Source organism: Cricetulus griseus (genome assembly GCF_003668045.3).
Source record: "Cricetulus griseus strain 17A/GY chromosome 1 unlocalized genomic scaffold, alternate assembly CriGri-PICRH-1.0 chr1_0, whole genome shotgun sequence".
NCBI lineage: Eukaryota > Metazoa > Chordata > Mammalia > Rodentia > Cricetidae > Cricetulus > Cricetulus griseus.
This window is the reverse complement of record NW_023276806.1, coordinates 193,750,463-194,038,820: the sequence shown is the minus strand read 5'-3', so window position 1 is coordinate 194,038,820 and position 288,358 is coordinate 193,750,463. Positions and strand designations below refer to the sequence as shown.

General features: G+C 43.7%; 3 protein-coding genes and 1 long non-coding RNA gene across 6 annotated transcripts in view; 3 read left to right on the top strand and 1 right to left on the bottom strand.

The window, feature by feature from the left end:
- Positions 1–39,736, top strand: part of Exoc4 (exocyst complex component 4) — a 691,582-nt gene extending 651,846 nt beyond the window's left edge. Inside the window, exon 18 of the mRNA XM_027391411.2 lies at positions 37,648–39,736. Within this exon, the coding sequence (XP_027247212.1) occupies positions 37,648–37,885 (238 nt within the window). The 3' untranslated portion in view covers positions 37,886–39,736. The remainder of the gene's footprint in view (positions 1–37,647) is intronic.
- Positions 39,737–86,039: 46,303 nt separating this feature from the next.
- On the top strand, positions 86,040–198,016 carry Lrguk (leucine rich repeats and guanylate kinase domain containing). Of its 3 annotated transcripts, XM_027391417.2 has the most exons (20): positions 86,040–86,315; positions 92,432–92,539; positions 95,145–95,226; positions 99,017–99,117; positions 103,580–103,661; positions 110,956–111,080; positions 115,608–115,751; positions 128,352–128,432; positions 130,437–130,523; positions 131,826–131,932; positions 136,307–136,426; positions 143,966–144,062; positions 147,442–147,555; positions 150,023–150,224; positions 152,183–152,278; positions 172,924–173,063; positions 191,278–191,366; positions 193,182–193,307; positions 195,985–196,136; positions 197,307–198,016. In XM_027391417.2, the coding sequence occupies exons 1-20, from the start codon at positions 86,040–86,042 to the stop codon at positions 197,435–197,437; spliced, it is 2,460 nt and encodes an 819-aa protein (XP_027247218.1). In that variant the 3' UTR covers positions 197,438–198,016. The 3 variants fall into 3 exon arrangements, with proteins under 3 accessions (XP_027247218.1, XP_027247214.1, XP_027247217.1); XM_027391413.2 differs by lacking the exons at positions 172,924–173,063; positions 191,278–191,366; positions 193,182–193,307; positions 195,985–196,136; positions 197,307–198,016 and adding an exon at positions 158,381–167,956; XM_027391416.2 differs by lacking the exons at positions 86,040–86,315; positions 92,432–92,539; positions 172,924–173,063; ... (2 more) ...; positions 195,985–196,136; positions 197,307–198,016 and adding exons at positions 94,310–94,419; positions 158,381–167,956.
- Positions 198,017–223,691: 25,675 nt separating this feature from the next.
- Slc35b4 (solute carrier family 35 member B4) lies at positions 223,692–242,600 on the bottom strand. The gene is given in 10 exon segments (NM_001244018.2): positions 223,692–224,174; positions 224,902–224,977; positions 226,356–226,431; positions 227,709–227,818; positions 229,243–229,303; positions 229,506–229,587; positions 232,560–232,609; positions 233,626–233,728; positions 236,106–236,219; positions 242,338–242,600. Coding segments are annotated over 10 exon segments (996 nt in total). The 5' UTR covers positions 242,415–242,600; the 3' UTR covers positions 223,692–223,927.
- Positions 242,601–261,733: 19,133 nt separating this feature from the next.
- On the top strand, positions 261,734–275,026 carry LOC107978402. Its single transcript, XR_003480287.2, has 5 exons — positions 261,734–261,980; positions 269,296–269,346; positions 271,090–271,221; positions 271,726–272,184; positions 273,302–275,026. It is a non-coding gene; the product is annotated as an uncharacterized LOC107978402 (long non-coding RNA).
- The last annotated feature ends 13,332 nt before the right edge of the window (positions 275,027–288,358 follow it).

The following is a 288,358-nucleotide window of genomic DNA, read 5'->3' as shown; positions in this document are numbered from 1 at the left end:
ATGAATGAATGAATGAGGAAGGAAGTCATGTAGTCCCGTTTCTTTCCATAGTCAAAATCATGCTTGTAGCATTTGCTGGCCATACCAGCAGAAGAGCAAGGCAGATACAACAGAAGCTAGCTATTGCCTGTGCATGACCTGTAAAGGTCTTAGCAGGCTCCAAACAGTAATTGACAAAATAAACATGTGGGTACTCAAAACATAAATGTCACATCCACCGAAGCTCTTCATCTGCTGTGCTGTGCTTTTCCAGTTGATGGAAAGGTTTTATTCAGATCAGCCACTGCACTGTTTCCCCCCGGAGGCGCTCTTAATCTTTGTGTTCTAACCTTTAAAGACACAGGCTTCAGTTGCTGCTGTAATGATTTCTGTTGCCTGGCATCTGCATGTTCAGATTCCTCCAAAGAACTGTGCCTTCTATTTTCCTCAGCTGCAGATGGAGTGAAATGAGAGAAACCCAAGTGGGGGTAGGAGAGGCCAGCACTTGATTGACTTCCCTCTCTTGATACCCAGAGTCGGGAGGAAGGATCAATGGCCCCAACTTTTGAGCAGTCCTGAGCACTGCGTCTCGTTCTCCTTTAGGCAATCTGTTTCACAGAGAAGCTGATTAAATATTTTGGAGGTATTGGGAATGGGGGAGGAGGGAGAGGCTGGGGATTTTTAGTGGCTAGAGCCTTTTATTGACAACATTAAAGGCTTCATGATATATTCGACCAGAAATTAATTACAGCCCAGTTCCCCATTTCTCCCTTAGGTGACAGTCTTCTGTTGATGTGTGCTGCTGTGAAAGTAATAATAGGTTTCAAATGTTTGTGAAAAACATAAAGTAATTACTTGCTGTGGTAAATCAGTCATCTGAAGCCTCTCAGCTTCTCTCTGCTTCATGGATGTGGCAGTCTGTCTGTTTTCTTTTGTTAACTTTAATTATGGGGTAGAGGAACTTTTTTTTCGGAAATTTGGATTTTTTTTCCCCCTCATTTCTTGGTTTTCTGAGTTCTCCAGGGACATGAGTATTGAAATGATAATGACACATAAATAGGATTTGAACAAGAGAAGCATGTGTCTGTCAGGGAGCTGATGGCCTTAGTTAAAAGCTCTGTAGCTATTGGCCAGCTCCCCTAAGGAGCCTCCCTGAGGTTCACCTTGTGCTGTGTGCAGGGTGAATTGGATTTCAGGACTCTACAGCTTTTCTAACCAGAGGCTGAAAATAGTGGCTCTTAAGCCACAGCCCGGAATCATTCTTCTGCCATTTCAAATGGAAAGTAACACAGTTTTCCAACAGTTCTTGCAGCTTCTGTCTTCAGGCCCTTGCTTCCAGTTGGGCCCCGTACAGATCAACTTGGAAAATACTGGCCTCTTGGCTCCCCTGGGCAGAGAGAGAAAGATTCCTTTTGCCAGCTGCTAATAGGGGATCTCAGCAGGCAGATTGGTTCTGGAGAATTCACACATGGTGGCGTCCTGCTGCTTGCACTCGAGTTGGCCAACCCCTAACAATCCGAGCTGCTCATATTCACGTGTCTTCTCAATGGAGCCCAGTGTCACGATTTCCTGTCCTGTCTAATCTGTGCTGTCCATTCCTCGGCAGTGATTGCTAAGTCCTAACTTCAGAGGTTTGCCTTATCTCCTAGACCATGCCTCCCCTTTCCTAAAATGGTAAGTTTCTTTTTCCCTTTCCACTACTAATCTCTTTCTTTGAATTATTATTTACGTTCAGAACCAAACATGAAAATAGAGCCATGCTGCAGTGATAATTGGAGTGTGTGCTGGTTTCCCTTGAGTGTCAATGACCTCTCTTGTCGTCAAGGAAGTAGTTAAGTTGTTGTGTGGAGCCTACTGGATTCTGTCAGTGGTGAATCAGCACGATATTCCAGCATAAGCAGTGCATTCCCCGTTCCCTCCATGCTACATTGTGGAGTAATTCTATACCTCTGTCATAGCATTTCAAGTTTTCTGTGAGCCTGGATAGCAACAATAGATTGCTTAAAATAAGTATTTGATACTATCTTGTTACTGCAATTCTATTAATGATAGTATGGATGAGGCACACACTTTGTGTAAGGCATCCTACATATGTGATTTGCATGTATTATCTCAGTGATGTCTGAACTGACCACCTGTGCTTAGGGGTTAGCAAGTCTATGTAAGAGTAGCACAGGATCTATGCTAGGGGTAGATGGCAGGACCATGATTCACGGGCAGGTCTGCCTGCAACTTAGTCATGTTATATGGCTTATGGTGATGTACTGTATTTCAAGAAGCTGTACCACAGCTCTGCTGCTTTTACTGACTCTATTAAACAGTAGTGATGGGGTGTTCCTAGTGCTTAAAGGAGGTGTGTAGTAGCCTTTTCTCATCCTTGAGAGAATCTGGGAGGAGATAATGGTTAGCAGGATAGCAGGGATGTAATGGTGAGTAGTGACTGTGAGCTTGACAGGGTTTAGAGTTACCCTGGAGAGAGAGGAACCTTTGGAAATGTGTGTGTGAGATCATTTCAAAGGAGGTTTAACTGAGGAGGAAGACCCCCTCCAAATATAGGTAGTACCATTTCACAGACTGGATAGAAGGGAGAACCCATGAAAACTAGTACTTGGATTCTCTCCCCTTCACTGTGGAGGCCATAAAACCAGCCACTTCACACTGCTGTTACCATCCCTTACCCACCATGATAGACTGTACCCCCAAACAGTGAACCAAAATAAACCCCTCTTTAAATTGCTTTGTCATGTGTCTGCCCCTGCAATGAGAAAAAATATTAATGCAAGGGTAAACAAAACACATTCAAAAGACTATGAGAAATGATTTTTAACATAACACCTAAGGCCAGTCTTGAAGTAGCCGCCATCATTGATGAGTCAAATGAGACATGGAAGGGTGTGTCACCCCAAAAGGACCAGACTCTGCAGCAGCTCTAGACATTGTCCAAGCCAGGGAGAAAACTGAGCTAGGCAGTCTGAAGAGAGTGAGACTGCCACCAAGAGCAGTTCCCAAAGAATCAGTAAACTCCTAACATATGGCAGTAATGATAGCAGCTGATATTCTTGAAGATGCTGGTGTGTTTACTCTAAATCCAAGGACCTATCTATGCCTTTTGGTTATATCAGTAGTAAACCAAGTCCTTTTTAAAAGAAAAGTGACATGAAAATATGATTGACAGTTGTCACATTTTTGCTGCCTAGTTTCTAAATCTGTTTCGAGAGTTCCTTAGCTCCTGGGTTTGGAAGGAGGCAAAATTTGCCTTCCATCATAAAAAACCAGAAATTGAGGCCTGGACCAATGTGGAAGTCAGTCTAGACCAATTGAGTGTACCTACAGCAAACTCTCGTCCAAGAGCTGGGGCCTCAGAGCGCAGGGCAGTAGAGAGCCACTAGAGGCAGTGTGGTAGCAAGAGCAACTTTTGGTTCACTAGTGGTGGCAGCAGCCATGGCTGTGGGATGCCAATATCTGGCTCTGCTGAAGCAGAGCAAGACATGGTACTCCCTTTGCAACAGCAGTGTTGTCTTCATGGAACCATCTTTGAAGAAGAATTTTGAAGTGATTTGATTCTAGCCACTGCCTGGATTGATTCGCTCTTGCTCACTTCCTAAGTCCTGTTCTCTTGGAACTATGAGTTGCCCAATGTTCTTTCAGTAATCCCTTCTCTAACTGAGGACCCTGACTATGTCATACATATATACATATATCCATGCCCAGAAAAAAACAGTCTATCCACACTATGCATCGTCATTAAAGCTTTGAGCCTATTCTTTTTCTTTATCTTGGCCAATTATATAATGCCCTTATAAATAACTAACGAGAGTTTTATTTTTTTAAAGACCCAAATGGACTGAATTGTACCCATATAGGTTGACTATCCAACCAAAACTTAAGTATTCATCTACACATTTATTCCTGTTGTCTATGTCTGTGTAATGAATCACCCCATTACTCAGTATCTAAAACAACCACCAGTATTCATTCTCTTGAAACAGGAGAGTCACTGAGGCCCAACCATAAGCTTCTTCTGTAGACAGTCCTGGCCTCCCCAGTGACTGTAGCATGATGGCAGTGGGGCTAAGAAGTCTGGAGTGGCTTTACCTCACATGTATGGTGACTTGCTGGGGCTAGCTGGAGTTCAGGCTCAGCAGGGATGCAGCATCCTTAGGTCCCCACCCCCTTTACATTGTCTCACAGTATCTTCTCCAAGTAGCTTTCACATGCCGTTTCTCTATTAGGGCATCACACACATGACAGTGTGGGACTCTGAAAGCATGAAACAGAAACGGCTGGGCCTTGATGAGGCTTGAACCCACTACCTGCACAGAATCACTTCTGCCATCCCTGATCAAGTCACAGAGCTGTCTGGGTTTGCCAAAGAGGGGATTAAATGAAGGCATAATGGTGGGAGGCATAGCTAGTAAGGGTTTATCTTTGGATGGGCTCCAGGTTAGATACCCTGAGCTCAGTCTGATACAGTTAGACCTTTGTCAAGACTCTTTCAGTTTCATGGAATAGAAACCTAATTCAAAGTCCCTTAAGCCAAAAGGAAAAGAAAAAAAATGTACTAAATCATGAAACTGAGACTTACAAGAAATCGTTGGTTGAGCCTTGCTTTTATCCCAGGATTCTAACTGTATCAGCTAGACTCCTTTTCTTCCTGCAGCTCTTGCATTTATTTAAATCTACTTATCTGTGCCACATAGCCTGTCTCCCCGTGGTGGCAAAATAGTAGCCGAAATGCATATAACATGCATAGCTGGAACTTCAAATAGTTGCCTTCTGTCTTCCAAAGGGATAGAGCAAATCCTTTTTCCTCTATGTAGCCTTTTCTTAACAAGTTGCTAGAGTCAGGAGGGATGTGTACAGTGAGGGACTGTCCAAGTTCCTGTCCATCCATGTCTAGTGTGGAGATCTGACTAGTCTAGCCGGGACCTCATAGAACATGCTCCAAAGATGAGGTTCAGCCACCCAATCAAGAGGGGCCGATGCTGGGCACACAGGAAGGAGACATGAAGCCACACCCAGTAGCAGCTTGCTGCATGGATGCAGTTTAATCAGGAAATGACACTAAAACACAAATTGAGTTTATGAGATGGCAAAGAAGGCAGACACTTAAAACAGTCACATTATAAAGAGGCATTTTTTCTTTTTCTGTTTTTATTTTACAATTTCTTTATTGAATCTTTGGGAATTGCCACCCTAATTCTGCTCACTTCCCAGAGCCTCCATATCCTTCCCTCCCTGCTGTAGTGACCCCCCCCCTAAGAAATTTTTTTTAAAAAATCAGACCAAACAAACAGAAAGCCTCTTTGCTCCTCCATCTTTCCCACCTCTCCAATACCTCTTCATTTGCTCTGGTGACATTGGGAGCCTTGGTGTGTCCCACAGTTTACCCTTTGTCCAGTCAGCTTTACTTTCAAATGTTCATTGCAATGAGTTATTTGTCTGGTTCAAGACCTCTGTTTCTGGTACACTGTCAACACCAGATCCTCACCAAAACTCCTCTTAGATATCCCACGGGGACTCCGAGTCATAGAGATCCTGAGACATTGTTCCACAAGACCAGTCTCTTCACGAGCTCCAACAGGTCCTAGATGGAGTAGATGTTAGGGTGAGCCAACCTCAGGCCCGGCTATTATTCTGTGTGGTAGTTGAGCTGGTCAGTCCAGGTCACCAGGCTGTCCCTTCAGGCAAGGACTGGTGCCAACTCCCCTGTGCCCGTGTTATCAGTGTCGGTTCTTCCTCCCCCTTCCCCATGTTATGGGGGGTGGGGGGGGCAGCTCTCCCCTGAGGGTTGGGGCCAGCTCAGAGCGGCATTTTACAGAAAGAAAGAGGTTGCTGAGTACACTATTCATAGTGGGTTTAAGTGATTCAGGGGCAGGGAGAAGCTTGTTTTAAGCTGGACTGTAAAAGTTGAGACTGAAAAGGAAAGAGGATAAAATAGAGGAGATGTTGCAGTGTGAGTTTCCCAGTGTTCTCTCAGCAATACCTTCTCTACAGCTGGGAGCCCTGACTGCTTGTCTTTTCTTCATATTATGCACTATAGGGAAAGCCTTCTCCTAATGCCATCAAAGTAGAATTTACTTTGTAAGTGTAATTTGGGGGTTCCTTTATCTGCCTTTCTACCACTAGCGAGACCTGTAAGGAAATCAGGAGTCGGTTGATTGTGGTGTGTTACACAGCATTGTTTCAGATTCAGTCCATTCCCAGAAACATAAAATTAACCCTGGCTTGACAAGTGAGGGTTGGAGGGTTTGAGAGGCCCACACAAAAATAAAGTGTTTGAGGTGATTGCTGTCAAAGAAAAGCCTTTTTCAGAAGTATATTCATTTTGTCCTGTCACTTTGACTAACAACATACACTTAAATTACCAGAAATAATAGTTTCCTGTATTATATCCTTCCTGTGAAGCTGAAGGCTGCCAGGAATGGGAATTCTTTTAACACCTCTCCTGAGTTAAGGAAGTGCAATGGCTAACTCCCCTCTCCCTATCCTTCTCCCTTTCCTCCTCCCCTTTCTTTCTCTTTCCCCATCAAAAGGCCTTCCCCCCTAGTGTTCCTGCATTTGTTTTGTAAGGAATTTATTCTAGAACAGTAAGTTTTTTATTCTCTTTCTTCCGGAGTATCTTTTTCTTCTATGAAACCTGCTTTCATGGCTTAGGAACAGTTTGTCTCCTTTCAAAAAAATATTTTTTACTCATGTATGTATTGTATGTATGTATGTATGTGTGTGTGTGTGGTGGGGGGTGTTTTACCTGTATATGTTTGTATGCCACATGTATGCCTGGTATCTGCAAAGTCTAGAAGAGGGTGATAGATCCTCTGGAACTGGAGTTACAAGCAACCATGGGGTGCTGAGAATTGAACATAGGTTTCCCAGAAGAATGGCCAGTGTCCTTAACTGCTGAACCATCTCTCCAGCTCCTTAGTTTGTCCCTTTCAGTGAGGATCATTTGCCTTGCTGTGGCAGGGGAACTCTGGTGAGTTACTCCCACCATGAAGTTGAAAAAAAAAAAAATTCTTAAATTCCATTTAGGAACACAAAAAAATCCAGAATAGCCAAACAACCCAGAACAATTAAAAAAAAAAAAAACCACTGTTGGAAGTATCATCATCTGTAGTTTTAAGTTATACTACAGAGCTATAATAATAAAAATATCATGGTCTGACATAAAAACAGACATTGATCAGTGGACTAGAATTAAGGGCCAGTTTTAAGTCTATTCACCTATGGCCACCTGGTTTTTGACAAAGAAACCAAAAATACACACTGGAGAAAAGACAGCATCATCAAAAATGGTGCTGATCAAACTACATAGCTACATGTAGAAGAAAGAGGTAGATCCTTATCTCTCCCCCTGTACGAAGCTCAATTCCAAATGACAAAGGACCTTGACATAAGACCCAAAATCTGATAGAAGACAAAGTAGAGATTATATATGTTTCAGCATATAGGCATGACAAAGACCTTCTGAACAGGACCCTGTAGCACAGGCATTAAGTCCAACAATTGGCAAGTGCACCACATAAAACTAAAAATCTTCCGCACAACAAAGGAAACCATAATTAAAGAGGCAAACTGCAGAATGAGAAAAATGCTGTACCAGCCATACACCTGACAGGGGATTAGTACCAACACTATACAAAGAACTCAAAAAGCTAAACATGAAGAAAGCAAACATCCTAATTTAAAAATAAGGCATGGATCTAAACAAAGAGTTCTCAAAAGAAGAAAGACAAACAGTTGAAAGAGACTTAAAAACAATGGTCAGTATTTTTAGCCATCAGGAAAATGCAAATTAAAACTACTTAGAAAGTTCATCTTTCCCCAGTCAAAATGGCCAAGATAAAAGAAACAGCAATAGATGCAGACGTGGATCTCAGAAGAGGGGATGTTTATTTACTACTAAAGGGAGTGCAAACTGGTATGGTCAGTAGTTCATTTTCCCCTCTTATTCAAACTGGGACCCCAGTGCATGGATTGGTACTGCCAACCACGTGATACACACAGTCGTTTGTTACTACACTAATGGAAAGACAGTGCCTAGATCAAGGTGTTCCTCTATTGGGGAATCATTTTCTATGAGGAGATAGTATAAGCTCTTCATAGAAAGTGTGTTTACTGCTGCACAGGAAGCCTCTCCTGCACTTGTAGAGCCTGTTGAATTTGCCTGTTCTCGGGCTTTTATGTCTTGGGAAGCATCTACCATAGGAGCATCTCAACATAAATTTGCCTAAATATCCCCACTGCCAAGGATAGTGACTTGGACCAGCAGGTTATTTATTAATGGCAGGGTCCTGAGAGAGAGAACCAGGATATCAAAAAGATAAAAAGATATGTAAGTTTGGGATCGAAAGGTTTTATGTAAGTTGCATTTTATGCCAAACAAGTTTATTAAGAACTACAGCATCTTGTATACTATTTCCAGGGGAGAAATAGGACAAAGTCAGCAGAAACTAGCTAATCAATGTTGCATAAGGGAAACATTGTAGACTGAGCATTGTAGACTGAGCACACAGCAGCCTTGGGACTGATAACCATAGCCCTGTCCGGTGGGAAGAGTTGGGTTCTTAGAATCTGAAGCCACAGCTCCCCTAAGGCCTTGGCCCCAGGCCATTACCAGCTCTGCCAAGCATATCCCTGGTTTTAGAGACAGAGCTATGTTTCTTCTCTACACATCAGGTCTTTAGAGTTAATCAGTCTAGCCCTCACAAGATGGCTCTTTATTCCTTGGAGGTAAACCCTCATAGACACAACCAGAGGTGTGTCTCCTCAGTAACTGTAAATTCAGTGAAGTTGATAATGAAGATTAAACACCACAGGTTCCTAAGAATGTCACAGGAATGACCAACCACCATGTGAGCCTTCCCTAGTACTAGACTAGTTTGCTGTCATACAACCAGAAAGTCCTGCATAGTGGTAATTATGAGTTCTATTTGCTGTCTATACATATCCCATCCTTGTTACTAAGCAATAGAGGCAGGTTGTTAGTTTTATTAGCTTTTGATACGATATGGCCCTGTTCTCTCTCAGCTATAAATATCTGCTCTGCCTACATCAATTTGAATCTTTTCCCCTGAAGGAAATTAACATTGAAACTGTAGCACAATTAATTACTATCTAAATTCCACTAAACTATCAGTCAAAACAAATATAAAAACTGTGATTATATGAAGATAAGAGATCATAGAAAAGAATTCCTTTTCAGGAAAATAAAGTCAAATCTTGAGCAGAGCATGGAGCTCTTAAATTAGTTTGGGTAGAAAGTGGCTTGATTCTGAAGGTGCTGCCCATGAGAACATAAGTGTCATCACTTATCTTGGCAGGTGTAACCTGGTATTTGTCTCCTGTCTCCAGCGGCAGTTCCTTCCCAAGATGAACAGGTTCTGGTCCTGAGCCCCAGAATTCATGATCATAATGCAGAAACGGCCCCCTTTAAATGCCAGGGTAAAGAGAGAATCTATATATCTCTGATCAGTTCAAAGAAGAGCTGAGGTTTATCTGCAAATTCTTACCTTCTCTCTGGTCTAACCTAGACACCTTTGACTGCCACAAAAGATTATTCTGTGTCAGTCAATCTGATGTATAGATATCAGAAGGTCTTGAGGCCCCTTATGAGGCCTATGATGACTTATGAGGGACTAGAGGGAAGCAGACCCCGTGACCACGTGATACACACAGTCGTTTGTTACTACACTAATGGAAAGACAGTGCCTAGATCAAGGTGTTCCTCTATTGGGGAATCATTTTCTATGAGGAGATAGTATAAGCTCTTCATAGAAAGTGTGTTTACTGCTGCACAGGAAGCCTCTCCCGCACTTGTAGAGCCTGTTGAATTTGCCTGTTCTCGGGCTTTTATGTCTTGGGAAGCATCTACCATAGGAGCATCTCAACATAAATTTGCCTAATAAACAAATCCAAGTTTAACCAAGTTATGTCAATTATTTCAGCATCTGAAGCAGTTTCTGGAGAATTCACTTGTTTGGGGTGCACAAGACAGGCCAGCTAGGGGTCAATCATTCCACTTATGTAACTGTCTATTGAAGGTATACAAAATCACTTTATTCTTAGAGTTAGAAAGATAAATATGTGGTCCCTGCTTGTCCAGAGTTATATGAGCGCACAGTAAGCAGTGGTGAGAGCCAGGTAGATTCCTAAGAGTAAAGTGGAGCAAATGCAGCTCCCAGGATTCACTCCCAGGTATGCACCCACAAGAAATGAAAGCCTATTTCCATGAAGAAAAATCTGCGCAAACACTTAGAGCTGCATTCTTCACAGTAGCCAAAATGTGAGAACAAGCCTTACATCCATCCATGGTAAGTAGACTTTGAAGTGTGATGTAGCCACACAGCACAACAGTATGTGGATTGATAAGATTGAAGCACTAATAGCTTCTTATGTACATGGAGGAATTATGAAATATTATTCTAAGTGAATTAAAAAACATCTCCAATTGTCAAAAGACCAGAATACTCTATTCTGCCATTTCTCTGAGGAGACAGCTATCTGTCTCTGTGTCCCTGTCTATCTCTTTCACTTCTCTCTTCCCTTCCCTTACTCCTTTACCTTTCCCCAATAAGCTTTCCACAGGGGAAAAAAGACCAGAGTAGAAAAAAATATAAAAGACAGAAGTAAACTAGTGTTGGCATAGGGTGATTGGGAAATGGAGGCAGGGTGGTCGTAGCTGAAGGACACAGGATTTCTTTTTAGGAAAATAAAAATGTAAAATTTCCTGTGGTGATGAGTCCACATAATTTAACTATGTAATCCACTGGTGAATTGGATATCTGAGATGGGGAGTTGTGTGTTAGGAAAATTTTATCTCAATAAAGCTGTTTACCTGGGGAAAATAAGAGGAACAGAAATTGAGAGTGGCAAGAAACTATTCTCTCCCACCCCCACCCTGTAGAGAGAGTCAGGCGTTGGGGGGGATACAAACTTTCGTGGTTGAGGCAAGTCAGAGAAAGTCTGGAAATAAGGGAATCCTTTCAGGAATCCTGGTAAGTTGGTACTATTATTAAGAATTAGTTGTTGAGCGAATTAGGACAGAACAATTTACAGCTAAAGGAAGAGTGCATTGTGCTTGGGAGAGTGGGGCAGCTGTCAGTTCAGAGACTGACGGGCAGCTTCAAGAGGCTGGAAGAGCATCTTACACCAGAACAGGGAAACTTATTTGCAGATGGAGGAATTCTCCCTATATGAATTGAGCTGAAGCAGCTAAGGAAGTGTGACAGAATCCCTTTGTTTTCTGTTTGCAGTGATTTGTGTTGTGTGTTTTCATGTGTTGCCGAATCTCTCAGTTGTGCTCATTTTAATAAGTCGATAGAAAATGTATAGGCATGATTTGAAATGTTCCATGTGTGATTCCCCTAGTAACCACAACTGTCTGGGAATATGAATTGTGACTCTTTATTGCCACCTGATGACAACAAAGAGCACCTCCCTGTAGGAACACTGACTTTCCTAGAGACAAGTTAACTCTCTCAGAGGTGGGGTTGGGGAGTGGCAATACAAAGTTGGGAAGATGGCTTCTTATAAGGTCTCCTGGCTTTGAAATCAGAATCAGCTCCTTGACAGAGCATCTTTTAAACTGCTGAAGTCTTCGCCTATAACCATATCACCTAGAAAGCAATATCCTATTATGGAAAGCAGTTTTGCTTTATTACATTAAGGCATTACCAACTGTGTCGCCTGTGTCTGTCAGCACTTTCTCCTGTGGCTGCAGCTGCTGTGTCCAGTGGCTGTTTCTTAGTATCTGTGGCTTCCAGACTCATCTCACTGTTTGTGGCTGTCATCACCATCACATACAAGCTGTTGCCCCTGCCACCATCTTCCTGCTGCTAATGGGACTGACTGGCACCTCTCCATGCCACATCAAGGTGCAGACGTTGTCACCCTGCCAGGCTCAGAGCCATCTGACACCCTTTCCTGGCACTGTTCATTATCACCTTCCCAGCAATGTTGCCAGCTGAGACCAGCCTAGTCTGAGCTGGCCAGGCTTTTGATGGAAGGACGGTGGTAGACACCTTTGTACCTGTGCAGGCTGGTGGCTCTTGATGACGCCCCACTTTGGGACTTATAGAACTGTGCATGTTTAGGAGTTCCCATAGCAGAGCCCAAGAGTTTCTTTGTTGGTTTCTGGAATAAAAAACTATTCTGTATAGCTTCAATGATCTCTTTCTCCTCCTTCCAGTGTGCCCACTTAGGTATCAGTGTCACTTGGGAGTTATATAACAGCTGGCATGGTGGAGCACACCTTTAATCCCAGCTCTTGGGAGTCAGAGACAGGTAGTGGAGTTCTAGGCTAGCCTAGTCTACATAGTGAGTTCCAGGACAGCCAGAGCTACAGAGTGAGACCCTTTCTTGAAGAGAAGAGAGTTAGTGGCAGTGTCTCACATCATCTTTACACTTCTAACGATGCCTATGAGAGCTACATTCATGGTGTGTATAATATGGCAGACTCTATGGAGAACCAAAAAGGAGTGAATCCGTAAGTGACAACAAATAGCAAGTGTTTACTTGTGAGCCAAAGATACAGACAGATTTCTGGAAGGGCAGAAGAACATGGGACACCATTAGTACCTGGAGCAATGGAGGGAATGTGCAGAACATGCAAGGTTCACCATCAACAGTCAGAAAGGAAAACAGGGAGAGTGAAAAGAAACTAAAAATACAAGAATCAGTGGAAAGCTTAAGACTGTCTCCCTCCCCTCCCAGATGTTAGACTCTGAGAGATCCATGTTCAGAAACACACAGAGAGCATCAAGACTTCTGATAGGAAGGTCGGCACTCCAGAATAAAGCCGTCCTAATCCAAGACTGAAGGGGAAAATTGCCCGAGGGTTGGGATCCCATCTGTTCCTCAGAGAACCCTACCTGTTGGCACCTCTCACCTCACTCACATACCCCTCCCAAGCACAGGAGCATCTTGGCCCAGTGGCTTTTTAGGCACATGGACCTTCACTGTGCTTAAAGGCCCAGGAGCCAACAATTGGAACCCCAGTTAAGGAGGACAGAAAATGAAGGGAAGGTGAATTCCTAGGGAACAGTGGAAGTGCCTCTCTAAGCCTGAAGGTCCCAAGTCTTCTATTAAGGATCTTTCGTTGCCTGGAGCTGTGACTGGAAAACTAGCCTCATGAATTTTCAGAATGCCAGAAGTAAAAGGCAGCTACTAAAAGCCCCAAAAGACAGGGGAAAAAAAAAAAAAGGTCAGATAGCATCAGAGTTATGATTAAAAAGTGCTAAGTGCCAGGAGATAATGGAGCAGTCTTCCAGCTCTCAGGGAGAATTGTTGACCCTCTAGCCGTTCAGCAGGGCAGCCTATTCTGGGCCAAGATGGGCCCTTCCAGAAGTCTAAGGAACTGGGAAGCCTCTCAGGTTCTTTTTCCAGATAACTAAGAATCAAAGGTGTGTTCAAGGAAAGCAAGGAAGTAAGCGGAGGGAGGGAGGGAGGGAGGGAGAAGGAGGGGGGAGGGAGGGGAAGAAAGAAAGAAAGGAAGAAAGAAAGAAAGAAAGAAAGAAAGAAAGAAAGAAAGAAAGAAAGAAAGAAAGAGGAAATAGCAGTGAGAAAACATGGCATTCCTCTCCAGGAAATAGTGAAAGCAGAGCCATGAAGCAACTCAAAGATAAACCCGTCCAAGTTGGAAAAGAGAGGTACAGTTCCCTTGCAAAAGGTCTCTAGGGAGGGAAAGACTCAAGAAAATAGACAGCATTGCTAAGGGGCTAAAAAGAAGCAAGGTGTGATAAATCAGTAGTAAAAGAAAAAGAAAAGTATATTGAAAATGTTCAAAGGAAAAAACTATCCAATTCATACAAAACAAATTTTTGGAATGATTGAATCTGAGAGGCCTGGAAATTGTGTCTGGCCATGGAGGAATGCAGTCCTTACCCTGTACCTTGCAGCACTAAGCAGCGTGTATGTACATGGTGGCATCAATCCTTTTGTTTTTCATGAATCTTCATGCAGACAAGGAGTGCGAGAACTTGCTGTGTTTGTGGGACAGTGCAGAGTGTTTACCTTCATGCATCAAAAAGGAAATGGAGTGAAGAGAAAGCAGAGGAGTGAGAGACATGGAAGGCAGAGAGGCCGGGCAGGAGAATGGGGAAGAAGGGTTTAAAGAGTCAGTAGTAGCTGACCTTAAACTTAGGAACAGGTAAGATTGGAGGAAAGTTTGGGCAGTTAAATTTCAAAGAATAGCATCTTCACACTCACCTTGAAATCCTAAAAGAGCTCAGTGTCATGGCCAAGCCAGATCTTTCTCATCTGCTAAGATGCTTTCTTTACATTGCTTTTTCATGTTATTTTTATTTGATGTGAATTTATGATTCACACAAAATGTATATCTGCATGTATATCTGTGCACCATGTGTGTAGAAAGCCTTCAGAGGCCAGAAGACGGTACCAGATCCTCTGGGACTAGAGTTAGAAATGGTTGTAAGCCGCCATGTGGATGCTGGGAACCAAATCCAGATGCTCTACATCTCTCCAGTCCCCATCAGGATGCTTTTGAGTGCAGGTAGCAGAAACCCTGACTGAAACCTTTTTCAAGGCAGTCTCACTGTGCTGCCCAGGCTGTCCTCACCCTCCTGAGCTCAGATGCTGTACTGCAGGTGATACGAAAGCCTCCTTCAGTCTCCTGTCTATGCCTGCAGTTACATACCACACACGTGACTAAAATGTGCATTTCAAAAGTAGACATTGCCTCTCCTGTAATTTGAAGTCCCCAAGATAGGCTGGCTTGAAGGTCTGTCTGCTAATTCATGGTCCTGTTGATATCATTAAGGAACCAGGTTCATGCCATCTCTCTGTTCTTCCTCCTTCTGGAAGAGCCCTCATCACAGAAGCCTCTCTTGTGGTTCAAGGTTAGCTGCTGAATACCCACATGTCAAAAACCATCTCATGGAAGAAGAGTGGTTTTTTTTCCGTGTTTTATTTGCCAACAGGGAAACATTTTCTAGCAGTCCCTCAGCTGATTTCTTATGACTCTTACTAGTCAGAATTTCATCACATGCATGCACCAGTCTACCCAGTAGTAGTCTGTCCACTAGTAGGAATGGAAGATGCCTTCTCAAAGCCAGTCCTCAGTAGCCTGGATTTGCTGGGAAGTCCCTGGGAACAACAGTGTCTAGCTCAGCATTACTCCAAGATCTACCCGAGTTGTCTATTAATCTCACCCTCCTTATCTGATTAGTGTCCATACCAGCATATCTCTCAAACACTGTTGTCTGTCACCCTTGCACTCAATCATGACACTAACTTGGAATAAAAAGGTCATGGCCAGTGTCTAGTGTCAGGTTAATGCATTAACTCAGGATCCTCAGAACTTCTGAGTGAACTTTTTTCTTTGAGTAAGCATCTGTATGTAATTTATATGTGCTAAAGGATCCTTCACCTCTTTCTGTGATCTGTCAATTTTGTATGTTATGTAGATGCTATAGAGATAGATTATTGTTTTGTCTTTACAAAGAGCTGGAGGTGGGCCCCAGGCCCCCTGCGTGTTCGAGCAGCTGCATAACCACCAGAAATTTCATAGGCTTTGAATGTTTTACTTACCTTCTCCATAGTGTGAAGGTACCCTATTTATACTCTAGGCAAATTGTGAGGATTAAAACTGCAGTAGAAAATGTACGGCGGGGGGGGGGGGGTGCAGGCTGGGAAGATGGCTCTGCGTTTAAGAGCACTGGGTGCTCTTCCAAAGAACCCAGATTCTAGTGTCAGCATCCAGATGGTGGCAAACAGTCTGTACCTCCAGTTCCAGGGGACATGTAGCTCTCTTCTGGCCACCATGAGCACTGCACAAGCATGGTGTACAGACAGACATGCAGGTAAAATACTTATAAAATAAAAATTTTAAATATCTTTATAAAAACAGTACATACACAGAGGAAGTGACTCACTGTCCAGCCTCCTACTACTTACTGTAAGGGATACCTCGCCCTCGGTTCCCTAGTTTTTGTGTTCTTTATAGAAGACTGATATTATTGGAAAGTGAGTCAAATTAAGGGCAAGGCAAAGGAATTTAACTCTCATTGAAGCATGACTATAGCAACAAGAAGAGAGATGAAAAGCAGAAAGGATAAAGACCAAAGGGAAAAGACACCGTGCTTTTGAGTATGTTTCTCAATCAAAGAGCAGGCTGCTCTCACTGCATGCCCTGAGCTGGATCCTGCCGAGCCCCACTGAAGGCGCTTCAGTGGGATGGCTTTCCCCCCAGAAGGAGATCAGGGCAACTTTATTTCTTCACTGAAACACTTTGAATTATAAAAAGAAATCAGATGATCAAAAGGTGTGAGGTGGTGGATAAAATATGTCGTAAGATTCTAATTCAATAATCATTGATTCTGTAGCATTCTCTCCTGGCAGAGAGGTGCAGAGGAGTTCAAATCAGCATCTTCGCTACTCACAACATCCATCAGTGGAGACGAGGGCTTGTGTTGGTTTCTGCATTCTTCTCACCTCACCAAGGCCGAGAGACTGAGCAACAGCCCCGCAGCGCTATCTGCAACTTTAGGAATGTTGCCACCAACATTTAGACACAGTTCCGAAATGGATTGCCCCTTCCTCCCCTCAGACATTCTTGATGTCTTCACTGCATATCTTCAGATGAGAAGCTGTAGATTCTGTCTGTAGAACAAAGCCCCACAGCACCACAGAACAGGGTGTCCTGACTCTCCTGCTCAGGTTTCCTCTGGTTCAGAATCAAAGGGATTCTTCTCTAAATGCCTAGAATGAAGAGGTGACCCATATTTCCTCTGCCTGCCTTAAAGGTCCAGTAGGAATGGGATTCATTGCAGGTGGGTCTCTTTACCGCCCTGCCATAGCAGGGAGCAGATGTCCCATCTCCTGAGGCAGAGAAGTGCCAACTAAGCAGTCACGGTATTGATTGCAGAGGGATTAGCTTACCTGGCAGGTAAGGGCTGTCAGCTCCAGCACAGACCAGGCAAACTGGCCCTGCTGAACTGCAACAGGGCAGATTTAGGATTTTAACATGCAATCTAATGGGCTTGGGCTGGGACTTCTCCCATGGAAAGAGTTACTGAACACAATAAAAGTTTTAATCTTTTATTAGTTCCAGGGATATGTTAGGGAGTACAGGGTAAAAATACTTCCCCAAATGCCGTACTGATGCTCTGGGCTCCTCTATGTACATGCCTTCTCTTTAAGAACCCCCTTGTATAGTCAGGCATTAGGAGCTATTGGTCCCTCTGGTTTGTTTTATATCCTTTGAATTGCCACAAGGTGCTAAGTTATGTGGATAAGTTAATATCTTTGAGAAATCATTGGTGGCATGTTTATTTTATTCTCTCTGAGCTCCTTGTGATTTGGCATCTCGTCCAAGATCCTGGCCTTGTATCTGACTCTCACCTATTATAGACTTCCTCTGCTTCCTGCACTGTGTTTCTCTGCTATACTCCATGCACTGCAGAGCCTCACTCCCCAGGTGTTGGCGTGAAGCCCAGACCTAGCAGACAGGTGAAACACAGGCAGATCCCTGTCTGCATCTGCTCCTCTCTCTCTGCATCTGCTCCTCCACAGTGACTAGTAGCTCTTCCATGACCCGTGGGTTGTGGGTGAAACAAAAATCTTCCTAGGGCTTTACCAGGTCTACATATGTGAGTGCTGAGAGACATGGTAATTGCACCTAGCAGACTCAAAGCACTGAGCATGTATAAAGACACGTGCAAGTGTCTTTGTTCTACTGTTCCATGTTCTGTCTTTATCTTCCTGGGTAAGATCTGCCCATCTTTATATTCTTATCCCCTTTTGCCTCCTTCTGGTCTAGATAAAAATTCAGGCTATTCAGAAATAGATGAGTGTATGGCATAAGACCTAGATAACAGTTAGGAAGATGCGTGTGGGGAGATCATTTGTTAATACAGAATTTGCCTTGAAAGCATAGGGACCTGACGATCCCAGAGCCTATGTAAAAATGTTGGCATGGTGGAGTATTCTTACAATGGTAGAGTCAAGAAGATAGAGACAGGTGTGTTCCTGAGGATTGCTGGAAATTTCCAGACTATCAAGACAATTTATCTCAAAAACAAAACAAAACAACAAGAAAAAAGGTAAAAGCAAAAATGCCTAAAGAACACTCACTGAAGGTTGTCTTCTAGCTTACATGTACACACATGTGCACACACACTTGCACATAGGAATGCACACACATACAGAGACACAAAAAATCAGATAGGAAAATGGGCTATAAGCATTTGTATATTTAGCTATGGTACATATTGTGTGGGAAAGATAAGTGTCTAGATGTGGGTGGTGGTTGAAATATAAAACCTGCAGACCTTAGAATGCAAGGTAGAGCTTCAGGAGTCCGTAACACCTGGTGATCTGAGAATCTCTTAGTATACATGTGAATTTTCTTCTGACAAGATAGTTATGCTTTTAGAAAATTTTCAAACAATGCTGTAGGATTCTAAATCCCTTCTCTTTGGCCCTCTGTGTTTACTCATTCTTGTCTTTGAATCAAACAGCCAGGGATCAGAGCATGGAGTCACAAGCATGCTAAAGTAATGCAACCTTCCAGACGGGTAGCAGGCCCCGCTGCCACAGTCCCCATCAGAGCCCTCCATTTGGCTCATCACCTCTTTTCAGCCTTTCGCATACCATTTTGCTTAGCTATCCCAAGAGAAGGAACAGATGTGAGGTGGAGCAACAGAATGCAAGGTCTCTCATTCCCCAAAGGGTTTAGGCCAAGAAGAGCTCAAGGTCTTCTCAGCCTTAACATGTCCCCAGCTCTCACAGTGACAGGAACCTGCTTGGTAAGGAGAGGAGTCTTGCTAACCCTGCTGCTCGGTCATTATCCTTACATAGTCCTAGCTGTTCCTCATCCAGGTCTTCAGCTCCTCCTGATGGAACACAGGCTTATCCACCTTGATTTTGCCTCTCTTTAAAAGCAGCTTCAAAGTGCCAGAACTGAACCGAGTTCCAACCCCATCTTTCAGTTACACAAGTCGCTAGCATCCCTCTGTGGACCGTCTGATAACTCTTACTCTTTCTTCCCCTAAATGGTTCTCATTTCCATCCCTTTGTTACTGCTGCTGCCTCCACTACTCTCCCACATCTAGGATAAGGCATCCATCTTTCAGCCGAGGTTCATGCTTCCATTCTCTTCCTTCAGCCACCCTTTTGAGTGAGGGTGGGATAATCATCCTCATATCTCTTCAACTAACTCTTTGCTCCACCCTTAGGGTAACATGTTTGTAAATACTGTTCCCAGCCTGTACTTCTCATACTTAACCAGATGGCTTCTCCTCTCATTATTTATCCTAGAATCTCCCGTTCCCACTGATCTCATAGTCCCTTTTATAAGGACTCAGGCATTACGCTGGCCTGCCCCTGTCACCTGGCAGAATGCACTCAGGCAGTAAACCCAGGGTTCCATGGCCACATGGTCTGCACACAGGTGCAAAGGACCCCTTTAAAAGAAAGACCCTGCCCACTTACAGTCTTTTTCCTGCTGTTCCCCTTTTCCTGTCTCTCTCTTCTCTTCTGTCCTCTCTGTGTCTCTTCACCTCTTTTCTCTTTCCTTCCCCTTCCCTCCCCTTTCTAATAAAACTTCTCACTAAGCTCTGTCTGCCTGGCGTGTTTGTCCCCCCACCTCGGTCACCCCCACCTGCCATGGAATCTGCCAGGGACCCCCATGTGTTTTATCATAACACAACGCTTTTAGTGCAACCGATGGTCCAACCTCCAAGCCTTTGTTCTACCCGGTCTGCTTATTCTTAAACTTCCCACCCTCCAAAACACCTGCAAGTCCTTAATCTCCTCTAAATGATTAACCGCTTCATCTTCATGTTCTCTGAAGTCATTAACATATTACTTGCATTTCCCATAATGCTTGCATATGTAGCATTATGACCTATTGTAGGTATTTACTAAATAATCATCATTTCAAAGAGAAGTTAGAATCCAAGAGTGACAAATGTCTGTCTTGGGGAAAGTGCCTAACAATAAAGGCACAGTCATCCCAGCGCACATCACTACTAACGGTAGCAATTCTGAGGGCAGTGAAACTCACTTACAATATTGTCAACACTCATATATGTCAAGCAAGCAAAAGACATGGCATGTTTGAGGCTAATGCTTCTAAGATGCAGGCAGTTTGGTATGGAGCCTCAGCATAATACCATTGTTGATCAAATCACATGGTTCATGTGGTTGGCCCCTTCATTGGATAGTTACTTGCCATAGATTGCAGGAGAGCACTCTGCTGCACTGTTCAAGGCAATGGCATGAGCTGCAGTGTGCCCTTACCTTTGTGAAAGCAGAAGACATCTGTTTTCTTGTCCCTCCCAACCCGATAGCAAATGCCACCCAGTTGGAATGTCTGCCTCCACCTGTGATTACATCATCAGATAGCTGTGGGTGCTTGCATTCCTGTTGATCCTAAGAGAGATTTTTGCAATTGTAATCATTGTCCATGAAGGACAACATAAACTGCTTTAGTCAGCAAAACTCCGTTATCTTTATTTGCTATGTGTTGAATTGCTGACTCTTCGTTAGATCCAATGGTCGTTTTTCAGCTCTTTAATTTATGTGTGGGTCAAAAAAATCACTGAATATTTTTAATAAAATAGCATAAAGTTTAGATTTTTATTATATGCAGTAAAAATGCAAATGTGTGGCTTATTTGCAAATGTGGGCATTAATAACCGATATTTAAATAGGCTAGATTAGCAATTTTACTGATCTATTTCACAGATTTTTTCCAATAATTTGCACACTCAAAATCAATTTGAATACAACATGTAAATTGAATTTAATTTTTGATATAAAATTGTAGTTATCAGCTTGAACCATTAAATTTACTGTTTAATATATGCTTTCCAGCTCACTTGGTTAGAATTCCATTGCTCCTTATCTATATAAATTTAATTAGGCTTGATATCATCAGTATATTATAGAACTAATTAAAGATTTAGATAAGTGTTGAGGGGCTTATTGAAAACCCCATAAAGTTCCATTTGGAAAATGAGATATTCCTCCTCTAGACATTGTAAGAGGGGGAAACAGCAAGAAGTATCTCTTGCGGTATTTCCGAAAAAATTATTTAACTGGATTTAATGGACTTATTCTATTCTTTGAAGAGCTTTTTAATTACTCTGTATCTCTGTGTAGTCCAACAACAGCTACAGTCTTTATTTAAAGGATTTAAACTCCTCATCCCCCTCTCTCCCTTGAACCAGTTGTCTGTGGTCAGACATGAGTTCAGGAGCGCACACGTGTGTGTGTGTGTGTGTGTGTGTGTGTGTGTGTGTGTGTGTGTGTGTGTGTGTATACTAATGGGCAGATTAGTGCACCAAATTGTGGTCACAGAGTCTATGGGGTATTTACTGGAGGGCCTGTCAGTTCCCACAAGTAGAATACAACAGAAAGTTTAGAGAGCATCTGCCATAAACATGGTGGGAAGGAGAACAAATAGGCAGCCCACCCAGCCCTGGAAGAAGACGAGAAACCCTGGGCGAAGCTTGGGTGCCCACTTAGAGACTCTGCTATTCTGGGTGAATCGTTTTGTAGAAACAACTTTTGAATTCCCCTGTATCTGCATCTCTGCAATAGAGTAGAAAGCAGATTAGTTTAAAAGACTGTGATTTCCACTAAGTGCTTTGTGTCTTCATTACAAAGCACAATAAAGCTTTTTATTACAATGAAGCTGCCATTACATCCAATTGAATATACACTGAAATAAAGCTGCATTACCCACATTTCCCAGCACGCTCTGTGCTCTTGTCAAAGCTCTGTGTGTGTGTGTGTGTGTGTGTGTGTGTGTGTGTGTGTGTGTGTGTGTGTGTGTGTAATGAGTGACACAGTACATACTACAAAAATAAAGTAAAAGAACAAATAACAAATGGGGGCCATCTGCAACCCACCGCACTGTCGTTTAGTACAGAGGCCCCGGGGGAATCTAGGAAAGCAGATAAATTGCAGTGAGCTACCTTGGTATAATGGAAGGTTACAGGCTTCAGGCTCAGGAGATGCAGACTTAAGCCTAGCCTCGAGCTGATGAGCTGTGTGACCCAGGGCCTCATCTCTTCATCTTTCTCTGCATAAATTGCGTTTCCTGGAAAATGGAAATAATATTAATAATGCTGCCTCCTCTTCCTTCTCCTGCCCTCCTGTGGATTACAATGGTTTTAGATGCCATTTCTTGTAGCCTAATCCATTTAGGTCTCCAGAAATGGAAACTGAGGTACACCGGGACTGAGCAGTGAGATCACAATCATCAGTTAGTAGTAGTGGGACAAGGACTGGAAGAGACACATTGGGAAAGTCAACACTGTGTGTGCACTGCCACATGGAATGTGAAAGAACAGACAGACATCATCCTAGGGCCGTGCTGGCTGCACTTGCTGGAGTGTCTCCCCTCCAGCGATTCTTCCCAATACAGTCTGCACAGTTTTCCTGCCCGAATGGCTTACAAATATTCACACAGCCCCAGCCTGAGAAGTGTTCTGCAGAAACATTTGGGTCATAAACTAATGTTTGTTTCACCACATCTGAAATGTTTCCTCTCTGAAAACATTAGAAATGCATGCCAGTAAACCAGACTCCCAGCAGCCACATCAGACTGAAATGAAGACACACTCAGACATTCAAGGCCATAACTGTCTCCTGCTGACCTGTAAGAGACATGCAGCATCGCCCAGCATCGCCCAGCATCCCCTTCTCTGGCTGGGAATGCAGTCTTTGTTGATAAGGAGGTGTGGAGCGAGGAAGCAGAAAATTGGCCAGAGCGGTATCACTGAAGGGGACAGGCAGGGGTTTCTCTGTTGCCTCCTCCTTTTCCCCCACATTCCCCACCATGACTTCTTGCAGTGATGGTGTGGAGCACTGGCCTGCTCATGATGGAGCCTGGGCCCATCCTGTAGTCAGCAACTTAAAGTCTAGGCAGGCTAAGTCCAATTCTAATGCTATTTCTTCCTGCTACTGGATGGAGCACAATGGAAGAGAGGTTCAAAGAAGGTGGTGAGTATTTGCTCCAGGAGCCCTTGTCTCCACATTCTTCCCCTATAATTGTCTCCCTGACATGGAGGTCATAAGAGCAACATGTGTGTGACACAGTGAGATAACATACATTCTGTCCTGGGCATCCCTACCAGACGTGATGAAGTTCTGTGTTCTTTCTTCAAGCACTACAGACTGAGACTCTGATTGCAGAGGCCTCACGAGCACAGGAAATGAGATACTTTGAGCTCTGACCCACCTACCACCTTTGGTTGTCTTTGAGAAAAACTAGCTCAGGCATCCAAGGTGTTTTGTTACCTTTTGAATGACTTCTTTTGCTTTTAAGGATCAGCAAATATTTTCTTTAAAAATCTGTACTGGAGAGATGGCTCAGCAGCTAAGAGCATATACTGCTCTTTCAGGGACCTGGGTTCAGTTCCCAGTAACATCAAACACCTCACAACCACCTATAATTTCAGTCCAGGGAGCTCTGTGCTCTGTTTTGGCCTCTGCGGGCACTGGCATACACATAGTGCACACACATACATGCAGAAAAAACACAGGCAAGACGTTTTTAATGAATGTTTTAACGTTCAAATCTGTAACCTCTGAGATTTCAGGCAGCCCTGTCCTCCACTTTCCTCTCTACTACCATCTCAACTCAACTATAAAGACTTACTTACTTCTGGCCATAAATAGGGGTCTGAACCCTATGCAAAAGGCCAGATAACTACTAGATGTGTCTCTGGGATAACAGTGCACCACACTCACACTGATAGGAGTGTGCATTCCCATAGTGCCTTACAGCTTCGCAGAGGGCTGCCACAGAGGTGACCTAGGTTCTCCTGATAGGTAGGCAGTTGTTATCTCCTTAAGCTTGGTTCTGTTAGTAAACTGTTTTCTCATAGGCCACCCCAGTAGTTTAAATAGATGGCGCTGTGGAGTCGGGCCAGCATGTTGTTATATAATCAAAATTCCATCTTGAAAAAGAGAATTCGATCTCAGTGCTGGCGACCAGGTGACCTTAGGCAGGTAGTTGGCCCTTATGAGTCTCTTTGAAGTCAGGTGTGCCTGTAAAGAGTACAGCAGGAGTAATTGTCAGATGCTAATTGCTCCCTTAATTAATGTCCTTCCTAATTATGATCATTAATGCAATCATTACTGAATCTTTGCCTCAATTATATTTCTATTACTCTGCAATTATACACAGAGAGCTGTCCCAATTCACACCCATTTTTCTACTAAGGGTTATCCATTATTTGTTACTATAAAGTTTTCTTGAGAACAACAGTGCACAAGGTGACCAGTCACTTAACCTACAGCAGTGTGGAGTCCTGAGAAATGGCTTTCATGCGTTTCAGGGGCACTTAGTGAAAGTGTCTCCACATCTGCCAGTTTGGGAGATCTTTGCTGCAATTATCAAAGGGGAGCAGTGAGCTGCAGCCAGTGTCCTGATTAATGGGTAAATCCTCGAAGCAGTATTGGCTATGGACTAATGTCCTCTGTGTACTTAAGTCAGGGTTGTAGTTCATAAAATTTGCATTTTTGTAATAGCTTTATTGAGTAATAATTTACATGCCATAAATATTAACCCTTTTAAAGTGTATAATTCACTGGTTTTTAGTGTAGGCAGAGTTGTGCAACCATCATCACTTGCTAATTTTAGAATATTTTCATTGCCCCACAAAGAAACCCTGTATCCATTAGCAATCACTCCTCATTCCTCTGCAAGCCCTACCCCCTGGCAACCACTAATTACTTTCTGTCTCCTCTGGACATATCGTACAAATGGAATTATGCAATAAGTGGTCTTTTACAGCTAGATTCTTTCAATTAGCATCGAACTTTCAAAGTTCAAAACATTAGCATTTCTTAAAGTTACAGTATGAAACTGAGTTAAAATGTATATCCAGAGACCCATCCTAACACCTGACCTTTCTCTTTCCTTTCTGGTTTTTGTTGTTGACTGTTTGTAGGGGCAGAGTATAGGGAGTAAGAAGCTAATGCAGTTTTTGTTCTTGTAGATTTTGCAGAGTTGGAGGTAGATCAGGGCCTCCTGTGTGATGGGCAAGCATTCTAACCCTGAGTCACTCCCCACCCGTGTGTTTGTGTTTGGTTGATTGTGGGTTTGTAGTTTTTGTTTATTAGTTGGTTGTTCTTTCGGTTTTTGTTTCTTTTATGGAGGAGGAGTGGGTGTCGTTTTGTTTTGAAGCAGTGCCTCTTGATATAAGTCAGGCTGGCCTTGAACTTACTATGAAGCTGAGGATGACTCTGAACACCTAGTTCCTCTGCTGTCATCTTCCAATATGCTGAGGTTAGACATATGTACTTCATCAACTTTGGTTGTTGTCAGGGATTTTATGTTTCTTTTGTTGGTTGGTTGTTGTTGCTGGTGGGTACTAACGATTGACTTGTTGGCCTGCTGTGTGCTAATCAGGCATCCCACCTGCTGTATCCCCAGCCCCTGGGGACATGGTTTTATTGAAATGTAGCATACATGAATAGACTTCAGAAATCTGAAGTATACATCTTGAGTATATCTTAGAATGTGAATATCTCCTCATGAGCATTGTCAGGTGCTAAATATCAAATCACCCACAAAAGCTTCCTTTCAACCCCCTCCTGGGTATCCCAAACCAGGCATTTTCTATTTTTGCTCAGTGTTCTTCTGGTTTGTTCAGTGTATATCCACACATAGTACATACCAGCAAGTCCTGCTGTCTGCCCCATTCAGGCTTGGAGCAAGTCCTTCTTTGCAGCCCTTCCCACTTGGGTTTCCTTCTTTCATTACCATTGGTTCCCAAGTGAAACAGTGTTAAGCACTCAAGAGCTCTTCACACACACTTGTGTCCTTTCTGTTATTCTGAGCCAGCTGCCTAGCTGGCTTTTGTGTTGCCTCCTTGCTTTTGGCCCTCCATTTCCTTCCAGACAATAGAGATCTCTCGACATCGTATCAAAGTGGGTCAGGGCACTCCTCCTGGATTAGGTACCATGTGTGCCAAGGAGACCCCCCTCCCCCCGGCAGATAGCCCTGTAGCCCTGTGCTGGCCCCTCTGCAGTCTAGTCCCCTCCCGAGTCTTGCCGCCAGATTATCTTTAAATCCGATAAAAATTGTGTTAGATTCCATGCCTCACTTGCTTTTCACAAATAGTAAGTCATTTCTTAAAGGAAGTGAGGGTTTATTTTAAAATTATTCTTTAGTCTTTGAAAAAATGGGTGTGTCCTGAGCAAAAAGATATAAAAAGATATGGTAGAGGGGCAAGTTTTTTGTAAATAAAAGGGAGCATCCATCGCCAGAGGCAGGGACATTTGGGAGAGTCCAAAGTGAACACGACCCTGAGCCATGCAGGAGAGGGAGAGAGGAGAGAGGAGCTGCCCACCAAGAGGGGCAGCCTGCACCAAGAGACTGACCAAGAGAGTAACCTAACCAAAATGTCTGGATTATATAGAGAAGGACAACTGGGGGAAGGGCGCTCAGCCCCTGGGCTGGAGAAGTTTAGGGTAAGGGACAGGATATGCCAGCCATACCCTGTACCAGGTAGGGACTGAAGGAATGCAAGGAGAACCAGGCAGCCAGGTCCACTTTGTTATGTTAAACAGGCACCTCAGCCATTTGTCCCAGGGTTTGAGACTTACCATTAAGCAGGTAAATAGAGGCATATGGTTTGCTCAAACTTCCTTACAGCTGCCCTCTTTCTATAGAAGAAATGCAAACGCTATATAAATTTCCTCCCATCAAAGACCCTTTCCTTTATATATAGACTTAAGAGAATCGATGAAAAATCCTGGTATTAGTCTTTTTTGTATAGAAGGCCTTTAAAAAAAAAAAGTTGTTGTCATTCTGTTCCTCAAAGAGTTATCCCCAACCCTGTAACTCTTTTTGTTTTGTTTTGTTTTTCCAGACAGGGTTTCTCTGTGTAGTTTTGGAGCCTGTCCTGAAACTCCTCTGTAGACCAGGCTGACCTTGAACTCACAGAGATCCACTTGCTTCTGCCTCCCGAGTGCTGGGATTAAAAGCGTGCTCCACCACCACCTGGCCCCCAGGACTCTTAAGATATATATTCCTGGAGTTAATCTTATCCAACCCATGTTCTTAATCATCTCAGCCCATGGTACTGTTTTTCTTCCTGGAAAGAAGCAAACAAGCTGCAGAAAGATTAACAAATTGTCCAAAGTCAGATAAACCAAGGCTACCTGTGATCTCACCCAATGTACTACTCCAGGTCTCTAATTCTGGATACACACACACTGAAAGATTTAAAGATGTGTAGTAACATGTATTTTGATAGAATGAGGCACTTATTTATAGGCTGACATCCGAACGAACAGAAACTGAACTAAATCTTTCCATTGATGTCCCCAACACTCTGTCCCTTTGCTACCATTGTTGATGTTCCTTTCTGGGCTTCCTTTATTTGGCTCATGGTACTAAATGAAAAGGAGCTATGAGATGCATCCCAGAAAGGATTGCCATTGTTTCTTTGACCTAAAACTGGACCTTATTCCTATGGCCCTAGCCTCCCCTCCATCCATGCCCAGACTGGTTCCCAAGGCTGCTGTCACTTCCCTCCAACCTTTGAAAAGCAGAGGTGGATTCCTCCTGCCATCATTCTAAGATGGACCTCCTTCTGTTATGATTCACAGCCCTGCCCAATTTACTAACATTCGACCTTTCCAGGGCTCCCTTATCTTCCTGCACATTAATTAAGGCATTAAGTAAGATCAGTTGTAAACCCAGCATCTTCCGTATTCAATAGATGCTTCCTCCTCTGAAGTTGTTGACTTGCATTTATCATTACCCTTTGTTGGGCTTTCTGCCTGGGTCCTGTCATGGGTAGCCATTCAGAACAAATTCATTTTACTAGTTACAATTTTTAGACTCACTGTATCAAACAGTTTGCTGACAGCCAAATATGTATCACCCACAGTGGTCTTTCACCCACCAAATTCACAGTTCCCACAGCTATCCATCACATTTGTCAGAGTCTTTGGGTCTTTAATTAAGCCCTGCTGGATACTGTACACACTTCCATTAGCTCCCTCCTCTTTACCCCATTACTTTCCTAATTGACATCCATCCTGAGTCACATGGCTTTGAATCTCAGGTGGCCCATTTCGTAGCTTTGGTTTATTTAGGTTTTCTCTCCTTCATAAATAACCTAAGCGTTTAGTTAATAAACCCTCAAGTGTTTGCTATTGGGACCTGCTGATTTGCATATGCTTACACATCTCAGATAACTGTGGATTGCACAGGGGGCTGGGTTTCCTCTAATAACTCTCTCTCTCTCTCTCTGTCTCTCTCTCTCTCTCTCTGTGTGTGTGTGTGTGTGTGTGTGTGTGTGTGTGTGTGTGTGTGTATGTCTGTCTCCTGTGGTGTTTTAGATAGTCTCATAAAAGTCAGAACTACTGATCCTTTTGCCTCTACCTCCCCAATGAGTGATTACAGGTATGTGCCACCATACCCAGATGCCAACCTTTTATTTTTTATAGAGACCTTTAAATCATGATATAGATGGTCTTTGTTTCAACAAAGTGGAGAACTCCCCTAACAATTTCACAAGTGTTCAGGTTTCTAAATAGAAATGAAAGGCTGAGTGAGTGAGTGAGTGAGTGAGTGAGTGAGTGAGTGAGTATAAGAGTCCAGCGAATAATAGCTGAGTGGTGTCGAGAGAGTGATAATGGGTTGCAGCATACCATCCCATCACCTTCACCCAGCCTGTCTTGACAGTGGAATGGAGTTGCCACAATTGTCATCTGCTATAATCAAGCCATTACTCCAGCCCCTCCAGCACAAGGCTCTAATGAGAGTGGTTTCTAAGCAAAGTCATGAGATCCCATGCAATTCCACAATCTTTCTTCCCAAATAGTTCCAGGTAGGCAGTATCTCCACATTATAAATGCAGAAACCAAGCTTGCTATTCATAGCTCAGCAGTATAGCCCTTGCCTAGAATGCATGAGAGGCTCTGGATTCAATAATCCCCACCACTATAGTAGGTAGGTAGGTAGATGGAAAAATGGACACATGGACAGATGGGTGGGTAGATGCAGAAACCATAAGCTCATTGACCCATTCACTTCTCTATCCCATCCTTAACATTAATCATTACTTTGCACCAAGCCCTTTTTTGTTTGTTTGTTTGTTTGTTTGTTTGTTTTCTCTTATCTATGGCCCTCTAACTCTTCTATCATTTCCCATGAAACAGTACATGGGAAATGGCCCAGGCCAACAGGAAGACTAGCAAGCATTGGCTTGGCTTGGCTTTAAATTTAAACATTTGACTTCTGCCATGGATACCTTTGACATAGCCCTAGAATAGATGGTATTTTTAAAGAGCAAATTAAAGAAGCTTCTTGAAGCCAAGGACCATGCCTTCTATGTGAAGTTGTCATTTTGTAGTATTACTGGACTTCTTAGTTTTTGGTAACAAGGTCGCTTCTCCCTTTGAAGCAGCACTTTGCATTATCTTTTGAAAAGTTAATGCTTCCGTTGCTTTGCTTAAAGATGGAAACAGCCGTGGGGCCTCTGAATTACTTTTCAGCTTACACCAGCAGTTGCCTCCAGATTTCGAGTCTATGAAATATAGATAATATACAATTTAAGACTTTCTTACTAATTAGTAAATAATCTGTAGCTTTGTGACTGCCAGAGGGCAATATGCTATGTGCCTTTTTTCAACCTGTGATATTAGACAAATTATTTTTTAAAATTGAAAACTCTCCAAAGTGCTATCCGATAAACTATTTTAATTGAAAAGACTCTAAACTGCTATTCAGCACAGTGCAGCTCTCCTTAACCCAGGCTCACCTTTTGATAATCAAAAGAGCATTTACAAAAGTATGAGACAAACACAATTATGAAAGTAAAATGAAGGACCTAAATAAAAAATCACAGAACAAGAGAGTAATTCTATTCACTCTTTCATATTTCATTATTTGATAACATCAGACGATGAATCCATCAGAATTGCTTTGGCAAGTGCAAACAAAATGGTCCTCGTCAATATTTATTAAAACCTTCAGAATGGAAGAAGGACTTGAGCTGACTTCTTAATGTAGTAAATAATTATTCATATAAACGGGCTTTGACCAAAGGCAGTGCCAGACCAAAGAGACATAACTTTAATTGTACTAAATTTAAAGTAGATTGTCCTCTAGCCCTGTTGTAGAAATGTTAATTTAAAAAAATTATCTGATGTAGTGAAGAGTGACATAGGAATCCTTAAGTTGGAGTGCGAATCTCAACCTTAGATATTTATAAATTCAGAATGTATTCCAAAGGTGAAGTGAGGACAAAGTTGCTAAGAGTATGGAGAGGCATTCTCTCCCCATCTCAGTGACTGCTAAAGGAATCCTGCTGTCATCTCAGCAGTAACGGGGATGGATGGAGTCAGTGGAATCCCTTTGTTTCAAGCAACTGCATTTTCTGAAGAGAAATAAAGTTCTGGCTGCAGCTGCGCATGGCAAGTGCTGAGATGAGGTACATTCCTGACAGGATGAGTGAACACTATTGGTGTAAACTTTTGAAGTCTAGGAGAGATAGCCCAGAATTGTGAACGTGTGGAGGATATCAGAATAAGCTGACAAGTAATTAATTGTTTGTCTGTCCCCCCAGCTTTGGTATGTGGGGCGAGGTGGAGGTGTCCAGCATTGGGCATCACACTTGAGAAAGTGCTCTACCACTTTAAATGTTGATAATGGGATAAACAATGAAAGTGCATAAAGGAGCCAGCAAAAAGACAAAGTAAATCTTGCAAACACAAAACTCAAAATTGTACCTACCTCTGGAATGATTATTTACTGTCACCAGCTGAGAGAATATGGGCAAAGTCTTTTCTAAAATCTATTCTACAGCAGTGTGCCCCAAACAAAAACCAGGGTAATCTGTTGAGACTATTAAAGACCATCCCAACATAAAATACTCATCTAAACCTGGCATTAACTGCCTGAAACTTATTTAGCTTTTCTCATTCCTGAAATGGAAATAACTTTGCTGCATTTCAAATTAAAATTTTCAATCATGTCTGTAATAAACTCTAAGCTCTTTGAAGGAGAAGACAAATAAGGACAATTATATTATATTTTAATACACTAATGTATTCTTCTGATACATAGGATTATCATCTGCTTTATTATTGGTCTGGAAAGTATCTGGGCCAAGATTACACTTGTTGAGAGTATTTTCTGTTAATGCCCTGTTAATGCCCTCGCCCACCATTGCTTGGCAACAGTTAGCATCAGTGAGCCTAATGGCATCTCCTTGATGTGAAAGGAACAAGCAGGGGACTTTGTACCAGTGTGAAATCCAAAAATTCCGAGTGCTGGAGAGATGGCTCAACAGTTATGAGCACTGGCTGCTTTTCCAGAGGTCCTGAGTTCAATTCCCAACAACCACAAGGTGGCTCACAACCATCTATAATAGGGTCTTATGCCCTCTTCTGGCATGCATGTATACATAAATTATAAATAAATAATTTTTTGAAAATTCCAAAAATGCCACCAGTGCTTAAAGAGCACCTGCCATACCCTCTCAGGTGTTCACATGGGAAGCAAATGACAGCATTTGTCCAAAGGCACATGACCAGTTAAGATGACTTGCAGGACAACCAGAACCTTGGCCTGGTTGCTGAGTGAGTCTCCCCACTGTAGAAGGCTCCTCCCAGTTACTTATGGGATAACCATCTGGCTTATGGGTTACTCAGTCCCTTTCTGTGTTTGTTATTACAGTTGCTATTAAGGAGGCAGAGAAAACAAGAATCCAGTATTTCTCCTTCTCACTTAGTTACCTTTTACTACTGGGTTTTTATTAAAGTGCCTGAAATGCTCCAGCTGCAGGTTCAACACCCCTAGTCTGAAATCTGAAACCTAATCTTTTGGGTACTAAGCTGATGCCACAAATGGAAAATTCCACCTCCAACCTTGTGTAAGGGGTTGCAGTCAAAATGCATCCTCACTAAAATATTGCACAAAATTGCCTTCCACAAGAACCAGCTTGTCACTGCTACAATGAACTACTTGAGGCAAGTTACCAATGAGGACGAGAGCTTCATTTTACAAGTTCAAATATACTGTGCCTGCGTCATCTCTAGTAGAGACTCCCTCAGAGCCACCAGTTTCAATCAGGTGGCGACGGCAGCAGTTCACATAAAAACCAGAGATCGCACTGCAATACACATAAACAAGAACAACTTGGAGGTCAGGCCCTGGCTTTTGTAAGGACTGTGTTCCTAAAACAGCAGTCCTGTCAGAGGGCAGGACCAGCAGGGACCCAAGAACCTGCCACTAGACCCTGGCTCTTAAAGAGCCCACCATTTCCAGTGCTGCCATCCTGAGGAAAAAGCCTTCTTACACAGGAGCCTTCTGAGAGATCCTTGGGCCATAAGCCACACCACTACAGAAGTGTGGGAAACATGTTCATTTAGACTCAAGTTCCATCGCCAAGACACCTCACTATGTATGTGCATATCGTCCCAAACTGAAATCACCTGAGACAAAGCATTTCTGATTCTAAACATTTTAGAAATGTAATACCCAACACACGCGTACACACGCAGCCACAGTGTGCATGTGGAGATCAAAGGACAACTGGTAGAAGCCAATTCTTCCTTTCCACCACATGGGTCCCAGGAATTGCTGGCAGTAAGCACCTTTTTACCTACCGACCCATCTCACCATCCCCACCTGAAAATACTTGGGGGAGCCCCAGTCAATTCTGTCAGGCTCAGGTCAGCTTTTCATGCCAGGATCTCATTGTTTCTTCTGTAACAACCTGTTAGGCATATACACCATACTTTCCTTAGTCAGACGTTCAATGATAGATGCTGTCATCAATTTTGTATCTTGGCTATTGTGACTAGTGCTGCAATAAATAAGAAAGTCCAAGTGTCTCTTTGATGTAATGGGTTTGTTTCCTTTGGATACAGAGCCCAGAGCGGGACTGCTGGGTCTTAGGAGAGTGCTGTGTGTTTTTATTATCTACTGTCTTCCACAATGGCTGTACTAATTTCTGTCCCCACCAGCACTCGAGAATTCCCCTTCCTAAAGCACCACACCAAAAACACATCGTGATCCGTCTCCTAAAGGAAGTAATAAATCAGAAAGGCAACCATCTTTTCAAAAGGATGCTTACCTCATCCATTACCAACCAGCTCGACAGACAAACAGGGAAAAATAAAGGAGGTAACAAAACAAAAAACTCCTGAGTTAAATGTTGAAGTTTAAGTTTGGAGCCCTGAATTCCAGATCCACATAGAGCTAGTCGCTTGTAACTGTGAGGTTTGTCTAAACAAGGTGTGAACTGCCACAGTGCAGGCTCACTCCACGTCAACAGAAGACATGGCTGGAGTGAGTTAGTCTGAGAATTTTATTCAGTTATACAAAAGCATGGCTAAATGTAATTAGCTATACAGACACTAATAACAGCTAGTATTTTTCCTTCTTATACTTTCAAATATCTATATTACCTTACCTTTAGAGGCTGTTTAGGTCTTAAAATCCTTTACTTTGAGACCTGAGACAAGTCACTCATGTTCTACAGCTGAGTTGCTTCTGTGTACAGTATGAATTGTGATACTGTTTCAGAAGGTTGAATACACAGATGTATCTACAAATTAAACATTGTTAATATTACTGTAATAAATACAGCTCCAAAACACAGCAGGAGCCCACAGCTGTTTGCTTTTAGCCATCTTTATGCTCAGGTTCTTATCCATAGAGTCTGCCTTCTCTGGTTTTAGCCAATGAAAGATTTAAAGTATTCAGGAAAAAAAATGTGTGGACTTATCATCATTATTCTCACAACACTATATTATAGCAGTTGTTTGTAATATGTTTGCATTGTGCTGAGTGCATAATCTAGACAGGATTTTAAAATGTATTAAAAGAGCCAGGCATGGTGGCATATGCCTTCAATCCCAGCACTTGAGAGGCAGGGCAGGTGGATCTCTGTGAGTTCAAGGCCAGCCTGGTCTACAGAGTGAGTTCCAGACCTGCCAGGGCTACATAGTAAGACTCTGTCTCAATAAATTAAAATGTATAGGAGGACTATATAAGTTTTATACAAATACCATGTTATTTTATAGACATAATTTGGCCTTGGGGTACTGGCACTAATGCCTCCAGGTGCCCAAGGTAACTATTTAAAAGCCACTTAGAAATGAATCTTGTACTCTGAATCATACAGGTGAAAGAAGGCAGATGGCAAAAGAGTACCCAGGGGATTTAGGCCAGCCCCCAGCAGGGCGCTGCTGTCTGTCACCTGCACACACACCTTCTGTGAAAGGCTATAGGCACAGGAAAAAATGCTGTTGGTGGAAGAGATGGCCTGGGGCTGGGGGCATTCTTCCCCTAGTTTACCTACAGGAAACTATAACCTTTTGCAGCAACCTCAGGTCACAATAGAGACATGAACTGAGCGTGCCAGAGTGGGAGGTAGACAGGTGTAGACTAAAGCCCTTTCTGATCCTTGTGGGTTAAACATATAAAAGCTTTTAGAGGGAAGTCAGAAGGGTCCTAATGCTGAAAACAAAAGGTTCAAGCAGTTTGTATATACACATATGCCTGATTGCATGCTCAGAAAATGCAGTGTGGCTTCACAACCAAGCCTGATGCCAAAATAGTCTTCCTCAGCATGTCCCTTTGGGTCATGACATCTTAGTGCAGCATCAGAAAAGTATTCGTACACCATGTCTACTCGTGATGCTTTGGGAAGTGCTACCAAAAGGCACACAGCAAAGGGCAAGGGGAATCATGGGAAGGTACACACTTGGTCATAGAATGTTCCAGTCATCAGGATGATGCCAAACTCCTTTGGTCCAGAATATTCAGTCCACAGCTAGCATCTGACCTCTGAATGTTAAGGAGTCCTAAAAAAGAGACTCCCTCTTTGAGTCCTGAGCTGGAAAACATCTACAGCACATGTGTGTTCGTTCACTAATGCAACCCAAGCAGCCACATACAATGCCACCTGTTTTAATGCTTGATGATAAAAAACATGCGTTTAGTTCCCTGAAGTCTCGGTACATACCCATCAGTTATTTAGTACTGTTGGGTTACTTGATTTCATCTCAGTCTGTCAGTGTTTATCATGGAAGCTCATTTTAATTGCACAGTTTGGGGCATTCTCCCACTTTCTCTTTAGGGCATCTCATAGCACCTTCCCAACTCCCAGTCAGTTGTTCTGCCCATTTATTAGTCTTCGCTGCTGGGTGAGGTAGCTTTCTGAAAGATAAATGAATTTCATTCTGTCTTTAAATATTTATGTTTCTTTATGATCTAATATATCATCATGCTTATAGGGGAATTTTCCCTAACTATAGAAAATATGCCATCAGTTACCTGTCAATTTTGTTTAATAACTCAGCTTTGCAATTTTGGTGCACTGTTCATCGGAGGCTTTTGAGAACTCCTTTAGTCTCCCCATTGCCTTCAAGAGTGTCATTTTGGGATTTATAAAGGTCATCAAGGCACAGAGGATAGTAAAACATTAAGTACTTTAGTGGTGTGCCCTTCGTCAGTCATCACACTGGAAGATCCAGGACTTGGCGTCTTTGTCTTGTTTGCTCCTGGGGTGGGATGGCAGTCTCTGTAGAAAACCAGTCTCCCTGGAAACAATTCATCAGATTTTTCAAAAGAAATCCAATTTCATCCGGGCTGATGGGCTCAGCATTGCTTTTTAAGATAAATGATGAAAATATCAATATCATAATGTAGAGAACTCCAATTCTTTTGGCTTAATCTCAGTGAACAGTATCATAAACCATTTACTGCCTCAGTAGCGGCCCCTCCTTCTAGGCCCTAGGTGGGAGTGGCTTGGAACCTTTGACAGTTGCAATACCAGGGTGCGAGGCTTCTGTACTCCACACTCCTCATGACCCCCAGGTAGTTCTGAGTGATGCACTCTGAAGTTTAGGAACATTTAGGCTAAAAAGTCCAGGCTTCAAAGGTCTCTAAGGTCTAACTCCATTTGAATGCTCTAAATTTGTACATGTCTTCTTCTTGAGCAATTTTAAAATGGATATTTTAAGGAAGTTCCCTAAATAGACACCTTTTTCTCACACCTGTGCATCTAAGGGAAACAGAACCATATAGCATAGGTCCTTAATTCATAAAATAAGGAAAGGGTCGGGGCAGAAGTTACTATGTGCCACAGAGCATGGGATGCTGTTCGACAGCATGAAGCACCTTCCTACAGCATAATTTTTCACTAGAATATTTTAATTATAGCAGGTACATTGAGGAGTATAATATAAAGCTCATGGACTTCATGCTAAACATGCAACCTCAAAGGGTTTCCTGATTATTGATGCTACTGTTTTGCCAGAATCCTCCAAGTGACTTTATCCTCCTCTTCCATCAGAGTTCTTCTGTCCACATCCAAGCATATGCTTGGCAGTGCTTTCCAGATACCTGGTTATATGCTCATTACTTTTCTCGTGACCAAATGCCTGACAGAAGTACCCTCAAACAGCCAGGGTGTATCGGGGCTCACAGTTGAGGAGGATGCAGTCCATTTTAGTGGGGAAGGCGTAGCTGTTCACTCTAGGACAATGGGAACTGACAGCTACCATCTCTTTGCATCTCTATGGATCATGGAGCAGAGAGTGTTGGGAAGACACAGAGCCAGTCTATAACCGTCATAAGCCTGCCACTAGTGTTCTGCATCCTCCAGCTAGTTCTTGTAGTTTCCACAGCCTACCAAAACAATGCCAGCAGCTCTGGATAAAGTGTGCAGATAGATGAACCTGTAGGAACATTTCACAGTCATGCCATAGCAGGCTTCATGCGGCTGAAGTAAGTCCTCATTTGAAACCACAACAAAACACTAATCTTCAGGGGACTCTCCACATGGGACAGTGCCAAACTGTGCTCCCGAGACACTCCTGAAGTTGCCCATCTAAAATAAGCTGGTTCATCCCTCCCCCTTCTTAGGGCTATTTGAGGGCATCATCTCTCCTGTTCTAATGGAGATACCAGAACCACTCCTGACCATACCCCCATTGAAACAGTAATCTTAAAGCTCTTGAAATATATTCCCATACCCAAGGATAGCTTCCTTCCTCCATAAAATGGGAGGTTTGGAAGGGTTTTGGTTTGGTTTGATGTTTGGTGTTTGGTTTTTCTTCCCCCTGAGATATTCTTGATGAAGAAGTAAACTGAAGACCTGAGAGCAGGGACAAGTCACTGAGCCAGCCGTCCTGATGTGTAGGGTTTCTTTACAGACCATGTCTCTTCACCGCACTCTGCTTGCTTCTAGGCCCTCAACCTTGGTTAAAGCTTTCCTGGCAGGGAGGAAGGAGGTGACCCACACCTTGGAAGCCTCCTCTCTCCCTGGACACACAAAGCTGCTCTAATATTACCATTACTGTTATTGTGTTCCTATTACCATCGCTGTGGTAAGAGTTCTTCTTGATGAGTTATGAGTTAACTAATTCTTCCAGTAACCTGAAGAAATAGGCAACACTATTATCCCATTTCAAGCAGAAGAAAGATATATTTGTTTCAGAGAGTCTCCAGTAATAAGATAATGAGTGACTCCAATAATAAGATAATGAGTGAGTGACTAAGAGGTTGAGTGGGACAGAACTTGCCTTCCAGGTAATCAGTAGCTGTTTGTGAAATAAGTAAACATATTAGCATACAATTAGCAGCATGGGCATGCCCCCAGCCACCATGCCGATGAAGGAAACATTCACCAAGGTTCTGTCTTGCTTCCCCAGGCAGTACTACGAGATGCTCTACAACACAGCCGATGAGCTCCTGAACCTGGTGGTGGACCAGGGCGTGAAGTACACAGAGCTGGAGTATATCCATGCCCTGACCCTGCTGCACCGCAGCCAGACCGGCGTGGGGGACCAGACCATCCAGAACACCAGGCTGCAGAGGCTCAAGGAGATCATCTGTGAGCAGGCTGCCATCAAGCAAGCCACCAAGGACAAGAAAATAACGACCGTCTGATGGTGTGCCCCGCAGTGGGTGAGGGTGGGGTTCATTCTTAGTGCAGCCTCGGGTTCTAGCTACTCAGCATAGCGTGAGCTGACCTGCTTTTGCCTACACTGATGCTTAGTGGATAGAAAGTGGATTATTTTCTCCTTAGTTTTGCTTTTCTATATGAACTCTAGGAAGTTTGCAGTATGGAATGTTTGGCCTAACGACTACTTTAGGGATGAGGGTGGGACAGGAAGGAGGGCATGTCAAGTTGAGTTTTAAGACCATCCTGACACCACTTAATATGGTCCATGGCATAAGCTTTTTATTCTCTCAACTTTGTCAGTTTATAGTTCAGTGAGGTGAGTGTGTGCACATTACTTTGTCTCCATTGCCAAAATCAAATCTGAGGCTTCTCATCTGGCTCCCCATCTCCTCAAGGCCGGGGAGAAAGCAGCTCTTCATCCCTTGCTGGGGTTGAGGGTGGTGTAGCTTGCACACAGGTTGCTGGTTGGCTTTATAGCCTTTTTGTTTTATTCCTTCTGTATTAAAGCCAAGAGTCGGGGCTGCAGGGGTGACTTAGCAGTTAAGAGCAGCGGCTGTCCTTCCAGAGGACCAGGGTTCAATTCTCAGCACCCACACATGAAGCTCACAGTCATCTGTAACTTCAGTTCCTGCTGACCTGAAGCCCTCTTCTGGCTCAACAGGTACCTCGTGTATGTGGTACACAGACATAGATGCCGGCAAAAACACTTAGACACATAAAGTAAGAAAAAAATCAAGTCATAAAACTAGTGCTGAAAAGAGAAGGGTGAAAGGTTAGTCACCCCCATGACTTGACCCTGAAAATAAATGATGGCTGCAGAGCTCCCCATCTCACACTTCTCTGAGGGTCAATTTTGAGGGGCTCCCTCATGTTCCTGTGCACACTGCATTAGTGACTTGTCCTGTTCTATGACAAAAGCAACTCAAGAAAGGAAAGTTTTTGTGGCTAACAGTTAAGGGTAACCCCATCATAACAGGGAAGCATGACCGCTGGAGCTTGAGGCAGCTGCTCACTGCATCTGCAGTCAGGAAACAGCAGTGGACACCTGTGTTTGGGTAGCTTTCTCCTTTTTATGCCACCTAGGACCTCAGCCATAGAATGGTTCCCCCACATTCAGCATGGATCTTCACGCCTCAGTTAATATGATTTAAATTCACAGACAAGTCCTGTCCTTGTTGTCGCTGTTGTTGTAATAAACCATGGACAAACTAATACCCACCAGGTACAGACACACAAAAATAAAAATAGCTTTAAAAGATTTTGACAGTGAAAAAGTAAAGCAATTAGTATTACAGTAAACATTGAACCTAAATTCAGAGAGAATTAAAGCAATACTAGTAGTTAATATTAAGCAATAGAGCTCAGGTCTACTCAGCTGAAAGCAAGGAAGATGGGACATTTTTCCTGTGATGTCAGCAGTGAAGATTCTTTTTTGTGTGTGACAGGGTTTCTCTGTGTGACAGCTCTGGCTGTCATGAACTTGCTTGTAGACCAGGCTGGCCTCGAACGCAGAGATCTGTCTGGGATTAAAGGCATGCACCACCATGCCTGGCTGCTAGGCCTCCTTTGAGTTGCCCTTTCCTGGTACTGGGACCTGAAATGCTCGTGGCAATATGGATCTTGCCAATGCCCCAGGCCCCCACATCCTCTTGCTACTCAAGGGTAGCAAGTGCACTGACAAGGAAGCATCTTGAACACACATGGGAGGAGCAGAAGGGCTGGGGCTATGCAAGGTCACTCTTAGACCCCGGGGGAGGGAATTTTCACACCTGTTTGTAGCAACTTTGGTCTGGATGGGAACAGCCAAAAATTAAAACTGTTCTGAGAAGCTTAAATGTTGTTTGTTTTTTTTCTCATAGTCTGTATTCAGCAAACATTTCCTGGGACACTAACATGTGTCAAGTGCGCTACACCTGGGCCATGTCTTAGGGTTTCTACTGATGTGAAGAGACACCGTGACCAAGACAACTCTTATAAAGGAAAACATCTAATTGGGTAGCTTGTAATTTCTGAGGTTTAGTACATTATCATCATGGTGGAACAGGGCAGCATGCAGGCAGACATGGAGCTGGAAAGGTAGCTGAGAGTTTGACATCTCACACAGGCAACAGGAAGTGAACTGAGCCACTGGGGGTAGCTTGAGCAAATTTGAAAGCTCAGAGGTCACCTCCACAGTGACACACTTCCTCCAACAAGGCCATACTCACTCCAACAAGGCCACATCTCCTAATAGTACCACTCCTTTGGGGGGCCACTTTCTTTTAAGCCACCACAGGCTAGATACAGAGACAGAGAACACCTGTACCTAGCATTTAGGTACTGGACTTGAAACCCAACAAGCTTATACCCAAAACTGAGCTTGAAGCCAGGTCGGCAGTGGGGCAAGCCAGCAGGCATCTTCAGGGTGGCTTTTCAGCAGCTTCTGAGACACAGGACGGCTACAAAACTGTGGTTTAGAATCCTGACAGGGAAGAAGTTAAATGCACACAGGAGACAATAATGGAAAAGCAGTGCCTCCTCGCACAAGGTTCTTGTAACTCTACCCAGGAAGCAAGGGTGGCAAGAGGGGCGAAGAACTGTTGGAATGGACCACTTTTGTTCAGATGCTTCTCTGTAGTGGCTATGGCCACTACTGCCACCACTGGGGACACACTGAAGGTGTTTCTGCATGGCATGGCTCTACTCCAAGGATGTCTTACAAGAAGGATTCTGTGTCATTCATCGTCATTACTAGAAAGTACCAGAGTCGGTACAGAGCCCAGACACATATGGCCATGAGTTAACATTCTACCATGACAGCCACTCCCTAAGAAGTGCTGTTGTCAGTAAAAGACAAAAATACTAATAAGCCGCAGCAGGAGGGCACTGAAAGCAAAGCTCACCATTTTCTCTTAGATGTGGGATAATGAGATGGACCTATGACTAGTCCACGTAGCTACCCAGTGACTCCCCTTCTACAGACTTGAGCAAACATGGAGCGGAGATATTCCTCAAACACATGGCAAATGCTGCTGAGCATGTGGGCTGAAGGAAACCTGTATACACTGCTGGTAGGGATGGAAACTATCCAGCCAGCATGAGACAGCTGTGAGGGCTCCTAAAATAGTAAAACTAGATGGGTGACTCTGTCCCTGGTCCCTTGCCCTGTAGCCCCCCTTTCCACACCCAGAAGGGGCACTCACACTCTTTCTCAGGTGTAGCTCTCCTCAGCAAAGAACCTTCTTCTCTAAAGCAGACAGAGGCTGCTACATAGATTTCACAACTGGTCAAAATGCAATAATGTGACTGTGAGGTACCCAGCCCCAGCTGGGTTAGCTACAGCACAACCCTACACCGAAGGCTTGAGGAGCATCACGGAAAAGGGAACAGGAAAAGTATAAGAGTTAGAGGACCGGGGTGGCTGCTACAAGAGGATGTCTTCTAGACATATCATGACACACCTATGAACTCTCAAAATATGGCTGCCTACACAAGACATACAATAATGACAATAGCAGTTGACATGCCCACATGCATGAGGGGATGAGTCACAAGGCTTTACCCCTGAGAGAGAACTACAAGTGGCCAATGGTTACTAAGAGAGGAAGAATCTGACTTCTCCAGGGCTACTCAGTCACAAGTGGTCACCCCTAAAGACATGTACATACAAACAGAACTAAGCAGGCTCATTAGGGTGTATGTGTAACAATAATTATAGAAGTTGTTGATCGAAAAAGGAGAAGGGGGGGGACATGAGAGGTGTCAGAAGGGGGAGGGTTGGGGATGATATAAATTCAGTGTGTTCATTTATGAAAGTCTCGAAAAATGAAAAATTTTAGAAATTCAAAAAGTGAAAATAGATCTACCACATGACCCAGCTATGCCACTCCTGGGTCCTTACTCACCTGAGGGCTCAAGTCCACGTGTCACAGGGATATTTGGACAGAAGTGTTTACTGTTCGCAGCAGCTAAGTGTGGAACCAGCCCAGGCCCAACAACGGAGGAACAGTAAAGGAACTAAGGTGTGGATGCAGATGTATATATATGCTGTAGAAGGATGACGAATGAATGCTGTAGGTGCCCCATGGGATGTCTTCTCACTACAAAGAACAGAGCTGTCATCTGCAGGAAAATGGATGCAACTGGAGATCATCATAGTAAGCAGATTAAGCCAGTCTCAGACAAAACTTGGTTGCCATGTCAGCTACTGTTGTCATGCAGGTCTCGTGCAGGCAGACATACTGCTGAGAGTATGTGTGTGTAGTTTCCAGATCTTATATAGCTATATAACACCATGTATGTATATATGTCATGGGAACAATGGATACAAACAGGAGGGTACAGGGTAAGATGGAAGGGTAGAGGATTCTGGGGAAAATATGTTCCATGTACATATAAACATGTATGAAAATTCTTTTAACAGTTCCATGTACAATTAATATATGCAATGGATATTTAAAAAACAAATGTTAGTGGATGACAGAAGGACTAATACACATTAATGAAAGAGGAAATATTTCCTTTTTACTGGTTAAGAGGACTTGTTGTTTTGGGGTGTCAGAAGGCTCACCACTGCCTGTAACTCCAGATCCAAGCATCCCATATCCTGTCTGGCCTCTGCAGGCACCTGCATGCAGACATATAGACACACAAACACAAAATAAAACTCTTTAAAAAAAAAGTAAATGCAGAATGCATCCATAAACTTTGATGTCCACAGAATCCTGGAGCAGCCAGCCTCCTGCATGAGGACTTCTCTGTCTATGGTCCAGCATGGCTCAGCACCATGGATTAGAACCCATGGACTAGGAAGGGTCCTGAGACAGACAGTAAGCATAGCCATGAAAGACAGCAGAGATTGTCACCCAGCTTGCTAGAGAGTAACTCCACAAGCTGAAGGAGTTCCCAGGGACAGTGTCTCTTACCACTGTCACCGTCTCTACACAACTTGCCATGTCTTCCCATTTGTCCTCACCACAACCCCACACCATAAATATTCTTTCCTTCCTATGCCCAATGTAGAAACCACGAGAAGACTTCCTTCCAACCTAGCCTCATTAGAATAAATTCCTTGAAAAGGAACATATCTAATGGCTGGTCATGATATACATCACGAGTCAGGACCTCTGGTAGTGCTTTCTCCTATGCCCCCCACCCACTAAGCACTCGTTTAAATAGTCTGTTCTATTCCGTTTCTCCAAAGCATCCAACCCATTGCAGAATTTTGTTTTTATTCCTGCCTCATGATGGGTTTTTTGTTTTTGGGGGTGGGTGGGAGTGGTTTTTGGTTTTTGAAGATAAGGTTTCTCTGTAACACTGGCTGTCATGGAACTTGCTCTGTAGACCAGACTGGTCTCAAACTCAGAGATCCACCTGCCTGTGCCTCCTAAATGCTGGGATTAAAGGCATGAGCCACCACTGCCCGGCTCACAGTGGGGTCTTTTAATCTCATTGCCCAGCTAGAATTCTCTCCCTCTTACAACTGACAACATCCTGGAGATTTGGCAAGGATCTGTCGTGCAGCCTTTTGCCCTTGAGGAACCGTTTACAAGCTCCCAAAGACAAGTTCATTCATTGGTGTTCCATGTCAGACTTCACTCAAAGAAAGTCCCAGGTCCTCTCTAGGACTGCACTCCTGCCTGGATGTTTTCAGAGCCTGCTAGTCATTATTAGATATTTCAAATAGCTTGGGAAGGAAAAATACCTCAACACAGAGAAGTTACAGGTCAGGAGGACACATGATCTCTGCTTATGCTTGCCTGTTGCAACTCAAGTGGGATCTCTACAGTGGCATCCAGAGAGTCCTTGTGGTGTGACCTGGTGTTTTCACTGGCTTCTTAAAACTCTCACTAGGATCTTGCTTTCTCTAAAGTCCATACTTGCCCCTCTCACACGAGCCTTTCATTTAGGAAGCCATTGCATCAGATTGAGAACCGAAATCTTCATTCAGCCTGATTCCCTGCTTCTCGGCTAAGTCGTGTGACGCTTTGGAAGTTCAGACTGTCACTTTCAGTGTGCCTTCCTCGCCACCAAAGCCAGGCAGCGCCCGCCTCAGCGACTCCTGAAGGAAAAAATGCATTCCTGCATCACCGGCTGTGAGTGGACCAGGGCCATTACAGTCGGGATTCTTGCTCTGAGACATGGCAGTGGCTAACTCCCCAGGCCCAGTGCACAGAAATAGGGAGACAAGGGGTGAAACAGGCCAGAGTCCAGTCCCAGGGTTCAGCAAGACTGAGCTGGATTCATCCCATCCAGGGCAAATGTAAGCAGAGACCCAATCACGGCTAGCCTTCCACAGGTTATGGGAACAAGGAGTGTTCTGGTCAAGAAAGTTTGGGCTGAAAAGCGGAGTGTGTGTTGTACTGCACACCTGAGAGCAATTGTCTTAATGTGGCATGGATGTAAAACAAATTGGGCATAATTTGGAGGGAGGGTAATGAGGTACCAAGAATGGGAAAACATAAAGAATACCTAGGCTCCGCAGAGGTCTCAACTCTGTCCTAATTAGACACAGTTGTTATGAGAAGTGCATAATTAATAAGCGTGCCACCAGATGTGGAGCACAACGGAGTTCTTTTCCTGACATGAACGCGGTAATGAACTGTATGAGGCTGGAAGTAGTTGTCCTGCCTTGGCTGCGGCAGAAGGCCTGCCTGGAATTTTGAAGAGGTGTATACACCGTGCGGGGTTTCACCTGGAAACAAGTAATCGTATTCCAACCGGGCCAGGGTAATGAGATGGAGCTAATTACCAAGAGTGTAATGAGATGCGAGAGTCACTGGAGCTAAGCTGGAAATCTCTCTGAAATTGAACCAAGATGCAAACAGCAGAAAGGACGTCTGTGGAAAGAATGAGGTGTGAGGGGGAAGAAATGTGTGTGACCTGAGGGGTGATTGGGACGTACCTAGCCAAAGACATGTCTGTGAGGGAAAATACTGCCCAGGTGTTCACACACCTGGAGCAGGAGTCCCTGGGATCTCAAGGATTCAATGACCTGTAAACACCACATATGAATGTGTAAATGTATATACAGCCTGTATGTGCATAAACAGCTGAAAAAAAAAGATGAGGCTGGGCACTTGTAGGTGAGTGGAGTTCTCATTATATGATCCCTTGTAGAAAGATGGCCTCAGACGCCTGCTGACTCTGCATCCATGCTCCAGGAGGAACCCAGCTCCACACAGAAAAAAGCAAGGTTTTTTTGTCTTTTTGTTTTTTTCACAAGGATTTACTTGCCGTGAGAGAGCAGGAAACCATTACTGCCTGGCTTCTGTTGGTTTTAGTTTGTAGTTGATTGCTAGTGCATTATGGGAGATACCATTTCTTGAACGCATAATGCGTCTGACATGTGTTAAATGGTTTCCCACACTATTTCACTAAATCTCCACAATAACCCTATGAGAGACACTATCATCCCCACCTCACTGGGGACACTGGGACTTAGATCAAGGACTGTGCCTGAGATCCAGCAAGTATGCAGATTTGCTCTGCACCAAGGTTCAAGTGGGGAACCCTCTCTTCTTCTCTATTCTGAGCCAACACTTCTGTGTAGTGTTGCAAAGAAAGAGTGCTTCACCAGCTCCGAGCACCAGTGACATTCTCTGGCAATCTGGCTCTTCCAAGCCCTTTGTCCTCTCTATGGCCCCCAGAGGGAGGCACTAGTGGGGTTAATTTGAGAAGACATTTCCCCATCTCTGCCTCTCTCTGGCCTAGCTGTCTATGAATAACACTGAGGCCAGTACATCTACAAAGGGGGAAAAAAGAAAAAAGAAAAAAAGTCTGAGAAACACATCTTCCAAAGGACTAGGGGCTGAAATGGCTGTTGAAAATGACTCACTCCATCCAATGGCATAGGAGGCCATCATGGTTCTAGACTCATGGCTCAGAATGTCACTTTAGTTGAACAGGGGAGAAAAACAACCTTCTCTCTTTATCCATGAAGGCTCCTTGGCTGTGGCATCTGTGTCAAAAGGCACATGAAAGCATACAGATGTGTTCAAGCTTTTAAGGCATGAGGACCTTTGGTGTGTGTGTGTGTGTGTGTGTGTGTGTGTGTGTGTGTGTGTGTGTGTGTGTGTATTCACATGCGACTCTGACAATATTGTTACTACCATGTTTATTTCTTGGAAGAGTCTTAGACATACCTGAGAAGACTTGCTCATTTCTGGTGGCTAACCAGTACAGCTACTTGCGGTTAGAAAGTTCGAGGGCCCTCAGATACCTATTGTGTCTTAATGCCTGAAACTGCCAGAGAACTGGAAGAACTAGACCGGGCCAGACCAGACCCTCAGAACATCCTGATTTTTGTTAAGTGATTGTTCACCCCCACCCTCCTTCCAGACAGGACAACTGCCTTAGGTAACTGAGTCCTCACACCTTCTTTTTTAATTTGTTAGTGAGAGTTGGCGTCTCATTGCCAGCCATTGTATTTCCATAGATCTCATTAACTCTCCAGGCTTCACTTCCTGGAGGGGCCAGGCCTTGGCAGGCTGAATGGCCTACTCTCTGGGCATGGAGTTTGGGTTACTTGTCCCCTCCACGCTGAGGAAATTCTGATCGTGATTGCTAACAAGTTCTCAAACTGCTCTGTGAAATGGGGATGGAAACAGAGATGTCAGGTTCTTTTGTGTTTTTAATTCCCCTAAATCAAATCACTCTCCAAGCTCTGAGCTACCACTTAGCATTGTCGCAGAAGGCTACATGCAGAAGGCCACCTGGCTTTCTTCAGGGACTGGGAGGATTTCTCTCCTTGTACGGCAACACGCAGCTACAGAAGGGGATCAGGAAGGGCGAAGGCAATGTCATCATTGCCTCATCAGTTGTTAGACCCCCCCCGAAAAACTCAGGTATCCGGGGTCCCAGGCCACGACCTCGGTCACCCCAATCACCAGGCAGATTCGAGAGCTTACTGCAAACTGCATGAGGCTTTATTGTAATTTAACGAGCTAACCCCATGTTAGCTCGGGTCTTTCACCCACCCGCCATGGTGGATGGCTCGCAAAAGACAGCTCGAACCCCCTGCATACCGATCTTGTAGGGCATCGTAAGGGGAGTGTCTAGGGGTATGCACAGGCTCACTATTGGTGTGCCTCCAGGCTTGGAGGGCTTGCCCTGTGTTGATTGGCCAACTGGTTGTTATGGCCCATAGGCCCTCCCAGGGTGGTTGCTATGCTTTGTGTCATTGCTGTGTGCTTGTCCATAAAGTACACCCAGGGTCGTAAAGCATAGCGCCACCAGCTAACTTCTGATTGGTTCCTTGTCAGGAGGCAGGCATCTGACTTTCTAGTGTCCAGGACAAGGTCATACAAGCACGTGTTCGGTCTCTATTACTTCCGAAAGGGGAGCTGGTCCCTTCACAGTCACCCTTGCTTTCTGTGATGCTGGAGGTCCTCTCCTCTAGTGTCCCCAGGTGTCATCTGCAATCTCCAGGCCCTAGTGTCCAGCCTCCACAGGCTCGTCTGCGAGACTCAAGGCAGGCCCAGGTGAGAAAACATAGCTGCCCTAGCTTCCAGTCTGCGGTCTGCGTTCTCAGGAATCCACCACTCCTCCCTCACTCACTCACTCACTCACTCACTCACTGGTGGCGGGTCCTTCTCTCCACTGATGATATCTCCTTTCCTTTCTGCCAGGCGTCTTCCTCTTGGCCTAACCCTTCATAGCTATAGCCTGCTGAGAGAGATTCTCCAGATGAAGGGAAACTCTGCCCTGCTTGCCCCCTCCTTTCCTGCTCAGCCCCCATCTCCCCCCCCTGCCCTGCACTTGCCTCGACCCCTGGACATGAGGCACACCTGAACTTCAAAAGCAATCCCCCTAAGCCTCCAGAAGGTGTCAGGAGAAGGGGATACGGCTGTCATTCCAATTACAAGTACTATCGTATGTGTCAGTATCACATTGAGCGATGATAATAATAATAATAATAATAACAACAACATCAAAGTCTTCCTCTTGAAGTGGATTAGACAACAATCGAGCCCATGTTTGAATCCTCCATGACTGTCCCTGTGTCTTCTGTCTGTTGTCTGTCTGCTGAGTGTGTGTCTGACATCTGCCCCTAACAAAGGGCCTTGCTGTGTTTATTGAATAGCACAGAAAGCACAGTAGTGGAAAGGAATACATTCTGTTCTATAACGATTTATAACTGAGTTTTCTAAGGAAAAGATGACTTTATAAACCCAGAATGACAATCAAAACGGCAACCAGGTACTAGCTACCTGTGTCCACATGCTGCTTCTAATAGTTACGGGATACATTTGTTTTAAGTTTGTTTTCAAACCATTAGCTAGTCTCAGCAAATGATTACCACACACACACACACACACACACACACACACACACACACACACACACACACACACACACACACTGTACTAAGGGGTGTGGCAGAATACAGGATTTAAGGTTAAGACTAAAGCCATATGTACCAGGATTTCTCTCTTGGGGCCACCAACCAGCTCCCGAATCATGACCTGGAGGCTTCTTGCTAGTTATGAACGCTCAGGCTAGCTTAGGCCCATCCCTGGATAGCTCTTTGAACTTAACCTGTTTCTGTTTATCTACCTTTTTCCTCAAGGCTTTTTACCTTCTTTCTGTATATCTTCTTTCACTGCTTCTCGTGTCTGCTTACTTTTGGTAGCTGCCTGGCTGGCTCCAGGTGTCTCCCTCTCTCTCCTTCTTTTGAACCTAATTTCTCCTCCTATTCATTCTCTCTGCCTGCCAACCACAAATTCAAATCCAGCCTGGGCTACAGAGCAAGTTCCAGGTCAGCCTATGCTAAAGTAAAAACGTGCATTAAAAAATGAGGCCTGGCGTTGGTGGCGGGCACATGCCTTTAGTCCCAGCACTTGGGAGGCAGAGGCAGGAGGATCTCTGTGAGTTCGAGACTACCCTGGTCTACAAGAGCTTAGTTCCAGGACAGCCTCCAAAGCCACAGAGAAACCCTGTCTATAATAATAATAACAATAATAATGATAATAATAATAATAAGCTAGAGAGAAAGAGGTTGGGATTTTCTTTTAGGAACTGGCTGGAAAGTGAGCACGTAAGAACTAATGGAATCAATGGTGATTCTCCCAGGCAAGGGCGCATGTCCTGATGTAATAATCCCTGAGAACAGAAAACCAGGAGCCCACTGCCGGAAGGTGGGAGAAGATGAACCAACCACTCAGCTTAGAGAGAGAATTTACCCTTGCTCCCCTTTTCATTCTATCAGAGCTCTCCACAGATTGGGCAGTGCCTTCCCAAAATGGGGAGGGTAGACCTTCTCTGGGCAGGAATTGCTTGTCCCCTGCTAATCTTCAAATGGACCTAGAAACAATGTTTCTCAGCTACCCAGGCCTCCCTTAGCCCAGTCAATTAACATTACAAACGCTGACCCTGCCTCTCCTGGGTTCACAGCTCCTTTCTTCCTCAGCCTCCTTGTTTTATTTTTAGCTCAGTAAGAGTTTGTAAGCCCATATACATAGGTCTGGGGTCAGAATTTGAATTATTCATAGGAAATATTCTATAAAAATCCAATATATAATTTTTAAAACCTGCTAGCCATAATAAGTAATTGCTGCCAAAGCAGGAAGGCCCCAACACGAGGCCGTCCATCTCAGCTCCTCCTTCTAATCTGGCAGAAACAGCCCCTGTTTTTGTATTGCTTGTCTCCATTATTCACCATGCAACACCATTCCTCAGAGATGAGATTTTTATCCTCCAGGAACCAGGATCTCATTCATCATCCATGAAAGCCCAGGTAGGAAACCCCAACTTCTGGTTTTGTACCTTCCTCCCCAACAGCTGCGGCTTTCTTACTTGTCTGATGTCCCAAATGGAAGTAATTGTTCCTGGGATTTAAAGATGTAAACAGGATCTAAACCCAGCACTTTTAAGTGAGAAGACATAAGCCAAAGGACTGCTAACGTGGCAGGCTCTAAGAAGAAAGCTCCAGGTGGTAACTTTCCACCCTGGAAGGGATGTGGCTGGCTAATCTGTTATCCAGCCAACGATTATCTGCGCAGGTGTGGTAGGTATTGTTAGGGATTACACTTGTCTTAACTGTCAGTATGTTCTTGTATATTCTTCACTTCTGTGGTTTCTGGATGCAGACAGGCCCTGTCCAGCAGACACCCAAGATGGTCACTCACTTTCCCTGACCCCACTCAGAGTTCAGAAGGGAAGTGAGCATCTGATTTGCTCCATAGCCCAAGCCTCCAGGAAGGACTGTATACAGCATTGCTACATCCTCTGCTGGCAAAGCATCCTTACCTTCTGCCATGAGGAGAGGTGGCAGAGACGTCTCCTCTCCACAACTTTGTCAGCAGGTAGTAAGCTGCAAAGTGGGCAGTCCACAGACAACATGTCAACAAGCAAATACACAGGTCACCTTTCAACATAGTGTAAGCCTGGGAAGTCTCCAGCCTGTCCCCACTCTCTGACCATCATGTTATTGAACACGACTCCAAAGCCAACAAAAAGAGATTCTGTCAACAGAATCAGGTCCACCTCCTCGTCAGATCAATCACTTGACTGCTCCATCAGTTCTAGGAGAGCAGGATCCCGGGTTGCAGCTGCATCACTTTCAAACAGTGAATTTATTTTCAACTTCATTCAAAAAAAAAAAAAAAAAGCCCATAAAACCTTACTTGGCAACTGCATATCTTAAACATACTTCATACTCACTTATAATTCTTCTGTCTTACCCACCTCTGGATGTCAATTCTGTAGAAACTGTCCATGCCCACTCCGGTAGAGAGAGTTCTAGAAGACACTCTGGAGTCTAGCCTTTTCTTAGGTAGCTGCTAGCCTGGGCTGATCTGCTCCTCATTAGTATCCCACCCTATAGTTCCTCTAGTTCCCAAAATGGGATGTCTGCTAATCGTTACTGAAAGACCCCAGAAGGTGTACTTTCGCAGAAGGAGACCAGAACCCAGGAATCAGCGAGACCACGGACTTGGATGCAAACCGCAAGAGGTTTTATTGGTTACTCGGGTACCCGGGGCGACTTAGCTTCTGTGGGCCAAGCGCCCCGAGCCAAGGGAGAGAGGTCCTTATATAGCAAAAAGCATGGTGCAGAAGCGAAAAGCATAGTTACAGGGATTCTATTGGACAATTTAATGAGGTACAGAGCATTTTCTCAAGGTCTGATAATTAGGCGAAGCAGCCTTGGCTCTATCTCATCTTGGGTACAACAGACTCGGCAGTTCCTCCCTCCGCGTCCAGATGGCTGACCTTGGGACGGAGCGTTCCCCATCGGGCGGGAGCGCGGGGGCGGGGGCCCCGGGCCGACCTGCCTGGTGCTCTCCCTCCCACCGCCTCGCGGGCTCCTCGCTCGGCCCCAGCCCCGGGGCGCGGTGCCAGGCGGGCGGCCAGGGGCGCGAGCCCCGCCGGGGTGAAGGCTTGGGAGGGAGCCGGTGGCCGGGCGTGCGGGAAGTGGAGGCCGGCGGGGGTGGGGATCGGGGAAGCGCAGGAGCGGAGGCATCCTCCGCCAGCCGCTGACCGGAGGAGGAGGCAAACTTGAGAAAGAGAGAGCTAAGGGGCGGGGGTCTTTCAAGAGGTGCCCCCCAACATCTGCAATCGCAGCTGCAGCAGGGACAGCGGGATGAGGGGAAGCAGGGCGGCGGGAGCGCCCCGTTTCCTCCTCGGCCAACTCTCCTCCTGCCCCCACCCGATCCCCATCCTCCCCAGCCAATCCCGCCTGCTCCAGAGAGAACACCCAGCACCGGCACAGGCGGGGAAGACAAAGAGGCAGTGGGTCTTTCATTACCTTCCTGGTTATGGGTGCTCGTTTGCACTGTGCCCTTGGGAACCACTGTTCAGATTTGCAAAGTAGGATCTAGGATATAGTGCCAGCCTGTCTCACAGCACAAGGATGAGGGGATGAGACACACACACACACACACACACACACACACACGTGCACGCACGCACGCACGCACGCACGCACGCACGCACACAGTCAAACCTGGAAGTCCTATCAAAAGATTTTGTGAACTTGGGGTGACAAATTATTTATGATTTAATAAAGCTTGCCTGAGGGTTCAGAATGCAAAGCTAGCCACACGCATAGAGCCAGGCAATGGTGATACACACCTTTAATCCCAGAAGCCATACTAGACAGCCATTGAGCTAGGTGGTGGTGGCACACATCTTTAATTCCAAGACTCGGAGACAGGCAGATGGGCCTCTGTTAGTTCAAGCCACACTGAGCTACATGAAATTGATCCAATCTAAAAGAGAAACAGCTCACATACAGGTGATTTTAGCACTTGAGATCACATGCCTTTAATCCCAGCACTAGGGGGGTATAAAAGGAAGAAGCAAAGGGTCTCATGTGGAGATTTAGTTTCCAGACAGGGAGAACATTTGTCTCTGAAGTTTCGCGGAGAGAGCATTGCAATTTGAGGATTCATGGAGTCAAGATCACTCTTTCAGTCTGAGGTAGAGGTAAGAGCTAGTGGCTTGCTGCTTTGCTTATCTGACCATCAGCTTGAACCCCAATATCTATCTCTGGGTTTTTTTGTGTTATATGAATTAGTTCATGTAACTTGGGTGCAAAGTCCTCTACTGCCCCAGAAAGAAAGAAAAAGAAAGGAGGGAGGGAGGAAGGAAGAGCCATTCCTGCTGTCATGCAGACAGGTTCCCTTTCCAAAGGCTCTGAGCTTTGCACTCATCACGACAAGCCTTGGCGTCCATCTAACTTGTACTATTAATAGGCAGGCCACAACACCAGTCTTCAGCTTATTAATAATGCATGTGGATTCCTTACTGTGTTAAGTCACAAACGTCGCTCATCTGCATGATTAGCTCTTAGCTTCCTGATTAGAAAGCTTCATCTTGTCATAAGCCTGCCCTTTCTGAATGAATGGCTCTTTTAAAGGGAACCAGGGTCTCTAAGGTACAACTCAACCTCGAAGGGAAAAGACAATCAACAGATAAACAACAAAGGCCCCTTATTTTCTTTGTGAAATGAGAGAGAAAAAAAAAAGACTCAAGAGTGTTTGAAGGTTTTTGTTTGTTTGTTTAAGTTAAGTTCTATGCGGGGACCCTTGGATACTTGGAAGATAGAAAGTTGGAGACAGACACAAGGGCATGTAGGTAACAATACTTAATGAATTTGAATTCTGTACTCTGGGAAACTACAAAGTGATTGTAAGCAGGAGCTGGGCATGAGATTTTGACTTAGAAATATGACCCTGGGAAGGAGCACTCATCATGAAAGTGGCTATCAGGAAGACTAGAGCGGTCATAGGGGTAAGACTGAGGCCATGGCATGAAAGAGAAGTGTGCGCATTTAGGAACTATCCTAAAACATGACCACTCCTTCACCGTCTTTCTTTGGTCTCTACTTGGATTTCACCCTCTAAATGAGTCCTTATCTGGCCAGCTATTTAAAACAGCAGGTTCTCCCCATATCTTAGCCTTCTGACATTTTCCTCACAGCTTTATTGCCATCTGACATGCTTTATAACTGAACTGTGAGGTGGGACCGTCTCCTTTCTTCTCTGTATCCTCAGGTCTTATATCAATCACTGGCACACGGTGGGTGGCCAATAGCTATGCTGAGAATGATTTGTGGTGGAGGGGAATCGAATAGACAGGATGCAGTCACTGGTTGGATAGGAAAAGGTGAGCGGAAGGATGTGGTAAAGGGGGCTGTCCAGTTGTGTTAGTTTGCTTCCCCATTGCTGTGATAAAATACCATGACCAGAGGAGACTTACAGGGGGAGAGTTTACCATACCAGAGGAAGAGCCCATAATGTCAGGGAGAGCATGGCAGCAGGTGGCTGAAGTATGAGAGCGCCCAACTCCCAGCACACACAGAAAGCAGAGAGAGCCAACTTAAGTGGGGTGAGCCAGTAAACTCTCAAAGCCTGCATCAAAGTGGTGCATTGCCTCCCAACAAGGTACCATGTCCTAAGAGTTCCATCACTCCACCAAACAGCACCACCACCTGGAGTCCCAGTGTTCAAATACGTGAGCCTGTGGAGGACATCTCTCATTCAAATCACCATGTCACATCGTGAGACAGGAAGCCACACAGAAGGGAGATAAGCGGTGTGGGAGGTGAGAGGGTGGGTGGAGAACAAATCGGAGGCACCAGGTGAACAGCTAACAGAAGCTTCAGGGGGACTGGAGGAGGCTTTGGGATGCAGAAAGAGATTTAGACAGGCTCCATGGGCTTTATTCTTTCAAATAATATTTATTGTGTTGTTAATTTCGTCCAGACACTGCCAGGCAGAATGGACATAAAGATGAGCAATCGGAGGGAGTCATGCAGGGAGAAAAATAGCCATAAAATCGCAATTACTGCCACACTTGATGGTGATAGCCTGCATCACTGAACCAGCAGGAAACAAGCACCTTGTAGACTGTGCGGGCAGGTTGGAATTGCCAGCACCTTTCTGGAATATAATTTGGTAGTGTGCATGTATGAAGCTTGGACTATTACCCATCATGACCCAGCAATTCCCCTTCTAGATACTGACTTGATGGTCATACAGACAAGGTTTGCTGTCCACAGAGAAAGCAAGGGAGTTTCCTACTTGAGTGTGATGAGCTTGCATGCCCAACTAGGTTCTGGGAGGACCATTTTATGATGCAGGGAAAAGTGTCTGCCTCTGAGCCCTTGCCCATGACTCAGGGACACTCTCACAGAAGGGCACTGGCTCCCTGTTGCAGCCAGTATCTCTGTGTAACTCAAGACATTGTATCTTAAAACGATATATTACTGGATTATATATATATATATATATATATATATGTATATATATATATATATATATATATAATACCAGCCTCTAGCTGAGGTTCTTCACACACACACACACACACACACACACACACACGTGTGTGTGTGTGTGTGTGTGTGTGTGTGTGTGTGTGTGAGAGAGAGGGGGGGAGGGAGGGAAGGAGGAAGAGAGAGAAGGAGGGAGAGACAACAGAAAGTGTGTATTTTGAATTGTCCCTGTGGTGACCTGTCATAGCTCCCTGGAAAAGACCCTCTCATAAGATATTATTTGACCTCATTCAACTTTTAGGGTCAGAAACAATCAATAGAAATGTTTTGACATTGTAGCTGTCTGACACTCCAATAGCTACTGGAAAAAACAAGAGCTAGGCCAAATGTTAAAAGGAAGTGGATGCTCACATGGAGTTCTGAAAAGCTCCAAGCGCATATGCAGAATTGGTTGTGCTCTGGAGAGATTCAACGGTAAATGCCTCACCTCTGGCTCACAGGGAACACACAGAGAAAGTTAGAAAGTTCTGGGGCATTCAAAGTGTAACCCAAAACACAAGGCACAAAACTTGATGACTCAGCAATCTGCGGAAGCCACTCTTCACTTGGTCAGGATCAGGGTAGTTAACTCACAGAATTCATATGGAAAGGCTACTTGACAACAGCAATGACATCAAAAGACAGCGGCATTCTGGGTGCATCATTTTCATATCCAATTTTTCAGTGACTGGGCATGGATTTTCTTTTTAGGTCAGTAAAACATTCTGGAGGTAGATGGTAGTAATACTGTACAATCTGTGTACACTAAAATCTATCACATTACACCAGCTCTTAAAGTGAGGAGAGTGGGCTGGGGGATAGCTCAGTGGGTAAGATTGAAGGGACCAGCTCCCCATTTCAGCAGCCATGACAGTAACATGTGCTCGCTATGACCCTGTCTTAGTCACTAGAAAGTCAGATCCCTGCTTTGTGGCAAGGAACATAATCAGAAGTTAGCTGGTGGCGCTAAGCTTTACGGCACTGGGTGTGCTTTAAGGACAAGTGCACAGCAATGATGCGCGGAGCATAACAACCACCCTGGGAGGGCCTATGGGCCATAACAACCAGTTGACCAATCAACACAGGACAAGCCCTCCAAGCCTGGAGGCACACCAATCCTGAGCCTGTGCGTACCCCTAGATACTCCCTTTACGCTGCCCTACAAGATCTCGGCAGCCGGTTCAAACTGTCTTTTGTAGCCAACCGGCATGGTGGGTGGACAAAAGACCCGAGCTAACTTGGGGTTAGCTCGTTAAATTACAATAAAGCCTCATGCAGTTTGCAGCAAGCTCTCAAATCTGCCTGGTGATTAGGATGACCGAAGTCGTGGCCTGGGACCCTGGATACCTGAGTTTTCCGGGGGTCTAACAAGATCATTTGCTGTACAAGCCTGAGGACCTGAGTTCAGTCCTAGGACTCATGGTGGAAGGAGAGAAAGGACTGCCCAAAGTTACATGTGTAATCCCTCAGTTATACACATATCGTATACTTGCACACAATAATAGTAATGAAATGAAAAAATTTTAAATGTAATCAACTAGTGTGAATATGTTCAAGGAATAAAGGAAACCATGTCTACCAAACTAAAAGAAAGCACGAGATTGACATCTCATCAAATAGAGAACATCAATACCAAGATAGAACTTGTTTAAAAGATAGAATTTAAAATGAAGTTTAAATTCCTTCCCCTTTCATTGCTTATAGCACACAGCTCCATTCTCCTGTAATCTGACAAAGACAACACAATAGGACCAGAGTTGGCCATCGTAGTTATTGTGGTTACTGCTTGCTGCCTCCTAGTTCACCCTCCTTGGAGAGGCTGGCACCATGCATGAGACCCTCAAGCAAACCTTATGGAGAAGACCCTATAAAAAGGGACTGGCCTCCTGCCAGGAACCAGCAAGTAACAGAATGAAGCCTCCTGCCCACCGCCAGTTGAGTGGGTCACCTTGTAAGCAGGTCCTCCAGCTCCAGCCAAGCCCCAGAGAACATCAGGGGAACTGCTCAGCTAGGGCCACCCCCTCCTGACCCTCAGAAGCTGTGTTTCTCATGGAAGTCGTGTTTGTTGGTCCTGAAGCAGCTAGAGCTTGGAATGATTTGTTATGCAGAAATCATAACTAATACAAGCTAAGAGGGAAAAATCCTCCAGACAATCAAAGGACAGAATTAAATAGGAAAACATTACCACACTGCTAATTGTGTTTTAATGCAAGGAAGAATTTCACCCCCTCTGAGCGGCTCACGGTGGAATACTTACACTTTAAAGCACTCTGATCCGTGTCACCTGGAGATTTCAGCGGAAGACAGATGACAACCAAATGGAGATGATGAATGTGGTTTTCTTCTCTGGTACCTGAAGGAAGCTTTCTAGAGATGCCCTCTGAGCTCAAAGTTACTCACAGTTTGATACCACCTTCACCATCTGTTTTCCAGAAAGACTGCAAAGTAGTCTGGATTGAACCCATAGATGTCAAAGGCCAGCCTTCAACATGACACAGAACATTGTCACAGTAACAACAGTCTCAAAATTAATAAATTAAAATAAATATAAATAGCAATCAAAGACAACAGAAAAGTAGGAGAGTTGCAGCAAATGAAAACTTAGTATCATGAAATCCAAGGGAAGAAGACACTGCAGCTCCTTGCCACAAGGAGTGAGAGTCTGTGGGTCACAGCAGAACCTGGGGGTGCATTCTTTATAAGCCACCTAGCTAACTTTGCTTATCAACCTGTTGGCTTAGACTACCTTCCCCACCCCGCAACTCGGCCCTCTTAGTGCTTTTGTTAGAAGCTAAATGCGGTGTAAAATCAGCCAAAGGTTCCTTAACATGGGTAGAAGAAATGGCCATGGGCCGGGCATTGGTGGCGCATGTCTTTAATCCCAGCACTCGGGAGGCAGAGGCAGGCGGATCTCTGTGAGTCTGAGACCAGCCTGGTCTACAAGAGCAAGTGCCAGGACAGCCTCAAAAGCCACAGAGAAACACTGTCTCAAAAAACCAAAAAAGAAAAAAGAAAAGAAAAAGAAAAAGAAAAAGAAAAAGAAAAAGAAATGGCCATGGACTGGTGATCCTAGAAGGTGGATGTGAGGAGCCCGGGCCCTCCTTCTAGGACAACTGCAAGGCTCACTGTGGTTCACAGGGGCTGCGCCCCCCCCCCCACCCGCAGTGCCCTGAAGTTCAGCTGTGAGCTAAGTAAGCAGTCTCCTGGGCTCATTCCCCTCGAAGATGCAAGAGTTGCTTTTGAGTCATAGACTCTCCCAACTGAGACTAACATCTGAGTGGTGCAAAACAAGAGTCAACTAAATCCCAAAGCTTCTTACCCATCTCCTGGGGATCCTCCTCCACACCTATATGGGACAGAAACACCCTAGCTGCCAGACCAGCATTTTTGATCCATAAGCTTCCCACTCTCCCACCCACCCCCCCACACACACACCCTGCCTCAGCCTTCCTGGGGAGATGCACTGAGATATCCTGGGCGTTTGTAGAGTTATTTGAGGTGTAGATTTGTGGTGATACCAACATAAGCGTTTCTAAGACATAAAATCTGAGCTAGCATGGCACAACCGGGAAAACTCAACTGATGAGTTTTCTCCAACATTTCAGTGACTACTGGATTCTCCAATCCCAATGCCTTGAGAACTGGAATCAAATGTGTAGGACCAGCCGCTACAGAGAAAGGAGGGCTCGCAGACTTTCATCAACACACAACAGAGGTAAACACAAAAGGACAGCACCTGATGTTTTCTACAGCTCAGGCCCCTGCTTAATTCTGAACGTATTCTGCAGGCTGGGTGTCAGGCCGCTGAAGGATGAGCAGTCTGCACTAGAATTAGACCTGCTGAGATGTTAATGAAGAACCGCCAGTGGGCTGGCTGGAAGGCAATTTAGATCTACATAATTATGACTTAATCCCTCACCCTGTGACATCAAAAAGGTCTCTACCAAGTGCACACTGCCTGGTTTTGTGCCACAAAGAGTACAGCTGTGCACTCCAGTTCCCTTTTGTGTGGCCATGATAGCTTTATTAAACGGTGTGACCCGACCTAGTTCTTGCACACGGGGCACTAGCTCCTAACTAATCACAGCTGCAAAGTAGCTGAGCAGGCTGTGAAAGAAATCAGGAGCTGCATCTCAAACATCAGATTAACTGCTGTAGATGGGGAAGGTGTTGACAGGGATAGCGATGGCTCCAACAAGCCCAGCCCTTTGGGGGCAGCAATGGGCGGTGCTGCCTTCCGCAGTCAGACATCAAGGAGTCTGAAAGGGTATCTGTAGAGTGTAATGCTAGCTCTTGGGACAAGTGTCATGGCGGAGAATGGCCATGCACACACAGCAGGTTCTAGGGCCAAGGAGAATTCATGTTGAAGCAATGATGCTTCTTATCCTCCGCCCTCCAAGGGAGACCAGACATTGGCTGTGAATGTTAGAGACCTCGTGGGCAAGGTCAGCATTCCCTTCAGAAAACAGTGTAAACATCACTCATGTCTGAACCAGGTGGCAGGCCAAGGTTGCGCCTAGAGATTTTAGGATTAGAGCCCAGGCTCTACCACCACCAAAACAAGGCCAACTAACTTAGCCACTCATCTCGACATGCCAGTTGAAGAGACGAATGAAGGCAAAAAGCAGTATGGACACATTGGGAAAAAAGCAAATGAAGCAACCCAATGACCCCCCCACGTCTTCTGGGTACTGAGATGAGCTTTCGGCTGAAACACAGGGAAGAGCTACGCATAATGCATAGCCAAGTAGCCATGGTCAAGGCATGAGCCCGCCCATCATTGACCCAACATTGTTTCAACTCCATTCTCACCGGCAAGCCGGCCCAGTACGTTGCCACTCCAGCTGTCGCCTGGCACATCCCGGTGCATCTTTGCACTCTAGTTGCTGAGGATGAAGCCTTATTGTCTTAGGTAATTGTCCTCATCTGGAGGGGGAGGCAGTCTGTTTTGGGAGGCTTTCCTGGAATTCAAGGTGACTGAAGAGGAAAGATTAAGGACTACACTTTATCTGTGTACCTCAGTCAAAGCACAGACATACAATGCAGGCAGAGGTGTCACGCTGGGCTTTGGTCCTGTCTCAGTTCCCTTGCGTGTCCAAGACATTGCTGTTCAGCAGAAGCAGCTGCTTCTAAGTGCTGATTTCAATGTTTTCTGTTATGAAACATGGAGGCGTTATGAGGTCACAGGTTGTGTGTGGGGGGGTGGGGGGTGATTATGTTCAAGCTTGGGGTGGAGGGGTGTGGAAAGGGCCAGGAATGTTTTCACAAGTGCGCAGCATTTGGGCTTGGCCAAAAGCATGGTGCTGTGGGTTCAACTGCACCTGCTAACATTTGTGTACTGAGATGGTAACCCCTTGGAACTCAGAACATCACTTAGGAAGGTCAGCTTGATGGGACTGACAATCACCATGGAAACAAAACCTAAGGGCAGCCCCTGGGGATTTTCTAGATTGGATTAATTGAGACGGCAAGACCCACCCTAAATGTGAGCAGCAGTCTTCCAGGGGCTGGACTGAGACTGAATAAAATGGAGAAAGAGAGCTGATCAGTAGTAGCATCATCACCTTCTGTTTCCTGACTGCTTCCTGCTCCTGCCGCCACACCTCCCCATCTTAACCTCACACTGAGCCTAATAAGCCCTTCCTTCTTTATACCTTTGCCCGGTATTTTGGCATAGCAATGAGAAAGTAACTAATACCTCAGAACATGGTCTCATGGTCTGCGCTGGACAATGCAGCAGTGTGGATGAGGTCATGTGTCTCCCAACTGTGGCATCTTGGTACCTGAGGAAAAAGTGGAAGCAGGAAAACCACTCAACTTGCCTCTCACCCTGTGTTCTGAAGCAGGCCATGAAACACAGGGAGGCCACTCTCTACCTTCCCTTTGAAGACCTTCCTGAGACAGGTGTCCTACCTAATGTTGGGGAAAAGAGCATCATACATATCTGGATGTCTAGAAGAATCTATGCAAGCAGGCCCTGCTGAGCTTTCCCTACACCCCCATTTATTACCCTCAGATCTTATTCTTGTCTCCAGGCCATACATAGCTCTGTACAATGGTCCACAAACATTTACATACATATTTCCCCATTCATTTATGAAGGCACTCCTGTCGCATAAATATAAGGGATACAAGCTTCACTGTGGTGATATGTTGTTTATGATCTAATAAAGTCACTGGAGATCAGTTTGCAAAGTCAGCCACACTAGTTAGCTATAGACACTGTGTAGTGATGGCACACACCTTTAATCCCAGGACTCAGGATTAAGAGGTAGACAGATCTCTCTGTTAGTTCAAGGCCATCTAGGGCTACATGAGATTGAATCAATCTAAAAGAGTAACAGAGCTCACAGCTTTAATCCCAGCACTAGAGAGGTCTAAAAGATAGGAGCAGGGTCTTCAGTAGTCAGTCTCAGATACTCCAGCCATGCTGAGGAGATGCAGCAGTCTGAGGCTTGGTGAGAGCCAGGAGACAGAGTCAGCCCTTTCAGCCTGAGTTGGAGGTAAGAGCTAATAACTTGGCTGCTTTGCTTTTCTGATCTTCATTTGAAGCTTGAACCCCAATATCTGTCTCTGGGTCTTTTATTTATCCTGTTACACTTAATATATTTGCTAAATTTTTACATGTATATTCTCGAGTATTTCACACATGTCTTCTATGGGTTTTGACCAGATTCACTCTTCACCCCTCCGAAGTTCACCTCCACTGTTCATCCTCCCCTCCCAACTTGAAGTTGATGTGAAGAAGTTGGAATGTCCAGGTCCAGAGGCTAACAACCTTATCTGGGGCTAGCTTTAGCTAGAAATAAATAGCCATTCCTTGCCCACCTTTATGTTGGAGCTAGCATCCTTTGACTAATATATAAAAACCTTTTGGGATCTATTAACTTTTTAGCAGACTGATGGCCTCCCTAACCCAAAAGCTAAAAGTGCCATCAGACAGAATCTCAGGCCTATAGAAAAGCCTCCCCCATCTTGCTGTAACAACCCCTCTGATGTACCCACCTGATTCAAAATACCTTTATTCAGATAAATATCAGCCAAGCTCAAGCCGGAGCATGCCCAGAGGCAGCAAGGTGGGGAGGCCAGAGAGACGGCCTCCCCACGTGTCTGCAGCCCCTTAAGAATCTAACAGTGTCATCCTGACCTCCCCTTGACCACGCCCGGATAGGCGTGGCCAAGCCAGCCCTTAGGAGGCAAGGTTACCGTGTCTCCCTACAATTCCCCTTTTAGTCTAAAAGAGGATTAAAACTTCATAGTATAAAATATCCAAAATTAACAATCATAAAGGTGAACTACAAGGAGATACAATAATCTGCTATTGCACATCCTAACTATGTCTATTCCAGCTAAGCCCTACAGTCATCTGAAAGGGGTGTCCAACCTGAACACCTCCTTCCAATCCCAACCCTAAACAATAGGAAGGTCATTCCTAACTAGGCTTACAGTACCCTAATAGACAATAATGGGGAATGGAGCCAGCCCTTAGGAGGCGTGGTTACAGTGTCTCCCTATACCCACCAATGTATTTTACACTTCCCTTGGTTTATGACTTCCTTAATTCTGTAAAACTATGAAACTGCTTCCACATTGGAACATAGGATCTGGGAAAACCCTAGTTTGTTCCTGGGCCATACTCACTCAAATGGCCCCTCTTACAGCCCTTTACAGTGAAAGAGAGCTGTGCTTTCTGTTAACACACTCAGCAAAAGTTTGCAAGCAAGGTACAAGGGAGAGGGTTAGCTCAGTTTCATGCAGTGTTCTGAGCTTGAAGACAGAGAACATGTGCACAGTCAGCTTTGGCAAAGATGGGGGCCATGGAGAATTGTAAGTTGGTCTTTTGCATACATTGACATTGACTTTGAGGTGTCTGTTAGGCAAGGAGTCCGGTGAGCGGCTGAACTTGAACAAAACTATAGCATCATTTGACTCAGAGAGAAGCAAACTTTTGAAGCGAGATGGGAAGCAGCAGTTCTATTCTACAGGAAATGAAATGAAAGGCGGAAGAGGTATTCTGTTGACCTGTGCCACTCAAGCTATTCAAATGTGTGGCTTCTCCGTTATTTCAAATACTGCTGGCAAGAATAGGAGACAGAAGCTAGTCAGGAAGTTTTAGGGTACAAGCCCCCAAATTAAACAGTTTTTCCTTGGCTAAAAGCTAGAAATGCCCCTAATGCTATCTTAGTTCTTAGAGAAAGCCAGAGATGCCAGAAAGGGTTAAGCCCAAATGTCTCTAGGAGGCCTGCAGCAGACCAAGGATGTCAGAGGTCCTCTAGTTCACGGTCTTGTTTCTCCTTGGCCTGCCCCCCCCACACACACACACCTGGAAACTGTATGCCAGGATGTGACCAAAACTGAGAGGAGGTACCTACACCTCCTGCTTGGGCCACCTGGACCGTACAGCTCATGCCCTTGCCCATATGCCACTCCGGTTTGTAGAGTAACCTAGGAACAGTTAAATGACTCGTCTCCTATCACAGATCTACAAGACTTTCTGAACCCATCTTCCCACTGTCTGTAAACACCATCCTTCATATTCATGGGACAAGAACTGGGAAGCCACTGAGCCAGTGGGAGTTCTGCAGTGACCATGGGCATCCAGTGTCTAAATTCCCCTGAGGTACAGCAGCTCACCTGAGGCAAGAGAAAAATCCCCTTGAGCACGAAGACACTGTTTTCCCTTCAACACTATCAGCAAAGAAAAGGCCAAGTCACTTGCAAACACTGAATGGTGCCTTTAACGAATTATCTGTCTCTCTCTGGAAAGATGAAAGTATACAAAAAGTGCTGTTTGTCCTGCAAAGTCTTGACCCTAAAATAAAAGCAGTGTCTCCAGCAAGTGATCCGCTGAGCCACTGGCCCCCAGTGGAAGCAGACATGGAGAGCTCTGAGTTGAAAGCAGCTTCTGGCTTCTTTGGAGAGTTAATTAGCTAGTCTGAGCTCTGGGCCAGAGAGGAAGCTGAATCTTCAAAGCATTTTTAATTGATGTATCGAGCAGGCGGAAGGACAAAAGCTGTAGCCTCCTGCAGCCCTTGGATGCTTTTAGCTCCAGAAATCCCTTCTCTAAGGCAGCATAGGAAGGAGCGGCCTTGGGTAAGTCCTAGAATATCACCAACTCAGACCCCACCCCCAACCGCCTCAATGCTCAAGGGTCCATGAAGCCAGGTTCTGGTGAATCATATGGGACCCCTTGTCATTAAAGCTTGTCAGGCCAAACAACTCACTGTTTCCCGAGTGTAACTTAAAATATTCTAATAGCTCCGCTCAAAAGGTAAAAAGAAACTGAAATTACGTTTAACTGTAATCTTATTTGGCTTAATATATACAAAGTCTTATTGTTTCAATACAAAACTTTAAATGATTGAAGCTTTTTCTTTTTTCTTTTTCTTTTTGTTTGGGGTGGGGGGATATTGTCTTTATAACCAGGGTACATTTAACCCATAAAGTGTATATCAGTCATATTAACCATATTTTGGTTAGTCAGTGGTTATGAGTGGCCAGTAGCCACTTACTACATAACGTGGCATTTTAGTCCTGTGTTAAACTAACACTGAAGACCCATTGAAGACCCATTAAGGGAAAGCTGTGGCCTCCTAGCTGCAAAAATGGAATCGACCTTTGGGTGGAGACATGCCATTGTCTTCCAAGAGACTTGATCCAGATGGGCCTGTCAGTTGCCTGGCCAAGGGACCACTTCTCAAGCAGGCAGGCACACCTGAAGCTGTGTTATAGAGGTGGGGGCAATAATTAGGTCTTTAATGAGATATGAGATAATGTGCTTTTTCTTCCCAGAATTCCCAGCTCCTAGGCTAGTCTCTATGAGCGCTCACAGGTTCTGTTGGGTTTACTTTTTCTTTTTCTTCCTTTTTGTCTCTTTCTTTCAGATGCTGGCCAGAGCCTAAATATGATTTTTCTGATACTTTTGGCCTCCTTACTCTTTCTATCAAGCTCCCCTCCCCCATGGGCCAGCTAGCCCACCATGTGAATGACAGCCATGTTGGCTTAACTCAAATAACTGGCTGGCCTTTTCTCGTCATCTACTCCATCCTCTTCCATCCCTCCACCCTCCTCCTAGCAGTTGCTGAGATTACATCTTGCCTGCCCTGTTTCATTTTTTATGCTATAGAAAGAGTGTTTCCTGGAGCTTACTTGTGAATCCACTCATAGTCTTTTACTAAGTGTCTTAGGGTTTTTATCGCTGTGAAGAGACACCATGATCATGGATACTCTTAGAAGGAAAACATTTAATTGGGTGGCTCGCTTACAGTTTCAGAGGTTCCATCCATTATCACCATGACAGGAAGCATGACAGTGTGCAGGAAGACCTGGGTCCTGGAGGAATAGCTCAGACTGCTACATCTTGCAGGCAACAGGAAGTTAACTGAGACACTGGGTGGTATTCTGAGCATAGGAAACCTCAAAGCCCACCCCCACAGTGACACATTTCCTCCAATAAGGTCATGAAAGACCTCTATGAGGTGAGACCCCCAGGGTGGCCACTCGGGAGTGGGGACCCCAGTCACCAGGCGGAGGTGAGAACTTGATGCAAACAGCAGATGCTGGGGCCCAGCACGTTACTCACACAGGAGCAGAGGATCGGGACCCCGAGCTGGGGCAAAAACTTCAAACAGATGGGGTCTAGGGTAAGCAAGGATAACAGTTCTGATTGGCGCATTCCAGGTGGCTGACCGCAATCTCCAAGCGCAATCTCTGGGCTCATGGGTCGTTTAGGGCAGTTACATCTTTATCTCTGGGAACTGTTTGTTAGGGTGGGATTCTTCAACTTTAGCAGCTCTTTCCTGTTAAGGTCATAAATTCAGGTTCTCATGTATCTGCAAAGAAAACATCTTAGGCTGGGGTCCTTCAGGATCTCATTGCATAGCGGGCAAATGAGATACCATCCAGTCAAAAAGAGAAGCTTTAAAAAAGGGCAGACCATAAGATTGGAGGCCATAAACTACAGAGTTTCCATGGTTACTTAAGGTCATACAAAGTACAGGGTTAGTTAGTGGCTATACATTTTAAGGGAGATACATTTGACTGAGATAAGACAGGACATGGGCTTGCAGGGTTACAGAGTCACAGGGTCTGTCATTTATCCCCTGGGCTGGGGAATCTTTAAGACCAGCAATTAGCAAAGGAATGTTAACAGGAGTGGTGGACAGTTACCTCTCCTTCTCTGGGAGCAGGAGATCAGGTGTCAATCATGGCACTCCTGATTTAAGGAGTTAAATTTTCCTTTATCATTAGACATTCCTTTTTCAGGGCCTAAGTTTTTAAACTTTTATTAATTTGAATTTTTGGTCCTTCAGTCATACCCATTCAAACAAAGCCACACCTCCTCATTACCCCCTGTGAGATTATGGGGACCAATTACATTTAAACTACATTAAGGAAACTAAGAACACCAAGGGACCTTCCCATAATAGTGACATAGGAACTCAGGCAGTGTGTCCCAAGCTTCCAGTACACCAAGTGATTTTTATTTATTAGTTCTCTGCTTAAGAGATTCAGCCTCACCTTTAAAATGGGTGATACTTATGCTTCTAATTTAAATTTTCAATGAAATGAACTTATCATATTTTATCTGAGCAAAGAATGACCCACAAATCAGGGAAAGAAGATTGTGGGAGTGTGACCAGGTCTGGAAGGGCAGATAAAGGGTTCAAGGAGATGATGGGAACTTTAAGATGTTCTAGAAAAGGGACGCAAAGGAGGAGGCTGGAGTCTGCATAGCTGACAGAGCACGTGGTGAGAGGCAGGCTGATGGAGCATCATCTCAATTCTGCTTCTGTAAGGGATTCCGGTGAACATCATGCTGGGAGTGATGAGCCCAGGGCACAGGGGTAAAAGTATTTACCAGACTAGAATTGATATAAAATGTTTAATAAAGAAAAGACAATGGACAGGAGCATAACAAGCAAATTCACAGAGAGAATCACACCCCTGAGAGGGAATTGAGGCCCTTTTAGGTGCAGTTACTTTACTCTTAGGCCAATTGTGGGGAGTCGTATTTGAATAGATAAGAGGTAGGTAATATCTTGTTGGGTAGTAAACTTTATAATATCATTTGTCTTTTCTGAGACTGGACATTTGGGGTAAGCTTCAGGGGTTGGAGTGAGGTACCAAGGGTCATTAGGAATTAGACTCTAATTGTTTATGTAGAGCATCACAAGTCACTGGGTCAGGCTCTAAGCAGTGGGGGTCCCGTTGTTAGAAAGTGGGGTATTTTGCCTCTATCTATCTATCTATCTATCTATCTATCTATCTATCTATCTATCTATCTATCTTGACCTTTTATCTCCAAAGGAGTTGTTTTAATTGTCATCCCTCAAAGGGAGCAATCTGACACCCATGAGGTGAGTCCCCCTCCAGGGTACAGCCTTCCTACCATGAGTGATTTTGGGGGGAGGGATCCCATCATGATCTGTCCTATGAGGTATACTGTTGCTTGAGTTCTCTATGTTTCTTGTCAGGGAGATGTTCATTGATCAGCCCCGTCATTCATGGAATCCAAGGTCACTGCAGAAAAGAATGATTCTGACAAAAAAAAAAAAAGTGGGAATGAGGCAAAAACAATCCAAGAGAGACAAAATAGAGTCAGCTAGTGTGGGGGTTTGAATGAGATCAGCCTGCACAGACTCATATACATGATGATTGGTGCTCAGTTGGTGAAAATGTTTGGGAAGGATCGGAAGGTGTGGCCTTGTTGGAGGAGATGTGTCACTGAGGGTGGGCTTTGGGGTTTCGAAAGATTCTGAGGGTGCTTTCTCTGGTTCCTGCTTGTGGTCAAGGGGTGAGCTCTCAGCTACGGCTCCGGTGCTCTGCCTGCCTCTCTGCTGCCATGTCTCCACCATGATGGACTCTTTTTCCCACTGGACCTGTAATCCCAAATAAACCCTCCTTTCTGTAAGTTGCCTAGGCCAAGGTGTTTTTATCACAGCAACAGAAAAGTAATTAAGACGGCTGGGCTGGTGAGCAGTGTGTGGTTGTTCTATGAAGCACAAAGCTGTCGTATAGGAGGTCCTTGGTTCCATTTGCAGCACAAAAGTGAAGGGAAGACTAGGAGGGGAAAGATAGTGGATCATGGGTCATGATCTACAGGCTGGGTAGGGCATGGCAACTGCTACTTCACCTTCTCTCCAGCCTCTTTTACCTCAGCTGGTTGAAGATGCAGCCCCAGTTTATGCTTTGTCTACCCTTTCTCTATGTCATTAGAGTGTGTGTAGACCCACACGTGACTTACGCTCACCTTTCTATCATGTGACGTCCTTACACCATCACCATCACACATCTTTGCGTGTAGCAGGCACTGGACAGCTTTTGAGGAGTTGAATGACACAATCTGGGGTAGCTTGTAAAAGGATGAAAAACCACAAAGAACACAGACCATGGATAAACGTATGGGTATTTGAAAGAGGGGAGTCAGGAAGGATACTGAAGCGGCCAAACGGGGAGAAGTGTGGGCAGGGTGCAGTCCACAGATCCATGAAGAGTCCCTGGGATGTCTGAGACCAATATGATCTCACTGTCACACTGCAGAGCCTGAGTACAGGGTGACTATCCTTTGTTGACAGATACCTATTTGATCTCACAAAGGAAAAAACAAACAAACAAACAAAAATGGGGAAAGAAGTTTCCTGTGGCTCTCTTTGAAACCTCTCAGCATTTCACAGAGGAAGCTCTCTAGATTACAAATGGGAGATTATAAGAAGTGATGAACTGTCCCAGAGTAGGGAAAAGGAAAGCAAATAGCTTAAGGAAACATTTAACACTGCAAATGCTAAACGCAGGGAAATGAAAGACCCAAGCCAGACTTTGGCCTAAGCAAAGGCAGCCATTTTCAGAATCCCAGAATGCCTCCTGTGGACCCCAAACCCATCCTGTGACCAGAGGGAGGAAATAAGCCTTTGAGGAACACACACACACACACACACACACACACACACACACACACACACACACACACACACACTTACATCTGGGAAACCTTCCCATCCTGAACTTGTAGTATAATTTCTCCTGAGCTTCCTTGACAAACCTCAAAACCCTTTGACTCATAAAGCACAGGTGGCTGATGAACAAGCCCACCCCACCCCCTTCAAAGAAAACAAAATGAAGAGTCACAGCAAATGAACGGTGAGTTTAGTGTCCGCAAGCTTCAAGAACAAAGGCAGCAGGCTAGAGAGACTGTTCAGTGCTTAAGTATCCTTGTGCAAACACAAGGATCTGAGTTCAAATGTTTAAAAAGGGGTGTGAGGTCAGGAGCACCTGTAACCCCAGTGCTGTGGGCTTGGAGAGAGGAGAATCAAGTGAGTCTACTGGTCACCAGCCTTGCTTGAGGCTCTGTGAGAGGTCCTGTCTCACAGGAAGAAGGTAGAGAGTCACAGCAAGACCCCTGACGGCCTCCTCTGACTTCCACATGCAGATACAGGCTTGAGCCTTTGCATCCCCAGTTTGGGATTCCTGGAGAAATTTCAACCCTTGGGACCTATTATTTTAGGGACTATGTATCAAAGTAGGCCAGTAGCATAACATCTCTGACGTATTTTCAGGGGAAATACATTAAATACTTTACAGTTCCATAAAGGTGTAAACTTCTTATGACAGTGACAAATACCTGACATAACTTGAAAGAAGGTGGTGTTGTTTGGGCTCACATTTTTAGAAAAGTCAGTCCATGGTCCCTAGACCCAAGGTGAGGCAGGTGTCATGGTGGCAGGAGCTAGTTATCCCGTGGTGGATGGGGCCATAAGATTTACATAAGATAAACTCTGTGTGTGTGTGTGTGTGTGTGTGTGTGTGTGTGTGTGTGTGTGTGTGTGTGTATGAATGAAGGTATTATAGATAGATTTTTTTTTTTTGAAAAACAGTCTCACTACGTAGCCTTGACTTACCTGGAAATCACTATGTAGACCAGGCTAGCCTTGAACTCATAGAGACTCACCTGCTTCTGTTTCCTGAGTGCTTGGATTAAAGGCATGTGCTACCACACCAGTCAAAAATTTATGTGTGTACGTATGTATGTATGTATGTATGTATGTATGTATGTATGTATGTACATATTTGTATGTATGGCTGTTTTGCTTACATGTATGTCTGTGTACCATGTACATGCCTGGTACCTGTGGAAGTCAGAAAAGATCATTGGCTCCCCTGAAACTGGAGTTACATATGGTTATAAGCCACTATGTGGGTGCTAAGAATTGAAGCCAGGTCCTCTGGAAGAGCAGCCAGAGTTCTTAACCATTGAGACATCTTTCTAGTCCCTAGATATTTAGATAGATAGATAGATAGATAGATAGATAGATAGATAGATAGATGATAGGTAGATGGTAGGCAAAATAATATAATAATAATAATATACAAGATACAGACAGCAAGCATATGCTCCCAGTGACCTACTTTCTTTAGCTAAGCTTCTAGAGATTCTTGAACTTCCCAGAATAATGCCACCGTCTGTAGACCAAGCCTTCAATGGATGAACATTCTAACGGGAGGTGTTTTATATTGAAAATCATAAGACATGGAGTCCACAAAGAGAACTGATAGATGAGTTATTTGTCCATAAATACTGTAGGAAAGAGGCTTAAGGAGCCAGGACAGCAGATGAGAGTCTCCAAAAGGGAAACACTGCACACTCCTTCCCACCCCATGATTCCACTTAATCCCCTGGGCTAAGGTCGGAGAACTATTGGGTTCAAAATGCTATCTAGCTAAACATGGCCTCCTCTGCTTCCCACCAGCGTGCAGCGCGCTGCATGTTAGCACTTGTCCACCTCTGCAGACCATCTAGTCCCAGTTCTGTCCCTCCTGCTAGACCACCTAGCCTAACACACCTCTCCTTATTTATTTTGTCTTCCCAGGGGACATTTCAGGAATTTAGAAGCTTCTGTTCCATATATATGTTACAGGGTGAGACAGTACACACTTCCCAACTTAATGTGACCCCTTTTAGTGCTGTGATGGACTAAAGGCGTCCATTTACTTTTGACTTTAGGGATTGACTGCAGAATTATCAGAGCTGCCCTGAGGAGCCACGAGGAAGGCAGGAGAAGGCTGTACTGTAATGCACATTTCTTTTTTAGGGGGTTGTCATGTTCTGGCTAAGTCACCCCTGCCCCAGACTCTGCCAACAGCCCTCTCTTTAACTCTTGTGCTTTGAGAGGGGTTTCCTCGTCAAGCAACTCAGAATGTGTAGGCTCTGCCTGCTTCCACTTTCTCTTTCCTGCAAACTAGCTTCATGTTTTCTACCATTTCTAGTTTAAGCAGGGAAGGCCCTGTCCTGATTCCATGTAATTCCACACATTTCTCGTGCTGCAAATATCGCCTCACCTTGGTAGCTAAGACAATCACAGTTCTGATTCTATTGCCTGTCACTCAATTAAAATGCTCATGTGCTTTGCCCTCCATTAATAAGTCAGTGGGCCTGCTTAACAATGAACTGTATTCAGCGGCTCTTTTTATTATCTGTAATCAGGCATTAAGTGGGTGGATAGTCCGGTGCCATCCATTGTAGATCAGCACTTGTTAGGGAGATGGGGGTGGCGGGGATGGGAGGTGAGGGGTGGGGTGTTATATATCATAGTAGTGCTGCAAACCCAAGTCCTGTGTCCTGTAAGACAAGACAGATGTCTTTTCCTTCACTCATCTTTATGTTCATTGGCTGGTGTCAAAAGAGCCTGGCAAAATCAAAAGCAGGGTCTGGGTGAAGAATGGAGACCTGGCTGGTGAGGCACCTGCTGCTGTTCTAATCACAGCACTGGCGGGGGGGGGGTGTCAAACATAGGTCTCAATGGCCAGGCAAACTAGCCAGTGGGGGCATAAGGGTTCAGTGAGAGATGCTGTCTCAGAAGACATGATGGGAACAGTAGAAGACACAGAGAGAGAGAGAGGGGAGAGAGAGAGAGAGAGAGAGAGAGAGAGAGAGAGAGAGAGAGAGAGAGAGAGAGAGAGAGTCAAACTAGAATGTCATGGATTGACACTGGATCGTGTATTAAAGTTTGTAGCACTACTGGATGGTGAGTGGATCTGTTAACCTCATCTATGGATGAGTTCATACCTGAATGGGCTAGTAGGATTCGGAGCCTAGTTGAGGACATAGAACAATAGAACACTGGGGACTTTGATCCCCCACTCCACTGAATTTCCTGGCTTCAATCAAATGATCTGCTTCTGATATCTTCTTCAAGCACCATGAAAGTCTGTCTTGCCTCAGACTCTAAGTGTAGTGATCTAGTCAACCACAAAATAAAAAAAAAAAAAAAACCTGTGAAACTGATCCAAGTAAGTTTTTCCTCAGTATTCATTTTGTCACAGAGGCAGCAAACTCTCTGATATGCTAAGCACTTTTTACCTAGCATTTGATAAAGAATGTAAAGCTGTGGAGAAGAGTGACACCTAATGCTATCAACCAAGGGAGAGGTGACAAACCCTGTTCAGATTCTTCCTGGTGTCTTGTTTGGTGTCCACTCCACACCTCCCTCCCCCCCCCCAGCCCAAGTATGGAGAGAGAACCTGAAGCTCTCCAACGAGGATCTTATGACATGCTTAGAACATCCATCAAAGACCTGCTTTAGGGGACAAGCAGTTGGGTAAGGGCCAGCTGCTACAAGGACCACTTGGTTCTGTGGTTTACTCAAAAGTCTTCACCTTAAAATATACACTACACCAAGGCACACTGACTATTTAGAGGTATTAATTTCTGAAACTTACTGTGATAGGAAGTCTTAGTTGTCAACCTCACACAGCTGGGACAAAGAACTGTCAGTTGGAGAACTGTCTGTATCCTAGTGTCCATGGGCATGTCTGTGATTGTTAACTTCTCTTGATAACTGGTATAGGAGGGCCTGGCCCACTGTTTGTGGTACCCTTCCTGGGCAGGTAGGCTTGAGATATATAAGAAAAGTAGCTGAGTGTGACCTTAAAACAAGCCAGTAAGCAGCTTTGGCAAGCAGCTGACTTGGGTTCCTATTGTGGTTTCCTTTTGGCCACGCTGTTTATCAGTCAAGAGAAGAGCAAACCAGAGCACCTATCATTCCCCCAAGTAAGTTCCCAATGCAAACCAGTGTGTCAATAATACCCTCAGGGTAATATCTGCAGACCATGGAGAGCTGAGTGGACCTGATTCTGGTCTCACAAGACAGATGCCAATAATTTCCTTTTCAAAGTTCAGGGTCCTTTTCTTGATGCTATCTGACCCAGTCCATGCTCACGCTGGGTCCAGCACACTCTGCTGGTACTAGCAGAGGCAGAGGTCCAGATTTTGGCCTCTGCTGGTACTTTTGGTTTGCCTTTGTTGTTTGCTTTTTGAGACAGAGTCTCAGTATGTAGCCTAGGCTGGCCTTTATTTTGCCATCCTCTTACTCTACCCACCTCCCCTTTGGCTGGTTTCATTGGCATGCACCACCTCCCCTTGGTCCTTCTGGCTGCCTCTGTCGTCTTATCCCTGGAAACAGCACTGCTGAGTTAGCTCACACTGCCCAGATGACAAACCTGCACCACAGTACATTCTCGTCTTTTCTCATCTTCTTTCTGTGTGTCTTTTCCTGTCTAGGCAGTTCAGATGACAGCCTCTTCGCCATAATGGCAGACTTTTGGGTGGGGACAGTTGTAAAACAATATAGGTCTCTTTACCTCTCTACTCGGAAAAACTAATGTCTTCTGTGGTCAAAAGAAAATTAGTAGCAGCTGAAAGTGGAATTTTAATGACACTAAAGCCTAATTGTTATGCAGCTTCAACTTAAAACCCTACCTCCTCTCTACAAGCTCCCATTAATTCATCAGCTAAATAACGTGGCTGCTCCTGAAGCCTCTGCCATCTAATTCTCTGTCTGTGCAGCTTTATTGCCTCGTGAAAAACACTTTGTCTTTTTATTTTCATTTTAAAAAACAAGCGTAATGAAAATGTAAAATATTGTTTAGGATTTATCTAAGGCGAGATGGCAGCTACTTTGAGAAATGGTCAGATGGGTGGATAGGAATCAAATTCAAAAGTCGACTCTTACTTTAAATCATTATTTGTGTAAGGAGGAGCTGATTGGTCAGGGACATGATCTTTATATTTTAAACTATGATTCATATCTATTAAATTTTTTTAAAAGAGCGAGTAATTTTGGAGAGGCCAAAGGATTAGAATTTACTCATGTAACTTTGGAAGAGGTTAGGTTTACAAAATATCCCAAACATAGTAGATTATTTCCACCTATGATGGGTAATTCTGGTTGTCAGCTTGATTGGCTTAGAAATGTGTAGTGCATTAAGGAGCTACATCTTGGGGCTGGAGACACAGCTCAGTGGTTAAGAGCATGGGCTGCTCTTCCAAAAGACCTGGGTTCAGTTCCCAGCACCCACATGGTGGCTCACAACCATCTGTAATGAGATCTGGCACCCTCTTCTGGCCTGCAGAAATACAGACAGATGCTGTATACACAATAAATAAATAGATCCAAAACAAAACAAAACAAAAATAACCCACCAAAACCTCATCTCCTCAACCCCACTTGGTGCTGGGGTTTGAGCCAGGGCTGGGGCATGCTGGATACATGCTGTCCTTGGAAGCTACACTCCAGCCTGATGCTTAACTTCCAAGACGCCTGTGCTCCATCTGTAGTTGCATTAGATCTCTGATAGTATAAACTCTTATTACTAGTCAGCTTTTAATAAGTACTTTAATCAGTGCTAACCAGGGGCTCTCTTTCATATTGTGTTTTCCCTTTGAAATCTTAGCCTTTACAAGGAAAAACATTAGATACTGAGAACGGCCTTATGTAATTCAGTACATTTAAAAAAAAAAAAGGAAAACATTAGTATTTCCCATTCTTTAACTCCTCCTTTGGTATTACTCTTCCCCATGCAAAGAAATAAAAAAAGAAGAGACAGAAGGAGCAAGAGGAGAAAAAGAAGAGAAAGGACAAAGAAAGGAAAAACATGGGATGGTGGGATGGCTGAGCAGGTGGAAACGCCCACCACACCTGAGGACCTGAGTTTGATACGCAGGATCCACTCGTGGAACAAGAGAACAGACTCACACAAATTGTCCTCTCACCACGCGTGTGTCATGGGAGGCACATGTGTGTACATATATGCAGACAGGCATAAACTAGTGAATAAATGTGGGAGAGGAAGAGGGATACGAGGAGAAAGAGGAAGAGGAGAAGATGAAGAAAAGACGAAGAGGCTAAAGGAAGACAGCATGAGACTTCTGGCCTCTGTCACTAAACCCGCAACTTCAAAACAGGATGTCAAGTACCAAGGTGAGTATCTCTTTGGACTAATTACTTCCGCTGGCTCCCTTCAAATAACATGTTTATGTTTATGCTGACTTACCATTCCTACCAGGCAGGGCCAGGCAGGAAACATTAGGCTCACTCAGAATTCTGTAGAGAATTGGGCTAGTAAGGAAGGAAGCTTAGGCTAAGGTTGGTGACAAGTACTGCTTAATGGCAAAACTAAAACTAACATATGATCCAGAATGAATAAAGAAAACTATGACATATACATACATGCATACATACATACATACATACATACATATGAACGTACAGTCAGAGAAGCCTGCCATTTACAATGCCATGGGTGAATCTGGAGTAAGCGAATAGGCCAGACAGAAAGATGAAATCATGTACAATCTCATATGTTGACTTTCAAAATCAATTAAACTAACAGAATAAATGGCAGTTTTCATAGGCTTGGGGAGAGGGCAAGAAGAGAGATGTAGGTCACAGGGTATAGTTTCAGGCAAGATGAATAAGTTCTAGCATTCTGACATATAGGGTGGTAATCTTAATTAACAAAACTGTATTGCATACTTAAATTTGCAACTTAAGAGGGTAGAGCGTAATTGTTACACACACACACACACACACACACACACACACACACACAGGAATGGGAAGGAGGGAGAGAGGAAGGAAAGAATAAAAAGAAAAGTAACTATCAGAAGTGGTGGGTGTGTTCATAGGCTTGACTGTGGCGATCATTTCACAGTGTACACTTACATTGTCTGACAATATGTATAGCTGAGCTATATATAATTGTTAATTATATAAGTGTGAAACTGAATTTTTAAATTAAAACAGAGCAAAGTTTTATGTCATTGGATTTGGCAATTTTCTGAATAAGAACCCCTAAAACTTAAAAAGGCCAAATTTAAAAATGGAAAGGGCTTGAAAAGACACTTTGCCAAAGAAGATCTGTAAATGGCCAAGAAGCACATAAAATTGTGTATCAGTAGTTATTAAGGAAATTAGATCAAAGTCACAATTTAATAAAACTTCATACTTACTAGGATTGCTACAAGCGAAATAGAAAATAATAAGCATTGGGGAAGATGTAAAAAAAAAAATTAAAAACTTGAGGCTGGAGAGATGGCTCGGTGGTTAAGAGGATTTTATGGTCTTGAGAGAACCTAAGTTCAATTTCCAGCACCCACATGTTGGTCTCAATCATCCACAACTCAGGCTCCAGGATGTCTTCTGAACTCCAAGCATACATGTGAACAAAACACTCTTGGACATAAGATAAATTTAAAACATTGGAAACCTTGTGCAGTTTGGTCGGGAATGCTCTCATGTAATTACATGTGTCTAACAATTGCACTTCTGAGTTTATGCTGCAAACACTGGAAATGGGATCTTGAAGAGATTTTGGCAAACCCATCTTCATAGCACTACTTACCTAGTATTCTGCTCTCTTTCACCAAAGCAAGGAATTTGTGGTGATTTGAATGAGAAATGCCCCCATAGGTTCATGTATTGAACACGCAGTCCCCATTTGATGATACTCTTTGGAGAGGACTGAGTCCTCCAGCATTACTGTAGGAAGTATGTCCCCAGGGGTGGGCCTCGAGGGTAAAAGCCTCACATCACCTCCAGTTGGCTCTCTCTGCTTCTTGCTCATACTTGAGGATGTTAGCTCTCCGCTCCCTGCTTTGGCAGCTGTGCCCTTTGCTGCCATGATTGAGGCAGCTGGACACATTTCATCTACATATAGTCGGGAAACACAGAGAGATTAATGTTTGTGTTTAGCTCTCTTCCTCCCATTTATTCAGTCCAAAACCCTAACCCATACAATGGTACCACTCACAATTAGGGTGGGCCTTTTCCACCTCAATTATCCGAATCTAGATAATCGCCTACAGACAGACCCAGAGGACTGTCTTCAGTGAGTCTAGATCCTGTTGAGTTGACCACATTGACCATCACAATACCTAAATTCCTAGAGACAGAAAGTAGAATGAAGACAACTGAAATGTTACCTAATTGGTGTAGAGCTTCAGCTTGGGAAGATGAAAGAGTCCAGGAGATGGTTGGTGCTGATGGTGGTACAGAGGTGCAAACACATGGATGCCCCGGAAGTACACACTTAAAGATGCTCAAATGACAAATCCCACATTTTTTAAAAAGCATGCTATGAAGAGTTACTTAGTATAGAAAGAGGTGAAATTCAATTTCTCCAAAATGACTTTTATTTAGAATTTTGAAGAGGCCATAAATTACTTCCTGAATAAGTTCAGTCATGGTGGACTCTTGAGTACTTTTATTTGGCCAGGAACAAAAATCAAACCATGCCAAGGAGAGCTGCTGGAGGCAATCTCAATAATTAATGAGCTTTGAAAAATACCCTAAGCCTCTAGTTATTTATAACGAAAATATTATGCATACACAGAGCTTTTTGTGTCTGCGCATCTCTTTATAAATCAGATAAATAATTCAAATACAAATTTTCCCACTTGGGTATCTAAGAGCAATGAAGGGCCATGGCTAGGCTTCTGTCCTACTCTGATGGTTGTAGTTTTTGTTCCCTGGAAATGTATGCTGACAATGAAATGTCCTATGACTCACCAAAGACCCTACAGCACAGCTCAGGGTCAGGCTTTCTCCATACCATCCATTTTCTCTTTGAAATTCTAATGTTTCGAAGGGAAAAGAAATTCCAGGCTGCCTGTTTTCTGTTATACTTTTCCATGCAAGCATGGTTCTTTTAAGATTTATTTTTATTTATGTGGATGTGTTTGTTTGAGAGTCTGCCATGCAGGTACTTGTGGAAGCCAGAGAGGGTGTTGGATCCCTTGGAGCATGAGATAAAAGGCAGCTGGTGAGCCCTCCAGTGTGGGTCCTGAGAACCAAACTTGAGTCCTCAGGTAGGACAGTGACTGCGCTTGACACCTCTCCTGTCCAAGCATGGCTCTTATTGTTATTAATTCTATGTGCATCCTTGTGATGGTGTGACACTATAAATGTGCCCTCACCCGCACACATGACACCAGGCTAATGCTTGGAATGCTTGGTCCTGAATAGTGGCAAGATTTGGGGATGTTCTAGAAATTTTAGTAGGTGAGATTTAGTTGGATAAACTAGGTCACTGGGAAGAGGTTTCTTAGGGTAACTTGTTCCTGGCCCCTTTCTGTCTCTAATTCTCACTTTCCTTTTGGCCATGAAGCACCATGCTCTTTTCTACCACACACTTTTGCCCCCATGAATATGTAATTCTTCCTTTAAGTCTTTTTTCTTGGGTACTTATGTCATAATGCTGATAACAGTAACTGATGCAGTCCTAGGCTTTTTAATATTTACTGATATTTATAGTGGTTTGCATCTTCATAAAACCAAAGGGGAAGCAGGAGTGTTATGCACACTGTAGTGCATGAAATGCCAGGGTGTCCAGGCAAAACATTCAGAGTCTAACTGGTCGTCGAGGAGGCCACTAGAACAGTAGTAATGACGTTGGGTTCTTTCCCTTTCATAGATTTCTGTCATTTACTTAGAGTTCCACTTGCCAGGACAGTCATTTTTATGTTTTACCTGGGCCATGGGGTGCATACATATTTGGTCAAATATTTTTCTGTGTGAATGTGTGAGGGTGTTGCAGGATGAGATGAGCTTATGGTGTGGCGGGCTGTGCAACACAGACTGCCTTTTTCGACATGAGGGCTTGTTCAACCAACTGAAGACCTCAATGGGACAAAGTAGGCCCGAGTAGGAGGAAATTTCTTCTACTGCCTCCTTGAGCTGGGGCTTTGATTTGTCCCTATTCTTGAACTTACACTATCAGCACTCTTGATCCTCAGGCCTTCAAATATTCCAAGTAGTTTCCCTTGCTCCCTGGTCTCCTGCTTGTTGCTCGCAGGTTGTGGACTTCAAAGGCTTCACATCTGTGGAAACTAACTTCTTATTTTATCTAGGAACACATTTGCACATCTATATCTTGAACACACACAACTGTGTGTGTGTGTGTGTGTGTGTGTGTGTGTGTGTGTGTGTGTGATACATACTACCCATTCTGTTTTTCTGAAGAACCACAACTACCAATTCATTCACTTGGGAAGATTGGTAGTCTTTTTTTGTAGCTGATTAGCAAAGATCCATTCAGTAAGAAGGTAGGTCCCATAGTATCAAAGGCTAATATGGGATTAGTCACTTCAGCAAGACTTACAAAATAAAGGTTTTAACCTGCATCTGTTGGATGGGACAGTGGGCAATTGAAGCTCTGTTTGTATGAGGCAATTTCTGCTGCCTTTCAAACCCCCAGAGCTCAGTGGCTTACAGCCACAGGGGCATCACCATCATTCTTTGAATTGTCTGCAATGTCCCTTTGGGTCATTCAGATCCATACATCTTGACTGGCTGGTGAGTCTTCTGGTACCAGAAAGTCTACACTGCCCATGTTCACATATTCGTTGATGGGAGGCCAGTGGCTAAGACCGTGGGATATTGGGCCCAGTGCTTTTGGCTATTTAGTAACTATCCCAAGTGTTTGCACAGTCTAGTCTCAGAATGTCCAATAGCCACAGGAAAGAACATCCTGATGGCCAAGCATGGACAAGTCTCTGCCGGTGCCACATTGTCTGCAGTTCTCTTGGCCAGTGCTAATGACAAGGCCAAGTTCAGAGGCCAATACCATCACTGCAAGGAGGCATGGCAGCAAGCCCCAGACACAGCCTAGAACAGTGGAGAGCTCACATCAGAACCCACAACGAAGAAACAGACAGAGCAAACTTTGGCCCCAGTGATTCACTTCCTCCAGCAGGGCCATACCTCCTAAACCTACCCAAACAGGACCACCAACTAGGGACCAAGTATTCAAATGCTTTTCATTCACCACAGGGAACTTATCCCTGGTTCTCCCTCTCTTAGCAGCCATTAACTGCCTATAGCTCTAGGAGCCGGCCTTGTGAGGCTTTCCCAGCCACACTGCACGTTGTATTTAGGGAGAGAATTGTGTATGTAAAACAATAAAGAAGAGGTCGTGAATTTGAGGAGGAGTGGCGAGGATATGGGAGGAACTGGAGGTGAGAGAGGGAGAGTGGAAATAATGCAAATACAGTACTCACGTATAAAACTTTCAAAATAAACCAAATGTTAAGAAAAATCTGGCGGTTTGCAAGAAAATGGTTTCCATAGGCCCATGGGAGTGGCATGATTAGGAGGTGTGGCCTTGCTGGAATAGGTGTGGCTTTTTTGGAGGCAGTGTATCACAGGGGGCAGGCTTAGAGGTTTCAGATGCTCTAGCCAGGCCCAGTGTGGCAATCTCTCTTACTGTTGCCTGTCAATCTGGATGTAGAACTCTCAGCACCATGTCTACCTGCATGTTGCCATGCTTCCTGCCATGACCATAATGGACTAAATCTCTACTGTAAGCCAGCCCCAATTAAGTGTTTTCCTTTACAAGGGTTGACATGGTCATGGTGTCTCTTCATACTAATAGGAATCCTAACTAAGATAAAACTGAAAGACCCGCTCGAAATGCCCCTGAGCCCCCTGCCCTGAAGCTGCTGGGGCCTCCCAAGCCTTCACCCCGGCAGGGCTCGCGCCCCCGGCCCGCCCCGCCTGGCACCGCGCCTCGGGGCTGGGGCCGAGCAACGAGCACCAGGTGGGCAGGCCCGAGAACGAGCACCAGGTGGGCCGGCACGAGAACGAACACCAAGTGAGCCGGCCTGGAGCCCTGCCCCTGAGCCCCGCCCGATGAGAAACACTCCGTCCCAAGGTCTCCGCCCCCAAGGTCAGCCATCTGGACGCGGAGGGGGGGGAATTGAGTCTGTTGTACCAGACACCAGACCTTGAGAATATGCTGATCTGGAATGGCTCTGTGTCTTATTTGAACCATCCAATAGAAATGATTCTGTATTTCGCCTCATTTGAAAGACTCTGTGTTTCACCTCATTTGAATAACTCTGTACTTTGCCTCATTTGAATAACCCTGTATAGCGCCTCATATACATTGACCAATGGGAATAGCTCTGTACAATGCCTCATTAGAATTATCCAATAGAATCCCTGCTCCTAGCTTGCGCCTTTTTCCCTATATAAGGACCCCTTTCCCTTGGCTCGGGGCGCTTAGCCACACAGAAGCTAAGTCGCCCCGGGTACCCGCGTCTCCAATAAAGCCTCTTGTTTTTTGCATCCAGTTCGTGGCCTCGCTGATTCCTGGGTGTGGGTCTCCCTCTACGAAAGTACCTCTTCGGGGGGTCTTTCAAAACCTTTATGTAGGCAAGGGTAAGTGAGTCCATGAGAACCAGAATAAAAGGATATCAAATATCAAATATTTATTGAGAGAACACTCACAAATAAGGTAGAGTTGCTGCTGTCTTCTGTTCTGCCTTAGGGTCCATGGACGCTGCAATCAGATCTCCAACCACCACACAAGAGAGCGGAGAGAAACCCCTTCTTATAAGAGATCATGTCTGCACACAGAAACCACGCCCTAAGACTGGTCCCCCCAAACTATCGATGGAATGAATTCCCACAACACCTTTAAAACCAGAAACAGTACCTACCCCATACACACGCACAATTACCTCGAGTTCAAAGTGTTCCAGTCTCAACATACTTCTTCAGAAGCACCATTTCCTAATACAAAACGGGGGAAAGAGAGCATGTGGAGAGGAAGGAGAGACACACCCTTCGCTTTACTCAAGACCCACCTTCTGGCTGTCTTTCTAAATTCAGGCAGCAGAAGATCCACCTTGCCTTCTCTGTTTTTTCAAAGAGGCAAGGTCTTAGGTTAGAGTGCTGGCTCCAGAAAGGGGAAGATACCAGCTATACTCAGAAAAATGAGGGGAAGAGTTAATAGCACTGAGAGAAAGACAGCAAGCAGCCAAAGCCAGGGTTAGCAAACTCTTCCCAACACAGGGGTAACTGGATTTTTTGCCAACAGCTTCCTGCCCTGGGTGCCGCCTTGAGAGAGTTACATGTTTTATGGTGCCACCCTTCTGTGTTCTCATTTCTCCCAGTGAATAAGGACCCAGAGCTAACAGAGAAAGCCCTACTGCCTTGGTCTAGCCCAACCCTAACCCTAACCCTATCTCTGGCCTTGGCATCTTTACACACACAAATGCACTCAAGCAGCCCCCCCTCCCGCCCCCCATCTCTTATAGTTCTGGTTTATAGGAAGCTGTGGATACATGGATGCAAAATACTGGTGTTTTATACTAACTGAAAGAGTTTCAACAAAACACACTGTTCCCTCAGATCCTACCCTCTGCTCAGTGTTATTCTCTTTACCTGATGTCTTAGGGCTGCTATTGCTGTGGTGAAACACCATAACTAAAAGCAAGTTGGGGAGAAAAGGGTTTATCTCAGCTTATAGCTCTCAGGTCACATTCCATCACCGAGGGAAGTCAGGGCAGGTACTCGAGGCAAGGAACCAGGAGACAGTAAGTGAAGCAGAGGCTATGGAGGAAAATGGCTTACTAGCTTGCTCAGCCTGCATAAGCAATTCAGGACCACTTGCCCTGGAGTGGCACCCTCCCTTATGGGATGGGCCCTCTCTCATCAATCATTAATCAAGACAAGATCACAAAGACTTGCCTGTGGGCCAATCTTACAGAGGCATTTTCTCAATTAAGATCCTCTCTTTCCAGAAGTGCCTAGGTTTGTATCAAGACAATTTACAAAGACAAAACCTTCTATTTTGATGTGCAGAATTCCAAAATAAGACATACAGTAACATAATTCCAGTTTGGCAGGCACATTGGTGAGCACCAAGCAGTCCAAGCTTAGGCAGTCTGAAGAAAGTCACTGCTCCTGGAAGACCATCAATTGCTCTGTAGAAGGAGTTGCTTTTCAGATGGACTTTTGGTTCCTTCTGAGTCTAACGTGTCCTGAGTCCACATGAAAGAGGATTCTTTAGTCATACTGAAGAACCTTGACCGTAAGGTTTTTGTTTGTTTGTTTGTTTTGTTGTTGTTGTTGTTTTTCTAGACAGGGTTTCTCTGTGTAACAGCTCTGGCTGTCCTAGAACTTGCTCTGTATACCAGGCTGGCCTGGAACTCACAGAGATCTGCCCCTGAGTGATGGAATTAAAGCCACCACCGCCTGGCTGTAAAGTTTTTATGAGTCTTTCAGGGAAGTTTTCTTTTCTTTTCCTTCCTTTCTTCCTCCGTCCCTCCTCCCTCCCTCTCTCCTTCCTTCCTTTTCTTTTTTGATTGCTTTTTTACATCTGCAAAAAGTTGTAGCTGAAGGTAGACTGTGGAGATGGTCCCTCTACATTAGGTTTTTGTTTGTTTGCTTGTTTGCATGCGCATACACACACACACACAGAGGCACACACACACACACACACACACACACACACACACACACACACACAGGAGAGTCACTATTATTTCAGTTGTTGAACTCCCTTGAGCCTCAATGACCCTCCCTGTCAACTGCAGATAAAGGTAGGTGTGAAAATGAAGAAATGAAGAGACCAAATGCATAGCAATATTACCTGCCAAAGGCTGGGTTTTATTGTGTCGTAGGGCATTAACCAGTTTTGTCTCAGTAAGAAATATTAAATATGAGTCTTTTCTACCAAGTGCTATGCAACTATAAAACTTTGTTTAGGGTAAGGAATTCAGATCTTTTATCTTCCCCACCCAGTAAGACTTTATGCAAGTGTTTTAATACCCCCACCTAATAAAACCTTTGTTTGCACAAAGACCCTCTCCACATTCTCAGGTTAAAGTCATTAGCCCCCTTCCACCTTCATTTATCTTGCTCTGATTTTTTAAAAACTGTCCAACCTGGGGAGACAGAAGTCAGATCTCAGCCAATGGGGAAAAGACACAGTTACCACCTGAGTTAGAATAAACACATCTCTACTTCCTGTCTCTGTGTCTGTGCGGTCATCCTTTCTAGTTCACCCCCCTGAACCAGAGTAAAGTTTTACCTTGTTGAAACACTTCAATTGGAATGATGGTCTCTGTCTTTGGAACCTCAAACATTTCTAACAATAGACTTAACAAACTTACTTCCAAATTCCTTCTCTTTGAATTCCGAGTACAGTTGCCAGTATCTTGAACAGTATCTTTCCCCGTGTTTCACTCTTTGTTTGCATGACAAACATGTTTTCATGTTTTGGAATTATTCTTTGACAGACCCCAGATCTAAATTAAGACACTTTTCTCAGTAGATTGCCATTGGCAAAGTTCTCTCCATTACAAATGTAGGTTAAGTTATTGGAAACACACATAGGGTTTGTTTGTGTTATTATCATTTCTGCAAGAGGAGAGAAAATAGTCCAGTCTTCCTAGTTAGGTGGAGCCAGACCCTAAGGCAAAGAGGTTGGAGAGAAATCCCTTGTCAGAATCTGTACCTACTAGAAAAAGGAGTAAGAAGCAAGGCCAGCCTAGCAGAGAGACACTTTGTGTCCTTTACAGTTATGAGCAGCAAGATAATGAAGGAAGGTAATTCTGAAAGCTTTATGTCAGTTTTAATGGTCCCTCAAGCACTAAAACAGCTAATAGTCAATGGATAGTGTCCATAAGGATTTTTCTCTCCTTCTCCCCTGACTACCATCGGCAGGATCATTTTGTATTTGTAACTGCTGTCACTGAAGCGTGGAGAAAAGGCCCTGCAAGGCCAGAGCATGAGGACAACTTCCCTGTGAGGATCTCTATTGTCATCATTATATAGCAATAATAGTTACCACGTATTTTTTGTTTGTTTGTTTTTTGTTTTTGTTTTTTTTTTTCGGAGCTTACAGCTATAGGATTTGGGTTTCATAAAAAATCACACTCGCATAAAACCATGCTCTGTCATCCTGCAAGAAGAACATTTATAAAATGTAAAGAGAGCTATTCTATTCAATAGGATAAAAATAATTACCAATGCAAGTCACCTGACTAATATAATTATTTATGGGATGCTAACAGCTCTTCAGAGGCGTTCAGATACACTGTCAGTTGGATTCACTCTCTTTCCTTCTCTCCACTCCTCCCACCCTCCCGTGGTTAGTTCCCCTCCCCCAAAAGACCAGGCTTAGAGTTAGCCAGGAATGTAAATTAACTGCAAATGAGCTTTCAGAAGTCCTTTGGTAGTTTCTCTTCATTATCCACAATGAAAGGAAAAGGAGAGGAGTCAGGTCTTCTAAGTCGGCTACATCACCCCCTCACCTCCTCCCACCGCGCTCTGCGGTAGCTCTAAATTTCAACTTTACCAGCTTTCCCACTGACAGAATTAGGGATGTCAAACCCTTACTGTTCTGGCTAGTTTTATGTCAAGTTGACACAGAAGCATCAGAGAGGAAGGCGCCTCCTTAGAGGAAATGCCTCCATGAGATCCAGCAGTACGGCATTTTCTCAATTAGTGATGAATAGGGGAGGACCCAGCCCCTGGTGGGTGGTGCCACCCTGGGGTGGCAGTCTTGGGTTCTATATAGGAAAGCGGGCTGAGCAAGCCATGGGGAGCCAGCCAGTTAGCAGCACCTCTCCAGGCCTCTGCATCAGCTCCTGCCTCTAGAATGCTGTGGTTTGCGTTCCTGTCCTGACTCTCTTCAGTGATGAACAGCAACATGGAACCATAAGCCAAATAAAACCTTTCTTTCCCAACTTGCCTTTTGGTCACGGTGTTTTGTCTGGGCAATAGAAATCCTAACTAAGACACTTCCAAAGTTCGATGGTGGGGATGAAGCAAGACTGGAGATGCTTGTGTGAATGTTACCAAATGTGAGGTGAACAAGTTCTAAGACAGATAGTTGGAGACAAAGAAAAGGGGTAGAGAGGGGGATGAAAATCACAAGCAAGGACTGGAGAGATGTCTCAGAGGTTGCTCTTCCGAAGGTTCTGAGTTCAATTCCCAGCAACTACATGGTGGCTCACAACCATCTGTAATGAGATCTGGTGCCCTCTTCTGGCATGAGGAATACATGCAGGCAGAATACTGTATACATACTAAATAAATAAATTTTAAAAAAGAAGAAAAGAAAAACACAACAAAAAAGGAACAAAACTAGCGACTGAACCCTACTGACGAGAGGAAAGTAAAAGAAGCCGCAGGGGAAAGTAGTGCAAAAGTGACTGCCCACCGAGACCCCGAAAGACTGAGCAAGCCTCGAAGATAGGACTACAACTCCCAGAAGTCTTAGCGGCGCCTCTGGACCGGACGCCAGTCTCCTAGGCAACGCGTGTAAACAAGATGGCGGCCTCCGAGAAAGGTTCCTCCAGAGGGAAAGCGTCCTCTCTCCAGGGAGGCCTCTCTTGCGCTGTCATCCAGACGATCCGAGCGCTCGCAGCAAAACATCGTCGGACACCATGGCCTCCTTTTCCCATGGGACAGAAATCGAAGGGGACTTACAGAAGCGCCTCCTCCTTCCTCCTCGAGCAGCTGATGCAGCGCTCTCAGGAAGCGGAGGACCGTCACGGCGAAGAGGAGTCGGAGGAGTCCGTAGAGTCCGAAATAATGAATCTGGAGGTGTGCCTTCCCCCACTCTCACCCGGGGGGCTCGGTGGCGGCTGGCTTCTGCGCTTCTCCTCCCCAGACTGCCTGTCCTGCTCATCTTTCCTGCTCTCCTGTTTGTGGTGTCCTTTACCTCTTGTCTGGGGGCCAGGGCGCAGGGAGCCGAAACCCTCCCAATGTCCACTTTCTTTCCATGGTTTCTTTTGTATCAGATTACACGCTGCTATTATGAAAACAAAATAACTGTGTACTTGTCTGGAGGGTTTAATGCTTTCAGAATTACCCCCTTGACAAAGTTATTACCTTAGACACTCAAGAGGCAAGAGCTGGTTTTTGATATCCCCAGCATGTCCCTCCAAACGGAAGGACTCTGCACTCTTCCCAGTTGTGGGCTCATCTTCCTCCTTCCTCCAGGGTGAAAAAAGCTGTTTTCTTTTTTAATAATCTAAATTCTCCGTCAAAGACCAAATAACTTAAAAGTTTTATATATTAGTTCTGCGAGAGGTATATGCCCCTTAAAGCGTATACTCACCACACTTCCTGGTCAAGAAGGGAGCCACAGCAGCTCACACTCACTCATGAGCTTATTTGGGTGATGGGAGTGTTCCCAACATTCCCACCTCAACTATTTTTCAACGGTCAGCTCTCTGCTCACCTAAGCCACCTTCTCTCTAATGCTTGACTGAATTCCCACACACTTTGCTGTGCTTTCTTGCCCTCTTCTCCCTTTCCTCTCTGCATTCCGTTCCTTCCTTTTATTGCTTTCAAACAATTGTTCTTTTTCAAAATCATAAATTGATTTGTTCCCCTCCCATACAGAGTTAGGCTTTTCTCTTGGTTTTAGCTATCAGAATCGATATTTTTTTCTTGATTTCAATTTTTACCTTTACATTGGATCCCCTTATTTTCTTTTCCTCCAGCATATAAACTGCTCCAACGTCTTCACATCTATGGGTCATTTCCTAGTCAACTTTATCCCTGCTGTCAAATAGCTTTCTCCTCATGCCTGTCCCCTTGCACAAGCTCCTTTTCTGGTTCCCCATCTAACCTTCTGTTACTCTAATTCTGCTCTTCCTTGGGCCCTTTTGTCCACTTTAACTATTTGGCCGATCTCCCCCCCCCCCACCTCCGTAGCCCTCAATTTGTCTTTCTTTTTATGCTTCTCTCTTTGTGGTCTAGTTACATTCTAATTTTGCTTGAAGTTGATGGTAGATGTGTACCAGAAATGGTGTGCCTGCCTACACTCCCTGCACTGGCAGGCAGAGATAAGAAGGCTGTCATGAGTTAGCGGTCATCCTGGTTTACATAGCCATTAGCTATGAACCTTGATGACAGAACCACACAGTGAGACCCTGCCTTAAAAATAATAGTAATAGCCGGGCGGTGGTGGCGCACACCTTTTATCATAAAAGAATGATAATAATAATAATAAAACAACCTTAAACAAACAAAAAGCCATTATTTATTTTATTCTTCCTTTGTTGGTTAATTTTACTGCCTTTGGTTTATGACTACCCCAAATGGCAGCGGTGTTTTTGCTCCTTTGAAATGTTTGTATGGTTTCCACCACCTTCTACCCCAGAGGAATTCACAAATGAACCACCAGCGTACTTTATGATTCTAATTAGCACAGGCTCCTTGGCTATGGGTTCATTAGTGCAATCGTTAATGTGTCTTCAGCACGTCATTAACAAGCCATCGAACGAAGGTGCCCATCAACTGGTTAGTCCTTGCTGGTTTAGGGAATATGTTGAGGAAAAGTTTATTACTCATTCCAGTTACATTCTAAATATGGATACTGGCTTTGGCTTTGCATGGTATTTGCTTAAGTTTTAAAATGTGGAACGAACTGAAACGTTATTTAGAAGTGTATGTTCATGTTGGGTGGTTTCTCTCCCGAATCTTCCCCTGATTACTGGTAATAATTTGGCTAGCTTCAAACTCCAGAAGCCCTGTGAATTTAAGAGAAGTGGTTGAGACCAGCTGTCTGGAGCACTCCCTTTGGGATGAAAGACCTGTGGTTGAGACCTGGGTTAGCCTCTTGTTAGTAGCAAGATTTTGAATAAGTTCCTTAGCTTGTCTAGAACTCAAAATACCAGTTTGGTAGTCCTCCTTGTCTCATAGGGTAAGTAAATGATATCCTTTATGTAAAATGCTTAGCATAGAGCAGGTGGGAGGACTTTGCAGGTGAAGACACTTGCTGCCAAGCCTCATGACCTGAGTTCAAGCTCCTGACCCACCTGATGGAAGAAGAGACTTGACTCCCCAAATTTGTCCTATGACTTCCAGACCTGTGCCATGGAGTGTGTGCGTGTGCACAAACACACATACAAGTAAAAATTTAATAAAATTTTAAATATAGTCCTGATACTATACTAGTAACTCACATTTTTAACTGCTACCTGTAACCCATTAAGTGATTTTAGCCTTATTGAACAAACATATATGGAGTGATTGCTTACTAGAAAGCACACTTTGACCATGTCTTGACCCAAAATTTGGAGCAGGAAAAACCACCCTTTGCCAGTAACTCAAGGTGAGCAATCATGCCTACTCATTGTGATAGTTATAGACTTCAGGTTTAGTTTCCACTTAGTTTCAAACCAGGGACCCTTTGAATGTCAGATAAACGTGATAACCACTACACTACAGAAACCCATGACTTCCAATTTAGTAAGAAACTACTTCAAAGTTTTCAATATAATAGTGTCTGGTAGATAGATTCTCAGGAGTTATAGATGTAATAAATAATAACAGCAGTTAAAATAGAAGGTGAAAACGTGAAGACATACATGGTCCCTGCTCTCAGAACGACTTAAGAGTAAGTCAAGCAATTAGCACCTAAAGCGTCACATAGGGAGATAGGTAAAGCTGCACTCAGGTAAGGGCAGAAAAAAGCGGCTGAGATGGGGCTAGGTTGTAGAGGGCTCTGCTCCATGCAGGGACAACACACACTTGATATTTTAAGCATTTCTCTGCTGATCAGGTACATTTAGATAAGAGGCTAGTAGGGTTCTAGCGATATCTCTAGGGGAACAGCCAGAGTCCGGACTAAGGGACTGCTTGAGACTACCAAGTAGGTTAAAGAGGGGCTTACTGTGTGGAGCCTTGCTTCAGGGATCTGAGAAAATTCTGGCAGTTGTGCAGAGTCTGATGTCCATGGCTATGGTGACAGTCAGGCCCTTCCTGCTAGCATAAGTAAGGAATGGAGTGAGGTCAGATGACCCTCAGAGCTCTAGGTGGGGATTTGGGAGGAAGGCAGCATCACCTCCGCCCCACTACCTCCTGGGGCTTACATAGGACATCGGCACTTCATGTATAGGCATAGGTATCTTCCCTGCTTGTGAGCAGGGGTGACAGCTATGGGACATTGGCACATAGTACATTTATTGAAACAATTGATGTGTTTCAGGCACTGTGCCAAGAATCTTCTGTATATTATTTTTTTCATTCTTAAAACATGAAAAGAAGGGGCAAGTGAGAAACGACCTCCCTAATCTAGCTGTCATAGCTGGACCTATGATACAAAGTGATAGTGGGCAGGTTAACATAGATGAGGGGGATATGGGTATATTGATTTTTAATATTACATGCATTAGGGATATCATAGGAAAAATATTTTTTAAAAAACGATTACAGTCTAGGTGGTAGTGGTGCATGCCTTTAATCTCAGCACTTGGGAGGCAGAGGCAGGTGAATCTCTGAGTTTGAGGCTAGCCTGGCCTACAGAGCAAGTTCCAGGACAGCTAGAGCTACACAGAGAAACCCATTTTTTGGAAAAAACAACCCCCCCAACAAGACTAAAAAAAGCCCTTACTATTTTTTTTTTGTAGTGGTCTCCATCTTTGTAAACAGAAGTCTCCTTGGTGAGGGGTGAAGACTATAGCTATCTGTAGGTATAAAGGCAGATGCTTATAGATTGTTATTAGGGGATACCTTGGGTTAGTAAATTGGTCGTTGTAGATTTTCCTCCAATAACCACAGCTTCACTAGCACTGAATAGTTAGTTAGAATTCCAGTGGGGGCTGCAGAGATGGCTCAGAGGCTAAGTGTACTGGCTGTTCTTCTGGAGGACCCGGCTTTGATTTCCAGCCCCTACATTGTGGCTCATAACCCTATCTGTAACTCTACTTTCAGGGCATCCAAAGCCCTTTTCTGACTTCTACGGACACCAGGTATTTAGGTGGTACACAGACAAACATGCAGGCAAAACACCCACACAGATAAAAATGAATAAACAAATAGATCAATAGACAGACAGACAGACAGACAGACAGACAATTACAGGTCCCGGAGAAATGATTCAGCAGATAGAGCACTGTTGTTCTTGTAGGGGACCCTGGTTTGGTTCCTAGCACCCAATTGGTGGCTCACAACCACCCATAACCTGTGGTCCAGGGCTTCCAACACCCTCTTCTGTCCTCCTTGGGGACTGGATGCATATGACACGCATACATGTGTATAGGTAAAACACTCACACACATAAGATAAATAAATGCTTAAAAAATCTATTACCATTATTTTCTTCATGCATGTGCACACGTGTGGAGGTCAGGGGGCAACTTGTGGGGATTTACTCTCTTCTGTCATGTGGGTTCTGGTGACTAAACCCAAGTCCTCGGGGCTAGAGGCCAGTGCCGCCACCTACTGAGTCATGCTGCTGACCTGGAAACTTTTTTACGTGAGATTTGAGGGCTTACACATCATGTTAACAGGGGAGGGGTAATGGGAATGTAGGCCACCTAGGAGGGTGGGGGGCAAACGCTTTTATGGAAAGATACGAGGGCTCTTAGAATAGACAGGAACTATGAGAGGTTGTGACAAAGCTTGCCTCACTGTGGTGTCAGCCTCTCTTTGCTCCTGTGGTAAGGGTCACTCTCCTCCAGTTGATGAAACTCCTGGGGAGGGGATTTATAACAGCCGAGTTCCTTTTGAAGGATCGGCCTCTCTGTAGATAAAAGCAGTTCAGAGAAAGCCTCCCCTTGCATTTGCTTTTTTTTTTTTTTTCAAGTGCCTCCAGCTCAAAACAATCAATATCCCAAAAGCAGTCTACTTTGGAGGAATGGTGTGTCTAGATCACCTTTAAAGAGAAACATACTTTCTGTTTAAAAGTGGAGGAACAAAGCTCAGAGAAAGCTTTACCTCCCCTAACTCACGTGGCAGAGGTGGGATTCAAACTCACTGTCTCCATGGGGGCAATATTCCCTGGGGGAAAAAAAACTCTTAGAGAAGCAGGAGTCTCCATACTTATGTTCTCATGACCAACAACCTAGACAGCATTCTTGGCTCCTGGGTTAGTAAAGAACTAAAGGGTGGATGCTTTCCCATCACAGTTAATATGTTCATCATGGTTAAGTACCATATATATCAGTGTGGCTGTAATGATGACTGTGTTTTCTGCCGTCATGCTGATGTCAATGTCATGCTGGCTGTAATAGAGTTCAAGGCAGTGGCCATGCAACATAGACTGTTATGTTGTCTCTTCTGTCTGCCATTACTGGGGAAGAGCCATGCCCATCCATTGACTTTGGACCAAGGACAAACCTCCTCATGGAAGTGACTGCCACCCATGAAATCATATTGTAGATTAGATGAATCTGACAAAAACAGATACTAGAAAGTGAACTGAGGACTTGATTTGTTCAGCAAGAATACCAGATTTCGAGACAGTATTGCTACATTTGATATAACCATCCTTCGAGGTGTGGGCAAGCAGCCCAATGCAGAATCACCTTGGGGCAGATTGAGTTTTTATTCCAGCTCTGTCACATACTGTCATGCCATTTTGAGCAGGGTCACCTCTAAACCTTGGTTACTTCATGTGTAAAATGGGGATGAGAATGGCTACTCCAGGGCTGTCAGAAGATTTGGCAGTTTAAGAACAGAGCTCTTACATGGGGCCACTAGAACTGATGTTCCTATAGCCACTGTGTTCTCTCAGCATCAAATACCACATGCAAGTGACCCCCTGAAAAGCCAGTAGCAGCAAGACGTGGCTTTGATGGACATTTGCTTAACTGTGTATAGTATGTGATGTCTTCCGTGCAGCCTTTTCTCTGGGAGCTGGATAGGACAAAGTAGACGGTTGCCTTTCTAATGCAAGTTCTTTGTCCACCATTTGCTTTCTGCAGGAGGACTTTGATGGGATCCTGAGAGAGGAGGCCGTGGCTGAAGCACTCAGTGATTTGGGGTGGTCAGGCCCTGGGACCGAGCAGGTCTACCTCAACCTAAATTTATCAGTAAGTATGACAGGGCTATTGCAGGCTGGCAACATGGACAGATCACATTGGTTTTCTTTGGCACTCAAGACTTTTGTAGTGGTGCTAAACCTCAGGGCCTCATGTTTGATGGAGATTAGTGATGAGAGATGAGCATGTAAATGTTAGACTTCAGAGAGCCTCAGCCATCCGAGTATCAGCTCCCCCAATTCTTTTGTTTTCCATTCTCCTTGCACTCTCTTTCATCCTAAGTAGTCTATATTATAGTAATCAATGCTTTCTTCAAGAGCTTGAACTTGGATTTGTAAAACCAATCAAAAACTCTGTAAGAATTTTCCCTAACTTTCTATCTGAGTCCCAGGGAACCAGGTATTCTGATACCGATTTTCTCCTTACCCTCGAGAAATAAGTAGCTTTGGGCTGTCTTTTATTTTCATAAAGACGCCTATCATTAGAACTAAAGAATCTATCGTTATTCTTCAGTCTTCAGGATCTCAATCCTAGCCCTAGACTAGTACAGAATCATGGCTCAGCTTTGGCCGAGAGGGATGTAAGAGCTGAACACCCACAGCTCAGCTTCTCTGTTGTTGCCCATGGCCCTAGGGAAATAATTCAACTCTTTTTGCTTCCATTAAAAAAAAAAAAAGACATCGAGGGGCTGGAGAGCTGGCTCAGGGGGTCAAGTGCTTGCTTTGTAAGTGTGAAGGCTGGGGTTCGGATCCCAGGCATGCTGGCATGGCAGTCTTGTCTAGTTGAAAGGGAAAGCACCAGGTTCTGTGAGAGACACTGCTTCAGTCTAGAAGGTGAAGGGCAATGGAAGAAGACACCTCCACAGCTCATGTACAAACACACATATGTGCACTGGTTACAGATATGTGCACCCACACCCGTACAGAGATGCCCTCTACACATACTTTTATTTTAAAAGCACATTGAAATTGTGCTATAGTTTCATCATTTAGTTACTCCCGACTGGGCTAACGCATTGCAAGGGTGTTCTGCCTTGGATTTGAACTAGTAAAATACCCAAGGACTAATAATGAGGTGTTGTCCCCATGCTGACTTCATGGTTTGTCCTTCAGGGTCAGCATACCACGGCCAAGCTTTTCTATCCCTGGTAGTGTCTAACCTTCTGGGGTTGTCCTAGGCACCCAGGTGTGACAAGTGGAGTACCCTGTACACACAGCACCGTGTAAGACATTGAGATGGTGTAATTCTAGCAGCCAGGACAGCCACACGAAGGTCCATTTCAACCAGTCGTCTTCTTATGTATGTAGTGCCGTGTCTTAAATTGATCTGCCAAGAAAGCAATCCTTTAAATCTTATTTCAGCCAGAGGGATGGATCTTAACTTATTTTGCCACCGACCTCCTTACTGTTGAAATATTATGTGCTGAATTACTTGGCCTCAATAAACTGTCTCACCAAATGCACTTTCTGGTTCACTGAGTTTCTCCCTCATATCTTACTTATGCTATACATAATAATAATAGTAGTTATTATTATTATTTATTTTACTTTTTCTAATTACTTGTGCATATATCTTCTCCCCTGCCAAAGTCCTAAATTCTTAAAGGCAAAGTAAAGCTCCGCCCCTCTCCCCTATTTTCTCATCAAGCACAGTGATGCACACAGTAGGGACCGAATGCTGATTTGTTTCCTGCGACAGCCCACATTAAACAGCCATCACTGCCCTACATGAGAACTTGCTGTCAAATGACTCTTCATTAGTCATCTTTGGCTTTGTTTACTGCCTGTGACAGAATGACATATGCCACTAGTAGAAGTCTTTATCCCATGGGATCAAATTCCCTCCTTCGAGTACCATTTTCTGGCATGAATTTTGGACAGAGCCTCAGCAGAGTTGGAGACCGCAGCTCCCAAGCTGCTCTGTGACTTCAGGTTTGGCCATATATCTCTCTGTTTTTCCCCTGTCTGCCCTGCAGCTGTTGGATCTGTTGGGATCACTGAGTAACAACAGCTTTGCAGTCTGTGTTGTTAACGATCTCCTGGTGACCTACGACATCTTCCTAAAACTTCATTTAAACTCCCAGCACTGGCTTTTATTTGGTTGGATGAAAACCTGGTCTTCATTGCTGTAAATTTTATTTTAGACGGTTCTAAAGGCTCTAGTGAACACTGCTATTGTTTACCTTTCCATGTGGTGCGTTCTTGCTGCTAACACTAATTTCTTAGGCTAATAATTTCCTTCTTCTTTTTGAGACAGGGTCTTACTGTGTAGCCCTGGTCAGTCTCAGATTCATCGACTGTTCACTTGTCTCTGCCTTGATTGATTAGTATTTCTTCTGAAGGAATACTTTCTTCTTCTTCTTCTTCTTCTTCTTCTTCTTCTTCTTCTTCTTCTTCTTCTTCTTCTTCTTCTTCTTCTCTTCTTCTCCCTTCTCCTCCTCTTCCTTCCTTCCTTTCTTCTTCCTCCTCCTCCTTTTTGCTCTGTAGTCCATTTTGAGATCCTGTTAGTAGCAGACCTTAGATTTTATTCTCTTGCTTCTACACTTTGGAAAGAAACTCTGGCTTTCTTTCCATCAGCATTGTTTCCAGTTGTCACAGGAAGGCTCACACGAACACTGTAAATGCCATATTAAAGTCTCCCCCTTTCTCCCTGCCAGAACTGTGAGTTAGTTGACGTCAGCGTCCTGTGTGACTACATTCACCTGCAGAAGCTGAATCTTTCTGCAAACAAAATCGAAGGTATGTGATTGTCAGCTGAGTGGATTGATCACTGAAATGGTGCAAAAATGTACAGGCTACAGAATTTAATGTGGTTTAATAATACTGAGCTTGATATAAGTGATTTGTAGGTACAGCTGCATATTGACTTATTGCTTTCTGTGGAGAAAGAGAGAGATAGAACAAGAGGGGGGGCAACAAGCCACAAATGAAGAGAAGACAGGTAGATCTTCAGCGTTTTGGCCCAGTTGGGGTGCACCCAGGGAGCCCCACTGGGATTGTTATCCCTTCGGTACTTGCAGAATGTTTGATGATACCCTTTTCTTCAGCTAGTTATTTAGCTCAAATGAATTTGGAGCCTATCCTGGCATTCACTCTGGAGACCAGGCTGGCCTTGAACCCACAGAGATCGCCTGCCTCTGCCTCCCGAGTGCTGGGATTAAAGGCCTGCGCCACCAATGCCCGGCTTCTGTTGTTTTTATACTAACACTTTCATCCTGGCTGGCTTCTTCTATTATTGTTTAAGCATCAGGGCTTCATGGTGTCGACCCTGGTCCCCATCTCTGTGTGTTTAGTTGATTCTTTTGACTACACCATCTGAAATTCTTTGTACTTGTTATGATACCTTCCTTCTTCACACTTAACGAACATATCCTGCAACTGTCTTATTTTCTTTAAAGTCTGGTCTTTGTTTGGGATTTTCTGATCTTATTTGATATTAAAACTATACATATTTTTCTTTAGACTCTAGAGACACTTACTTCTGGTCTGTTTTCTCTACGGAGTATCTTTCTGCTTGCTCCTTTTACCTGCCTTCAAGAGGACCTCAATGCCACTGATTGGCATTGTCTCTCAATTTCCTTTTCCAATTTCCCTCATCTGACTAACAATTAAAGTCTACCCCTTGCCTCAAGGCAAGCCTTGTATCCTATTCCAAATACTGCTGTTGGAGAGACCGTGACATTATTTTTTCCTATTTTTTTATAAACTCATTTTAGAAAATTGCAAACATGAGCAGAGAAAATTCTGGAATGAATACTGAGGCTCAGGAGTAATAGGAGGGGTCAGTCTTGTTCTATCAGCACCCCTACTCCATCCCTCTTCCTCCAAGTTACTTTAAAGCAAACCTCAGATCATGTGATGACCCAGTCACCAGGAAGGCGTTTAAGCCGGCACTGGCAGGAGTGCTCTGCCCACCCCACACCTACAAGGTTGAGTGTGCTCTGCCCACCCCACAGCTCTGAGATTGATTTTTCACTCTCACTGAATAAGAAATTTCAGTCTCATGGGAGGCTCTGACGACGCTCAGTGGCAGCAGCCAGCAGAGACTTAGCTTCATAGCCTGCCACTCAAGGCACTCTCTGTGCAGAAAGTCCTCTCTAGGCCAGACCCCTCCTCCTGGGTTCTTTATGACCCTCCTCATTAATTCATCAGGAGTCTTCGAGTCTGATGTGTGTTGGTATGACAATATGTTTTTCTTTGGGGGATGTCAGCCTTATGGGTGTCCTGAGGTAGCTGCCACATTTCAACTTTCAATAGAATCACTGTGTGTAGTGGGGGCTGTTTGCACACAGATTGCTGAATCTCACCCTCAGAGTTTCTGACTCAGTAGAACTGGGGTAAGGGTTGAGAATTTACATTTGCAGTAAGCAAGAGTAAGTAAGGCTGATGCTGCTGGTCCAGAATCTTTGGTGTAGACATAAGGTGCTTCTGCCATCTGGTGGACAAAGAGGTTACCACACCAAGGAGGAACTACATGGAAGTTAGCAACTCAGGGACTGTCTGTGTCACAGTGATTTTTAAAACCTTAGGGCTATGTACAGAGTATGAGATGTAGTTGCCATCTTATTGAATCTGTCTAAATATTAGCTGATGCTTCTACTTTAAAATAGATATCCATGCAACTGGCATTAAAGATGGACCCCGGCAGGAGTTCAGGGACTCGGTGGAGATGAATAGAATTGAGACCACTTCTAATAGACGGGCAGCTGAGCGCAGAATAGGCAGATGCAGGCTGATAGGCATAGGCTGCTAACCATCTGACGTCCCCATAGGTTTCCCATTGATTTCTACCAAAACATTGCTATCCCAATGCATCACCTCTTCCAGAGGTGTTCACAACTAAGCTACTATTTAAACAAGAGACCTTCAGAGCGCCTGGATCTGGCATACTAATTACTTTTCTGTTTCTGTGATAAAATCCTATGACCAAGGCAATATAGAAGAAAGAGTTTATTTGGGCTTCTAGTTCCAGAGGATGAGTCCATAATGATGACAGTACAGCAGCAGGCAGCAGACATGGTGACCATAGCTGGAAGCTGAGATTGGAGGGCTCACATCTCCAACCCCAAATGGGAGGCAGAGTGAAGAGGCAATAATGTGTGGCTTTTAAAACCTCAAAGCCTGCCCCCAGTGACATACTTCCTGCAGCAAGCCACACCTCCTAAGCCTGCCCAAACATCGCCACCAGCTGGGGACCAAGCATTCAAATGCCCAAGACTACAGGGACTTTCTCTTCCATTCAAACCATCGCAAAATGCAAGATGGCAGAGCCATCTCACAGTGCCTGCCAGTGCTGCCCAAGACACAGCCGGTGTGCCACACCCTCCCCTCCCACTCTGCATGTGTCTATGCCGCTTGGCTTGGCCCATCATTGGCATCACTGTCCTGGTTCTCTGTGCCCTCCAGAATGAGAGAGAAAAGGGGGTGCTACCACCAACCACTTACAGGTGATGAAATGAATCACCCACACCAACAAGGTTAGACCCCCCTACTATGTGGATTCTTTCATTCTGATGCCCAGTGTGTGTCTGCTGTGAAGACAGAGGGACAATGGCAAACGCTACGTCACGACCACAGTTAATGTGGGACTCCATGCATGGGCTCCATTTGTGCAGTGTTTTACTTAGCACCAAGTTCAGGGATATCTGCTTGGGATAAAATACAGAACTCAGATGTAGTTTCGAGCCAATCCAAAGTCAAAGCACAGTTACAAGTCATGGATCTAAATCACCTCAGATAATTAATGAGATTTAGGATTAAGTCCAACTAAAACAAAATTGAATTAGCAACGGAGTCCACTAATTGTGGTATTTTCAGTCTTCTGAAAAGACCCAATTCAGTTATCTAGGAGCTAATCACCAAGAGGAGTGTCTAAGGCTTTAGCTTTGCGTCCTTCCCTGTAAGGCTGGTGATATTTTGAAGCCCTTAAGGATGATCACATTGTGAGGAGATGAGTGGGAACCTGCGGGAGTCCTCAGCCACAGGTTACTCAGACGTCCCAGAAATACAGGAGCTGGAAGAAGTGGGTGGGCCCTGGGGAAGAAAGAAAAATTATTGGCTCATAGAGAGTCTTACACATTTCTAAAATGATTTTTCAAGTCACCTTATAATGTGCTGGGTACTGTTATGACTTATTAGAACCAAATGTGTTTTGGGGTTCTTCTCTCCCTCCTCACCCCCACCTCCTCCTCCATCCTGATCTCCTCTGTTCTACACTTTAAAAATATTTCACACATCACTAATTTTTATTAATTTGACTCAGCTGAAATATTTGAGATACACTTGCAATGGGCATACTTAAAAGTTATTCTGATATGGGCCAGGTGTGGTAGGGCCTTTAATCCCAGCACTTGGGAAGCAGATGCAGGTGAATCTCTCTAAGTTCTAGGCTGGCCTGGTCTACAAAGTGAGTTCCAGGCCAACCAGGGCTGTACAGTGTGATCCTGTCTGGGGAAAAAAAATGTGTTCTGCTGTAATGTACTTCGTGACTTTTTCTAGTGGCTTGTTGATTTACCTTTTCTGTCCCCAGACTTGTCTTGTGTGAGCCACATGCCGTATCTTCTAGAACTAAATGCTTCCCAGAACAAGCTGACTACCTTTTTCAATTTCAAGCCACCCAAGAATCTCCAGGTATACTTGCCAATATACTAATCACACATACGGTAAGTGGTTGCCACGGTGCTTATACAAGCAAGAGAGAATTAATGGAGAGAAGTCCGAGGGCCTAAGGTGTAAAACTTACAGTGCAGGTGTTTCAGCTGAAATGCAGACAGGTGTGTCACTGAGATGCTCCACCACTGCACAGTCCTTGGGAGATCTTTGCTGAAACCTCACATTCAAAGAACCTGCTTCCTTCAGTCCTCTTGGCCATATTTTATTTCATTGTCTTAGGTTAAAGAGAAGATTTTCATTGACTATTATCTCTTTGGTTTCAGGAGGTAGGTCTTTCCGTGCAGCTCAGGCTGGCCTCAAACTCCCGCCCTTCCCGCCTCAGCCTTCTGAGTGCTGGGAGTCCAGCCGTGTGCTGCCACACTCCTTGGCCCCTTGCCCTTTGCTCCTTTGCCCTTATTGAAGAAGTAGTGGCTATTGCGTCTCTTCTGCTACAGCAGCGCACTTGTATGTGAAATAGTGGTAAAGCATTTCCTCGGGGCAAACGTTGTCCTCTTCCTTATCCAACCCTTGCTTTTTAAGAAAATAATACTTTTATTACTAATGAACTAGCCCTGCCCAGATAGTAATTGTGGGTCAGCAATGCAGGCTCTTTCAGTGCTGGTGTCTGGCAGCTTTTGTTCCCTTCAGTGTTTGCCAGCAGCCAGTAGCCAGCGGCCAGCAGCTTGACACAGGTGGGAGCAGGTCGCAGGTCACACCCACCCTCTGCTGTTGAGCTCCTGCGAGTCTTGTGTATCTGACACCGCATAGGCTCCTGTGTAGCTTGGGAAGTCAGACCTCCACAGCCTTTGGCAGTAGCTGGCAGTGTTCAGAATCCGGATAGCAGGATTCCTTCCAGCCTTTGACAGTGACAAGTGTTAGATAGAGTTCCAGGGCCTTCAGTACCTGACTCTGGACCCTAAGGACTCAGCAGCTCTCTGGAACTTTTCAGTGACAGTGGCCGGTCTCCACTCTCTGGTTCTTCAGCCTCCTTCAGCCTCAGTGCGCTGTCTTCTCTAGTTTCTCTGTCACCCCATCCCTGCTCCTGCCACCCTCTTGGACTGCCCAGCTGCCTCTTCAGCTACAGAGAAGCCAGCTGCCTTGCCACCTTTTATAACTTGGCTGGTTAGCCCCACAGCTGTTGTAACTGCTGTCACTTTGACGCTTCTGCTGTCACTGCCACTCTGCTCCACTGTTTGCATGTTTTCTTCATGTCATCGGCTCACCCCACACTACTACAGTAGACGAAAACAAAAACCGCCCCAGAGAAGCCTTTTCTGGGGCCTGCGGCTGTAAAAACAATGGCAAGGGCCGAGGGAAAGGTCTCCTTACCCCTGGAACCTGAGAACCTTACATAACCAGAGAAGGGGTGTTGGGCCAATCACAGCTCATCTTGCATGTAAGTGAAGGTTTGTGTTTGCACCAATGGACAGCTTCTTTATTTCCCCATCAGCTGGGTCATCAGGGTCATCAGGGAAGTGGGGCCCCATGCACCTTCCTGGATGGTTGTAAGACCATCTAGAGTTCACAGAGACTTTGTGACGAAACAAAACAAAACAACAACAACAACAAAAGTCAAACAGCCCTGGCTGAGGCTGCCCCTTCAGGAACTAGTGCATCCAGTTGTGACTGGTAGGTAGTTGTTTCGAGGCTTCTATGGGATGCTCAAAGTGGCTGGTGCTGATGTAAAGGTGTAAGGGTGGGAGGCTGGCCAGATGCCTCACATTTATTTTGCTCAAGGTGGCCAGGGTATCAGTGGAGAGTCTAACAGCTGCCATTAGGGGGTCAGATTGTCTTATCCCCTACATCTTTTCTTATTTATAGGAAAACAACACCCCCCCCAGAAGGAATGCTTAAAATGAGAATTTAAAGAAAGATCTTATGATTGACAGGAATATGACTTTTAACAGAGGTTAACAGTGGTGAACACCTGCCCAGTAGCCTAGAGGGAAGCATACACCGCCTCTACCCAATTCTATACCTCCACGCTTGCTTCCTGCACTTGTTTTTGAGCTTGCGCTTTGAAAGCAGGAATGAGACACATGTGCACCGTGGAGCAGCTCGATATGTAGAGTGACATTTCTCCTGCTCCCAGGGGCACCCAGGCCACCTGTGGAGATTCTCCGATGTCAGTTTGGCAGAGGCATGCCCAAGATTGTGCACTCTGCTCTGGGTGGCTATGGAGGCAGCCGGTTGTGCTGTGAGACACCACAGGAGTGCTGGCTCCTAGACTCTTCTCCTCTGGAATCACTTAGGGGGACTTGAAGACTTATTATGGTCTGGACCCCACTGCCAGAGATTCTGATTTAAGTGGCTCAAGGGAAGGCCTGGGCTTTGGACTTGTTAAGTCCTAGATGACCCTAAGAGTCTAACAAGTTTGAGAACCATTGCCCCAGAACATGGGATAAGCTTCCACCGGTGGGACACAAATATTTAACAAAAAAGGTTATTTTAAGGAATGAAAGAAGAACTCTCACCTTTTATTATCTATTTATTTTGTCTAAAACTTAAGTTAGATTCAAATTCTTCAGCTTAGGCTTGAACCAAATTGAAACTCTACTTGAAATCAAGACCGTGGCATTCTTGATACTGGATTTGAAACGCCTTGGTCTCTTCTGTAGTTCCTTGTCATTTGCTTTGATAAGTCACACACACACTGCCCCCCCATCCCCCCAGTCCATCTTTCAGTTATACCTGGGCGATATTATATTCTTTTGCCCAGGTAGGCTGCCTTAGACGCCCATCGGTACCCAGTAGGGGGCTGTTCGGTCGTAAGCTTATCAAGAACTGCCTTTGTAGAGTTGTTTGGGTCTCCTCTGCTGCCCAGTTTGCTTTGCATCCCAGGGAAACCCATCAAAGGAACAGTGTGATGCTCCCTCAGAACTACTTCTGGGAGTTTCTTCTCGTTACTCCTTCCCACTCCCCAGAAGGCCTCACAAACCAACAAAACAACCATGTACTCCATCTCCAGGGGTCTAACTTCTGGTGAATTCATTCCAATCTTTCAAAGAAGCACTTGCCATGTTCCAGACTGCCTTGATGAGGTCTTTTGGCCCCTCAGGAGCCTGTGCACTCTGAGAGGGAAGGCCAAGGCCCTCTGGTGGTTTTAGTGCATCATCTTATTTAATGCAATACAGCTAGCTGCAAGCCAGTTGCTCTTGCCCCCACACCCCATGGATGGTTTTAAAGGGTACAAGAGGGACAGTGTCTATTCAGTATCTTCTGGACAACCTTCTGGAATGAGATTGCAGCTTCCTCATTGAGTGCTCAATACAGTGCTTCAAAAATCTTGGGTTTTCTTGCCTTTTTTTTTTTTTTAAATATTTTGTTCCAGTAGATGAATTAAGCAAAGCTCTTTATTTAATTAGTTAGTCTGTTTTTAGTATCATTCTAGACTAGGGTCAATGGATGTTGCTGAAAATGTCTATCTAAATGAGTCAGTTTTGAGAAAGTACGTTGTGGTGGTTTGAAGGTTCTTGGCCCCCATAATCTCATGGGCACTGTTAGGAGGTGTGGCCTTGTTGGAGGAAGTATGTCACTGTGGGGGCAGGCATTGAAGTTTCCTATGCTCAGGATAATGCTTAATGTCTCAGTCGACTTCCTGTTGCCAGCAAGGTGTAGCACTCTCAGCTCCAGCACACTGCCATACTCCCCATTGTGATGATAATGGACGGAACCCCTAAAAAGGCAAGCCAGCCACCATCAATTGGATGTTTTCTTTATAAGAGTTGCAGTGGTCATGGTGTCTCTTCACAGCAACAGAGAACCCTAACTAAGGCATATACAGATGAAGCTCTGAAGCCTGAGGGATAAATAAGGACTGTTCTGGCAACATGTGCCACTATCTGTAGAACAGAAAAATGAGATGTGCGCACAAGTGAAGCGAATGTGGTCTGTTGGGTATTGGAAAAAATGGGAAACATGGTGATATGGATGAAACTGAAGTAAATCCAGAAGGACAACCTAGGAAATTTAAAATAAGAGCTGAAAACTCAAGAGTAGGTGGGGTGTATGGCACACACCTTTAATCCCAGCACTTGAGAGGCAGAGGCAGGCAGATCTCTGCAGGTTTGAGGCCAGTCTGCTCTACAAAAATTTCAGGTCAGTGTGAGACCCTGGAGGGAAAGGGATGGAATGGAAAGGGAAGATCCATCCTTGTGGGCCACAAAGAAGACTTCTCAGTTCTCTCTCGAGGTGGTGGCAATAGTGTCCTGGTTAGACAAGGCAGAGAGTGAGAGAGAGAGAGAGAGAGAGAGAGAGAGAGAGAGAGAGAGAGAGAGAGAGAGAGAGAGAGAGAGAGATGCCTGATTTAGCTCTAATGCATCTACAGCAATCAATTGTAAGTCTACCCGCAGAAGCGCATTCTCTTGTTTCTTTTGCTACTAAACATTAGTGAGCCTGAAAGAAAGAAATGTGGAATATTCTGTTCTCTTTTTGTCACCAGAAGGTGGATTTTTCCCACAACGAAATTTCTGAAATGGGTGACCTGTCAGCGTACCACACTCTCACTCAGCTAATTTTGGACAGTATCCTTTGAATGCGTGAAGGGGAGGCCATGGTGACTGGAGCCGTTGGAGAGGGTGTTGCAGACTACACAGAGTGGCATCACATAAGTGATTTCCCTAAAGTGTGTGGCTCATGTAACCGAATAAGAATCAATAGTCATAAAATGAGGAAGGATGTTTGTTTACCAAGGACCAGTTCCATAGCCAAAGCTTGCCACGGGCTTCTCACCCCAGCAAGCGGAGGGCTGTCCATGACATGAACGTTAAGCTAGTTCTTGATTCTAGAATTAGGGAAGTTATGTTAAATGAGCATGTGTCTTCAAATTTACTTAAACTTTTGCCTTATTTTATACAAATTCAGAGTCTGAAAATGTATATTTGTCATGACAAAAACTAATAGTTATTTTCCTGAGGAGTTCATACTGCTGCCTTTAAGTAAAGCAAGGCATTCTAGTATGTTATTTATTTATTTATTTTTTGGGGGATCAAACCTGAGATCTTATATATTCTTGGTAAGTGCTCTTCCACAGACCTCTATCTCTAGCTAAAACGTATTTAACTAAAAATAAAAGAGAACCCCAGTTTTTGATGTGCCTTCGGGAACATACATGTATGCAATAAATGAACCATGCTCCCATGAGAACAGAATGCAGGCTTCAACTTGTGGAACCTAAAAGGTTAACTGAAGATCTGTGCATCTAACGAGCTTGAACCTCTTCTTTACACCAGAGAGACTGATGTTCTCTGGGCAATAGGAGACCAGGGCCTTCTGTTGCTCAACAAGCATCTTTCTCTCCCCTTGAGAATTTGGGGGGGGGCAGGACAGAGCATGAATTGATTGTCCCGAGTGTCTCATTCCAGGGATGAGGCAGCAGCTTGTTTGCAGTAAGTCTGAGATTGCAGAGGTGGTGACCGTGGAGATGGACTGTGCAGAGAAAGTCTCTACTCCTGTGGAACGCTCAAACACAACCCACTTCCTTTCAAACTCACTAATGAAAAGAAGCAGTGAGCGAGCTGTTAGATGGTGCTCATGAGTAGCCCAACAGAGATATCCGATAATGAATTAAACGAAATGTTTCCATGGCAAGTCAGAGGCACACACAAATGCAGCACCTTCCTACAGAGCCACGGCTTCATGCTTGACCATTGTGTGCAATAAATGTTGAGAGAGAGAGAGAGAGGCATAAGGGAGGGAGAACTCAGAAGCCACATGGTTTGGAAATCACTCATCTCTGGCCGTGTAGAAGAGTGCTGCCAGAGGGACCTATTTGAACCAAGTATCTAGACAATTTGAGTGGATGTCAAAGCTAAGAAGCTGGCTATACCCCAAAGCCCTGCCTGTCAGGGGCTCAGCATGCAGAGGCCCCGTCTGCCCCTCACAGTACCCAGAGAACAGGACAGAGCTCTGGAAAGATACTAAAGTGTGCAGCCCAGAATTCCCAAAGAATGCAACTCTCACATATTATAAACTCATAATAAGGGATTCCCTTTAAAACATTTCTAGCATGAGGGTCTTAATTTTTTAAAAAATAAATTTAGCTTTCCATGTACAAAAGTAAAATATTAGAACTTTGTGAATGTCAAATAATGTAGTCATATCATAAAGAAAGGAATTACATTTTCTTTGTTGAATGTGTACATTAGATGTAGCAATTGAGTCTTATCACTGACATATAAAGAAAGTAATTGTGATACCCAGAGTAATGGAAATTCAGAATGTGGGCATATAGAATATATTATCGCATCTTCACCTGTGTTTGGAAAACTACAGAGACAAATAGCCAAAGCACACTGCTCTTCTTGAGCTATTAATGGAATAAAATTACAAATAGTTTAATACTAGAAACTTTACAAATATAATTAACACTAACAGATTTAGGAAATTAAGCCTTTTCCTCCCCTAAAGAAACTCAATTGATATATAAAATATAAGGAAATTCAGCACTCTTTAAAATTTTTTATTACATTTTATAATTTATTTTGTATGCATGCTTGTTTGTGGGTGCACACAAGACAGTGTCCACACGGAGGTCTGAGGACAACTTTTGGTACTCGTTCCACCGTAGGGGTCTCAGGGATCCAACTCAGGCCATCAGGCTTGATGCCAGGCAGGTGCCTTTAGGCATCTTTCCAGCTCCCAAATTTGCTACTCTTTCACAATATAACTCAGGATTCCAGAAAGAAAGAGTTTTCTCTGAGTATGTGCTCTACGAAAGTATTTTAGCACACTAATCTAAAAGTGCCAGCTGCTGGGAAGCACACAGAGCGAGACGATCTCTTTGGAACTTGTCTGTCTGTGCTTATGACATTGGCTCAGCCGCTTTGAGAAGACAGCTTTCAGCTCTCCTATAAAGGTGTCAGCACTCACTATGACCTCTTCCGACACTTCCGACTTCTACAGTTAATCACATGTACCCGGAAGCTTGCAGAGGAGTGTTTATTGTGGTGTTGGCTGTAATGGCAAAAATAGAAGCACACCAATTGCTCATCAATAAGAGAAGATGTAAATAAATAATGCTATTGTCAGGTATTAGCAAATGATAGAGGTGTGAAAATGGTTGAAGTATACCAAAGGGTTGCAGTAGAGATGGATATTTAAGGATTTTAGGTTGTATTTTATGTTTGTGTATGTTTTTGCCTATATGTATGTATGTATGTATGTGTGTGCACTTCATGCATGCCTGGTGCCTGGGGAGGTAAGAAGAGGGCATCAGATCTCCTGGAACTAGAGAAATAGATGTTTGTTTGTAAGCCTCCATGTGAGTGCTGGGAATTGAACCTGGGTCCTCTGCAAGAGCAATTCTAATGGATGAGCCATCTCTCAATCCCAGAGGGGAACTTTAATAAAAAACAAATATAACCTAGGTTTAAAGGGAAAGAGACAATTCAGTATAGTATTTTTGAGAAGCAGACACAAAGATTGAACAGGAGAGGTGTGTGTGTGTGTGTGTGTGTGTGTGTGTGTGTGTGTGTGTGTGTGTTAGAACTGAAGCTCAGAGTCTCATACATGCTAAGTTCTATAACAGACTCAAATCCCTAGTTCCCTTATATTTTAAAAAGAAAGTATAAGCTTAATGGTTTGTTCTAAGAATTAAAAATGGAATTTCCTTTCCTTTATTTTTAATGTATGTGTATGCGTGTGCATGCGTGTGCGTGTGTCCACACATGCTTGCTTTTCTGCATGTGCACCACATGTGTGCAATGTTCACAGAGGCCAGAAGCGGGTGTTGTATCCACCTCCCAAATGGAGTTACAGTTACAGGCAGCTGTGAGCTGCCTAATGTGGGCGCTGGGAACCAAACTCAGGTCCTCTGCAAGAGTAGTACATGTTTTTCACCACTAAGCCGTCTCTCCAGTCCCAAACTGTGGAAATTCTTACTTGAATCATTTGAAAATAAACCAATTATGTTTGTAATATAAAATGATTATAATAGATTATATATTAATATCTTGAACTATATTGTGAACTATAAGGCATCAATTTTTTTAGTTTATCATATTAGATTATTTCATCCTTCCTTATGTAGATAATTGATGCTTAATTGATAATCATCCTAATTACAAGGTGAGAGACTTAGGGTTTTAAGTAGATTTATTTATTATTGAGTAAAGATGTAGTTTATTCTTTACCTTTCAAGGTTGATGGGTCATTAATGAATTAAAAACATGGTTCAGGGTTTTAGAGGCCACCCAATGTTAATTATGTATTTATAGAAAAGGAACTGGAGACGGGGGTGGGGGGGTGTTCAGCACCTTGTTGGAGCTACCTGGTAAGCCACTGCCTGATGTTACTATCTGAATCATTTTGGTTTGCCCACTCGACAATCCACCAAGCGATTACTACTTTAAGAACACTGTCATTTAAGCTATATACATGTTTCATTCCTCCCTGAGACCTGCTTCTGTGGCAGAGACCACTTTTTAAGGTGATAGAGATCTCTCAGGATTGGTTGTGATTAAAGCCGGCACTGGGACTGTCCTCTGAGAGAGTCCTGATGGATTTTGGCCTGACTTCTCAGTGACTGTTTTCTGTCCACCCAAACCGTATTTTATGATTGTAGACAAATGAACGAGAACAAATGCCGAGCTAGTGAATAATTCACGCCAAGCGTTTATGACCTGCTGACAGCATTGCCAGAATGTAAAAATATATTGTTGGCTTCCCTAGGCCCCAGCCGTAAAGTTATGCTTAAGTGCCACAGGGTTCCTTCACTCGGTTTCCATAACAGTCTAAAATTCCACTCTAAATGATTTATTCACAAAAATGGTCAAACTTCAGAGCTGGAAAGCAAGGCGCAGATTTTGAGTTCTCAGAGCCTTTCTCCTGATAGGCCTCTTTTAATATGATGCCCCTAAGAGGATTAATCCAGGAAGCTAATTCATCAAAATAGTTTAGTGCTTTATCAGATTGTACTTCTTCTCAGAAACTCCCAAGACCTCAGAACGTGAAATAATAGTGTGAGGAGGAAAGGCAGAAAAGCGAGTCTTAAAGTAAGAAGACAGGAGATTAGAGGGATGGAGGCGTTGTGGCTGGGCAAGTGTGGCTAGCTGGGGCCTGGAGCTGCTCGCTGCACGGTCACGTGCACTGACTGTGATCAGCACCAGCAGTGCAGATAATGAGACTGCTGGAAAAGATGGGTAAGAAGCAGGGCCATGTAAAGACTGAGGTCATTCCTAGGAAGTGTGCTCCAGTACTCCTCAGATGCCCGAGCCATGGATGCTCGGATCTCTCGTATATGATGAGATGGAGGCTATGTCAAATGTTGTTACACCATGTTGTTGGGGAGTAATGACAGGGGAAAAGTCTATCTGACTTCTGTACAGAGGTAGGTCTTTGCATCGAGTGTTTTCATTGTGTGGTTGGTTGGTTGAATGAAAGGGTGTGGGATCTGTGCAGAGGCGAGGCAGGTGTATCCTTTACTTATGAGCCTAAGTAACTTACGGTGCCTGAAAGTCCTTCACTGTCAAGGGGAGTGAGACTTGGGAGGTGGGAGGAGATGGTAGGGCGTGAACAGCGTTCTCCACAGGGATGCTAGTTGAACTCCTTACTCTTTAGGAAATGCCTTGAGCAACCACAGTGGGATCTGCTGGAGCCTGGGCTTGTGGTTGCAGTGAGGCACTGTGCTTCTCCCCGTTTCTCTCCCCCCCCCCCCCGTTCTCATTCCAGTAAGCTTGACACATAGTAGTGACAGGTAGAGGGGAAGCTGGAGGCACCAGGGGAGCTGAGGCAGCCTCTGGGGTCTCAGAAACAACCTGTGATTGTTAGGATTTCTGATTACAGCTCCTGGCCCTCACCTGCTTCCAGGAGACTGCGTCTGGCAGCTGCCCACTGCATCCGTTCACTGTGCTGTGACTCGGAGCATCTTCCTCTTAGTTGGAATAGAGCTTCCAGGACACTATTGTTTGTGAAGCAGGACTTAAACACTTTGTTCTGTCTGACACCGAACAGATGGCTATTTGAAGTTTCCATGGCTTAATCCTTGTTGCCAAAGATTGCTTGCCGCAAAGATAGTTCATACACAGCTGTGTGAGATAATTTAATCTCTCATTTCCCATATTTCATGTTCACCTTTCATGATAGCCCATATCTACAGAGAGCTGGCCTTTGTCTATTTCCAAGACCATTGTTTAGCCAGCCCAGAGAAAATGGGATCTGAAAGACAGTGTTTGTGATTAAGTGTCCGTTTGTACGGTTGTTTTGGCAGAGACCTTAGTCATAGGAGATTTGAAATGGCATATTGACCACCATAAAATTATGTTTCTGTCCATTGGTGGAATCTGGAATCAGTAAGAGACACTCAGAAACTTCTGCGACATTTGGCAGCATGTCATTGTCTGGTTTTCTTACCCATCTCTCTCCCTAATCCAGCTCTTTTTGGATTCAATCCCAGCCTTGAGTCATCTGTTTCCATGCTATGATTCCTTGGCCAAATGTGATTGTAATGTAGTGATGAAGTGAGAGCCTTATAGGTGTGAAGAACAGCTCATTCACACCCTTTTTAGAACAATTAACCCTGTTCTTTGACAATTTCATGCATGGATATAATGTTTTTCTGGCTATTGTCATCCCCACCCTCTCTCTTTTCCGTTCCACTCCTGCCAGTACCCTCCCTTCCCAAGTCCCTTTTTGACATGCCTGACTTTTTGTTTGTGACTCACTTAGTTTAAGAAGGGCTACCTGTGAGGCCAGGGGTTTAAAACTATTCACTGGAGCCTGGTGACTCACCAGTGAGTACACAGCTCACTGAAAATAGTGACCCAACCCCCCAAAAAATTATCAGTAGCCAGTAGTTTGAGAGAGAAGGGGAGGGCTTCTTCATCTTGACTGTTGACAAGGCCAGCCTTAAGAAGCCTCCTTGTGCAGGCTAAAACAGCCATTGTGAGATGTGATTGTTAAGGGCTGTGTCATGCCCTGCAGGCGATTTTGCAGCCCTTCCCCCATCTTCCAACTCTTATTTTTTCCACCCCTTCTTCCATGACACTTACTCAGCGTTAGAGGGATGGTGGAACTGTCCTTTGCCTCACTCAGCCATCACTTACTTTCAGCACCTTGAGCAGCCGTGAGTCTCTGTTCACCATCAGCCACGGCAAAGAGGAGCTGCTCTCACTAAGACTTGACATTTGCATTCGTTCCTGGGCATAAATGGAAATATTTTGAAGGAAGTTTGGGTCCATGTCGTTTTAGCTAAACAACAGTAGTAAAGTTCCCCTGGGGCCCATGGCCTCCCCAGCCATGGGTTTTTGACGAAGTGTGGAGTACAGGCATGAATTCTCTCCTGCTGGGAAGTGCACCTCAAATGCAGAGACAATTGGTTACTCCCATAATCTTGTGCCATTATTGCTCCAGTATCACATCCAATATTTATTTATTTTTCCCCATGACTTAACTCCTAGCCTCATGCCAATTTGGTGTTATCCACCATGTTACAAATGCAAAATCTGATAGTGAAGGTTTGGTTGTGTAAGCCAGTTAGAGGTTTTGAATTTATCCTATTAATTTTTTAAAAATTTACCAGTGTGTGTGTGTGTGTGTATGTGTGTGTGTGTGTGTGTGTGTGTGTGTGTGTGTGTTTCACCAAGGTCTTTATGTGAAGATCAGAGGACCATTTTTTAGGAATTGATTCTCTCCTTCCACCATATGGGACCGAGGGATTGACAGCAAGTACCTTTACCTGCTCAGCCATTTCCCTGGCCCAACACTGGTGTGTGTGTGTGTGTGTGTGTGTGTGTGTGTGTGTGTGTGTGTGTGTGTGTGTATTTAATCTTTCCAAAGACTTTGAATAACATTTTCCTTAAACATAGTTGTCATATACAGACAACGAGATAGAAGACATCAGTGGGATAGAGAATTGCGTCTGCCTGACCCACCTGAGTCTGGCTGCTAACAAGATCACAGCAATCAATGGTTTAGGAACCTTACCCATCAAAGTGCTTTGCTTGGTGAGTCCAATAAGATACCATTTTTTGTAGAAGTACTGCCTATTGTTTAAGAAGTATATGAATTATGACCACTAGAATTTTTCTCAGCTCCTTATAGTGTCTGGTATGTATACGTGTGTGTGTGTGTGTGTGTGTGTGTGTGTGTGTGATATCAATAGTCCATGTTCAAGTCAAGCCAATTTCAAATTTGGTGTGCAAATTAAAAAAATGTAGAGAGTTGATCTCCTAGTCTGTGAAAGAAGGTATATTTTAGCAGGTAGTTTTTAATATTATATATTTCACTGGAGAGGCATAGGAAGCGTGCTCACAGCTGCCTGCACTTTAGTGCACAAAAATGGGCCACACTAGGCAGCCCATCTATACAAATGCATGCCAGTCTCCAAGTCATGCTGAGAAGACATGCATAGTTCAGTCAGAAAGATTCCATCTGATTGCCACCACTCAAGGAAAGTGCCTTTGTAAGCCCAGTGACATGCCAAGTGACCAAAACTCCAATCAAAACCGAGACTGTTTGCTAACAAGTCAGTAGGGTCCCAAGTGTCCCAAGGATGCCCATGATATTTATAAATTAGAATACAGGTTACTAGTGTGTGTGAGGGTGCTAATGCTGTGTGTGTATACAGGATTCTTCCTTACTTCCCCTCCCCCCTAGCCTTTGATGGCTCTCTTGGCCTTTATTACACCCGTCTGAGGGTGGGCCGGGAGCATTTCAATGAGGCTTGTATCTGACTAATGTTTAGGTCTCTCTCACAGGTGGCTGTTAAATGACATGCGTGTGCATTATTTTAATTTAAAAATTATTTTTTATTTTATGTCTTTGGGTGTTTTGCCTGCATGAATGTTTATGTACGACTTTCATACCCCGTGCCCAGGGAGTCAAGAAGGTGTCATAGGAACCCCTAGGACTGGAGTTAGAGTTGTGAGCCACCTGTGGGAACTGGGAATCAAGCCTGGAAAAGCAGCCAATGCTCTCAACTGCTGAGTTGTCTCTCCGGCCCGCTATGCACACTTTTTACACACATGTACAAATTCTTTAGCCACAAACCACTAAAGTTTGCTCTGTGATGGTGTTTCTTCCTCTTAAAGCTCAAAATACTTTCTGAAGACCCTACTAGCCCTCTGTGGAATTCAGAGAGGGTGGAGGACCGCCCTTCCACTGGCATTCGGAGAAAGGATTCAGGGTCCACCTGAGATTTTACATTTCTGTGCTTAAGGAGTGACGATTATTATTAAAAATGGCACATTTCACTTTCATTCTGTGTTTCATTAGTCACATAACCCTCACTGGCAGCATTCTTGCTATTTTTTTTTCTGCCAATAAATGAAATAGGCTGTTCTGTTCCCTATGCCTAGCACCCAAGATGGGGCCAGAAAACACAGAAAATACTGTGATTCATTTTTCACTGAAATTCTGTGATTGGAAAGTTGTCTTTTCCAAATTTAAATAGCATTTATAACCAAATGATCCACATTTGCTTCAGCAGTTTTTATTGACTTTATTTTTAATTCATGGATTCAGAAAAATCATTTATTTGATTCAGCTATTGACAAGAATTCAGTTTATAATATAGTAAGAAGAACGAACCATTTCCTAATACTTTGCTTTCATCTTTTGTGGGAAACATAAAAGCTGGCAAGGGAACCTCCGGGCTTGGCAACCGGCCCTTCTGTCCTTAGAACACAGTGACAAACCACTGCGAAGCCTGAACTTCACCTTGTTGGAGTAAAGGCCAGTTCAGTTTCCCCTGACAGACTGGTAGATGAGGAATGTCTCCTGATTTAATTTACTTCAAACAACTTCTTTCTAAAATTGGTTTTTCTGCTATTCACTGTCGGCCTGGAGGAAGTGTGGGCTGAAACTTCTTCATATCCACACTCAGGAGCAAGCCTTTGGGTTCCCAGTGCAGGACAAAGGCCCTACCTCACTGGCTTTCAATCAGAGATTCGGTGATTCTCACCTTCTCTCAGTCTGATCTCTTTTATAACCACAGGCTAGCTAATTAAACTTTTCTAAGCCCTGCTCTGCTCAGACCATCTACCACTTTGAAAGCCATCAGAGACGCTGAAGAATATAACATCTGTCCTGCGTATAGAAAGTCCTTCACAGTCTTTTGGGGGAAAGTGTATTGTATATAAATTTGATATGTGGGCAGTGTTTGAATGGGAGAGTGAGCCCTCATTTCAATACATTAAATTGATATGGATAGGATGGTGAGCACAGCATGGTCCCTTTCCTATTGCTTTTCACTTTTCCTAACTTTTTTGAACTTTGAACAGGAAAATTTGATTTTACATTGACAAATAAGGTTATAAGTTTTTTTCCTTTTTTATTACATTTTTCAAACATATAGAGGTAAAAAGAATAGTATAATAAGCTCTCATGGGCTATAACATACTTTTAAAGATTATTAACATTCTATTATGATATTTTAAGGGGCTATAGAATTATACCAGTGAGCATAAATTTGGCTCATTATTGAAATGAAATTTTATGAAAAATAGGATGAAAATGAGTTTCTTGCTATTCAATGTGCCAATAAACATTACTAGTGAAAATATTCCAATGAAAGGGAATACAGTAATTGAAATTTTCAGTTCTTAAGTCGATATTGAAAGTTTTGAATTTTTTTTTTTTGAGACAGGGTCTTTTATGTAGTCCTGGCTGTTGTGGAACTCACTATGTAGACCAGGCTGGCCTTGAACTTTCAGATGTCTACCTGCCCCTGTATCACCATACCCGGCCTGAAAGTTTTGAATGTTATAAGGATAAGTGAAATATAATATTAACTGAAAACTTGAACTTATTCTTTATGATAATTTTGATTCAAACCAAAGGTTAAAATTCACTATAACATTTTCCTGGTCCTTAAGGCAAAAGGGCCAAGGAATGCAGAGTATGTTAGGAAATAATTCAAAACTGAAAATTATTATTACTGCTATTGCCATGAGTGTGTGGAGTCTGAGAAAGAGGACAGTTATTTGAGTATGGGTAACTTCTTCCTGTTCTCATTGTCCAAGAGATGCTGATATGTGAATTATTGAAGAAGTAAGTTTGATTATCATTGTATAGTAACCTATCCAGTTCTGATGGCATTGAGGGAATAACTGTTGTTGTTAGCTAACAGTTCTGTACTCAGCACTAGGTTGGGGGGCTGTTTCTTCTGATGGGTTTGCTGGCATATTAATAGGTCAGGTGGGGTTGGCTTATCTGGGATTCTTTGATGGCTAGATTTTCTATTAGTCTCAGGGTATTGAGTCATAGGTATCAGTCTGTCAGTCTGCTATTTATTCTCAGTGTACTTTCCCGTGTGATTTCTGCTTGTCCAGATGACTTGTCCATAGTAGAATGGCTGGAATTCTCACATGGTATCTAGAGTTCCTAGGACCTGAAAGTAGAAGCGGCTTGGTTATCTTCTATCTTAGAATTAGAATTGACACGTTTCTGTCATACTCTTGGTGACGGGAGGTTTTATAGGCTACCTGAGGTTAAAGAGGAGGTTGTACAAATGTAGAAGTAACCAGACTCTGCCAACTCAACCATCCCCACAGACTTTGCAGGATGATGTCACTTCAGGATGTGTCTGGAAACAAAGTGTATGCGGGAGTTACAGTATTGGTTTACTGTCATGACTTTAGAGAGCAACATGAAGCTGTGCTGGTGTTTAGGTTTCAGGTGTGTGTCTCAGTGTCTTTTCCATTGCATTGACAAACTACTGTGACCAAAGCAACTTAAGTGGGAAGGGGTCTCTTCAGCTCACAGTTCTGGGGTTCACAGTCCATTCTAGCAAAGGAGTCACAGCAGCAGAAGCCGGAGAGAGCATGTCTTAGGGACTCACAGAACTCACAGAAGCAGAGAGCAGTGAATTAGAGCATGAGGCGAGTGTTCAACTCCCATTCTTCAGTCTTAGACATTTCAGAATCCTCTGCCTAGAGAATGGTGGTACCCACCCCAATTATTACAATTCATTTCAAGGATAACCAGAGACCAACTCATCTCACCGGTCCTTTGTTGAGATTCCCTTCTCAGGCAATGTGTTTGTAGTAAAACTTAATGGGAAAAAAAAGAGGCCATGAATTTGCAAGAGAGCAAGGAGGGGGGCCTATGGGAGGGTTCAGAGGGACAAAGGAAAGGGAAGAGAGGAATGATATAATTATATTATAATCTCAAAAAATTAATGAAGTAATTTGAAAAATCAAAGGACTAACATCGTAGCATGCATTGTCAAAAAGCTTCTATTACTTAGTGTTTGACTTTCCTACTGACTTGAAAGTTCAACCTGAAGATGAGTATATTAAAATATTAATGAAAACACTGTATCCTGACCTTTCAGGTAAAAAGCTAGGATTTTCTTCTTGGGTGTCTATGTAGACATTTAGATAGGTGGAGATGGAAATGGGGATGGGGAAAGAACAACTTACTGTTTTGTTTTTTAAAGAATTTGGGACCGTGTCCACACATGAAGGTTTTTCACTATGCATCTGCTTGCACAATGCTTTAAAACACAAACTGTGTTTTATCCATTTTAGAGACACAACAATATTGAGACCATCACAGGTCTGGAGGACCTGAAAGCCTTGCAGAAGCTGGATCTGTCCTACAATCGGATCAGTAGCCTCCAGGGCTTGGAGAACCACGACCTCCTGGAAATGATCAACCTAGAGGATAACAAGGTGGGTAAGTCAGGGGAGTGGCTTCTGTGGCTCTGGGAAGTGAGCACACTGGCCAGTCGGCACAAAGACCCTGTATTGGCTCCTCAAGGGTCACATGGAACGCCCTCTCAGGAGTGCCGTTCAAGCAAACTTTCTGGGACAGTTCTTCGAGTATGACTTTTTGAATTCTTAATTACAGCATTTTAAAGGTTCAAACTGCTATGGTGTGTGTAATTTTCCAAAGTCGCTGTGTTGTTCATGCAACATTTTCCTGTAGAAAGAAAGCACCCAGAACATTCAAAATGTCTGAGCAAGAAGAGATAAGAGAACATTCACAGGCTGATGTCACCTCTCGTTCACACTCAGGGAAAAGTGATTGTTGGTGGGACAATCACCTGCTGAAAAGGGTTCAAAGCTTCAGCTAGACAGAGGCCAGGCAGAGTGATGCATTCAGAGATCTATTTAGTACCACTAACTGGAGTTAACAATATAGTAAGGACTTTTTTGGTGGGGGTGGATGTTGAGACGGGGTCTCTAAGTAGCCCAAGTTGGCCTTGAACTTGCTGTGTAGTCAAGGCCAGCCTTGCACCATTGGTCCTCCTGCCTCTACCTCTAAAGTGCTAGAATTTATAGACAAAAGCCACCACTAGTTAGCAATAGTGGTCTTGAAAGAGGCTGAGAATGAGTTTTTAATGTTCTTACCACAAAGGTGATAACCTTTAGGAAATAATATGTTATTAGCTATATTTAGCCTTTCATATGTGTATACATACATACATACATATATATCATGTTGTATATTGAATATAAATATATATAGTTGTATCTGTAATTTAATAAATGTAAATGCCACAGGAAAGGCTTAACCATAAAAATTAAACAAAATGAAGAGACATAGAAGTGATTCCTTCTATCCTGCTGGTAGTAACAGTGTCTCTTCAGTGGGTTGGGGAATGAAATTGTTTGCATTTCTGTCTTAATGTATGTTTTACTTTCAAAATGATATCCATAGTCATTCTTTCTCTCTGTCTATCTGTCTCTGTCTCTCTGCAGTACTTGAGACTGAACCTAGAACCTTTTGAATGGTCTGCTACCAAGCTATATCTTGAACCCCCAAATTAATTAATTTACTTAACCTTCCTTCCTCCATTCCTCCCTCCCTCCCTCTCTCCCTCATTCCAGCCCTCTCTCCCTCCCTCCCTTCCTTTTCCCTGTACTTTTCATTCTTCCTTTCATGCACAGTACTGGGCCTCTCATATGGTGCCCACAAGCCCCGGTTGAGTTATATTCCAAGGAACTTTCTTGGAAGTTTGTATCATTCATTAGGTTGTAAGCAAATCAACACAAGTCAGGTATTACGGTCTGTGAATAAACACAGTTTTAATCTTAGACAAGGCTATTGGTCTTCACCTCACTTGGTTTGTTTACAAGGTAATTGATTCTATTAGATGACCTTGGTCCATGTATCTTGTGTTGCAGGAAGACAGTACAATTTCTGTTCCAAATGGCTTTCATGTCCTCTTTATGAATTTGCCATTGAAAATTGACTTAAGTAATATTTTTTTTGCTTAAAATCATTTTCATATTTATACAGGGGATATTGAAAGGTAAAATATGCCCATTAAATGTCAACTCAGCACATGTAATAATTTAGAAGAAGAAGTAATAGCAGTGGTGATAAGCAGGTATAGTAGATGAGAAGCCAGGGCTTTGCCTTCAGCAGTGGGTGTGGGATAACACCTGAGAGCATGAGGCTTGGATGCACCATGGGTGTAATGTAAAGTTACCAGCACTAATAAAAGAAAAAGAAACAGGAAATGTTAATTCTAATAATACATCTTATTTAACTAGGTATCTCTGAAATGAATTTTTAAAATTATTTTTATTTTTATTATATTTTTTCTATTTTTATTTAAATTAGAAACAAGCTTTTTTACATGTCAATCCCAGTTCCCTCTCCCTCTCCTCCTCCCCTAACCCCCACCAACTCCCTATCCCATCCCCTTTCTGCTCCCCAGGGAGGGTGAGGCCTTCCATGGGGACCTTTAAAGTCTGTCATATCATTTGGAGCAGGGCCTGGACCCTCCCCAGTGTGTCCAGGCAGATAGTAACCCTCTATGTGGAATGGGCTCCCAAAGTCCATTTGTATACTAGGGATAGATACTGATCCACTGCCAGAGGCCCCATAGATTGCCCAGGCCTCCTGACTGACACCCACGATCAGGGGGTCTGGGTCGGTCCTATGCTGTTTTCCCAGATATCAGTCTGGGGTCCATGAGCTCCCCCTTGTTCAGGTCAGCTGTTTCTGTGGGTTTCTCTAGCCTGGTCTTGACCCCTTTGCTCATCTCTCCTCCCTCTCTGCAACTGGATTCCAGGAATTCAGTTCAGTGTTTAGCTATGGGATATCTGCTTCTGCTTCTATCAGCTACTGGATGAAGGCTTTAGGATGGCATATAAGGTAGTCATCAATCTCATTATTGGGGAAGGGCATTTAAGGTAGCATCTTGACTATTGCTTAGATTGTTAGTTGGTGTCATCCTTGTAGATCTCTGGACATTTCCCTAGGGCCAGATTTCTCTTTAAACCTATAATGGCTCCATCTATTATGGTATTATCTCTTCTCTATTTTTCCCTCAACTCAATCTTCCTGCTCCCACATATTCTCCTCACCCCCCCTCTTCTCCCCTTCTCTTTCTCTTAACTCCCTCTCTCCTCCCCCATGCTCCCAATTTGCTCAGGAGATCTTGTCCCTTTCCCCTTCTCTGGGGGAACCATGTATGTCTCTCTTAGGATCCTCCTTGTTTCCTAGCTTCTCTGGCATTATGGGTTGTAGGCTGGTAATCCTTTGCTTGATGTCTAATAATCCATTTGAGTGAGTCCATACCATGTTTGTCTTTTTGTGACTGGGTTACCTCACTCAGGATGGTTTCTTCTAGTGCCATCCATGTGCCTGTGAATTTCAAGATTCCATTGTTTTTTCCGCTGAGTAGTACTCCATTGTGTAAATGTACCACATTTTCTCTATCCATTCCTGAAATGCATTTTTAGCACACAGTCTACATACAAAGTTGTTATTGAGTTGTTTTGCCTTCTATTGTTTTAGACAGGACTTTTGACACGGGGTGTTTATGTTATAGTTGGGAGTCCATCTCACTTTATTTAGTCAGAATGATGGCCTAGAGTCACCTTACATGTAGTGTACCACTCCCTTGCTTCTCAAGTCACTTTCCAAACTACATTGGAAAAGGGTGAAAGAAAAAGAGGTATGTTAAATGAAGAAAGGAGTTTATAATTTTCAAGTGTTAGAGACTGTTTTGTAAAAAAAGGTGGCCACATGCCCTACAAGGGACTCCTTTGGCAAATCAGTCTTTGACAGTGACACAATTCCCTGGTTCCCCCCTGGGTGTGTTGGGAGTAACCTACAGTCCTTGGAAATGCTATTTGAACCATGTGAAGAATCCCTAAGGGGTTTCTATAGGATAGTTGAGAATTTTTGATTCCGGGATGGAAAATGTGTTGTAAAGGGAGCACCTCATTGGTATGCTGCTTCCTCTATGATTAAGTTTGATGTTAGAAATACTGTTTTCTGGGTAGCAATTTCATCAGTGTTACTTCTGTGTATCTGCTTGTACATGATTGCCCTTTGCCAATGTTTACTGTCTGCTGATTGGGGGGGGGTGGACCTCTGCCATCTTCCACTCTGCAGTCCCTGTGACAGTCTAAATCATGGCTAGCACTTAAAATTGACACAAACTTTCAACTCTACTACAGCCTCCACACTCCCTGCCAGCAATGGGATGTTTCCCAGGGATAACTCAGGGAATGCTAGGCTGCTTCTGAATCTTGGTGCTATACCTCAGAATCTTTGTGTGTATCAGGAGGTGGCTGTCTTTCAAGACATTTTTTCTGTGGACCCCGGGCTGTTCTGGAACGTGCTTTGTAGACTAAGCTTGCCTCAAACTCGTAGATCCACCTGCCTCTGGGATTAAAGGCATGTGCCACCATGCTGGGTTTATGCCTTAGAATTAATTATCAGTACTTCTTGTGCACTTTTGTAAGGAGTAACACAGTAATGCTCATAAAACAGATGCAAGGAAATAACTTCAGTTCTAAGTAACCACAGCACTCTGGGCATTCTCCCTTGATGTGGACAGAGATGGTGACAGCTAAGCATTGTTTTTGCAGTGCTTTAGATGGGGTATGTTCTATAGTGAAGGATTTCATGCTTTCGTTGTTCAGCAATACACTCTTTTTAGTGTCTCAAGTGATGAAATGGCATTACCCTAACCTTCTAGAGTCCTGGTTTATAATTTTGCCCCTGTGTATGAACAAAAAGAATTTGTGGGAGTTGACTGCTAAATGAACTTGATCTCTCTATGGATTTATATTTATTAAACTTGAAAAGAGGGACATGGGGCACATGATCTTGGGGGGGGGGCTCCCTTGTTATGCAGGGACCAACACTGAGTCAGAGACAGGCAGGGCTGGGTTATCGGAGATGTTGGTGTGATCACATTGTGGTTCTACTCCTGCCATTGGATACAAGCAAGAAGGAGGCCCCTTGGAGGCTATGGTCTCTACATCCCAAAGTGCCAACCAAGCTGGTCTGGTAGCCTGAGCTGCTATCCAGACCCAAAGATATGGAAATGGAAACTGTCCATGGTTTGCTCCAAATGTTAAGGGTATTCACTTGTAGCCTTGCTTCTTAAGCTGCTTTGTTGCTTCTTCAGTTCTTTTTGAGCTTTCAGGTCAAGACTAACATGACTTTCCCTTTAGTCATGGCCCTTACTTAATGCCTACTCCATAATGGCATACTTGGCCTACTACTTGTTAACCTACTCCGTGGAGTTGGAGTGAGCCTGCTGAAGAAGTCGAGACCTTGACTGAGGTCATTAGGCTAGCAATAGAGGAAAGAAGACCTGATATGGTCAGTCCACATAACTTAGGGCAGAGACCAGTAGGCTTAGGGGTGAGCATGGGGCCATGTGCTCTCTGGGTAGGGATTTAGAGGGCAAAAATGCCGTCCTTTTCTTCGTGTCTACTTCAGGGGCTCCAGACAGCTAGCCTCTCCAGCACCGCCTCCCTGTGTTCATCCTCCACACTGCTCTTCACTGTTGATACTGCCCAATAATACTTATTACTGTCCAAGTACTGTGGAATAATCCTTTTGTACACTGAGAATGTGTTGCCCTCATTGTTAGTAAAAAACTGATTAGCCTATAGCTAGGCAGGATTTTGGGGGCAGAGAGAATGCTGGGAGGAAGAAGTCTGAGGAGTCAGGAGCCGGCCATGGAAGAAGCCACACGGGAGGTTCATAGATGAGGTAAACAAGCCTTGAGGCAGCACATAGATTAGTAGAAATGGATTAATCTAACTTGTAAGAGCTGACTGAAGACAAGCCGGAGCTATTGGCCAAGCATTTATAATTAATATTAAGTCTCTGTGCGTCTACTGGGGAGCTGGCAGTCCTGACCAAAAATAAAAAAAAAAAAAGAAAAAAAGAAAAACAAACAAAAAAACAAAAAACACCAAAAATCAAAACAAAACAAAAACAAAACCCAAAACAACAACAAAAACACTCTGCCTACACCCAAGATTATAGCATGTCATGTTTTATACTTCATATCTTAAAGTGTTATTCTCTTTCCCTCTAGGACAGTGGTTCTCAACTTGTGGGTCACAACTCCTTTGAGAGTCAATTGACCTTTTCATAGGGATCTCCTAAGACTATCAGAAAACACAGATATTTACATTATGGTTCATAACACTAGCAAAATTACAGTTACGAAGTAGCAACAAAAATAATTTTATGCTTGGGGGTCACCACACCATGAGGAACTGTGTTAAAGGGCCACAGCATTAGGAAGGTTGAGAACCACTGCTCTAAGATGTTCACTTCTTGACCTTGGGGAGTTTGTCTTGTTTAAATTGTGCAGTGCTTGGTTTATGGTTGTCACTTTAGAATATAGTTGGGTGGAAATATGACTCTCAAGAGCCCTCAGCCCCTCGTGGGTGGTGTAACATTCTAGGAAAACTGTACATAAGCAGGAGGCTCAACTGGTTCCCTTCTGGGTGAAGAAAGGGAAGTGGGCATGAAGAGCAGCTCCGTTGTTTTAATGGAGACTGTGAGAGTCTCCAGTGAGGCAGAGGCAGTGAAGAAGAAGGAAGATCCCGGAGAGCCCTCTGAGGTAAAATCGTGAGGCAGAATGGAGGTAGTGGAGGGGGAGATGTTGAAGACACCTTGGGTCTCTGTCAGGTGACTGGATGATTGTGGTGCCAGCCAGCACCATGGTGAGGCCTGGATGTTAACTCTAAATGTTACAGAGGCAGGATCCCACTCCACTGTAGCTGGTGTGTAGGAAACTGCACTATGCCATCTCTCTCTTGGGAGCCAACCCTGTGAGGTAGAGTGGGTTGAACTGTGATATGCCCAATCCCTACCTGCCTCTAGAAACTATGAGTGCACCCTTGTTTAGAAAAGATGCATTCAGATGAAGTTAATGTTGTCAAGATGAGATCATCCCGGAATTAGGATGATCTGAAAGCCAGTGTTCTTGTAAGAGACAGACGGAGAGAAAACAGACACGGAGGCCAGGTTTATGTTTCTTTAAATCAAGGCTCTCTGGCTGGACCAGAAGCTGCAAGAGGCCAGGAAGGATTCTCTCCAAAGCCCTCTGAGGAAGCACAGGCTTGCCAGCCCTTGAGTGTGACCTCATCTTCAGAACCATAAGACTTAGCTCCTCTTGTTTTCGGCCTCCTGGTTCTGGGTTTGTCATGGACCCTCCAAGGCTCACATAGTGCGGTGCTTGTGTCTGCAGAACGAGGGGAGTCTGAGAATTATTTTTAGCTCTGATCTCTTGTCATTTCTGATTTTTGTGTTTAAACAAATTTTCTTTATCTTAATTTTTAAAATATTCTCATGGATTTTTATTTCAAGTTATGGATTTTTTTTCATTATTTAGTCTTGATTCTAACTAGGACTTGTGTGTGTATGTGGGGGTGGGGAGTCGTGGGTAATAGACATTGAATTCCCATATAGAAAACAAATAGTCCCAATATTTCAAAAATCTGATTTGATAGCATAAGATAATCTATTAATGGATATGTCAGGATTTATTGAATTATTTACTTATTGAAATTTGTTGTGTTTACAACCTGCTATTAAAATAATGTTGAAGTATTACATAGCCTCACACATAAATCTATCGTTACATGCATTTTTTGTTATTTCCTTATGATGGATTTTTGGAAATGTCATTACTGGGAATGGATGTCATAAAGCTTATTGATTTCTTTATTTGAACGCTCATGCTTACTCCTCCCACTGCAGTTATAAAGTTAGGATAAGTTATTGTAGGCCTATCTGGCTATTCATTTGTCAATACAATCATTTAAAAATTGCCAACCTGGAAGTGAAAACTAGTATTTTGTATACTGTTTTATACACATTTCTTTAACTATTACTGAGGTTAAACATTTTTGTTGAATTTTATTTCCTTTTTAAAAATTACCAGCCCCTCCTGTTAGCCATCACTTTTTATGACAGTTGTAATTCGCTTCTTATTGTATGTAAGCTATTTTAGCTATACATTTAAAATAATGTATAGACCATGTTGACATTTTCTGTAGTATATTCTTTTATTGGTTTTGTCCTTTTGCAAAAATCTTTTCCCATTCTGGATCTGATAGATGCTTATCATAAACTATTTCCCCCTGTGGGTTTTTTTTTTCCTATTTTCAACTCTTTTTTTTCTTCTTCACTATTTTTTTTAAAAAAACTATTATTAGAGTGGGTGGCTTTCATATCCCACTCTCATCCTTTCGGGCATTTGTTTGTTTGTTTTTATGTGTATGGATGTTTTGCCCCCGTGTATGTATGTGCACCAGATGCTTACAGTGTCCCTGGGACCAGAAGAGGGAGTCAGACTCGCTGGGACTCGAGATAGACACTTGAGCTGCCATGTGGGTGCGGGGAATTGAATCCTGCTTTCCTGGAAGAGCAGCGGTGTTCTTAAACACAGAGCCATCTCTCCAGTTCCTTCACTGTTGTTTTTGTTTTGAGACAGGTTCTCACTAGACAGCGCTAGATGGCCTGAAACTCACCATGTAGACCAAGCTAGCCTCGGAATTACTGAGATCTGTCTGCCTATGCCTTCTGAGGGCTGGGATTAAAGTCATGTGTCAACACACTTAGCTACCTTCAACTCTTTTTAAATATAATTTATTTATTTAAATTTCATTTACATTCCAACCATAATTCTCCCTTCCAACCCTCTTCCTACCCCCCACTTGATTCCTCCTAGCCCACCCCGCAACCTGTCCACTCCTCACAGGTAAGGGCTCCCATGAGGAGTCAATAAAATCTGGCACATTAAGTTGAGGCAGGGCCAAGTCCCTCTCGAATGCATTAGGGCTGAGCATGGCATCCCATCATATGGAATGGGCTCCAACAAGCTGAGGGCACTGCCAGGGGCCCTCAGATAGTCCAAGCTTCACAACTGTCTCCCACATATGGAGGGCCTAGTTCAGTCCCCGGGAGTTTCCACAGCTGTCTGTTCATAAGTTTCCATGAGCTTGGTTCAGCTTTCTCTCTAGATTTCTCCATCATGGTCTTTATCTCCCTTATTCATGTAATCCCTCCTCCCTCTCTTTGACTGGATTCCCAGAGCTCTACCTGGTGCTTGGTTGTGGATTTTTGCATCTTTGTTCCATCAATTACTGGAAGAAGGCTCTATGATGATACTTGGGGTATTCATCAATCTGGTTCCCAGGGTACATCAGTTCAGGCATCCTCTCTACTATTCCAAGATCCTTTTCTGGAATCATCCTTGTGGATTCTTAGGAATTACCCTAGCACCAGTTTTCTCCCAAACCCCATAGTGACTCTCTCTGTTAAGATATTTCTTTCATTGCTCTTCCACTCCATCCCTGCCTACCATCATCCTGTTCCCTCATGTTCTCATCCCTTCTTCCCACACTCCTCCACTGCTGCTAGGAATGTAAACTTACACAGCCACTCTGGAAATCAGTATGACTGTTTCTCAGAAAACTGGGAATTAATTACCTCAAGACCCAGCAATAGCACTCTTGGGCATATACCCAAAGGAAGCTCAATCATACCACAAGGACATTTGCTCAACTAGATGCCCCTCAACTGAAGAATGGATAAAGAAAATGTGTTACATTTATACAATGGAGGACCACGTAGCTGTAGGAAACAATGGAATCATGAAATTTGCAGGCAAATGGAAGGAACTAGAAAAAAACAACCTGAGTGAGGTAACCCATGCTCAGAAAGATAAGCATGGTATGTATTCACTCGTAAGTGGACATTAGATGTAAAGCAAATGATAACCAGATTACAACCCACAGTTCCAGAGAAGCTAGGTAACAAAGAAGACCCTAAGAGAGATGCATGGATCACCCTAGGAGGATCTCCTGGGTAAACTGGGGGTGGGAGGGGCAGTCCCTTCAACTCTTAATTCATACTTTAGTTTAGAAAGATTTAAATTCACATTTCCCATGCTAAAAAAAGCCCCATAATAATTTTTTGTTGAATTGCAGTTCACTTTTAATTTATGCCCCATAGCTTCACCTGTTGATTTTTATTTTGGTAGTACATTTATCGTTATCATCATCCTTTAGCTTATCCATCTTCCAGCTTGAAAATGTTGCTTTCCTCCACAAATTCTTATGTACAAAGCAGTGGAAAACACTTTAAACCATTGTATCAATAGTTTCCTAAGGACAGGGACAGAGCATGGACTGTTCTCTCTCTCTCTCCCTCTCTGTCTCTCTGTCTCTCTCTCTCTCTTGGTCTGCCTCTGTCTTTCTCTGTCTCTCTGTCTCTGTCTCTGTCTCTGTCTCTCTGTCTCTCTGTCTCTCTCTCTCTCTCTCTCTCTCTCTCTCACACACACACACACACACACACACACACACACACACACACTGCATATTATCACTTTTTAAAGGCCTATATAGTGATGTTTAGAGAACATGGCCATGAAACAAATGGCAAAAACAGAAAAAAAAATAGCACACTTCTCTGGTTTAGAGGGTGGCTATGCGGTCCAAGTATATTAGTGGGGTGAAGTTTTGAAAGTGTAACCTTTTTGTCAATACTTAACTTTTGGTGATTCTGGGTGCTGTGATTCCCACACTTGCTATAGAAGGCTGCTGCATACTCAGTCTTAGGTCTGTGGCCCTGTGGAGAGCTGTGAGCATGACTTGAAGGGGGTACGAATTCAGAATAAGCAGCAGTATTGCATGTTACTAGCTTGACAAGAAGCCTGCCCCATGCCGGCCTCCTATTTCCACCCTCACCCTACCCTTGGAAGGAGTGCGAAGGATGCTATGTCCTCTGTGTTTGATTCACAAAGATGTGTTGATCTCAGATGACATCTTGTTGGTAACCTCACAAGGTACATGATTATTCAAGTCATGGCATTTGGAACGTATCAAGATCTTTCTGTCAGTTACCACACGTATTACTATTTTCTAAAAGGAGTACAAAGTGTCCTGACTATAGACAATGTTCTGACTCATTTAATCACAGACAATGGATAAAATTCTTAGGAGATTAGAAATATTTTTACTATGAGAGTTAGACTGAGTAGTCTTATATGTGATTTTTGCCTGTCTGATGATCTCTGTCATACAAGTCCCCTGGAGTGGGATGGCTGGATCATGTAACTCATCAGATAGCCCACTCTTGCTAGCAGTCTGCAGGCGCTTATAGCCAGGCCTTGCTGGTAAGACATGATGAATGCAGGAACAAGCTCTCTCTTAATGTTTGTGTTAAGTGCAAGAACAAGAACTGTGTGCGTGACAGAAATCAAGCCCATTGCTCAGAAATTCTGATGGAAAAAATACAAACCAAGTGTACCTTCCTGAAAAAAGTCAATATAACAGTAACTGATTTATTTTTCTTATAGATGGTCACATGTCAGTCTAAAGGATAAATTCATTATTTTATTTTTGGATAAAGATAATACAATAGCTTGCTACTTCTCTAGCTAGATTAATTTAGGGGGCACTGTATAGTGTAACTTTGGAGTTTGCCTTTCTGATTACATTGTTAGAAATGGCATCCTATGAACGTGCTATGTGTGTCTTACCACCCCTGACTTTGTTTTGTACTAAGTTTTGCATTTTGGTGTCACTTGTGTTTGGATAACTCAGAAATGATCTGTGAACGTGTTGGTAATAATGCTTTTATGAGATGTGAAGAATGCTGTAAGAGATACTAATTTATTACAAAATCCACTATCTGTACCTGCAACAAGATTGTAATTGTTTACTGTAGAAATTTTAGGAAGCCTGTATTTGTCATTAGTGTGGTACAGATGGCAGACTGCTGAAACCCAGGCTGTACCCCTGGCTAAATCAAGTCACACCACTTGGAGAATCATTTCCATTTTTTCAAATTGTAAACTAGAGCATATGCACAGAAGTTCTTAGTAGGTTCATCAGTGGACCCTTATCACAAATATTCAGCCAGGGGTGGGGTGGGGTGGGATGGGGTGGGATGGGAGCAAGCCAGGAGGATCTCTGTGAGTTCAAGGCCAGGATGGTCCACATAATGCTGTTGCATAAAAAAAAAAATGACACAGAGACAGATATTGGGATTCAAACAAAATATCAGGAAAGCAAAGCAGCCAAACTACCAGAGAGCTCTTACCTCTAGCAGGGCTGGGGTGTTCCTATTCTCAGAGTGGCTGGAGTATGAGTGTGCCTATCAGTGTAATTGGAGAATGAATACCTGATACTGAGACCTTGCTCCTGTCTTACATACCTCCTTAATGCTGGGATTAAAGGCGTGTGATCCCAGGTGCTGAGATCATCTTTGTGTGAGCTGTTTGTCTTTAGGACTAAGTCAATCTTGTAGAGATTAGGTGGCCTTGGACTCACAGAGATCTGTCTACCTCTTAATCCTAAATCACAGGATTAAAGTTGTGTACCACCACCTCCTAGTTTGTGGCTGCTGAGTTTAAAGGTGTGTGCCGGGCTTCTATGGCTGTGGCTGACTTTGCTTTCTGAATCTTCAGACAAGCTTTAATAAATAATAAATTATGTATCACTACATAATGGGTTCAAGGCCAGCTAGGATTACACAGAGAGATCCTGTCTCAAAACAAGCAAACAAGCAAATCATATAATTTCTGTTGTAAAGTAACTCTTATGGAAAAGGCATGGAGTTACATATCTCCTACAGTAAGAAGGCTTAACCAGTCACAGACACAGCAGGGAGAAGAAACTGGCTCAGGAGTGAATCAGAGTCTGGAGGGCTGGAATGAGGTAGCTGTTCTGTTTCTCTTACTTTCCATGCTATTTTAGTCCTACTTAAAATCAACATGGATGAGAGGGAGGTTACTGTTCTTCAGCCTAAGGGCATGGGAGGAAATGAGGCCCTGCATGCTCATACCTACTGAAGTTATACAGTAATTCCTGTGTTCTGCAATGGCTTTGGAGCATTCTCATTGAAAAGCTGGATATTCAACGGGACACATGTGAAATAAATTAGATTTAAAGGGGGCCAATTATATCTGCTCCTATTATATTGTATTCCCTATTGTCTTTGCTGGCTGGTTGTTGACAATGGATTTATTTTTGATCAAATAGATTGAGGAGCTGAGTGAAATAGAATACATTGAAAATCTTCCTATGCTTCGAGTTCTCAATCTACTAAAGAATCCAATTCAGGTAAGAGTTTATTTCTCTCAAGGGTAGGGTGGGGAGGGGAGCAAGGACCAGTCTTGGAATTCCTGTTCAGTCTGTGCTTTTAATGGGGGGGGGCATCAGGAATGTAAATGCAGCCCCCTCCCCCACCTCTCTGAAAATAATTAGAACACCTACATGAACTAACATTTCAAACAGCTTGCTTTTAGAGAAGTCTGATTGTCTTTCATGGTCAACAAACTATCAACTGCCCCAAGTCCAATAAAGCCTGCAGTTGAAAGTCACTTACCTGGTCCTTTAAGACAAATGATGGATGGAGCTTAACATTACAACAGAGAATGAATAGTAAGATTGTAAAGCAGTGTCCTTTCCTATCAGAGGATAAAGAGCCCAGAGGTCCACACAGAATGTAGTTCCTATTTTATAACAGGAGAGGTGGTGTTAGTGTGGATGCCTAAAGTAATTTGCTTTGATATAGCCATTGGCTATAAAATAACTACAGACTAAAATAACACAGTCCCTAGAGGTTTATTGTAGGGAGAAACCCTGATTAGAGGTACCGTTGACCACACCCACTTGGTCTCTCTCTCTCTCTCTCTCTCTCTCTCTCTCTCTCTCTCTCTCTCTCTCTCTCTCACTTGGCTGAGCTGACTGGGAAGCATTTCTGGGTCAGTCCTGCTCAGATGCAAACCTGGTCACTGGTTCGCTTGTGTGAGTATTTTCCCCCAATGAACTACCAGTTATTAAGCTATCTCTGACTGCACTTTGTAATCATCAGTATCTTGTAACCTTTGAGATCTAAGGATCGGGGACAGTCTTCCAGGCTTCTCTTCCCCTCCATTGCTAAAGCTCTTCTTCCCGTTCTTCTTCCCGCCCCTTTCCTTCACCCATATTCTCCCCTTTTGCCTCCTCAGAGTCCTGACTATGTAAGCAAGCTTCTCTTATGTTCATCATGTGTATATCTTGATGAATATAGCTAGACAAGTGAAAATATCAGATCAGAAACAAAAAAAAGAAATATTGAAAAATAAAAGCAGATAGGGGACAGGGGCTGGCAAGGTAAAGGCCTTTTGGGGGCAGGAAGGAGTGAGGTCTGAAGTGGCCACCACAGGCAGACACCAGCCCTTGGGGAGGGTTCTGCATCTGCACAAGCCCCTCACGCAGGTGAAGTCACTTATAAACAAACACTCACAGCACTTACACTTTGAAGTGTACAAGAGAAGCTTAAAATGCTTTAGTTGGTGTGTAATGATCATCCGGGTCTCTGGGGTGCAGTTCGCCCACGCATTCAACAGGATCGTTAGCAGTCCAGCTCCTGTGTTTCGTGTTGGGACCGCAAGTAAAGATTCTCCTATACATTATATTTACTTCTCTTGAGTTTCTATCAATGAAAGGCATCTTACACCTACCTGTATCTTGCTATTCAAGGAAATGAAGCATCTTATACCCCCCCCCCCCGTTACCACTTTAAAGTCAGGCAATCCTAACAGTTGGCAGGGAGCAAAGAGGAATTTGTTCATAGGCAAGTATCATTTTATTATTGTAAGGCAAGTTCATAATGAGTGATCCCATCTAATACAAAAGAACACAATAAATACTAAGCCCATGATGAAATAATAAGAAGTAGTCAAATGTCATTATTTTCAGTAATGAGACTCTGGTATTAGAAGAGAAGGGGTTGGTGTCTTAGATGAGCTGCCCCAGATCTTCAAGGCTCAGCTTCTACCCCAGAGGATAATCTCACCACCCTGCTTATCTTATGGGGAGAATTAGGAGATGGAACATTTGAAGAGCTTTATGAATTATAGGACACGTCCTGCACCTTGGTTGTTACTTTAAAGGTGCTGGTGAGCATGAAAATGCAGAGCCCTGTATATGTGTGTATGTGTGCACATGTGTGATGGGGGGAAGGGTCATGGCAGCAGGTCTTGAAAGGTCCAGATAGACTAGAAAGTCCCCGGAAGTGGGTTGGTGTTTGCTGACCTGGGGAAGAGGAAAGCCACTGAATAGTCCTCTTGTTTTTAATAGGAAAAATCTGAATACTGGTTATTTGTAATATTTATGCTGCTGCGACTGACAGAATTAGATCAGCAGAAGATTAGAGTGGAAGAAAAGGTATGTAATCACGTTGCTTCATGTGTTTTCTGGTTAATGTGCTCAAAAATGTCATGCTGCTTGTAGCAGGAATCGTGTAACCAATCATCGAGAAGCATGCAGTATGCAAATGAATTCTTTATGTGGGAGCAGTTTCCTTGTCCTAGGACTCCTCAGTTGAGGCCTCAGTTCAGCTGGGTATTAACACATGCAGTGCTCCATGGGTACAGTGGGAAGTCTGACAGTGAGGAGTACCGGCGTCCTCTCCTGCTGCCCATTCCCGGTTGTGGCTGACAATGGTATACATAGCTTCCCTATCTAATCACAGAGTCTGAAATTCCATCTATGTGATTTTGAAAATTAACAATGAAATGGATCGTGTCACTCAATGTAATCAAAAAGTGCTCAAATCACTACTCTGATGTTGTAGCTTCTTCTGCTCTTTACAATGGTTCAAGAGGTGTGGGCTCTTGACTCACCAGCACCTCCCTCCCTCCCTCCCTCCCTCCCCTCCCTCCCTCCCTCCTTCCCTCTCTCCTCCCTCCCACCCTCCCCCCTCCCTCCCATAGCTGTGGCAGGCATAGCTGCTAATGAGGAGCTTCTTACACAGATCCAATTTGAGATGGGAATGAAGGAAAGTAGAGGTGGGCACATATCCCATCCCATAAATGCCTTTCTGCAGCCCAGACTAAAAATAGTTCCAGATACTTCATCCTTATTTCCACACTCCCAACCACTGGGTACAGGCCTCTTTTCACATTTTGCAAGTAGAATTAAAATGAAAGTCACTAGTATATAAAGGGACAATGTGTTTAGAAGGTCTGTAAAGACAGAGAGGCCTCTACACCAAGGGGAGAGACTGTGTCCTTGGCTGGAGAAAGCCAGGGTAAAAAGCCTGAAGAGAGCAAGTCTGGGAGAATGTGGGGGAGTGGGAACAGTCCTGGGCAAGAAGGTGTCAGAAAACCAGTTCTCTGGTGTCAACTACGTGGAACCCTGAACAGTACACTGTATTTCTTCTTCTCATACTAGCAGTTGGATTGCTTATAGTATTAATATCCGTGGAGTACTTCGGACTTTTTTTTTTAACTCCCCCAAACCAGAGAATATAAAGAAGAGGATCAAAGACCCCACTCCACTTTTTACAGTAACTGTCATTATTGGCATTTTAGAAAAGCCAGAGTTGACAGGAAGACTGAGCAAGTGCAAGTGCGTGACTTACCTTGTCAATCTAGGTTGCATGGCTAGGAAATTCACTAAGGACAGTCCTTGTGCTCTTTTGGGAAACAAACATGTCTCCTTTTTCCTTTCCTACTTCTGGAAAAGGTTACTGCAGTGAATAAGTATGACCCTCCCCCTGAAGTGGTCGCTGTCCGAGATCATATGACCCACATAGTCAACAGCATGTCGCAGCCACAGAGGATCTTTGACAGGTATTTATTAGGACCCCTGCAGGTAGAACTCTGGAGTGGGCAAGAAAGAGATGGGATTGCTGTTTTCTCTAGGCCCCTTCTCCTCTCTCTCTCTCTCTCTCTCTCTCTCCCCCTCTCTCGTGACTCACTCTTTCTCTATAGAAGCAGCTTTCTCAGGGCCAGAGATGGTTCACAGGTTTAGAGCCCTGGCTGTTCCTCCACAGGACCTGGGTTCAATTCCTAGACCCGCATGTCAGCTCACCACAGTCTGTAGCTCCAGTCCCAGAGGATCTGACACCCTCTTCTGGCCGCCATGAATATCAAGCACACACATAGGACAAGGACTATAGACTACATGCAGGCAAAACACTCATGTACATAAAATAATAATAAAAAAACATTTGAAGCTGCTGCCTTGCCTTCTCTGAGGTAAGGGGCCCTGTCTTCCACCATGGCCTGTTACTGTGCATTTGAGTGTGATTTCACTTTGATGACTTTCCCAGATCTGACTCACCTTAGGTCCCTTGTAGTCTAGCCAGCCTGAGACAAATGACAGCGATTCTCAAGTCAAAAGTGTAAATTTCCTGCCCTAGGATAGAAACACAGAGCTTTCTCTCATTAACAGAGGATTTGTATCATTTATGAACACACAAATCACTTTTCTTGTTGCTTTTGAGGATGCAGCGCTTTTAGCAATCCATCAGAAGTGATTCAGGAGTAGAGGGATGGACTTTTGCCTAATGGTTTGAGAGGATATATATGGTCCACCATCGTGATGCTGGGTAGAAGCAGGAACCACTAACTCCTGATGGTGGCAGAGGGAGCTTTCTTGTGTCTGGGCACATCGGAAGTGGGGATGAGAATGCAGGTCTTAGTCAGCTTTCTCCCCAGTCCTGGATGCCAGCCGTGGGTGGCACCCGCAGTGGCTTGAATGAGAAGTATCCCCTAGAGGGACTTGTATTTGGAAAGCTGGTCCTCAGTTGGTGGTACTGTTTAGGAAAGGTTATGGAACCATTGGGGGGTGTGGCCTTGCTGGAGGAAGAACGTCATTGGGGAGGCTCTGAGGGTCTGCAGGTCTGCCTGGCTTCCAGTCTGTCCTCTCTGCTCTGTGTTTTCAGGCGATGATGTAATCTCTGAGTTTCCTTCTCCACCTGCTTGCTGCCAACCCTCCCCTACCATCATGGACTCTTTCTCTAGAACCATGAGCCCCAAGTAAACTTCCCCTTGTGTTAGTTGCTTTGGGTCGTGATATTTTATCACAGCAAAAAGTAACTGATACAGTGCCACACACATGGGTCATATTCCCCTCAGTTAATTCTGTCTGGAAAAGCCCTCAAAAAATGCACCCAAACGGTGCATTCTTAATAACATCCAGACAATCTGGCAGGCACAATTAACCATCACACGTTGTAAACCGTTCCTTAACTGTTAGCACATGCTAAATACTCGTGCCAGAGAGCATTCTATGAGTTTGGATTTTTAGGGGAGCACCTAGAAGGAACCCCAGCGCACCTCAGAGAAACCTGAACAGTCCCTACCGAGCTGCCATCAGCGCAGCAGGGAGGAGCCGTCTTGCCTGGCTGCACACATGAATCGAGTCTCTCACCTCCAGATCCAAAGACAGATTTACTGCCGTTTCTCCATGTCTTTTTAAACAGTCTGTCAGAGCAGATGGCCATTTATGCCATAAGTATAACAGAGAAATTCTATCAATACCCACAGGCATTTTAAAAATACTTGTAAAGCTCTTGGATATACACACTTCTTTTCTTCATGTGGGGTTTGCTTCTGCACCTCACGGTTGGCTTCCCCCAAAAGAACAGAATGTTTTATTTCACAATCCTGGACATGGTTTTTACATACAATGCAGTCATGTCGACATTGACAGTTTAGCATGTTTATGAGAGCCTCCAGGCGAGATGATTTAGCCTTCCATGGTGTGCAGCAGGAAAAGTACGTTTGGCGTGAGGGAAGGTCTCACTCCTGATTTGTAATGTCACTGCTTGTTCGTTTGTATTTATGTAAGAACATGCTCAAAGACATCAGTAGTCGTGTTTGATAAACATATGTTTCTTGGTCACGTCTGGCCATCAGACAAGCAAGGGCAGAGGCCAAGTTGGTCTGGATCATGGTTCACAGTTCGGCTTCAGTGGCTGCCAGGAAGGTCAGCCATTGCCCTTCCCACAGCAGCCTCTGCCAGGTGGAAGAGGGCATCAGTGGGGTGTGGGCACCTGGCCTGTCAATTGTATATTGTATTGTTGGAAAATCAGTGTCCCTCATTGGGCTGAGGATGCCTGACTGAAATGATGCACACAAACTGCAAGTGGCCTGGTGGCCGCTTCTGGCTCTCCGCCCTTTAATGTGTGCGATTTCCCGTAGTCGTCCCACATGTGCTGTCTCCCAGTTCAGGCATCTCTTCCAGAGGCCTTGGTTTTGTTCTGGCCTACTTTGGATGTAATGTATGCCTTCATAGGTTTTTGTTGTTGTTGTTGTTGTTGTTGTTGTTATACTTAAGGACAATTTTTGAATTGTCTAACATTTTTCTTGTTGCGTTGCTTTGATTTTCTTGGTCAGAAAGACTTCCTTTGCCTATTTTCAATATTTGTCACTGCCTGTCATATATTTTTTTTTCTTGAAAAGTTACTTTGAGGGAGCCACTAATTCACATGCAGTTGTAGGAAACAGTAAACATGGACAGTGCACGTTTCCCACATACTCCACAATAGTGGTGCCCAGGACAATGGTTAGTTGAGTACCAAAGCCAAGAGACTGACCCAGAAGCCTTCTGAGTCAGCCACCAGGTTTCTGTAGCCCCTCGGGGGCTCCTGTGAGCTCATCCCTGTCTGGTTCTGTGCAGTTTTATCAGGACTCTGTCCCAGGAGACAGACACTCAAGACTTAGCAGCTTCATCCCAGGCCTCCCTGTGGTGCTCCCAGCTAGCTGTGGCTCCTCTCTCTCTCCCTGCCTTCCTCATCTCTCATCCCCGAAAGCCACGGATCTGCCCCCATCTCATAATAATGTCACTTCTGTATGATGTACAGAGATCACACAGTGTAATTTCCCCAAGGCTCTCATCGTCCCACCCCATGCTGGGTGCCTTCCTGGAAATTCATCGGTGGGGATGAATCCTTTTTTTATTGTTAAGTAGTGTTCCAGGGCATAGGTGTGTGAGCATTAACTTAACCATTCACATATGAAAGGCGTTTAGGCTGATTCTAGTTTCGGGTCCCACTAATAAAGTTGCTATGCATGTCCACGAACAGGCTTTTGCACATTTCTGGTTCTGCCTGTCTGCTTCCTGTGGGTACCAAGGACTGTTTGGTGGGTTCCTATCCTTAGATCTGTCAGATGGTGCTCACTGCTTCCTTCTCCTGCACAGGCTCCATTACCAAGCAGTCTGCCCATTCCTGGAGACACTCCATCTCCTTCTGTTGTGTGTGTTCTTCGTGGGCGTTCGTCCTGAAGCTTTCTCCACTTTCATGCATACCCTCAGAGATTAGAAACCCGTGCTGTTTCCTGGAAGGCATAGAATCTTCACTTAATCCACACCTCGGCTATGCAATCAAACATTTTATTTTATTCTTTTTCTATAGTTTATTTCATGGAGAGTGTGCAAATACATAGGCGCAGTATATGTTGCAGGACACCGTGTTGGTAATTTCATTCTTTCTTGTTTTAAGCACAGGGTCCCTCTATGTAACTCTGGCTGGCCTGGAACATGCTATGTAGTCCAAGCTGAACTTCAACTCACAGAGACCTTCCTGCCTCTGTCTCCCTCATGCTGGGATTAAAGGAGTATGCCACTATGCCAGGCAATACTTTTATTCTTTATTGTAGTCTTCCAGTCTCGAGTAAGGGCTTACATACCAGCCCTTCCTTTCCTCTGAACAAGTCACTCTGCTCATTGGTATATTCTGGAGAAAGGAATACTTTAGCAACCAGGATCTAATGTGTCCTTCCATGTTTTTTCTTTAGAAAAGCTTGGTAAATTGAGAGAAATTTGTATTTTACCTTTATCCTTTGAAAGGAAGGTTATATTTTATTCGACGTTGTATATTCACGTGTGCCTGAGTGCATGTGTGTGCATAGGTGCCTGTGAAGGTCAGAGGAAGACAGCAGAGTCCCCTGGAACTAGAGTTACAGCTGGTTGTGAGCTGTTAAATGTGGGTGCTGGAAACCAAACCTGGGTCTTCTTGGGAGAGCAATAAATGCTCTTAATCCCTGCTCTGTCTCTCCAGGCCCAAATGTTGTTTTGATATATTATAATCCTGTTTCTGGAGAGTAGAACCGTCCTTCCACTTGCCTACATTCAGCAAGCACTGTTAATTATGACCATGACGTAGAAAACTCGAGCAGGTGGCTAACACACAGCATCTCTGCTGGATCTTGTTGCAGCACTCTGCCAAGTCTGGATGCCCCTTATCCCATGCTGGTTTTAACTGGTCCTGCAGCTTGTGGCAAACGAGAACTCGCCCACCGCCTCTGCAGACAGTTTAATACTTACTTCAGATATGGGTAAGTTTGCCTGTTGGCCTGTAAGTCTTGGAGAGTCTTCTGCCTTGTTGGGGACACCAACAGTTTCTTTCTACAAAGTTCTCAGATGTTGTTAGTTCTTTCTGCTTTAAGCAAATTCTTACACAGATGTAACAGTTTATTTAAGTTATATCTAAAAGCTAGAAATGGTAAATAAAGTGAACGGTAGGTAGATGACAAATCCTTAGACATCCCGACCACCATCTTGCTACAATTGGCTCTTGTTTCTCCTGCCATCCTACACGGTATAGCAGAGATGACTACTAATGCATATTCCAGTTACAGAACTTATTAATTAGCCAAACGAAGCAAAAGATTTTGTCTTTGGTGAAAGCAGCAGTAAATATATCTCAGTGACCAGCCGAACACATAAACAAGCAGGGCACACTCGTTCCTTTTTACACCTTTCCCAAGCAAGTTCTCCTAGCTTCTCGGCCACTTATTGAACTGTAATCTACATAGGATTTAATGTTTAATCCTTTGAATGTTTAAGTTAATGCAATGTCAACTCAAATCATTCTCCAATATCTGAAAATACTGATCTTCACTGAGCACAACCGTGTTTGAAGGGAGTGTCCTTCTACTGTCTTGCTGGTGTGTGATGAGGAGAGGTGAACAAATGTCTACTGGTTCCAATAGGGAATCAAGGCAGACAAAAGGAGTGATTCTACTGGAGACCTAGTTACTGAGCTGATGAGTTTGTTGGGGGTTATTAACAGTAGCAGGACACTCAAAGGCAGCCTCATCACCATCTTTGCAGTCCATCTCAGCATAGGTGACAAATCACAAAAGCTGGGACCCCTCCAGTTCACTAAGCACTTCCAGGTACCACACCAGGCCCTCAGCAGTCCTTACTTTGTGTGTGTGTGTGTGTGTGTGTGTGTGTGTGTGTGGTGTGTGTGTGTGTGTGTAAAACCTCAAGGAAATGGAGGTGTGGGGGAGCAGGGTGGGTGGGGCAGTGGCGTGGATGAGGGGAGCACTGCTCAGGAATCTCATGTCTGGAACTTCCTGGGATGTACTTCCTGAGTCTGAAGGCACTTCCCTTCAGAACTCCCTGAGTCTTCATGAGTTTCTCTCCAGGATGGACTGTTTCAGTTAGGCGGGAACTGCTAGACAACGCACGGCATGCACGCAGTGTGTGACAGTGCACCCTTAGTGTTACCTGCTGGGCTGTCTTCCAGGAACAGCCTTCCCCCAGCAGGGCTCAGAACCCATGCTGGCAACTCTGGAGCTCTGTGTCTCCTCTCCAGAGCATAACTGTTTTCCATCTCTTCCCTTGGGTGGCTCGGCAAACTCAAGGTTTCCTATACAAAAAATAAATGAATATATACATATATATGTATATATATTTCTCAGATGGACATTTTTATCATACATATATGAAATATATATCTCTCAGATATATATGTATATCTGAGAAAAACCAGCCCATTAGACTTAACAGGTGTTTTAGAAGTTTCTGGAAATCACATTTAGAATTCAGTTGTCTGACCTGTTTCCTCTTTGATCTTTACATGTGGCCAAGGAATAACCTTGGAATTAGTGGTGTCTGCCAGTGAGTTGGAGATGTAACTATAAAGCTGTATAGGCCTGTACGAAAAATGAGTTTCTAATGCTGTTACAGAAAAAGTCCCCTCCTGCAACTGTGTGTCTTCAAACAATGTAAATGGCATCTTTAAAAGGCCAATTTATTAAGATGCTTAAAATTGCAACACACATTTGGACATTTTTAGACACAAACACTGTAGAATATAAATATTACAAAGTAGCAAAAATAAGCTAAAAGTTAATGCTAGCATTAAAAAGCTTAGGGTGCCATTATGTCCATGTGGGGACCCCCCTCCCCCGCCTGCTTTCAGAGATAAGCAGAGTGTAGTGGGTAGAAGGTCAAACTAGAGTGGGAGGTGTGTGCTGACCATTGTGCCAGGGTAGAAATTTGGAACTTTTTAGCAAACCAAAGCAACCTAGGGAAACAGGGCTTTCTCTTATTACTGGCATGTCTGTAGCGGCATCTGGCAATGGTGGCCTGTTCTTTTTTATTTATAAGTGATAAGCTCTTGCCAGGGTGTATTTGGTCTGATATGTTTTCTCGAAGTGTTTATTGACTTACCATCCATATTTCTAATTCAATCTGCTTGTACGTTCTTATCTGGCTCAGTTACTCATGGCCACCCAATCCTATGTGTCCCTTATTAAGATGCTTACCCACCCTGATTTTATTGGTTTAATTAGTGTTTTTTTCCTGGCTTGTCTAAGCCAGGTGGAGGAGTGGCCACATTAGCTTTGTTCACCAATGAGCTCTTGCTGTCTAACATATGACCATGGGCTTCATACATGTGTAATAAATATTTGTTAAATGACTGACAAACTGATTGAACAAATGGACAGCCAGGTTAATGGCCATGCATGCAAATGTAGCTGACATGGCGGTACTAGGAAGCATGGATGACTTTCCTAATGGATCTGTGGAGAAGTGGATGACGGACGAACTCATTCAGTATTACTTGAGTTGCTCCCCAGTTCTAGTCCCTGATGATACCATGAAAAAGACTGCTGAGGTCCCACCCTTTGTGCGGTGTGTAATCATGGACTATGTAGCATTTGCGTGCAGCTGTGAGGTGACAAAGCAAACCCCTCAGGATGAACGCCGAGCCTGTCCTGATGTTGCTGCTGCCACTGGGACTCTTCTGACTGGAATTGATGATAAGTACCAACTGCTACCAACTGCTACCACCTTCCCCTTTGTCCGCCTTCCTCAGAGGCTCAGAAGCAGGTCTACCTCAGCATCCTCACGGAGGCAGAGAGTTGGGCATGTTCAGTGGCAAATCATTCTAACAATTCTGCCCTAGACTATGTCCTCAGATCACACAGATGGGCATTAGATAGCTAGTGATTTCATCCGTCTAGAAGACTAAGAGCGTTCTGTCATTATACGAAGCCACTTTCTGATTAAAACTGTGGAGGAACATCTTCAGGGACAAACTATTGCTCTCAGTTAGAGAGGGTTTCATTTTTTTTTTTAATCTTCCTTATCCCACATAGATCATAGATTTTTAACTAAATGAAAGAAGCCATGGATACAATCTCATTGTGCAACCTTTTTCCTGGCTATCTGTTTGGCTCTTCTGTCTCCCTCCTATTTGTTTTATTTTATTCTTTAAAAATGGTATTCGCCAAGATCAGGATGTTCAGTGACATTCTCACATGCTAAGTCACACGTACAGAGAAATGAATAAACACAATTCTGCTGTATAACAGTGGTGGGGCTGAGGCGTTCTACTAGGGTTTAGGCTTTGGTTTTACTGTTTCTTCTTGGCTTAGAAATCAGCCAGATGTCCTTTCTTTACCTGTACTAGTCAGTGGTGACAGAAAGGTAAAGGTGTACTACTGCCTTCAAAGTCTATTTCTTTATTTTGCTTTATTGAGACAGAGTTTGTCTGTGCAGCCTTGGCTGTCCTGGAACTCACTCTGTAAACCAGGCTGGCCTTGAACTCATGTATCCACCTGCCTCTGCTTCCCTATGCTAGGTTTAAGGTGTGCACCACCACCTGACTGTCTATTTATTTCTAACTCCATATTGTCATACAAGCCAGAGAGTCCCTGGAAAAGCGTTGGATGAAGGAGGCCCCACCAAACTAGACAATCTTCTAGTTTTAAGGCCAGTCATGTGATCTGTAGCACCCTGAAAGACAAACTTTATTCCTCCCTCCACCTCTGCTTTATAATAATATCTGTTGCCACTGGGACTTTCATGGCTGCACATTGAGAGAAATTATAACAATGTAGAAAACTTCCATGTGCTTGGATCATGGGCGCTCAGCCAAGCTCTGCCTGAATATTCGTACAGGGCTTGCTGTCCTGCTCACGGTTTCCTGGGGCAATGCAGTCCAGAACTGAGGTTCTAAATCTGTTTCTGAGTCACGCCGACATGGTCAACCTCCTTAGCCACCTGCTCACTCTTTGTTCTTAGACATCTTTTCATCCTGACACCTTGTCCTCAATACTTTAGGGGGCCAATATGAGGGATGGCCATCCAAGTACCTTTCCCTCCCGACAGTGTCCTTTCCATGGGCATGATTTGTTAGGAGCTTTGGTGAGAGCTCGCTCTGGAATGCCAAAGTCCCCTTAGTCCTTTATTACCAGACATGGAGTCCCTAGCTTAGTCCTTTTGTGGCAAAGAGAAACTAACAGGGAGTGTGGCTCCCATTATAAGCCATGATATTATCACATATCATGATTTCATTAGTTAATTAGCAAGTAATAAAGTCATAGAAATATGCAGAGGAGGGGGTTGATGCTGAAGGGGAGGGCCCAGAGAAATCTGTTTCTGTTAAACTTGGTGCTGCTGTTCCTAGGTGAGCTTGGCGAAACAATGCTTTTACCGTGAAGTATTTCCCTTTCGGGATGCTCACAGTCGGGCAGCACAAACCCAGCAGAGGTTTCTATCTGTAAGATTGGATGACAGATTGAAAAGCCCACAGGTCGTCTTAGGTCCTTCTTAATAGAAGGTCCCACAGCCGTCACCAGTCCTCATGCCCGTTCTCTGCTTGACTGGAGCCATCTCTTTGTTTACCTGTTCACATGCTTCAAATTGCTTCTTTGTTTAGTCTCTTTTCAGAAACTCTTCAAAACTCCCTGCCACCCAATCCCTTTGTTGGGAAATGTAAATCCAGTGTAGCGTGTAAAGACTTTGCTGTTTCTGAGTCACACTGACATGTACAGCCACGGATGCCAGGCCACAGATTTATCTCCTCTGACTGTCAGGGATGCCAGTAGACAGAGGGGCCCAGGTCTCTGCCCAGGCACAGGGAGAAATGTCAGTGTGTTCCAACAACAAAACAAATGTCACCATGTTTTGAATGTGCTCTCTTTCTAGTATCTACGGTGTAAGCATAATGTTGGGAACTGAAATTTTCTGGCTACAGTTAATTTCTTGATTATTATATAAAGGGAGCCATTATATGAATTTTAAATCCATGTTTTTGACTTTGTAATGTGGCGGCCTCCTACTTGGTATGTTGTTGTAGAAGTTGAGTGGAGTTGCCCTGGCATGGCTGCTTAGTTCCAGGTAAGTCACTGTGTTCAGTTTGTCATCTGTAAAATAGGAAATAATATCTGCTCTGTAGGGTTTTATTGTTGTTGTTGTTGTTTTGTGGTAAATGATTTAGCATCTATCAATTCTCATCTCCTATTTTAGAACTATTAGATAATCTAAAATTCACTCTTATTGCCAGAACTTAATATTGGGAAAGTAGAGGGATATAGTTGGCTTTTTCTTGTTTGTGGGGCCTCCACCCAGCTCCCAAATAAAGACATAAAGACTAATTCTTAGTTCCAAATGCCTGGCCTTATTTAGTTTAGCTTATTTCTAACCAGCTTTTCTAACTTAAGTTATCCTTTAAGTTATCCTTTAAGTTTCTCTTTAACTATGTTTTCCTCTGGTCTTTTTTTACCTTCGTTTATTCTATACATCTTTCTCTCCTTCTTACTCCATGGCTGGCTAGGTGACTGGCCCCTGGCATCTCCCTTTCTCTCCTTCTTTCATTCTTCCTTCTTGAGCCTAGATTTCTCCTCCTATTCATTCTCTCTGCCTGTCAGGCTCTCCTATCCTTTCTCTGCCTACCTATTGGCCATTTGGCTCTTTATTAGATCAATCAGGTGCCTTAGGCAGGCAAGGGGAAACAAATGCAACACATCTTTACATAATTAAACACTCGTCCTTAAAGTAATACACAGACTACACAAATGTAAGACATCCTTACATAGTTAAAGTACTATTCTATGACAGAAGGATATGAGATCAAGAGTCTTGGGGAGTTGAGAACTTGTACCATCCTGCAGGGTGACCTTGGACTGGTCACTTCCTTAGTCAGCTTTATAATGGTAGGCTTTGTCGCTGTTACCACTTTACACCTTTTACTTTCCCTTGACGCCACAACGAATTCAACGAATGCCATGCCTGCTCTGTGCCAGGTGTCGGGAATGCAGTGACAAGGCGGGGACAAAGGTTTTCCAGCTGCATATTGTGCTGGGAAGACAGGAAAAAGTATGAAAGGTTTCAGAGTGTGTTTGTGTGTGTGTGTGTGTGTGTGTACATGTATGTGTGTGTGTACATGTATGTGTGTGTACATGTATGTGTGTGTGTGTACATGTATGTGTGTACATGTATGTGTGTGTACATGTATATGTGTGTACATGTATGTGTGTGTACATGTATGTGTGTACATGTATGTGTACATGTATGTGTGTGCATTTATGTGTGTACATGTATGTGTGTGCGTGTGTACATGTATGTATGTGTGTGTACATGTATGTGTGTGTACATGTATGTGTGTGTACATGTATGTGTGTGTACATGTATGTGTGTACATGTATATGTGTGTACATGTATATGTGTGTACATGTATGTGTGTGTACATGTATGTGTGTACATGTATGTGTACATGTATGTGTACATGTGTGTGTGCGTGTGTACATGTATGTGTGTGTACATGTATGTATGTGTATGTGTGTGTACATGTATGTGTGTGCGTGTGTGTACACTTGTGTGTGTGTACATGTATGTGTGTACATGTATGTGTGTACATGTATGTGTGTGTGTACGTATATGTGTGTACGTGTATGTGTGTATATGTATGTGTGTGTACATGTATGTATGTGTATGTGTGTGTGTGTGTATACTTATGTGTGTGTGCGTGTATGTGTACATGTATGTGTGCGTGTGTGTGTGTGTGTGTGTGTGTGTGTGTGTGTACGTGTGTGTGTGTGTGTGTGTGTGTGTGTGTGTGTGTGTGTGCGTGTGTGTACATGTATATGTGTGTGTATGTATGTATACTTCAGGATGCTATTTCAAGACAGTGGATAGACAAGGCCTCTCTGGTTAAGAATTCATTCCCCGCTTGAACCGTGTGTTCCCATAGAGGCTCATGTGGAAGTCTAGTACAAAGCCACAGTCCGGAGAGAATGCGACCTTTCTGCCCTCAGGCGGAGGGGGAGATGGGCCCTTAACACGCAGTTGAGAATGTGGGTGGTGTAGGCTGAGGTTGTGGGAGTATAAAGACCTGCAGACTCTACCAGAAGACATTAGGAGAAGTATGGAGAAGTTATCACTTAAACCTCATCCTGTCAAACAAGTGGCCATGTGCAGAGAGAGGAAGGGGGCCGTCTAGGAATGCTCATAGATCAGAGGGAACAGGAAAGCCGCAGGGTGAGCAGTCCATACTTCGATACTTCTTAGACTGTCATTACATGGTGGCAGAGGGGATGACTGAGAAGGCGATGAATAATGTAAGTAAACATTGGGTATTGATGAGCCAAAATTTGAATACTCCTCATAGATGATAGTGGTTAATGATAGTCTAAGACTTGTAAGGCACGCTGTTTTCACAGTTACATTACTTTATGACTTATTATCTATGGGTCAATTTCATTTCTTAAACATTGTTTGCAACGAAAGAGTTTCCACTGTGACTTTCAAGTTGCTAAGAATAGCCCGGTGTTCTCTGTTTTTTGTGACTTCAGGGCCTGTCACACCACAAGACCGCCGTACTTTGGTGAAGGGGATCGAGTTGATTATCACTTTATCTCTCAAGAAGTTTTTGATGAAATGCTGAGCATGGTAAGGCTGCTCCCTACTGTTTCCTCCCCCCCTCACCTTTTTTTTTTTATCACAGAAGAAATCCATTTTCTTAGAAATATGAGGAAACAGTGGTTTCTGAGAAGGTAAGGAGTAGATGTTGTGCATTTTCTAAGTCTAGTTCAATCTGGAACTTTTCTCCACCCTGATGGGCTCATCATTGAGGGGGGTGCAAATCCACTTGTATTTGCATGCATTTTCTTAAACACTTTTTCCTCTTTGCCTTCGTGCGGAAGAGAATGCTCACAACTGAGTGTGTTTTACCAGTTTTAAGTGTACACTAATTCAGTACACACCCACCCTGACTTCATTACCCTGAAAGTGCATCTCTGACCGCCATAACCCCTGGCAAATCTGTGCCTCTTACTTTTTCTTTGCATGAACCTTAGTTTTGTTTACATCACAGTCCTTCCTCTCACCAAGTGAAGCAGGTGCCACTTCATCCTCTTAGGTAGCTTACTGAATGCCAGATGATGGACCAGTCATTGTGCCGTGAGCATCCGCATTCAGCCAGGAGTACTACGTCTCCTCACTCTCTTTCTCTCTTCTCCCTCCCTTCTTTCTCTGTTTTTACCCCAAAACAATAGACCTGGCTTAAATCTCCAGTGTATATATCATGGGACAGCTAAGCTTGGGCTGTGCAATTCCACTAGCTTAGTTTTGGACAGCCAACTCTACCATGATGTGTGTCTCAGGGCTCATCTTGTTCCCACAGAAATACAAGTAAGGGAGTCACAGACTCCCTGGGCAGTTCTCCTTACAATCCCGTCAACTGGACATCTTGACCATCACACATCTTCTCACAGGACTGTATTTTGACAGGTCTGCCTGACTTATTAAGAGTTTCCTGGAAATTTATCTTTCTAAAAGCCTTTAAAATAGATTTGGGATATGTCTTCATAGTACTATGAAGAGATTCTTCAGCACCTGAAGATGGAAGCCCCTCCCCCTGCTCCATCCCAACGTGGATATTAATTTCTGCTGTTAGAGTGGGGCATTTTCTTTCTTTTTTCCAGATTTTTTATTTGAATTAGAAACAAGCTTGTTTTACATGTCGATCCCAGTTCCCTCTCCCTCCCCTCCTCCCTTGCCCCCCAGAGTGGGGCATTTTCTCCGGGAGTTTGGTTTATCTGTTCTTCAGACCCTGCACCTGCTCTCTGATGTTCCCAGCTTATCAGGCCTATAATCACCTTAGCCTGGTTCAGTCCCCAGTCTAAGAAGTCACAGCACTTCTAGGCTATATTTAGCTTTACAGTTTAGTGCTCCACAGAAATCCCCATGTATTTGAGAAGAACTCATTTTTCCTGTCTCTGCCACCATGCATTACTCCGATGTAATTTTCATCAACTTGGGTTTCACCTGCAATCTCCTTTTCTTTAGAGTGTGACACTGTTTCATGAAGAGAGCTAAGCCTAGAGAGTCACAGATTCCTGACATGTTGTGAGGCTTCACTGTCAGCCTCTCCACACACCACCTGCCCAGACAGCCTGGCTCTCCTGATAGACACTCTGGCCTATCTGCCCCCCACATCTACTGTGAGCAGCCACACGTAGATGCTAGATGGATAGAACATTGGACCTCTGCCCTCTCTCATGCTAACATGTCTGTGCAGCCAGCACCGCCTCCAACCAGCAGATCATTCACCTACCAGTCTCTAGACAGATACTTCAGCCCTCTATAGAGGAGCAATGCCCTCCCTCTCCTGTGGAAGTGAAACCACTGGAGGCTTTTGATGTGTGACCACTGCTGCTTATTAGGAAACCCACATGCACTAGGAAATGAAGGGAATGTGACTGGCCAGAGCTGGGGGAACTGTACCATCTCAATGCTTAACAGATGAGTTGAATGGGATGTCTTCTATATTATACACACAGTGCCAGGTCTCTTCCAACCATGCATGCTTCCAGAAAATGTGTATGAGACCCACAGAGGAAGTGAACAAGCATGCATCTGAAAGTAATTCAGATATGCGTACATTTTGGAAACAGGGCTCACAATAGAGTCTTAGAGTTCTTGGGAGAAACAGAACCTGTACATAGAGTCTGTGTGCGACCTTCCTGTTCTGCACAAGTCTTAAAGGGATTGGATGCGGTCCACCCACACTCCGGGACAATCTGCTTCTTCCAATTTCACTGTTAATCTCACCCCCAAATATTCTCCAAGTTGACCCATGAACTTAACCATCACATATGGTAAATAAGCTAAAACCTGAAAGGCGAGCCATAGCCACATTGTCTACATTCATAGACGTACATATTTAAATACATGCATACATATGAAAAAAGTCAGAACATTTTTTTCAAAGAACAAAGAGATTATGACATCAAAAGAGTAAAAAACTAAGGGCATATGTTGTTGGGTTTCTATCTTTGATTATAATGATTTTTCTCATCACTCCCCAGCATACATATTCCCCAGAAACCCACCAACCCAAAAGGCACCCTGTGTCCCCTGCCTAACATCCCTCTGGCAGATAGCCAGTCTGTCATCTATATGTTATCTCCAGAACATCTGGAACCAGGGAGGGTAGCAAGAGGCTCCAGGCTGCTGCTGCTGCTGTTAATGATGACGGTATTAGACTCCTAACTGCTTGCTGTTTTTAGTGATGGGCCTGCCACTTAACAGGGTTGGATGCATCCGTGAACATTATTTATTTTAAAATCATGCATTTCAGAAGGCACATCTACCAAGGTCAACCACATTTTTATTCTTTCTGCTGTCATCAGCTTCCCAGTTTAGGTTAGGCCTGAAGGTTTAATAAATAGTCAAAGAAAAGTCACAATTTGAAGGGTATTTTTTATGTACATTTTCTTTTTTCTTTTCTTTTTGCAAGGGCATATGGCTGTCATGGGAAATGAACCTCCAGCGTATACAGACAGGGTAGTCTTTATAGTTAAATGACTGTAGGCTGTGCAACAATTCTGTTGACTAACATTTGGGGCAGTTTCAATGAAAATCCATCTTTATGAGGGAAACCAGCCTGAATCGACTTTCCCAAGCTTTTAGAATGCCCACAGCCTTCAGGTTACCCATTCAGGTTTGTGGTGTGGATTTGGCAAGGAAATAGGTAATCAAGCATCATGGTCTGTTCTTCCAGAAGCTTCCACCCCTAACCTTCCTCAGACATTTTGTCAACGGATTATTGAAATAAACCGTGTTTTCATCGGGAAGAATTCTGAATAATACCCATCAGAGTTTGACATTGCTCTACCATCCCATAACCATTGTGTCTGTCATTCTGCTGTACTGACTAACACTTTCTAATGTGGATGGAATCAGATGGAATTAAGACATCAAGTGATTTTTATCATTACATGACAGCACCAGTTATGTGCAAATCTTTGTATTTTTCTAATTCCAGGGGAAATTTATTCTAACATTTAATTATGGCAATCACAATTATGGATTAAATAGGGACACTATAGAAGGTATTGCAAGAGATGGATTAGCAAGCTGCATTCATTTGGAGATAGAAGTAAGTATTGCTCTTTCAGCCGTGAGTACGTGTGCTCGTGTGTGTGTGTGTGTGTGTGTGTGTGTGTGTGTGTGTGTGTGTGTGTGTTTGTGTGCGTGCGTGCGTGCGTGCGTGCGTGTGTGTGTGTTACAGCTCCACTCGAGACTCGCCGTCTCTTGCTTCCCCACCGACGTATCCTTTGTTATGGCAGCATGTCTTTGTTTATATGAAGTGCTATTAGATGAAGTGGGTACAGGCGTGGGTGGCTCCCTGTCCCCTCAGGACTGTGTCAGCCTGAGTGGTCACCCTGTTCCTTCATTCTTCACAGGGGCTGTGTGGGCGGTGTTGTCGTTTGGCACTGATTGTTCTCTGGATGCAATATTTTTATACTTTTGCAAGTTAGACGTGCAGGTTTCAGATTTTTGTCCCTCCCCCATGTCCCACCTGTCACCACCAACCTTCTCAAATTAGAGTGTACAGACATTTTCCCAAAATTGTGAACCAGAGGAAGCCAATGAATCTCCTACCCACTTGTTTGAAAAGAATGAACATGTAACTCAACTAAATAAGTCAGGTCTTCAGTGATGGCTGATTTTTTAAAAACTACTTTTGCTAAGCAATATAAATATCATAGCCAGGCAAAATAAATTTAATTAAACCAAACATAAGACAAAACTTGACAAGGCAGTTCTTGCCTGCTGACTGACCATTAGCTTCATTTTCCTTTGCAACGCCACAGCGGGAGAGACAGTGGCCCCCTTAGGCTTCTGGTATTGGTTAACTGGTCCCTGCTTTTGATGAAGCTGGGTATACTTGTTCAACTCTTTAACTTTCTGCATCATTATCCATTCCTATCTTTTTGCAGTTACCTGGCTCTGTTTCTTTCAGCGAAGTCTGCTTTACTTCTCTCTATTTTTTTTTATTTTTAAAGATCGATTCTAAAAACTGTCTGCCTCGGACAGAGGAAACAAAACGCATGTTTGAGTGCCGCGGTGTTCCATCTCTTCGTGTCCACCTTTTTCCAGCTCGACAGTTTGCTGAGTGACAGACAGCTCCTGTTTCCCTTTTTTCTTCCTGAGAGCTTACTACTCTTTATCTCCAGGAGGTCAAGTCTATAAATGTTTTATTCCCCTGCTTCTCCCCAGCTGAGGTATTTTTTTTTCCAGACTGCCCCTGTCACTGAGAAATTGTTTTGAAAGCAGCCTATATTTCTTCCCACTGAATCATTAAAGCAAAAATTCTGAACTTGAGTTAAACTGATGACACTAGAACCTAGATGGAAGGGACTTTACAGTCTACCTGGAACAACTCTCCTGCTTCACCTAGGAGGGAACTTCTGCCCAGAGTGTTTGAGGGATGTGTGCAGAGTCCTTGGGAACAATGGAGCTGAAGTCACAGCCCAGTTCTCCCAGTTCAGAGTCCACAGCACTTCACCCTATGGTCACCTGATAGCAGGCTGTGCTGACTCTGGTCTGCACCCTCTGGAAGGAGGCTGGAAGATGGGCAAGCACAATGATTTTGGCAATTATTACAACTAGCCTTTAAATTTTGCATCTACAAAAGGAGGAAATATTGGAGGCAGAAGCTCTGGCCCCTAGATGCTGGGGGTTCAGTACTTTAACAAACCATAAAAGCCATGTGGCTTCGGTGGTTCCAGCAGCAGTCACAGCTGTGGTGGTGGCAGGAGAGTCTAATTACTGCCAAGAGATAAAACTTAGCAAGAGACGAGACACAGAAGTGAAAAGGAAGCTACAGGTGACATAGATGTGTGAACTCAGCCAAGTACATGGTAGCGAGGTCTAGCTGCTACAGAGAAGACATGTTTTAGACAACACTTATGTTTGGCAACCCGCTCCCCAACTCCTCCAAGCTCAAGGGCTATATCTGTGACTGCTGATCATGATGCTAAAATTCTCTCTCTCTCTCTCTCTCTCTCTCTCTCTCTCTCTCTCTCTCTCACACACACACACACACACACACACACACACACACACACACACACACACACACACACACACACCTACCTTTCTGGGTTGCTGCTTTAGAAACAAGAATGGTACCAAAGTGATGGATGACCAAAGGGTACCAGGGGAGCCTTTTTTTCCTGGGAAGATCTCTATCTTCTAGTGCTTCAAGGATGCCTGTTGAAATATGGAATTGAATTACTTTTTGATAATAAAATGGCAATGCTGCCATGAATATCCCTATTTTATGTCTGGCAATTTTCTTTTTTCTAGTAGCCATATTCATTAGAACAATTAATTTGAGGACAACCAGGTGGAATGAATTGTAATGGTTCCTGTAATAATTTAATATTTGATGAAGAGAGAAAAGTAATCCAACCTTGAAATATTTATAGGAAAATAGCAGCTGATTCTACAGATAAAATATGTTCTTCAGAGTGATACCATGTGCTACCCGAGTGGTACTGTTCCATGGTGATGTCCACAGATGGCGCATCTGACTTACCTTTTCTGTAAACACCCAGGGTGTAAGAAGTTTGAAATATTCCTATTTCGAGCCCCGGTATATCTTGGTGGTGCCTATGGACAAGGAAAAATACGAAGGATACTTGCGGAGGAAGGGATTATTTAGTCGAGCAGAAATTGATTTCACCGTCTCCAGGGTGGATATTTATATTAAAATGAATCGGAAATTTCCAGGATATTTTGATGCAGTAATCAATGCAGGTCAGTAATGCCCAGCAGAGTTTTATTTATTTTTTTAATGCTCTTTCATGTTTGAAGTATGCAGTCACTGCATTTCCAAGTCATGTCATAGAAAGAAAATGCTTAGGAAACAGATATTTGTTGTAATTAGAAGCTGCAAAGAGCTGCAGAAGCAAGGTAAGAACCTGTGACATCCAGTCTCCCACTGTTCCCATCAGAGGGTTAAATTGTATTAGTCCACAGAGTAGTGACTAATAGAGTTGGTATAAAACAGGCCCACATAGATTCCTTCCCCTGGGGACATTTCGAGAACAAAGATGGATAATATCTCATTTGAAATACATGCTTAATCTTCTAAAGGCACATGAAGCTCAGGTAATTTTATCATGATCTACTTCTACAAAGAAATGCAGCTATTGAAAATATTGGAATTTGAAAGTGTCTGGATAAAACAAACATTTTCAAAAACTACCTTAGAATAAAGCATGCCATTTTTTTACCCACATATTTTTAAATTTTATCACCACAAAGAAATAGTGGATGTTTGAGGTAAAGGACATGATAATTACCCAAATGTGATCATAAATACAATGTATTTGTTTTTTGTGCTTCATAAATATGTACAAATATGTCAAATAAAGTGATATCAAATAAGCTGGGCCATGGTGACACATGCCTTTAATTTCGGCATTTGGGAGGGTACCTGCTGATGACTTGAGTGCAGAAGGAGGGCACTGACTTTTTGTTTGTTTGTTTTTGGGCTTTTTGTTTGTTTGTTTTTCAAGACAGGGTTTCTCCTTGTAGCCTGGCTGTCCTAGAACTCTGTAGACCACGCTGGCCTTGAACTCAGATATCTGCCTGCCTCTGCCTCCCAAGGGCAGGGATTAAAGGCGTGCGCCACCCAAACCCAGTGAGAACTGACTTCTACAAGTTTTCCTCTGACTGCCACATGCATCCCCTCCAACAAATAAATAAATAAATGCAGTCATTGGAAAAGAGCCGCACTCAGAAGGTGCAGGCAGGCAGATCTCTGTGAGTTCAGGGCTGGCCTAGTCTACATAGAGAGTTCCAGACCAAACAGGACAACACAGGATGACTCCGTCTTAAATAAACAAATAAATAAAATAAATAGATTCATAGCAGCCTTTTGGTGAGATACTGGATAGAATAGGGGACATTAATTTGAGCCATATGATATTGCTGGTATTCAACTATTATGCAAATGACAATTTTATATGGTTCACTTAATCGTTTTTTTTTTTTTTCTTGCAAACCTCTAAATTTGTTACAGTGTTGTGTATCCATGTTGGTTTTAGACAGCCGCATACAGATACACATAGTTAATGCTTAACCCAGTGCCTGCTCACCAGATTAAGGCAGAATAACAGGGCTTGAAGTCAGTGCCGTGAGGCTGAGATGAAGGTGTCAGCTGAGCCAAGGTCTCATCTGAAGGCTCTGGGGGAAAATTGGGCTCCCAGGTTCCCTCTTATTGACAGAATGCATTTCCTTGGGGTGTGGACCTGAGCTCCTACTCTTGGCTGGCTGCCTCTTGAAGTCTGTGCATAGTTCCCAGGCTGCTCTTTGGTGTTATCTGTACAGTGCTAGACAGCAAAGAGCAAGTTGAATCCTCTGTGTGCTTTGAGCCTTTGACTTTTATTCTGTGAACATGATTTGGGTGGCCCCTTGGATAGCTCCCCTCCACAGTGTCCTGCACCACTTGTGCCGTTAGTGACTTTAATTATACCTGCATGTCCCCTTTGAATATGATGTAACGTAGTCGTGGGCATGAACGCTCTTCACCTCCATAGGTTCTGCCCACTTCGGGGGCAGAGATACTGGAGAGGGAATCATCTAGAATTGTACCTGCCATCACAGTAATAAAATGAAGTGCAGCGAGCAAGCCAGTTCACTGACCATTGAACGCTGACTGTGTTTTGATATGATCCTGGTATATTAAGATGTTCTCTTGTTTATTGTAGATGACCTGGACATTGCCTACAAAAAGCTAAGTGAGATCATTCGAGAATACCTGGGGCTGACGGAGGAAGTTGATAAGGGCTTGGCCCCAACTGCAGGTACTTGCCTGTTGCCTTTGTACCAAGTTTATTCTCCATGGAAAATAAGGCCACTCTGTTGTTACTTGGGTACTCATTAGCTAGGCTAAAGTTGGCTCTCACTATTTAATTCCTATATTTTTTTTTCTGAGATGTCTGAATCAGCTCTTTCGATCTGTAACTCTGCTTGTATCCATGTCTATAGTGGGATACTTCCCCCATCCCAGGGACGCACTAGACAGTGCCTTGGAAGTGGACAATAGGTAAGAGTTGGTCTTATTGCTCAGAACTCAGAATTCCAGAAGTCTATTCCCTTGTGAAACTAGAGTATTGTACCTAGCTATCAAGTATATATTAGTTCAAGAATTTTAGTGTGAGAATTTTCTTACACTTTCTTTGAACTGTCAGTCCTCAAAATGTTGCACTGTAGAGAATAGTGGGATGCTCACTGCCCAGAACACGTGATGGGAGAGGGCCTAGCCCTGCTGTTCTGGGCTTCAATTTCTCATCCCAAAGAATAGACACCACCCGTCTCTCCTGCCTCATGGATCCTGAGCAGCAAATGCTGAGGGACATGTGAGAGCCTTGACTTGGAACCTAGGAATTCTAAACCTAGAATTTTGGGATGTGACTATTTTGAGATTTATCTGAAATGCTTGCCTATCAAATTTGCCTCACACCCACTAGGATGGCTACTTACTAAAAAGTGTCTGGAGAAATTAGGACCTTGTGCTAAAAGGAATATAAAATGTAGTTGCTACAGAAAATGGTACGTAAATTCCTAGAAAGTAAAGAAAGAAAGAGAAAAGAAAAGAAAGGAAGACAACTTTCATGTGATCTAGCAGTTTCACTTTTGGATAAATGTCCTTAAGTCAATGGAAATGAGATCTTGAGGAAGTACCAATCACATTAGCCAAAGGATGAGGCAACTGGAGTTCAGTGATGGATGAGTGGATGAAGGAGGTGTTGTATTCGGTCTTTGATGATATTTCATGTTTAAAAGGAAGGAAATTTTGACACGCAGTATTACACAAACCTCAAAGACAGTGTGGTGAATAAAATTGGCTGGTCAGAAGAGAACAGGTACTTTGCAATTGCATTTCCATGAGGTATTTAGAATAGTCAAATTAACAGTCAGAAAACAGAAGTGTGTTAATCAGAGGCTAAGTGCAGAATGGAGTGTTATTGTTTAATGGGTAGAGTTTAAGAGTCTAGAAGATGAATTCTGGAGATGAACAGTGATGATTTCACAGCAATGTTGATGGACTTAGTGCATTGACTAATAATCTCAACATGGTGAAAATGGCAAATTTTATGTTTTTCTACAACAACAAGAGTCTTTTCTAAAGGCCCCTCGGGGACTGAAATCTAGTCATACGGACATATTTGCAGACTGTTGACCCAAGATTGTTGCTGCTCTGTAGATGTCTTGCAGCTTGGTGGTCCAGATAGGACCTCTTTGCTTGGTGGTGTTCTGACAGACTGAGAAGGGAGACCAGGCCGTGACTTGACAGAGTTCAAACACTCAAGCTCACTGTGACATTTGCACTTTTGAAAACTCTTCCTAGGTCAATTAGTCCTTGTATTTTGGATTGAGTATCAGTAAACTCAGATACTAGCTGACTTTCCTACTGTGTGTGTCTCATATATTAAAGACACTAAGGGATGGCATGGCAACCAGAAAATACTCGAAGTAAGCTTGCTCTACCAAAATAGGCCTCAGTGCAGCTTACCTAGTGAGCTTTGGACCTCCATGGAGCTTTCTCTTGAGAAAATATGGTCCCTTTGCTTTAATTCTTTGCTATCCAAGCAACCTTGTGATCTTTAATTTGGTCCCCTGGGTGGCCCTGGCCCCTTTGGGTGGCCCTGGCCCCTTTGGGGGTTGTACCTTACGTGAGAACACCCTGCCCTGCTCCCTGAACCTGACCCATCTCCCATTGTAAGTTAATAAATTGGTGTACTGGCTTTTCCATCAGCCTCTTGGGGATTTGGATAAACACTGAATTCCCCAAGTAACTAAAAAGTGTCTGTATTTGTGTGGTGCTTCTGAATAGAGGGGCAATGAGTATGACCTACACAACAGCCTCAATCTCCAGCATGATATTCTGTGGTTCTTCTTATTTCTGCAGTGATCAGGACACTGTCTACAGCGTGCAGTTACTATTTGGCAAATTAATAGATGAGATAATGTGTGCACAGGGAAAATAGACTCCCACTTTAAAGTATATAATAAAATCTTACTTATTTGGAATAATTAGGTTAGGCCTATCTGATTTAATGAAAGGTATAAATTATAGAATTTATAAAAATGTTATAACTCTCAGAAACATTTACCAATCGAAATTGCAGCATCTAGTTATTGAATAATGGAATTCTAGCTTGAAAAGTAGGCTGGATTACAATCAGCCATCAGATCTATATCATCAACAGAACTGTATTTTTTAAAAGGTTTAATATTCTGAAAAAGAATGTGTTTTCTTAAGGCAAAACCCTTATCTCATGTTTACAGTTAATTTGCAGAGAGAGTTATTTTTTCAGTTGATAATTAAAGATAAACTTCCACTTCAGTGGCACTGCACGGATCAGACAGTATTCAAGTGAGTATATTTGAAATTCTAATGAATATAGTCCTTATTAATAAGCTTTTAGAGTATCTCTAGTGGCCCAAGAATTCAAGCCAGTGGCTTCTGTGAATTCCAGGACTGTTAAATTCTTGCCAAGGGTGAGGGTCACCTGTTTAAAGGGTCAATACGGGTGAATGGGGGCTGTTTTAGTTTCATTTCTGCTGCCGTGGTAAACCTCCATGACAAAGAGCAATTGGGAAAAAGCGTTTCACAGTTTCAGGTGACAGTTCCTCACTATGCAGAAGCCAAGACAGCAGCAACTTCAGGCATCTAAGTCCCATCACATCCACAGTCAAGAGCAAAGAGACATGAATGCACGCATGCTCGCTCGCTTGTTAGTGCTAAGCACGATTCCTCTGTTCTTACGTAGTTCAGGAACCCCTGCTAGGGAATGGGGTCACCCACAGTGAACTGAGTTTTGTCACACACAGACATGTCCACAGGTCAACCCAATGTATACAGTTCTTTATTGAGACTTCCTTCCCAGGAAAGTGTAGGTATTATGTCAGATTGACAACAGTGGTCATCATAGGGTACAGGCATAATTGTCTTCCTCTGAAACTGTAAAGACTCCCTGAGAAGGGGCCAACCTTTAAAATTAAAACAAACATCTTAGTATAGAGTATTTAAAAATAATTAAAATGTCAAAGGAGAGAAAATGAAATTTATATTTAAGATTCTATGAGAGGTTAGTCTGAACAGTTGGATAACTGGTTGGGTACCTGAAGGCTTACTTTTCTGTCTTAAATCTAACTATGAATTTGTAAAATCATCCTTTTCTTAAAGCATAAAAGAAAACCGCTTGTAATGTTGTGGCTCATGACTGGAGTCTGGCTTGGAGAGCTGAGGCTTTCCCCAGCTGGATTAAGAGTTATCTGTGTGTTGAGCTGCAGTACAAACAAAGATCTGACACCAATAGCATCATCTTTCCAAAAGAGATAATCCTGTGTCAGTGCAACCTAAAGACAGTTCCCAAATATTGGAAGTAATAATATTCGGCTTCATCCCTGGTGATCATAAGTTGCTCGTTTGTCCCTGGGATCACAATGATAATGTCCACATAACAATGAGGATGAAGCAGAATGCTGGAAGAGCCCAGGCTGTCTGCTCTGAGGATGGTACCCACCCTCCTAAGTTTAGAACTATGAACCCTCTCAGGACAGGCTGGTTGAACTTTCACTGAACGCATGCATAAATAACTTTAGGCATTCAGTGCTGAGAAGCTCCTGCGACTTTAGATGTGTCATTAATTTTAAATGTGTGCAGTTAAGTATGGCACTGTCTTATTTTCCCCAGAGCAATGTAGGAAGTATTTGTTTCCAAAGCATGAAGTTAACAGTATAGTTTCTATGACGTAAGGAGAAACTCACTCCATTTGCAACGCGATGTAAGGGTATGTTCACCCTCGGTCTCTGTAGAGCAGTGGCTCTCAATTTTCCTAAAGCTGGGACCCTTTAATACAGTTTCTCATGTTGAGGTGACCCCAACGGTAAAAGTATTTTCATTGCTACTTCATAACAGCAATTTGCTACTGTTATGAATCCGAATGTAAATACCTGTGTGTTTTTCAATGGTCTTAGGCAACCCTATGACGGGGTCATTTGACAAAAGGGGTTGCCACCCAGAGGTTGAGAACTGCTGCCATAGATCCCATGTCTCTGTCTGTCACTGCTTCTGGCGAGGCTTTGAGGAAGTGGAGCTAATGAGCAACCTTGAGTTCTCGCCTTAAAGGTTATGAAATGAAATTATGTTTTTTCCTAATTCTGATTAATGACAAAGGAAAAAATGGAGCAATTTTACCAGCCCATAAAGTGGTGCTTTTATCTTCTAGCAAAGGGCATGGTTTCATTTAACCAAATTTCGTGAATTGTTAAGTCATCAAAGTAGAAAAAGAAGACCTGTATGTCTACCCGTAAAAGTAAAAGGAGAGTGCCGTCAGCGCTGAGTTTCACTGTCCTTTTGCCTTGCTTTCCATTGCATGCATCACATAAGCATATATAATTTGCCTTTTTTATGCTTTAGGAATTTTTGCATTTGTTTACTCGAGTGTGTGTGTGTGTGTGTGTGTGTGTGTGTGTGTGTGTGTGTGTGTTAGCAGGTGTGTGAAGACTAAAGGACAACCTGTGGGAACTGATTGTCCCTTTCATTGTCCCTTTCACCATGTGGGTTCCAGGGATCAAACTCAGGTCATTGACCTTGGCCACAAGGGCTTTAACCTCTGGGCCATCTTGCCAGCCCTAGTCTGCCGTTTTAATCATGTTAAGTGTGAAATGCAGTAACTACATTCTCAGTGCTGTGTGACCATCACTACCGCCAGTTTCCAAAGTTTCTCACTGTCTATAACAGAAAGTCCATGCTCAGTAAGTAGCCATTTCCCGCCCCTGCTAACCTCTGATCTACTTTCTGATCTCTGCAAATTTGCCCATTCTAATTAGCTTCACTTTTAAATTTAACGTTCTTTCTTGTCTAAAGTTGTGTTTTAGTTTCTGCCTGTGGTAAATGTGGTGATAAAAAAAGATGAACAGAGGGTACCATTAGAAACCTTACCACGGGGGAGGCTTTTCACTCGGCCCACTGTTCCCTCCCACTCTCGGGAGACATCTCGCTTAACTGGCTACACAAGCAGACCAAGCTAGAAGGCTCATTGTGAAGCTAGAGGAGCACACAGCCACCCTGCCTTTGGGGAGATGACAGTGGTCAGGGACACATTTGCTGCAGGAGATGGACCACTCCGGGGTCACCAAAGTCTCTCCCAACTTAAACTCAGACTGACTGCTTTCGTCTAGGTTGTTCCAGACTGATGCATCACCTATCGCCCCTGCACAGTTCAGAATGGTGCCGTCGGGGCTGGTTTAAGGTTGTGTTTAGCTCACCAGAAGCCTGTCAAGGCTTCTGTCATTTATACACAAGTGCCAGACAGGAGACCAGAGCCACTCTGAGGAGGTGTGACTCGGGGAAGCAGGCCCTCTCTGTGGTACCAGTATTGGCAGTGGCCTCTGGAAGCCATTTCTGTAGCCAGGGAGACATGGGTAATGGTGGGGTTGAGGATGGCAGCTTGGACCCTTGACCTGCAGAAGCAGACCACGGTGTCTAATGACGTCCTTGAAGCCATGCCTTCCCTCAGAGTTCCTGCTGGATGCTGAGCCTGGAGGGTGTGAGGAAACAGACTTCTCTAGGCACCACAGCTTATGTCTTAACTGTTCAACAGCAAAACCAGTCTCACTCATTTGGAAAATCTCTCTTCCATCCACAGATCCAAACTTGATTTTGAGCGAGCAAACATCTGGATGCTTATTCATTACCATTCATCTTTTCTTTTCAGTTCACTAGAAATGGTCCCGACTTCTATCAAATTAGAGAATTGTAGCCACTCCGTCTCTACAGGGAGAAGGGAAGATCTACCTGTGGTTTTCTTTTAGAGGTTCCTTGTGCGACACCAAGGGAAATGGGGATTTTGTTGTTTATTTCTAGCAGTAGCTAACTTCTTTTTATATTAAAGCAGGAGGTCCCTCTAGCAAGAAGACCATCTCTGGGGTCCCAGCACACCTGGTCCCCTCCCCCAGGCGCTTGGCAAGACTGCAAGCAGATGGCCAAAACCCAGAAGCTCTCCTGGAAGTGCAGACTCATTCAAAGAGCCCCCTCCCACAGAGCCAAGAGTCAACTGAGGAGGGACAGCCCCCTAAGAAGGATCCTTCTCCCAGCAGCCACCTAAATCCACCTCAGGAGGTCAGCTCTTCAACACTTGGTAATCCTCAGCCAGCCCAAGACATATCTCCAAAGGGGAAGGTAGGGGGTGGTCAGGCAGCCCACCTTCCTCCAAAGATAATCACTGAGATGGATGAGCCTGAAGATGAGCCTGGGCCGCATGAGCTAAAAGCAGAAGGACAGTCTTCTACTATTGCATCTCAAGAGCCACCTCAGCATCCTAACCCCCCTCCCCAACCCAGCCCTCAGCCAGACCAGGATAAGAAATCTGGAGAGAGCAAAGGAGCTCCCAGAACCCTCCCTGAACCTGCTGGACCCGACCCAGCTTCCCTCAGTCCTCAGAGAGTGCAGGATGAGGGAACTGAGCCGGCCAACCCTGCACCCAGCAGTTCCCCTCACAATCCCCCAGAAGATCCTGCCCCTTCTGATGTAGTGAAGCCTACTGGGGGCTCCCAACCACCTCTGAAGGACGGAACCCCCAAAGCAGAAGTTGTCCGGGCCAGTACTCCTTACCCAGAAATTCCACCTCCCCAAGACAAATCCACAAACTCAAAACATACCCAGGTCATGGAGCAGCCCATGGCCTTGCTTCCTAGAAGCCGACTGGCTCCCACCAGGCTTCCCCAGCCCCAGAACCTGGCGCCTCTCCAGAGCAGGAGACCCACACCCAAGCTTCTGTCTCCCAGCAGGGAAGAGGCTTTGGGGACAAGCTCTGATCAGACCCCAGCTCCCTCTCCAAGGTCTCTCCCAACTCAGGATGACCCCGGTAAGCTTCCTCTCATCAGCCCTCCCCAGTCCAAACCGCCCCCAAACCCAAGCCCCAATGCAGCCCATAGTCCACAGCAAGCCCATGCTGGAAAAGCCAGCGAGGTGAAGCTCCCACTTATTAGCCCCCCGGTCCAGGAACAAGCCCAGCAGCACTCCCCCAACCCTCCCCAGGAAGAGGCGGCGGCGCCCACAGTCCATTTCCCACATATTGCTGCCCCCTCTGTGGAACCTTCACTCCCTCAGAACACTAGGCCAAGGCCTGCTTCGAAACCTGCAAAGGGAAGGGAAACTCCCAAAGTAGGTCACGGTCACGCCTCCAACAAGAAAATTCCAGGTCTGCAGGCCTCACCTCACAGCCAGGAGACTGCTAAGCAGAAGGACACAAGGAAAAAAAATCTCAGGCAGAGAGAGACAGCTAAAGGGTCCCCACACCTGAGAAAGATACCAGCCGGAAAGTCTCAGACAGCTCAGCAGTGGGAATCCCACAACAAGCCAACTCCTAGGAATGTGTCTCACCCCCTTGACTCGGGGTCCCCTCTGAGCCACACCAAAGCCACCTCTGCAGACCCCCAGAACCAGGAGGAGAAAACCCGCAAAGCACAAAATTCTGGAAAGAAGGACTTGGCTCAGTCTATAGGTACGTCCCCAAACCCAGAAATGTCTGAAGGATTAGTTCAAGAAAAGGTCCTCAGTGAGAATCAGTCAATCCAAGAAGCCCAGCTCCCACAGCCTGCTGCCAAGTCAGGACATGGAGAACAGGCTCAAAAAAAGGAAAGGTCTCAGAAGAGAGAGGTTTCCGGGAAGTCTCCAGAGCAGGGGACTGCAGCCCCTAGCCAGCTGAGGGCCAAAGAGACACAAGCCCTTAAAGACTCCAGTGAGCTCAGACAGGGCTATGCCCAGAGGCACAGCATACGTACATCTAAGCAGCAATCCAAAGAAAAACGAACTCGAAAAAATGGGGATGCACCACAGAGCAGAAGCCCTGCTGCTCCTCAGGATCAAATGTCAGAGGAGGAGCCCAGCAGCCGGACAGGAAGACTGAGAGCCAGGGGCAGCCAGAGCATCAAAGTGTAAGCCCTGGTTCTGGAGAAGCTGTGACCCCTGGAAGCTATGCTGTCAAGCAAGGAGGTGCCACTGGTTTTCTTCAGCGACCACCAGTCAGCACCTCTCTTTGGGGTTGGGGGTTTCTCAGAAGTCTTTGTAGCTCTGTTGCCCTTGTGGCAACAGCTGGGGGAGACAGCTGGTCTGCTGCTGGTGTCATCAAGGGGCTCTGTGTTCAGCTATGAATTTCAATAGGACTTATGGCTGAAGAAGGGCAGATTATCATAACATTTTGTTCTCTTCATTAGGAACATTCACTTCTAGACTAGAAAATTTCTTCATGCTTTTTGCATTATTGGAGGGGCCTGCAGCAAAAAAAAAAAAAAAGAAGAAGAAGAAGAAGAAGAAGAAGAAGAAGAAGAAGAAGAAGAAGAAGAAGAAGAAGAAGAAGAAGAAGAAGAAGAAGAAAGCTTGAAGGTTTTAGAGATTGCCAGCCTGCACTCAACTCATGAGGATGCATCGCTGCAAGCCAGACACTGGCCAGGCCAAGCATTCGAAGTCTGAATTGGCATATGTTTTTGTTTGTACATTTCAACACAAGTATCTTCCTTCTGTCTTTGAATAGGAACCTCATGGTCCATGTCTTCATTATTCCAAAGCATCTGGTTGAATTTGTAGGGAGAAAATTCAGGGGAATCAGTTTTTCTTATATCTTTCCATATTATTGTGTTATATTCCTGGCAATGACTAAGGGACAGCCAAAGCCAGCCTTGGAAAGCTATTAGAAGGAAGTATGTGTGCATCTCACACAACCACACTGTGAGAAGGACCAGGGTGCAGCAGGCTCTCAAGGGGCCAGCCATTGAGCATCACCAAGGTTCTTGTCATCTTCTGGACTAAGCAAAAGTCTAGGACTGCCATCACTTCTCATCATTCTCCATTCTTTGAACTACAAATGGTTACATGTCATTCTCTCTACATAGCAGGAACATGCCACCAACCACTCTCAAGTCACATCTCACCACTGCTATAAAGGGATTCATCTAAATCATCCTTAATCCGAGATTAAAAAGAAAATCCAAAGAAAGGCTGATTGCCACTTGAATCAAACATCCTTTTACAACAGTCAGCTCTGACCTGGGCATGGCTACCACACCCATAACCCACTGGGTTCACTGCTCCATATGGAGACTGTTTCTGGAAAGGAGGGTAATTGCAGTCAAGACCACCATCCCACGATTCCACTCTTTTAAAAAAGAAAATAATCATTAAGTACCTACTGTGTGTACAGGCCAGGTATTGATATTGACACTATGTTTGATATCCATATTTCAGTATATAACCAATGACTAGTGCCTGTGTTTTCCCTCATACAAAAGGTATGTGCTTACAAACTTGTATGAATAGCAAATGTTATCTCTGGTGTGGCAGAGGACACTGATTTTTTTTTTTAAATCAGGAATGTAGGGAGTGGACAGAATCTTCTCATAACTATGAAATATTAGTAGGTATCCTCTGATTTATCTCCCTTCTCCAGGATAAAAGTTACAGGCTGGTTTTTGTAATTTATGTTTATTAAGTGAAGGCATCATCAAGAAGGCTTTCTTGAGCATTTTCTATGTGCCAGACAAAGTAATGGTAGCTAGGTATATCACAAGATGATGCTGACACTCCAGGGAACTCTGACAAAACGGTCCATTACTACACCATGTAATTAGGGTTCTGGAGATCCCAAAGCAGGCTTAGCTGTATTTGGCTTCCCATAGATAAGAAAACCTACTCATTTAATTTTCTAGGCTGTAGTAAGGGCACTCACTCAATGACTGCCAAGGAAGGGCACTGAGTTCCGGCTGCTGGAACCATACCAGGAAACACTTCAAAGAGAAGTTCATCCCTCAGCTGAGACTTCAGGGATGCAGAGTTGGTCAATGGACGGGTGCCGAAGAGCATGCTTCCTGTTGCCTAAACACACAGGCAGGAGCAGCTAGTGTCTCCTAAGGACCCGGGACCCGGCTGCCAGGTGAACTGTAGGTCTATCTAATCTGTGCCATGAGAAGGAGTTTTGGAAGCCTTGTCTTGTAACAGCATGGGGAGGGCAGGGTGCTTAAATTTATACTTTAGGGATAAAGTTAAGGAAGACAATACTAGAAACAGAATGATGGGCACATCATAGTGGGAGTTGGGACAGAGCTAGGTAAGGGCCTGAAAGATAGCACTGGTGTCGGGAGGTCAAATCCAGTTGGGATTTAGCTTGGCAATTGAGAGGGTTGATGATGAAAGACAGCAAGCAAAGGATCTCCTCTACATTTTTTTTTTGAGAGGGTCTCTCTATGTAGCCCTGGCTACAACTAGAACTTGCTATGTAGACTAGACCAGGTTGGCTTTGAATTCACAGGGATCACCTGTCTCTGCCTCCTGAATGTTTGGGTTAAAGGCATGTGCACTGTGATGCCCAGCACACCACTCCTTTTCTATATAAAGAGTTTGGGGTGCTTTTGTGGGTCAGAGCCTCATCTGAGAAGCGGGCTCTGGAACCACGTTGGGTGTCCTCTTTGGTACTGTTATGGGGGCCTCTGGAGCTGTTTCCTTAGTGTCTGAGTGGGATGCATTAAGCAAGTTTCCCTCTGCTGTGGAGGAGGCTCTAACCCTGGGGTTCATAATAATAAGAGGGTTTTTTTTCTTTGTGATTTTCTGTGGTTTGAAGTTTTATGCCTCAGATTCACTGCTGTTGGACATTTTGAAAGGAGAGCGGGAGACATTGTCTCTGGTGAGAGGTTTTTACTGCTAGTCTTGGTTACCTTCCCACAAGGAAAAGCTTCAATTTTTCAAAGCAGAGCAGAAATATATAAAATGACCTCTTTCCATCTATACTAACAGGCAAAGTTCATATTGCTTCCTCCTGGGGTTTGTCACTAAGAGATCTTTTGAGAGAGAGAGAGAGAGAGAGAGAGAGAGAGAGAGAGAGAGAGAGAGAGAGAGAGAGAGCTAGCCATGGTGGACTTTAAAAGTCACTGTGCTCCTAATGTTACCTTCTTAACGAAGTCCGGTGTTTAGTGTTCAAATCAACAGAGAACGTTTCCATCAGGTGTAAGAGCCTTCTTCACGTATGTAAAGAGCTGAGCCCCAAAAGAGAAGGCACGATCAAGCAACTCACAAAAGAGGAAGTGGAAATGTTCAATAAACATGTCAGGAACAGTTCAGCCTCACTGTAAGTTAAAACAGAACATACTTTTTTTGATACCACATTTTTGATACCAGATATAAAACAGATTAAGACCTGTTTGGGTGAAGTGTTGGTGTCAACAGTAGGAGGCACATTGGCATGCCTTTTCTGGGGAACAGTTTCTCACCCCCTGTCAAAGAGATGCAGTTTACAGACCTTTAATCTGATCTCTTAGAGGAAATGTCTGAGAGAATGTTCATATCAAATTTTATAATGAAGGTTAGAAATAGTCCATGTAATGGAATTTCTGAAATACATTTATAACACAGCCATCTGCTAGACATTTGCCTTATGTTGCCCTTATAATCATGTAGAATCTTTACTTAGAAGACAGTGTTCATTACAAATGAGGAAGAAAGTTTGGTTAAAGAGGTACAGTCAGTATGGCTCTCATGTTAGCTCTGGGATGCTAGATTGTGACTAGTTTTTTTTTCTGTCATTTGTGTTTTTGGTATTTTCTAAACTTCTACAGTGAGTTCATGTGTATTCTGAAAAGGGAAACAGAATTAATGCACATGTGTGTACTTCACACTTACGTATGTATGTACATACGTGCACACATATACACACAATGTAAAGGGCTGCCATGTCTATTTGGTCTATTCCAATTTGACATATTAAAGGACTTTCTGAGAGTCGGCAGTGGCTTGCAGAAGAGCAGAACAGGTCCTTCCAGACATCAGATGTGTCATCTTACAAAAGAGTCACCATGTGTTGGGTGACTTTGTAGAGTGGATGGAACTGAAGTTTCTCTTTGTGATTTATGTTCCACTTATAACAACCGGTCTACTTGTTGGTTATGAAGAATCTAGGTGCCTTTTTCATTAAGTAGCGTGTGTGCTATTATAGTAGAAAATGGAATGTTCCTAGTATTCATTAGCTCACTGACTTAAAATACTTTTGAGCAAGCTCCATAGGTAGAAGTACATTTCACAGTATCATGGCCCAGTAAACACATCCACACATAGGAAATAAAATATCGTAGGACGCCTTTCATAGGCAACGCACTAACATCTTCTGTGGTGCTGGGTTTAAATTTATAAATGCAGGTTATAGCTTACTCAATCAATTTTACACTGTAGTTTGCACTCCACAGTGTGAAAAGCTATGAACTGAGCCTTCTGGACCTCAACCTTATCCTGTTCTAGGGCCTATTTGCTAGGTCACCTACTTTCTCTATCTGCCTTCAGGTTGGTTGGATAGGCTAACCTCAGCTTCTACTGAATTCTTCTCTGAGAGCAGGATCTGATATATTGGCAATTAAGTCTTTTGTTATTGTTTGGCCTCAGCCTGAATGTACCGAAACTTCTTATACATAGCTATAAGCTCTTATATAAAGCTTAAAAACACTTGAAAACACTCTCAATCAGTGACTATGTCACTAGTAAGTAATGAGCCAACTCCCTTGCCCTCAGCTCCATGGCAACCCTGTAAACAACACTGTTATAATAAAGGAGCCTCCAAATTCCACTTGCAGTGCTGATATGGTACCTAGCACAATATGATCATAAGTGAGTTTACATGCATGGTAGGGTTTGAAAGACTACCTTCAGTAGTAACTTTATTGTGTTGACTAGGCATCCAAAGAAGAGAGCAAATGCCCGCCCCTCTTGTGTGTTGCTGGTAGGTGATGTTAGCACAGTAGACCTCTAACCTTAAAGCTGACTGTGGGATGGCCATCATGGGCAGCAAAATCTGAATACCTCCTGTTAATGATTGTAACCTTAGAAAGTCTTGATTACAAATGACACTGAATGTCAAAATGATCCTTGGAAATGCAGTCTAGTTGGGAGTGAATGGATGAGTATACAGAAAGCTCCCAGAATAATGTCTGCCCTGTGGTAGGTACTGAGATGAGCGTTTGTTAGCACTAACATGTAAACAGCATAATAATAATAATAATAATAATAATAATAATAATAATAATAATAATGATGCATTTGATTATGAATTAGAACAGGACAGTGTGCCCTACTTAAACTAGGTGGAAATGTTTGTTAAATGAAATTGTCTTCTCTGAAAATCCCTTTATGACTTTAGCCTTGAGTAAGTTAAGGAGCTTAAACAAAATTAGAATGATATTAAAAAGAAATGGTAGTTCAGCATAATCCCCAAGATAGAGGGCTTCTTCAGTAGGCATTCACAGTCAGACAAGAAGAGGCATCAAATCTGAGCTGATGGTGAATTTCTTTGTGACACAAACATCAAACGCTTAGGATAACAGCAACAGCTGGCACATAGTACATGCTCAATAAATGGTATCTATTCTTTTTATTGTTATCTCATTGTCGATAGAGATCAAGTATATTCTACTGGGTAGATAGCTCATGCTGTCACTTTACGTGTCTGGGTAACAAACAAGCACATTTATTGGTTTTTCTCTTTGTGGTGAGTTGAGACAAAGTCTGGTTTTTACTTCTGGATCTACCAACCCTCAGTTTCCAAGAACAAAACTAAACATCCAAGTGAAGAAAAGCAGGAAAACCTTTGCTGGGGAAAGTGACCAACGACATAGTGACTTGGGGACAGTTGCTCATAAAGCTTAATTACGGCCAGGTGCACCAGCATGAGCCTGGGCCCCCACTACTCATGAGGCTGAGGAAAGAAGATCCCCTAAATCAAGGGAAACTGTTTTGGCTGGTGGCAGTGTGGTGCATCAGCAAAATTTATTCAAACATATTGGTCAAAGTAGAGGAAACTTTAGGCCTGTGCTAAAGCTCCCTGCAGGTTTCTGTCCCCTCCTGCCTGTCACTGCTACCTTTCCTTGTCTCCAACTTTCCCATATAATACAGATCTTATGTAGTAAGCTTGCAGTCTTGGTGTTTGCTCTCCTCCATATTTTATTTCCTTCAAAGCAACAACTAACAACTTCATGACAAACTTGCTCATTTTGTAAAAAGTCCTGGATTTATCATATGTTTTAACTGGAATGTTCTGGAATTGGTGTCTGAATGCTGTCTTCACCTCCACTGAAGACATTACAAAACATGAAGTCTGCAAGGAAGAAAAGGTTTTGAACTTCATTTTCTCCGTATGTGAATCTATTTTCACACACGTTCTTTTCTTCCTGGTGTGGCATCTGTTTTTGTTTATATAGCTGGTTATCCCTCTGATTGGACATCGAAGAATAGAGCATCTCACTGTTCCAGTAGTTCAGCAGATGCTTTCATTTCACCATAGAAACATGAACATTACTACTCTATTTCGCTGGACTTATGAGATAGCTTTCTGTGTAGCATCCCATTTTGCTATGGAAAATTATCATGGGTATTACATGAAATGATTTTTCTGATTGCTGTTATTCCTTTCTTAGAGCACAAACAGACATGATGTTTTGAGATGCAGTTCTGTATTAGAAGAATAGTTTCTTTTGGTATCTTCAGCTTTGTGAAAATACTCCCTAATGAACTCATTGTTTTTCTTCACTTCCCACCACAAAGTGTATAACTATTCTATTAGAAATAAATATTTTACATTCTATAGCACATTATTGTGTTTTAAGTTGTCTTAAGCCCCTTTTCATGGTTGTATATTTCATGATGTATATTTTTATGTATATTTCCTGTAGGGGGTTGTGGGGACTTACTTGTGGATATGTATTAATCCTGGCAGGGATAAATTACTCTTAATTAAAAGAAAACTGCATCTTTTCATGGGATAAAGAAAGGAATGCTTTTTAAGTCACTGGGTATGGAAAACTTTTTCTTCCTGAAAATTGGAGCCTATTTTCCAAGTCATCCATTCCAGAGACTTTCTTTCAAAGAGAGAAAAACTAGTGGGAATGCAATTCCTTTGCAAAATTTCATCTAAATATTCACAGACTTTCCTATTGAAAAATGATCAGCCTTGCGTGTATGGAGAGTGGTCACATGGATACTCTACACAAGTACACATCTTACTACCATAAAAACATTGCTTATTAAAATGGGCTTTCACTTTCCATATTATTCACGGCCTGGCCACTACATGGCAATTTAATTAGTACTTCCTGCCCTAGAAGTTTTCCTGTGATGGCACATCCTTAACATAGATTATTTTCCCCTTTCCTGTCTGTAAAATATCCTATGTTGCCTGTGTGATACAATATTAAACATGTCCGTGGTTTGTTCCCAGTGTGTTGTCATTGTCACATTTGCTGGTTGGATTGGATTCTGTGCTCATTCTTTTAAAATGCATTGTCCAAATAGTATTTAAGTCATTTGACTTCAAAGGAATGTGTCTAAATATGAGGTGCAAGCCATTTAAGATCATTTGAAAATCCCTTCCAGTTGTTCCATGTCCTTTTGCAATTCTACTGCGTCTGGTAATGATACTATCCATAAAGCAACTTTAAAATCTGCCATGCTTCATTAAACTCATTTATGCTTCCTTGTAGGCATTTAAATAAATTTAACCGGCCTATATAACGAAGAGCTCGTGCCTTTTGTGGTCTATAAAGTAGTTTACATGCTTTTTAAGCATTGCCTCAAAGTACACCTAAATATAGAGACTTTGACTTAAGATGACACTCAGGAAGTTTAAGGCAGTGCCTTGGAACCTGAGTAATTCTGCCGGGTTTTAGCTGAGAAGGGGGATCTTTTGTCTTCTGCCGCATTAAGATATTAGAAAAATACATTGTAAATGATATGACTCTCTAGTCCATATCACTAAAGTGATGGCATTCTAATGTAGTTTAAGTCATACAAACACATTATCTGTGCTTCACATGTCGTGTTGCTAGATAGTCAGACATTAAAGTGTTGGAATTACAGTTGCACTATAGCATCAGATTGAGTGTTTCTTTGTTATACCATAGTACAGATGGCTTATGTCTTAGGAAGCTAGAAAAAAGGAGCCCATAGGAAAACCATATTTTGAATTAGCTTATAGATAATATATTTCTATAGAAAAGATCAAGTAGATAAGAAAATAAATATATGTATGCCCGCACATTATATATGATCTTCTCTACAGCAGTTATTTCAATGAATATGGCCTCCAGTTTTTATGTTTAAAATATTCTTATTAATTCTTTGAGAATCTCACACACTGTAGTTTGATCATATTCAGCTCCCTCCTCCTAACTTCCCAGATACACACTCTCTTCCACACCCACCCAGCTCTGTGTCCTCATTAGTGTTTACTCTTGGGCATGTGGTCATCTGCTGGGGCACAGTCAACCAACTAAGGGGCCACACCCTTAGAAAAAAGGTCCACTCCCACCTCAGCTTGTGCCTGGAACTTCATGCCAGTGTCCACTTCTTTCCTGGGTTTTGTCTGTCTTGAACTTGTTCATGGTGTCGCATCTGCCCTCTCGTGTCTGGAAAACACTGTTTTTGTTTCAGTCACTCACTACCCGTGGCTCTTACAATCTTTCCTCTCCCCTCTTCCACAGTGATCCCTGAGCCTTGGGAAGAGTGAGTGTGATATGGGGGATTCCATAGTCTCTTATTCTCTATATCTTGACTGGTTGAAGGTCTTGGAGTTAATTCCTCTGACCTTTGAGGGATGTACTAATGTATAATGATAAATCACCTGAAGTCAGCTTACAGCTATGTCCGTTTAACAAATTAAAGTCGTAGGTTCTGCCTGACCTGTGATCTGTCTGACCACAGGTCCTGAAAACATTACCAGGTCTGGGTTCTATCTTAAAGAGCAGGTCTTAAATCCAACCAGAAAGAGGTTGGTTATTCCCATGACATTTGTGCCACTATTGCCTCAGTGGGGATCCCTGGGCACGTCATTCATTACTGCAGCTCTCAGGGGTCACAGCTGGATGGACTGGGGATTTCTCTTCTCCTTTGGTAGTGGGCTCAACACCATCCAGCACTATGAAAACTCATCAGTAGTAATGGAACATCTAGGCCAGCAACAGCCTGATTTCTCCATGTTCTGACTTACGTTGGTGGTGCCTTCAGCAATAGGGTCTCACTTCTAAGTTCTAGGGGGTAACCAAGAGCAAGAACAATAGCCTTTAAGGTTTGGGGATCTATGGGACTCTGCTGGCAACAACTCCAGAAGAGGTAACCCAATCCTGACACTGAGCCTTCTTTAAATTAGCCAACGATGTCTGTTAGTGGATGAAAAGATAATAAAATATGGAGCATTTATATTTTAAAATTAAATTTTTATTTTATTCAATTTGTTCAGATTTATCTTGTCTTTTCCATAATGTTCCAGTCAGCCAGATAAGTATTTTATGGGGGAAGAAAAGAAGCTTAGGGTATACCTCCTCCATTACCCATCTTCTTAGCTATAGTGAATTTTGGGGGTGCTGCTGGAAAGTGTATATATGAATACATTGTGTGTGTGTGTGTGTGTGTGTGTGTGTGTGTGTGTGTGTGTGTGTGTGTGTGCATGTGTGCACATATAGAGGTTGACTGGCAACCAGCAAGCACCAAGGATCCTCTTGCCTGAGTACCCCACACCCAGCATTGGGGTTACAGACCTGCTTCCACCCAGACTTTTAGTTGAGCACCAGGGAACCAAACTCAGGTTTTCATGCATCTGTAGCAGACACTGACTGAGCCATCTCTCCAGCCTTAGCAGTGAATTGTATTTTTTCATTGAAAATAGATTTTTTTTTGCATACAATATAGTCTGACTATGGTTTCCCCTCCCAGATCCCTTCCATCTCCCCACTCACCAAGTCTGCACCCCTTCTTTCTTTCCTTCTCTTATTAGAAAACAAATGGGCACCTAAAAATAATAAAAACAAACAAACAAGAATAAGACACAACAAATGGGCCAAAGAAAAAGCACACGAAACAATATAGCCGCAGAGACAGACACATTTGCACACACAGACATCCTGTAAAAATGCAAAATTGGAAAACCAAATAATGTATAATAGAATATGTACACAACAGACCTGTAAAGGAAGAAAAAGGCCCAGACAAAGCATTATGAAACAAAACAAAAACAACAACAAAAACCAGTGAGTTCATTTGCGCTGGCCGGCTATTGCTGGGCACAGGGTCTACCCATGTGTGTGATTTGTATACCCAGTGAGACTCTTTTGGAGAAAGCTGATTTTTCCTTTATGAGTGGTTACCAATTGGAGATAGCTCCTGCGTTAGGAATGAGGGCATGTGTCCACGTTCCCTTGTAGCACGGAGGCCCCATTAGGCCCAGACCGTGCATCCCTGTGCACACTGACAGTTTCTGTGAGTTCCTTTGTGCACCAGTCCTGGTGTGTCTAGAAGGCCTTATTTCTTGGCATCCTCCATCCCCTCTGCCACTCTTTCCGCCACCTCTTCCTCAGAGTTCCCTGAACCCCGAGGGGAGGGATTTGATGGAAACCCATTTAGGACGGAGGGTTCTGAAGTCTCTCTCTCTCTGCACATTGTCCGGTTGTGGGTCTCTGTGTCTATTCCTATCTACCCAGGCACTGAATTCTATGCTAATACTCAGGCTAATTACACTTCTGGCTCTTTATATAAAACTGATTTCCCTGCCTAGGGTTCACCTCAAGGTTTTTGGATGTTTTATCTCTTTATATCTTTAAACTCCTGAGAATCTCCCCACCTTACAGAGAATTTCTGAGGACTTCCTTTGACCACCATGCCATCTCTGTCTGTCCCTTTATCTGACCTCATAGTATTTATTACCTCACATTTTAAAATGTATTATTTGTCTGTCTCCAGCTTTAGTATAGTCAAGGAGTTTCTGTTTTTTCGCTTTATCTCCAATATCCAGAGCTATATCCACTACATGGTAGGTGCTCAGTAAATATGGATGGCAAAGATATTCCCACATAGGGTTCCTTTTGATGAGTTTGGTTGTGATAAGTACGGCTACTTTAATGTTCCTCTCGAGATTCTTCCTTACCTAGAATTCCTGGGATACGGGCTTGATCATCTCCTGCACGGCTGTGACTCGCTCTCTGCTTTGAAGACAGGTGCTACAATGTGGAATTCTAGGTTCTCCAGCCAGGGTTACTTTGCAGCAGCATTGGTTTGGGACCAGCACAATTTGTTTCAAGTTCATGTTCAGTCCCAGCACACAGCACAGAAATAGAGAGGTCACTCTTCATTTTCGTTATCGTCTCACCGCCCCTGCCCACCCCCCCACCCCTGCTCACTTCCCCCCACCTCACCTCTCTTCTCCTCTAGTCTCTTTTTCTTGAAACAATATCTCACATAACACGGCCTGGCCTTGAGTTCTCTTTTAGCTGAGGCTGACTTCTGATCCTCCTTTCTGTCCCTCCTAAATTCTGGGATTACAATTAGATGCCACCGTGCCCAGCTGATGAGAGCTGGGGATTGGGCCCAAGGCTTTGTGCAGGTGAAGTTATCACTCTAAGAATGAGCCTTGAGGTCTCATGTTTTTACAAGCTTTTCATCTTCAGGCCAGTGTGGCTCTGTGTGTAAAGTTCGTCTGTCTGTGGGCTGAGTTTCAGATATCAAAGTTCTTCTGTCTGTAGGCTGAGTTCCAGATAACCCCATCACAGCTTCTCACCAGATCCAAGAGCTCAGGCCTTGTCTCCCAAGCTCGGAGACCCTGCCTTCTATCTTAGTTCAGAGGCACAAGCTTTAGCCCCTGGTACCTCTGACTACTTGGCATCTATTCCCATTTCTGACTTCACATCGTCACCTAGAAGTTTTTCTTTCCTGATTCTATTTCTCATACATATTAAAAGCAAACCCTATTTCTGTGATACATTAATGCTTCCTTCTGCCTTTGGATGGGGTGAGGCAGTTTCCCCATATCTGCTCAATCAAGCATAATATAACTAAAGATATGTGGGATGTTATTTATTTTAGCATTTTATAAACAGTGCCCCGAAATGCTTGATGCTTCCATACATCTTAAAGGTATGTAAACCCAGGACCTATCTTCATGAGCAAGGCTACAAATGTGTACTCTACACATCTGCATAGTCTGATGTTTTCAGGAAAGGCTTGGTGTTAATTATGAATGAGTGATTCTTGTTCCATTGAACTTTAAAGCTTGTTAGAATTGCATGCATTAATTTTTTCCTAAGCTTTTCGGAGACTTTTGTCAAATGAAATGTAACTATAAGGGTGACTTTAAATATTAAAAGCCACTGTCTTTGACATGTTTTACATTAACGCTAATACCAAGCCTGTGCTGAGCACTGGTTGCCTTCCAAGGTGTTGGGCCCCCTGGATGCTATAGGATGGCTTGTTATTGTTATCAGTAGTGTAAGATGCATCTTACTTATTTTCAAGTTGGAACATACAAACTTCAAGTGTACAGTTTCATGCAAGTGTATGACAAATGAAATAGGAAGCATTGCTGCCACATCAGAAAACTTATCTGTTGCATGCTTTTCATTCACAAATCTATCTTTCCCTCACCAGAAGTGAAGACATCACACCTGAAATATGAAGACTTTCCTAGAAAGTCCGCTGCTCCCAGTACGTGTGAATTCTTGGATTCAACAGACAGAAACTACTATACTAAATTATTGGCCAAACTTTCATCCAAAAAGTCACCTGTGGTAAGGGTGGGGCAGGAGGGGTAAAATGATTATGGAATCTTACTCTGTCCCAGATAAAAAAGGGTTTAGGGGCCAAGCATGGTGGCACATGCCTTTAATCCCAGCACTCAGGAAGCAAACACGGGTGGGTCTCTCTGAGTTCGGGGCCAACCAGGACTGCATAGTGAGACCCTGTCTTTAAAGAAAAAAAGAGAAAAAAAAAAGAGGGTTTAGAATTTGGAGATTAAGTTTCGCAGACTGTTCTCTTACATCTATGAGCTGAAGACAGAATTCCTTCTCCCCCGTCTCTAGGAACAGTTCCTGTTTCTAAAATTGAATTTTCAATGTAAGTTTTTGAGTATCTTTCTCTCAGGCTCCCAGTAAAAACACTGCCATTCAACTCTTTTGTTTTGCCATCGAACACCACAAGAAAACAACACAGTGGAATGTATATTTCTTTTTTGAACTGTACATTTCAAGGGCCGCATTGCTCCGAGTTGGGATGTGGCTCTGAGTATCTGGGAGCTGAAGCTGAAAAACAAGTCCACTCAGAGTGTGTTTCATGGCAGCACTATTAGAGCAGGCCTTTAACTTTATCCCAACGCAGCCCTCTGGGACTGTCCAGAAATCAGCCCATGCAGGAGTGTCTAATGGACAATAGGGCCTGTGTTCTGAGTAGGTTGTACTCATTTTTATGTGATGATCTGGCAATGCAGAGACTTTAAAAATTGCCCTTGCAGAATATACCTAACTAACTTCTAATTGTCAGTGCTAGGCCAGCCCATTCAAAGCAAGTTACACCTCCTTCCACAGTCAGAACCACAGTCAGTGGTCCAAGTCTTAGTGCTGTGGTACAAACCGACATTCCTGGACATTCTTCTATAAGGTGTGACAGTTGTTGGGAATTCTGACGGCAAGAAATAGATGCTTCTATTCTGATATTCTGTGTGACCTCTTGCCCTGTCTGCATGCAGGCCTGCCTCTCTCACCCACTCACTTAGATGCACTCTCGCCCATCCCCACAAACTTCCCTCTAGTTCTTCAAATCATAGGGCTGAATTCAGGCTAGAGTATAGTGAGCCTGTCTGACTCCTTCCCATGTTTCTCAGGCCTTATAGACTTGCAGTCACCCATTCCAAGGGCTTCAGATTCTAGCCTCTTAGAGGCAGCAGGATGTGCGTGAGCTCCTAAACATCTATAAATAATGTGAACGTTGCCATGGTGCTTGAGTTCAGGGAAGTCATTTAACCAAAGCCAACCAAATGGAGAATTTTCTCCACCCACCAGGATTTATGAGAAATCAAATATCAGCCATTAGAAATGGCATCTGGAATTTAAGGATTATATATATATATATATATATATATATATATAATATATATATATATTATATTGAGTGTAGAGGCTCAGGCCTTTAATCCCAGCACTCAGCCTGGTCTACAGAATAAGTTCCAGGACAGCTGGAGCTACACAGAGAAACCCTGTCTCAAACAAACAACAACAACAGAATACATTTCAGAAAGGAAGTGAATGTCCTCTATAAAAACTTTAAAACACTAGAGAAATAAGTTTAAAAGATACTAGAAAATGGAAATACCTCCCATGGTCATGAACTGGCAAAATTAATATTGTGAAAAAGGCTATATTACAGAAAGCAGTATCTACATGGAATGAAATTTTCAACAGAATTCAATGATATTCTTCGCAGAACTAGCAGAAGAATCCAAAATCCGTATGGGAGCACATAGACCCCAAAGAACCAAAGCCATCTTCAGGAGAAGGAGCAATGCTGGAGATGTCACAGTGACTCATCTCAGGGTATACACTACGGGGCTATGTTAACAAAACAACATGGCTCACACACACAAGCATATAAACCAGTGGAATAGCAACCAGACTCAGAAACAGACTAGCACAGCTAAGCTACAGCCACCTGATCTTTGACAAAGGTGTCAAAAACACATTGCAAAAGCCCATTCAGCAGAAGATGCTGGGATTGCTGGATGCTCACATGTCAAAGGATGAGACTAGTGAGCTGGGAATATGGCCCAGTTGCTAGAGTGCTTGCCTAGCATACACAAAACCCCGAGTTCAATCCCAGCACTGCATAAAACTGGACACGCCAGCACATGTCTGTAATCCCAACACTAGGGAGGTTGGGGTAGGAGGATCAGAAGTTCAAAGTCATTTCAGCGGCATAGTAAATTCAAGGCCAGCCTGGACTACATGACACCCTGAAAAGGAAACTAGATACCTATGCCTCACCCTGCAGAAAGTTCGATTCTAAATGAGTGAAGAAATCTTAATGTAAGACCTGGATTGAGGAACTGCTAGATGCACAGGGGAAAGGCTCGAGGTGGAGGCACGGGCCAGGGCACCCGAGAAGAACCTCAGTGGCACAGGAAACAGCCCCAGAGTTTGCATGTGGGGGTTGCATGAAGTGAAAGCTTTGACACGGCAAAGGAGACAATTATATCCAGCAGAACAGAGTCAGTCACAGAGAGGGAAGCAGGCTTTGTCAACTGTACGTCAGACAGGGATCTGATATTTCCACCTGATCTTAGCCAAAAGGCTAGTAAGCAATGTGATTATTATCTGGGATCTATCTTTTTAAAACTCCAAAAGTTAAATAGACACACAAAAGCAACCCATCCAGTCAGTGAATGGAATAATGGGATAAACAGGCAGTTCCCAAAGGGAAAAAAAATGCACATGACCAAAACATATTTGAAACAGTGTTCCACATCCTTAGTTTAGGAGAATGCGGATTAAAACTGCTCTGGAATTCTCTCTGTCCGAATCAGAATAGCTAGTGTCAAGAAAATCCAATAAATTCTGCCCAGGGTGGGGATGGATGGGTGCCATGCACGTTGGTAGGAATGTGAGCTGGGGCCGGCGCTAGAGAAATCAATATGGAAGATGGTCAAATAGCTACAAATAGAGCTACCATATGACCCAACTATTCAACTCCTGGCTGTGCACCTGAAGGATTCTAAGGCAGCAAACCACAGAGATATTTACACATCTGTTTATTGCCACGTGATTCACAACAGCCAAAATATGGACCCAGGCTAGCTGTGCATCAAAACATGAGCGAATGGATGAAGAGGATGAGGTGTGTTTGCACAACGTAATTTTATTCATCTCTGGAGAAGAATGAAATGATGGCATTCATAGGCAATGGATGCAACTAGAAGTCATCGTGTTAGCGGGACAAGCAGACTCAAGATTTAAACAATATTGAATATTCCATATGTGGAATCTATTGTATGTGTCTTTGTCTGTCTGTCTCTGTCTCTGTATGAACATCCATGTGTACGTGTAGACATGTATGTGTGTGTGTATGCATGTGTGTGAGTGTGTGTGCATGCATGTGTGTGAGTGTGTGAGTATGCATGTGTGTGAGTGTGTGCATGCATGTGTGTGAGTGTGTGTGCATGCATGTGTGTGAGTGTGTGAGTATGCATGTGTGTGAGTGTGTGTGCATGCATGTGTGTGCATGCATGTGTGAATGTGTGCATGCGTGTGTGTGAGTGTGTGAGTATGCATGTGTGTGAGTGTGTGTGCATGCATGTGTGTGAGAGTGAGTATGCATGTGTGTGAGTGTGTGTGTGCGTGCATGTGTGTGAGTGTGTGTGCATGCATGTGTTTGAGTGTGTGTGCATGCATGTGTGTGCATGCACGTGTGAATGTGTGCATGCATGTGTGTGAGAGTGAGTATGCATGTGTGTGAGTGTGTGTGTGCGTGCATGTGTGTGAGTGTGTGTGCATGCATGTGTTTGAGTGTGTGTGCATGCATGTGTGTGCATGCATGTGTGAATGTGTGCATGCATGTGTGTGAGTGTGTGTGTGTGTGCATGTGTGTGAGTGTGTGTGGGTGCATGTGTGTGTGTGCATGCATGTGTGTGAGTGTGTGTGCATGCATGTGTGTGCATGCATGTGTGAATGTGTGCATGCATGTGTGTGAGTGTGTGTGTGCGTGCATGTGTGTGAGTGTGTGTGCATGCATGTGTTTCAGTGTGTGTGCATGCATGTGTGTGCATGCATGTGTGAATGTGTGCGTGCATGTGAGTGTGTACAAGCATGTGTGTATGAGTGTGTGTGCGTACATGTGTGTGCATGCATGTGTGTGAGTTTGTGCATGCATGTGTGTGTGCATGCATGTGTGTGAGTTTGTGCATGCATGTGTGTGTGCATGCATGTGTGTGAGTTTGTGCATGCATGTGTGTGCATGCATGCATGTGTGTGAGTGTGTGTATGCATGTGTGTGAGTGTGCATGCGTGCGTGCGTGCGTGCGTGCGTGCGTGCGTGTGTGTGTGTGTGTGTGTGTGTGTGTGTGTGTGACATGGAAGCAGAAAGGGCATTGTGAGAGGAGGAAGAGGTCTAATGAAGCAGGCAGGAGGAACAAGAGAGGGTAGTGGGGTATATGTCCTGAAAAGCAAGGAGCGGGGAGAGGACTGAGAGAGAGAAAAGTAGGGAAGAGTAAGAACCAGTTATGTGAAAATGTCATAACAAACCCATTTCTTTGCATACTAACCCAAACTATCTTCATTTAAAGGGAAAAGAAAGAAAATATAAAAAGGAGCCAGGCATGGTGGTACATAGCTTTAATCTCAGTACTTGGTGGTATGCTGCAGGGGAGGCAGAGGCAGGCAGATCTCTGTGAGTTTGAGGCCAGCCTGGAACAGAGTGAGTTCCAGGACAGCCAGGGCTATGTAGAGAGACCTGTAGGAAGAGACCCTGGATACCTGTACCACTGATCTCTCCCTACAGAGAACGCATCTTAAAAAAAAAAAAAAGAAAAGAAAAGAAGAAAAGAAGATATCGAGAGATTGTAAAAGTAAAGACCTTGACATTGAAAGACCAAGTAGAATTCCCCCCTCGTTTTTTGGGGGGTGTTTTTAAATTGTGTTTCTCTGAAATATATTTCCCACCTGTGTCGAAGATTGCATTCCTTTGGTTTTGATCAAACCCACATCAAAACACATTGTTCACCAAAGCCTCTTCGGCATAACCCTTCTATGTTAGCATTCTGCTCTGTCCTGGGCTAGAGTTTGGCTGCAGTGTGCCAGTACATGTGTGTCCAGGTGTGGTCACAGGATAATGAGCCCAGTTTTGCCTATGAAAATAGTCTGATTGCTTAGGCATTCCTCATGGCACATGCTATAATCAGCTGAATAAGACATGCATAAGATATGCTTTTGGTCTGTGCTTGTTTCTACTGTGTTTTAAATGTTACCTTTTTGGCATAAAACAACAAATGCACTCAATTCCGTGACAAAATTTCTCTCACAAAAGAAACTTATCTGCCACAAGAGGTCACTTTCTCTTCTGAACACTGCCAGTACTGTCTGCTTTATGACATCATTGTCCTAAATGCAAATGAAATTTCTTCATAAATTAATGACTTGTAAAACAAGTGTTAGCCATTGCTCTGTTGGTGATGGCTGGCAGGGAATGGTGATACTCCTCCATGTTCAGAAAACAGCAGCTCTTCCATCGTGAGATCATCGACATCCTTGTGTCATCCCAGCCTCAGCTACTTAGCTGGATTTATGCTTCTGCCACAGTAGTCCTGGGAATTCTGATAAACCCCCCTTGCCCAAGATAACTAGAAAATTTGGATTTAAAAGAAATCTACTAAGGCATCAGAGAACAAACAGGATGGGAAATGACCTGGCCTGGAATTGGGGAAGACGATCCTGAGAGGTGAGCCTGTACCAGAGATCACTTATCTCCTTTGACCTTTGGCCAAGGGTTGGACTGACACTGTTGACATTCTTGTGTAACTAACAGCGGCATTGAACTCCGAGAGCCACTAAGAAATGCAACCAAGTGAACCAGACCTGGGCTGGTAAGAGAAGGGCTCTCACCTTGGAGAAGAGGTAAACAGGAAGACACAGGCTTCATAGACACTTCTCTTAGGCACTCATTCCTGCAAGCACATCTGCTCCCAGCAGTATCTCCATATTTCTACAAGCAATATTGAAAATGCAATGTCTGGTACATAATAAATAATCAGGTATGAAAAAGAGATGGGAAAATATGAGGTAAAAATAGTAGAATCAACAGATACAGAAATGAACCTCCAGGGCTTCCTGACACTAGAGGCAACTGATACAGTTTTTGAAACCTCCAAAATTTACTCTGACTGTACTTTCAACCTCCATTGTACAGAAAAAAATCAACCCAAATAGTGGAGATAATGAAGTTTAAGCAGAAAATTTGAAACCTGGGTCAGAGACAAGTAACTGAAATTAGTACTCAATTAGATCCAGCTGAGGATAGAATTACTAGACAGGAAAATCAGTAAGAAGAATTATTATTAGACAATATGGAAAAATACAGCAAAAGGGAAGATGCATAAAGCTAACAGTGAGAAGCCCCAGCCATGTTACTGGACCCTAAAAGGAGAGCCAAGAGCTAGGACACAAGCCACCCTTACAGAGGGAAGGGATAAATCCCTCAATCTGATGGAAGGAAGTCATCAAGCTGTACGCTGGAGAATTTAAAATAAAAAACTTGTGCCAGGATAGGCTCCAAAGCTACACAGAGAAACCCTGTCTTGAAAAACCAAAAAAAAAAAAAAAAAGAAAGAAAGAAAAAAACTTAGATACATATGTGTATTGAAATCATACTGCACTAAAATTAAAGGTTTCTTTTAATCTAAAGAATAACCAGAGGGGAAAAGATGATTGTCCAAGGTGCAACGGTTAGGCTGATATTAACTTTGCAAAAGAAATCACCAAAAATCATTAACGTAATCAGTTGTTACTAGCCAAGAATTTCCTATTCAGTGAAATACTCTTCAGACATGGAGTTCTGTGAACTAAGGATATTTCCAGACGATGCAACAGAAGATCCAACACAAAAAACCTACATGGAAGGGAACATTTGAGAAGGTTACTCAGAATGCAAATGGCAAGCGAGAACAAAATAAACATGTTATTTATTTTAGGGTAATGTTGACTAGGGGCCAGCAAAATGGCTCATTGGGTAAAGGCACTTGCTGCCAAGACAGACAACCTGAGTTTGATTCCCGAAGTCCACATGCTGGGAAGAAAGAACTGACTCCAGCAAGGTTTCCTTTGACCTCACATGTATGCCATGGTACCCAAGTATACCCAAATAGATAAATGTTAAAAAAAAAAAGAGGTTGATGATATAAAATAATAACGATCTTTTAAAATGTACATACAATTAAGAAGTTTGATATAAAAATTTAAGTAAATTTAAACAATCTTGTTTCTAATTTAAATTAAAAAAATTAAGTAAATTTGTTGTACCTCAATTACAATGAAGAAGACACCTAAACTATAGATTCTTCATTTAGACTCTGAATGGAGAGACCAGAGAGATGGCTCAGTGGTTAAAAGCCGTGCAGAGGGCCCAGATTCACTTCTCAGCACCCACATGTTGGCTCACAACCTCCTGTAATTCCAGTTCCAGGGGATCCGATGCCCTCTTTGGCCTTCAAGGATGCTATGCATGCATGTGATAAATGCACACACCCAGGTATTCACACGTCTGCATAAGATAACAAGAAACCCTAAAGACGGAGAAGGAGAACCGTCTAAATGGAGATGAGACATTCTAGGAGCTCTGTATCTAAAGTCCAGGTAGAGGACAAATGCAATATGGAACATCAGTCCATCAGACTGTGGTGACTTAAAGACACATTTTTTAGCCTCTGGAAAGTCACTAAAAGAGGATTAAGAATAACATAGCTTTTAATATAATTGGCTAAGGGGGTGTGATGACAAATAGTGTAACATCTTACTGGTAGTGCTAACCAGTGCAACAAAGAAACAGGAAATAAATGACGCCAAGTTCAGAAACAGTTAAGAAACGCCCTTGACAATCCAGAGTGCCTCCAAGAGCCTCGTCTGAGTCCTTGGTCCTACTGCAGCCAGGGGCCATGCTTGTGTTCTTTGCTGTCACCAGAAACCATGTGGAAACCGGTGATCTGGAAACGCCCTCTGACTGTGAAATGCAAGGAAGCTACTTTAGCAGTGATGTCGATGACTGCAGATGCACAGTTGAGAAAGAGGGGTGTGGAAGGCTTCTGTGACAAGCTCAACCCCACCTCAACCCCCCAACCCCCTAAAAAAAGTGACAGCCTAAACAGGAAGCCAGCAAAGAGAACCGATGCTGAAGTGTAGCGCTCCACAGACGCTGTGTCTGGTGTGTGGGAGGGAAGGGCTCAGCTCTGCTTAAGGGGCAGGCCCCTGAGAGTTTGGCCATGCCCAGTGAGTATACAGATAATGCGAATGGGCTTGTATTTTGGTTTTTTTTTTTTTCTGTTATTGGGAGAGCGGGTCACAATGGTAGGGGGAGCAGACAGGACTGGGAGGTGAGTGTGGTCGGGATGCATGATATGAAATTCCCAAAGAAACGATACAAATATTATGTTAAACAAAAGAAATGCACTTGACAATGCTTTCAGATATTCAGTAAGTATAAAATTCACAAGGAATTTCAATGTAATACCAATAATTTAAATATCTTTAAATTTGAAGAATGTTTTTCTTCCTTTTAAAAAAGACATTTCTTTCTTAGCTAGGTGTAGTGGCACGCGCCTTTAATCCTGTCACTCAGGAGACAGAGGCAGGTGGATTTCTGAGTTTGAGGCCAGCCTGGTCTACAGAGTGAGTTCCAGGACAGCCAGGGCTACACAGAGAAACTTCCAAAAAAAAAAAAAGAGAAGAAGAAAAAAACAGAAAAGGATATCTGTTTTTAATCTTATTTTATGTGTTTGCATGTTTTTGCCTGTGGGTCCTGGGAACCAAATCCAGGGCTTCTGTAAGAGCAGCAAGAAGTCTTAACCTCTGAATCATCTCTACAGCTCCCTAAAATATGTTTTGACTAGCATCTAAAAATAAAAAAGGTTAATAATAAATCTGATAAAAAGATGTATAACATCTCTACATAGAAAACTATAAAAATATTATTTAGGAAAAAACTAAGTAAGTGAAGAGGTCACATTTATGAATTATGAAAATTGATACATACCAGCTCTCTTCAAGTCTGTAGATCTGAAGCAAATAGGTCAAAAATTCCCAGGATTCTTTGTGAAACTTGACAAGTTGATCTTTGTGAAATTTGGCAAGTTGATCTTAATATTTCTGTGGAGATGCTGGCACCATCGCCGAGCCCTAAGAGCAGACTGAGTGAAAGCCCTGAGACCAATAATTTCTTCAGGTGTGGGACTGACGTGTGAAGGAGGGTGGCGCTAGTGAGCACGAAGAAGATGGTGCCTTTGCATAGAATTAGCTGCATAAGAAGGGGGATTAAATTTAAACCCAGCCTTACACCATGTGCAAAACCTAAGGGGTGTAATACATAAGTATGAAAGCCAAAACAATACTTTTTTTTTAAGTTTATTTATCTATTATGTATACAGTGTTCTGTCTACATGTATCCCTGCAGGCCAGAAGAGGGCGCCAGATCTCATAACGGATGGTTGTGAGCTATCATGTGGTTGCTGGGAATTGAACTCAGGACCTCTGGAAGAGCAACCAATGCTCTTAACCTCTGAGCCACCTCTCCAGCCCCAAAACAATACTTCTAAAAGATAATGTAAGAAATTTTTACAACTATGACATGGTGAATAGTTTCTTAAATATAAACACAAACAATGCTAACTACAAAGCAATTCAGGAAACACAGAATTACATTAAAATTAAGCACTTCTGATCAGGGGACATGGCTCTGTTACTAAGCCTGGGGACCTGAGTTCAATAAGTAGCACCCATATGAAGGAAGGAGTGAACTAACTCCTGAAAGTTGTTCCTTGAGCTCCACATGTACCTTGAGGCATGCCTACATACATATGTACACACATACATAATAAATACATAAATGTAAGATTTTTTTGAATTAGAAACAAGATTGTTTTACACGACAATCTCAGTTCCCTTCTCCCTCCTGTCCTCCCCTACCACCACCAACCCCAACTAAAACCCTACCTATCACATATCCTTTCTGCTCCCCCTGGATGGTGAGGCCTTCCATATGGTGTCATCAGAGTCTATAGTGTCCTTTGGGATAGGGCCTAGGCCCACCCCCGTGTCTCTTGGCTCAGGGAGTATTCCTCTATGTGGAATGGGCTCCCAAAGTCCACACCTATGCTAGGGATAAGTACTGAACTACTACAGGAGGTCCTGTAGATTTCCGAGGTTTCCTCACTGAAACTCATGTTCCTGGGGTCTGGATCAGTCCCATGCTGGTATCCCAGCTATCAGTCTGGGGAGCAAGAGTTCCCCGATGTTCAGGTCAGCTGTTTTGACCTGGTCTTGACCTCTTTGCTCATCACTCACCCTTCTCTGCAAGTGGATTCCAGTTCAGTGATTAGTTGTGGGTGTCTGCTTCTAATGTAATAAAAATTTAAATTAAGAACTTCTGTTTATAAAAGTGGCATTAATTTTTAAAAAGGCTTACCACACAGAGATGCTTGTGAGGTATAAGTGACAGAATATATGTATCCACAATATATAAAGAGCTCTTACAGGGAACTAAGGACAAAGCAGGTAATACACAGGAAAGCTTTACAAAGAAAACACCCAGGTGACCAGTGACGTTATGACAAGTACATATCACCATGAGACAATGCAGGCTATATTCATAATGAGATGCTCATAAGAATAAACTAAAAGTGCTAAAATTATAAAACAGACTCTTAACACATGATAGTGAAAATTCTTAGGCAGCTGGTGGGAGTTTAAACAGTACATTTGGACATATTTACTAATGTTGAACATGAGCATGCCCTATGCTTCCGTTATGACATTCCTGAACATATACTCAATAGAAAAAGGGAGGCATGCACACCAGACCAAAAGTACAGGAGTATTTACAATAGCACCAGTCACAGTGGCCCTAAGATGGAAATCCAAATGTGTAAATGTTAAATGCATAATGAACCATGTTAAATGCAAAGTGAACATACTTTGATTTAAGCATATTTGAAAGACACTGACTTCTTGCAGTTTTAACCCATATCAGAATTCAAATAATCTCACCTTTGATGAGTGATGATCTCTCTCAGTGGCCTGTCTGAAATGGAGTCTTTGATGCCACGTTGCCATTTGAAAGCATGACAAGCTATTTCATGCTCTTGTATTTTACCCGGTGCAGACCTGATTCTGTGGTTGGAATGTGAACTGTTCCCCATATAGGCTGTTTGGATACTTGGTCCCCAGCTGGTGGCACTGTTTGGGAAAGTTGTGGAACCTTTGTGAGGTGAAGCCTCACTGAAGGCAGTGGGCCACTGGCACGGGCCTTGGGGTTTACAGCCCCGCCCCACTTCTTTTCATCCTCCAGAGTGTGGATGTGATGTGACTGGTCAGCCCCTACTCCTGCCACCATGCCTTCTCTGCCTGCAGCCCTGTCTTTCCCTGCCGTGATGGAACCAAATAGACCCTTTCTCCCTCATGTTGCTTTTGTGGAGAATTCTGTCACAGCCAGAGAGAAGTAACTAAGAGAGCTCAGAGCTGTTTTTAAACTAAGCTGCCTTGGTTAAGCGAGAGGTTGTAGTCCAACAACACATTGTGGTCATTGAGAATGCCTGTTGCTATTGGAATGACCATTACTTCTGAACTTCTTTTTAGGGGAAAAGACACTAGGGACCAAACCCAGGGCATTGTTCATGCTAGGCAAGCTTCTACCACTGGGCTATAGTCTCTACCCTCTGGTCTTTTGGCTAGATAAAATATTCGGTGAGTTCAACCTGATATTTCTAATTAAAATTCAGGGCCTCGTGAGTTTTGCCTTTTCTATTACACCTTTATCTTTCTTCCGCACTGAGAATCCTTCCCAAAGGCTTCTCGACGACCTGGGCAATGATAGGATTATGATAGCCTGTTAAATTACTCTTCTGCCTTATCCCACCTCGTGAGAACAGCCTCTGAATAACAAAACCAACACAACCAGCCTCTGTTAGGAAAGTGAAACGTGGTTTCTAAATGCTGTTTTCCTTTTTCCTCATTTTTATTAGTTCTTCGAGAATTTCACAGAAAGCATTTGATCATATGCACCCCCCCACTCCTCCCTGACCCGTCCCCACTTCTCTACCCAGCTAATTTTGTGTCCTCTGTTCATTTTTCAAACCCCGTTAAGTACAGTTCGAGCTGCCTCTATATTATTGGATGTGTGGTCTTCACTGTGTGTGGGGGGGTGGTTTGGTCAACCCACCATGGGCCACACCCCTGAAGACTATCCCTCTCCCAGCAGCCATCAACCACAGGTACCTTCTCAGCCAGGGGTGGGCCGTTTGCATGTTCCCCTATGTCTTCGTTTAGGGCTGCATGACAGCTACACATTGTTAATCTATATCCCCTTTTGTGTCAACTCTGAAATATGCACATAGCCAAGACTCTGCAGTAGACATAGCTCCGTCTCTGGCTTTTGTATGAACTACTCTGTATATAGACAGAGTCATTGAGACAATTCCCTGAGTTCTCATAGACTGTTATCCATCCGTTCCACTCTGAGGTACTGTATTCAAATTACGGTTTTCCTTGTTTATTATTGTCACATGTTATTAGCATTTGTATGTTACATCAACACATCTGAAATATTTGTCCTTTTCTCCCAAATCCTTTGACCTCTTTCTTTGGGGTTTTAATTTCTTTTTTTTAAGATTTTATTTATTTATTATGTATACAACATTCTGCTTCCATGTATATCTGCACACCAGAAGAGGGCACCAGATCTCATAACGGATGGTTGTGAGCCACCATGTGGTTGCTGGGAATTGAACTCAGGACCTCTGGAAGAGCAGTCAGTGCTCTTAACCTCTGAGCCATCTCTCCAGCCCAAGAGATTTTAGTTTCTTTCTTTCTTTTTTTTTTTATTCATTTACTTTCTAGTACTCTGAAGTTATTATTTTTTTAAATCATTCTTGTATTTCTTCTGGTTTAGTTGTTTCTGTAGTAATCTTTTCCTTGTATTTCTAGTTCATTACTGAGTTCTGTCTGCTCACCTCCTTTGTGGTTTTTAAATACAATGTTATTTGTTCTTTAATGCCTTGTGTCTTTTACTCATGTCTTTGTGTTTACTCTGAAGCACTAGATGACTGATTTTATGTTTTATACATAGGCTTTGTCTAAAGGGGAGGTGTTCACCTTTTTTCCCCCTTGGGATAACTATGTATGAAACTAACTTGCTTTTTTTCCTCTGTCGATGCTGTCCTGTTACATTTGTATTCCATGCTCCTCAGCTTCTCTTGGTGTGCGTGGTGGTTTGAATGAGATGCCCCCCACAATAACGGCTTCTGAATACGTGGCTCTCAATCGGATCCCTGTATGGGTAGGTTTAGGAGGTGTGGCTTTGAGAGAGGAAATATGTCACTTGGGGGTCGGCTTTGGGGTTTTAAAAGGTGTGTGTCCCCCCTTTTCTCTCTCTCTCTCTGTTTCATGTTTGTTGTCTAAGACGTGAACCCCCAACTCTCAGCTTCCTGCTCCCACCAAGTGTCTACCACCTGTTGCCATGCTGTTCTCATCATATGGACCCTCTGGAGCCATAAGTCCTTCCATTGGTCATGGTGTTTTATCACAGCCACAGCAAAATAAGTAATTCGGTGTGGGAGGTGTCCTCAGAAAACTTATAAACTTTTAGTTGATTCAATTCCTTTAACTTACTGTGGAGGTCCGTCCTCACCCACTGCAGAACGGGAGCGCCCCTCCTGTGTTTCAGCTGTGGGCACCTGGTTTTCTGGCAAATTTTTTGATATGTTTTTGATTCTGCTATTTGGCTCCCAGCTTTTTATTCTTTGACGCTTCCATATAAGGCTATGATGAATTTTAATAGTTTTCACCCTCCCCACCCATGTATCTCTCCCCCTCCCCCACTGAAGCCTTCCTTCTTCCTAACAAGACTTTCTCCCATCTCCGTGTGCACTTGTTGTGTGTGGCCCACTGAGTGTAATTAGAGTTGCTTGTGTGACTGCAGGTAGGAAGTTATGGTTGCTGTGTATTTTTATGGGGAGGCTGTAGAGATCCAAAATTTACCTTGGGAATGGAGTCGGGAAAGGTTAGCACAGAGACTGACTACCTAGCATGTGAGCCTGAGATTTTATCCCCTGTACCTCAATAGAAAAACAAAACTAAAACCCATGTTGACATTCCACCAGGAGGAGTTATCTGCCTAGTTATGACATAGTTAAAGTCCAGCATCAAATTATCAAAATAAGAAAAAGAGCATAAGAGAAATCACAGCAGTTAATGTTTGAGCATAGAGTGATTCAGGGCAAAAGAATGATAAATTTACATAACATCAAATAACAACAACAACAACAACAAAAAAGGAGCTAGCAAGGTTCCTTCAAAAGGCTCAGTGGCTAAGGGCATGTGTTGCACAAGGCTAGGGACCTGAGCTCAGTCTCTGGAATTCTTGGGAATCCAGAAGGAGAGACAGTTGTCTGGGATTCACTCAGATCAGCGCATCCCTCGGCTCCAGAGAAGCCCCTTGTTGCAGCTGACAGTAATTAACACGGAGACCCACAAGTGGACGACATGCCGAGAGTGAGATGGACCACTCAGTCCATAAGGGGATGTCTTCTCAAACCCATCCTCTCAAGGCTCAGGGATCTACGCTGAAAAGAAGGCTGAAAACTTGTAAGAGCCAGAGGTGAAAGATGAGTACAAAGAAACACCGTCTTCCAGACGCAACAGGACTGGGGCACATACGAACTCACAGACACCGTGACGGCCCACACAAGACCTGCATGGGTTCAAACCAGACACAATCCCAGCACAGAGAAGGGGAAGCAGACACAAAGTCCCACACCAAACAAGAAGCTACTTGCCGTTAACACCTGCTAGGAAATGGAAAATCGATTTTCTCCAATAGAGCATCACTGGTTATATCAGCCACACCCAGGGCAGGCCTCAGGCCCAGGAGTAATTGAATTGGCCAACACAAAATGAACTCCATGTTTTTTGTGTGCTTCTCTTTATGTTTTTGTATTATTCGTTTGTTTTGATTTTCATTTTGGGGATATTTTGAGAGAGATAAAAACCATGAAATTGAATGGGTAGGGAGGAAGGGGGAGCTGGGAGAAGTTGAAGAAGGGAAAAGAAGATGATCAGAATATATTATATAAAAATCTCTTAAAATAAAATAGATGAAATGAGAACCAACCCCACAAAGTCTTTCAACTTCCACGCACGTACTGTGGCATGTCCCACCCCATCTCATGGCATGTACATATGGAACAATAATAATTTAAAACATAAATAGTAAATAATTCTAAAAACAAAACTGTCACAGCGTCTACTTCAGTGTGAAGCTATTTGATGCATGTTTGGCAGATACAGATTTTACTCGGTGGGGTTTGACCAGACCTTGCTCCTTCCTTCCTCATCATGTTGCGGCCTCCTTCGACCTCTCAACACACATTTGCTTCTCCTCCTGCCTTTCTAAGAGACACAGCGCACATGGCCAGAGAGAGAGAGGAAATGCTCTTGGTAAAAAACCAGGGCCCGTCAGAGAGCGAGCGGGTGTCCAGTGAACTGAGGGTAATCCCCATGAGTCAGGATCGAAGACTGATTTTAAATTCAAACACTTAGCCTCAACTTTTTCACAATAGGAGCAGCTGACAGCAAGTTCCACTCCAGGTAGCTTTAAAAAGGGAAATACCATCCATTCTGTTGTACAGTAAAGATAATGACTGAGCCCCTGCTTTGTGCTGCATACAGGGCACACAGTAGTGAGGGAATGACCCAGGGGCTATGCCTGCTTCTGCAGAGATGCTGATGCATGCCAATTCTGACCTTAGTGCAGAGCAGAGCCATGCCTACAGGCATGTGCTTAAAATAAAAACACATTTTTAGATCACTTCAGTATCTTAAAAAAAAAAAAAAAAAATCTCCCCCAGGACATTAAACACATGAAAGCATGCCAGTTCCCAAGCCTTCAGTAGCCAACTGTAGCTTGCACACTGGCGTGCTTGTTTGCCCTTGTTCCCTCTGAGTTTTACGTGAAATCCAAAATACAGTGTCATGAAATGGAAACCAAGCATCTGGGCTTATTTCAGACTCGGTTGTGGCAAGCAACGGTTAACGAGCTTTGGACGCACTTGCTGTTAAGGTTCATGCTATAACACATCTCTTCTTAAATAATAGTCTTTTGTGTGAAACAAACAAGCACTTGCTAAGTTTTCTTTAGTGAAGGACAACTTTGTATCTGGGAACCTAAGGTGAGGTGATCCAGTATTTGAATGGTTGCTAAACAGGTCCCATCCATTGGAGGCTCCGGTTACAAACACCTGTAGCGGTTATAAAACAGCAAACATGCTCTTTTTTTCTTTTCTTTTCTTTTTCTTTTTTTTAAGCTCCACGTATTTCCAGGTCCCTTTTAATGAAAATCATGAACCTTTCAGATGAAAAAACTAAATGTGTCCTTTATATTCCTATATTGCCACCCAGTGTTTCCTAAATATTTGTATTGATACTGGTGACCAAAGAGCCCTCAGTTTTTACTGTCTCCAAACCATACTTAATTATGACTGAATATGTTTGTTCAATCAATTATTTCATGTGCAAAGATAAAAATTCAACTCCACCCCAGTGCCCTTCAGAAGGTTATAATCATAAGAAAGATTTAAAAAAATAAAGTCAAGGCCTGCCATCGTGGTACAGAGACAAGAGGGTCACTGCAAACCTGGTCCACACAGTGAGTTCCAGTCCAGCCAGCCAGGATCAGACAAGACCTTGTCTCAAGCAAGCATAAAACATGTGATCATGAAATGCTACTGCAAACTTGTGTGGTCCTGAGGCCGGTGGGAGAACTGGCCCTGAGGTTAGAAGGGCAGGAGAGTGGCCCGTGCCCGCCACCAACTACAGCCTTCGGTAGGCCCTGCCCCTCGCCTGGGCAGCACGATAGAGCCAATCCTGTGGGCGGCAGTGTGGGTGAGCCAGCCCCGAAGTTGTATGAGAGAACTGTCCCCCAATACTCGTCTGTCACATGGCGGCACGGGCAGGAGAGAAACTTGCCCTCCTGCATTATTGCCCGAGGCATGTAGGAAAGTGGGCCCTGGGGTCACAAGAATGGGAGGTAGTCCTGCCCCTCATCTGCGGCCCCACTCAGGAGAGTGGCCCCTATGCCAGGCTGGGCAACACAGCAGAGCTGGCCCTGAAGGTGTAGATGGGGGAAGAGCAGACCTTGAGGACGTGAAAGCAGGAGAACTGGCCCCGCCCCCTGCTCATGGCTGCAAAGGGTGAACCCCCTAGGGCAACGCTGGAGAGCTCACCCTGGTGGTCAGGACACAGGAGAGCTGGCAGGCTGACCAACCAGGGTTATGGGTTGGGCCCACCCTGATATCTACCCCATCTGTGATCTGCTGGAGCACGTGAAGGGATGACTGACCGGTCCTGCAGACCCAAAGCTGCAGAATCTCCACAGCACAGTGCAACAGCAGGACAACCAAGAGGAGTTCCAGTGAGGGTCCAGCATCAATAGTGTAGCAGGAACCAGAGGGCTCAAACCAGACCAATAACTCTCTGCAATAAACACAAGTAAAAACATTTACAAAAGGGTATGTGACTCACTATGTCACACTACAGCTTCCCTGACCAGATTCCGCCCCCCCCCTTTTTTCTTCTCTTTTTTTCTCTTATGTTTTATGGGGTGGGGAGGGGCAGTGTTGCAAAGGCAGACGGAGGTAAGGCAGGGAGGGGAACTGATAGGATCAGATGTATGATATGAAAGACACGAAGAGGAAATAAAAAGTTTTAAAACTGTCATACTATGGGCTCGGATGTGGCTAAGTTGGTAGAGTGCTTGCCTAGCGTGCAGAAAGCCCTGGTTTGATCCCTAGAAGGGCATGAAATGGGCGTGGAGGCACACGCCTATAATCCCAGCAAGGAGGGAGGGTCAGAAGTTCAAGGTCATCTTTGACTACACAGTGAGTTTGAGGCCAGGGTAAGATACATGACACCCTGTCTCTGAATAAATAAATGAAAAGCAAAATTACAAATTAAAGACCTTGACATTATTATTAGTCAAAATTTCCCTATTAAATTTTACTGTCTGAAAAGTATTTGGCTTATTTATAAAATTTGTTTTTATCTTTCCACTAAATAAATATCAATTGTTTTTTTTATGGTTGTCCACCCCCACCCCCCTTTTCCCCTCATGTATTTGGAAATCTCTAGTAAGGAGAAAATGATTGTGGCAATTTTGATCATCTGACATCTTTTTCACATTAATTTTCTGGTCATGTATCTTGCCTAGGAAAGAGAGTCTCTCCAAAGACAGCACGAGACAGCCCGGCAGGCACTCATGGGAAAGACGCCCCCTGGTCACACGCTCCTGTTTCAAAGGTAGTGATTTATCACACTGGTTTGATGCCTGAGCCATCTCAGATTGAAGTTTCAGTGTCTACGTGTACCAAATGAGCCCTCAGTCATCAGTATAGACAGAGATCTCTGCACCCAAACGGGTGCTTGTGGTTCAGTAGTAAACTCTGCTGTAGATCTTCGTTTATATATTATTTTTTTAAGAGGGCCATTATGCCTAGAACTACTAGAGTTGATGTTTTGTTTTTTTTCTGACTGAAAACAAAATGACATTTCTAATAGTGTTTGAACATAAGCTCATACCGAGGCAGTTCATGACTGAAGGTTAATTACATCCTGTTGAGTTCCCTGTACTTGTCTGTCATCACTGTCCAAACAATGGTAATTATTTGTGGGGTCATTTGTTCATTGTCTCCTTTCCATTCTAGGCCATAAATCCCACAAGTGTGAAGACCATGGTGTCTTTATTAATCCATGAATTTTTGGTCCTGGGTATAAAATGTTTTACTTGGTGCCTGTCATATACTGAGAACATCATAGATACTATTGGCTGTGACAATTATTGTTCTATTAATTACTATGTATGGAAAGGCGCACTTAAATTTTTAGGCTTTACTCAAAATAACTAGATCATGGGATGGTTATATATTTCTTGTTATTGGTATTTTCTCATTAATGTCATGGGTTTTAGTATTCTGAATTCTCCTTTCTATGTGACCTTTTAGAATATTTGAGTAATGACAGTATCTTGGCCGTTTGGCTGAAATCAAGTGTAGAATGCTTGAGTAATGACATGGAGAAGGTCCCAGATTTTATAAAATTGCTAAGATCAATAACCAAAGCTCAAATGCAGCATTCAAAAATGCTTTTTAGTAAAGTTGAGAATGCAAAGACCCAGGAAGCTGAATCTCAAAAGCCATTTGGAAGTTTCCTCTCTTTTGTCTGTGATATGTGTTGGGAGCCTTTAGTCAGTATAAATGAAATTAAATTTTTGTCTATTTGCTATAACATCAAAGAAAGTATAATAAATTTTATTTACATTAGGCTATCTTTGGGTGGCCCAATTCAAAATATAAGATTGTGTGATATCTGTAAAGTTCCACTGGGGGTTGGGCGGGTGGTAGCTAGAAGATAGTGTCCCCTACTGCATCTGAAGCCAAGACCTATGTGAGCACTGAGCAGCAGATACTATGCCTTTTCACACTCATGATGAGAGGACCTAAGCAGTTTTAAATATGAGCTCCATGTGGACCATCACAGGCAGATGGATGCTGAGAACTTTCGTGAATTTCAATGGAATTTGGTTGCTGTGTACACAGCATCTCTAGCAAGGCCAAGGTGAATGCAGCAGGGTTTATGCCTAGTTCATGATTATTTTTCTTGCAAGGCAATCTGAAGAAGCAGATTTTTTTATAGCTAGTATTTAATTTAGAATATAATACTAGAATTTTCAGAAATGTTTTACTTGGGGGCCATTTCTAAGAATTAGATTATAAATGAAATAGGGAAATGCCTATTTCGATTTTTCTAGCAATTGGTATATTGCTATATGGTTAGACCTAAATGGACTAGGGTTTCAGTGGAGTGCACACACTTTGCAAGAGAGGTAATTTGCCAGTATCAGTGCTTTCATGGATAAGGAGTGTTTCCAACAATGTACGTGCATTTCATCTTCAAGTTAGGCTGCAATGGTGCAAACATCTAGGGCAAGTTCTGAAGTGAGTGATTCCAAGTGGACTCTATTGGCATTTGAAGCTCCCTGGATACAATGGTCAGTATTTAGATTTTTCAGGTGTGTATACTTGATAGATAGCACTATGGAATTCTTCCTGCTTTCAGGGGTCCAGTACCGATACCGACTGTCAGTGGCCTACAGTATTTTACAACATTAGAGGAAATACAGAAGAGTTTTGAGTTCTATGAAGATCATACTAAAACTCTCTTTGGACCTCACCCTGAAATGAGGTTAGTTGCACAGAAACAGTTATTTTCTCCAGGTTTGTTAAAAATCATGGTTTTCATCTGTAAGCTTCAGAGAAATTCTGAAACTGTGCAGCAGGTCCACCTGGCACTGTGATGCATGATGAGCAGACCCTGCCATGAGTACGTGGCACTGTGGTAACTTCCTTGCATCTTGAGGGAGGGACACAATAAGGCAGAGCATGTGGAGACATTCCATCCAGCAGCAGATAAACAAGAACCTGACAGTGCTGACAAAGTTTCTGCCCGCGGCCATTCGGTTCCAAACAAACACACAGAGGTTTGTATTAATTATAAACTGTTTGGCCTATTGCCCAGGCTTATCACTAGCAAACTCTTACATCTTAAATTAACCCATAATTCTTACCTATGTTTAGCCACGTGGCTTGGTACCTTTTCACAGTGAAGCATTCTCATCTTGCTTCCTCTGCATCTGGCTGGTGACCCACTCTCTGCCTTCCTCTTCCCAGAATTCTCCTAGTCTGGTAGCCCTGTCTATACTTCCTTCCTGGCTACTGGACAATCAGCATTTTATTAAACCAATATGAGTGACAGATCTTTACAGTGTACAAGAGCATGATCCCATATCACCTGTGTGTGTGTGTGTGTGAGTGTGTGTGTGTGTGTGTGGGGCGCTGGAGATCCAAGATGAGGTCCTCACACTTGAGTGGCAAGCCCTTTATCCACTAACCCAACTCCTTAGCCCTCTCTAAATAAAAATTTAAGCAACCTGTTGTATGCAGCATTTGTCCTGCCTTTTGACATATTAGAGTGTTAGGACCTTGGAATGGCCTTTTAAATGTCAGCTACCAGTCAGAGATATTAGTTGCAAATGACAGGTACTGATCTGGCTCACTTTGATATTAAAGAGGATGCTATTGAAAAGCTATTGGATGACTTCAGAATCAGTGGAAACCAAGGAACTCTGTTAAATTCTAGATGGGGACAAAGATAAGTCAGGAGTCAAGGTCACAGCTGAGTCACAACTGGATGAGACTACAGGCTATCGCCCTCTGCTCTACTGGAAGGAATGCTTGCACACACACCACACACACACACACACACACACACACACACACACACACACACACACAGGTTTTTTAAAAAGAATTTAAATGTAATTAAAGCCTGGCAAGATGGTTTAGCAGGCAAAGCACTTGTTGTGCAAGCCTGATCCTCAGAACCCACAGAAAGGTGGAATGTGAAAAACAACTCCACAAATTGGTCTCTGACTTCCACATATGTTCTATGGCTCATGCATGAACACACATGTGCTCTCTCTCTCTCTCATACACAGTACTAAAAAATGAAATTGAATGTTACTAAAATATTGTTGGAGATCCGAAAAAATATAGATGAAGAGGCAAAAAAAGTTTCAATTACTTATGAACCTTTAAGATTAGTACGGAGTTTGTTCAAAGTGATTTGAAAAAAATACTAAAGTCCTTAACAAATAAGAGCACAAAAGTTATACCCTGTTTACGCAGGGAGTGCCCTTGGGGCTAATAAATACATAAGAGGAATAGTGTTCAATCTTGCTTGTAATTAGAAATCAGTTTCAAGTAAAGAAGCACTCCCTGCTTGCTGAGTTAACAAAGCCTCTTATTCATTATTTTTAAAGCAGAGCAGAGAAAAATGCCATGAGAGGGCCCAGATTTTTGTTAGGGGGAAAAACACACAGCCTTTTGGAAATCAGCTTAGAATCATCTTAGTTTGCCTCTTTGTTCCTGTGGTGACATGGTGACAAAAAGCAACATGAGAAAGAAAGGGCTCATTTCAGGTTCCACATCCCGGCAGCAGTCCGTGGCTGAAGGAAGTCAGGACAGGAACCTTGACACAGGAGCTGAGGCAGAAGCCATGAAGCATGACTGCTTACAGCCTTTCTCCCCATGGCTGGCTCAGTTTGCTTCCTTATGTAACCCAGGACTGCCAGCCCAAGGATGGCCCTGCCCTCAGTGGACAGGGCCTTCCCACATCAATCATGTATCAAGAAATCGCCCCATAGACATGCCATATACCAATCTGATGGAGACAAATTGTGGTTCCCCCTTCACAGGTGACTCCAGTGCAACAAACAAACCAGCACAGATACTTAATCAGAGTCCTTAAAAACTCTATTCAGAGTGGGGCCAATTATCTCCCTTGTGGGAACTGATACTGTCTTACTCTACTGAGGCTGCTATAACAAAACACTATGGATCAATGTCACATAAAAACATAAATGTATTTCTCATACCCACATACCCATATAAACATCCATGCATGTGTACACACACACACACACACACACACACACACACACACACACACACACACACACGAATAAAAAACAAATCACACTTGTTTATAAGCTCCTTGGTATAGGCTCTGTGCTTGCTCATCTTGTTTTATACAACCACAGCTACGGCCAGGCTTTACTCTTTGTAGGTTCTGAATTGTTTGTACATGGATAAGGAGTTTTTGCTCTTACACACAGTACTTAGCATACATTAAGCCAAGTCACCTGCTACAGACACTGGTTAGAACTAAGTCAAGGGAGGTACATTTGGTGAACTACTGACCTTACTTGACAAAAGTAACCCATAAAGTCATAGGTGTGAATTTTATGACCACTATGAGTTTTTAATCTCAGAATCATTTTCATTTTTCATGTTTTTCCTAGCAAGGATTCCTTTATTAATATGAAATTCTCTACAATATTTCATCCTTGTCCGTGGTCCAAAGAAATTCCTTATGCCCAACTCCCAGAGGGAGGGGTTTCCTCCCCCATAGGATCAGCAACAAGCGACAATGAAGTAGATCGGGCCTTGAAAGGTATGTGTTGTTCTGTGTGAGGTCTATACATACTGTCATAAGGACAACTACCACTATTCTGCCCCTTCCCAGTGATTAGAAAGCAAATGACTGTTTCAGATTAGAAGCTCCTTAAGTTTTGTGCCCCACTGCTATAGATGAGAAAGTTCCAAATGATGGGATGCTCGGCCTTAGTCAACCCTTGTTCACTTAGCAACTTAGATTAGAAGCCACTATGATGGGTACCAGGGACTGGGCCAGAAAACATGCTCTCTAGGGGTATATGGAGTGACTCCATCTAGTAAAAGTAAAGGGAAGCACACACAGTTTCAAACTGCTGTCCATTCTCCTGTGTAGGAGAGGGCTGGTTGGTGGAATTCTGAAGGGTTAGTGTTGAAGGATGCCTTCACTTTTACTAGGAAGGAAGGAACCATGTACAGTGCCAGGAGATTGTCTGCCTGGGAACAGAAAGGGAATGCTCTTCCTGAACCCCTGCTAATGAGTGACTAGAGGATCTCACAAGAAGCTAGAGGTCATAGTTTGCTTTGGCCATGAGAACACAGTGGGTCAGGTTACCTAAAGGAACTAAGGCAGGGTCCTGCCAATCAAAAGTAGGCGTCTTCATCTCTTAGTCCACAGGAAGGAGAGGGAAGACTAGGCTGGCTGGCTGCTCTCTCTCCTCTCTTCTCACCTATATCTCCTACCTGTCCCTTTGCCAAATCCATGACTTTGGTTTGGTTTTGGCATACATTTAGTTTAGCCAGAGCCATTTGTATGATCAGTGGATTGGAGCTATCCACTGGAGCCTGGTGGAGTCCCAGTAGGTCCACAATTGAAGGCAGTGACTCTCACTTTCTTTGGTTGTGTCAGTAGGAAATAGTTCCAAATCTTTAAAAGAATTAAAACAAATAAAAATTAAAAAAAAATTGTGGTAGATCCCTTGTCTCACATGCATGATGCCCTAATTTAACCCCCAGTACTGTCTCCTCCTCCCAAAAGATTCTGGTCCTTGGGCAAGTTTACACAAGCTAATCCTGTCCAACTGTGTGCATGAGATGTCTGGCCTCCTACCTGATATTAGGATGCTAATTATCACTGATCTTTTGTGGTGAAGGAATTCTAAACTGATTGTCTTGGTGTACCAAGTGGTTAACGGCATGTACTGTCTTTTCTCTTGATTTTTTTTTCCAGTGCTGCACAAACCATTTCCTATGCAGGAAAGAACAGCTGTCCCGCCCAAAAAACACTCTACAGCTCCAATAAGTACCCCGGGTTCCAACACCAAACCGACCCTTCCTCCAATCCCACACGGCCGCAGATAGACCAGCACTATGAGTTCTGACCTTTGCACACAGACCAGCACCATTGACATCTGATCAAAACAAGAAAAATGGAAACCTTGTTCTAATGAAGTCTAGTCCTTCCATCTTACACAGCCATGGATCTCAGCTGTTTCTCATGCAACCAACTCATGACCAAAGAAAGAGTCTAAATTTCTCAATCAGTTTATATTGTGATTCTCTGGAGCATCTTTTATTTGTTATTTTTTGTTTGTTTGTTTTCAATGTTAGTTATTCTTGACTTTGAAAAATGTCATTTGAATTTTTCTCTTCCCACAACTGATTTCCCCAGTTGCTTCGTGTTCTGAGATCTGAGATACTCAAATCTCCCAACACAGTGTGACCTTTGGGTGTATCCAACTGGGACTATATGGTTCATATTTTCAGGACTGTGATGATGCACTCAAAATATTAAGGTTTTCTTATTCTAATTATGAAAACATGGTAGAGCACAATTTAATTTGTGGCCACATGGTATCAACTGCATTTCTCAAAGAGATTTGTGGAGCTCTGTAGTACAACTAAGGAATAAAAAATATCGTAATTCTTTCATTACACCCACCCCAGAATAATTATGTACTGCTTGCTATTAGAAATATTTTCAAACAACTTTCATTATCCTTGTGATTTCACTCCATGGTTTTGCAGCTTAATAATATTGAGTACTTAAAGCTGGCACTCAGTTAATATGTATCCATAAGGCTGTCCTCACTATGAACATGTGGAAACACATCCTTCTGGACTGGCAAGTCATCTTTTTGTCATGCATTGATGACCAGTGGGTCCAAGACTCTCTGCATAGTACTATGGTTATTGTTGACTATTTTCATTATCTATTGACATCCCTATCTTAAAACATTAGCCCTGCCAATAAACTTCTCCATAGGCAGTAACTCAGCTTCAACATTATCTATTGGTTCCTCACTGTCATCATCATCATCATCACCATCATCATCAACACCATCATCATCATCACTGTTACTATCATCATCAACATCATCACCATCCTTACAATCATCATCATCCTCACTATCATCCTCATCATCCTCACTATCATCAGGGATGATGAGGATAGTGAGGATGGTGAGGATGATAGTGAGGATGGTGAGGATGATATTGAGGATGATGAGGATGATATTGAGGAGGATGAGGATAGTGAGGATGGTGATGATAGTGATGATGACGAAGATTGTGGTGATGATGATGATGAGAGTGATGGTGTTGATGATGATGATGGCCATGACAAGGGCAACGAGGATGAGGATGACAGTGGTGGTGATAGTGAGAAGGATGATAGTAGGATGATGATGGTGGTGAGGATTACGATAGGATGATAATGATAATAGTGATGATGGTGGTGAGGATTAATTATTAAACTGTTGGCTGATTGTTTGGGCTTCTGTATCAATTATTAACCCATTTCTATTAATCTATGTATTTCTACATGGTCTTGGCTTACGGGAGAAGGGTCCGGACCTGTTACTCCTCTGATATCCTACATGGTGACTGACTCTGCCTATATTTCCCAGAATTCTCCTCATCTCCTAGTCCCACCTATCTCCCTGTCTCTATTGGCCTTAGTGTTTTATTCATCAGCCAAAAAGACAAACATATATACAGAAGGACATCTCCCATCACCTAATCCTTTCTACCAGGTCTCACCTACTATGTGTCTATCACTTTCTGATAGCCTATCAAATTCCTATCCTGTGGATGAGATCAGAACCCTGAGAGGTCTTGTGGAAAGCCAACACTGACCTTGCTCCACAGTGTTGGAACCAGCCATGTGGGGAGCAGTAATAAGGCTCCTCCCGCACCTCATCCAGAATGATGCTGAGGTGTATGAGGGGACCAACGTCTTCCTGGGGAGCGAGGAAGATGTTGCACACTATTTAAAAAAAAATCACTGTCGCCAGGCATGCCTTTAGTTTCAGCATTCAGGAGGCAGATGCAGGCAGATCTCTATGAATTCAAGGCCAGCTTGGTCTACAGAATGAGCTCCAGAACAGCCAGGGCTATACAGAGAAACCTTGTCTGAAAAAACAAAACAAAAAATCATTGTCAATGCTAATGGTAAGACCCGTAAGTTCATGTTGTAAGCACTCCTCCTGATGTTCATCTTCCTGGAGTTAAAGATGTTGACTGGGGGAGGGGTGACTTCACTCCATAACTGGACTCTCCCTTACTGTCCTGCCTGCCTTGAACAAAAAACTGTCCATACACAGATACCTTGAGGAAACTATACAGTAATCCCAGCTGCTTGCTCTGTCTCCTCAAGGTGCATCCCTAGTCAGCACTGTTTCATTTAGCACTGGACTTGTTGCTATTGTGAAACTTGATGACTTTAGATGGTTACAGCCATTTTCACAGGGGCCAAGGGAGAGTAATTCCTGGCTGACAGCATCTATCTATTCACAAAGGTAGAACCTTGTCCGTCTCATCATGTCTCAGTTGGCTCCACCTCCTAGCACTTCTGCACTGGGGGCTAAGTTCCCAGCATGTCCGATTATAGCACATGGTAAGATAACCTCATGCCACTAGTTTAAACCCTAAAGTGAAGAAAGCTTAATCTTTTTCCCTAGTCCACTCAGAACAATTGCAGTCCACCTGAGGTTTCTCCCTCTCTAGTTTTTTCATTTTGAATCAAAGCCAGCTTCCAGAAAGCCACAGCTGTTCAAAACACAGGGAGGTGTCATCTGTCTTCTGAAAGAGCTCACTCTTGACTATACCCTGTTTGCCAGAGTCTGTTCCCATAGCCCCATCATTTCTACCATCCCAGGTCAATTGTACCAACCCTCCTTTTACGGTCCCTTTACTTCCCTTCATAAAAGTACATGATAAGCCAATGCTCCCTGCTCTGGGGTCCATCTCAGTTGCCCTCTGCCTTGACACTCACAAAGTCATATTTCCTTGACTAGTTCCCACCAGATAGATGCGTTTGTTGCTAGGCGATCCTGCTGCTTGTCCACTACCCATGGTTGTGGACAACCATGTGGGTGCTAGGAATTGGAGCCACGTTCTCTGGAATTGCAGCCAGGACTCTTATCCACTAAGTCATCACTCCAGACCCTAGAGTTACTATTTTTATATACTTATTTTTATTCTTACTATTTAGTCAACCCACTGGTTCATATCCTTGTTCTTTCTATTCTAAGACATTGAACTAGTCTGTTACATATTAATTATGTTGTCCTTATTTGTTATGCACATCCATCCATTTGTTATACCAAACCACTATTATTAGTCTATATGTAATTTAAAAAGGCTTTTATGTCTGTTCTCTTATGTGATATTCACTTTGGTGTGTTCATGAATTCTGACTTCTGAAAGCAACACTCAGTGTTCAAGAAAGCTTTCTGTGGTCAACTGTATAGCGATGTCTGTGTTGTTCATATGACAGCCATTTGTTTAGAAGGACTATTGAGCCCTTGAATGTGACAAGTCTGACTGGGGAAATTAGCTTGTAATTAGTGTAAATTAAATACTATAGGAGATTGATAGCTACCACATTGAAAATCCTAACAGCAGAAATTCATCATAATTCACTCTTTAGGTCCCTGCAGCTACTTTTGGAATGGGGGGGGGCTAGATTTTGAGTAAATAAAATTGTTTTTAAAAATATCTTACATTGGCCGGGCATTGGTGGTGCACACCTTTAATCGCAGCACTTGGGAGGCAGAGGCAGGCAGACCTCTGTGAGTTCGAGGCCAGCCTGGTCTCCAGAGCGAATGCCAGGACAGGCTCCAAAGTTACACAGAAAAACCCCCTCTCAAAAAAACAAAAAAAAAAATCTTACATTTAAAAATATCAGTTTTATGTGCTATTTCCTTAAAGACTCAAAAAACATCCGTGAAATTGAAAAAAAAATCTAGTATGTAAAATATTGCTATTTCTACTAATTAAGTTTTGTTAATTGTGTTATTTAAATGGCCAGATATATCCTTTATTTTTTTTAATCAGTTTGCTCTAGGATACATGATAACAGTATTTAGTGCTTCATTATAATTATGTTTCTGTCTCTTTTTATGTATAAAATACTCTTTGTTATATCAATTTTGATGTTATGTTAATCAGTTCATAAATACTCAGAGCTATTGTCCTGAGTTCACAGATCTCATCTTGTTTTAGTATCAAAGGGCCCTTTTGTTCCCTGTTCTAGTGGAAGGCTTTGCTTTGAACTTCCCTCTGATGACAGCACCACCGTGCTCGCCCTCCTTCGCTCCGCTCACCTCGTCTTTCAATCTAAGTCTTTGATTGCAATTTCATTTTGTTCTGTCTGTGTTTCTTGAACCAAACCCAAGTCTGGCTTTTACTTCAATTATGGAACAATACTGTTTTTATTTAATTTTAATATAAATCCAATCCCATTTCTATCAGATGGGTTTGAGATTGCTAGAGTTGCATTTTTGTTGTTGGTGGTGGTGTGTTTGTTTAATTCTTCCGTTTCGGTGATGAGTTTGTCTTTGGCTTTACATCTTGCATATTTGTGATAAATTTTTACTACCCTGCTATTTGTCATGTTAAAATATCCTTTCTTCTTCACAGTCCTAAAATTATACAATTAATTAGGAGTTATAGGCACTGTATGGTATGGTGGTATATGCCTGTAATCTTATCGATTGGGAATCTGACAAAGGATGACTATGGAGTTGAGGCTAGCCTAGGGTTCACAACAACTTCAAGGCCAGTCTGTACCACACAGAGAGATCTTGTTTCAAATCAAAACCCAAGAGCTGGGGATATAGTTAAGTGGTAGCATGCTTGCGTATCATGTACAAGGCAGTGGGTTTGATCCATGATAGGGAAAAAAAGATATAGATTTACTATTTTCCCAAATAAGCCTTTAAGAGTGTTTTATATTAATATTTCATTAAACCTGAAAATGTCAAGGAGAAAGACCAAATCCACAGTAGTCCAATGGAAGCAAGCTTTATTTTGGGATGGCCAGTCTAGCTGCCTCTCCCTAAGTCAGGGTTTCAGGGAGCAGCTCCTCCTGGCCTCTTGAAATCCTTTTTATAGGTGAGATAAGGTGCTCCCAGGGGCAAGAGTGGGCTGTTATACATTGTTAGAAAAGTACAATGAAAGGGAGGGAACAAGGGTGAGGATATGTGAATGGGGTCACAGGTTTAGTGTAGGTTGAAAAACATGCTTTGCAGTTTACATCAGATCTAAGAAACAGGAACTTATTCCTCATTACCAACAGAAACCTTAAGTTGCAAGGACTTGACACAGGACATTCAGCAACTTACTCTTTAATTATAAACAGAAACCTTAATCTGCACAGGACAAACAGGAACTTTTTCTTAACTGTCTTAACTGCAAACAGAAACCTTAACTTGCCAGGTATATTGTTCCTGTTTTGGTCTCACAGTTTGTATTGCTTTATATTTAATATTTGTATTTTTTATTCCTCTCTGAATTTTTCAGTAATTTCAGTGGTTTTTAAATTTTTTTTAATGTTCATTGGTGTTTTGCAGGCACATATGCGTGTGTGAGGGTATCAGAAGCCCTGGAACTGGAGTTACAAACAGGCATGAGCCACCATGTGGTTGCTGGGAATTGAACTCAGGCCTCTGAAAGAGCAGCCAGTGCACTTAGCTGCTGGGCCATCTCTCCAGCACTTCAATGTTTACTAAATACTAATTACTTTACTTTTTCATTGTCAAATTCTTTTTAAACTGTTTTATTTTTTATGTGTCTATGTATGTGGTGTGTGTGTGTATGCGGTGTGTGTGTGTTTGTAGTATGTGTGTATGCGGTGTGTGTGGTGTGTGTGTGTGTGTTATGTGCATATGTGTGTATGTGTGTCTGTCTGTATGTGTGTGTATGTGGGGTGTTTGTGTATGTGTGTGTATGTCTATGTGTGTGTTTCTATGTGGTGTGTGGCGTGTGTGTGTGTGTGTGTATGCAGTGTGTGTGTGTATGCAGTGTGTGTGTGGTGTGTGTGTGTGTGGTATGTGTATATGTGTGTATGTGTGTCTGTATGTATGTGTATGTATGTGGGGTGTTTGTGTATGTGTGTGTATGTCTATGTGTGTGTGTCTATGTGGTGTGTGGTGTGTGTATGTGTATGCATGCAGTGTGTGTGTATGTGGTGTGTGTGTGATGTGTGTGTATGTGTGTATGCATGCAGTGTGTGTGTATGTGGGGTGTGTGTGTGTGTGTGTGTGTGTGTGTGTGTGTGTGTGTGCTCGAATGTTGATGTCTGCTGTCCTTATCAGTCACTCTCCACCATACTTTTTTTTTCAACCATATTTTTTTTTTCTTTTCTCAGCATAGTTCTGACTGTCCTGGAAGTCACTCTATAGACCAGGCTGGCCTTGAATGCAAAAATTCACCGCCTCTGCTTCCCTAGAATGGGGACTAAAGATGTGTTCCACCATGCCTGGCTTCCGCCATCTTTTTTGAGACAGGGTCTCACTGAACCTAGAGCTCACCAATACAGCTCCACTAGCTGGCCAGCACTGCCCAGGATCCTCCTGTTCTACCTCCCAAATGCTGAGATCACAGACATGTGCCATGGGGCCAGGATTTTTACATGGTGCTGGGGATCTTGACACGGGTCCTCGTCCTTTCTTGGTAAGTTCACTTGCCTACTGGGCTATCTCCTCAGCCTTCATCGCCTACAACTAGAGCAGAGAGTGAAGAAAGAGAGGCATTTCAGAAACACTTCTACAGAACCAGAGAAGTCCACTTGAATTCTCTATTCCAGCTTGATAGAGGAGAAATGACAGGCTTAAACACATTTTTTTTTCCTGTATCAGGGTATGTTTTCTTCCTGCTATGCCTAGGATACTGTTTTAAGTGGAAATTCAGTAACTCATGTGTAGACAGAGTTTCTTTCCTGCCTGATCCCACAGCTACTTTGCCCCAAATAAACACACAGAGACTTAGAATTTATAAACTGTTTAGCTGGTGACTTAGGCTTCTTAATGGCTAGCTCTCTCTTAATTATTAACCCATAACTATTAATCTAAGAATTTCCACGTGCTCTTATCTTATCGAAGAAGGCTCCAGCATGTTACTCCTTCAGCAGCTACCTGGTATCTCTGTGTCCTCTACCCTGAATTCTCCTCATCTCATAGCCTCGCCTATACTTCCTGCCTGGTTACTGGCCAATCAGTGTTTTATTCATCAACCAATATGAGAAACATATATACAAAAGAACATGCCACATCACACATGGAAAGGATCGACAGGCATTCACATGCTGCCATAGGACTCTAGAAGTCTATGCTCCAATTTCTAGAAAGGACTGAGTTGTCAAAGTTCATAAAGATATGTGTATGTGTGGATGAATCTATGTCTTCATCTGCTGTCTTCCAGAAGGGTCTAAGCACTTACAGAGGCAAATTCAATTTAATCAAAGAAGCTACTAGCAAAAAAGGAAGTAAGGTCCCATTGACAGCTTCCGGTGACCATAAGATAGAATCAGAAAGGATGATTGGGAATGACTTGAGGCATTTCCCTCCCAGCTTTCCTGAAGCAGGTCTTGAAAGAATGGGTGTAGCTTGTGCATCCGCAGGTTCTGAACAGGCAAAGCCATTTATCACGTCCTCAAGTGTAGACTATATAATAACAGCATCACAGTTCTCCTCTCACCTTGCCAAAGCTGTTATTAAAGAGGCTGTATCTGAGTGTGCAGTGAAGCAATGATGTGCTGTGTGCAACTGCTGTCAGTATTCCTGAGTTCAAATCCTGCACCAGCCAAACTTGATTGAGACAGTCTCCTTAGCTCTTTGCCCCTTCAGTTGTTAGGCTGAGGCATGAGGATTGATGGATATATCATTTGATAGAACCAGGGGCTGGGGAAAGATTTGGGGGAATGTAATGAATCAGATTCAACAACAATAGGCAGGCCTCCAGCTTCAAGTCCCAATCCTCTGTGGTTGTGTCCTGAAAGAGAATTAATAGTCAGGTGGTATGAAATGGAAAGGGAAAAAAAAGTATTTCCCTGATGGTTCTAAGAGACCCATTTGTCATGTTTTAATATCTGTAAAAATCAGGGCATATTTTAAAACTGACGGCATGCCATGGTTGAACTGATGGCATTGTTTTCCTGAATATAAAATGATGGTATATATTATAAGATCCTAGATTTGATAACATGTGGTGAGGAGCGGTATCCTAAGGAGTCATCTGTCCCTCAGAGGCAGCTGAGATGTGTTAGGGCAGGCAGATGGATCCCTCCAACGTCCTGGCAATCCATGAGGGCTAGAACTGTTCAGTGAAGGCATAGGCAGGGATGGCCAACAGAAGAGAAGGTTGTCAGCAGGAGCAAGAAGCCATACTATGGCTCACTCTGTCATTAGCCTTCTTTCTCAGGTCCTAATAATGATGGGGAATCAGGAAATTGCATGGAGCAGGAGACACCATTGCTGCACAAGGAGCAGAGGCAAAGGCCAAAATCTTGTTCATGGCCACCTTTTATAAATACACCGTTTTTTTGTTTTGTTTTGTTTTGTTTTGTTTTTCCACCAATCGTGGAGGACAGCTGAGAAACCACGGCCAGTTGCCCCTTCTTTGAGGGTACCCTACTGAGAGATGTCATGAAGTGATGGCTTTCACTGGCATGAGTGCATCTGGAGGCCAGATGTTGACACTGAGGTCTCCTTCGATCATTCTCTGCCTTCATTTTCAGACAGAGTCTCTCACTGAACCTGGAGTTTGCTGGGCAGTGTTCACCCCACCTCCCGTAGATGCTGGGAATGCAGGGGTGTGCCATTTGGGATTTTACACAGGTCATGGAGTCTGGATCCAGATCCTTATGTTTGCATACAAGGCACCTTACTCACAGAGCCATGTCTCTAGCTCCTGGACCACTGGGTTTTGTGCATATAAAAACTCAGACACAGAGGAGGGCAGATTATGACTAGCCACCTTACCTCAGTTTTGGAAAAAACTTTGTCCTCCTTCAAGAGAAATTTATACCCCATTACTCCCAGAATTGTCCAAGAAAAGCACTTTCCAGGTAACAAACTGTCATTGGCTATTATTATAATTGTGTTTGGAGGAGATGTCTGGAAGCTTTGAAACAGTCAACTAGAGATGTGGAAACACTGTGGCATCCTCAGTGCCTGGGGATGCCGTGGGGGGGAGAGACCCAGGTGGCCTCTGCTATTTGAGTGATCCTGCACCCCCCCCCTTTGCTTGGGGTTGTCCCAGATGAGCCTGTTGTGCCAGCAAAATTATTAATGAGGCTTCATTTCACTCTTGAAACATGTAGAGAAGAATTTATGTTGCTCTTCTCATGGCTCACATGGAGCCACATTTGATTCACATGTGTGAGAAAGCAAACAATTTTCACAAGGATAAACGTTTGAATAAATAGGATGGTTGAGGGTTGGAAAACAAGAATTTCAAACCAAGAAATAAAGAGTAAAATCCTCAATGGAAAAAAAATAATATCACAGAGTAGAAAATTTCCAAATGATAGATTAGGTAAAAAAAAAAAAAAAATACGTTCCCAAGTTCAAAATCAGTATTTTTAAAGAATTGCATTAAGACATGCATGTAATCATAAATCTTGAAGGAAAGAATAACCCTTAAAATTAAAGTTTACATTTATGAATGAATGACTAGACATGAAAAAGAAGGACTAAAATAAAACAAGGAAAATCCTGAGGACATACAGCTCTACCTAACAAGCATTTGTTACCCTTTTACCTGTACATAATATTCTCTCCCTAGCAATACAGACCAAAACCTGGAAGGCAAATGGGAATGATAACCAGGCCTTAGCTGAGACAGAGAAACAGCAACAGCTCAGAGAAGTCCTCAGATGTCTCACAGCGCAGGGCCCATGAAGAGCCCATGGCAGGAATGAAGATGATAGGGCTCCCAGGGAATTACTCTCTTCCCCTAAACCACACCGGGGCTGTTAGACGCCTCACCCCTTCACCAAGTCTTCCGGTGACAGGATGGATGGGACACCGCTGTGTGTTGGTGAATGCACACAGCATGGTACTTTTTCGATGCTTTTTTAAAAAGATGCTCATGGGTGAAAACTCTTCCCTAAGGTTTGTGATTAATGAAAACCATATTGCTAGCACGGGGAGCTGTATAGGAAGATGATGAAATGGACACCCGAAGAACATCTACTCCATACCTTAATGAGCTCAGCATCAGACGGAGTTCAGAGCACACACGGCAGTCTTGTTAAACGGGAACTATGAAACATGAGCGCAATGTGATCTACCAATTAGAATGCCTCCATCAGCTCCAAATGGCTCCATCAGGGTCACATGCAGCTTGCACTCAGGAAGGAGAGAGGTCTGCGGTTTTTATATTTTCTCTTATTTATTAACATGCAAACTGCTTCGGGTTTTTTATTAACCCAGGCAGTTGTTGGCGTGAGAGATTAGTTCAGCCATTTGATGAGGTGAATTCCACAGCATGTTAAATTAGAATCCCAGCCACTAAAGCTCCAAATCTAATTTTCACCCTAGTTTATAAGGTTCTCTTGAAAACTCTATTATCCTAATGTATGCTTCTAATGCCTCAACTCCCAGAAGACACAGTACTTCCCACCGATTGTCAAGCCAAAAATATTCTCAATTGCCACAGTAGAATATTTAAATTTTATATTTACTGGGTCATTGAACTTGGGTACAGCTATCTAATCTATTTCTCTGAAACTGCAGTAGTTATAAATCATAGCAAAATTCCTAAGCTAACTTTGAGGTTTACAAAATACAGGCTTTACTCAGGCCACTAAGTTACCAAAAGAGTAACTTTGGGTTAGAGATGTAGGCTGGATAGAATGCTTGACAGGCATGGATACAACTCAGGATTCGAACCCCAGCACCACATTAACCAGAGGTGGTGGATCACACCTGTAATCCCAGCACTGGGGGAATGAAGTTCAAGGTCATATATATATATATATGATACTTGAGACCCTGTCTTTAAAGCGGGGCGGGCTGGAGAGATGGCTGGGAGATAACTCCTTTTGCTGAGTACTCTAGTCCAGCTTTCAGCATCCACATGGTAACTACCCTTAACTCCAGTTCCAGGGAATCCAACACCCTTTTCTGATCCCTGTAGGGAACCAGGCATGCTTGTGGTGTGCATACATACATGCTAGCAAAACACACACACATAAAATAAAATCCAAGTTCTGGAATCACAGATGTGTACTACCATACCTGGTTTTCTAAAACAATAAAACAAATTAAAAAAAAAGATAAGAAGAAAGAGAAAACAGAAAACCAACAAAAACACTCGAAAATAAATCATACTTGCTTTGCCTAGGAAAAGTCTTTAAAAACTGTCAGTACAAACCATGGTTTAGAAACGAGGGGGAAAATAAAACCGAAAGAGGAAGATAATGTCAGGTGAATGGGTTGGCTTACTTCATTGTACAGCGATGGTAAATTGGATACCGAATCAAGTCTACACATTTGTAATGCTAAGGACACCTCTCACCCAGACAACTGTGGGGGTCACTTCCTTTTCAGGCTTGGCTCACACCTCCCAGTCTCAGATCTTCTCTGATCAATTTATTTATAACCTATCTTGAGACCCGCCATTATCCCACCTCATACCCTCCCCCTATCTCATTCGTCTCCAGACCACTTTTCAATTTTTCATCACCTCCCATTTATTTTCATTATTGGTCTTGTAAACTGAGTGCCCCCCACCCCCATTAACATGTAAGCCCAGGAAAGTAGAGGTAGCCATGACTTTGGGTTTCCACAGAGGTATGGCTTAATGTTACCAAGTTTCAAGCTTTAGGAAAATGCTGTCATTCTTCTGAGACTGCATTTTCAGACTCAGTACTAAGATTCTGGTGTTCGGCTTTGTTGATAGGTGAAATTATAGCTAGCTCATTACCTTTCTTTTTTTGGGGGGGGGGGCTTTTTTTCTCATGTTCTTGTTCACACAATTGCAGGCTTTTCAGCTTTGCTTTTTCAAAACCAGCAGCTTGAGGCTGGAGAGATGGCTCAGCAGTTGGGGTACTAACTGTTCTCTAAGAGGACTGGAGATCTGTTCCTAGCACTTAGGTGAGGTGGCTCACAACCATTTGTAACTCCAGCTCCAGGGGAATCTGATGCCTTGTTCTGACCTCCACGGGCATCATTATTTGTGTGTGTGTGTGTGTGTGTGTGTGTGTGTGTGTGTGTGTGTGTGTGTGTACACACGCACACACCTAATTTAAATAAATAAAATCAAAACAAACAGCTCAATTATGAATAGTCTCACGTGTCCAATTTCTATCGTTATGGTCAGGAGTGATATCACCAGAAAGAGTTTTCTATCTTAAAAAGTGTCAGATTATTTTCCAACTCAGCATTATTAAAATTGCAAAGAGCTTCTGTTCATACTTAATGTGTTCTGGATTTTCAATTTCAGCCAATATGATACACACAATGTGGTACATGACTCTGAAATTTGCACACATCTCCCTGTTATTGAAACTGAGTGTCTTTTCATGTTTTTGACCACTGAATTTTTTTATTCTGTGAAATATGTCTTATGAAATATTGTTCATCTTTTCTATACATTTTTTTAAAAAATGAATTATTATTTCTGTCTATTTGTTTATTATTTGTTGGTTTTAAGAGTTCTGTATAGACACTGGCTGTTAAGGCTCGATGGGTACAATACATGAATATGCTGTCCTCACTCTACCCTGCTTTCCTCCTCTCTCCCGTGTTGCATTCTCACCAGACTTGGAACAGGAGGGAAACCCATCACATTATATGGGAACCCCAGGAGGCTCTTTTTTTTTCTCCTAATTGTACCATTCCTAAAGTCCTTTTCTTAAATAACTTGCTGGAACAAATAAATAAACGGCCCTTTGGCATGTGAATTATTCCCTTTCATTTGTAAATTGGGAAGTGAAATAATTGTTTTCTATTTCTCCCTGTAAGAACCATTTGGAGTCAATTCGGTTTCTTATTCCTCGATGACCTTAACTAACTGAACATAATGCACAGTTTCTGGGCTCTCTGACAGCTGCTACATTTCTTAGCTCACTGTAGCATCATCTGTTTGTGGGACTTATGTGCATAAACGGCGTGATGAGAGGCAGTGCTTGCCTTTTGTTCTTCCTTTTTCCTTCAGACAGTCTCAATTCTACATGAAATGAAACTCTGAATTTACAAAAATTCTTGTTCTCAGATTTCGGGTCTCAATGATAATCCTGTAAGATCAAGGGAGCCTGCTGATTTTATTGGCCACCGAACTCCCCATGCCCCGAACTTCGTAGGTTGCCCAGTAAATAGTTGACAAATTAATTATGTGATGTATATGAAGGGCCCAGACCCTCACCCAGCCCGCTGCTTTGACAGCCATAACAGGCTACAGAAAAGACCCCGCAAGATGTAGGCCCCTGACTCAGCAGCAAGTGCTGAGCCCACGACCTTGCTCGACCTTGCCCTAATCACTAGGAAGCTAGATACCCTCCATGTGGTAAGGAACCAATCAGAAGTTAGCTGGCATTGGATGTGCTTTACTGATAACAGTGGAATGCAGACTTTAGCAACTGCCCTGGGAAGGCCTCTCGGCATAGCAACCTTTCTGCAGCTGCAGCTGACCAATCAACTCAGGACAGGTTCCCCCAGCCCAGAGGCTCACCAATTCTGAGACTGTTGCTTTGCAACTAGTGGGCCCCTGCACACTCCCCCTCCTCTACCCCAATATATGCCCTGGCCCACTGCTGCTCGGGGTCCTTCCTACTCCACCTGCTGTGTTGGATGGACAGAGGATCCGAGTTAACTTGTAAATTAAAAAGACTCTTTACTTTTGCATCAGATCTGGTTGGTCTCTTGGTGGTTTTGGGGGTTCAGAGTCTGGGCACAACACTTTCAATGGAGGACCTGGTGGAAAGGCAAAGGTAGATTCATGCTCAGTGAAACTACCACTCAGCTTTCTTTCTAGCTTTTTTCTCTACCTATATACCACATGCCAGTATTAGAATCTAATTACATATGTAGGTTTCAGCTGTTTTATTCACTTACTATTGCTTTGTATATACTTGTTATATTCTTTAGAACCAGGAGTTTTAATGAGTGTGAGTGTGTGGTATGGGGTGTTTCATGGTCACTGAAGTAAATCCATTCACATAACATCTCCAGACTTTATCATGAGTATCCCATGAAAGTCTTCATTATAAACCCATCGGCGTTGATCAGATTTCCTTCTTAGAAGATATCCCTTGAAAAGGATGCTCTGGTCCACAAAATATGAAGGTTTTCAGGTTTTTAAAGACATAGGGCCAACATTTTGTAGGTCTATACTGTTGGGCCCAGACTCTGAACCCCCCAAACCACCAAGAGACCAGATCCAATGTGAAGGGACCAGCTCCCCATTTTGGCAGCCATAACAGCCGAACACGTGCTTGTCTGACCTTGCCTACCTGGTCACTAGGAGGTCAAATGCCTGCCTCATGGCAAGGAACCAATCAGAAGTTAGCTGGTGGTGCTATGCTTTATGGCTCTGGGTGTGCTTTACAGACAAGTGCACAGCAATGACTCGTAGAGTATAGCAACCACTCTGGGTGGGCCTATGGGCCATAACAACCAGTTGGCCAATCAACACAGGGCAAGCCCTCCAAGCCTGGAGGCACACCAATCCTGAGCCTGTGTGTACCCCTAGACACTCCTGTTATGCTGCCCTACAAGCTCTCTCTGCAGCCGGTTTGAGCTCTCTTTCCTAGCCATCTGCCATGGCGGGTGGATGAAAGGCCCGAGCTAACATGGGGTTAGCTTATTAAACAACAATAAAGCCTCATGCTGTTTGCATCAAGCTTTCGACTCCACATGGTGATTGGGGTTGCTGAGGTCCTGGGCTAAGATCCTGGAGGCCTGAGCTTTCCGGGGGTCTTACACGATGCAAAAGCAACGACTCTTTTTAATTTTTGAGTTAACTCAAGTTAACTCTGTCCACCAAACACAGCAGGCAGAGTAGGAGGGACCCCAAGCAGCAGTGGGGCAGGGCATATATTGGGGATAGAGCAGGGGGAGTGTCTGGGGGGGTCCTCTAGTTGCATAGCAACAGTCTCAGGATTGGTGCACCTCTGGAATTTGCATCCTATCCTGAGTTGATTGGTCAGCTGCAGAAAGGTTGCTATGCCTAGAGCCTGCCCCCCCTCCCCGGGGCGGTTGCTAAGCTCTGCATTCCACTGTTATCAGTAAAGCACATCCAGGGCCCACTAAATAATTTCTGATTGGTTCCTTGCCACATGAAGGGTATCTGGCAGTTACTTCCTAGTGATTAGGGCAAGGTTGGGGGCTCAGCTAGGTCTTTCCTGCAGCCTGTCATGGCTGCCAAAGCAGGGGGCTGTGTGAGGGTATGGGCCCTTCAAAAGCACTTTGTTTGGCTTTAACTGCCCCACTTCAAGCCCTTTTTGCTCCTCTGGTGAAAGTTTGTACACTGGAAAATCCTAGGAGTAACAGCACCTTGGAAGAAAGCCAAGACCATGCTTTGAGGGGCAGTTACTTGAGCTGCAGGGTCACAAAGCTTCACAGTACCCCAATAACCAAGAATGGGCCCTCATTCATCTTGTGAGTATCACATTACTCGGCTCCCCACCCCTGCTTACAGGAGATAAAGGAGCCACGGCAAAGATGGAGTGCGACAATATTACCACCCTGGCAGATTGGGGGTAGTTTTTTCAATCAGTTTTCCCCTGTCAATTACAAGTGTCATTTCTATCATAATCCAGCACTCATACCCATCATACTCACACTTTGGGTGAGGAGTGTGATTTTTGAGTACCAATAGCAAAGTTGGGCTTCCCAAAGACTTTTGGGACAAATTCCAAATGACACAGCAAATGCCTGACCCTCATAAAGACTAGAAGCCTTTTGCTTCTCAGAAGATGACAGCAAAGTGTTAATCTTACTGATGGTGACAAATCCTTCTGTCACCATCAGCTGCCTTTGATTTTTCTGTCACCCCTAAGAGCCATTCGAAGTTATGTCTTCTACTGGGTAGGACTCTCTTTACATAACTAACAACTGTCTGCAGAAGGTAACAGCGAGGGAAAACTCTACAAGGAAGAGGTGGTCTTAATTCATCTCGTGCCTCCTACAGGAAGACATGCTCTTCTGTGCCAAACGCAGCCGATGTGATGGGGATTTACACAGGGCCGTTACAGAATGATTTACTAGCAAACTTGGGTGTGTATTATTGTAGACTGCTGCATACCATGTGATTATAAGATTAAGAAGTGAATTGCTAATCTTGTCAGTCCAACTGTTTTCTTCCTTGATAAGATTTGTGTTATTACACTTCGGGTGATGAAAGAGTGTAATTGGCTGTTGACACTGATTGAAGGAAGAAGACATGCCTTCTATTTTTTAAAAAAAGAGAATTAATTATCTTGGTAAGGGAGTTAACAATTCCAACAACGGTTCTCACAGCTGCAAAACAGAAGTGAACTGTCAGGGTGTTTTCATCTCTTTCTTCCCCACCTGTTTTTCTCCTTTTGATAACATCTTTTCCAAGATTTAACACATTTACTAAGAGAGGGAGAGGGAGTCTGGGGAGACTTCAAAAGAGAAAGAAAAAAAATAGCTTTTGGAATTTGCAGCAAAACCAGAGCAAATGTACGTGTGTGGCATTTGCATGTGTTAATGTCTAAGGAAGACATCCTAGGCAGATGGAGGTAGCTAAATCTCCTTATGCCATTCAAGTCATATTAAACCAGTAACAGACATCTGAAACTGACCATATGTCAGCCAAAGAAAAAGGATCCAGGTACGTTGATATGTCCTGGTTGCCTAAATCCTTCTCAACACAAGCAGTGTAAAATCAGTGAAAACCTACATCCTATAAGGTATGGAATATGTTTGAACTGCAGCCTATAGACCAGACCTTTTCACCCATAGGTGGAAAACAAGGACAAGCCAAAGCAGCTCATTGTTATCCCCAATAACACACATGGAATACTTTATTTCTTGTGTCTACAAGTTGAAGGGCTGTAACTTAAAGTTGTCATCCCAAAGAAACAAGTCACAGGGTGAGCCAAAGAATGCAACAAAAGTTCATTTGAGGAGGGACCCAAGCCTCTCATCAGAGACATTTGGGTTTTCTCACCACTGAAGCAAAGGGGAGGATTACAGCAGTTGCTGGGGGAACTGAGGCAGCCGTCTAGGGAAGGCCAGCTTCCTGTTGTATCCTGAAGATAGGAATACTTGGAACTGGAGGCATTCCTCAGGGAACGGCACCATACTTCCAGGTCCAGAACTGAAAGCTCATGAAGATGCCTCCTTTGCTATAAGCTGCAGCAGGGTCAGACTCTTCAAGAGTGGAAGGTTGGGTCATTCCACAAGCTCAAGACCCAGGGAGCTGGCTGATGATAAAAACAGAGTGGAGTGTGGTAAGAGCGTCATAAGAGCGTCATTGGCCCTAGTGATGGCCGCATGAAGAGTTGCTGAAAGCAGAGACTCAGAAGTACACATTTTATTCCTCCCACACTAATTATTAGTACAGATGCTTAGCAAATTGATTTTATTTTCACAATTCATATTCCCCTCCCTCCTCTCATATAAGACGTGTAGTTAACTTCTAATTTTCCTGGCTTTAGCTTAGAATATAATCAACTAGACGTGAATTTGGTGAGTCAGGGACTTTGGATCCTTGTGGGGATATCAGCATGTCCTTTAGCCTGAGGGACAGCCAGGCATCAGTGATGGGGGGGGCAAGTTTATGTGGCTCATAGTTCTGAAGGTTCAAATATAACACAAATGTCCTGACAGGGCCTGTTTCTGTCACAAAGTAGTGGGAACATGTAAAAGGAATTGTGTTGAGGGATGCAGAGCCTGAGTGACTCAGGACCCAGACTTGCTCCTTTTATAAAAAGCCTGTCTTGAGCTAATTCCCTTCTGAGGGTGAACTTTACAATAAGCTGACACTTGTCATTGGGCCCCACTTTTTAAGGTCCAGCCCATTAGTGATCTGTCACTGCAATAAAACACCTGGGAATAAATACTTAGGGGAAGAAACACTTATTTGGCCCCTGGTTTCAGAGGTCCTAGCAACCGATTGCTGGCTCCCATCACCGCACCTGAGAGGAGGCAAACACCAGGGTGCAGTGAATGAAGCAGAGCCACTGACTTCACAGTGGCTAGGAGGCAGTTGGGGATACTTTGAAGTCATGCCATCAATGACTGACTTCTTCCAAACTAGGTCACACTCTCTATTGGTCATTATTTCCTAATAATACCATCAGATTATCAATCTATCATTGTATTAGGTCCATTGATTAGGTCAGAGTCCTTATTTTCTAATTTATCCCCCAAAGCCCTGCCTCTGAACATTATATTGGGGACAAAGTCTTCAACAAAAGCTTTTGGAGGGGACACTTCACATCCAAACCATAGTCTACCACCTCAATGTTGCCTCACTAGGGAGCAAAATTCCAGCATGTGAAACTTTGTGGCGACACAGCTATGCTAAAGCAGCATAGTAGGCAGAAGCATGCTGTTAACTAATTGTTTGATCTAAAGTTAAATATTATCATTCAGGCATTCTTTACAGGAATGAAGGGGGCAGTATGACAGGTGAGAAGTTCAACCAAATTCCTCTATCTAAGCTCTTCCTATATCAGAGAACTTGGAATTGTTGGAATCTGCCTTTTCCATCCTTCCCAGCAGAATTCTTGGATTAATTCCTCTGATAATGTGATGGCAATTGTTATCAGTTTCTAGAATCTAGACTCACCTCTGGATGAGCCTGTGAGGTGTTATCTCGTTTGTACTGAGGTTAGTACACCTGCCCACTGTGGGTGGCACCATTCCCTGGCTGTGTCCAGGACTGCTTAAGCAGAGAAAGCAACATGTATTCCTTGCTGTTTCTGACTACAGATGTGATCAGTGTCTCCAAGCTCCTCCTACTATGACTTCTCTGCTATGATGGGGCCTATAATCTGCAACTTGGAGACAAAATAAGCTCTCTTTCCCCTAAGTTGCTTTTGTCAGGGTGCTTAATCACAGAAACAGGAAAATGAATGAAGGCAAACAGGAACCCCTAAGATCTGGTGGCAGGACAAAGCAGAAGCTATTTGACTGCTCTCTGGTGTTTGCAGTACATACCTGTAGGCAGCCGTGTTGTTTTACAATTGCTGCCATTTTCTTTGACTTCCTGGGGTGGTCACACTAGCCCCACCTCATCCCCCCATCCTTGTAAAGGATAAACTGTTGGGTTAAGAGACTAAACTGGAGTTCCTGTTCCATGCAGCTCAATATAATCCCAATGCAATTTCTATAAAAGAAATGGCAGTTTTCATTTCCCGAGAGAATCGCACGTGCAAATGCATCAGCAGAGGCAAATGTTTTCCAGAGCTAGGACTGCACAATACTCTAACACTAATTCTCAACTAAATGGAGGGTACCAGGCAACCTAGTGGATAATGGATAACGCATTAAACTTCATCAGTGCCAAGGATTCTGAATCATGGAAACTGAAAACTCTTGTAATGATCCTTTGTAGAATGGCTGAAGATTCGATATCAAAGTATAATTTGGGATGGCACTTGGCCAGGTAGATGAGATAACCTAATTAAGAAGCTTTCTGGGACAGAACGAGGAGAAATGAAAAGAACAGTTAACACATACATTAAACACTCTGCATACTACAGAGACTTAAGCACATCATTGTAAAAAGCTGTGATTTAATTATGTTCTGCTCAACATCTGATAGTGCTGGTTGGTTATGTGTTTGAGCACCAGGAAACCAGTGTATTCTGGTGTGAACACTGAGGAACCAGTTCTATCTTGTGACAAGATTTCTGAGCTTTTGTTTTCTTGTCTGTACTGGAGAACAGGGCATGAGTTGTGGGAGAATAGAACAGGAATTGCAGCTAAACTAGTATGATAAGAACACAGAGCAGGCAGAGGTTCATTGATGGCATTTAGCATATGGAGATTTATACCCCCGAGTGGAGGCAGATAGCAATCTCACTCCTGGGACTTCAGAGGTCACAGCTTCTGGAGTCTAACAGCTCCAACTGCTGAAATAGTTAGGTGTTCTTGGTACCTCAGTCTACTGGATTGTCAAAGAAAACTAAGTTTTCCCTTCTACTGCTGGTTTCCCACAGGGATTGCATTATATAATTATAGAAATCAAATGTTAGGGATTCTGGGAAACTCACACGGATGTGTTTGTGCAATCCACTTCATTGACTGTAATAAATTCCAGTGATTATCATCATAAGCTTCCTTGGCTTCAGAGAGCATTTGTGCTTCAGAGTCATGCGTAATAACAGAGCCATATGCTAGATCTTTGAAATGCTGATTAAGGAACAATCATACATTAAAATAACTTCATTTTAATGATGAGATGACTACATTAATTTGCAGATAAAGAACATCACTAAAAGCTTTGGCTGTTGACAAATCCTGCATAATCACGTGTGTTTTTTCCTGGTAGACACTTCGTGACATGAACAGGAAAGTTAGTGGTATGCTCTCATTTTTGATGGGTACTTGAATGCACATGTAAGAAGGGGGGCATAGGAAATGGATTCTGTGACACAGACCTAAGTGCTGGTGACTTATCTGTGAGTGGCATCTGGGGCAGAGACCTGCTTCGAGGTGTACCCGTGTTTTGTTGCTGGTATCAGAATCACTGGGCACCGTGGAGAGGAGCGATCTGCTCTTGTGAACTCACAGGTGGCTCAAGGGTTGAAGCAAAACATAATTTACCAACTCAACAGGCCTGTCTCTTCTCAGGCTTGTGGGTCAGAACATTCTAGAGTTCAACATGTCATGCCTGTGTGACTTCAGTCTGCAGGGGCTCCAGAGGTCATTCCAGTTCAAAACTGCAGGCTCAGGACTACTTACAACCCCCAGCTCTGCCTGACAAAAACCCGTGACATCCGTCAAAAAGAGGGTTTTGAACTCTTTTTTTTTTTTTTGTTTCCACATACTTGCTAGGATTTGAACTCTTCGTCTCTAACACCATGGTGCGTTTCTGTGTGCACATACATGCTGCTGTAGAGCGTGACTACCAACAGACTGAATGGCAAACTGCTTGGAGCAGTGGGACTTTGTGTTAAAATTTATGTAAAAGGAATGTAGTTTATGGAGAAAGGGGGCTGGTCACATGGAATTACAAAAGTCGATGTACTGGAGAGATTTTCGGCAGACACTGCCACAGTCATCTAGGACCCCAGAGGTAGGCCAATCTTTAAATCTGTGAGGCGGAAATCAGGCAGCAGCCCAGGAAAGGGCCTCTTCCAGATCCAGCTGTGAGGAGGAATCGGCTGCTGAGAACATCCCACCACCACACACAAGGTAAAAACAAGAGAGCTCTTGAAACCACGCACAAGCCCCTGAAGGCAACGGTGATTGGACACACCTGCAGGGATTTATCACTTTTATTAAGAAACAATGATTGCAAATCCAAGATAAAAAACCAGATGTCTGATGAGGTTTTTCAGAGGTGAAAAATGGCTTTATAGGAAATGACAGTAAAATGACACATTCAATGTGGCAAACCGTTTTATTCAAAGAGCCCTCCCTTTCCTCCTTAACTGCTCAAATGTCTCATAAGGCTGGGAGTGGTGTCTGATATTTACACAGCTCAAAGTCTGAATACTCACTAATGTCTTCTGGCTGTTCTGCACACACGGCGGCTATGGGCGCCCTCCTTCTCTGATCTTTGTTCTTAAAATGTAACACTTATTGGAGGGCTCAGAGGCTGAATGAATAAAATCCTTACCACGATGACTTGTTACTTTTCAAGTCATCCTTTTTGGGAAGCTGAGGCCATTCTCTGGAAAGTGGGCAAATAGCATGGAAACGCTCACAGTGTGAGCAAAGCACAAAGGCTTTCCTGTGCTGCTGGGGAATTAGCAGTGTCCCTGCCACCAAAGAAGATGTAAAATAGCACACTCTGTCAAAGGGGTCATTTCAGTTTTCCCCTCAAATGTGGGCCTTAGGTGTTCAGGTGCAGACCAGGCCTTTTCTGTCTCTGATTCCTCTGCTGCTTGCCTCTTGCTGGTAATTTTGTAGGCAAAGCTCGGGGCAAATGTCTGTGATACTCAGTGTAGACAAATACGCACATCTCTCCAGGCAGCGGTCGGCAACCCTGACTTACGGGGCTGTGAGGTGGGAGTGTGCTGCTCACCAGGCAGCCACTTCAAGACCCTTGGGAGTCTTAATGACCTCCTGGTGAGCTTCTTCCTGAACATCAATTTTACCTGGTAATGTGCACACAAGTCTCTTTGCTCCTACCTTACCCAGGCATCAAGGTAGCTAAAAGCTGGGTAGCATTCTACAGCCATCTCCAATAACTGCTGTCCATTCCTTTTCTCATTTGGAGTCACTGGGCTATCTCCCCTATTTTGGCTTTCTTGCCAGCCAGCTAATGAGAATTGGGAATAGCTGTAAGGAACCATTATGAAGAGGGAGGAAGAGGCCTTGGCAAGCATTCATTTTCTCGTGTAACACATGTCAGACACAATGCCAGGAGCTGGCAGTTTGGAAATGAAGTATGCTCCCCAACCCCTTCCATTCCTGGAATGTCTACAGAAAGGAAACTTCTAGAAAGAGAGAATGCACCATAAAGTTGAGAGGCATCAATCTCCCACCCCAGCTCTGGCCATTGCAAATATATTCCAAGGCTTAAATATGTCCTTAAATATTGTTCATCCTTATTTCCAATCATCACACCAATTAACAGTAACAATAATCACACTCCATCTATGCTGGCAGTTCTCTCACCATCATTGTGAACTGCCACAGACGAGATTCAGTCCACACTTTCGGCAGAAAGCCCCGAGACCAAATGGGCAGAATTCCTCCTAATTCTATCTACTTCTAGTCACAGGGAGGATCTTAGTTTCGGGTCTTTACAATGTTGTAGTTTTCTCCGAGCACACGTGTTTATCTGCTCAGGTTCACTCAAACTGGTTCCCCGGTAACATGTCCTGCCACCCACCGCTAATTCACTGATTTGCAATTATCCCTGACTTCTTATTTCCCTTTCCCCATCTCTAGGCTAAAAAGAACCAATTAAGAAGGGACAGGTGACAGGCATGGATTCTTGCTCCTGGGCTGAGCTGGAAAAGAATATGCAGACAGTTTGGACAAAGCTTCCATGGTCACGCTCCTTTAAGCACTCTGCCAAACGTTCCCCTGTTACCATACTTCTAAACATATCAAGAACCCCAAAGAACAGTCACTGAGAGCAAGAACGACAGGTATTGCTCAGTAGGAAACAGCACGAGTGAATGCAGGTGCAGTAAGGAAAAGAGGTACAGTCAGAAAGAACACAGGTGCAAAAACCAAAGCCCGAGCCCAGAAGGGAGGAAGAGGGGCACGGGAAATGAGAACCCTCAGACATGTCATGTGCTCCTCCCAGACCAGAAGAGGGAGCTACAGGCGGCCCCGACCACCCTGGCAGGGAACTGCAGTGCTGGCTTTTGGTCAACTGGGAAGGAAGAAGGGAAAGGGAGACACAAACCAAACCCACCACGTACTGAACTATAAGCTTATCTAGTGTGTTATTGACTGTTTTAGTTGGATGAAAATAAAATCAAAGGATCCACACTATGTATGGGACCCTGGGTTTGACCCTCGGCACTGCAAGAACAAAGTTCAAAAACTGAAACTACATTTCTAGTAAAAGAAAAGGTAGCGTTTGCAACAGAACGTTGGTTAAAGGACACGCAGGTAATAAACATAACCCAAGCACCCACAGTCCTCTCCCGCCACCTAAACAGATACACCAGTCGGGCTATTCCGTGTGCACACAGCAACAGTACATTTCCTGGCCAGTGTCCTTTGTATTTGATTCTTGCCCTAGTGTACGGTTTTTTGTTTTGTTTTGTTTTGTGTTTTCTTACGTGTCTTAGGCTCTACTTTGAGTCAAACTATATGCTGTTTCTGAAGCTGCAAGAACGAAGGTGTTTAGCAGACATTCCTCTACATTCAGTGGGCCCGCCCTTGATAAAATGGCTTATGTGCCCTTTTAAAATGTTTACAATCCGCATGGGAAAAAAAAAAAAATCAGGCAAGAGGAGTGACTTTTTTAAAGAAGGATTTGATGGATGGGTTTGGGGATAATCCTAGCAAGCACATGAAGCTATCGCAGGAAAGACAAACATCATATTGTTCCCTCCTTTGTGAAGACACGAAAACAGGCTGTCTATGTGATCTGAAGGGAGAAGCAAAACTGTCCAGAGGAACAAAGGGGCCTAAGGGGAGGACAGCAGAGAGGAGGGGAGTAAGTATGGGGATGTGCTCAGCTGCATGAACACGCCCCACCACAGCACCGTGTGCAGTGAAGATGGACAACGGAAATCGAAACAGAAACTTTAGAAAGCGATTTTACAAAATTGTCAGCAGGACCTCTTAAATGCATTTTCTTCTCTAACTAGAGTGGGAGGGAGCAGGCCGGGCCCTGCGTGTGCTCTTCCTGCTGGTGCACATTTTGTGGTGTGAGTGCTCTGACCTCTTATTTGTCCCTACATCTCGCTTAATAAAACTCGCAAAGTATTCGTATTAAGAGGGATACACATTCCGAAACCCAGGTGGCTCCAGCTAAATCTTGTCTGTATCAGCTGGTCTCAGGTATCTACCAACTGTAGTCCTTCTCCCCAGCATAGACAGGGAAGCGCTGGGTAGCTGAAGGTTCTCTCCTGATAGGAGTAATCAGAATAGAGCCTCAAGAGCCACTGGGGCAGATTCTTCTCTTCTGTTAAACAGGAAGGAAAAAGTGCTTTTATCCCAGCCTTTTAAGGGGGCATTTAACACTTGGTGTTTACAGCAACATTGGTCCCAGCGACCCCACATATTTCAAAGCAGGTAAGGGGCTTGTGGGCCCGTGAATGGGTTCACATCTCATTCAGCATCTTTGAGAAGCTGTCAGTGGCCAGAATGAGGGGACTTAGGTAGAGGAACAGTACCTGTATTTAATGTAACAAAAAAGCAAGGCAGCTTTAACTGCCTTCCCCAGGGACCTGGAGGATTAGGACACTTCTCTTTACTGCTGCTGCTCAGCCCATCAAAGAGTATCTTCAGACAGCAGAATAAAGAACTAAAGTGGGCCTCGGAGACGTGGGGAGCCACGCGCAGTTTCACAGCACAGTCTGCACAGAGCAAAAGGATGAAAGGCCTTTGTCTATATGCAAGAGAAACAGTGAGTTTAGCTGTTTGTGGAGGAGCAGATAGCTAGGTGAGGTTAATGAGGGTCAGGGTCTAAGTGGAAAAAGGAGGAACTAAAACAACATGGACGTCCATTCTCTTCAATCACACACGGACTCCCAGCTGAGGGCACATACAAGAACACACACATGTGCTATCTGACAGGGTTACTCATTCTCAGGATTATCCATGACAGGAAAACCAGACCTTCAGAACCATCAGCAGGAAAGAGGCATGTTTCTGTATGTAAACATGTTTGGCTCACATGCAACCTCATACCCACACCCACCAAGAACAGTCCGGTATTTATGGGCAAATAAGACCTCACTCTGTGGTAGTGGGATCTGACCTGATTCGTACATCACATTCACACCTACATATCCATCGGCTCATCGGTGACCTGACAGGTGACAGCTCTCAGAGCGCCAGGATTACCGGGCACATCTGAAACCTACATGAGTATGTGGCTGGCTTCACAGGGGCAACCGTCTCTTAGGGTGCCAGTGGAGTGAGCTGTGCTGGGCCACGCTTCCATCCCCATGTCTGTAACAGGCTAAGAAGCTTCACATGAGAGACGGACGGAGGCTTCCCTCTTCTCCCTCCACTCTCGATCTTTCTTCCTTTCTAGTGGGCCATGAGCGCTGCAGGACTGCTCTAAGCCCAGAAAGTGGCAGGTGAAAGAAGCATGTGATCCTTGCGCTGATTAAAAGAATAAGTGAGATGTGGGACAGAGAGTCTCCCCTCCCCCCACGCCGGTGCCTGCTCCAGCATCGCCTGCACTCAGCTCCCGAATCGGGCTCTGCCTCTTTCCCAACACACTGGAGTTCAGCATCATTGTCCCCGGGGTCTAATTTCTCACATGTCCACTGGGTCATTCAGTGCCTGATTGTGCCTGGAACATTGGATGTACCCCAAAGTGCTGAAGTGTGAGGAGTGACAGGAGAATAGAGGTACTTAGCCACAGAAGGGTGATGGCCGTCACAACACAAAAATCGTAAGTAGCAACAAGGGCATGGCCTTACTGAAGACCATGCATGGGTAGAAAACTAGTAGCTCTGAGGACCTGGAATTCCACAAGTGTGGCTCTGATGTTCTGGCACACAAATAGGAAAGCAAATGCAGAGGCTAGCCAATCGTCTGCCTGGTAGCCTTGCTTGCGGTGTTTATTCTATCTCAGGGATGCCTACTCGGAGTCTACAAAGGCTGTCTGGGTGGCCAGGAAAGAGCAGATGAGTCCCATTCTTCAGAGGTGCTCTGGGGACTGTTGGGTTCAATACTGTGGTAATTTCGCAGTAGCCAAAGTGAAATGATGACCATACCTGCGCCAGAGGCCTCTATCACGTAACAATGCTCTGTCTGTCCCAGGCAGACCTCAGTCCTTCTTGTCAGCCTTTTGCAGCTGACTTTTTGTGGTCCCTAGGTTTTTCCACACCTCTGTGTACATTAAGGTCCCAATGAAGACAAACAAGGTGCCCAGACAGTGCCACAGAGTGAACGGGTTCTGGAAGTACAAGATAGAAAAGATGAGGCTCACAAACTTGCGCAGAGTCACAACCAGCGTGACGGTGAGGGAGGTGCACTCTGTTGTGAGGATGAACACGCCACGGATGCACACGTATCTGGGGGAGCGGTTAAGGCTGTTCTCTGTAAACGCTTGGGGAGGAAGCTTTAGGTGCCATTCCTGCCTTCAACCTGACATGCTGAGAAAACACGAAGATCCACTCTGAGGACTTCCTGAGAGATCCCAGCCCTGCCATTCCTAAGAACCCATTGTTAGGAATTTTCATTAGTTTACAATGCTGGAGTGACACTGTCACCAAGGTGATCCTACTCACCTTTACTCTGTCTTGTCCTGGGGCCACTCCATTCTCCCCTTCAAAGTGGAACTCTGCATAGCAAATCTATGTGGTGGTTTCAGAAGGAGGCAGTCAGCCTCAATCTATTTCAGTATTTTAAAGACATCACAACTTTTATAATGGTAAGATCCTTCTATTAAAATAATTACTTTTAAATGAGTCTTAATTTGAAGCTTGTTTCAGAACTTTACGGTGACTTACAATAGTCATGAAGTAATAAACAGTAGCCTAGGACACCAGGAACCGGGTCGAAATCACAGATCACGTCCTCTCATCACAGGACTAGCTCTAAACCAATCTGTGGAGTCCTGCATGCCCTACCTGGCCTGCACCATTATAGCCTCTTTCCTGACTACAAAGGAGCTTCATGAATGGGTCTCCCATCTCCAGCTCACTATAGAAGAAGTCAAGGCAAAACCCAAACATGCCCTCTACAGTGTTAGAATGAACATCCCTCTGCCAAGACAACACGGAGCCCACAAAAGGATACTGAGTCACAACGTTCATGAGGAGGTAGAACCACATGATGGGCATAGCCACACTGATGACTGGAACTTGATAGAGTTCTGCAGAGGTGAGGAGAGGAAACCATCATGCCAGTGTCAACAGTTAAACCTTTCACCTTTTGATGAGGTGACACATGCAAAAACAGTAACAGAACAAGGGCAGTATTTCCCTTAGGGGAAAAAAAAATAGTTGGCCTGTCTGTAAGAACAATACACCTGGATGACCCTGACCCCGCCCCCTAACAACGGGGCACTCACCCGCCATGCATTGCAACCTGTGAGGTGCAAAACCCCAGTGCACATACTCAACATCCCCTTTAAAAGGTCCTGCCACCCATCCCTCTCTCTCTTCTTTTTGGCTCCTCTTGGGTTGGCTGACTACCCATCCCCCTCTCCCTCCAGGTAAATAAACTCCACGTGGGTTGTTCATCCGTTGTTCCTTTCTTTATATCAGCAGCTGCAGCTTAAACAAAAGAATAACACTGTCCATGCCTTCATTCACCTTGATTCCAGTCTACACTAAGAGTCAGAGCTCTGTGGGGACTTTCGAGATCTTCACAACTATGGTATTAATAGTGAGAAATGGTGCTTTGGAAGTCAGAGCCTTGTGGACTCTTTCCCATACTACCTACTTCTGTAACACATTTTAGGCCAAATGACAGACACAACGCTGCACATGCAGAGCAGGCCCAACACAGTACAAAATGATTTACTACCTGTGGTGTTAACAACATAAACCTTTGATTTAAAAAAGGGTTTTCTTTATTATTATTATTTTTTTACATTCTAATCCCAGTTCCCCCTCCCTCCCAAAAGGGTTTTCGTACGTGTTCACCTATCTGTGTAACATTCCTGGATGATCAGATTGTACAAGTGATTGTACATCTTTCAAGGTGACTGTCATCAATTTACCAAGTAGGCACTTGAAGAAGCAACATCTTACCTTCATATATTCTTTTTTTAAATTTCATTTTGTTGGTAATTAATTTATCTTGTTTATTTAATCTGTAGCTAGGGAAATAAGCCCTGTCATCATTTTGCTTCCTCTTGCTTGGTGCCAAGGCAGCCTAGATCTCTGAGCAGCTCTGCCTTTCATGGCAGAGGACAGACACAGAGACAGCCGGCTGCCACCCAACCTCAAGGGCTCCCGTTCCAGTTGAGTGCTGGTACTGCTTGTCTGCATTCTCAAAACATGTAACAATCCATGTTCAAATACAAACACACAATCCCAAAGGAAACGAGGAGAGGTGAGGATATTCTTATTTGCAGGGAGCAGGAAAGAGCACAGAGAAGCCCTTGCTGCTGGGACTACTGACTAACAGCACCATCCATCTGGACACCTGGAAGGTGCAAAGGTTCTGATGAACAGGAGATAAAGCTGTAGTCGAGCCAAATGCAGAAACTGGCAAGTAATACTGCCACATGACCCCAGACTTACCAGACTTATTGAACAGAACAACATGATCATAAATATCAGAAGCCAAGAAGATGAAACCCGGGAGTGGAAGGGCGTGCTGTGGGAAGAAACACATCACACACAGGTAAATACAAAGCAACACAGAACAGCTTTACGATGACTTGAGGCTGTCCAATTAGCAAGTTAGCCCCTCTAAGGTAAATTACCAGTGCCTTGTGCCCTTGACACCATATGGCGTGACATCTTATGGAGTCTGATGGTCACCAACGAGAAAACCAAAGAAGTAGGGTCCTCCCTTCCCCCAAAGGGAAAGGGAGGCTTCAGCAGTTATTCTGCCCCAAAAGACTTGCTCCATACTGGATTTGAAAATGACAAGGACCACACAGATGGCAAAGAATTCAGAAATTAGTACAAAAAGAGATTTGAAGGCAGTCTGAGGTCAGGGAAAAACCAATGATGCGATGAGGCCGAAGAGGAAGAGGACACAAAAGGTCCCTGACAACCACCACCCTCCTCACTACAGCACTGCAATGTGAGGTCACGTCACGTGACCCTTGCTGAGCTGTCACTATGCTTGGCATTGTTCTCAATGAAAGATACAAGCCAGGGGCTGGAGAGATGGCTCAGCGGTTAAGAGACCTGGCTGCTCTTCCAGAGCCCTCTTTTGGTGTACAAGCACACATGCAGGCAGAACACTGTATACATAATAAATCTTTAAAAAAGAAAGAAAAGAAAAGAAGAAAGATACAAGCCAAATAAAATGCTTACTTTTTAAAAATCCCTAGCCACAAACTCTAGCTCCGCGTGAATGTGTAAAACTGCCTGTTCAGATTAATTGTACAGAGAGGGAACTCTCTCTCTTGCCCTGGCCTGGGACAGGGGGGTTCTCTGGACATATTTCAATAGCAATGAAGGAGGGGTAGAGGGAAGCTACAGGAGAGGGTGCTAGGTCACCCCTTAAAGCGAAGAAGCTTGGCAAGTGCATGCATTGAACTGAACAATCATGTGAGCACAGCCCCTCTGGGGAACTCAGGCCCTGAATCCCCACCCCCCATTGACATCACACTCCTGACTTCCTGCCTTGGAACTCATTGTCTCTTTCTGGATTTCCATATTAATTTTAACAATTTTACCTACAGGGACTCTGCAGGCCTTGGCTCCTTGTTCCTTAAATGTTTTATTTGGTAGATCATGATCATCTCAGATGATTAACTCAAAATACACATTGTCCCCTGCCTAAAGTACCTCAGTGCACTGGTCTCTGGGCTGGTTACTAACGAAAATACAATCTGTCAGTTATGGTAGGACTTCATTCTGCATAACACATCATAAATCAGAAATTTTCACCTTCCCAGGGTTCAAAAAGTTACTTACATTATAAAATAATGCCTCCTTGGAATGTTTCCCAAACTGTTTGTATAGAGTCTCTTGGAATATGCCCATCCTTGCTGACATCAGCAGGGCAAAGGTCAGTGCTCCAATGCCTAAAAATCAGGATCAGGTTACAAGGTGCCTTTTGGTCTACTTTCTTAAGGTGACAGTACTATCTATAGTTCTGTAACTGCCACACTAGGACATGCAAATTTCAAAACCACAATGCTACCATGAAACCCTCTCTAGCTTCCCATTTCCACACCCTTACGCATGTTTCTGTCTACCAAGATGGAGTAAGAGTGTCCACACCCTTTACACCTGGCTTCTCTCTTCCATGGGTTTGGAAAGTGTGACTTAGGGCCCACACGTCACCCTATCACGTAGTTGCAACACAGTTAAATGTCTTGCAATGAGACCAGTTAGGTTTCCAGTTATTTCTCTGAAATCAATACACGGAAATACTTAAAATGTTAGTTATTTCCTTAGGATAATTTTTCATAAATGGAACTGCTGAGTCAAATGTTTAAAAAAAAAAACCGTTAAGACCTTTAAAAAACTCAATACACAATGTTTTTTGAAAAAGGCAATCGATTATACTCTGTCTACTAACGGCTTTTATGAAAATGGCTGTTACTGTACACTCCTGGCAGTGACAGTCATTTACCATCTTGCCCATATGGTAAGTCACAAATGAAAAGTTTGGTTTTCTTTGATTACTAGGGTAATTATTAGCTTACAAGGGTAGATTACTGGACATGAATTTTTGCTATAAATTGTACGTTCATATCTTTGAGAATTTTCCTATTGGGTAAGCATTTTCCCTGTAGTGCAGAGAGCTTTTCTATGAAGAACAGCAGCTAAAGGGTTAAAGTCCAAAGCCAAGATACACAGGCTTTGCTGCTATTTTCTTCCACCCAATCAGTGTGACTCCACTCCTGTTACTACGGCAAACATTTCCCCTCCAAACTCAAGTGAGGATGAGGCCCTGTAGGAGTTGTCTAATTAATTCCACACAGAGATACTTGTATTTTTAAAAATTCTCAGGAGAGTTGATTTGGGAACACTGTCACATGGAACACAGTTAAGTTAAGAAGAAAAAAGCCCCTGTGTCCCTGGGAAACTGAGAGTCAAGAGTTCTAAGTCACCCTTTTTTTTGCAGGTACTTCTACTCAGTGGACTGGCCACTAGGAAACAGAAGACTCCCTATACAGTACTCCTGAAGAGAGTAACAGACCTCTCTATGCCAGTGATAACCATGGGAAACGTGGACCCACGTAGAACACGATGCCAAAAAAAAAAAAACAAAAAACAAAAACAAAACAACAACAACAACAAAAAAACCCCAAAAAAGTGAACACTGGCCTTTTAACTTTTTGAACACTGAGATTCAGAGACATATTGGTCCCAGGTGCCACTCTCCTCCTTGGCATAATTTGTTTAGCCTAAACATCTTGCCAAGAAACATGTCCCACCGGAGAAAACTCAGCAAACAAAAGTGCAGAGGTAATTAGCTTTTTGTAACTGCTGTACTTGCCCAGTAACCACCGTGCAAATGCCTGGAATCCATCCTTCTCATTCAAGCTGGACTGGGAAGTCTAGGAAATAAGAAAATATACTAGGTACAGAGGCCAGAATGGCAAACAACATCTGAGATGCAGGGGGATATTTATGCTTTCCACTTCCTTCTGCACCTCTTTCAGAGTTTAGTTCCTGTATTATGTAAGCACTCTAATTCCTTTATTAATAGATACCTGGTAAGGGGCCCGATGACAAGTAGTGAATACAAATGACTCTTACCACCTGCTTTGCTGACATGAAAGTGCAAATAAATATCCCTGCAGACACCAGGGCAATGGAGGTATACTTGAACATACTGTATCTGAAAAACAAGGACAAGAACGCCTTAGGAAAAGGGATAACATCTAATGGGATTTACAGTCGGGTAGTATGTGATTCAAACATAAACCTCTACAGTATCACCATAGTGTTGGCCAGTAGGCTGTTTTATCAGAAATTGAAAAAGTAAACAAAACCAGAAAACAGACACACACCAGATGTCACATGACACTGTATTCTGCTCTCCAGAAGCCAATGCAGCCTGCTCAGTCTTCACCTGTACCTGTGGCTTTTCCAATACTAAGAGCCCAGAATTATGTCTTAACACACACACACACACACACACACACACACACACACACACACACACACACCATTCAAGAGGAACAACAGATTTTCAGGTACAAATGACAAGAGTCAAAACTTGGGGAATAATGTCCATTCTCCAGGGAAGGTATTTCTTTAAAAACAATCTGAATAACTTAAATGATTTTTGTAAAATGTCAGCACAGTTGGATAAAGGGAGGAATTTGCAATTTGTAGAGCCAAGGGCAGCATAATGGTGACATTTCCCATTAACTAAAATGGTATCATTATGATCCCCCTCAGAGTCTTGGTAATCAAGGAAAAGGCCCCAGGAAGGATGAAACGAAATTAAACTTGCAGAATGAATCATCATTTCTTTTCTACCCAAGGACACTGTATCTTCTGGTGACAATACCTCATCAGAGCTGATCTGACTGGCTGAGGTGCTGAGAGAAGTCTGCAGGAGAGCCCCACTACAGAGAAGTGGGGTACTGGAGTGGAGGAGGGATTGGCTAGGGAGAAGAAGGGCTCAGCAGGAGTGGGAGAAGGACAAGGGGGCTTGGGGATGAATATAATCAAAATACATTTTGTATGTATGTATGTATGTATGTATGTATGTATGTATGTATTTGTGCATGAAGTTATCATAAGGCATACAGTTAACTGTATATAGTTAATAGACACTAACAAAACCTTACATAGCAAAAGTTCAGTCTAGAAACATCAAGTTGAAGGAGTTTAAAAATTAAGCCAAAATAATGGTTAAGAAAAATATAGATGTGGTCTTTAAATTCTCCAAAGGACTGTTCAAGAAAAATAAGAAGGTAAACTTGGATCAGAACTTGGCAGGGCATTTTCCTAGCATGAGCAAGGCCCTGAGTTTGATTGCTGACACCATGGAGGGAGGGATGAGGGTAGAATGAATTAATGTAGACAAGTTAGAGAAATTCCTGTGCTGTTGATAGTCAAAGGCTCAGACCCAAGACAACAGATTCCAAGTCAACTCTTCAGGGAAACAGGTGTTGAGAAGAACCCCTGACAGTGTGAGATTGTATCAGGAGAATATAATGCTTTTATGTAAATATATATTACTTACATATAGTATCTTCTTATGAACCAAATCAAAGCTTAGGAAGGAACCCAGGTCTCCAAGGTGCAGTCTAGCTATCAAGTACAGTCTTTATCTTAAACAAAACATCTGGCCATTTAAATGTCTGCACAAAGGCAGAGAGGGCTGAGGAGCTCACAGGCAGCAGTACTTGCCTGGGGCTCCAAGGCCTCCAGAGAGAAAGGACACATGACAAGGAGCCTAGCAAGGTAGCACAGTTGTCCTTGTTTTGATACAGCCTTTAGTACTTAAAAACTGTAGGTCCTAGTCAAGCACTATGGTTCTACAGGCCTTTAATCCCAGCACTCAAGAGGCAGAGACAGACGAATCTCTGTGGGTTCAAGGCTAGCCTGGTCTACATATTTAGTTCCAGGCCAGCCAGGGCTATAATCAGTCTCTATCTCGAAAAATAATCTCAAAACCAAAACCCATCCCCTTTAGGTTTCCTTTCTGAATTGGCAGATTCTTCTCAAGCTGAGAGAGCCTTTATACTGAGACCAGGAACTGGACCACTGAAAACATGGCATCACTTACACAATGTTGGTTTTAACAATGAAGATGACCTTCCCCTGAGAAATCTTTTGTTTTTTTTGTTTTGTTTTGTTTTTTTGAGACAAGGTTTCTCTGTGTAGCTTTGGAGCCTATCCTGGCACTCACTCTGGAGACCAGGCTGGCCTCGAACTCACAGAGATCCGCCTGCCTCTGCTTCCCGAGTGCTGGGATTAAAGGAGTGCACCACCACCGCCAGGCTCTCCTGAGAAATCTTGTAGACTCCCTACTGATTCTCCCTAATGTCCCTTTCTCCTTGACAAGTAAGGGCAAGGCTCAAGAGACAGGCGGTTTCTGTGAAGAAGCATCCCAGCTGCTCCTACCATTTCTCACTGCAATCCTACCACACTGCTGGTAGCAGTTACAAAGAAAAACCCCGAGCCTTCTGCTCCTTCTTCATGTCTATCTGGACCTTTACCAGAAATTCTCTTAACATATAAAGTTATTCCCCGGTTCATTACAGTGCACTGATGAGCACCTTGTGTGTGCTCAATACACAGGTTAATAAGAACGCTTGCAGCATGTGTGAGGCTCTGTGATCTAGCCCCAGGAATGTAAAGGATAAAAACAAAACAACTAACAAAGCACTTTCTAGGACAACTGACCCACTCCCCGGAAATGCTCCATATCTGCATTCTCCAATATGGTCACCATCAGGCACATGTGACTACAGTGTTTAAAATGTGACTAGCAAAAGTGAGGAAATATTTTGTTTGGTTTCACTTAGGAAATGTAAGTTCACATGTGGCTAACGGTGACCACACTGCACAGTGAATTCTGTGTCAACTGCTTTTATGGGCTGACAAGGCCCTAAAGATCCAGTGGTAGCAAGAGCTGTTTGGTCCCACAAGAAGCCACAAGGAGAGCCTCCAGCCTGGTCAGCTGCCTTAGGAAAGTCATCACTACCCATGAATCTGTGAGAAAGAATTCAGGAAAAGGCCGGTGAGCAAGAGCAGCCTTTCGGCACTGTGAGGAAAGAAAGGTGATCAGTCCTCAGAGGTGATCACCTGAAAATACCGCTTCACATACAAAACAGGAAGGTGTGCTGTTACCTTTTCTTCAAAATGATAATTCCTAGGATCATGTTGGCAATCAGAGAGCCCTGTAAAAGAAGACAAGGGAAACACAGGAAGGATGGAAGTCACTAAGAAAAAGAGTAGAGGCCAAAAAAATCTGTTGTGAAAAATACTAAAATCTGCAAGATACAATGGGGGAATGATCTGTTCTCACTAATAGGGCTAGATGATACTTTGGACCTACTTCCATTAAATTTCCCATCGTTTAGTGTATAAAACTTCTACTGAGCTTTTTGCTACCTCTGTTCTTAATGAAGGAAGTCATGCAGGGAACTCCCTCTTCTCTAGCAGGTATCAATCAACAAACAAGAGTTTATGGAAGTGCTATGTGGCCTCGCTTTGAAGGTCACCCCGATAATTACGATTATCTTATGCAAGTCCCTGTAGGAATAGGACACTTAATCTCTCAAAAATCTCAGGCAACAAGATAATGTCATTCCTATCACCACCCAGTTTGCAGCATGCTGCAACTCCGCCTACACGTCCCTTGATGTCTTCCCCACTCTTCTGGGAACACTCTGCTCTTATTTATACACCAACGACAGAAGGAGCTCATTTCCCAGTAATGAAGAAAATGGGTAGTCACATTGAGAGAAACCCCCTTCATCAACAATGGTCCTGCCAGGTGTGACCGGACAAGCCCATAAACCCAGCACTCAGGAGGCTGAGGCAGAGGCCGGAGAGTTCCAATCAGCCTGAGCTACAAAGCAGAGCATGGCAAGGTGGGCCGAGGGTAAGAAAAGCTTCAGCAGTCAGTATGAACTCAAAATCAGCCAGATGAACGGAGTTGGAAACAAATCTATTTCCCAGAGAAATTTAAATTTTATTAGCCATATATTAGACCTGAGATAAATAAAAATAAGCCATTCACTTCCCACTTTCCCAGGTCTCCTTTTCCGCCTTAAGCTGCAGATGAAAGCAATCCTGTTGAAAGACTCAATGCAAACCTATTCGTATGTCCTAGACTTGACTTCCCTAAGACTGTCTACCTCCTCCCTCTTCACCATGCTGTTCACAGGATGCGCATGCGGCTGGCACTTACGGATCTGAATATCATATGTAGGGGCATGGCGATGTTCAGATTCAGAGCATAGTTGTTCATCACGCTGACGGTAAAGAACATGGTTACCATGATGGCATAGTACCTGCAATGGTGGAGAACAGCATCACACCAGCCCATTTCCCGAGGAATGTTGACATAGAGAAAATACATATATTTGGTTTAAAAGACACTTGGCTTCCTTGCTCTCTGTTAAGAGAGTATAGAGAACCATTATCGCATAGAGTCAAATACTCACGACATATACGAATACTTCACCGAGTCAGACTAGCATGAGGAAAGTCTGAATTACTGAATGTGTTTAAGGAAACACTTGAATATTTTTCAACAGACTTTCTAGGCTTTACAGACATTGCCTAATCCATACTAACAGATTTTAAGTGGACAGATAATCCTTTTTTAATCTATTAGCTCTTTGTAGATACTTTTCACAGGCCTCTGGAGAATCTGAAAATGGTTAATTACCTTAAATGTGTCCTGTATATATTTACATAATATTATTTTTCTTAATTTTGAAAAAAAACAAAACAAAACAGATTCCAAAAAGTGGCTAAGTCGAGCTCATGTTCAGCCTAGCCACTGTGAAAACTACTCCACACAGTCAATCAGAAGGCTCTAAAATAATGAGGATATTCTTTGATTTGTATAGACTTATACTTAGAATCAGAGTCTTCCTTCCTTTTTTTTTTTTTTTTGACTCTGCCTCCTGAGTGCTGGGATTAAAGGCAGGTGCCACCATGTCCAGCCAGAGTCTTTGCCATTTGAGAAGTTTTAATTATTATTAAAATTAAAATTCCCCGTGCCACATAAAGTTGGCATGCTGGCCAACACTGATAATCCCAGAACCATGAGGCAGAGACAGAGGAACCAGGAGTTAAAGGCCATCCTCAGCTCCATATCAAGTCCGAGACCAATCTAAAGCAAAATGAGATTCTGTCTTAAAAAAAAAAATCCTATAATCATGATAAAGTGACATGTAAATGAATAAGTAAATGGATGCTAAGGATAAGCAAATTTATACTATGAATAAGTAAGTGGATTAAAAATTTTTACATTTGTATGTTTTTATCTTGATCTAAAAATATCCAAGTTGTCTTTCATATATATTAAGGTAAACCATATTCTTGTCATGTTTTTGCAAGTCAAAAAAGATTAAATATTAGCAATTTCATTATTTACTTAAAAATATTTTTTAAAAACTTTAAATAAATGCCTAGACAATCTTGAGCAAAAGTAAACAATGGTTCCGTGTTGTTCATAAAATATTCGATCTTGGGTAAGGATTTCCAAACAGTTTTGTGTCTACATATCCAAAGAATAAAACAACACCGATCCCCACAGTATCTTCTCTTTTGTCGCTGGTTAGATATGGAGCTGGTCAGACATTACAATGGTCAAGCAAAGCCAAGGCTGCACTAACTGTTTAAGAACTTGACAACTAACACAGAGAACCGTGCTACAGGCATGCAAGACCACTAGTGATGGCTTCCTCACAACTTCTAAGTTACATCTGCTTGATTTTTCCATATGGGGTCTTTCTGTATTGCTTTGGAGCCTGTTCTGGAACTCACTCTGGAGACTAGGCTGGCTTCGAACTCACAGAGATCCGCCTGCCTCTGCCTCCCAGGTGTTAGGATTAAAGGAGTGCTCTACCAATGCCCGGCCGCTTCTGAGTGATTATTGCATAAGTGGCTGTGGGGTTCCAAGAGCGGGAAAGAAACCAGTCCATGGGGACCAGCAGGACAGAGAAAAACATTCAACTAGAGAAGGCAGCAAAAGAACCCTGACAAGGATGAGCTTGAGTACCTGGGGGACATTCACATGGAATGCCACTCCCAGAGAAACTGAGTGACACCACTTAAACCCTTGCCAAGGGGAGGACACTTCTATCTCAAGTCTCTCCGTCATGAGAAATGCCATATGTGGTCCTGTGTGTGAAGATACTTATGGCAAACCTGGACTGATGGACAGAACATTTTTTTTCTTAGCTTGTCAATCAATTTTCTTTTAATTGAAGTGAGATTCTCATACAACATAAAATTAACCATTTGTGAGCAAACAATTTGGTGGCATTTAGTCGTCTGCCATGCTATATACTCACTGATTTTTTATTTCCAAAAGCCAATTGTTTTTCAGGATGCTTAATGATAGCATTCTTAGCATAATCAATAACTCTGCCAACACAAAAGACGGATACCTAACTATGAGAAATTTGTGGTTGCCTTAGCCCGTCTGACTCTCTATTATACACACATGCACCCACTGCCATCAGTTACTTTAAATGTTGTAGGCAGGAATTTTATTCTAAAAATAGTTTCCAGAGCATAACAATATAATTCATAAAATTAATGACTCCGCTGCTATCCATAACCTAAACTTGAGAAACACGTGCCTCACACTTTTTGTCCAAGGCACCAGTTTTTAGGTTTTAAAGGACTCAACAAGACCTCAATGTGTCATACCTTAGTGGGATAGCAGGTGGCTTCCTTCCCAAGTCAGCTTCGAAAAGGAAGCCTTCCACAGCAATAAATAAGAACTGTGCAAATGTCACGATGTTCCCACATCCTGGGTGCTTCCTGTATAGTGAAGAGCAGAGAAGAAAAACACAAGGCACAGACTCAGATAAAGCGCACTACAACCTGTTATATTTATGACACCAAAATAATAGAGGACAGATTTCTGCAGCCACTGTCCTTCCTCATCTTGGCTCTATGCCATGGATCACACACTCTGACACTGTGCGTCACAGGGAATGCCCAACTCTACTGTGTCATGGTTCCCTAGAGTAGCAGACCCTGCATGAGAATCCCTCTCATTGCTAGAATACATGAGATGGCTTTCCCAGTAAGCGGCAGGAAATTTCCTAGTAAGCTCACATACATTCCCCCATGGTAAAGGTCTCTAGTCAAAGACAGAAACATGCAGGAATTCTCCTGGAATGTTCATCTGTTTCTACTAGCCAGGAGTTACTGGTCATATGATGACAGGGGTGTGACTTTAGACAGTGTCACCAAAGATTTATAAATAGTTCAGGGGATGGAGAGGAGGTTTGCCATTTTAATAGGCCCTGATACATATCTGTATACAAATCAACATGATTGTGTATATGCAAGGGTGATTAAGAAAAACTGTCAAAATGGGGTCTGGGGCTGGAACAGTAACCTAAGAATGACTGAGAAACACTGCTGTGGCACTCAGCGGCTCTCCACAACCCTTATTGCGGCTCTTCAATACATCAGTCAGTCAAGAGATATTCCTGGAATTCGACAGATTCTCATCAGTGCTCTAGGGAAGGGCCAGGAGCCTTACAAGGTGACTATTAGGAACACATGCTGTAGTACAAAGGTTATTTCTGACATCCCTCTTGAGCCATTCCGAAAATTAGTCCTGTGAAAGGTTGACAGTTCTCTTCTATAGCTGAAGAGGAGGCACCACCCACAAATGGGCAGGGCCCTCGCCCACCAATCACTAATTAAGAAATGCCCTACAGAGACTTGCCTAGCCTGATCTTATAGAGGCATTTCTCAATTGAGGCTCCCTCCTCTCTGATGACTCTAGTGTGTGTCCCATTGACACACAAAACTGGCAAGCACTCTACCACTGAGCTGTATACCCCCAGTGCAAATCTTGAAATACCCCCCTCGTGCATAGAAATAGCTAAGGAACACAGCACTCCTAAAGCGCGAAGCTCGCCACCTCAAACAGACACAGTGCCACACTTAAGCTCGGCTGCCCCATTAAGGCTCCTTGGAACCTACTGTTCTAGATGCAGTTCAACAATCTGTCTTTCTTGGGTTCAAGAGACAAGGCTAAGCTTTGTAGGAATCCATAAACAATTATGTAAGACATTCATCTCATTCAAAAATCTAATTAGAACCACTAGTCAATACAAGAGCCCAGAACTTTTAACTCTATATGGTTCCCAGCACAGAGCTATTCAACTCTGTCCTGGCTGGTCTTCAGGAACCCAGGGGTCAGGCTGGGCATGGCAGTGCGGGCACGCAAGCCTAGCATTGAGTGGGTGAGGCAGTATTTAGTGAGACTTTGTCTCAAAACAGGAAGGGGGAAAAAAGGTAGAGTAGCTAGGGACATAGCTTAGTGGCATTACAGACTACTTGCTTAGTGTGCAGAAAGCACTGAGTTCAACCTCCAGTACTGTGAGTGAACGAATGAATGAATGAATGAATGAATGAATGAATGAACAAAGAAGCTGTGTTCCTGGAGAGGTTCACCTTCCCATCACTCATCTCACTGTCTTGGGTTGGGGCCCTGGGAATCTATGCCCTCAAAGCCCCCCCACCCCCATTCCATCCTAGTGGGAAAGGGGCGTGCCTGTGCTCCTGCATGCAAGAGTGTGTTCCTTCTGTGTGTGTGCTCATGTGGCTGAGAATGACGCTCCACACTGTTTTCCACTGACATGCAAGAGCACCTTTGTCACTCATGGTGTGGTATGGACGCTAATCGATTTCTAAATCCACTTTTCTTTAAAATGGGAACTGTGAGTGCTTATCTCACTGGTTCATTGCTGTGTAAATGAACAGGTCCCAGAAAAGCATCCAACACAGTGCTGCCACATGACGGCAAGGCAACCAGAACCAGGGTGACGGCTAGCCCAGGCTCCTACGCACTGTGAGGTCTTCAGTCTAGCGATAGCTGTCCTTCCCCTGCCTCCCTTTGTGTGTGTGTGTGTGTGTGTGTGTGTGTGTGTGTGCATCCATCTATGTGCACATGTGTGCATGAATGTGTTGCACATGTGTGCATGTGGATGTTTACATGTGTGGGGGTGCACGTGTGCACCTGCACATGTGGAGGCCTGGGGTGCCAAGGTTGATTTCCAGAATCATCCTGAATGACTCTTGTACCTCATTCACTAAGGCAGGCTCCCCCAGTCAAGGCCAGAGCTCACAGAGACAGCCAGTTCGCTCTGGGGTTCACCTGTTGCTGCCTCTTTGTGTACAGTCCAGGCATCTGAGCCTAAGGGACAGTGACAGACCTGTGGGCAGCAGGGCTGCCAGGATCACAGTGGCCTTGAGGTGTGGCAAGGATCTACAGGCTGGAATTAGAGGCATTTTATATAAGTCCTGGGGATCTGAACTCTGCTCTTAACTCTTCTACAACAGGCACTTTAACCAGTGAGGTGTCTCCTCAGCCCAATAGTTTTCCTTCTAAACAATCACACTGGACACTTTTTTTCTTTATAAAATGAAAACTACGTATTGTGGCCATGAGAACTGAGTGAGAAGACACGCATCAGGAGGCCAGCACCATGCTGGAGGATCAGCACTTCTCTGGCTTTCCCTTCCACTCTCTACTAAAAGCCTGGGCCAAAGCTCTTACAGAGCGGCTACTGAGAAGCCACTCTGCACAGGATCAGGAAGGAGTTCCTGGTGAGAATGACCTGGATCTGTGCCCTCCAGAGAAGGGAAAAGCCCACGGGAACCAAGCATGAACTACAGGCAGCAAGAACACAGTTCATTGTGAAATGCTCAGAAGGTGGTCCGTGTCCCTTTCATCTGTGCACTCCCACTCTTGAGACGCAGAGTCTGGCCTTCACTCAAGCATGTTGGTAAGGGTGGGGAGGCCTCACTTTAAGCAAATGTACTCTAGGATATTAGCATCTGCGTAAAAGATTTTACAAATTTACAATGGTATCCTTCAGATGATCTTTGCTATTTTCCCTTTATTTTATCACTAAAGTCAACATGGTACTCCATGAACATGGACTTCATGGCAAATGAGAGGGGTTTGTATATCACCACTTCTATTATCAGCCAGCCATTACCAACATCTAATTTTAGGTAATTTTAAGATGTCCCACGAGGAATCACTTTCCTGTTCTCTCCCATCAGGACCTTTGATAGTTCTACTTTTTTGTCTTTCCATAGCATGTGTAAGCCTCCCATGATCCTACGACCAAAGTTACTCTTAGCTAATGCAGAGAGCATTTTAGGAGCCTGCTGCTGACACAGCTGGGGATGGGGGTGTTCTTTGAACTAGAATAATTCACTTTAAAGCTTCCAAATAAAAATTTGAAATGTTTTCCCTGAAATCTTTCCTTCTCTTTATTTCTTAACACTTACAACCATCAACTGCAGACAGCTTCTCTAACTTGGGATTTTCTTGGCAAAAACCCCAAATTTCAACCTAAAAAAAAAAAAACCCACAAATCAACTTTGAAAAGAATGAATCGGACAGATGGTTCACACATCGTTTCTTTCTTTCCTGGACATAGAGCTTCCTTATTTAGTTCAATGTCATGTTCTTGATGGAAAAGTTAAATGGGAAAAATAAAATCTGTCAGATTGTTATCCTGATGTTAAGACACACAACGTCTTGTCTGCTTCATTAGTTCTCTGTGTGTATATACATACAGCACATACATGGAACATATATGTGTATCCTGTTTTGAAGGTTGACCAGAAGCACCTTGTGAGGGGAATTAAGACCCCACTTACTGCTAAGCCACTGTTCCTTCAATGCCCAGGGTTTGTGTTTTATCACTGGTCCCAATCAGAGGTCTACAAAAGTCAGCAAGAAGAACCTGAATTTGTTTTCCAATTGGGGGTAAATGGCTCAACACCCCCTTCCCTCAACAAGCCATTTCAGCCTTTGTATTTAGAATGACATCTAAGGGTTCCAAGAAGCCATTTAAAAAGTACACTTTCTGCTCCACAATGAGCTTCCTATGGTAATTCCTCAAGACTAAAGCTACAGATGTCAAGATCCTATCTAGAAGGAACCTTAAAGACCCTCTTGTCTGACCAGGTCCAATTTTACTGCTCTACCAAGGGAAGGTGTCATATGCCTCAGCAGACAGAAATAAGGTGCCATCAGTCTAATTAATGTACTACACATTGCATTGCACTAATAAGCCCACTTCCTTACCACCGCAGGGAAACACACAATTGCACACTGAAATACAGATTTACAAAAAAAAAAGGGGAGGGGATTCTGATTCTTAATAAAATTCTAAATGAAAGTTCCTATAAGGAATGAAAAAACTTCATAAAGATAAATTTATCCATAAGTTTTCTGGATCATCACCAAAAAACAAACAAACAAAAAACCCAAAAAACAAAAAAAAAAACAAGGTATGCCTTTACTGAAACAAAACTGTAAGAGAGGAGAAGCTAGCCTCCAGTGTGCAGCAGGCTGTCCACTTTCATCTCACTCAACCCTTCAGAACCCATGGGGATGAAGGAGCTCACACACACATACACACACCCTTTGAAGGGTGAAACCAAGTACTTTAGCCAAGAGTTCATAAGCTAGTGCACACAGGCTTCACTTAATTTAATGGCATATTCAACACAATTATCTGACTTTGTTTCTATAGCCGGCCTGAACATATCACCTTTTAATTTTAAAATATATTAAGTATATACCAAAACAAAGTCTCTGCCCTTTGAAGTGTATCAGGCTTACAGCCAGCAACTTCTTTTTTCATTTTCATATTCCTTACCACTCCCAAGACAAACAATCTTCATCAACACTCTGAGTAACAAAACTTCAAAAATTAACCCACACAGAGTTGACCATAAGTGAACTGCTTACTTCCAAAGTACTTAAACCAACAGCATCAAATAAAATACATTTCTACCAGACCACACAAATTAAAAAATGAAAGGGAACTGGGCATGGCATTGGGCTAGGGCCATCTTAGACGCCATTTCTTGCTCTGCCCCTTACAAGCAGTGAAAAGGCCGCCCAACTTTGCATCTGTTTCACTCTAAGCCAAACAATGTAACTCTTGAAGCACCGGGCCTTTCAGAGAGTCAATGGACACAGTGTATAGATTTAGAAACCTGTAGTTACTACTGTACTGAGATGTTATTGAACTGTCTGGAAAGGGGGGCCCAGAGAGGTTAAGGAACTGGAAAAGGTTGTATTTCCAGAGGATAATGAATGGAGCCAAACCTGAAATTACTAACTTGAGCTGTTCAGTCCTAAGCGTTTTCCATTCCACCTCCTGTCTTCTCTAACTTCTGCCCACTGAACTTTGCACATTTATTACCCAACATTATTTGTAAGAAACCACCACAGAGCCAACCCTGTTCCCTTTGGGAACATGCCACAGTCATTCTCCAGCTTTACTTCCAAGTGCACGCTTCGCAATTAAAGACTGTAATATGCTAAATGCCCAGGGACCAGGGCGGCTACGCAGTAGTTAGTCATCTGCTCCTCCTCATCACTCACGCCTGAGTTTGGGTAAAGTCCTCACAGTCATCTCTACCACCATCCTTTGCAGGGCATGTCAGGACACACAAACCAAACTTTCTTTGCAACACGTACAAAACCGGACGGCTTTGCACGCGAGAAGGCTCTGCTCCGGACAGGCGGGCACGTGTCACTCTCTAACTGGATGGAGGAAAGTGCTCGAGTTGGATGAGCTGCAGGGAGAGGGGGGCTTGGCGGAGGCACCGGCTCTGCCACCAGCTCCTGGAGACCTTGGTTCAGCGGAGTGGAGAAAGTCTCCGAGCTTCAGATTCCCGGAGACTGGCATCGAGGTGACGGCAGCAGCACCCTGGGCGTCCCTGTCACTTGGATGCTAAGAGATGGAGCAGTACCGGGGCTGCGGAGTAGCGGGCAGCGCGGGTACCCGGTACCCGGGGCAGGAGTGGGGAGGTGGAAAAGGCGAGCGGCCCGGGACCGGCAGCCCCGGGGGCCCGGGCGCGGCCCGCGAGGGTCACTCACCGGGCCAGCAGCTCTAGGAAGATCACATTACTGCAGCAGCCTGCGAACACCAGGCCCACCGCGAAGGCCGGGCGCATGGCCGGTGCAGGGCACGGGGTGCGAGCGCGCAGAGCACCCTTCCCGATCGCTACCCTGGGAAGCCCTCACTGAACATCACCGCCGCCCGCGGTTCGTTGCCCGAGGGCTGTCTCAGTCCACTATCCTTCCGCGGCTGCCACCAAGGCTCTGTAGTTCTCACTCATCCCCGGCCCCATTCATCTGAGGGGGCGTCCAAGGGCTGGCCAGACTACAAGTCCCAGAATACCACGCGCCTTTACGGCAGGCGTGAAAAAACCGGCCATTTTCCCGGAAGGCTCGCGTGATCGAATGCTGCGCGGCCTTCTGGGAAATGGAGTTCCGTACCTCGAAGGTTGAACCGGGATTCCAAGGAAGTAGTTTGTGGGATTTGGAATTACCGACCTGAGACTACTCATTAGAGTGTTCTAGCTCCTAAAACAACTCTCCTGAAACTGAGAGAATGTAGGAATTTCTCTAAAACGATTTCTAGGAAAACACTGAAACCAAAAGTGTTGAGACAGAGCCTTGGCTTGACCTGGCTGTGTAGGGCAGATGGGCCCGCCTTACTGGTTGTTGTGGAAAACACTAACTGTAAGTGTATTGCTGTCTGTTATGGTTTCTGTGGAGGCACCGATCACGTACTGTCTGGTGCTGACATTCTGCCAGCGTCAGGTGCTCATTAAATGTTGAATTTAGGGCATTCTTTCCACCCTAGTTCTTGTTTCTACTCTCCTTTTAAAACAGACATTCACAACTTCAGACTTCATCGGCATTACCTGGGGTGCTTATGGGAAACACAGTCCAGGACCATACCCAAGAACTGTGGTTCACAAAGTCTGAAGCTGGCCCCAGTCAGTCACCGGCACCAGAATCAGGAGGATTCTGATACTGTCTTTGGGTCACAAGTTGGGAAAACCATTGGCAAGAATGTTGTGAATCTCGAGGGAAATGTTGGACTGTTTATACCTCATAGGAAATAAAAAAAAAAAAAAGTATACCAGTCCATCTCCTAATTTGCCTCCCATCGCATGCTGGATGAAGATAGACATACGAAGCGGCACAGCTCTGAGCAGAAGTAATTAATATTGCATTACAGAAGAAGGGAAATGGAGTTTGCCACTAGCTAAGCACAGAGGTCTGGAGGTCTGTACACAGACAGACAGGAGTGGGCTTGCTCTTTCTCTATGATCGCTCAGCATTTTCCCTTTATCTGATTCTAGGTTTTATTATCTAGACCAATTAAGAACTCCATTTACAAAGATGGAATCTCAAAATAGTTTTGATTTGCATTTCTCTGATGGCTAAGGATGTTAAACATTTCTTCAACTGTTTCCCAGACATTTGAGATTCCTCTGTTGAAATTTTTCTGTTTAGATCTGTACCCCAATTTTTAATTGGATTATTTGGTTAGTTGATGTCTAGTTTCTTGAGTTTTTTAAATATAGTTTAGATATTAGCCTTCTGGGGGCAGTGAAAACCTTTCCCCATTGTGTAGGCCACTGTTTTACCCTATTGATGGTGTCTTTTGCCTTACAGAGTTGTCTCAGTTTCTTGAGGTCCCATTTATTGATTGCTGTTCTTAGTGCCTGCACAATCAATGTTCTGTTCAGGAAGTTGTCATCTGTGCCAATGAGTTTTAAGGTTATTCCCCTATTTCTCTTCTGTTAGGTTCACTGTATCTGGATTTATGTTGAGGTCTTTGATCCACTTGGACTTGAGTTTAATGCAGGGTGATAGATCTGAATCAATTTGCATTCTTCTACATGCTGGAATCCAGTTATGCCAGGACCATTTGTTGAAGATGCTTTCTTTTTTTCCCCATTGTGTATTTGTGACTTCTTTATATAAAAAAATCAAGTGTCCATAGGTGTATAGACAAGTTCTGTAAAAAATTGTGTTGGAATTTTGGTGGGGATTTCATTGAATCTGTATATTGCTTTTAGTAAGAAAGCCAGTTTTACTATGTTAATCCTACCAATTCATGAGCATGGGAAATCTTTCCATCTTCTGATATTTTCTTCAATTTCTTTCTTCAGTGACTTGAATATTTGTCATATAAGACTGCTTGGTTATAGTTACCCCCAAGATATTTTATATTATTTGTAATTGGGCTTTTTCTGATCTGCCAATAAGCTCCCAAATAACCATTCAGAGACTTCTTATTAATTAAGAAACCTCAGCCAATAGCTTAGGCTTGTTACTAACTAGCTCTTACAAATTAAATTAACCATTTTATCTATCTACTTTGTGTCTCATGGCTTTATTACATTTACTCTGTATTGCCCATGCTGCTTCCTCTCTGTCTGGCTGGTGACTCCCCTCCCCCCATCTTCTTCCCATTGTTCTCTCTGTCCCAAAAATCCTGCCTAGCTGTTGGACATTCAGCTTTTTATTAAACCAATCCAAGTGACCCATATTCACGATGTACAAAAGTATTATTCCACAACAATTATTTGTGGCTATTGTGAAGGGTATTGTTTCCCTGATTTCTTTCTTAGTCCATTTGCCATTAGTGTATAGGGGGGGCTACAGATTTTTTTTTAGTTAATCTTATATCCAACCACCTCACTAAAGGTGTTTATCAGCTGTAGGAGTTCCCTGGTAGAACTTTTGGAGTTACTTATGCATACTATCATATCATCTGCAAATAATACTTTGACTTTTTCCTTTCCAATTTGTATTCCCTTGATCTCCTTCAGTTGTCTTCCTCTAGATCTTCAATTACTACATTAACTAGAAATGGAGAGAGTGGACAGCCTTGTCTTGTTCCTGATTTTAATGGAATTTCTTCCAGTTTTTCTCCATTTAATTTGATGTTGCTATTGGTTTGCTGTAAATTGCCTTATTGTATTTAGGTATGTCCCTTGTATCCCTGTTATCTCCAAGACTTTCATCATTAAGTGGGTGTTGGATTTTGTCAAAGGCTTTTTCAGCATCCAATGAGATGATCATGTGGTTTGGTTTATAATATATGGTGGATTACACTGACTGAATTTTGTATGTTGAATAAAAATCTCTGGGATGAAACCTACTTGATCATGGTGGATGATCTTCTTGATGCATTATTGGATTCAGTTTGTAAGTATTTTATTGAATATTTTTGCTTCTATGTTCATGAGGGAAATTGGTCTGTAATTCTATTTGATATTAGGGAGACTGTGGCTTCATTAAAAAAATGGCAATTTCTTTCTGTTTCTATTTTGTGGGATGATTTGAGGAGGATTAACATTAGCTCTTCTTTGAAATTCTGGTAGAATTCTGTGCTAAAAAGCTCTCTGGCCCTGAGCTGCTCCTCTTCTTCTTCTTCTTCTTCTTCTTCCTTCTTCTTCTTCTTCTTCTTCTTCTTCTTCCTTCTTCTTCTTCTTCTTCTTCTTCTTCTTCTTCTTCTTCTTCTTCTTCTTCTTCCTATTATCATTATTATTAATAGTTGTTGTTGTTTGTTGGGAGACTTTTAATGACTGCTTCTGTTTCTTTAGGGGCTAGAGGTCTGTTTTTAATTGTCTGATCTTGATTTAACTTATCGATTTCTTGTAGATTTTTTTCAATTTTGTATAGTTTTTTAAAGTATGACCTCATGATTCTTTGGATTTCCTTGGTGTTTGTGGTTATGGTTCCCTTTTTATTTTTGATTATGTTAATTTGGATATTCTCTCTCTGATGTTTAGTTAGTTTGGATAAAGGTTTGCCATTCTTGTTGATTTTTTTCAAAGAACCAACTCCTTGTTTCATTGATTTGCATTGGTCTCTTTATTTCTATTTTATTGATTTCAGCCTCAGTTAGATTGTGTCCTGACCTCTACTCTTCTTGGATGACTTTGCTTCTTTTTGTTGTAGAGCTTTCAGGTGTACTGTTAAGTTGCCAGTATGAGATGTCTTGAGTTTCTTTGTGTAGGCACTTAGTGCTATGAACTTTCCTTTTAGCGCTACTTTCATTGTGTCTCATAAGTTTGGGTGTGTTGTGCATTCATTTTCATTGAATTCTAGCTTCTACCCTTTCATACGTCACTGTGATTGGTTGGGTGGGTACCAGGGCTTGTAGCCACAACCTCCCTCATGGTCCAAATCAAAGTTGAGCTTTTCCCTAACATTTTCCACTGAGCCCTAGGACATCAGTGCATACATATTTGTGACATACCCACCTCACTGACCTCTCTAAAGGACAATATGCATCACCTCCTCTCTTTTAAGAAAATCTGGAAAGATTTTTCAGTCTTCCCCTCCTTCCCACCATGCCTTTATTATTATTATTAATAGCATCGTTGTTGCTATTCCATAGACTCCACCTCACAGCATCTCAAGATTCCAGCCTCCCACTGGCATCTGCTTCTTCACCTGTAAAACCCTCAAACATGTTGCTTCCTTCATCCTCTACCCAGTTCTTTAACCCTGACTCCATGCTGCCTCCTGGCTGTAAGCCCCAAAGAAATCCCCAAATCATCATGTCAGGCTGCTATTCCAGGATTTCTATTTGTGGTAGTTTGAATGTAACTGGCCCCCATAAGCTCAAAAGAGGGGCACAATTAGGAAGTGTGTCCTTCTTGTTGGAGGAAGCATGTCACTATGGGGGCAGGCTTTAAGGTTTCTTTTGCTCAAGCTTCCCTCAGTGTGACACTCAGACCAATTTCTCTTATCTTCTGATAAAGGCGTAGCCAGCAGCATGTCTACCTGAATGCCACTATTGCCCCCCCCCACCGTGATGATAATGGACTGAACCTCTGAACTATAAGCTGCCACCTCAATTAAATGTTTCCCTTTGTAAGAGTTGCTGTGGTCACACCTACAAACACCTGATTTTTTGGCAAAGAAGCTAAAATTATACAATGGAAAAAAGAGAGCATCTTCAACAAATGGTGTGGGCATAACTGGATTCCAGCATGTAGAAGAATGCAAAAAGATCCATATCTATCCCATGCACAAAACTCAAGTCCAAATAGATCAAAGACCTCAACCTAAATCCAGTCACACTGAACCTCATAGAAGAGAAAGTTGGAAATTGCCTTGAATGCATTGGCACAGGAGACCACTTCCTAAATATAACACCAGAAGCACAGACACTGAGAGCAACAATTCATAAATGGGACCTCCTGAAACTGAGAAGGTTCTATAAGGCAAAGGAAATGGTCAACAAGATAAAACAGCTCCTTACAGAATGGGAAACGATCTTCACCAACCCCACATTTGGCAGAGGACCAATCTCCAAAATATACAAAGAACTCAAGAAACTAGACATGAAACTACCAAATAATCCAATTTTAAAAATGTGTACAGATCTAAACAGAGAATTCTCAAAGGAGGAATCCCAAATGGCTGATAGACACTTAAGGAACTGCTCAACATCCTTAGTCATCAGGGAAATGCAAATCAAAACAACTTTGAGATACCACGACAGTCAGAATGGCCAAGATCAAAAGCACTGATGACAGCTTATGTTGTAGAGGATATGGAGTAAGGGAAACTCTCCTCCATTGCTGATGGGAGTGCAAACTTGTACAGCCACTTTGAAAATCAGTATGGAGATTCCTCAGAAAATTGGGACTAGAAAATTACTCAGGTAATTGGGATCTATCTCAAGACCCAGCTATACCAATCTTGGGTATATACCCTAAGGATGCTCATTCATACCATATTTTCTCAATTATGTTCATAATAGCATTATTCATAATAGCCAGAACCTGAAAACAACATAGATGCCCCTCAACCAAAGAATGGATAAAGAAAATGTGGTACATTTACACAATGGAGTACTACTCACCAGTAAAAAACAATGACATCTTAAAATTCGCAGGCAAATGCATAGAACTAGAAAAAAACATCCTGAGTGACATAACCCAGATCCAAAAGGACTAGCATGGCATGTATTCACTCATAAGCGGATATTAGACATAAAACAAAGGATAATCAGCCTACAGTCCACAAACCCAGAGAAGCTAGGTAACAAGGAGGACCTAAGAGAGACATACATGGATCCTCCTGGGAAGAGGAAATATACAAGATCTCCTGAGTAAATAGGGAGCATGGGGAGGAGAGGAAAAAGAGTAGAAGGGGAGGGGGAGTAGGAGAAGGTAAGGAGAACGTGAGGTAACTGGATTGTCAAGTTGTGGAAAAGACAGAGAGGGAGAACAAGGAAAGAGATATCTTGATAGAGGGGGCCATTATGGGGTTAGCAAGAACCCTGGCACTAGGGAAATTCTTAGGAATCCACAAGGATGACCCCAGGTAAGACTCTAAGCAATAGTGGAGAGGGTGCCTGTACTAGCCTTCCCCTGTAATCAGATTGATGACTACCTTAATAGTCATCCTAGAGCCTTCATCCAGCAACTGATGGAAGCAGATGCAGAGATCCACAGCTAAGCACTGAGCCGAACTCCTAGAATCCATTTGAAGACAGGAAAGAGCAATAATATGAGCAAATGAGTCAAGACCATGATGGGGAGACCTACAGAAACAGCTGACCCGAGCTAATGGGAGCTCACTGATTCTGGACTGACAGCTAGGGAACCTGCATAGGACTAAACCAGGCCCTCTGAATGTGGGTGACAGTTGTGTGGCTTGGGCAGTTTGTGGACCAGGATATATCCCTAGTGCATGAACTGGCTTTTTGGAGCCCATTTCCTTGGTCAGCCTAGATATGGTGGGGAAGGGCCGTGGTCCTGCCTCAATGTGATGTGACAGACTTTGTTGACTCCCCATGGGAGGCCTCACCCTCTCTGAGGAGTGGATGGAAGGTGGGGTGGGGGGATGGTGGGGAGAAGGGGGGAAGGGGGAACTGGTATTGATATGTAAAACAAAAAAGATGTTTTAATTTAAAAAAAAAATGAAGAGTTGCCATGGTCATGGTGTCTCTTCACAGCAATAGAAACCTTAACTGAGACACTATTCCAGTTACCCAGTAACATGTAATGAAATACACCAAAATGTACTGGTTTGAAGTCTAAAACAAAACAGAAATCAAGCAACCAATCAAAACATCATTTGTTTTCTCTCTTACAATTCTGCTTGCTGATCATACATGCCCACTCACCAACTAGTAAAGGGATCAATTCTGAGATGGGGGGTACATCTTTAAAGACTAGCTATAGAATGTTCCTTGGCCTCCTGTTGCAGAAAATCTATACTCAGTAGCTGGCATCCTGGCATGTCACAGTCCAACCTCAGACGGCGTCTCTGGTTTCATCTGTCATTCTCCTTGGTGCTACTGGGACTTCACCCAGAGTAAACATTCTGTTCCGAGTTCACAGTGACTTTCAAAACCTGTGTGTGTACACATACTGCTCTGTTCCTGGCCACCTTCTATCCCCCTTGGCAAGGAATCTCAGTGGAATGGAACCATAACCTTCTATGGCTGGGGTAAGGTGCAACACTCAGACGTCACATCCCTGTGTACAAGGTTTCAGTCTACATTCCACGGGTGGCTCCCTTCTCTCTATGTCAGCACTCCATTCATGGCTCACTAACCACTGTGACCTGAATGTGAAATGTCCCCAGTAGGCTCTTTATTGGGACACTGGATCCCCACCTTGTAGTGCTTTGTTTGATGTAGAAGCTCGAGGAGCTAGAGCCTCATTGGAGGAAGAGAGTCACTGAGCGGGGCATTGAGATTTTAGTGCCTGGCTCTGCTTCCTCCCCGCTCGCTGCTTCCTCACTGTGGACACTGTGTGACCAGCGGCCTCACACTCCTGTCACCATGCTCTCTCAGCTATAGGAAACTACATCCTTTCTTAAACCATGAGCCAAGGTGACTGGAGAGATGGTTCAATGATTAAGAGCACTGGCTGCTCGTTCAGAGGCCCCGGACTTGGTTTCCAGCACCCGAAAGGTGGCTCGCAATCATCTGTGACTCCTTCTCGGGGAATGTGATACCCTCTTTGGGACAAGGGCACCAGGCATGTATATGATGCACAGACAGAACATGCAGGTAACATATTGATGCATGTAAAACAAAATGTTTTTAAAACTGGGAGCCAAAAGAAACCCCCCCCTTCTGTAGGTTTCTTTTGTCATAGCAACAAAAAAGGTAACCGTCACAGAGAATTGATACAAAAGAAGGGACCATTGATGAGAAGATGACCATGTGGGTCTTACGTCTTTGGGACCGCTTTGAAAGAGGAATGTGGGAGAATTAGGAGCTACAGGTTGGAGAACCCCAGAACACTATAAATAGAAACCAAAAGGCCACACTGATAGGTGCTTAGAAAACTAAAATGAAGAAAAAATAAGAGTAGAGCTCAGTTCATGGGATTCAGAGGGAATAAGGATAGTATCAGGACCTGAGCTAGAGTCCATTCTGGCAAGGGGTCTGGTTGCCTCCTGCCGGTGTCCCAAGACTTTGAATAGCTGAGTTGAAAAGTGGTAGACTTGTGTGTGTGTGTGTGTGTGTGTGTGTGTGTGTGTGTGTGTGTAAAATTTCAAGACAGGATAGCATTGCGGCTGTAGCTTAGTTCCTGAGCATTGCTCTTATGGGAGCTCACTGCTTACTGTCTTAATGAAAGACATGAAAAGTGTCAAGTTTTTCAAAGAATGCATGAGTGAGTTTTTTTTAAGATTTATTTATCTATTATGATTTATTATGTGTACAGTGTTCTGTCTACATGTGGCCTACAGGCCAGAGGAGGGCACCAGATCTCATTATAGATGGTTGTGAGTCACCATGAGGTTGCTGGGAATTGAACTCAGGAACTTTGGAAGAGCAAGCAGTGCTCTTAACCACTGAGCCATCTCTCCAGCCCCGCACGAGTGAGTTTTAACATGCAGACAAAGTGGGTATGGGAATAGCTATAATTGATAAAGGTATTAACCAAATAAGAAGCTTAGTACTCTCCACTGGGACAAGAGAAATATCCCCTGAGGCTAAGACCTCACTCATCCATGGGAGGCTACAACTTATGAAAATACCAAACCAGTTGTAATGAGGGAACCTGAACTGAAAATGCTACAGAAGGGATTTTTCTGCTCAAAAACAGCTACCTGGCAAAGTGTTTTCTCAGATTCAGCCACCCACCAAGGTGCACAGTGGCCCGTACAGCTGTGACAGAAGAGGACACACTACATCTTGAGCTGACAGCAGAACTTGGCATCATCATCCCTCTATGTGAAACACTTTTGAAAGTATGAAAGATGCAAGAGAGGGGATCATGCAAACTTACCCCCAGATTCTAGAAAGTCTGAGGCAGGGCAATGATTGTTGTTGGAGTCACGTTCCCCGCAAGGAGGCCCTAAGAGGTCCTTGCATGATGCTGGAGAGATGACGAATATATTGAAGTGGTACTCCCAAGGTGTTGGAAATGCTAGGACAGTAAGATGTCCACAGAGGAATGTTGCAGACATAGGATGGAGGTGACAAACATTGTTTCCTCCTTTGGAAGCTTGCATCGAATCTGCTGCTGCCATGAAAGGTAGTCCTCAGGGAGGAGGCTTTCAGGTCTGTTTCAGCTCTTTGCCCTGAGTCTGAAGTGCATAGTGTCTTCTTTGGCAATAAAGACTTATATCCACCTCTGGGGAGCAACCAAGAACATGGCAATAGTCTATAATGTTTTGAGAGTCTCTTGGACAACCCTGACTGACAATTCAAAAGATGCTGTCTCATGCCATCTTTTGTTTTGTTTTGGTTTGGTTTGGTTCTTTGAGACAGGGTTTCTCTGTGTAGCCCTGGCTGTCCTGGAACTCGCTCTGTAAACCAGGCTGACCCCAAACTCAGAGATCTGCCTGACTCTGCCTCCGGATGTTGAGATTAAAGTTGTGTGCCACCACCACTCGGCTGAATAACAACTTCTTAGATAGCAACCAGGCTCAACAGATTTGCACTTCACCTCTTACACACATACACACACACACACACACACACACACACACACACACACACACACACACACCATGAGGAAAAGGCCCAGCACTGTAGGAGCATTCATCATCTTTGTGCTAGTGATGCCAGCAGGGAGCAGGGTTAAAGCTGTTAAAAAAAAAAATCCACTTCTCGTTCCAGCCACTCAGACATATTTTGAATCATTTATAAAACCCACTTAACCAAGTTGTTGACAAAGAATTAAGTAAGATGACTCCTGTGGGATATGGTTTGATAAGCCTCAAGTTGACAACCCTACAGAGATCTGTCATTTGGATTTTTTTTTTTAGAACATGCTTTCCATATTTATCATATGAGGGTGCTTTTCTCATCTCTACATCACATAAATCTTGGGGTACTTGGAGCTGCACACAGGAGAAGCACGCTATAAATATCACTCAGGCTTTATTTTATAAAGTTGAAATCATCTCATTGTGTGCTTCAGAAGCCATATTAATGCAACGCCCTGGTGGCCTGGTGACTCATCACTTTCACTTCTTCAAAGGCATTATTCAACTGTGGAGTTTTCTTTTCAAACTACTACAGGTAAGGCACAGAGTTTTGGCTAAGAAGGATGTCTTTTTGCCAGGTGTGGTGGCACACAACTTTAATGCCAGCCCTCAGGAGACAGAGGCAGGTGGATCTCTGTGAGTTCAAGGCCAGCCTGGTCTACATAGTGACCGGGCTAGTCAGAGCTACATAGAAATTTTGTCTCAGAAGAAAAAAAAAGGAAAGGAAGAAAGAAAGCAAAAACTTCTTAACCAGGTCTCCTTCTTAACCAGGTCTCAAGGCAGGGGTTTTGTCCTCCTGCAGTCTGGAAACCTCCTTTACTGTTGACCTCTGTGAACTTGATTACTGTAGCATGATAAATAAAAGACCTAGAGATCAATATTGGGGTTCAAGCTTCAAGATGAAAATCAGAAAAGCGAAGCATCCAGCCACGAGCTCTTACTTCTACCTCAGCTCAGACCAAACTGCTCCCAACTTCACTGCTCCTCAGTTTCACTCAGACTGCTGTGCTCTCCTCAGTGTGGCTAGAGACTAATCTCAGAATGAATGCCAGCTCTGAGACCCTGCTCCTGTCTGATATACCTCTCTAATGCTGGTATTAAAGGCATGTGATCCCAGATGCTAAGATCACCTTTGTATGAGCTGTTTCTTTTAGAATTGGATCAATTTCATGCAGTCAGTGTGACCTTGAACTAACAGAGAGAGATCCATCTACCTCTTACTCTTGAGCCCTGGGATTAAAGGTGTGTACCACCATTGCCTGATCACTTCAGCTTGAGGCTGGCTTTGCCTTCTGAATCCTCAGGCAAGCTTTAATAAATCATAAATAATATATCACCGCAGATGACTCTTAGTATCTCACACAAATGGGATCACACAGAGTTCACCTTCCAGCGTCTGGTTTATTTCATAATGTCCTTGGAGGTACATTCATGCTGTAGGATGGGCCAGAATTCCCATCCCTTTTAAGACTATTGAATAACATTCTGTTTTATACACATAAATGCATACTTATCCATTCATCCATGGCTATGGTCCCTAGTGTGGTGATGCTGAGAAGTGATTGAACCTGTCAGAGGTCTTTGTATCTTGAAGAGGGATTAATGCTTTTCTCTAAGGACATATTCTTGTTCTTATGAGAGGTCACATGGGAGCCAACTGTTAGAAAGCAAGTCAGCCATGTGCTTGGTCTGTTTTGTATGCTTCTGGTTCCCTTTACGCTTTCCTTTCATGTGGTCACACGATGAAGGGGATTCAAGGGGAAGCTGGAACCAGGATTTTTGGATTCTCCAATCACCAGAATCATGAGCCAGATATGTTTATTATTTTATTTATAAGGTATACAGACCAGAGGTATTTTGTTTTAGCAATGGACAGGGGACTAATGCAATCCACTGATGGACAACTGAATTGCATCTCCATTTTGACTGTTACGACTCATGTTTGGAACATAGATGTAGTGATATGACTTCCAGAATCTGCTTTCAATTGTCAAGGAATCCTTGGATCATATGGTCATAGTATGTGTAATTTTTTTGAGGGGAGGTCCTTCTGTGTATATGTTTGTCTTGCTGGTTGATAAATGAAGTACTGTTGGCCAATAGGAAAGCAAGATAGGTGGGACTAGGAGTCAAGGAGGATTCTGGGAAATGTAGTAAAGAGATCCAGGCAGGAAGTGACATAGCAGGCAGACTCAGAATATAAGCAGGAACAAGAAGGAAATCATCCTCTTGCTCCTCTTCTTCCTCCTGCTCTCTTCTCTACAGAACCGCCATGTGATCCCGGGAAGAGGATGCCAGCGGAAGGCATCTTTGATAAGTCTTATAAAATATATAGATTTATGATAATTAAGACTTACCTACCATATAAGAAATCCTAGACAATTGGCCAGCAGCATTATAAACTAATGTAAGACTCTATGTTATTCTGGGGGCCCACATGGCTGTGGGGCTCAGGCGGATGGAGTAAAGACTTATCATTACAAACCTCCATATTGTTTCCGTAGATTCTTTACTGTTTATTGAGCACAAGGATTCCAATTTTTCCAAATATTACCAATTTTTGATTTTTGCTATTGCTTATCATTGTCTGAGTCATGATGTTATTGCTGTGATAAAACACCATAACTAAAAGCAACTTGTGAAGGGAAGGGTTTCTTTCATCTTACAGCTTGTGGTCCATCATCCAGGGAAGTCAGGGCAGGTACTCGAGGCAGGAACCAGAGGCAGGAACCGATGCAGAGGCCACAGAGAAGTCCTCAGTTACCAGATTGCTCCTCCCAGCTGTTTAGTCTGCTTTCTTGTAGCACTGTGAGGGCTAACATTATGTTTTAAGTTTAAATTACTGTGCTTTCGAGATCTATAAAACAAAAATGCCTCTAACCCATAAACCCCACTTTCCCAAAGACAGATAACTTCCAGGAATGCTGAGGGCTGTTCTTATAGTTGCCTGGTCATGTACAATTTTAATGAAACTGTTGTTCATGTAAGTTAACAAACCGAAGATATTCACTTCTGTAAATAATGCTTCCTTGCCCCTGATTGCACAAAGGTGGGAAGTATGTAGCCTTGTGAGTTTTGCCTTTATAAGTTCCTGACTAATGTATTTTGGCACTGTACCTGGGGAATCCCGAATCCAGGGTGTAGACCTGGCACCAGTATCTAATTAATGCCTCTTCTTTATTTAAAATTTATCCATGGTCATCCTGGATAAATCCATGGTGATTCTCTGAATGATTCCAGACCCATAACACACTTGGGACCACCATCCCAGGGGCAGCACCATCCACAGTGAGCTGGGCCTTCACATCAATCCTTGTCGTAGTTACTTTTCTATTGCTGTAATAAGATCCCATAACCAAGGCAACTTATAGAAAGAAGAATTTCTTTGGCTTAAGGTTCCAGATGGTTCAGAGCCCATCATGGCAGAAAAGCATGGCAGCAAGCTGCAGACATCCTGCTTGGATCAAGAGCTGAGAGTCCACATTTCAATCCACAAGCAGGAGACAGAGAGCACACTGAAAATGGCAAGAATATTTTGAAGCCTCAGTGCCCACCCTTGATGACACACTTCCTGCAAGAAGGCCACACCTTCTGATCCTTCCCAAAAGTTACACCAACTGGGAATCAAGTATTCAATGTATGAACCTATGGGGACCGTTTTCACTCAAACCACCAGGTTCCACTACCTGGCCCCCATAGGCTGTGGCCATATTATACTGCAAAATGAATTCAGTTCAACTTCAGAAGCTCCCTCCCCAGTCTTTCACAGTTTCAACACAATTTAAAAATCCAAAGTTCAAAATCTCTTCAGACTCAAGGAAATCTCTTAATGATAACCCCCTGTGAGGCCAAAAGCAGATTGCACACTTTGGGCTTGCTATGGCACAGAATATACACTACCGATCCAAAGGGGAGGAAGCAGAGCCTAGGGAGAAAATACTGGACCAAAGCAAGTCCAAAACCTAGTAGGGCAAATTCCTAAACCCTGCAACTCTATATCTGATGTCAAAGGGCTTAGATGGCTCCCTGCTCCCGGCCTTTCTGATTGCGACACACTCCTCTCTCTTGGACTGTTTCCACTCCCTGTCTGAAGCTCTCCTTGGCAGGTGTCACACAGCTATGGCATCTCTAACATCTTGGGGTCTCCAACATAATCTAGGCTTCATTTTAATAGCTTCACATCATGGCCTCTCAGGGTCTCCACTCAGAGACCACCCCCCTCCACACTCCTGGTCTCAGTGGCTCTGCTTAACCATGCAGGCAGATTCTGCAACCTCTGCACTCACGTAACCTTCATAACTGTAAAACTACAGCCGTGTAGATAACACTGCCAATCTTGGCTGCCCACTTGGGATGGAGCCAGGCCTCTTTGAATCACATTTGCAGCAGCTTTCATTTGTTGATGCTCTTGAGGAATAGAAAATTCTCAGACCTTTTCTTTTGACAGATTAGGAGCTTATCTGAGAGGGGTCTTGCCCCCAGAGCACACCTCCCTTTATTCCAGTTCCTGTTAGGTCTCTCCTCAATCTCCTGATCATTTTCAGCTGGAGCTTTGGTAACAGCGTTAAATTTCCTGGTGTTCTTTTTCCCTTCAAACTGTATAGCTCATAAATACAATCTCTCTTCCACCTACTCTTTTTCATGGTAGAACTGCTTAAGAGATGACTGAATAACCATGCCACAGCATCAATATTAGACTGCCTCAAAACCTTTGCTAAACAAATTAGTCCTTTCAGTTACTTTTCAATCTAGCCTTAGGCAAGTTCTCATGAGGAGGGTAGAAAGTGGTCACATCTCTTACCAGAATATCACAATGGTCTACCTCCTAGTGGCTAACATTGTTCTCCTCTGAAACCTCCAGAGCTGGGCCTCCAGGGTCCACACTGAGCCCAGTCTTTGGACTGTCTTTCAAGCTCCCACTAGAATGGCCTGTTACACCCCACTTATGACACTCAACAGTTTTCCCTAAATCTTCCACATTCCTCTAAAAGAACCCCAGTATGGTCAGGTCTGTCACAGCAATAGCCCACTTCCTGCTACCAATGTCTGTGTTGATTTGATTTTCATTGCTGTGATAAAACACCATAACCAAGGCAACTTCCAAAATAAAGAGTTTAATTGGGCATATGGTTTTAGATGGTCAGACTCCAGAATGGCAGAGCACAGGCATGACCATGGGAACAGCTGAGAGTTCACATCTGGATTTAAGCAAGAGACAGAGAATGCATTGAGGACAGCTAGAGGTTTTTAAAACCTCAAACACCTCCTCCAACAAGGCCACTCTTCATAATCCTTCCCAAACTGTTCCTTCAACTGGAGAACAAGTCTTCAAACCCATGAGCCAATGGGGACCATTCTTATTCAAATACTATAATCATCAGTCAGGAAACAGAGCCTTGTGATGGGGGACGTCTTTCTGTGTATATGTTTATCTTATTGGTTGTTGAATAAAGCACTGTTCAGTCAATGAGGCAGCAAGTTAGGCGGGACTAGGAGTCAAGGAGGATTCTGGAAAATGTAATAAAGAGATCCAGGCAGGAAGTGACATAGCAGGCTGACTCAGAATATAAGCAGGGACAAGAAGGAAATCATCCTCTTGCTCTTCCTCTTCCTCCTGCTCTCTGCTCTGGAGCTGCCATGTGATCCCGGCAAGACAGGATGCATTCTGCTGGCATCCTTGATCAGATAAGTCTTTATAAATATATAGATTATGGCTATTGTTAATACTTAAGACAGAGCAAGCATATAATGAATCCTAGTCATTGGCCAAGAAGCATTGTAATTAATATAAGTCTCTGTGTGTTATTTTGGGCGGCCACATGGCAGCGGGGCTCAGGCAGTTGGCAGAAAGATTTATCGTTACAGCCTTGTCCACAGGCATATCTGATGGGAACATTTTCTTAATTGAGGTTCCCTCTTTCAAAATGACTTTAGCTTACGTCAAATTGACATAAAACTAGTCAGGACAACCATGTCTTTGGAGCATCACCCTAATGCAATGGTTCTCAACCTATGGGTCATGACTCCTTTGAGAGTCTCATATCAGATATCCTACATTTCAGGTATTTACATTATGATTATAACAGTAACAAAAATTACAGTTATGATGTAGCAATGAAAAAATTTTAAAGTTGGGAGTCACTGCAACCTGGAGAACTGTATTAAAGTGTCACAGCATTAGAAAGGTTGAAAACCACTGCTTTAGACTATTCCTTACACAACCCCTCCACAGCCTCCACCTGGCCCAGCCTCAGATACTCTTTATGTCATGTATCTTTGTTATGTTTTGGCAACAAGCAATTCCTGAGATTTCATCAATGGTCGCAGCATTAGGAAGGTTGGGAACCACTACTCTAAAGTATATGAGAGGCTTTCCATTCAGATTTTGACCAGAATTTATTTAATTAGGAGGGCTAAGCATCTTATCATTTACTCATGAGCCAAACATAGATCACATACAGAAATATCTGTTCAAATTGTTCTTTGACTTTACATTGAGAGGCAGGCAGAGGACAAACATTGAGCCTTCTTTAGCCCCATGGTTAATCTGCTGATTAGTCTCTAAACAGCAGAGCTGGGGAGAGCAGAGACCATCTCACAGCACGCTCCAGTTCACATCTGCCCTGTGTGTTAACCTTTCATGTTGATGATCCTGTTTATGTTCTCTTTAGATTTGCTTATAGTCCCATGGCCAAAAATCCAAGTCATGAAAGATACTAGGTTAAAATCGTGAGCCCTTCTCTTGAACCCCAATAACTCAACCACTGTCAGACTACACCGTCACTGTGCTTTGTGCATTCTCCATTAGCAAACAGACAGAGGTACATTTTTTTACACAATATATTTTTTTCTTTAATATGTCTTGGAAACTGTCCACATTGGCCTGGTAGTGGTGTCACTGCTGCTGTCTTCTTTTTCTTTTCTTTTCTTTCTTTCTTTTTTTTTTTTTTTGACAGTGTCTTACTATGTAGTCTTGGGCTGGAATTCACTATATAGACTGGATTGGGCTTGAACTTGCAGCAATTCTCCTGCCAAGCCTCCCACCTCTCTCCTCGGAGGGCTAAGATAGCAGAATGAACCACCACACCTGACCACATGTTTCTCTTCTTAACACCTTCATAATGTTCTTTTTGGGATTTGACATCTTCTACTCAACTGCTCTCCTGTTCTTGGATGCTGAGGTTCTCCAATACTTTGCTGTAACAAATGGCACTGTGTTGAATATCACTGTATTCTTGAACAAACTAAATGGGTGTGTCACCAGAAATTTTGGGGAACCCCACTTGGCCTTCGAATGATACCAGGAGAGTCAGGGCCCCGTCTTGATGTTCTAGTCTTATTAATGAAAGAGTTTAAGGAAAGACTCATATGGATGCTTGAGCACAATTCATTAGACTTTAAAAGAAAATCCCAGGGCAGGCAAACCTCTCACCTCTGCCTGGTGGAGTAGACTGGGAAGTAGCATGGAAAAGAGAAGGAGAAAAACAACAACAAAAATCATGCTGGAGGTCAGCCACATGATGGTAGGGGAGGGAGTAGAGTAGAGTAGAGTAAAGAAAGTAAAGTAGAGTAAAGAAGCTCAGAATACCAGGGAAAGCACCCTTGGCCTCCGGCCAGCATCCAGAAGAAGACAGAAGAGAAGAAAAAGGACTCCTCTAGATGGGGCCAGGGGAGGTGGGAACAGGAGTGGGAGGCAGAGCCTCATGAAGGCTCACATGGACTCCTCTAGGGGCAAAATCCTGGGAAGTGTATGTGGGCTTAAGACGAGCTCTCCTTCCTAGGAGTGTTTCTGCTTTCCTAGATTGACGGGAGAAAAGGTCATGTCTCCACCTCAAAGAAGATTCCATTTTTTATTATAACTTAGTGATGAAACTAAATGAAGTTAATTGTCTGACTTATATTTGTACCTATTCCAAGCATTAATAGCATTAATTCTCTCCCCTCTCCCCCCCCACGTGTGTGTGTGTGTGTGTGTGTGTGTGTGTGTACATGTGAGGGTATATGATGGTTGTGAGTGTTCAGGCATACATTTACCATGGCATACTTGTGGAGGTCAGAGGACAACTCCAGGTGTCAGTGCCTAGCTTCCACCTTGTTTGAGACAGTCTCTCTTGCCCCCTTTCTGTAGCCAGGTTAGTTGGCTCACCAGCTTTAGTTACTTCTCCTGTCTCTGTCTCTTGTCCCTCAGTAGGGGATGCTGGAGTGTGTATTAACTTGTCTGGTTTCTCATGTGGGCTCTGGGCATTGGAACTCATGCTTGGATGAATGGTAAGCACTTTGCCCACAGAGCTATCTCCCCAGACCAACAATAACACTCAAAGTCTCCCAAGGCCATGCATAGTTCTAGATATTTTAAACAACAAGATAGGTATGGCGGCGTACACCTTTAATCCCAGCACTCTGGAGGTAGAGGCAGGTGGATCTCTGTGAGTTTGAGGCCAGCCTGGTCTGCAGATCAATCAAGTTCCAGAGTGCTAGAGCTACACAGAGAAACTCTAAAAACTATAGATAGATAGATAGATAGATAGATAGATAGATAGATATACAGACAGACAGACAGACAGACAGATAAATCAGTCTTTGGGCTGGAGACCTGGCTTTGTCACTGTTGCAGAGGACCAGGGTTCAATTCTCAGAACCCACATGGCAGCCCCATGACTTCTGGAAAGACAAACACACACAAAATAATGAAACAAATGTTTTAAAAATTATTTTAAAAATTAAAACCAGCCAAGCAATAGTTTAATGCTTAAGCACAACAAAAATATTACACATTATATACCATGAAAAGCATAGACTAGCAATGATTCTTTGAAGATTGAATATCACTAGGAAACAGGTCACATGAACTGAGGAAGAATTTTCAGACAATGAATCCATTTTAGAACTGAAATGCATTGTATGGAAATCACCTTGAATGACGCCCATGCAGTTCCCTGCTTGCTCAAATATACTGAACACAGCTGAGTGTTTGGTGCACTCAGCACGGAGACTTTGAGCCTCCATTATTAGGAGGCTGGTCCTTACTAAGCTGTTGAGTCAAGCGCCTCACGCCGCAGGCCCCGATTCCTGCAAGAATCCTTCCTTGCAGGCTGTCGACTGATTCACGCTCCACCACTGCCCTCTAGTGGCTGGTCCTCACCCCAGCCTAGCATTTACCGGAATCATTTTTCTCACCACATCTTAAGCTCTGTGAGGACTAGGGTGACGTTTTGTCCCTCTGTGTGCCCAGTTTCCAGCAGAAGTGCCTAAATAAGATGCACACACATAAACATTTGTAAAGTGAGTACATCGATAACCAAAAAAACAAAGGGGATGGTTGGATTTCTAGGTCCCATCACTGAGTTCTTCTAACCTTTTCTGTAGCTTTTATTTTTGACTTGTCTCATTGCTGCTGTGTTTATGTTCAGCCTCTTGGCCTCTGGCTGTTGTCCCCCCCCACCCCGCCTCTGCCCCCCCTCTCTCTCTCTCTGCAGCCTGAGCTCTGAAGTAAGTAAGGAGCAGAGGTCTCCATGACTTGCGTCTATACCTTCTTTCTGGCAGGTAGCTTGGGAATTCGAAGGCATATTTTGCTTCCCTCTCGGCTCTTGCATTCCGAATTGAGTTGTCAGTCATCTGGTTTCTAGGTGAAAAGTTACTGCTATTTTGTATGTCTGTGAACTTCATGAAAAGTCTGGCCACGTGGCAAGCACCAGGACAGGAAATATGGGGTGCACCCATCTCACAACGATGCACAGGTAAGAGTTTAATGGACGTTTATCGGAAGGCCAAAGACAGGCTCACAGCGTGCCACCGTTGCCTTGGATAGTCCTGGCAGAGGTGTGGAGCCCTTGTGCCAGGCCTTCTAGGCAGCTCACACTACTTAGGGAGGCATCAAATCATGCATTCATACATCACATCAATTTGATGAGCGAGGGAAGGGAGGCTTAGAGAGATTAACAGCTTCCCAAAATGGCAGCAGGTTGTGAAACCCGTGAAGATCTAAATCTGTTTGATTCCAGAGGCCACATTCGTGACAGTTCTAATTGCTGACCCAAGAGGCCCTTGGCTTCATCAGTGTGATTGTCACCCATGGACCTGGCAAGACTTCTCACTGCACTCCAGCTTATGGCCTGGGCCCTGTTCCTTCTCTCCTAGTCCCCATCTCCAACTCTTTCTTGGACAAACTGCCCTCAGGCCATGCTGGAATGACTTTGTGACAACTCATTCCCACCCCAGGGCCTTTGTACCATCTCAGCCTGGTACACACCTCTTCCAAGAGGGTATCTATGGCTTCTCTTCTTTCCTTTAATTCTGTGATCACTGGGTTCTCCAAGGAAGGTCTTTAAAGAGCAATGATCTTTTAAAAAATTTTATTCATTTAAATTTTTCTATGGATGTTTTGGCAGCATGTCAAGCGTAGCATGTGGGCAGTGCCCGTGGAGGCCAGAAGAGGGCGCCGGACCTCCTGAGTTGTGAGCTGCCATATGGGTACTGGGGATCCAACCCAGGTCCTCTGCAAAAGCAGCAAATGCTCTTAACCCAATGAGCTATTTCTCCAGCTCCAATATTTCTACGTATTTAGTTCTTATTGATAGTCTTTTCCATTTGGTAGTAGATGCCACGATGCCAGTGATTTTGGGTGCAGCTATTGTGCCTAGACCGCAGCACTCAACACCTCCCTGTGCTAGTTAGTACATTCCTTTGTTATATGTCAGAAGTCTTTCATCTGCCTGACATGTGCTGAGCATCAGTCTCGTGCTTGGCACTGTGTTGGATATTTTCCTGCACTATGGGGGACAGAGTAATATATGATTGTGCAAAGGCGATAAGGAAATCTAGTTTTGAATAACACACTCCCCGGGCAGGCAGAAGCTGAGCCGGGGTCTGAACCACACAGCCTGGCTTGACTTTTCTTACCCAGCCACGTCTCCAGAGTTCTTTCTGACAAATAGTCTCCCTTCCGTTTCCGCACTGGTGGTATTTTGGTAAGTTCTTGCAGAGGGTGAAAAAACCGGATGCAGGGCTTCTCAGCACGACCTCTCAAGGGTCAGGACAGGACACTACATAACCCCAAGCGGGAAGCATCTCATCCGGGATCTGATTCTTAATTTGACGGATAGCTTATCAGAAATAACTAACTTCGGGTGCAGTGGTAACTGTGTGTCCATCTTGCTTTCTGGACACAGGAAGGCAATCCCCCCACAGCTTTTGGCTGACGAATCATCAGGTTTTATTTTTCACACGCAGTGTTTGTAACTGCTGTCCTTGCTCGGTTTGCTTGCTGGGGTTACATCGTGGCGCTCTGCGCAGGGTCCAGCATCACTAGGCCTTTTGGTGGAAGCTGCTCTCCATGGCAGGCACTCGGCGAACCCACCTTGTTTTCCCTCCCTCTTGTTCTTTGAGGGAGGGCGGAGGAACGCAGGTCTCCACAAATGAAAAGAACTCAGAATTAATATCGACTCTGACTCCCACGAGGCATCAATGTGGTGGTCGGGATTTTTATTAAAAATGAAAATTTGCGGAGACTAGCAAGCTCTGCAGAGTCTAGGGAACAGGGGAAGGGTGGGGAAGAGAAGACGGTGATCAAAGGTATGAAGTTTCAGCTAGAATAAAAGAAGAAGTTTTAGTGGTCTGTTGTAGTGCCTGTTAATAATTCTGGACTTACTGTGTATTTCAAATTTGCTAAAAGAATAAAAATTCTTTTAATATTCTTATCATAAAAAGTTATAACGTGTTTCAGATAATAGACACCCAAACTACTCTAATCTGATAGGTATGTATACATGTACAAAAGGATCACACCATACCCCATAAACACGTGCAATGGTGATAGATAGCCCATTAAATAGAAAATAAAAAAAAAAAACCTAGGAAAATAGTAAATTGGTGAAGTGACAGATATGCTAATTAGTTTGATTGACTCTGTTATGTACACATGAAGCCATCACATTCCATCCATAAATAATTACAATGATGACCTGTCAGTTAAAAATTTTTTTAAAAATTATACATATTTTCAAAACCCAAAAAGAAACATTTTGGCATCTGTTTACTAGGAAATCTTGGTCTCTTCTTTGCCCAGAACACCCACAATTTCATGAAGCAGGGTGGAGCGTGTTACCTAGGCAGGAGCAGCTCTGTGGAGATGTCCCCAAGGGGCTAAGTCTTAACAAAACAGTCTGGAGGATCCCCACCCCCAAGAACCAGTGCGTGCAGTACAGTCACCCCAGTGCAGGAGACCTGGACACCCTTCCAGAGACCCACCGAGGGGCGTCATTATTCAAAAGTCATAGCTGTTTTACACACACACACACACACACACACACACACACACACAGAGAAAGCTCAGCAAGATTGATGGCTAAGCCCAGGTCACACACAGGAGATTCCCTTTCTCTCTGTTTAAAAACCTCTGCTGATCTCTTGTGTATTTATAGGAAAGAAAATCCCAGGCGTCCTTTCCAGTCCTTTACCTTCTATTTCCAGACCACTGCCCACCCCTCCACCACCTGCACCTGGACCTCTGCTGTGCGCTGTGCCTCTGTGCCTGTGTTTATGTGGTCCCTCTGCCAGCACTGCCCTTTCCATGCCCATCTCCTCAGCATCTTGTCCTCTAGGAGGAACCTTTCCACGAAGCTTCCCTGGCCATCTCTCTGGTGTCCCTGACCCTTATGCCTACCTTGCTCTTAGCAGCTACCCTCTTGGATAGTCACTGTATTTCAACCGAGGACATCTCCGGGTCAAGAACGCTGCATCTTATTCATCCATTTCTTGCCACGTTGGCTCAATATAGTCAGGGCTGTACTGTTGTTTCAGTGCCTAGCATAATAATGGACTTATCACAGAGACTAAATAAAAACCAAATGAATGAATGAATGAATGAATGAATGAATGAATGAATGACCTTGGGTGGGCCTGCAGGAACACTTCCGTGGGAGATCCTGGAGTGCCAAGCCTTCAACACCCACCTGAACTATAAGACGTGTTATTAAGACTGCTGCTTCTTTCCTTTTTCTTCTTTTTATTGATTTTTTTTTAAAGATGTTTTCTCCTTTCGTGCCATGGAATGAATATAATGGTAATACAGGAAGCATTGGATGAAATGAAAAACACTCAATCTCCCATCACTGGGAGGGGACAGTCTGTTTTTGATACCGCTGTTATTCCTCTCAGGGTGTTTGCTGCTCGGTTGTGATTGGCTTGATGAGGCCATACTTCACACTCAGCAGGTGGGACGAGGCAGCGAGATGGAGGCTGCTCTCTGAAAAGAGTGGCCATGGAGGACTGCTAATAGTTGGTCCAGAACATGGTCCTTCTCTAGTTCTTTGTCCCAACCCCCAAAACAGGTAGAAGGTTTAGAAGAACGCCCGTGTTAATTAATAATAACCACAGCTGCTCACTGGAGCAGACCCATCACTTGTTCCTTGACAACAGCATGGGCTGCTCTCCCCAGAGCCATAGCCCATCCGTGTCTGTCTTGTTCTGGGCATCCACACATCACCAGACTCGCTTGCTTTCTGGCTTCTGGGTGAGTCTGGTATACAGAAGGCATGAGCTGAGAAGTTAGAGGACAGAACGAGAGCTTGGAGTCTTTATTCTTCGCTGCCTGAACTGAGGCCACGGTTCTGGCAATGGCTGCCATCTATCTACCTCCAGACATAATTCCCAATAGAAGGCTCCCCCTCAACTAATGTCACTCATGACAGCATCATGATTTTTCCTTTTGTTTTTTTTTGTCCCTTTGGGCCTAGGGTTGGGAATTGCTTCCTATCATTGCTTGTCTCCCAACGTTTCATTATTTTTAAATTGATTCTCCTAACTGTGGTCACATTTTCTTAGAAGTCTCCTAAATAATGCTGTTAAGAAACAGTTGTTTAATCCCTGTAGGCAAGAAAGGAAAGGGGCCCATGGTTGTTCACACGGTGAAATAGCTGTTAGAGCTAAAAGGGAATGTTTGGGTTAAAAAGATGAGGCCCAGATCATTGGGGGTGGTAAGCAAAGGAGTTAGTAGCTGGTATGAGATAACCAAGTTAGATAATAGAAGGAAGAATAGACCTCTGGGTAAATGACAGATAACGGTCAGCTGGTTCCATTGGAGGCCTTGAAGGAACATATTCAAGGTGCTGTTATCATATACCCTTGCTAATGAAGCTAATAGTGACAGGTTAAACTAAAAATAAGAAAGGCTTCTAGTGAGTCTGCTCCTGCCTCAGAGAAGAGATCATAGATGCTCCAATAGACCAGGAGATAGCAACAACAACAAGACCACAACACAACACCACCACCCACCCTGAAGCTCTATAGACGTCTCTCTCCCACAGTAAAGCTACACATGGATCCTGTAAACAACAACAAGACCACAACACAACACCACCACTCACCCTGAAGCTCTATAGAATTAACTGTCTCATGTAGTAAACTTACACTTTCTATCCTGTAAATGTGAGCATGAAGAGTGCTTGGTGTGATTCACAGCCCTTGAGATAGCTACAAAATCAGGGGTAGTGACCCTGGCCAATTGACAACAGCCAAATCAAGACTGGCTGTCAGGCTGGAGTCAGAGGTGGACAGAGGGAGGCTACAACTCCTCCCAAATGTGTGGGCAGCACACGGACAGTACAGGATCATTTCCCCAATTAAACCAGGATGTCATTCATAGACCATGTGGCCGTCCCTTGGCTTAGTCCAGGATAGCCCAGAAAATTAGCTGACCTCCACAGCAATCACCCAGCCAGCCTTTGCCTAGTTTCTGCTATTGGTCTATAAAATCCCCAGACAAAGGAAATTAAATTTTCCTCTCTTGGAAGCTCCTTCCACTCTCAGGAGTTTCTCTCACTTTTTCTTTCTTTTTTCAAATTCTTGCTTTTCTGTAGTAACTCTTAATAAAACCTGCTTCTACTTTGACTTCTCCCACAAGGATCCACTATCTTTAATTTCATTTCAGTGAGACAAAGGATTTTTTGCCACTGTCCCAGATTAATCACTGATGGCCCTAAGGGTCCAGTGTTTTCGGTCCTCGGGGAATGCACTCCTGGGCTGCTAAAGGTTCACAGATATATATGAGAGCCACACACCCTTTTCCCAAGCCACCCTCCCCCATGCTGGTGTTGTGCCCAATAGAGCTGGGTTCACAGCTCAGCTCTGACATTTACTGGGAGACATTGGCTCAAGGGTTAGAATTCTTGAAACCAAATCCAGGTTCTTTGTTTTGTTCCTGTCCTCTTGTTTTGCTTGAGGCAGAATCTCTTGTAGCCCAGGCTAGCCTCAAATTCACAGTGTAGCTGAGGATGACCTGGAAGCCCTGATCCTCCTGTCTCCACTTCGAATTGCTGGGATTACAGGTGTGTGTGTGTGTGTGCACATGTGTGTGTGTACATGTGTGTGTGCACGTGTACAAGTATGTATGTGTGACCATGCCCTGCAGTAACTTTATTCGTAATGGAGTATAGCACCCCATCTCTCTCCCAGATTTGTAGCAAGGGATAAAGGAGATGATACAATAGAAAGTGTTTCACAAGAGCTTGGTGTGTGCCTCACATCGATTCACTCTCTAAGTTCCCTCTGCTCAGCGGTGGGAATATAAAGGTTTGGAAGACCCAGGCTTATGGCTCAAGACTCTCAGAGACAATGTGGGAAAGAGACAGCTTCGCTGCCATGGTTTATATGTGAAATGCCTCCCACAGGCTTGTGTGTTTGAAATCTTGGCCTCTACCTGGTGGAGCTGTTTTGCTGGGCTGAAGAATCTTTAAAAGCCTTGATAGAGGAAGTGAGTCTGCGGTGGGAGGGGCTTTGATGTTTGTTAGCTCTACTTCCTGTCCACACTGCTCTTGACTGCAGCTGCGGCATCGCCAGTCACCTTACACACCTGCTTCATGGCTTCTCCACGGTGATGGACCCTGTCCACTCTTAAACTGAAGCCAAAATAAATGCTTCCTCCCTTAAGTTGCTGCTTTTTCATGTGTGTGTGTGTTAGAGGGTACATGTATATGTGCACGTGTGTGTGCACACGTACCTATGCACGGGTATGTGTGAGTGTGAGGCTAGAGGATGAGGTCAGTCTCTTCACTGAATGCTTTTCGCTTTCTCTTGCTGACCTTACCAACCAGGCTAGTCTAGCTAGGCAGCTTGCTCCAGGGACCGGTTTTGCCTTCCAAGTACTGAGATCACAGGTGCACAGCCATTCCTGCCTGGCTTTTATGCTGACGCCGGGGGTGTGAACTCCAGTTCTTACAGTTGCACAACAAGAGCCATCTCCCTAACTCTCAAGTGCTTCTCACTGGGTACTTTATCTTAGCAATGAGAAGAGAGACACGCATGTCTGATGAGATTTTTCTCATCCTCAGTTTGGGACTCCAGTATAGCTTTAACCTTGCACAAGGCTCTCTCTCCTTTACTGACTCCTCAAATATCCGTGAGTCCCAGCCTGGCCCATAGCAGACCCCTTCATTATTGCCACAGCCCCATTGTCACCCAGTCAGGTGACCGTATCCCTCCTCTGCTAGAGGTGACTTGTGCCCTATTTCAGGTCACCCAGTGCCCTTGGCTTGAGGAACAAGATGCAGGGTAAAATGGCAAGACCGTGGAATGTCTTCCCCTCCCACACGTCTCACTGGCCTGGCTGCTTGGCCTTCACCTGCAGCAGTGCCATCCACAAGGCCACTCGAGCACAGATAGATATCCACGCTTATTGGCATTCCATAGGAGCCTGAGTGACAATACCGAGCTGATGGAAGGGTCTTATGCATCACGAATATGAATATCATTATTCAAATCACTCTGGTAGATGTTGAAGATAAAAGGAAATGTTTTATTTTGTGTTCATTAGGCACTAGAGGGTACGTTGCCCCTGGCTGCCGACTCATTATGCCTGTTATGGTTAATGGGAGTTAAACTCCAATATCACATCAAGGGGGAGAAATGGTCCCATAAGTATTTGGAAATTTTTTTCCTCCAAATTGCAGATCAAAGCTGGGTTATGAACTTCTATGCTGTCTTGCTAATGGATTAGACTAACAGCATTCTTTTAATTTTTCCCATATGCTGACGCTCTCTACATGGGGATGATTATAGGAACTCCATGAGCCTGTGAGATTGAAAGATCTACCAGAGTCCGTTGCCAGGGTGAGTTTGCCTTGCAGGGGGGAAACCCAGCAAAGCCAAAATACCTGCTCTTAGTCAGGAGTCTAAGCATGCCTTCTCACCCGTCCTTGACACAACAGAGGCATGGGTGGTTAAGTAACCTATCAAATGACGTAGCTAATCGGAGCACCAGGTGACAGACGGGCCCAGGGCTTTTTTGTTCAGAATCGTGCCAATACACTGGGGCTTCCTCCCAAATGTCTCACAGCTGCCTACTCTACAACAGCAAGATGTGGATAAGGCTGGCGTGGGCATTTAATAAGGGCAGTGTGGTGTTTCGAATGAGAATAGTTTCCCTAGGCTCATATATTTGAATGCTTGGTCACTAGTTGGTGGAACTGTTTGAGAAGGATTAGGAGGCGTGGCCTTGATAGAGGATGTGTGGCCCTGGAGGTAGGCTTTGAGGTTTCAAAAGCTCATGCCAGGCCCAGTTAGTCTGTTTCTGCCTTTTGCTTGTGGTTCACATGCAAGCTCTCAGCTTTTGACCCAATGCCATGCCTGTCTGGCTGCTTGTCCTGCTCCCCGCTAGAATGGTCATGGACTCACCCTTTGAGACTGTAAGCTCCCATTAAACACTTTCTTCTATAAGTTGCCTTGGCTGTGGTGTCTCATCTCATCACAGCAATAGAGAAGTAACCAAGAGAGGTAAACACTGAGCTGACAAAATTACCAGAGAATGGAGACTGATTCAAACTCATTCATGCTATCTGCTTGCTGTAGTTTTCTCCTTTCTTAAAACTGATAATGAGAAAATGATTTAATTTCAGGTCTCTGTGGGTGAGGAGCTAGGAAAGGACCCCTTTTTGTGACAACAGTCATACACACACACACACACACACACACACACACACACACACACACACACACACACACGGAAAGGAGGAAATGCAGATAAGAGAGAGAAGTTTGAGAGCCTGGCACTCAGAAGGCTGAGCTCAAGACTACCCTGTGCTACATAGAAAGACTGTCTCAAAAATGATACAAATAAGAGAGAGAGAGAGAGAGAGAGAGAGAGAGAGAGAGAGAGAGAGAGAGCGAGCGCACAATTTGCTGGTTATGACCTCAGCATGGTGAGAGGAGGCTCCACTTTAACTATTAACTGGCTGCTTTTTTTTACATTTGTGTGTGCATGCGTGTGTGTGTGTGTGTGTGTGTGTGTGTGTGTGTGTGTGTGTGTGTGTTCATGTGGATGCACACACCCCTGCCATGACTTTCATATTGAAGTCAAATGGTAACCTGTGGAAGTCAAATCTTCTACCATGTGGGTTCTGGGAATTGGATTCAGGCCATCAAGCCTAGCTGCAAAGTGCCTTAACCTGCTAAGCCATCTTGCCAACCCTATTATTTCACCATGAAGGAGACTTCTAGTTACTGCTAGAAGGAGAGAAGCCCTGGGAAGCTGAGACCCACACATATAACCCTGAACAGACATGGTCTCCCGTGTGGCATTCAGCATGTGTGCCCTTAGACTAACTTGTTAGAGGGTGACACTTCATCATGCAGGTACATAATCTGCAGCATCACACCAGATAGCTAAAATGATGGTTTGCTGCACTGCTTGTCACTGAAGATGGAGGAGGGAATTAATCCCTTCTCTCCGTATGCCATGCTTTCCTGCAACTATTCCGCCATCTAAACAAGATGCAGCCTGGCTTTGTCTCCTCCTCCCAGGCCCATTTGCTGGGCCTCAGTGATCTCTGTTGTTCTCCTTTGTGCTGTCTGCAGTTTGGCTCTGTCTGCGGTGAAATGTGGGGCCCAGGAGGAAACAGGAATGGATCTTCTCAGCTATACTCGATGACTCTGCCGAGATTCCACCTGGAAGCTGCACTCAGCTCAGAGCTCCTAATTACCAGCCAGGTACAGACAAATGGGCCGAGTGTTTGGGGAAAAGCAGCAAGAGTGATGGAGAAAGACAACTTGATTTATGGAGAGAGATTAAAGGAGCTGAATAGGTGGAGCTCAGCAAAAGATGATGGGGTGGAGCTAGGGGACCATCTCCTTGTATCTGAAGGCTGCAAACAGTCAGCAGACTAAGAGTTATTTCGGTTAGAGCCGAGAAACATAACAAAGAGTGATGAAAAGAAATTTATGATAATAATAGACTGTAATTTTATACCTATTCCCAAACCAAGGAACCTCAAAACATTTTATGGCTAAGTATAATACACACACTACAACAGGGCGTGTTGAGGCTGTAAAGTGGCAGGTAATTTAGCAAAAGCCTTTGAAAGAAATAATATTTAGTGAGAAGGTAATGGGTCCTCCTCGTGTAAAGAGCAGGGACCTGGCTTTTGTTTTGTCTGCTGCCCACTCCCAGGCGTGGTTCAGATGGAGAATGGCATTGCTTTATGTTTTCTGAAGCACGCAGGGTTCAACCTTCTTTAAAAAGAGGAGGAGGAGATCCTTACAGATCAGAGCAAAACTTGGAAGGCTGCTACAGCAAAGCTCTTAACCCAGCGCCAGGTTCCCCACTGGCTGACTTGGGCAGTTTGGGCTGCTATGGAAATGTGCTTTAGCCTCAACAGCTTATGAACAACACAAAGACACCACTCTCCATGCCAGAGGCTGGGACCCGAAGAGCTAAGCGCTGGTAGAATAGGTAGGTGTCTTGTAGGAGGCAGCATTCACAGGGAACAAGGGCAAGCTGCCCCCTCTAGCCTCTGCTGTTCTGAAAGGCTCACTTTATTTTTATTTGTTTATGCTCGCATGCCTGAGGAGGCCAGAAGACAGTCTCCTGAGACTGGAGTTACATGTGGTTGTGAGATACCCAGCATGGGAACCAGAAACCACCTTTTAGTCTTCCGCAGCGGCAGTGTGCAGGTTAGTTTTTATTGCTAATCTGATACAACCTAGAGGGAGATGGAACCTCAGCTGAGGAACTGCTTAGATCAGATTGGCCTGTGTGATGTCTGGGCCACAGTCTTGACTGATGTTTGGTGTAGGAGAGCTTAGCCTGCTGTGGACTGTAGCATCCCTAGGCAGGTGGTCCAGGCTGATAGAAGAAAGATAGCTAAACATAAGTGAGTGAGCCATGAAGCAGCCTTCCTCCATGGTTTCTATTTCAGCTTCTGCTCGGGTTCCTGCCCTCACTTCCTCAGTGACGTACTGTGATGTGGACATGTAAGCCAAATAAGCCCTTTCCTCCCCAGGTTGCTTTTGGCCTTGACATTATCACAGCTGCAGAAACCAAACTAGAACAAGGCTGGATGATCGTATAGCCCCTTCTAGCCCGTCTTAGAAAACACTCATCTCATTCTTGAGAGCTGGGTCTCTCAAGACCTCTCACCTCTCAGGTCCTTTTAAGATATTTACTTGTAATTATGTCTGTGTCTGTGTGGGACTATGTGTGCTGAGTGTCAGTGCCCGAGGAAGCCCCAGAGAGTCTTGGATACTCTGGAGCTGGGGTTTCAAGAGGTTGTGAGCCGCCCAACCAGGGTGCTGGGAGTCAAACTGGGATCTTCCGCTGGAACAGTATAAGCTCTTAACTACTTAGCCATCTCTCCAGCCCCCCTCCCCCCTTCACCTCTAAATACCATCACCACCAGGACTGGGATTCCAACCCAAGAATGTGAGGCATGAGGATGATGGCATTCAGGCTGAATTGCTGCGAGAGTAGAGGTGATGGGAAACATCTCTGTCACATCTTTACCCTTGTTCAGTGGAGACCAGGAGACTAGACCTCTCCCTAGGGAGGCAGATCTTTGTCCCTTTCCTCGTAATGGGACAGAAAGGCAGCTGAGCCTTTGCTTTTTGCACTTCCCTCAGCTTGGACCATTCCTTCCTCAGACATGTACATCTCTGCTTTCCTCGCTTCACTCAGACGGTGCTCAAACACCAGGTTTCTTGTTGCTCTTGTGGGTTTGTGCGTAGAGCCTGGGGCTCTGTGTGTGGTTGGCAGTCACTCTGCCACTGAGTTCCTTTTGTCTTGCCCTGCCAGGAGGAACTGTACCTGGTCACCCCGCCTGAAACATCATCCCACTGCTCTCCCACTACTGTGCTCCACACAGCTGGGGTGCTGGACCCTGATAGAGACTCTGAGGGAGTGAAGAAAAGAGAGACACACAGGAAAGCTGGGATCCAGTGAGGACTTGGCTACCTCCAGCAACCTGGAACTTCAGTGTTGTTTTTATGTGGTTTTTGTTTTGCAAAGCACAGGGGCGGAGTTAGCTAGCCTCAGTAGGAGGTGTCTGTCTCTGAGCATCTCAGGATGTAAACATCTGGAAGAAGAGGAAGCCACCAATTTTCATACAGACTGGTTACCCTCTCACTCTCAGACTCCCAAGGAAAGCTTTGCCATCTCCTTGAGCCTGATCCAAGTAAGGCTTTGCCACTCGGGTGGGGCTAAGGCATTGGAACACTTGATGTGGCAGTGCCCGTGTGAACAGTACACACTCACTCAGGACTTCTCAGGGCTCTCTCTGCTCCTGACACCCCAGCCCCTACTTTGTTTTTAAGCATATTTTTTTGTCGATTCTTTAAGAATTTTATATCATGCACCCCAATTCCACTCATTTCCCAATTCTTCCATTTCTGCCTTCTACCCTTGTAACATCCCCTCAAAGGAAAAAAAAATCTCACTGATCCCTCTAGGCAGGACCTGCTTCCCAATCTATCAATCACAGCCTTCTCACGCCTGTCACAGCTGTTGTGTCTCCAGTTCCTCTGTGCATGGACCATTCTGCTCCTCCATCTTTCCTGCCTCTCCATCACATATTTGCCATTGGGATCTGTGGTGTGTAACACAGTAGACCCTTTTGCCCAAACAGCTTTACATGCAAACACTCATTGCAATGAGTCATTGGTCTGCTTCAAGGCCTCTGGCTGTTGCTACACCATCAGTACCAGACCTTCATCCAGACTCCTCTCAGATATCCTACTGTTGCCCCAAGTCATAGAGATCCTCAGCTATGGTCACGAAGGACCAGCCCTTCACTTGATCCAGCAAGCTCATAAATGGGGTGGATATTGGGGTGGACCAACTCAAAATCCTGGGATGTGGGCTTGGGTGGTAGATGAGTTGGTCAGCCCACAAGTTCTTCCATGAAGAAACCACTGGGGCCAGCTCTCCCATCCTGCTCAGGTGAGGGGCAGAGCCAGCTCTCCTGCATGTGATGGCCAGAGAGGGGCAGGACCAACTCTGTATATCCCTAGGACACCAACATGACTTCAAGTGTCAGCCCAGACCACGGACATCTGCATAGCCTTTGGTGGCAGCATGGGCCATGGACATCAACATAGACTCATAGACAGCTGTGTGTGGCAAGGCCATGGACCCAGACATGGCCCTCGTCAGCAGCACAGGCCTGGGTATCACCATGACCTCAGGTGGCAGCACAGGCCAGCATCAGGCTGTTCCTTACCACCCTTGTGTCTCCAGTTTGGCCTTTCTTCACAGTACACAAACCACTCTACTTGCTTTCTCTCCCCTCTCTCTACCACATACTTGCTCATTGTTGTGGCACTTGCCTGTTTTGTTATTTTTTTTAAAGAGTTGTTTCCAGTATCTAAAATCATTATATTATTGAATTATTACGTTCCTTTCTGTCTGTTCTGGTTTGAATGCAAACTCCTAAAGGATAGAAAATTTATATGTTCTGTTCAGTATCCTCATCACTTCCTGGACACTGATAGTATATGCAAATATTAGCAAAGTAAATTTACTTTTTTTCAAATAGGGAAGACTTACAGATTGCATGTGTGGTTTATGTCTTCAGCATATTCTCTCTGCCCCTCTCTCCCCCCCTTGTGTGTGTGTGTGTGTGTGTGTGTGTGTGTGTACGTGTACATTCCCACATGCCTATGAAATACACCTGTGTATGGGGGTGTGTGTGCATATGTGTGGGGAAAAAGCTGGAGGCCAAAGGACAACTTCAGCTGTCATTCCTTATGTTTTGCTCACCATGTATGTTTTGAGACTGGAGTGTCTGTCACTGACCTGTAACGCATCAAGTACACTAGACAAGCACCAGGGACCCACCAGCCTCCATTTCCCCACTGCTGGGATTACAAGTGTGTGTCACCTTGCCCAGATTTTTTTTCACAGTGATTAAATTAGACTCATTCAATAAATATACAGTATCTTTCAAACTATAAAACCAGTAGAAGTTACCACCTTAACTATTGAAGACAATTATATACCCTGTCAGTAGATATTTTAAAAAATCACTTGATAAATTGAATATCTTTTTTTGTAGTATAGATCTGGAAGTCCCACCCAACACATTAAGAAGGGGAAAACATAATTACCAACACAAATGGTCAACTGGTGAATACAGTACAGGTCAGGTAACTCTGACTGGGAGAAGGGATCTAGTCTAGTGGGAGTTGGGGGGGTAATAAGAGGAGGACTCGCTGATCAGGAAGATTTGGGAGTTGGTGGCCAAGCAATTTTTACAGGGAAAGTGTGGGCTTTTATGTCCTTAACTTGCCTCATGGTTCTATAAGGTCAAATTCCTGTACACTATTGACTAGTTGATCATTTGTATTCCTACTGACAACATACTTGCGGAAGCTAGAAGCCAATGATGAATGTCTTTATTTTTATTTTTTTTAGTCTCTCAGTGAAACTAAAGCTTCTGATTTATCTAGACTAGATTTCCAAGGAGTTTTTGGGATCCACCTGTCTTTGCCTCCCCAGGACTAGAACTACAGACATACTAGTGGGCACATTTGTGTAACGATAAATCTTTCCACCAAGCCTCCCGAGCCCCGCCACCACGTGGGTGCCCAAAATAACACACAGAGATTAATATTAGGTACAATGCTGCTGGCCAATGACTAGGATTTCTTATATGCTTGCTCTGTCTTAAGTATCAACCATAGCCATTAGTCTACATATTTATAAAGACTTATCTTATGGAGGACGCCAGTGGCATGCGTCCTCTTCCTGGAATCACATGGCGGCTCCACAGAGAGGAGAGGAGGAGAAAGAGCAATTTCCTGCTTGTCCCTGTTTATATTCTGAGTCTGCCTGCTACGTCACTTCCTGCCTGGATCACACGACTTCTCTCTCTCTCTCTCTCTCTCTCTCTCTCTCTCTCTCTCTCTCTCTCTTATTTGAATTACAAACAAGATTAAATTACATGACAATCCCAGTTCCCTTCTCCCTCCCTTCCTCCCCTACAGCCCCCCCAACTAAAACCCTACCTTTCGCATATCCTTTCTTCTAATCTTCCCCTGACTCAACCTTTCTGCTCCCTCATGACCTCTGCATCCTTCCTCTTCTTCCCTTCTCATTCTCGTAGCTTCCTCCCCCCTCTTCCCATGCTCTCAATTTGCTCAGGGGATGGTGACCCTTTCCCCTTCTCCAGGGGACAAAGTTTGTCTCTTTTAGGGTCCTCCTTATTTACTAGTTTCTCTGGCAGTGTGGATTATAGGCTGGTAATCCCTTACTCTATGTCTAAAATCCACATATGAGTGAGTACATATCATGTTTGTCTTTTTGTGATTGGGTTACCTCGCTCAGAATGGTTTCTTCGAGTTCCATCCATTTTCCTGCAAATTTCAAGATTCCATTGTTTTTTTTTTTTTCTGCTGAGTAGTACTCCATTGTGTAAATGTACCACATTTTCTCTATCCATTCTTCGGTTGAGGGGCATCTAGGCTGCTTCCAGTTTCTGGCTATTACAAATAGTGCTGCTATGAACATGGTTGAACAGATGTCTTTGTTGTATGAATGTGCTTCTTTTGGGTATATGCCTAGGAGTGGAATTGCTGGATCTTGTGGTAGACTGATTCCCATTTTCTTGAGGAGTCGCCATACTGATTTCCAAAGTTGCTGTACAAGTTTTGCCCAGAATTTTTAAACATGGGTTTGAGAGGTTGAATTTTAACAACTGTGCCATCTTCCCAGCCTCTGCAGCATGTTTTCAATCTTTATATTCTTACTCTTTCCATAATCCTGGGGTATGAGCTTGTTCTTCTCTCTAATTATTAGAGGTAAAAACCAAGACACAAAATTATAACAGGAGAAAAACAAACATGTCAGGAGCCAGGTTGGTGTGCAGAGTTCCGGAGTTCTTTGGCACTCTCCTGTCAGTGTCCAAATTTTCAATCTATGAGCTCCTTGCCTTCTGCATTGCATGGACCCCTAGAAAGTCATGAGCAGACAATACAGGAAAATCTTTGTGCAGAATTGGTAAGTGTAGAAAGCAACGATCTCATCACAGGGACTCTACTATGCTGGGCCAATTCCCATTGGCCACTAATTACAGGCCCTGTTTGTCTGCTAAATATATACCTCACTTGGCTTTGTGCTTTGTTGTATAAAGTAGCTGAGAGGGGAGAAGAGGTACTTTGCAGCTGTGCTTTCTCTGCCTTCCATCTGGTTAAGATTCTTAATGGCCACACACATGGCTGGTAATGCCTTTTCCAACCCAAGTTTTCAATGATTGTCTTCAACTTCTAACTTGCAAGCATATCAAGAGAACTGGAAGGCTTCCCCCTCTCTGATTGGCTGGCATCGGCATCACTTTTTACTTTTCTCATTAATACACAATAATAGCATGCCAGACAGCAATAGTGGGACCTGGAGGAAGCAGACATAGTCCTTCACTAGAGGCCCCATAAGAACATTTTTGCAGGAGATTTGTAAAGCTGCAGCACACATGACAATTATCCTGAAAATGAGGTCATGGTGTGCTTGACCCTTGTGGGAGGGGCCACAGTTTTCATTTTCAATATAATTATAGGGGCAATGGTGACCTGGATGGACCAGTGCAGAAGCAGTGCCTTCAGTGACATTTCAAGGATTAAGTGATGGAGAAAACAGTCAGGGCTGGCTTCAGAAATGAAGTATCCAGGGCCAGGGAGAATAGGCCAGTCAATGAAGTTGTTGCCATGCAAGCAAGGAACCGAGTTCCACAAGAACCCACATTAAAAAAAAAAAGACAGGCACAGTGGTAACCTCAACATTGGAGAGACAGACAGGGGATCTCTGGCATTTATTGCCAGGCATTCTACCAAATCAGTGAGCTCCAGGTTCAGGGAGGGACCTTGCCTCAAAAATACAGTTGAAAACAATTAAGGAAGATACCACACAACATAGACCTCTGACACACACACACACACACACACACACACACACACACACACCACACAAACACACACACACTTAAGTATGCACACATGCACACAGGAACACTTGCCCAAACACACAGGAAATGAAGCTCCCATTTGCATCCAGAGTTGAGGCTTTGCTTTATTTTTGCAGTGCTGCTCCAGTCTGCAGACTCCGCCATAGGACTAAGAGTAGCAAAAGAAATTGTCAAAGAACCAGCCAACTTCCAGTGACAGTAATTTCCTGAAATTCCCTGGCTCCTTTTGGACCCAGATGGCCTGTGGGAAGGTCAAATGAGAAACATAAGAAAGGGGCCCATTTGAAAGTCTTTGTGTTATTAGTGGTTGGCATCTGGACCAGGTGTTTCCAGGTTCTTGGCCTCTTATTCAAGGAATTGAAGTAAAGACTCATACAGACTTGTAAATGTAGCCAGAGAAAAGTGACAGGATGGTCAGATATACTACCAAGAGTGACTGCAGGCTACACAAGTGAAATATCTTGATTATTTGGGGGGGTTCTCCTTTTATTGGGTTCAATATAAGGGGGAGCTTGGTTGTTTAAGGGGAGAGTTTGGGTGGTTCCCTATTTTGATGGACATATTTAAGCTATATGGTCATTTCTCTACTGCTCATGTCCCTTCTCTGATTTCAGTCATACATATGCTCAATTTTACATGGGTATAAGATGGTAAATAGAGGATTCTCTCTAAAGTATCACCAAAAGAACACAGTTTGCCTTATTGAGCCTTCATTCCAAACCAGTCTACACGGGATCAACTCATTGCCTAGAGTTAGGGGTGAGGTCACATGGGTGGGGTTAGGAGGGAGGGCATTTGCTTCTTTGTTTTGCTTTGTCAAAGAAAAGATCCAACTACAACACATTTATAATTGGCATATTTATAACTGACTTTTACTTGAAGTTGTGGGACACAGCAACACCAGGAGTTCCCTGAGGAGCCCAGTAGAGGAGTTTGGTGCTGTAGACAGGGCTGAGGGCAACGGAAACAGAATACAGAGTAGACTGGTTTTCAATGCTGTTTTCCTCCAAGGATTTAGTCAGGGAAAGAAAGTCCTTATCCCCTGCCCTACATAATCTGGACTCTTTATGATTTGGTTGCTGTGAATTTCCTCATTCTTTGTTTGTGTTGATGTTTGTTTTGTTCTTAATCCAGCCCATCTCCACATTCAGTGTAGGTAGCACCTGACATGAGTGATTCCATTCTGGTTTGGTCTGGTCTCTTGGGGCCTCATGCACAAGGCCAGTTCAAAACAATAGCCATCTACACATCCCATTTTACAGATCCTAAGTTTTGTGAGAAATTCTACATGGTTGGTTGATCAGATACCCAGTGGGCAATCCACAGAGAAGATGGGTAGCAGGAGACCCTCTTCGTCTCTTGCTAAGTGTGTTTGCTTACTTGCACTTGGCATGCAGAGTTCCTGTTTGAATGCACAATCAGTCACTGTGATTTGACCTTTGTCTCTGCTTTGGTGGGCAGTCTTCAGCTACTCTGGGACTATGCCAAAGGGAAACCTGACCCACCATAATCTCAAAGGGAAGACACATTCTCCTTCTTAGCAGATGAATTACATCTGACTAATATGTCTGACATAATGCTCATTTTTCTTCTCTTCTCTGAACATGCCCAGGAATAAGGCCTCAGATAGAAAGAGGCATAGGTTTTCAAGCAACAGATTAGTGACTGAGTAGTGTATATGTGACTCTTTTTCTATGAAAATGATTCTTAGTTTGATTCATTTCTTCATATATATGTATATATAATGAGTGTTTTCCTGCATGTGTGTCTGTGTGGGCACCACATGTGTGCCTGCTGTCCAAAGAGGACATTAGATAATCTGGAACTGGAGTTCCATGTGGGTGCTGGGAATTGAACCCAGGTCCTCTGAAAGAGCAACAAGTGCTCTAAACTTTTGAGCCATCTCCCCTGTCCCCTTCATTATATTTTTAATTAACAATAACTATATGTATATGTTGTGGTTCAATGTGTGCTTACATAGTGAACTTGTTCACATAGCCACCATCTCATATACTAAATCATATATCCTACTGAAAATGTTTCATCGGAGGAGAGATCTCTATTGAGCACTAATTTAGGATAGTGTAAGTTGTCTATAGGAATAATTTATGACTTGGTTTAATAGAAAACCCTAAAATAGGGGAGATTTGTGTGAAGTAAAGGGAAAATAAATATGGTAGGATGAGGTGGATCTGGCATTAAACTCTGATTCTGTTGCTGGTGGATTGATGAAATTCATGTAAGTTGTTTGAGTCTTGAGCATTTGAGTCTTCCTCTCTTCAACCCTAAGAAGTCAGTAAAATGACCCACACAGACATCTTGGTGTGTGGGATGCATTCTTTCATTGGCTCTGTCTCCTCTTGTCCAAAGTGTATCTGAGGGAGCATACAATCTAGGCTGACAGGGAAGGCTCTTAGCACAACCAGAACCATACTGGCTGTATCTACCTGATACTCCTTTCAGATATCAGATCGAAGCCGGAGTGATGCAAGATTCCATGGCCTCATGTAGTGCATGGTATGCTGTTCACTACACACCAACCTCATTTTGAATTCAGATCTTCTAATGCTGTATCCTTTCTCATAGATGCAGAGTGGCTTTGGGAAGCCCGGCTTTGGGGTGAGAAGAGTCAAGCTGAGCATAAGACCTTATTCCACATAGCTCTTCTATGAGCCCCTCCTGAGTCCCCAGGTAGAGAAAACATGAAAATGTGTAGCATGCTTCATTATGCTCAGAGTTCCTGTGAAATCCACACTCACGCGTGATGGTGGTGAGACCACAGACTCAGGAACGTGGAAACACATGTCACTCATCTCCCTCCTTTCAACATCAGGGTGATATCCTGAGCAGTTACCCCCTCTGCACCTTAAACGCCCACTTTCACTCAGAAGGAGAAAACACAGCCGTCTTCTCTGTCTTGCTTCTTTCATCAGCCTTTTAGATTCTCCCACAGGTTTTCCCCTTAAACTCAGGGGATTTGTCGTCATCTTTATCGTCATCATCATCATTATCATCATCATCATTATAATCACCATCAAATACAGGTGGGAGAAATTCACTTGCCTTCAACCAAGCTAAGGTGCTCCACAATCCTTCAAAATGAAGACAGATGCCTACATGGCTTAGAAGCAACCAGAGCTGGGCAGAGACAATGGTTCAGCTGGAAAAGTGCTTGCCATGCAAGCATGAGACCTGAGTTCAGATCCCAAGAACCTGCATAAAAGCCAGTTACAATGCTTGTCCATAGCCATGGTCATGGCTGATTTTATGTCAATGGCACAAGCTAGAGTTATCTGAAAGGAGGGAACATCAATTGAGAAGATGCCTTCATTAGACCAGGCTATAAGGGTTAGGGCTAGTTTTCTTAATTAGTGATCCATGGAGGAGGGCCCTGCCCATGTGGGTGATACAATCCCTGGGCTGGTGGTTCTGAGTTCTATAAGAAAGTGGGTTGAGCAAGCCAGTAAGCAGCGTCCCCCTATGGCCTCTGCATCAGCTCCTGCCTCCAGGTCCCTGCTACTTACTCACACTGAGGGAGCTTAATGTGTGCAATGTTAATGACAATAAAATAGAGCAAATAGAAGACATGTAATAAGAACCTAAGGAAGACTAAGGGAAGAAAAGAGACCAACTGGAAGGGGAAAGGAGAACAGGGGAGGACAGTGTGTGGAGAAGATGAATAAGAACAAAGAATAATAACACGTGTGAAGAGGCCATGTTGAAATCCATCACTCTATATGTTAACTTAAAAATTCATTTAAAAGAATGAAAACTAAAATAGAAAAGTTGTAACAGTATTCCGTAGTAAAAGTTACATGAATCTCTACCTCCTTCCTCAACATCTTACTGCACTTGCATGTTAATCAAACACTTTACAGACTCTCTCTAGCCTGTCTGATTCGCTAGTGCCATTGTTCTTGCACTTGTGGTCATTTTAGTTAAAACGGGGTTACTGGATAGTGATAATTCAACAGTCAGTCTTATATCAGAGATGGTTTCTAATGGGGCCTAGGTGACGAATGGGCAAATAGTGTATCCAGTTTGGATACACTGGAAAAAGGGCAGTTCATACCAAGGGTGGGAAGAAGCAGGATGGCTCAGGATTTCATCTTCTTATTCAGAGTAACATGCTATTTAAAGAACACGAGTTGCTTATTTATTCTGGAATTTTCTCTATCTAGTATTTTTGGTCTGCAGTTGACTGTAACAAAATCCAGAAATAGAAGCCACAATGAGAGAGAGAGAGAGAGAGAGAGAGAGAGAGAGAGAGAGAGAGAGAGAGAGGAGACTGTAGAATGTCTTCTCTGCCTCCTAATGACACTCTCAGAGGAGATATTTGTTCTCGAGCTTTCTGAGGCATGTCTTAAACCAAACAGTCCAGCTAAATTTAGGGCCCATTTAACATGCACCGGACACTGATGGAACACATTCACTCATTCAGCCCTAGCAACTGTCTTACATTTAGCCTCATTCCACAGAAGAACGTGGGGCTCAGAAAGTGTCGGTGATGAGAGGGAGTGACGCTGGCTTTGGAAGATGCTCAGGTCTGTCTAGGTACAGAGACCAGATTCTCCCCTGTGTTTCTGGAGCTCCCTCCTTTGTTATACAGTGGGCTCTGTCTGTGGAAGGCAATTGTACTCCCCACTGTCCCTCTAATGAGATGATCTGGTCTGGGGAGTTTCCTTCTGGTCCGGAATGCTTGTGAAGCAGCTGAACAGCTTAAGTTGCATGCACACAGTTGCTAATGCACAGCACTTGTTAAGGCAAACTGTGTACCTGTGCTGAACAAGAGCATGAGGCAATACTCTTTGGTTTTTACATTCAGAAGGCTTCCCAGGAACATAGTTTTGGCTCCATCCAGTAAAGAGTTCTACAGCTAATCATTTCTCTGGAGACTATACTCAAGATGTGGAGTGATGAACACAAGTTCACAAATTCTGCAAATATAAGACAGAGTCATGCGTGAGACCAAATGCAGTGGCATCACTCAGGGATAGACACAAAAGGACATCAGGTTCCTAGATTTGACTGTGTACTCCAAAGAACATTTCAGATAACTTTTGATGGATTTACGCTCACAGCAAATTAGGCAACAGAGACACAGTGGGGAGGAAGGGCGTGGCCCATCACAACACAACTGCACTCACGTTCCTGGAGCCAGAAGGCAGAGTCGGGGAAAGATGAATAGTAGAAACAACACTGGAAGTAATTTTGAAAAGTCACCTAATATGTCCCCCTCAATCATCTGAAGCAGTTTCATTTCATTTTGAAAGACCCCCCCCCTCAGGGAAAGACATTCTGCACCCTCTCTTTTGGTGGAGTCATTGCCATGTTAACAGCTCTCACTGGCTGGAAGTTGAATTCTTGTAATTCATCACCTGCCAAGGCAAACACAAGCTGATGGGTGCTATCTATTTACTAAGGATTTATGCCCCTACCTATTTCCAAAATGGCCATGAAGCAATCTGCTGATAGGGTTGCTTGAGAGTTTGGGGAGACGAGAAAGTTAAGTGCTGCACACGACACTGCCTTAAAGAAAGATCGGAGGTGATTGTGTGTGTGTGTGTGTGTGTGTGTGTGTGTGTGAGTGTGTGTGTGTGTGTGTGTCTGTGTGTGTGTGTCTGTATGTGTGTGTGTGTGTGTCTGTGTGTGTGTGTGTGTGTGTGTCTGTGTGTGTGTGAGTGTGTGTGTGTGTGTGTGTGTGTGTGTGTACGCACGAAAATCTGGTTTGGACCTAGCATTGCTGGGACAGGGTGAGGAGCAAAGAGTAGATAGGTCAAAGGCTATAGCTGGTGTGGAGCCCAAGAAGTGCTGTTCAATTGTTTTCAGTGCAGAGAAAGAGGAAGGAAAGTGGGGATGACAGGTCTGACCCAGGAGATAGGTCCTCATGGAGGCAGGAAATGGGGGGCCTACTGGACAAATGGAGACTTTGCAGAAGTTGGGGAGGGGACAGTCCTGAGCAGAGACTCTGGTGATCCAGAAGGGGGTGTCGGGAGGAAGAAGGGGCTCACTGTCAGTCAGAAAACAGAGGCCTGTCCTTTGAGAAAATAGCTCATCAGTCTTTTCAAGGTGTTGTGCTGACCTTTAAGGCCTCACTACAGAAGAGTTCTTCAGGCTGACAGGCTAGAAGAAAATGCAGTTGTTGAAAGAAGCCCAGTTAACACAGGGGAAGTAGACTTAAGCAAGGTAGAGGCAATCTAGGCTGTGGGTGATTTGCAGACTAGAAATATCCCTTCTCTTCATTAAAAGGAAGATTGTTCTAATCATGGTGCTGCTGTTATTGCCATTATTACTGCTACTACTAACTCAACGTAATTAAACTGGGATCTGAGGTGCTATCTGAAGACTGAATTCCAAGCTAGACACTCATCACATGTGGAGAAGTGGTTTGCTCAGTTCCCTTAGAGCCAGAAGGAAAAAAAAAGAAAACAGGGGGAATGAAGCAGGACTCAGGGATCCTCCTTGTGTCCCTTTGTTTCCCCAGAACCTTAGTGGGGCATCTAGGACTTAGAAGGGTGCATGGATAGCCAGACAGGTAGATGGGTTAAATGAATAGATGGCTGTGCTGACAGATTTTGGAGTAAAAGGTTTACTGGAAACACAAAACACAAAAGAGTTGGAAGGAGAAAACAATTATGGGTCCTGGCCAGCCTCACATGTCCATATAAGTAGGTCTTGGTTCCATATTGAGTGGTAATTTTTGTTCCCCCACCTGTTTTCCCCCTTTTCCTTGCTAAATGACAGCCTAGGTACCTTGCCCCACCGACTATCTAGGGACTCCTAGTTGATTTTTCTGTACCTGAACTGTGAACACTGGCATTATCTAGGCACAATCTTGGCCATGCTCGTGTTTCACTTCGGACTTCAACCTGGATGATCTCATACGTTCTCTCTCATCCTTTTAGAGATTTATTTTATTTTTGTTTAGTGGTGTGTGTGTGTGGTGGGGGTGTTATGTATGTGTGTGGGTGCTACTTTTGTGTGGTTGCCTAGAGAGGCCAGAAGAGTACATCAGACCACCCAAGCTGGAGTTACAGACAGTTCTGAGCTGCCCGATGTTGGGACAGGGGGTTGAGCTTGTGTCTTCTGGGAGAGCAGTGAGCACTCTTAACTACTAAGCCATCTCTCTAGGCCTCTTTCACATCATTAAAAAAACAAACCTCTCTTTGTCCTGGTGAGTGTCCAGTTTATAGTTCTCCTCTCCCAGTTCTAGATTGCTACAGACAGTTGTCTTCTTGTCTGTGCCTCTTTGGAGTCTCAGAGAAGGCTGAAACAACACGCCCAAACAGAACGGCTTTTCCTCCTGCCCCAGCTGCCCCCCACCCCGTCCCAGGGTTCCTCTCCCTATACCACCCCAACGTCCACCCAGGTGCTCAGACCAGAAATGCGGAGAGCATTCTTGGTTCTACACAAAATTCACTGCAACACCTATCATTCCTAGTTCCCAAGTGCATCATTCTCTGTCCCGCTTGCTGTGTCCTGTTGTTTCCTTGGGCCATGAGACCAGAGTGATTTCCCTTCTGTACGCTTGAGCAGGGCTGCCAACTGATCTCCCTGTCTCTGTTGGTGTTTCTTGGTTAGATATCACATATCCGTATCTATAGAAGAACAGTTTAAAATAAGCTGACAAAATGATGCTTCTGCTAAAATTCTTCCCAGCTTCTCATTACAGTCCTAATAAAACCACAAATCCTGATCCTGGTCAACAAGACCTACACGGTATGTCTCCAGAGCCTTCATTATCTCATTCTCATCCACTTTCTGCTTCCCGAACCACATTCCAGCCATGCTGGCACATAAAGTCCCCAAAGAAGACCACACAGATCACTGTCTAGGATGGTCTTGTCGCTTCCCTTGAATGACCAACTCCTACTCTTTCTTCAGGCTTCATTCTAAATGCCACTCCACGATGAAGGTACTTGCCAGGACCCCCAATCAACAAGCCACCCCCATATGCCATTATTCAGCTGCCTGTAAGTTGGTGTGCTATCTTCTCTTGTGTTGTGATCAGATTTCGGTGTTTTCTTTGCGTAGTATCTTCTGATTTCTACTCAGTTATCATTCCATAAGGGTAGATGGTGTGTATGAGTGTGTGTCCCCAGCACTGGGTCTCACTCTCTAGACCAGGATGGTCTCAGACCCACAGAGACCTGCCTGCCTTTGAGTCCAAGCGCTGGGATTGAAGGTGTGTTCCATCCCATCTGGTGGTATATTATTTTTGTTTATAAGTTATTATTGTCTTGACTCTGGAACTGAGAATAGGAGATGAACTGCTCTCTGATGATGATTGACAAGTTTCTCAGAGTGGTGGGGACGAGTCTCCAGCCAAAAACAACAGAGTAAAGAAGAAGAGAAATCCTCACGGGGGAAGACACAGACCAGAGACTAGAAAACCACAGGCAGTTATAGACAGAGGCCCAGAGGGGTCAACACACCCCTGCCCACTCAGAGTCCTCATCCAATTCCCCTTTAACTTGGTCTAGATCAAGTGCATTTCCATGATTTGAAACCAACGTGACCTGCTTGGAGATGGAGACTGGATTTGGAAGCATCCTCCTGCAGTCTGAACAAAGAATGTGCCCCCTGAATAAGCTCTTGCTGTTGACTGACACGGTGTCAGATCTCAGGGACCTAGCTGTGTGCTCTCTTCATGCCTATTCAGTTGCTCACTCTCTGTCAGAGGCTTTTTAGGTGTATCTGGTCTCCCATCCCGTAAGCTGTTTTCGTGCTGAAATATGACCACGAGTTAAAGGGAAAGGCCCGGTTCTGACCACCCACCACACCTGCCATTTGCTGCAGAGCTAGACACAAGTCCTGGAGGCCTCTTTCTTTCCCTGCAGCTCCCTGGCAGATGCTGTCCAGGACAATGATGGATCCCATGTTGCTTCTTTTGAAGGACAGAGCCCAGCTAACGCAGCACATCCATCCTGAAAATGATGCATTTCTAGGCTCCGGGCTTCCAGGGTATGCGATTTCTGAAGGGTAAACACAGCCTTAAACAGGAGAAAAATTGTTCTGTTTAACTATGCAGAGAATTCCCAGCAGTTCCTTTAATTTGGTTTTCTGAATAGGACACATTTGCATTCACTGACTTGTGGCTTTTTAGAATAGCAAATGCACACCTCTCTCCTCTCTGTTTCATTAAATGACTAGATAGTCTCCAAGCTATGCTAACATTAGCCAGTACCCCTGAGATTCAGAAGCCCATCCATCCGGCTATTTGGTTTCCTCTTCTCTGCTCTCCCTCCACCGCTGTTTGTCACTGTGAATTCCTTTTGCAGTGTGAGAACAGGGTCTCAGAAACTGCATATCTGAGTATGTGTGTGCATGGGTAGGTATTGCAACATGCACACCCTCAGATGGGAAAGGAAGGAAGAGAAAGTATCCTCTCTTGTTTAGGATGAAAGTAATGTTGCCTTTGCCTAAACTTGAAGTGAAGAAAGGGAAAACTGGGTATTTTTGTTATTTTATAAAATAGCAAACTAATCTCAATACAGTTTGTTATACAATGACAGATGATGTTAAAAATGGAGTAACTCGCCAGGCATGGTGACACATGCCTTTAATCCCAGCACTCATGAGGCAGAGGCAGATGGCTCTCTGAGTTTGAGACCAGCCTGGTCTACAGAGTGAGTTCCAAGATGGCCAGAGCTATGCAGAGAAGCCCTGTCTTGAAAAGTAAAACAAAAACCCCAAACAAAACCCCAAAACATAATAACTAATAACATAAACCAATATAACTTTAAATATTGACATATTATACCATGTTGTGCTTATTAATAGTGGCACACCTGTTTCCCCATCAGTCAATGAGTAAAAGCAGTTCTAAGAAAGAGGCTTTGCTAAAGCATGGGCGTGTGCCCTTTGGATCCTGCTTCCAGCCTGCATGATGGGGGCTG

Bases quoted from the DNA above. Each gene is read 5' to 3' on its own strand.
- Lrguk (XM_027391413.2), top strand. From the start codon at position 86,040: ATGGCGGCCTCCGAGAAAGGTTCCTCCAGAGGGAAAGCGTCCTCTCTC. The intron at 128,433-130,436 runs GTAAGAGTTTAT...TGTTTTTAATAG, and splicing joins TACTAAAGAATCCAATTCAG to GAAAAATCTGAATACTGGTT. The intron at 147,556-150,022 runs GTAAGTATTGCT...GTAAACACCCAG, and splicing joins GCATTCATTTGGAGATAGAA to GGTGTAAGAAGTTTGAAATA.